This window comes from Bos javanicus, chromosome 10, assembly GCF_032452875.1.
Source record: "Bos javanicus breed banteng chromosome 10, ARS-OSU_banteng_1.0, whole genome shotgun sequence".
NCBI classification, from domain to species: domain Eukaryota; kingdom Metazoa; phylum Chordata; class Mammalia; order Artiodactyla; family Bovidae; genus Bos; species Bos javanicus.
Window position 1 is genome coordinate 88,344,438 of NC_083877.1, and position 213,744 is coordinate 88,558,181.

General features: G+C 42.1%; 6 protein-coding genes and 1 pseudogene across 7 annotated transcripts; 2 read left to right on the forward strand and 5 right to left on the reverse strand.

The window, feature by feature from the left end:
* Positions 1-8,003: 8,003 nt before the first annotated feature.
* SPTLC2 (serine palmitoyltransferase long chain base subunit 2) lies at positions 8,004-108,403 on the reverse strand. The gene is made up of 12 exons (XM_061429580.1): positions 108,157-108,403; positions 82,927-83,121; positions 68,376-68,530; positions 66,491-66,639; positions 64,669-64,793; positions 63,532-63,625; positions 59,832-59,937; positions 58,917-59,136; positions 55,353-55,479; positions 22,529-22,664; positions 20,483-20,612; positions 8,004-13,074 (listed from the first exon to the last, which is right to left on the reverse strand). The coding sequence occupies exons 1-12, from the start codon at positions 108,286-108,288 to the stop codon at positions 12,955-12,957; spliced, it is 1,689 nt and encodes a 562-aa protein (XP_061285564.1). The 5' UTR covers positions 108,289-108,403; the 3' UTR covers positions 8,004-12,954.
* On the forward strand, positions 38,226-38,682 carry LOC133255024 (small ubiquitin-related modifier 1-like). Its single transcript, XM_061429573.1, has one exon. The coding sequence runs from the start codon at positions 38,313-38,315 to the stop codon at positions 38,661-38,663; it is 351 nt and encodes a 116-aa protein (XP_061285557.1). The 5' UTR covers positions 38,226-38,312; the 3' UTR covers positions 38,664-38,682.
* Positions 62,475-63,525, reverse strand: LOC133255035 (GTP-binding nuclear protein Ran-like). Its single transcript, XM_061429589.1, has one exon. It carries the CDS (start codon positions 63,325-63,327, stop codon positions 62,680-62,682), a length of 648 nt encoding a protein of 215 aa, XP_061285573.1. The 5' UTR covers positions 63,328-63,525; the 3' UTR covers positions 62,475-62,679.
* A 39,278-nt stretch (positions 108,404-147,681) lies between the features above and the next one.
* Positions 147,682-170,269, reverse strand: ALKBH1 (alkB homolog 1, histone H2A dioxygenase). Its single transcript, XM_061429599.1, has 6 exons — positions 170,049-170,269; positions 168,918-169,026; positions 165,157-165,319; positions 153,187-153,277; positions 149,727-149,920; positions 147,682-148,847 (listed from the first exon to the last, which is right to left on the reverse strand). Exons 1-6 carry the CDS (start codon positions 170,229-170,231, stop codon positions 148,418-148,420), a joined length of 1,170 nt encoding a protein of 389 aa, XP_061285583.1. The 5' UTR covers positions 170,232-170,269; the 3' UTR covers positions 147,682-148,417.
* A 37-nt stretch (positions 170,270-170,306) lies between these two features.
* SLIRP (SRA stem-loop interacting RNA binding protein) lies at positions 170,307-177,318 on the forward strand. Its single transcript, XM_061429600.1, has 4 exons — positions 170,307-170,435; positions 172,566-172,624; positions 176,292-176,399; positions 177,207-177,318. Exons 1-4 carry the CDS (start codon positions 170,339-170,341, stop codon positions 177,276-177,278), a joined length of 336 nt encoding a protein of 111 aa, XP_061285584.1. The 5' UTR covers positions 170,307-170,338; the 3' UTR covers positions 177,279-177,318.
* A 1-nt stretch (position 177,319) lies between these two features.
* SNW1 (SNW domain containing 1) lies at positions 177,320-213,360 on the reverse strand. Of its 2 annotated transcripts, none has more exons than XM_061429597.1 (14): positions 213,253-213,360; positions 209,037-209,190; positions 202,458-202,619; positions 195,655-195,750; positions 195,456-195,562; positions 194,414-194,518; positions 191,987-192,056; positions 191,256-191,321; positions 189,541-189,657; positions 188,496-188,637; positions 185,983-186,079; positions 179,823-179,940; positions 178,086-178,249; positions 177,320-178,005 (listed from the first exon to the last, which is right to left on the reverse strand). In XM_061429597.1, the coding sequence occupies exons 1-14, from the start codon at positions 213,264-213,266 to the stop codon at positions 177,807-177,809; spliced, it is 1,611 nt and encodes a 536-aa protein (XP_061285581.1). In that variant the 5' UTR covers positions 213,267-213,360; the 3' UTR covers positions 177,320-177,806. The 2 variants fall into 2 exon arrangements, with proteins under 2 accessions (XP_061285581.1, XP_061285582.1); XM_061429598.1 differs by lacking the exon at positions 213,253-213,360 and adding an exon at positions 212,462-212,827.
* LOC133256347 (U6 spliceosomal RNA) lies at positions 209,568-209,688 on the reverse strand (annotated as a pseudogene).
* Positions 213,361-213,744: the final 384 nt, after the last annotated feature.

A 213,744-nucleotide genomic window follows, 5' to 3' on the forward strand; every position in this document is an offset into this window, starting at 1 on the left:
TCCCAAGCTGGGGCTCTCTTACTTCACAGCACTCTCCTACACACACCTCGGCCCTCAGTCTGGAAAAGGAGGACCACGTTGGCCTCCTCCTGGAATTGCAGGGCACAGGGGAAGGGCAGGACCCATACCATACAGGCCTGCTCATGCAAACCCCAGAATGAGTCTGGCAGGGTCTGTTCCCATGGGATGAGTGTCCACAGCAGTCCAGGAGGGATGGGCGGGCTGAGGACGACCAGTGATGGGAGACCTGGGTTTTGACAGACAGGGGTTTCTCTCCATGCAGCTCAGGCAGTAAAGAATCCACCTGCAATGAGGGAGACCTGGCTTCCATCCCTGGGTTGGGAAGATCCCCTGGAGGAGGGCATGGCAACCCACTCCAGTATTCTTGCCTGGAGAATCCCATGGACAGAGGAGCCTGGCAGGCTACAGTCCGTGGGGTCCCAAAGAGTCAGACACAACTGAGGGACTAAGCACAGCACAGAAACTACTTTTGGTCTCACTCCTTTGACTTCAGGCTTATCCAAAAGCCCACTCACAGACCCCCGCTTGGCCCCAGAAAGTGTTCCTCTACCTCTTACTGGCCTCTTCTGCTTGTCCAAGCTCCTAGTAATACAAAGGTCCCACCCAGCAGTTGGAGGACCCCCACTTACTACCTCAGTCAGTCAGTTCAGTCGCTCAGTTGTGTCTGACTCTTTGTGACCCCATGGACTGCAGCATGCCAGGCCTCCCTGTCCATCACCAACTCCCAGAGCTTGCTCAAACTCATGTCCATTGAGTCGGGGATGCCATCCAACCATCTCATCCTCCGTCGTCCCCTTCTCCTCCTGCCCTCAATCTTTCCCAGCATCAGGGTCTTTTCAAATGAGTCACCTCTTCGCATCAGGTGACCAAAATACTGGAGTATTAGCTTCAACATCAGTCCTTCCAATGAACACCCAGGACAGATTTCCCTTAGGTTGGATCTCCTTGCAGTCCAAGGGACTCTCAAGAGTCTTCTCCAACACCACAGTTCAAAAGCATCAATTCTTCAGCACTCAGCTTTCTTCACAGTCCAACTCTCACATCCATACATTACCACTGGAAAAAACCATAGCCTTGACTAGACAGACCTTTGTTGACAAAGTAATGTCTCTGCTTTTGAATATGCTATCTAGGTTGGTCATAACCTTCCTTCCAAGGAGTAAGCGTCTTTTAATTTCATGGCTGCAATCACCTTCCCTCAATTCACACCCCAAAGGACTCAAATCCTTTGCAGATCTGACTGAAGAGGCTGCAGCGGAGGTGGGGGACTGGACTGTCGGGACCTCAGCAACCCCCGCCCGCCGGCCCGCAAAGGGCGGGGGTCCTCGCCCACCCTCCTCTAGGAGCGCGCCCGGCCCGGCACCGCTGCCGGCGAGGTTCGCTCAGGGCCAGGCAGCCGCGGGGACGCGCCGGGCGGACAGGAGAGGAAGCCAGGGGCTCCGGGATAACTCCGCACCCCACTCCGCCCACAAGTAAATTTCTCCCCGGGGGTGGGGGCCCCCGCAGGTCGGGGGCAGCGGGCCAGCGCCGGGTGCTCGGGGACGTCGGGGCCGGGCCCCGGCTGCCCGCCCTCGCGGGCCGGAGGAGCAAGGACCGAGCGCGCCCCGCCGCTCACCTCTGCCAGCTTCGCGCGGCTCCGGCCGGGGCCCCGCGGCTTCCGCAGGGGGAGCCTTCGCACCGCGGCCAGCAGCACCGCGCCCAGGAGGAGACCCGCGAGGCAGGGCAGACGCCGCACCCTCTCCCTCCCGAGGCGGCTCTTCCCGCCGCCCCCGCGCCTCCCGCCGGCTCCGCCAAGTGTGGGGATGTTCCGCCTCGCCTCCTCCCGGCAAGCGAGCGCGGGGCCGACGCGAAGGCCAGGGGCTCCGCGGAGGCGCGCGGCTCCCCCGGGGTGTCTCCCGCCCTCCCTGGAGGACTGGCCGCCCGCGCTTGTGGACGCGTCTTGGGCCTGCGGGCAGCTTCCTGTGATCCGGCCGTCTCCCCGCCCTCGGTCCCCGCCACGGTCGCCGTCGCAGCCCCAAGCGAGTTCCTGTTCGGGGAAAGTGGCGGCCTCCCGACCGCGCTCTCCAGTCCTGCGCTGCGACCCCGGCGGGGTCACCCCTCCACCTGCCCGGGCGCTCGGTGGGCGACGCCGGGGCTCACGGACCGCCAGGGCCTCGCGAGCAAGGGACGCGCCGCAACCCAAGACGCGGGAGCCTTCAGATTTTGGGCAAATGTGCCCCAAACCAAGGGAGGTTGGCTTGGGGAAGGACGGCCTGGAAATCACTCCCCTAGGGCTCCTCCAGCTCCCTTGCAGGAGGTTGAGACCCGTAAAACACCTGCTACTCTGCACCCAGTTTTCCCCCTGGTGTTCTCGGAGCACTTCAAGAGCCAGGAGAGAGCTGAGACTCGGGTGTGACAGCAGCCAGCCACATTTGAGAGAGTGGTCGGAAGATCCTGCCCTGCCCTGCCATGCTGGGTAAAAGAGTGGGACCCCCGAAGCCCTCCAGCCAGACACTCGTGCAGGGATCCTCCCGTGTAGAGCGTGCGAGTCAGCTTGTGATAACGATCAGGAACTCTGAGTGGCAGCGAAGATTTTAGAGGCCCGGATGGGGCTGTTAGGGACAGTGAGCCCCGAGACACAGGGCAGGTGGGGTGGGGTTTGGACAGGTAGGTGAGGAGCCATCAGAAGGCGTAATTAGGCGATGCCTATCCAGGGGATATGGAGCAGCACAAAGGCTGCCCGGATTCTGGACAGGGACAGCAGATCCTGGGAGATGCTGGGAAGGATGGCCAGAAACCTGGCCCTAGGGTTCCATTTGGGATCTGGTTTAGCCTTAGAAACTCCTAGGAGACTGGACACATTTCTAAGAAACCACTCTCATCGCGGACAGCTCCACCCCGAATGGTCCAGTGTTCTGAGCAGCGGATCACAGGGGTTATAGCCGGGGTCTGGAGTCGGTCATGGGTTTGAACCTTGCTGCTATCATTTACTAAGCAGGTGATATTGGGCAAATTCTTTGACCCCTTGGTGGGTGCTTTTGTCATCTGTAAAAGTGTGGGGGATGGGGAGGGGCTACTCACCTCACAGGTGTGAGGAGTAAATAAGAATCCAAGGACTTATATTAGATTGAACTATATGAAGTTGCCAGGCTTCCCTGGTGGCTCAGATGGTAAAGACTCTGCCTGCAATGCAGGAGACTTGGGTTTGATCCCTGGGTTGGGAAGATCCCCTGGCGAAGGGCATGGCAACCCACTCCAGTATTCTTGCCTGGAGAATCCCATGGACAGAGGAGCCTGGTAGGCTACGGTCCACGGGGTCACAAAGAGTCGGACATACTGAGTGACTAAGCACAGCACATATGAAGTTGCCATTCTGGGGTAAAAAGGGTCAAAATGGGTAATTTCATATGGTTCAGCCTAATAAGATGGCCCGGAGAAGGCAGTGGCACCCCACTCCAGTACTCTGGCCTGGAAAATCCCATGGACGGAGGAGCCTGGTAGGCTGCAGTCCATGGGGACACGACTGAGTGATTTCACTTTCACTTTCATGCATTGGAGAAGGAAATGGCAACCCACTCCAGTGTTCTTGCCTGGAGAATCCCAGGGATGGGGGAGCCTGCTGGGCTCCCGTCTATGGGGTCGAACAGAGTCGGACACGACTGAAGTGACTTAGCAGTAGCAGCAATAAGATGGCTAGTGTATACATGTCAAAACTCCCGGTAAACACTGAAATACTAGCCCAAAGAAACCTAGCATTTGAGTACCTGCTATGCCCTATTGCTTTTACTAAATGTGAAGTCGTTTTCTTTAAGGATTTTGTTGGTAAAATGGTTTTCACATCCAGTTCAATATTTTGTCGTTTCATCAAACTTTTGCACCTTGCACCAGATTAAACATGGAGTTTGAAAATCATGAGTTCATTCATTCATGTCTACCTGTCTCCAATTCAGTCACTACCACTCCACTGGGAGTCCCTCTGCCCCTTACCTGAACAGCTATAATAGCTTCCTGATAAGTCTGTATTCACTCCTGTTCTCACACCCTCCTTCCCAAATGCTGTTGGTTATCTTTTCTTTTGTTGATCAACTTTATTGAGGTATAACTTACTTACAACAAACACACCTATTTTAGTTTTCTTTGTTGGGGGGTGAAGTAGAAAAATGTAGCTTTATTGCTTTACCAGGCAAGGGGGACACAGTGGACTAATGCTCTCAAAACCCAAGTGTCCAAACTTGGGGAAGATAGTGACAAGTTTTATTTTTATTTTTTAAAGATGTATTTGGCTGCACTAGTTGCGGCATGCGGGCTTATGTGGAATCTTCCTGGACCACGGATTGAACCCATGTCCCCTGCATTGCAAGGTGGATTCTTTACCACTGATCCACCAGGAAAGTCCGATGTTTTATTGTAATTGTTCAAAGACAGCGTGATCAGCTAGTGGACATTCTTCCGGTGGGTGGGTGGTGAGGTAAGGAGGAGTCCACACCATCATCCTTCAGGTCCAGTTGGTCTGGGGTGTACATGCTTGTGGGCAGCATACCATCATTAATCATTAATTTTTTCCATCTGGAGGGGTTACACTACCTGCAGAATAGCTCCAAGATACTGTTGTGTGTATCCTTTGATGGGGAACCAGGACCTTGCCCCAAAGCTGCTCTTGACTGTTTCTCTCTGCTCTGGCCTCCTCTCCCTTCCCTAATTATCAAGTGCTTGCATCTGTCCATTGGAACTCAGAGGTCAGAGAAGCTGAAGGAAGGCTAAAGCACACTTATTTTAATTGTATAGTTGAATGAGTTTTGACAAATGTATACATCCAGGTAATCACTACCATCATCATGATACAAAAATTTCTCAGAACTCCAGTTTCCTTTGGTGAACTGCAGGAAGAATAAATATGCTTCAGTGGAAAACAATGCATTGTCTACAGTTGCATCCTTTGAGTTATCTGATTCTAGTCTTTCCTTGTTTTGGAGCTGTTTTACAACTTTGAACGTTGTAGGTAACTAACAGCAAAGCTAAATAATTCTTTTCTATTTAAATGCAAATTCTGTCCTGTCCTGTGGAGGTTCAGCTGACCTACCACCCCTAGTGTGAAAGAAATCAGTTTTGTCATTTGTACATTTAATATTCCTGCCCCATAAAGTTTGTTTTCTAATTTCCTTTGAATTGGTTGTAATACACTTAACAGTTTCCTCATCAATGAGTTAAATAAAAATCTTTCCTTTTTACATCTGTTAGAGTCAAGATTTTAGTCCCTTTGTTCAGTTAATCCCTACCTCCCCACCCCTGGCTCGTGGTAAGCACTTCTCCACTTTCTGTCATCATAGGTTAGTTTGCCTTTTTAGAATTTTGTGTATAATCTTTATTCTTTTGTTTGGCTTCTTTCTTTGAGCATGTTTGGGATTCATCCATCTAGTTGTGAGTAATTTGTTCCTTTTCACAGCTAAGTAGTCCATCACATGACCATTTTGCTTCTTTTCCTATTAATTGTGATGGCATTTGAACTGATTTTGGGATTATTATGAATAAAGCAGTTATGAATATTCAAGTGCCAGTTCTTCTATGGATATGTTTTCACTTCTCTTGGATGAAACTGCTGTCAAAAAACTGCCAAATTGTTTTCTCAAATGGCTGTACCATTTTGCATTCCCCCCTTCATCAACACTTGGTACTGTAATTCTTTTTGAATTTAGCCATTCTAGCAGGTGGATGAGTGGTAGCAGCTTATTGCAGTTTTAATTTGCATTTCCTTAGTAACCAGTGGTGTTGGAGAAGACTCTTGAGAGTCCCTTGGACTGCAAGGAGATCCAAACAGTCCATCCTAAAGGAGATCAGTCCTGGGTGTTCACTGGAAGGACTGATGTTGAAGCTGAAACTCCAGTATTTTGGCCACCTGATGCGAAGAGCTGACTCATTTGAAAAGACCCTTATGTTGGGAAAGACTGAGGGCAGGAGAAGGGGATGACAGAGGATGAGATGGTTGGATGGCATCACCGATACAATGGACACAAATCTGAGTAGACTCCAGGAGTTGGTGATGGACAGGGAGGCCTGGCGTGCTGCGGTTCATGGGGTCACAAAGAGTCAGACACAACTGAGCGACTGAACTGAACTGATGTAACCAGTGATACTGAGCATTTTCCCATGTGCTTACTGGCCACTAGTATTCCTTTTGTGAAGTGTCTGTTCAAATCTCTTGCCTATTTTTTACTCAATAGTCTTGTCTTACTGAGCTTTAAGAATTGTTTATATATTCTAGACAGCCTTTGTCAGATATATGTTCTGTCGATATTTTAACCCAGTCTGTGACCTACATTTTTGTTACCTTTTCCTATTTTTTGCCTTTTTTTTTTAGTAAGTCCAGTTTATCAGCATTTTTTGAGCCTTTTTTGTGTCTGAAGCAATCATTGCACCTAATCCAAAGTCACCGGAGAAGGCAATGGCACCCCACTCCAGTACTCTTGCTTGGAAAATCCCATGGACGGAGCCTGGTAGGCTGCAGTCCATGGGGTTGCTAAGAGTCGGACACGACTGCGAGACTTCAATTTTAGTTTTCACTTGCATGCATTGGAGAAGGAAATGGCAACCCACTCCGGTGTTCTTGCCTGGAGAATCCCAGGGACGGGGAGCCTGGTGGGCTGCCGTCTATGGGGTCGCACAGAGTTGGACACGACTGAAGTGACTTAGCAGCAGCAATCCAAAGTCACAGATTTTCTTTCATAGTTTTTCCTAGCAGCTTTGTTTTTATGTTCAGATCAATGATTTAATTGTTATGTTACATTAGGGTTGAGGTCCTTTTCGCATTGAATTAACCTGGCATGTGTGAAAATCAACTGACCACACAGGTGTGGGTCTACTTCTGGACTCCCTATTCTGTTTTATTGCTCTTTTGTGACTAGTCTAGTATCAACTGCTTGGCTGATACCACTCTTGGTTACTGCAGTTTTCTTTGCACAAAGTTTTGAAATCAGGTTCAATCCCTGAGTCGGGAAAATCCCCTGGAGTAGGAAATGGCACCCCACTGCAGTATTCTTACCTGGAAAATTCGATGGGCAGAGGAACATGGTGGGCTGTAGTCCACGGGGGTCAGAGTCGGACATGACTGAGCACATACACACGTGTAAGTTCTGTTACAAAACTGTTTTGGCTATTCTAGGTCCTTTGCATTTCCATACACATTTTATCAATTTGTCATTGTCTACCAAAAAGCATGCTAGGGAATATTCCTTCTAATGCTTAGAAGTTTTCACTCATTTTCCCAGTGAGATAAACTCACCACGACAGCCTGTGCAGCAGGCCAGCACCTCGTGAGCCCCACCTCACCACTGGCCCTTTCCTCAGTGACCATTAACCACACTCTTCCAGAGTCTCCACTCCTTAGAAAAGTCTCCTCTATCACCTCTGTCTAAACCAGACACTGGTTCCAGTCGTCTCACGTTGTTCGCCTTTCCTTCACGGCACTGAGTAGTTTCTAATGTATTTCGTTCGTGTGCTTATTTGTTTACTTGAAAGTAGGAACCCTAACTTCTTTCGTTTGTGATGCTCAGTGCAGTGCCCGGCATGGAAACAGCACTCGGTATTTACTGGTTGAATGCTGTGATGACCCAAAGTACAAGGTGGGAAGAGGGGGTGAGTTATGTTGTTAAAATCTTAGCTTGTTCTGTTACTGTTCCAGCTACTGTGAACCCAAAGGTCTCCCCCACCCCACCTTAATGACTCCCTGTATGAATTCCTCTTGGGCTTCCCAAGTGGCTCCGTGGTAAAGAATCTGCCTGCCAGTACAGGAGCTATGGGTTCGATCCCTGGGTCAGGAAGATCCCCCTGAGAAGGGAATGGCACCCCACTCCAGTGTTCTCGCCTGGGAAATCCCATGGACAGAAGAGCCTGGCAGGCTGCCGTCTATGGGGCTGCAAAGAGCCAGACATGACTGAGTGACACACCGCACAGGGCCTGGCGTGGGAACAGCACTCGGTATTTATTGGTGGAATGAATAAAGGCAGATACAGCTTCTCGAGTATTTTATTGGAGCAAAACAATGTATTTGCATGGGATGATTCTTAAGTCATCTCAAGTAGTTCCCCTTCAGCTCTTAACATACACTCTCAGAATGGATACACCTTCCCCAAGCCATTATTTATAGCTCAACCATCATCCAACAAATCAAAAACAAAACAAAAAAAAATCATTCAGCAAAGAAGGGAGACAGGGTGACATTTTAACACAATACTAAATCTTAAAAAAATTAATTTATATATTTCCCTTCTCTTTCTCAGATTATATGAGCATTACAGGGCTGGAGAAGGGTTATCACAGCACCTCTTGCAAATTCCAGTTTTTCAGGAATGAAAAATATACAGGCCAACAAAATAAAGAGCTAAGCTCCCCATAAGCTATGTCTCTATTCTTCGTTTATCTTTCCCCCTTCTCTTAATGTTAGCTGCCTTTATCCAGAGAGGGATCATTAAGACTGTGTCTGCATGCTGGCTGTCTTGGTGACCTCACTAGTCTCCTCTGAAGAACCACTGAGGATGCTTTTTACTGTTCCAACCCTTAACAACTGAGGGAACAAGACCTAATGCTAAGGGTGAAGACATTCCACCCTGGCCAGGGATATGTCCCACACTTCTTAGAAGACCTGGGCCAAGCGACAAAGCTGTGCACAGGAACTCTGGAACCGTGGTGGAAAAAGCAGACACTGAGTGGGCTCCAGGCTCCTCGTCTATGGGAGGATCCACTATCCACGCAGACAGCAACAAGGCAGGACGCCGGGCAAAATATCAGGGCGCCGAACTTTTACCTTTCATTCAACCTCCCCACAACTGCTCCAGAAGAACAGAGCTTTGGGTATGCTTCATTAAAAACATAGTAATGGCAGTTTAAGATAACCACTGAATTCTTTACGGTCAGTTGAATAAACTCATCATACCACAAAGAATTTCAGTTTATAAGGCCATTTATCATGTATACTCTGTAGTAAACAAGACCTTGACCACAGCTCCCCCAAGTCCTTCCCAAGAATGACTGGGAATGTGATAACTCCAGACTCAGCAGAGACTAGATCATTTCCAATGAGGGCTTGAGCTAGCCCCTTCAGTCTCCTCCCTAGAAAAGGCTCAATCTATAGGAAAGGTGCTCAGAAGTACTGGAAGTGACTAAAGGGGCAATGGCATTTTTACACATTAAGAGCAAAGGGCTTACTGGCAAGTCCTGACATTTCTTCTGTACGATAAGGCAGGAAGCCAGCTGTCTAACTTAGCTATCTGGGCACATGGCAACTGGCCAGGAGTCTGAACACCGTGTTTCATGGAGGTAACGCTGAGGAGAGAATGGAAGATATTTTGATTAACTAGCTTCACGGATTAAGATGCCCTGGGCACTGAGCTTCCATGTTAGGCAGGTAGCAGCATATCATTCTACAGGCTGAGGGTGCATTGAAGCAGACAGCTGCTCAATGGCCAAGACGAATCCTGTGATTTTCCTAACTCCCCCTTCATTACCCCTTGGGGCTACACTGGTTTTACCTGCGTGAAGTGCTCAACAATTCTTGACGTTCCTGACGGTGGACAGAGGAAAAGAACTCTTTCGTCTTTTCTAACCACACAGGTTATAGCAAGTAGAGATTAAAACCTATTCTGGCTTACCTAGAACATCAAGAGAGACACCCTGGGAACGTGGTCACAGCAACTCTTTGTATTATTACAAAAGAACCAAGAGGAACTTTCCTGGCAGTCCAGTGGTTAAGACTCCACGCTTCCACTGCAGGAGGCGCGGGTTTGATCCCTGACTGCAGAACTAGACTTCTGCATGCCATGCGGAGTGGCCAAAAAAGAGAAAACTGGGCGACAGTCAATTATATTCAACCTTCTGAAGGTGGTTTTGCCACAAATTCATACAAAAGAAGAACCCGAATTCTCTTTCTTCACGTGACTAGCAGTTCTGTGCTGCTGCCTAACCCAGTATGACAAGTTGCCAGAGATCCTCATCAATTTGGAAAGGGAGGTGAGAGGGAATAAACGGCTTTGGCTTCTGAAAAGGCACCAGGCAAACACACAGCCCTCAGAAGCTCACCTTCCATCCCCACATAAGGAAGAAGCCTGTTTGACCAACTGAAATACCCTATCACAAAAGTTTAAGATAGTGATGAAAAGACTAAAGGTGCCGAGTTCTTCAAACGAGCGAGCAGTACTCTGGGCTCCGGAGACCAGAATGTTTTTTAAAGGGAAAAAATGTTCCAAAGCAAAGTGAAAAGTTTGGTGTTCCAAAGACCTTAACCCTGAACCTTCCCTTTCAATATTTACTTGTTCCAAAACACACGCCATATTCTAGGGCAAAGCTTTTAATAAAGATGGGAGGAGAATCTGACATTGCCACTTGATCAATTCTTTGGATGTGATTTTGATGTCCCCTAGTTATATACTTCCTGGTTTCTGATGCGATCTGCACAAAACGGTCATATAAACCTGCAATGGATGAAGACAACGCTACATGAAAAGAGGGATGAGAAGAAGTAGTAAGGATTAGTCACACCTCTATCAGCTAAGTCCGATGGATCAGCTTTGGTAGGAATGGTTAGCAGATACCTGTTTGAATCCCATCAGATTCCTGAAGCAGGCTGTGTTAAACCATGTACTAAACAACACTTATTTGTTTGGGGTTTGTTTCTACTCATTCCCAATGACTTCATTTATATACACTTGTATTTTCCCAAGTACATGGTTAAATAATGGTGTTTGTGATATGACTGGACCCTAGATTTACATTACAGTTTCAGGAAGAGACAATCAGTGTGCATAATGTTTTTTCCTCTAGAAAGTAGAGTGCTTGGTGAGATCACAGTTTTTTCCACTTCAAAATAAACCTATAACTTAACTGCATTTATCCTGAAATAACTGCATAGCAAAGTGATATATATATATATATATATTTAAATGCCCACATAACTGACATTTTAAGTTGCAGTGACTTCATGCAAGTCAAAATTAAAGACTGGCCATTAAGTTCATTGCTTAAAGTTTGTGACTTTTGCAAACTCTATACCAGCAAAAGCTCTCTGGTATTCTAATGGGGTTCTATGGTGAGGACTAGATGTGCAGGGATTGTTAGTAATGTATTTTATTTTACACGACTACTTAGTTTACCACAGTCTTTTTTACTCCAACTTGTACCTGCTAAAGGCAGTCCCTGCATCTCTACCTGGCTCATTTTTTTTTTTAATTCTTTAAAAAAGTATAATAAAACCTCCAACTATTTCAAGGGCTTAAGGTTCTCAGATGCTGAGAGTGACCTAAGATAACTTAAGACATGAAAACAGAACTTTACCAGCAATAGCATCGTTTATGTCCTCCACTAAACGTTTCAGCACAAAACACCACATCTGGTGACAAGATGTCTAGAGAGAACTTGGACTGAGAATTTTTTTTGCCGATAAAAGGAGCGATTTCAAAAATGTACAAAACTGCTTTCACGCACAGGTCTTCATTCTGTTTCCACTCCTTCCCCTGTAGTACTGGATGGCTACTAAAAGCTGATCCTGGGTACAAAAAAGTCCAAAGTTCTCTTCACTTAAGCTTTGGTCAACGGAAAAAAAAAAGTAAGAACTTTAACAGGGTGATTTTCGGATTTGTTCTTTGGTCAAGCAGTATAAAGCTCACTGAAAGATGTTCCCTTGCCTGGTAATGAAAACGGAGTCAAAAGAGGATCTCAGGTTAGAGAAAGTGTGTTCAGAACTTCTCAGGGAGAAACAAGGAGGTAACGGAAGGAGATGGAGCCCGAGGCCCAAATGCCAGCTGAGAACTGCACCAGGACACTGAGGGCGAAAGAGCAACATCACTCAGAGAGTGCTACTTACAGAGGCCATCCTCTTGAGAGGGTGAGCTAGCAAACTCAGGAACGTGACAAACACCTTCTGAGCCCTCCAGGGGGTTCACCCACATTTTCCTTTATCAGTTTCAATCCTAATCTGGACCCAGACCCAGGCAGAGGCTGTCATAATTTTGAAAAGTAGAAAGCAGTAATAACCAACCCAGACGTTCTGTGGATACGAGGAGCCACCACCTCTTTCCACACGGCCCCTGCCCTCTCATGCTGGCAGGAGGAGGGATCACCGAGGGGCTGCTCTGCACAGAGCAGAGAGCTTGGGCATCAGCTTCAGCACCGAGGTCTGACCAGGGTGGTAAGTGGGTGCAATCTCCGTGTCTTAAAGAGGGGGCAGGAGTGTCAGATCGTAGCTTGGGAAACACCCAGAAACTGGACATAACCTTCAGAGGGTGACCATTATGGAGAAACATTTGATGGTGAAGGAGGATTATCCTCTGGTGGCCAGAACAAAACAGACAAAGACCAAGCCTCAGAGGCTCCTGGCCAGAGAGAGTTCCAAGCGGAGGGGGGCAGTTTTGGCAACGTTAGTCTTGACTGCCTTTCTCACACGGCTAGACTTCAGTCACCTTTAAAACACTGGTGGATTGTATCTTGACTGGCTCAGTAGGGATTCCAAGGCTGGCAGCCTCTGAGACCTTGACTGAAGGTGAGTGGGAGGCACCTGCTCCCCAGGAAGGAGGGCCAGGGACGGCAGGAGCTCTGGCCGGGCGCAGGAGTAGGAGGGGGCTGCGAGAGCGAAACAGCCTGCGTGGTCAGCCAGAGACGGGCTAGGGTCAGCGTGATTTCACAAGTAGAATAGTTATAAAATAAAACATTTTTTTTTTAATAGACAAAAAAAAGCAAAGTGAGTCACCCCCCCTTTTTTTTTAAGGTGAAATGTAGCGAAGGAAGGATGTGCAGCAGTTTCTCACTATTTACAAAACGCCGCTGAGAGTGGAGGTGGCCGCCGTCAGTAGCTGAGGAAATGTCTTTCACGTGAGATGGCCACGGAAGTGTGGTTCCTGCCACTGGCTCAGAGAGGCCACACGCAGTTCCTGGGTGAGTGAGACAGGTCCTGTAGCGGAGCACCAAAAAGGCTCAGTCTTCTGTTTCTTCATATGTCGTCTCATCAAAGGGCCTGTCCAGGAGGGGTACTGACCGATGACGGGAATACTTCAGGTGCAGCAGGTCCCCGACTTCATCTATCTCCTTTAAAGCCTAGTACACAAGACATAGCAGGAGTGAGTCAGAGCCAGGAGGAGGAAGGCACACTTGCTGCTTCACCTTTCTAAAAATCATCAAGGCACGGCCATCCTGAGGTAGGCTGTGCCCAGTGCATTTGCTCTGAGCAGACTAGAGTCTGGCAGTGGAAAGAGCAGGTTTTTGAGCAAGGACATCAGGCTGACCATGAAGAACAGGCTGTGGACAGCAGGGATTCAGGATGAAGGGTATAATTAATCAACGTATGACATGCTTCTAGAAGAAGGAGTGTGTACCCTGAATTGGCCAGGATGGCTACAACTTGTCACCTCTCCTTTTATCCTCCAGTATGTGTTCTTTCTGGTATCACACTACCAGAAAAGCAGTAAGAAGTTGGCATTGGGATGCTTCCTAGATGAGAGATGAAGAAAGTCCCCAAATGCACTGCTGTGCAGACTCAGTAAGAAAAAAGAAAGAACAGTCAGCATTTAAACTCAGGTTTGATTTTAAACCCCCAAATCCTAACGTGGACAGACTATCTTGTCTTTCCATCAAAACTCTGAGTATAACTTTCTTGTTGGTAAAGTTTGCTCTTTTATTTTTCAAAGATAATATGTTTCTTATAAAAATTAAAACACTAAGACAAGTGATGAAGTGAAAAATCTCTTCCTAATTGCTACACTAGTCTTACCTCGTAATCTGTCTACGGTTTCCTATATATACTTAAAAACAAACAAAACCCAACTCCTGGTTGAAGTATACATACATACAGCAAAGTATACAAATCATAGTTCACAGTTAACTTTCCAAAAAGCAGCACACAGAGAGTGAGAACAGAGAGTCACAATGCAAGAAAGGGATGTGTGATGCGTGTGATGGGAATTTCTCAGAGCAATCCATTGACGATGGCCAAAATTCTGAAATCCTGGATTCTAAGGCTTTCTAATAAAAGCACCTGGCACAGGTCACAGACTGCATTTTCAGTTCAAGGCAGCTCTCCAGCACTGTCGTTCACTCCACAGGCATCTGTGGACGTGAGTCTAATAGGCTCGGCTATGGTGAGAATGGCTCTATCTGGGACACTACCTCATTAGACTAAGAAAAGGTAGAAGCCCGGCTGCCTGACTGTGGCTCTCCAAATCTCCATCACATCATATACATCATCTGTTCACTCAGGGTGATAATTACACAGGAAAATGTACACCATCTAGCTCAGAAAAGAAAATCAGCTGATTATTAGGTAATAGGCACATTCAACTGTTCTTAAGTTTAGCCTTTAAGAAATCAGTGTTTATGGGGAGGGGGACACTAATAAAAAGTATTGCATATTTATCCTAACATAAGAAAAAAATACTCTTCACTCCAAATGTGAAAAATATAAAAAGCAATAAGAGTTGGACTTCAATAGGCTATCAGAACAGTGGTACCTTTGAGGAGAGGTTTAATTAAAAGTTCCATATGGAAACAATTTAAGATTGAATTTCAGCTGAGAGAATCTCTTAAGCCATTTATTCTCCCAACCTCTGATACAGGACTTACTAATTTAAAACAACACATGACTTACTAAATCACAAAGTAAAGGATATTCAGAAGAACATGATATTGTTCATCAATTTAAAAAGAAAATGAGCAAGAAAGCCACCGCAGCCCAAAGGAATGTAGACTGATACTATAACAAATATCTCAGATGAACAGGTTTTACTGACATAAAAGAGAAAACTGTAACTACAAACTGCTGGCCATGTTGTGAGGTTACCTGCTTAGATTAGGAATAAGAAACCATTACAAGTATCAAAGTTTGTTAACAAATAGTCTACACTGAACTTCTGGATGACAGGGTAAGATGAGTTCTTAGGGGAAAAACATGTTAATTATAGGGTTGCATATGGTCTTTGAATAAGAGAATATTCTAGAATAGCTGCACATCCCCAAGCTGACAATTCTGCTCTTCTCCTTTTTAAAAATAATAGCTTTACTGAGATATAATTCACAAAATTCACCTCTTAGAAGTTCATAATTCAGTGCTTCTGGGTATATTCAGAGTTGTACAACTTTCATCACTATCTAATTTTAAAACATTATCACTTCAAAAAATAAAGTCCATACTCAAATCCTCGTTCCTCCTTCCCCTAGGCCCTGACAACCACCGATCTGTTTCCTGGCCTGGTGGATGTGCCTGTTTTAGACACTGCATATGAACGGTCTTCTGTGTCTTCTTTCACTTTGCATCCTGTTTTCAAGGCTCATCCATGCTGTAAGGGTCTAACTTCATTCTTTGGCATGTGGTTATCCAGCTGTTCAGTACCATTAATTGAAGAGACTATACCTTCTCCATTAACCAGTCTTAGGCTTCCATGTTGAAAATCAATTAGCCATAGATATTTGGGTTTATTTCTTGACTCTTGACTCTACTCCATTGGCCTACAAGTCTATCTTTATGCTAGTACTCCACCATTCCAATTACTGTAGCATTGTAGAAAGTTTTGTAATTGGGAAGTTTGAGTTCTCCAACTTCTATTTTCCTTCTCAATATTGTTTTGCTGATCTGGGGCCTCCTACTGTTCCATACGAATTTAAGGATCAGTTTTCCTATTTCTGCAAAAATAGCCATTTTAATTTTGATAGGGACGGCAGTGGGTCTACAGATCTTGCTGAACTGACATTTTAATAAACTTAAATCTTCCAGTCCATGGATATGGGCTATCTTTACATTTATTTAAGTCTTCCTTCATTTCTTCCAGCAATGTTTTACAGCTTCATATGCAAGTCTTCCACCTCCCTGGTTAAATTTATTCCTAGGTATTTTATTCTTTTGAATGCTATCGTAAATGAAATATTAATCTCCTTTTCATGTGTTCACTGCCAGTGTATAGAACACACTAATTTTTGTGTTTTTTACTCTGCAACTTTGCTGAATATATTTATTAGCTATAGCAGGTTAGTTTTTTAGTGTGAATTATAGTGCATTTCCTATATATAGAAGCATGTCTCAGGGCCTATTAATAAATGAAACTTCATTTGTATCTCATAATGTTCATGTTTACTTCCATAAAAAATCATTAAGACAAAATGACTTTAACAAACCTGCAGTTTCAAAAAAAAAAAAAACTTTATGCTTAAAAAACCTAAATGGAAGGCAAAGTCAAATAATCCTTCAATGGATATTATGAGAAAAAGATCAGAACTGTCAACTGGTAAACACACTATTGGCAATAGAAATCTACCAAGATACCTGATTACAGCTAAGTTATTTCATGAATCTGTTTAGTTATCAGGAGTAAAAATTTTTAGAAGACATAGTGAATAACTTTAGTCATTGCTTTTAATGACAGTTATTTTTTAAAAGGTGTGTTGAAACTCTTAAATAGCCAAACAGGATGGAAGAGAAGCTGGTATCATTGGGTTAAAAAATAATGAAAGAAGAAATTCATCAGTAAGATTTTTGAGTAAAGGGAAAATCTATCGGAAAAATCTCAAAAAAAATAAAGAAGAAGAAAAACAAAGATATAATATCAATAAATTGAATCCCATTTCAGTGTCAGATGATTAAGAATATACCATATTTGTAGAAGATTTGCTATGAAGAAATAGGGACAAAAAAATCAAAATCTTTAGCAGTTAAGAAAATTAAAATGTCAATTAAGCTGTTTCTAAAATTAAGCTTTTTAAAACATGCATTCATAATATTAAGATTAGTAGCTCTCCCATGAATTAATATTCTGATATTTCTATCACCTAACTTTTTTTTCTATCAACCAATTTTATGCAAATATGTTCTAGAGCTCTATAAACTCTTAGAAAGTAGTATTTATTTAAAGTTTGAAATCCTTTTGTGTTTTTTAGAAGTCTGAAATCTTAAAGAGGCTGGAGACAAGACAGTGGAGTAGAAGGACTTGAGTTCATCCTCTCTCTAAATCACAACCCCCTGCTGAACAACCACTGACAAAAAAGACTGGAACCTATCATAAAAGATATTCTACATCCAAAGACAAAGGAGCCACAACAAGATGGCAGGACGGGCACATTCGCAATACAATCAAATCTCACACCCAATGGGTGGGCAACTCACTGCCTGGAAAATAATTACATTGCAGAGTTTCTCCTATAGGAAGGAGAGTTCTGAGCCCCGTGCCAGGCACCCCAGCTTGGGGTGGGGGGTCTGGCAATGGGAGGAGCAGCATCTGGCTTTGAAGGCCAGTGGGGCTTGATTACAGTCCTCCACAGGACTGGGGGAAACAGAAACTCCATTTTGGAAGATGCACACAACGTCTTGTATGCACCAGGACCCTGGGGAAAAGCCGTGACTCCACAGAAGCCTGGGCCAGACCTACATGCTGGTCTTGGAAGGGTCCCCAAGGGAAGGCAGGGGTGGCTGTGGCTCACATTGGTGGTGGAGGTATGGGGGAATACTCATTAGAGTCTGGAGACTGCTACTTTGACACCAAGACCTGGCCCCACCTAACAGCCTGTAGGCACCCAGTGCTTGGATGCGGCAGCCCAAACAACCAACACAGCAGGAACACAGGCCCACTCATCACCAGATAGGCTGCCTAAAGACTTCCTGAGCCCACAGCTGTCTCTAAACAATCTCCCTGATATGGCCCTGCTCACTAGAGGGACAAGACCCAGCTCTACCCACCAGTGGGCAGGCACCAATCCCTCCCACCAGGAAGCCTGCACAAGCCTCTAGACCAGCCTCAGCCACCAGGGGCCAGATACCAGAAGGACGAGGAACTTCAACCCTGCAGCCTGCGTAATGGAGACTGCAAACACAGAAAGTTAAGACAAAGTGAGACAGCAGAGGAATATGTTCCAGACAAAGGATTAAGATAAAACCCTAGAAGACAAATCAGTGAAGTGGAGACAGGAAATCTACCTGAAAAAGTATTCACAGTAATGATAATAAAGATGACCCAAGATCTCAGGAAAAATAAAAAATGGAGGCACAGACCAAGAAGGTACAAGAAATGTATAATAAAGAGCTAGAAAATATAAACAACAGAGTTCAACAGCACAATAACTGAAATGAAAAATAGAAGGAATATTTTTATTATTAGTGATTCTACTAGAAGGAATCAACAGAATAAATGAATAAGAAGAACAGATAAGTGACTTGAAGATAAAATGGTGGAAATCACTGGAGTGGAAAAGAATAAGGAAAAAAGAGTTAAAAGAAATGAGGACAGTTTTAGAGACCTTTAGGACAACATTAAACACACCAACATTCACATGATAGGAGTCCCAGAGGAAGAAGAGAGAGAGAAAGGGCCTAAGAAAATATAGGGAGATAGTAGCAGAAAACTTCCCTAACATAGGAAAGGAAACAGCCACCCAAGTCCAGAAAGTGCAGAGTCCCATACAGCATAAACCCAAGGAAGATGTAATGCTTTGACTGTGTGGATCTCAACAAACTATGGAAAATTCTTAAAGAGATGGGAATACCAGACCACCTGACCTGCCCCTTGAGAAATCTGTATGCAGGTCAGGAAGCAACAGTTAGTTCCAAGTCGGGAAAGGAGTACGTCAAGGCTGTATATTGTCACCCCGCTTATTTAACTTATATGCAGAGTACATCATGAGAAATGCTGGGCTGAATGAAGCACAAGCTGGGATCAAGATTGCCAGGAGAAATATCAATACCCTCAGATATGCAGATGACACCACTTTAATGACAGAAAACAAAGAAGAACTAAAGAGCCTCTTGATGAAAGTGAAAGAGGAGAGTGAAAAAGTTGGCTTAAAGCTCAACATTCAGAAAACTAAGATCATGGCATCTGGTCCCATCACTTTATGGGAAATAGATGGGGAAACAATGGAAACAGTGACAGACTGTTTGGGCTCCAAAATCACTGCAGATGGTGACTGCAGCCATGAAATTAAAAGACGCTTCCTCCTTGGAAGAAAAGTTATGACCAACCTAGATAGCGCATTTAAAAGCAGAGACATTGCCAGTAAAGGTCTGTCTAGTCAAAGCTATGGTTTTTCCAATAGCCATGTATGGATGTGAGAGTTGGGCTATAAAGAAAGCTGAGTGCTGAAGAATTAATGCTTTTGAACTGTGGTGTTGGAGAAGACTCTTGAGAGTCCCTTGGACTGCAAAGAGATCCAACCAGTCCATCCCAAAGGAGATCAGTCCTGAATATTCATTGGAAGGACTGATGTTGAAGTTGAAACTCCAATACTTCAGCCACCTGATGCAAAGAAGTGACTCACTGGAAAACACTGTAATGCTGGCAAAGATTGAAGGTGGGAGGAGAAGGTGATGACAGAGGATGAGATCAATGGATGGCATCATCGACTCAATGGACATGAGTTTGAGTAGACTCTTGGAGTTGGTGATGGACAGGGAGGCCTGGCATGCTGCAGTCCATGGGGTCGCAGAGAGTTGGACATGACTGAGCGACTGAACTAAACTGAAATGAACTAAATGCACCCAACATAGGAACACCTTAAAGCTTTAAAAAGTCTGAAGTCTTACGTGTGAGGTAATAGCATATTAAAGAAATACCAAGAGACGAGAACATATTAAGAGACCATAAATTTTTATAGTCAGTAATAATTATGAGTTCCTATTATATGCTTGGCACACAGAATGAAAAACATAGACTTAGTTCCTGCTTAAGACTTACCTAATGGAAAAGACTGCCATTAAATAACTACAGGTGTAAAGAATTTTCTAGGCAAGAGTCTTAGGATTTTCAGAAACATCTAGCAAGAGGGTTTGGAAAAACCCTTGAGTAAGTCTATGTGGAGATGTGATAAATGAATAACAGTCAGCCAGACAAAGGGGAGAGAAGGATCAAGAGAGAAACTTCCACACACAGAAAAACAGGTGGGAAAGCTTGCAAGAGAAAGCTAGAATAGAAAGAGAATAAAGAGTTGTAGAGACTATAATGAAGGAGAGAGTGGAACAAGATGAAGCCAGAAATTTCCCAAGAGCCCTGATCACACAGGATCTGGTGGGTGATGCTAACAGTTCTGCAATTTTTTGTTAACAGCCATGTATTAAACAGCACTGTGTGCTCCCTCGTCTACCAGTGACTATCTCAGGTGCTCAATGACCATGAGGACCAACAGATGATTGATTTCACCTGATACACAGGCCTTCTTAGTATAAGGTATATTTATATCAAAGTGACGGAGAAGGCACTGGCAAACCAGTACTCTTGTCTGGAAAATCCTATGGACGGAGGAGCCTGGTAGGCTGCAGTCCATGGGGTCCCTGAGAGTCAGACACGACTGAGCGACTTCACTTTTCACTTTCATGCATTGCAGAAGGAAATAGCAACCCACTCCAGTGTTCTTGCCTGGAGAATCCCAGGGATGGAGGAGCTTGGTGGGCTGCCGTCTATGGGGTCGCACAGAGTCGGCCACGAGTGATGCGACTTAGCAGCAGCAGCATATCAAAGTGAAAGTGTCTACTTACAGTATCAAGCGTTTCTCTGGTATGAGCTGCAGACAGGCAAAATCTGGCTCTGGACTCAATGATTGGGGTAGCAGGAAATCCTACCACAACTACACCAATATTTCGCTTCAGCATCTCCCGTCCAAAGGCGCTGCAAAGGGAAAACAAGAAACTAGGAAGAATAATAAAGCACACAGTACAAAGGTCTTGCCGTCCTGAGTGATTTAAACTCTTAAAGGCACTAGAGATTTCTATTAGGAATTTCTTCTAACTTCTGTGAAAGTTAAAGCTGACAGTTTACAAAAAGACTCCATTCAATCCTAAAGTGGTCTTCTCCCAAAAGGTTTCACAGAAAGGTGAAAGGATAAGTGTTGGCAGAGACCAATTTTTAATAAGGCTTGTCAAAGTAATTTGCAGTGGTAGCTTTAAGGTGTCCCTGATATGTAACAGTGGTTCAGAGGTTTCAAAATGAACTTGAGTTTAAGCCTGGTCCTTGAAATGTTAGGCTTGGCAGTATAAAAAATTTTTTAAGACTAAGGATGTGGAGGATCTGCTATAATATGGACGTTTTTCTGCTGGTAGAAAGACCAAGCATTAGCCTTCCAGACCATGCATTTTCTGGATTGATTTAGGTGTTGAGCTGCCACTGGCATTCAGGGTTTCCTGGGTGTGTGTGAGGCCAGCTCATCCCATCTTCAGATGACCACCTGGACCACCATACTCCCAGGTTCCCTGATTTAATTTCCCCTCCTATAATAATTCATTTTAATAAACATTTGCTGAGTGCCAGGAGCTATGGTGGGCACTGGATATTCAAAGGTGAAGAAAAAACTTGCTTCTCTGCTGAGTTCACTTAAACCTGAGAAATGATCCTTATTTGAATTTATATTTAAGACCCAAACTCTCAACTCTGAAAAGATGTGCCCTTTTTACTGACTAAGCAGATGACTCCTTTATCCACTTCATATCGGCTTTTCAAATATATTTTGGTTTTGTTATACATCTGTGCTTCTCAAATACACCGAAGCTATTTCAGGGCAAAGATTTCCATTATATATGCCTTGCACAAGCCAAAGGGGCTGGTACACTGCGCACATCTGGTAACTGTGCAATTACACGGCTGACCTCATGGCTCACTGCCCTGCCTTGGGCACTGCACTTCAGCCCCTCACCTCCTGCTAGTCTTCCACTGGCTAGCAGTGGAAGGAATATGTTCCCATATTATGGCCTTTGGACAGAAGCTTCATTCTCCAAGTGGCTAACTTGCTCAGCTATGAGTTCCAGCTTGTATATCATCTTCCCTTCCCACTGAGGCCCACCCAGGGGTGACCATCCCATTTAATTCTGTAATCTGCCCACCCACTAGGCACTCTCTCTCACCCCCTATCCTACTCTGTTTTCTCCCATGGCACTTAAAACCTTCTAACATACATATTACAAATTTCCTTATTTATTGTTTGTCTGACTCGTGCCCCAGTAGAGCATAAACTCCACAAGGACAGGGATTTCTATTTCTGTGGTTTATTAACTGACCTATCTTAACCCCGTAGAAGAGTACACTTAACTCAAATGTTTGTTTAATGAAAGACTAACAAGTTAACGCATTTTACAAACTGTAATCCATTGTTTACTCAATGGCACATCTAGCAAATGAAGGTTAACATAATGTGACCGAGACAATTTTACCTAACAGAACATACAACCCTGGTCTCACATCATGGGAGATCTTAAGTCTAATAAGAGGCTGATCTGTCATCTGCAAAAAGGTATCCAATTTTGGAGACTTAATGGTTAAGAATCCACCTGCCAATACAGGGGACATGGGTTTGATCCCTGGTCTAGGAAGATCCCACATGCAGCGGAGCCAAGTAAAGCCCATGCAACCCAACTATAGAGCCTGAGCTCTGGAGCCTGTGAGCCAAAACCACGGAGCCCATGTGCCACAATTGCTGAAGCCTGCATACTCTAGAGCCCTTGCTCTGCAACAAGAGGAGCCACTGTGGTGAAAAGCCCATGGATCACAATCAGAAAGCCTACGCACACAACCAAAAAAAAAAAAAAAAGTACCCAATTTTGGCTGGCATGTAGAGCATCAGAGGCACCACTGGAGAATCTTCATTTCCATAGATGATGAAGCCCATGCTTTTCAGACGTCTCCTGAAATACCTGACGTTTTCGGCTAACTGCTGAATACACTCTTTGCCTGGAAAATCATGGGGAGGGAAACAAAATAATTTTTGCACAGTAAACTGTATGGAATATAAAAAGACACAAAGATATCTTGCTTTGGTAAATTCTGTCATGGTAAGTGCTGAGTGTATGTAGATTTCATGGTAATGTACAAAATGAAGTTTAAGGAGTAGTATTCCCACTACTGCCAGTGGCACACAGGCGTCCTCAAACAGGTGCACTGGTGCCGCCTCCTTTAACACCCTGCCACCCTTCACAGTAGGTAAGACACTTACTACCAGTTCGTTTATATAAATATTTATACAATATATAATATATAAATACATATATTTATATTAGGAGACTTACAAGGTTGTGCCTGGCTTACAGTCATATGATAATAAGTGGCACAGCTGACTAGAATTAAGGTCTCTCAACTTCAATATTTATTCCAAAAACCTTGCTGCAAAATGATTTTACATATAAGATCAGAGAGTTTCCTAAAACTCCTATCAAACAGCAGCAGCATACCCGTGTAATGTAAAAATCATATTTTTAACCCTACTTCGTTCATCTTTCCTAAACACAAATGGATTAAGGCATACATTTTTCGAACTGCTGACTAGATATCTGACCTGGTTTTGACTTTATGGGACGTCGATCTATGAACAGATGTCCCAAAACAATTGTTCTGTTATAGAGAGCAAGACACAAACTCAAAAAATCAGCTTGTAAGGGCTAAGAACTGTTCAACAGTTTTCAAAATCTGCTCACAAATAAGGAAGGTTGTGGTCATTTTTTCACATATATGAGAAATCCAGCAGATTCATATTTTTAAAAATATAATCATACAGCTCAAAGATAAATCAATCAACTGGAAATACAGATGATTAACAAATGTTCTTAGACTCAAAACACTAACATATCCATCACTGATGTGGAGACTACTCTAGGTAAGTTTGCTACAAATAACCCCAAATTAATATTCTTTATGTAAATAATTTTAAGTTGACCAGAGAAGCTAACACAAGCGTAGATTAGATTAGTGTGAACACTGAAGAACATCACTTAAGTTATGACATACATCTTACAAATATTAAAGCAGACATTAAAGTATGTTACATTTATGTTGATAACTGATGAGCAACATACTCTAACTTTCCCCTAGAAATACCCACACACGCTTACTCTACATTTAGAGTAAGAGACTTCCAGTTCCAGCTGTGATAAGAGTACCAGAACTGGATTTACTGTACTTCTTGTAACTGGATTTACTGAACCGCTTGTAAACAACAGAAAGCTGGACAGGGTATATTAAAGAATGGTTTTCAGACACTGGGCCACAGGCAGTGCACAACTGTCCTCCTGGAGAGGAAGGAAACCAGAAGTGAGTCTTGCAACTGCCTCCATACCACCTAGAGACAGCTCCCAGGCTGCTCCGGAAGCAGGGACCTAGTCTTGTCCGCTGAAGACAACAGATTTTGAAGTTGGGGAAGCTAAGGTGGCTAGAATTTACTGGGCAGCACAAAAGGAGAGGAGGAAAGTGCACCAAGAGAGCTCTTGGGCCTGCAGAAGAGCCTCTGGCAAAGGGCTGAGCTGCACACACAGGAGAAGAAACCATGAGAGTCCGGGGAGAGCCACCAGAAAGCAGCAGATTAAGCAATTCCCAGCACTCCTACGGAGCGGGGAACAATTTCTACTTTCACCAACTGGAATGGAAAGACCTTAGAATCACACCGGTAGTGGAGCTAAACTAGCCCTAGACTAAAAGCTGCTCTGGCCCACCCAAACACTCCTCAACAGCAAGTCCTGAGAGGATCCAATTGATTCCAAGAACAAAGTCCAACATTATTACATAAATGAATATAACAAAATGCAGTCCCTAATAATGTGAAATTCACAAGGTCATGATGTGTAGTAAAAGAATTTAGGCATTCAAAAAACAGGACAATATGACCCAGCAACTAGGAGAAAGGTCAATCAAGAGAAACAGAGCAGAAATGACAGAGTATTAGCAGACAAGGATGAAAAATGCTATTATAAAAATGCTCCATCCATTCAGAAAAACAGAGGAAACGTGATGAAGAGAGATAAAAATAACTGAAAAATACAAAAATGATTATGAGTTGCAGAGTATTATGTTAAATGAAATAAGCTAGACACAAAAGATTACACTCTTATGAATCCAATTATAGGAAATTCTTAAAAAGACATAATTATAGTGATAGAACAGATGAGTGGTTGCCAGGGGATGGAGAGATGATTGACGGAAGAGGGCTATGAGGGGTCTTTTCAGGGGTGATGAAAATATTCTGTACTTTACGGTATGGTTACATGACCGCATACATTTGTTAAAACTCATGGAATTACACTTTAGTGAATTTTACTGTATATAAATGATATCCTATTAAAGATTTTTAAAGAAACTGACAAATTTGCTAAGTTCCATATACATTAATTTTTCCTGTATTATTTTACAACTTGCTACCTTTTTCTTACCACAAATTACCTTCTGTTAGAAAAGTTATCAAGGAAAAGAAGAAATGCCAAGAGATTTAGACCTCACCACTTCCACTTATTGCTATATCATTCTAAGCATGTTTTCTGTAATGAAAGGAAGTAGACAGTTCAGTCTCGCCATTCACTGTCATCTGTTCCCTGACAAGAAGAGTCCCAGAAGAAAATACATCTAAATTAACACCCACATGCATAACTAGAAGATACTGGGAACAGGCAGTTAAAATTCTCAACTTATATACCCTTATTATTGCAGAATAGTATTCCTTACCAAAGATACACCACAATTTGTTTACCTATTTACACGTTAATGAACATCAGAGTTGAGATTACCAACTTTCATTTTGGCAGTTATAAAGTTCAGATTTAAAAGAATTCTCTCCTAAATAGAGGATGTGGATAAAAGGGAACCCTGTACACTGCTGGTGGGAACGTAAAGTGACTCAGCCACCAGGCAAAGCATGGAGGTTCCTTAAAAAAGTAAAAATATAACTACCATATCATCTGACTATCCCACTCCTGGCAATCTGGAAAAAAAGGAGAGACTAATTCGAAACAATATATGCACCCAATGTTCGAATCAGCACTATTTACAACAGCCAAGACACGGAAGTAACCCAAGTGTCCATCCACAGATGACTGAATTAAGAAGACGTGGAATATATATGTATGAACCCACACAATGGAATATCACTCAGTCACAAAAAGAATGAAATAATGCCATTTGTGGCAACCAGGATGGACCTAGAGAATATTATGCTTAGTGAAACAAGTCAGAGAGACACAAATATTATGTGATATCACTTATATGGGCATATATCTGGAAAAGATGAAAAGTCTAATTTGAAAAGATATGCACTCTGATATTCATAGTAGCACTAATTTACAATAGCTAAGACATGGAAGTAACATAATAGTCCATTGAGAAATGAATGGATGAAGATGTGAGATACATACACACACACACACACACACACTCACACCCAATGGAAAATGACTCAGCTATAAAAAAAATGAAATGATGATATCTGCAGCAACATGGATAGACCTAGAGATTATCATACTAAGTGAAGTAAATCAGAGAAAGACAAACATTATATGGTATCACTTACATGTAGAATCTAAAAAAGTGATACATATGAACTTATTTACAAAATGGTAACAGACTTAGAAAGCAAACTTACAGTTACCAAAGGGGAGAGGAACAAATTAAAACTATGGGATTAACAGATATAAACTACTAGATATAAAATAGATAAGCAAGAGAATTTGCTGTATTAAAAGACACTTGCTCTTGCAAAGAAAAGCTAGGACAAATCTTCACAGTGTATTAAAAAGCAGACATCACTTGGCGGACAGAGCTCCCCGTACAGTCAAAGCTCTGGTTTTTCCAGTAGTCATGTATGGATGTGAGAGTTGGACCACAGAGAAGGCTGAGTGCCAAAGAACTGATGCTTTCGAACTGTGGTGCTAGAGAAGACTATTTAGAGTCCCATGGACAGCAAGGAGATCAAACCAGTCAATCCTAAAGGAAATCAACCCAGAAAGAATATTTATCGGAAGGACTGATGTTGAAGCTAAAGTTCCAATACTTTGGCTACCTGATGCTAAGAGCTGACTCATTGGAAAAGACCCTGATGCTGGGAAAGACTGAAGGCAGGAGGAAAGGGGGATGACAGAGGATGAGATGGCATCATCGACTCAATGGACACGAGTTTGAGCAAACTTCAGGAAACAGTGAAGGACAGGGAAGTCTGGTGTGCTGCAGTCTATGGGGTTGCAAAGAGTTGGACATGACTGAGGGACCGAACAACAAGAGAATTATACTCATTATCTTGTAATAACTTACAATAGAATATAACTGCAAAAATAATGAATCACCATGCTATAATCTGAAACTAAAACAATGTTAATCAACTATACTTCAATAAAAATTTACCTCCTAAATATATATTTAAGCATCTTAGTCATGCCCAAATAAGGAAAGAATTACTATAATTAGCAACTAACAGCTCAATTTCACTTGATTCTAACTTACTTTAGGAGGATATGGTAAAATATGTACTAGAGTTGACCGTTAGTAAGACAGGGATTGATCCACATATAATTTATAGTCAAGACTCAATAGCTGGACGTGTCTCTGAATTCACAGATTTAACCAACTAGGGACCATGTAGTACTGTAGTATTTACTATTGAAAAATATCCACATATAAGTGGATCTGGGCAGTTCATATCTGCACTGCACACAAGTCAACTGTATTTATACTTTACACACAGCAAAATAGGCCCATAGATGTTAAACTATTTTCTCCAAGGCCTTTCATTCAGTAGGAGGAAGATCAAGGTTTTATGATTCCAGTTCAGTGCTTTTGCTTTCACACTACAGCCAGAAATTATGTCTGTTTCAAACTCTGAAGTATTTATCCCTTTACTGGGTAACAATATCTGTATTTTGGGCTTCCCTGGTGGCTCAGCAATAAGGAATCTGCCTGCAATGCAGGAGATGCAGGTTTGATCCCTTGGTCAGGAAGACCCCCTGGAGAAGGGCTTGCCAACCCACTCTAGTATTCTTGCCCGAATAATCCCGTGGATAGAACAGCCTGGTGGTCTACAGTCCATAGGGCTGCAAAGAGTTGGACACGACTGAAGTGGATAAGCATGCATGCACACATGCATCTGTACCTTACTTTTTAAATAGCACTTACTAGCAAATGAATGGGACAGGGATGAACGGGCGAGGGAGCCTAAGCAGACTCAGGCAAGGATGAGGCAAGCAGAGAGTAGTACTTCCAATAAACTCATCTGCAACAGCAAACTGCAATCATCAGTGGTGAGCAGAGAATAAAGACTGAGGGGAAGAATCAAGACCAGCGCTGGAGAAAGAAGTGAACTAAATTAGAAATGGCGGTCACAGAGAAACCCAGAAATTAAGTGGTCTGTTTATCCAACAAAAACTACTGGGCAGAATCAAGAAGATACCAATATTTGACTATTTTTGACTTTAAAAAGGCAGTTTCTTCTGATTCAACCTAATAATTTCAAAGATAAGAATAGGAAAAGCAGCCAAGTTACTTACAAATCAGTAAACTTTTGCAGTTATACATATTAGGAAAGTGGTTATCTCTTATGAGGTGATACTGAATTTTAAAGACAACACAGCTATCCATTTTGAATTAAACATCATATAAAATACCAGTTAACATTAATACAAGAAGCATGGTATTTAAGTTCAACCTCCAAGCTCACTTCTAAAGAGTTTTCTCACTGCAAAGCTATAGCAAGTATAGGGTCAAATGTGAATTTAAACAAAAAAGGTTAGCATTGTTAAAAAAAAAAATACTAACTCTTAAAAGGTCTTGATCTTTGCCTCAGAGAGAACACAGATGGTAATATAAGAAATCAGCATTCTTCTCTATTTTTCAAACATAAATCTTTACTTTTAAGGGTGACAAAAAGCATAAAGGCAATTTAGAGAGAACCCCTGTTCTGATTCTCTTGAACTTTACAAATGAACCTTACTGTGTTGGCAGTCCTTTTGGGCAATTTGTTAGAATGAAGCCCTTTTTAGGATCTTTTCAGTAAAAATCTACAGCTTGGCATGAAAGAGAGAGAGAGAGAGAAAATAAATATGTATGTGTAGTTAATATTGTAGCTCCTCAACTTCTTATAATACATTTTATGCTAAGGAGCGAAGTAAAATGAATATGATGGATCAGTGGGTTGTGACGGCATCATTAGATTTAATTCTTTAAAGGAAACTGAAACACAAGGTGGAATCAAGATTGCCGGGAGAAATATCAATAACCTCAGATATGCAGATGACACCACCCTTATGGCAGACAGTGAAGAGGAACTCAAAAGCCTCTTGATGAAAGTAAAAGTGGAGAGTGAAAAAGTTGGCTTAAAGCTCAACATTCAGAAAACGAAGATCATGGCATCCGGTCCCATCACTTTATGATAAATAGATGGGGAAACAGTGGAAACAGTGTCAGACTTTATTTTTGGGGGCTCCAAAATCACTACAGATGGTGACTGCAGCCATGAAATTAAAAGATGCTTACTCCTTGGAAGAAAAGTTACGACCAACCTAGATAGCATATTGAAAAGCAGAGACATTACTTTGCCAACAAAGGTCCGTCTAGTCAACGCTATGGTTTTTCCTGTGGTCGTGTATGGATGTGAGAATTGGACTGTGAAGAAAGCTGAGCACCAAAGAATTGATGCTTTTGAACTGTGGTGTTGGAGAAGACTCTTGAGAGTCCCTTGGACTGCAAGGAGATCCAACCAGTCCATTCTGAAGGACATCAGCCCTGGGATTTCTTTGGAAGGAATGATGCTGAAGCTGAAACTCCAGTACTTTGACCACCTCATGCGAAGAGTTGACTCACTGGAAAAGACTCTGACGCTGGGAGGGATCGGGGGCAGGAGGAGAAGGGGACAACAGAGGATGAGATAGCTGGATGGCATCACTGACTTGATGGACGTGAGTCTGAGTGAAGTCCAGGAGTTGGTGATGGCCAAGGAGGCCTGGCGTGCTGTGATTCATGGGGTCACAAAGAGTCGGACACAACTGAGTGACTGAGCTGAACTGAACTGAAAGCCTAAAAAGGGAGAAGATGGACTAGAAGGAACATCACAACTATCTATGTATTGACAACCACTATACATTGATAGCGGAGAAGGCGATGGCACCCACTCCAGTACTCTTGCCTGGAAAATCCCATGGACGGAGGTGCCTGGTAGGCTGCCGTCTATGGGGTTGCACAGAGTCGGCCACGACTGAAGTGACTTAGCAGTAGCAGCAGCATACATTGATAGGGCTTCCCAGGTGGCTCAGAGGTTAAAGCATCCGCCTGAAATGAGGGAGACCTGGGTTCGATCCCTGGGTCAGGAAGATACCCTGGAGAAGGAAATGGCAACCCACTTCAGTATTCTTGCCTGGAGAATCCCATGGACGGAGGAGCCTGGTGGGCTACAGTCCACGAGGTTGCAAAGAGTAGGACACGACTGAGCAACTTCACTTTCATACATTGATAACCTTAAATCACTTTTACAAAACAGAGTTAGATTTAGAGTTACATTTATTAACTATTGCTAAACAGATTTTGCAGTTGTACAACTGCATTCCAGACATCCCTTCCAGACAGTTTATCAATCAGAACAGTGTTCTATGAGCTACAAATTTTCTGAAGTCTCAGGACTGGTTAAAAAGCAAACAAACAAAAACAAACAAAAAAGATAACCTCAATGTACAAAGTAAGGAATACAAAAGGGAGCAGACATTTTGTCTTCAATGGCCATTAGTGCTAACTACTCAGAACTTAGGCTTCAAAAAATATAGCAAGTATCTAAAACCTGCTTACAAGGCCTCCTGGTGGCTCAGATGGCAAAGAACCTGCCTACAATGTGCGAGACCCAGGTTCAATCTCTGGAAGATCCTCTAGAAAAGGGAATGGCTACCCATTCCAGTATTCCTGCCTGGAGAAATCCCATGGACAGAGGAACCTAGCAGGCTACATACAGTCCATGGGGTCTCAAAGAGTCGGACATGACTGAGTGACTAACACTTCATATTTTTTTTCACTTCACACCTGCTTACACAGCAATACAACTTTCAATTTAGCTGATGAGCTTTTTACTATAACTTATAATCAACCAAAGTTTGAGTCTGCAACTTCAAAAATAACATTTTCAGTATTAACTGAAATCTTCCAAAATAAAGGACATCAATGAGTGGTGTTCAGAGTTGATCCCCTAAGTCACATTATACCCCATTACACAGCTCCTAATCTTCTTAGATTTCCTGGTTATGCTGACATAATCTACCTTCCTGGGAAAAATAAAAGTACTGCTATTCCTCAGACTCATACTTTCCAGTTAATTATAATGGGTTGGAAGAATCTGAAATTGAAGAACTTCTTCCCCCTTCCCCACTTCTTCTTAAAGGTCATAATGTCAAAGCAGATGAGGGTTTTCCCAGTTTAGGGTCCCCCAAACAAGGAGATGGCAACCCACTCCAGTATTCTTGCCTGGAGAATCCCAGGGATGGGGGAGCCTTGTGGGCTGCCGTCTATGGGGTCGCAGAGTCGACACGACTGAAGCGACTTAGCAGCAGCAGCAGCAAACAGAACATAGCAGAGAAGGCAATGGCACCCCACTCCAGTACTCTTGCCTAGAAAATCCCATGGATGGAGGAGCCCGGCAGGCTGCAGTCCATGGGGTCACTGAGGGTCAGACACAACTGAGTGACTTCACTTTCACTTTCCACTTTCATGCATTTGAGAAGGCAATGGCAACCCACTCCAGTGTTCTTGCCTGGAGAATCCCAGGGACGGGGGAGCCTGATGGGCTGCCATCTATGGGGGAGCACAGAGTAGGACACGATTGAAGTGACTTAGCAGCAAACAGAACATATAGCCCCAAGAATGGTTTCAGTTAGTTTTCAGCATTAGGAGTTATGGGACATAAGTCAGGATAAAATATGAAAAAATACTACCTATTGCCTTCTAATCTATACTACCAAAACATTACATTATGGGTATTTCACATAATATCTCTTTAATATTTTTTGTCTAAGAATTGAACTTTACTATCTATCTTTCAGTTTACCATCTGTCCAAGGTCTTATTTTTGCTATTTGGAAGGTTATTTTAAAAAATATTTCACTTTGGTTGGACTATGTAATCCAGAGTGAAAAGGAACATGTTTCACTCCTGCGGTTTTTCTCTTGAAAACCGTTTTCTTAAAAAAAAAAAATAGGACAAACTCAGTCATCCTGAGTAAATTGCCTACGTTAAACATGTGTCTCCACTGATATCTAAAACTGGAGCTTATATCTTATAGACTTCTTAAACAAGTCTTTACAATACCAGGTAACTCAAATGCAGACTCTGTTTTCAAAGGTTATTTCCAAATCTTGGAAGCTTCTAGTACTGACTCCCTTTAAAGGAAAGAAACTGCATAACATAGCAAGCATAGTGCCAGGCTGAATAAATGCTTCCTCCGTTTCCCTTTGCCAGTTAAGTAATTTCTAATCAAGGAAAAATTATATTTAGCTTTAGTTATTATATGTCTAAATGTTACAAAGTCAACTACTAACCAGCCTTACTTCCTGATAAGACACTACTTTGTAGTCTTCCATAAGTGAATGGATGCACATATTGATTTGTATTGATTTAAATAAACTTGGGGGCTTTCCTGGTAGTTCAGTGGTAAAGAATCCGCCTGTCAATGCAAGAGATATGGGTTCTATTCCTGGTCCACTAAGATCCCACATGCTGTGGAGCAACCAAGCCGGTGAGCCACAACTACTGAACCTGTGATCCAGAGCGTGGGAACTCCAACTACTGAAGCCCGTGTGCTCTAGAGCCTGTGCTAAGCCACTGTAATGAGAAGCCCGCACACGGCAACTAGAGAGTAGCCCCTGCTGTTGCAACTAGAGAAAAGTCCACACAGCAACAAAGACCCAGCACAGCCCTAAGTGTGTGTGCTTAGTTGCTCAGTCATGTCTGACTCTTTGCGACCCCACGGACTCCTCTGTCTGTGGGATTCTCTGGGCAATACTGGAGTGGGTTGCCACGTCCTCCTCCAGGGAATCTTCCCAACCCAAGGATCGAACCCAGGCCTCCTACATTGAAGGCAGATTCTTTACCATCTGAGCCACAAGGGAAGCCCTATAGCCATAAATAAATAAAATTATGAAAAAAAAAATCAACTTAGCACTCTCTTTCACTAGTGGTGCAATATCTAAATCCAATATCAGGACAACAGCTTCATCTCCCTCTCAGCTGAAAGTATTCTGGGGTTATGCAAAGGAGGAGTTAGGTGTGTGGTAACTATTGCTGTCATATTAATTCCAAGAACTGTAAATAGCTGGCTTGGCAGAAAAATCTCAGATGCAAGCACAACTTTCAAAAGAGACAAAGTAAGCCCAGGCCAAGAAAATGAATTCAAGTTCCTTTTATCCTCAAAACTTAAACCACAGCATCTTCATACACCACATCAATAACTTCTGAGAGAAAAAAGGTTTTCTCACCTCTTCCTTATAGAAACAACTTTAAAAATTATTTTGCAGCTGAAAAAACTAAAGTAACATCCAGAGACGTTATGTAAATCAAGTGGAAGAACCAGTATCTGAACTGATTCTTCTGGTTTCAGACTGTATTTTTAACCACTCACTGATCTACTCTAGTTTCTGTATTAACAGGACTGACTGAAAGGAAGTATTAGGAACAAAACACCTAGGAATAAACCTACCTAAGGAGACAGACAATGGCACCCCACTCCAGTACTCTTGTCTGGAAAATCCTATGGACGGAGGAGCCTGGTGGGCTACAGTCCATGGGGTCACTAAGAGTCGGACACGACTAAGTGACTTCACTTTCACGCCTTGGAGAAGGAAATGGCAACCCACTCCAGTGTTCTTGCCTGGAGAACCCCAGGGATGGGATGGGGCAGCCTGGTGGGCTGCCATCTATGGGGTTGCACAGAGTCGGACACGACTGAAGTGACTTAGCAGCAGCAAGGAGACAGAAGACCTGTACTCCAAGATGCTGATGAAAGAAATCGATGACAGATGGAAAGATATACCATGTTCTTGGATTGGAAAAATCAATATTGTCAAAACGACTATACTATGTAGGAAGTCTACAGATTCAACCTATCAAACTACCAAAGGGCATTTTTTACAGATATAGAACAAAATATCTTAAAATTTGTACAGAGACATAAAAGACCCCTGAACAGCTAAAGCAATCCTGAAAAAGAAAAACGGACCTGGACTCAGGCTCCTTGACTTCAAACTGTACTATAAAGCTACGGTAAACAAAACAGTATGGTACTGGCACAAAGACAAACATTGATCAATGGAACAAGATGGAAAGACCAGAAACAGAGCCACACACCTACGGTCAATCAATCTGTAAAAAGGAGGCAAGAATATAGAATGGAGAAAAGACAATCTCTTCAATAAGTGGTGCTGCGAAAACTGAACAGCTACATTTAAAAGCAATAAGAGCATTTTCTAACACTATACACAAAAATAAACTCAAAATGGGTTAAAGATCTAAATGTAAGCCTGGATACTGTAAAACTCTTAGAGGAAAACATAAACGGAACACTCTTTGACATAAATCACAGCAGCATCTTTTTGGATCCATCTCCTAGAGTAATGAAAATAAAGACAAAAATTAACAAATGAGACCTAATTAAACTTAAAAGCTTGTACACTTGAAACACTATGTACAACTAAATCACTTTGCTGTGTACTTGAAACTAATACAACATTGTAAATCAACTATACTCCAAGATAAATTTTTTTTTAAATTTTTAATAAATATTAGGTAAAAGGAATATAAAAGGAGAACAGAGTAACCATGTTTAATTACAAGTTACTGCTGGTCCCTGACAGCCCACCCCCTGGAGACTCACCTGCCTCTTAGCAATCTGTCACTGACTCACACTGCCTCCAACACCTCAGCCCAGGGGGTCCATACCACATCACCTCGATTGTCTGGCTCTGCTCTCAGGAAGACATGGTGCCCAGAGACTTCCTCTCATCCTGCATTCTTTCCAATTTCCATTATAAGATTTCTGTCATCCACCATCTTCCAAAGGGGGGCATCGTGCAAAATTTTGGTCAACTACTGCCAGTGTTTCTCAATAAGACTGCCATTAGCATTTGGGGCATGACAGTTCCCCAAGGCTGCAGAATTCCCCAATTCTGCAAGGCTGTCTAGTGCCTTGCAGAACATTCAGAACCACTGGCCTCTTGGCAATAAATGCCAATAGCACCTCTGCACAGGCCAGTCTATGACAATCAAAAATGCCCCTCAGTTCAGTTCAGTTCAGTCGCTCAGTCGTGTCCGACTCTGCGACCTCATGGGCTGCAGCATGCCAGGCCGCCCTGTCCATCACCAACTCCTAGAGTTTACTCAAACTCATGTCCATCCAACCATTTCATCCTCTGTCGTCCCCTTCTCCTCTCGCCCTCAATCTTTCCCAGCATCAGGGTCTTTTCTAGTGAGTCAGTTCTTCGCATCAGGTGTCCAAAGTATTGGAGTTTCAGCTTCAGCATCAGTCCTGCCAATGAACATTCAGGACTGATTTCCTTGAGGACGGACTTCCTTATGTGTTGTTATTCATAAGCACCATCTGAATCCTAGCAGAACTCATCTGATTTTTGTTCTTGCCAAAATTATGGAGTAAATTCTAATAACCTTAGAATGAAATTGTCCACCCAAACTGCTAAAAAGGCAATCAACATCCTCATTTTCTTCCCTCCCTTAAATGACTTTCTCTGTTCACTGATTTTTAGGTGGTCAAACTAGTCAAACTCCTCTAATCTTTTGGTGTATATGCTATGCTAAAAATAACACTAATAAAATTATTATTTTTATATGTGTATGCTGCTGCTGCTAAGTCACTTCAGTTGTGGCCGACTCTGTGCAACCCCATAGACGGCAGCCCACCAGGCTCCGCCATCCCTGGGATTCTCCAGACAAGAACACTGGAGTGGGTTGCCATGTCCTTCTCCAATGCATGTAAGTGAAAAGTGAAAGTGAAGTCGCTCAGTCGTGTCTGACTCCTAGCGACCCCATGGACTGCAGCCTACCAGGCTCCTCCGTCCATGGGATTTTCCAGGCAAGAGTACTGGAGTGGGGTGCCATTGCCTTCTGCAGTATATATGTATACTATTTGTATATATGTATATATGTGGTATTAAGTTGCTCAGTCGTATCTGACTCTTTTGACCTCAAGGACTGTAGCCCACCAGGCTCCTCTCTCTATGGGATTTCCCAGGCAAGAATACTGGACTGGGTTGCCATTTCCTCCTCCAGGGGATCTTCCTGACCCAGAACCCAGGGCTCCCGTACTGTAGGCAGACTCTTTACCATCTGAGCCACTAGGGAAGCATTATATGTATATATATGTCCATGTAAAAGAATGCAGACTATATGCCAAATAACTGACACTGGTTATTCCTGTTTATTTTATGTGATATATGTTTGAGTTTTTGAAAATGAGCAGGTATTGCTTCTATAAACAAAATAAGAATGAATGAGTAGGCAGATATATTTAAATGTAGTATTAAAGGGATTTCCCTGGCAGTCCAGTGGTTAGGATTCAGCATTTTCACTGCTGTGGGCCTGGGTTCAATCCGTTGTTCGGGAGCTATTAATAAGCTCCTGTAAGCCATGCAATGCAGCCAAAAAAAAAAAAAAAAGGTGGTATTAAAAATTCCACATTTGCGATCCTTAACAGACCGATCCCAAAATTCCATATGCTTACGCAGCAAGAGGACTCAAACAAAATATATAAAAAAGAATTTCAAAATCAGGACTTAAATCAGAACATGAAAACACATCTTCTTATTTGTACAAATAAACTTCACATCCAGAGTTTTCCTTGTTAGTCTCCTACTTTCACTAATTAAAATTACATAACAAAGTTCCAAAATCAGTTTGTTCTTGGCTGTTACTGATGATCTACTTTCTAGCAAACTGACGAGGATATAAACATCATGCATGGGACCAACTAAAAATCAATTAATGAGCAGAAACTAAAATATAAAGGTAACTGAACCTTATGTTGTAAAACTGTCAACATTCCAAGGAAATCAGAGTTTAGAGTCCAAAGTTGGGTCTTCACTGCCAAGCCCAATATGAAGGGGGGAAAACTGACAAGCTCAGACAAGAGTTTACTCACTTATTTACTTCTACTGAAGCTGAGAAACATTAAAGGCAAATTTTAGTATTAAGGAGAGGGGGAGGGAAATGGGTGGGAGGGAGAAAAAAATTTTTTAGTACTCAAAAAGAGTGGACTAATTAAGAATACTGTGCTGGCTAATCTTATGTGTCACTCTGACTGGGCTCCATGGGCCTCAGATCTTTAATCAAACATTATTCTGTTTGTGTCTGTGAGGGTGTTGTGAATGAGTAACATTTAAGTTGGCTGACTGCCCTGTGTGAGTGAGCCACAATCAATCAGCTGAAAGCCTAAATAGGACAAAATAAGACCTGCCAGGCTGCCTGCCTGCTAAGGTGGGACGTTATTATTTTTCCTGCCTTCATACCTGAACTGAAGCGCCAGCTCTTCCCGGATCTTGAGACTGACGGCACTTGAACTAAATCATCTGGGTCTCCAGCTTGCTTGCTGTAGACCTGGAGTCTTTCAGTCCCTGTAACTTCGTGAGCCAATTCTTTCTCTTCCTCTTTCCCTCTATCCTCCCTATAAAAATACTGCACGGGAAAGTTCAGCAGATGTTTTATGATGATGACTGTGGCATGGATGTCTTAGAAAGCTTGGAATCTCTCCAAGAGCCAGCAATCTATTCATTTGACCAAGTTATTCCAGGTGCTGTGGGACTTAGATGATACTTAATAGAACATTTCTTGGATAACGGCCATACTTTTACTTAGAAGTTAAAAATAACTTCTAACTGCTGTTAGAGCCACTTATCTTCTACTCTCTTTTCTACTTACTATGCTCCACAAACGGCTGCAATCCCCAGTTCTACCATTTGAAGTACAAGCATAGAATTGGAAAGAATATTAATCCATATAATTACTGTACTTCACTTAAAAGGTTTTGGTTAGAAGGAAGAGATAAGAACCACTTCTCATATCAAATACTAAACTGACCAAGCACTTCTTTTACCCTTTGTGTGTGCTCAGTCATTTCCGACTCTTTGCAACCCCATGGACTGTAGCCCGCCGGGCGCCTCTGTCCATGGGATTTCCCAGGCAAGAATACTGGAGTGGGTTTCCATTTCCTCCTCCAGGGAATCTTCCCAACCCAGTGATCAAACCTGAGTCTCTTGTGTCTCCTGCATTGGCAGGAGGATTCTTTAGCACTTTTAACCTTTGTCAACTGCAAAGACAAACAGCTCTCTAGGTCTCTGGGAATAGAGCACCTGTCACTGAAGAGGTGTGGCTCAGACAAAAACTGAGTGGTAGACATTACCCAAAATTACATATAGTAGCAAATTATTTTAGGATAAAAAATTCTTGTAACCATGCTCTCTATACATTCCCACAAGAGCAGAGCTTACTAAATAATTAAAAATTGAACAAGCAGAAGGTGTAGTGAAGTCCCTCCAGACTTGGTGCTGTGCTGTGGAGCACAGACATGAATCTGTAAACCCTGAAGTGAAGTGCTGCTGTATGGAGACCCCTGGGGAAGCTTCTGTCACCAGGTCTGACCAGGAGGCAAAACCTTCAACTGAGGATTTGACAGGTAAGAAGGAAGGAGAATATATTAAACTCAAGGTCACTGGACAAGAGAGCAGTGAGATTCACTTCCAAGTGAAAATGATGACACATTTCAAGAAACTCAAAGAATCACACTGTCAAAGACAAGGAGCTCCTGTGAATTCACCCAGGTTTCTGTTTGAAGGTCAGGATAATCACACTCCAAAAGAACTGGGAATGGAGGAAGAAGATGTGATTAAAGTTTTTCAGGAACAAAGAGGGTCATTCAACAGTTTACATTCTTTTTTTTTTTCTTTTCCTTAATCCTTTAAAAAAAAAAAAATAGCTCTTCTGTAACGTGGCGTTCAAAACAGAATTGAAAGCTTGATACCCCGTCTCTTTAAAAGACGCTGTGATTTGGATTCCTGTGCCCACGATTCACTATCGTCTGTTTCCTTGTGCTGAATTTTGGTGATCCAACCTCAGCCCTTGTCGTATCGCCCTCTGTTTTAAAAATAACATGGGTGCACAAAGAGGCCACCTTTTCCAGGACTGCATATTTGCAGGCTTGTGATAAATAAGATCCATTAATGTCAGCGGTTCTAATGACTTTCCAGTTCTTAGGCATATGATCACTTCACTCCTGGAGTAGGATTTTCAGTGGGAGATGGAAGTTTTTCAGAGAACTGAACTATGAAGAATGATCTTTCCTTAGCTTGAAGCTAATTTTAAAATCTGAGGGTCAGGACCAAAAGAAGAGGAGTATCAGGTTGGCGTCATGGTGACAGAGGTGGTGAGAACAATGGTTAACTCCAAACACGGCTTCACAGAAGAGACAGCGTTTTAAGACCAAAGAAAAACCTTATTAGAAGATCCCAGAAAAGTTCTAGTTTTCATTAGTAGTTAAAGTAATTCACGTAGACGTGATTACAACAGAACACTGCTCTTTTTGCTACTTTCTGGCCTGGGAGAGTGGTTTTAAACGGACACTGTCTGTATTAGCTTCATTAAAATAAACAAAATATTTGCTTAAAAAAAAACTTGAATAAGTAAAGGTAAAAATGGGGGAGGATCCTTTTCTACAAGTTGTAGCAAGTATTTTGTACTTGTTAAAATTTTGATATAGACTTCCCTGGTGGCTCAAACAATAAAACGTCTGCCTACAATTGTGATGATTTTTGTTTAATTTATGAATCTTATAAATGCATAGATACTTCAGTTGATTTTCATGTCAACAGAAATATATTGATAATTGTTAAGGTTAAACCATGAAGGAACTTCTATTTTATGATTATATATATATATATATATTCACATTTAGATGATACCATAGTATATGAATTGGGCAGAATAGGGATTCATTCTTAACCAGCTCATCAAGCTTTTTTTGTTGAAGAAGCATCTCTTCTTGACTCATCTTTCTTAATCACTAATGATCCCTCTTTGATCAGCTCTAAAGTGGGCGGGGGCACGGAGGCAGCAGATAACACTTTGAACTCTCATCACAGCACTTTCTAGATCAATAAATGATGTACTTGTCACAAGTATCCAGACAAGATGCCTCGTGAAAATCAGCATCTCATGGCCTCCTAGAAAGGAGAGCAAGAGGGACAAAAGAATGCCAGCAAAGACAGGAGTCAACTGACCTTTAAGGTCATCAGTTCTTTAACTTCTACATGAACACGTGCAGAGATGTAGGTGAAAAATTAGCATCACTATATCTAAAAATATCTTAAAATACCAAAAGGGACTAGAGAAGGCAGTAGTGGTGAAAGAGAATAGCACAGGACCTAAAGAAAAACATCAATGAAGCTATTTTTAAAACCACACTATGTTGGAACTTGAATTAATCTGTTCACGTTTTTCACATGATCTGAGAGAAAGAAGGAAGAAGTATACTATTAAAAAATGTTACCTAAAACAAAAGAAATATTAGCCAAAAGGCAGGGCAGACTGATTTTAATAACACTTCAGTTCAGGTCAGTCGCTCAGTCGTGTCCAACTCTTTGAGACCCCATAAATCGCAGCATACCAGGCCTCCCTGTCCATCACCAACTCCCGGAGTTCACCCAAACTCAAGTCCATCGAGTCGGTGACGCCATCCAGCCATCTCATCCTCTGTCGTCCCCTTCTCCTCCTGCCCCCAATCCCTCCCAGCATTAGAGTCTTTTCCAATGAGTCAACTTTTCGCATGAGGTGGCCAAAGTACTGGAGTTTCAGCTTTAGCATCAGTCCTTCCAAAGAACACCCAGGACTGATCTCCTTTAGGATGGACTGGTTGGATCTCCTTGCAGTCCAAGGGACTCTCAAGAGTCTTCTCCAGCACCACAGTTCAAAAGCATCAATTCTTTGGCGCTCAGCTTTCTTCTTCACAGTCCAACTCTCACATCCATACATGACCACTGGAAAAACCATAGCCTTGACTAGACAGACCTTTGTTGGCAAATGTCTCTGCTTTTGAATATGCTATCTAGGTTGGTCATAACTTTCCTTTCAAGGAGTAAGCGTCTTTTAATTTCATGGCTGCAGTCACCATCTGCAATGATTTTGGCCCCAGTTAAAGGGCACCAGGAAATCTTCCCATTGGGCTTAAGAGCCCAAGGGAATAGAAAAATAAATATAGTGAACAGTCTTGTAAAATGGATACTTATAAGGGATTTTCAGGAAGCAATAATTCAGTAACTTTGGAACACTGAAGCAAAATGAGTTTACCATGCTCTAGACGAAGCCCCTGTTTTGCTAGACTGTTGACAAATATCAAAGTGCACAACCTGGGTGACTGTCAAATTAATGAACGTCAAAGCAGACAGCTTGCCTCTCCCTAGTCTAGGGATGCTGTTCTCAAGCAGGCCTTCAGCTCTTCAACTCCCTACAAGAGTGCACGTGTATGTGTGAGTGCGCTCAGTTGTGTCCGACTCTTTGCAACCGCACGCATCTAAGTATTTGAATCTACTACCTGTTAACGACACTATTTCTATTTCTTTTCTCGGCAACTAGAGGAGCTCTGTGAACACCAAGCACTGTAGGTAAATTCCTTTCACGAGCATGGTTTATCACCCTCTCCCTGCTGCTGCTACTGCTGCCGCTGCTAAGTCGCTTCAGTCGTGTCTGACTCTGTGTGACCCCATAGATGGCAGCCCAGCAGGCTCCCCCATCCCTGGGATTCTCCAGGCAAGAACACTGGAGTGGGTTGCCATTTCCTTCTCCAATGCATGAAAGTGAAAAGTGAAAGTGAAGTCGCTCAGTCGTGTCTGACTCCTAGAGACCCCATGGACTGCAGCCTACCAGGCTCCTCCGTCCATGGGATTTTCCAGGCAGGAGTACTGGAGTGGGTTGCCATTGCCTTCTCTGCACCCTCTCCCTGCTGCTGCTGCTAAGTCACTTCAGTCGTGTCTGACTGTGCGACCCCATACACGGCAGCCCACCAGGCTCCCCCATCCCTAGGATTCTCCAGGCAAGAACACTGGAGTGGGTTGCCATTTCCTTCTCCAATGCATGAAAGTGAAAAGTCAAAGTGAAGTCGCTCAGTCGTGTCTGACTCCTATCGACCCCATGGACTGCAGCCTACCAGGCTCCTCCGTCCATGGGATTTTCCAGGCAAGAGTACTGGAGTGGGGTGCCGTTGCCTTCTCCGGCACCCTCTCCCTAGCAGCAGCTTAATCCCTTAATCAGTTTCAATGCCCAAAACTAGGATTTCCTGAGGACTGCCGCAGGATGTGCAACAGGCAGAGGGGCCAAGGCTTTAAGTTGTTGATTCAATATAATCAAGAATTTAAAAGAACGGTTAGAAACAGAGGGCCATAAACAAAAGGAAGAAAAGAGGCCAAGTGCCTCAGAAATTGAGGAACTGAGGTTTAAAGGGTGCCAGCCCATAAGTAGGACAGAAAGGCTTAATTTGCCCAAAGACTGTCCCACTGTCCTCCTTTGGTACCGGAATGTTACATGGTTACTTTTAGACAGAAATGAAGCAACGGGGAAATACGACTACTGTGGTCAAGCACCCATGGGCAGGTGAAGGGCGTTAGCAAATAAAGCGAGGCTTGGAATTAAACTAGAGTTTCAGAGGCAGAAGGCAAGGCAATGAACAAGTACTGAACATTTAGGGCGAAAAAGAAGAGTATATAATGGGCAAGGCTTTTGTAGGTTAGGTACAAAAGAATTTGAGATTCTGAATTAATAGGCTATAAAAACATAAGTAGCATTAAAACAAAAAAATTCCAGCCAGCCTGTAGAGGCCTGACCATATGCCCCTGATCTCTTCGTTGTTTCTTTTCCCTCCCCTAACTGGTTCTAATTTCACTCTTGCTGCTGATGCATTCAGCAAGGACCATCAGTTCTTTGGAAGGAAGCATCAATGCATTCAGTTCCAAACCCAGTGAAGACAGACAACTTAGCATCAACATCAAACTCCTGTTCCACATGCCAATACTTGTCTTATTTTTCTTTTTAAAAGAAAACAGATCAAATATCTTGTCCTTTCCTTTCCTTTCCCCAATCACCACCAATCAGTTGAGTTGCTTTTGGTTCTCACTGATGTAACCCAGCTCAAGAAAAAGGAAGAGAGAAAAAGACAACTCTCAAATCTCTTAAAAGTTAGTTTGCATTATTAACTTAGGTTTTCTTTAAAATGCATGGTCTTGTCCACCAAGACTCATGGTCTGGTGGAGTGGACTTGAATCCTTGTTTTTTTCAATGTTCTCTCATTGTTTTAATTAATTCATTAACTAATGTTTTGGCTGTGCTGGGTCTTCGTTGCTGTGCGGGCTTCTCTCCAGTTGCAGAGAGTGTGGGCTTCTCATTGCTGTGGCTTTTCTTATTGCAGAATAAGGGCCTCAGACACTCGGGTTTCAGTAGTTGCAGCTCGCAGGCTCTAGAGCAAAGGCCCAGTAGCTGTGGTGCATGGGCTTAGCTGCTCCACGGCACATGGAATCTTCCCAGACTAGAGATCAGACCAGCGTCCCCTATGTTAGCAGGCAGACTCATCCACTGTACCACCAGGGATGTCCTCGAATCCTCATTTTCAACAAACTTGGTGCCACACGTTAGAATCCTTTGGGATGCTTTTAAATAAAAACTTATAAGAGCCTCATCCCCAGATATTCACTAGGTCTGCAAAGGGGCTGTTGTAATTAGGTATTAGGCATTATTACTAATGACTACTACTGTGTGTGAGCAAGGTTAGAAACCGCCATCCTAAAAGTGACTTTGATGCAGGTGGTCCATGGACAAAGTCTGAAACAGCTGAAAAGAATAGACCTTAATAAGGTCCTTCTGAAACTCATTCCACTGTCAAAGCAGATGGCAGGCAGATACAAGTATTTAGATCATTTATTTTTTCCTAAACCACAGGTGACAATTAAAAAAAAAAATCAATTCCTCTTCAAAAAGCTCTCAAATCTTTAAGGAAAGCCTTAAGGAGAATATCTGGTTCTTAATCGAGAGGAGTCCATCTGTCTTGTCACTTATTTATACATATTAAGTATAATAGACTACAATAAAGTTGATGAAAATCTAGGATAAAGTCCCCTGGACAAAGCCCTCAAAAACAATTCTGGGGGGGAAAAAAAGCAGTTCCAACCATATTAAGGTTGAAAAAGTTATTCTTCTTCAACAAAGAAAACAGAGATTAGGCTATAAAGTTGCCAAATTATAAGTGATGAGAAGAAATGGTCATTCGTCTCAGCTAACTGAACAAATCAAATCATGGAAAAATCTTTTAAATCAATTTTATTATGAAATAAATCTAAAGTAGTTCATCTACTTCAATCTTAAAATAATAATAATATGACTCACAGTATTTTTTAATACAGAGTTTAGTTCCCAGGCTTCCCTGGTGTTTCAGAGGTAAAGAATCTGCCTGCCAACGCAGAGGACATGGGTTTGAGCCCGATCTGGGAAGATCCCACCTGCCAAGGAGCAACTAAGCCCGTGTGCCACAACTACGGGGCCTGTGCTCCAGAGCCTGGGAACCACAACTGCTGAGCCTGCGTGCCCCAGAGCCCAAGCTCCACGACGAGAGAAGCCTCTGCAAGAAGCAGCCCATGCACCTCCAAGAAGAGTCGCCCCTGCTCACTGCAACTAGATAAAGCCCACGCAGCAATGAAGATCCAGTGAAGCCAAAAATAAAAGATAAATCAAGAAACAAAATTACTTAAAAAAAAATTTAGTTCCCTTATATCATCTTACCACATCTTCTCCAAAATAGTTCAAGGCTCTTTTCCTGTCCAAGGGGAACATCCTCAAACTCCTTATTTATGCTGTGCATTAATAACAATATTCTACTAAATGAACAAGTCTATATTTGTTCAGAGATTAGCTTCCAGCCTGTTGTTGCCTGTGGACATCTTAATAGCTAGCTTCAAACAAACTCTGAAACAAGGAGACCACTTGTGTAGCAAGAAATTTTTATTAGTACTTGGATTTGGGAAAAAAGAAATGGGAGTGACCCACCTCCCAGAATATTGGAAATAAAAGCAAAAATAAACAAATGGGACCTAATTAAAATTAAAAGCTTCTGCACAACAAAAGAAACTATAAGCAAGGTGAAAAGGCAGCCTTCAGGATGGGAGAAAATAATAGCGAATGAAGCAACTGACAAACAACTAATCCCAAAAATATACAAGCAGCTCCTGTAGCTCAATTCCAGAAAAATAAACGACCCAATCAAAAAATGGGCCAAAGAACTAAATAGACATTTCTCCAAAGAAGACATACAGATGACTAACAAACACATGAAAAGATGCTCAACATCACTCATTATCAGAGAAATGCAAATCAAAACCACAATGAGGTACCATTTCACACCAGTCAGAATGGCTGCGATCCAAAAGTCTACAAGCAATAAATGCTGGAGAGGGTGTGGAGAAAAGGGAACCCTCTTACACTGTTGGTGGGAATGCAGACTGGTGCAGCCACTATGGAGAACAATGTGGAGATTCCTTAAAAAACTGGAAATAGAACTGCCTTATGACCCAGAAATCCCACTGCTGGGCATACACACCGAGGAAACCAGAACTGAAAGAGACACGTGTACCCCAATGTTCATCGCAGCAGTGTTTATAATAGCCAGGACATGGAAGCAACCTAGATGTCCATCAGCAGATGAACGGATAAGAAAGCTGTGGTACAGATACACAGTGGAGTATTACTCAGCCATTAAAAAGAATACATTTGAATCAGTTCTAATGAGGTGGATGAAACTGGAGCTGATTATACAGAGTGAAGTAAGCCAGAAAGAAAAACACCAATACAGTATACTAACGCATATATATGGAATTTAGAAAGATGGTAACAATAACCCTGTAAGCAAGACAGCAAAAAAGACACAGATGTATAGAACAGTCTTTTGGACTCTGTGGAGAGGGAGAGGGTGGGATGATTTGGGAGAATGGCATTGAAACATGTATAATATCATATAAGAAACGAATCACCAGTCCAGGTTCGATCAGGATACTGGATGCTTGGGGCTGGTGCACTGGGATGACCCAGAGGGATGGTACAGGGAGGGAGGTGGGGGGGGAGGGGGGGGTCCAGGATTGAGAACACGTGTACACCCATGGCGGATTCATGTTTATGTATGGCAAAATCAATACAATATTGTAAAGTAAAAAAAAAATTTTTATATCATCTACAAAAAATAAAAAAGAAATGGGAGTGGAAGAAGAAATAGACAAACCATGCTACAGAAGCTCCTGAGTATTCAGCATGGATTTCTGAAGCAGAGAGGGAGGTTAAAGGGGTTACTGATCCATGGGGAGGAAAGAGGTAGCAGGCTTTCATTTGTAGCAGTGATTATAACTAAACTTAGCGGTTTTTTGTTTTTTTTTAATTTGCAGACCAGAAAAAAGAAAATTAAAAATACGTTACAAAATAGTAGTCTATTTTAATAAGATGTTAAATATCACTAAAGGAACTTCAGAACCAGAAGTGGATGGAATTCAGGAAAGCCACATTCTATTCAGATATTAAGAAAACCTGTCCTATGTGTGAGCTCAAATTCCTCTATCTATAAAGTGGCTATGCTGCTTGCTAATTTCAGAATGCTTAAGCCATGAATTAAAAACATTTTTTGCAAGATAATAGCCTACTTTACAGAAGGAAAATCTTTCTTTGATTGCTGGTTATTTTTCTAAAGTAATATATTCCATAGGAAAAATCCACATAGCTAGAAAGATTAGTAAGAAATATAAAATCAGTAAGATCTGAATTTGCTTCGAACAGTTAGCTGGATTTAAAGAAGTATAAACTTCCTTTTCTTTGGTGGGGTGGTGAGGGAGGAGAAGGAAGGAGGAGAATGAAGGAAGGGGGAAGCTGAACCAAGAGGAATTTATCTGCGGCTCTGAAACCAGTCCCCAGAATCCCAGCCCTGCTACTAGACTGTGAGCACTCCCAATGGCGAGGTCATGCACTGTTCACTCTGCACCCTCAGCAGCACAGCCACCACAGGGTACAGGGTAAGTGCTTGAGAAACGTTTGATAAATGAAGAATTAAATAGTTCTTAACATTGTTCTAGGCAGTAAGTTACAAGTAAAAGGATCTACTCTAACTCTCAGTATTATACTGCTAAACTGCACTGTGGCTAAGAATAAAAATGTGTTCACTAGAAAACTTGACTTTTACTTAGATGAATCTAATAGTGAAATAACCAAATTACATAAAAGCAGACATGTAATAATAAAGGAAAAAAACTGGAATTCAAGCACTCCTAGCCTCAGAAAGCATAGGAATCAGAAAGGACGGACCCAGGCTCAACCAAAGGAGAAGCCTGCCTGCCAAACATAACCAGTGGGTGTCAGAAATTCTCTTTATGACCACTCCCTCCCCTTCAAAGACTATTTTCTTTAACAGTCCTGCCCCCTCAGTGTGGGGGCCCCCCTGGAAGGGTTTTTGTAAAAAACACCTTCTCAGTTCTAAATTAGCTTTGGACAGTTCCTGGGATTCTCAACATGATCGTTTAGCACCTCATTAACAAGTCTATTACAGGAATTAATCCAAATGAGCCAAACTCAATTTTAATTAAACCTCAATCTGCCCAATGGGCTCTCAGTTCCCCTCAATACCAAGAAGTACAAAAAGTACAGTTTCTATAAAGAAAGTTATTTCTGTCATATTACAATCTATCAGTAAGATGCACCTAACTAGCTTATTTTGTTGCATAATTTTGCCATTCTGGCTTTAATATTCAGCTAATCCCTTGTGGCTCAGCTGGTAAAGAACCTGGCTGCAATGTGGGAGACCTGGGTTTGATCCCTGGGTTGGGAAGATTCCCTGGAGAAGGGAAAGGCTACCTACTCCAGTATTCTGGCCTGGAGAATTCCAGGGACTGTATAGTCCATGGGGTAGCAAAGAGTCGGACACGACTGAGCGACTTCACTTTCACACTTTCATACAACTTACTTTAAGAACCTATCCATCCATTTTCTAGTATTTCTGGATCATGTGTGCATTCATTTGTTCAGCAAGTTTATCAAAAAGCTACTAGATTTCAGACACTAAGCTAGGTGCTATGCTTGTTATGGACTGTGTCTTTGGACATCAAAACACATGAAAGCCCAGCTCTGGAAAATGGAAAAACACAATTTTAGTTGCTTTGGCCAGACATTTTGCCTTGATTCATGAATAGATCTTACAGCTACATTTCCATTACTGGATGTGGATTAGTGATGTGTGAAGTAAAATCTGGAATTTCAAATGCCTTGTGCAATTTGTCAGAATTTCCTCTATTTTTTTTCCTACTCACCAGCCTGTTCCAACTTCACGTGTCCACTCAAGAGTACATGCACAATTCCCCACCACTGCTACCTTACTGTGGCTCCTAGGGAACATGGCTCTCAGGATCTACTCGTCATTCTAGTCATACGGTTTGGAGAGGAAATGCGGAAAAAACTGGGAGAAAGAAGAAAGGCATGCTCACAGTGCAGGGTAGGGAAAGGATCTCAACTCGCCCTGCATGCTGCAGCTTTTCTGAAGGCTCTACACTTCTGTCACCAAAGAATAACATGTCTTCCCACAAGAAAGATGAAAACATTTATCAATAATCAACCACAGACTACTTGAGTGCATGTTTAAGCCTTACTTTCAACCTCAAGCAGGATTATTTCCATGGAAGTTATTAATGTACTCTGGAATCTAAAACAAAAAGGTTTTAATCATAAAAGTAACATATTCAATCAGGTAAAATAAGATTCATTCCTCCACCCAGTCACCTCCATTCCCACTCCCAGCAAGAAGCTGCAGGTTCTGCTTCAGGCTCTCCTCATGGCTGGTACAGAAATGCCAAAGGGCATCCTTGCCCCTCTGCTGCTTTTTCTGTCAATCTTGGATGGTGTCTAGGCAAGGCATCTATCTGGACTCCTCCTTTCCATGTTTTGTCCACTAATTACCACTACTTGTTTGTAATATTACTAATTTAAAAATTTTCGTAGTGGCTAATTATCTTCATAAATTTAAAGACTATCTTTTTGGGGAGGGCATGCTACACAGCTTGTGAGATCTTAGTTCCCCCACCAGGGAGTGGGAGGCACCAACTGTTGAGTAAGGTAGGCTCAGAATGTGCTGCATAACATGGGCAATAGAGCCAATATTTAGTAATAACCATAAATGGAAAGTAAAATTAAAATTGTATAAAAGATGAAAAAAATTTAAATAAAAACCTTATTTACCTTTAAAAATTGCAATGTAAAAGCTTAGAGATTTCATTACACGTTTTGTATTTAGGACTGGGACACCAACAATGACATCTAGCAAGTAAGTCTATTGATTTATACACTTTGAAGAAAACACTGTGTTCAAACATTAAGCATTAGCTCTGTGAGACAATAAATGTGTGAAACTATAAACTGGTGAAACACAGTTTTTGGGAGAAAAAACATGTATCAACACAGAGGCATCATAAAAAACAGCACTTCAGTTTGTTGTGAAAAATGAATAGCATTGGGTGACAAGAGGATCAGCATCATCAGAGGCACCAAACTGGTTTAAATAAGAGTACAAACAGGAAAAGATAAGGTTAAAAATCAAACTACAGATTTGACTTCATTCTATGAGCACCTAGGAGTTACTGAGCACCGTTATCCTCTGCTTTGGCGTCTTCAGGCAGACAACGACAGAGGGTTGTAACAGGTGGTACAGGAGAGACTGGAGAGAAGGCGGTTACGAGCGGTGCAACTGTTTAAGAAACAGGGAGTCAGGGCCTGAAAATAGTCACGAGGCAGAGGGAATAAGCAGAAGTGGCAGACAGAATCAACAGACTCTGACTCAGATATGGGGAAAGGCGGCTATGATTCCAGACCTAGAGAACTTGAAGACAGCCCTATACTATACTTAGTTGAGACGATGAAGAGGGGATACAATGAGAAAAAGCAGCATAACTTCTGCCTTTTTCCTGTTAAAAGGCAGGTAGGCTGAATCTTAATCACAAGGAAACACCAGATGAACCTGAATTGAGGGATATTCTGTATCATAACTGGCCTGTAATTGTTAAAAGTGTCAATGTCATGGAAGTTCAAGAAAGACTGAGGAACTGTGGCTGAAGAAGACAAGAGAGACGAGAAAGCTCAGTGCAACAGGTGACCCTGGCCCCCACTCCACACCCTCGGGACACGGCCTGAGGAACAGACAACAGCAGCGTGCTACTCTTACTGACTGAGACTAAGCGACAGACAGCATGTTCACATTAGTTAATTAAATAATATTCATGTATTAGTGCAAGCTTCTTGCTTTGACCGGCTGTATTATGGTCACGTAGGAAAACGCCTTTGTAGGAAGTACACACTAAAGCACATGGGATGATGGAGCATAAGATCAGCCATGATTCAGGAAAAAAAGTATTTTTGTGTGCTGTACTTCCAATTTTTATGTAAGTCTGTGACTGTTCTACAGATAAGAAAAAGATTTCAAAACATCGTGCTAACAGACATTAACGCTGCCATATGACTACAGGTCTACATCATGAAATCTAGGGACAAACATTTTAAACTATTGTGACTTTTTTTTTCATAATTTTTAGCTCTCTTCCCCTGCTCCCAATTCCTTAATACCAACTGGGAAAAGCAAGAACACCAAGGAAGATGAGAATGTTCCTATTTTTCCCTACAATTTCCATTTTTTCCCTAGAAGTTGTAGGAAGTTTCAAAAACAAAACAATATATACATTTAAAAATGAAAGACATAATGAAAGATGATCTTTGTATAGAAACAAGAGACCTGCAAATGAACAGGGTCCATACTGGGCCAAGAAAGAAAATAAATACTTTAGTAGAGATCATGTATGAGCCCCTTAAGTTGCTACATCAGTCTCAAAAGTGAAATCTGCCACAAATTTATGATCATATACAAAACGCTAACAATTCCAGTAAGAGAGTGGCTTAGAGAAGAGATACATAAATTCATGATCTTAAAACACACACACACACACATCTTGTGAATAAAATGTCTTCAGAAAAGTGAATCTGGGTCTCAAAGCAAGGGTGTGGTAATGAAACCAGAACGTGTAGCGGGGAGTACAAGTGGCCCAGGGTGAAAGCAAGCCAACAAACGCTGTGCTAACTGCAGCTTACTCGGAGCCTCTAGTCCTACACTTCTCTGAATTATCTGAAACTGAAAAAGGAGGAAAAAATAAATGAAAAAGGAAATCAAGTTTCTGGTGACTCTTCTCTGTCTTCAGTCCCGTCTACAATGGAATTCTGTTGGCTTAGCATCCTCTTTGGTGAGGGAAAACTTCTAGAGTGGCCCCACAAGAAGGACTGTTCACAGTGAAATAAGTTTACACAACAGAGAAATTAAAGATGTGCAAGTATATAAAACTATTATGTCTTACAAAAAGGAGAAAATATTATGTCAAAAATGAGCTATTTCAAATAATGCTTAATACCTGTATGTCTGATAACAAAGTCAGAAAATTATATTAAGCACACAAAAAGAAAGCCAGCTTCTTATTCCTAATATTCCCTTAAACCAACATTAAATCCAGGACTAAGCACTAAGCTCTGACATTACATTATCTTTGCCCCTCTTATTCCGAAACAGAAATCATATGTGAGGTATTTGGGCTTCCCTGGCGGCTCAGCTGGTAAAGAATCCACCTGCAATGTGGGAGACCTGGGTTTGATCCCTGGGTTGGAAAGATCTCCTGGAGAAAGGGAAAGGCTACCCACTCCAGTATTCTGGCCTGGAGAATTCCATGGACTGTATAGTCCATGGGGTCACACAGAGTCGGACAGGACTAAGTGACTTTCACATTCACATGTGAGATATTTACCATTAAGTAAAGAAAGAGTTCTTTCATTTGCAACATCAATAGTATTATGTAACAGTTTCTTCTGTTCATATATGGGTCACACTTTGCTTCCCTCATTTCCAGTTCACTGCACTACTGAAATTCACTCAAAGAAAAATATCAGTATAGCTCTTAAGCAAATCTGATCTCCAGACAAATTCCTTCAAAAGATAAGCATGGATATATTATAGTCTGTACTTTTCATGAAATCTGAAGGGGCTATAAAATTCCTAACCTCTGGGAAACAGGCCACAAGTCTTTCTGTATTAAGCAGCCCACAGAAAACTGTTCAAGAATTTGAGTTTGGTACTATACAAGGCAAGAGAACCAGTGTGCCTGTGTTTTCATATCAACCTAACACTCCTATAGGATAAGACTCTATCTGTGACCCACCTTGCTCACCCCCCCTCATGCACTCCACCTGTACGACTATGCTTCTGCCACAGTGGCCTCCACGCTCCTGCTGAACACAGAGTCATCTACATCTCAGGGCCTTCTTGCCCTGGATTTTCAGGGCTAAAGTTTCACCTCCTTCAAGGGCTTGATAAAATCTTACCTTCTCAATGGCCACCCTATTTAAAACTGCAAATTGCATCTCCAGAACCCAACATATACTTTCCTCCTTCTTTCCAGAGTACTTACCACTTTTTGGCAACTGTGTAATTTATTTCCCTTATTAGAACCCCAGAAGGCAGGAATCAGGGGGTATTTTATTATTTGATGAATCAGGAGTGCCTAGAAACAGCACCTACCACACACTGTGGGCAAGTATTTGGTGAATGATTAATAAAACTTCCATTTCTCTATGACATGGTAATCTCTGGGATTAATACAACAGCCCACTATCCTCTACATCCCCTGCTGCTGCTGCTAAGTCGCTTCAGTCGTGTCCGACTCTGTGCGACCCCATAGATGGCAGCCCACTAGGCTCTTCTGTCCCTGGGATTCTCCAGGCAAGAATACTGGAGTGGGTTGCAATTTCCTTCTCCAATGCATGAAAGTGAAAAGTGAAAGTGAAGTCGCTCAGTTGTGCCCGACTCTTAGCGACCCCACGGACTGGAGCCTACCAGGCTCCTCCATCCATGGGATTTTCCAGGCAGGAGTACTGGAGTGGGGTGCCATTGCCTTCTCTCTACATCCCCAGTGACCCCCAAGTACACAGCTCATTCAAGTGATCTGCTTGGATGTTCACTGTCTACGGATTCTGATTTACAGAGTGTAATATTAATACGTAGTGAGATACTCAATGTTTGCAGAGTTAATGGGATTCAATGTTCTGAACACATGAGATTAAGTCTCTCTCAAGGCAGGTGACTTCTATTATAAAATCACATCAGGTAATTAATTGCAGATGCCTCTTTTTTAAAGGTTACCTTAAAGCGCAGTGAAAAGGCTACTGCCAGATTCCACCTTTTCTTCTTCAAGGACAATGAAAAGATGCGTTCAACAATGCCATAAAAGTATTACCCTAACCCACTCAAATCTAAAAAAAAAAAAAAAATCAGGCCAAACTTAAATAGGATGAGGTAGCAGCCTGTATAAGAAATGGTATTTTTTACTGGGGCTTCCCTGGTGGCCCAGACAGTTAAGAATCTGCCTGTGATGCAGGAGATCTGAGTTTGATCCCTGGGTCAAGAAGATCCCCTGAAGAAGGGAATGGCTATCCACTCCAGTGGAGAATTCTCTTGCATGGAGAATTCCATGGACAGAGAAACCTGTTGGGCTACAGTCCATGGAGTGGCAAAAAAAAAAAAAAAAAATCTAACTACTTTTGGTTAGAATTTTATTATTCTATATTTTGAGAGAAACAATGTAGCCAACAGAAGTCTGTCATACTAATTAGAAGTTTTAGGGACTAATTTTAAAATATATTATCTAAAAGCTGGTGGTGGCAAGTTTTAAAAATGGCCACAAGTTCTTCAACCTGCCTCCCACTTGAGGTGGAGTCTGGTCCCCTGTGCCCTGCAATCTGGACTGGCCTTGGTGACGCGCTCTTAACAGCAGATCAGAGAACATTGTGGGGTTTCAGCACGTCCTTTGGGAATGCATGCTCTCTGCAGCATCCTATCTGGTCACCAGGCCATAAGGACTCACACCACATGGAGAGGACAGCTCAGCTGAGTCCAACCTTCAAGTCATGCCAGCCCAGGTGATGTGTGAGGGAAGACGTCTCCAGGTGTTCCCAGCCCCCAGCCATCAGTCTTCCAAGTTCAACCCAGACACTGCTGAGCAAAGACAAGCCGTCCCTGACTGAACTCCTGACCCACAGAATCTGTGAGCATAGTTAAGATAGCTGCTGTGTCACACCACTAAGCTTAGAGGGTGGTTACAGAGGCAACAGATAAACTGGAAAACAAGTGCTAACCCGAAGCCTATATCTAATTATCACATTTCATTTTCTCTCTACCAGTAGAGCCTAGACTTCGTCATTTAGCACAGATGAGTCATTTATCCAGAGGTCACACATCACTTGGATCCATGCTCTAGGATCGGGCAAAGACATAATCCAAGGTAACTTTGATAACTGTTAACATTCGTTTTATAGTCATCTAAACCTGTATCAAATAACTAGATAAATAATAGCTATGTATATACATATACCTGTCTGAGCAGAGACACGCATACACTTACATATACGAGCACATATGTATACTCAGGTCAAAGCACACTATTTCCAGCAATACCTTATAAGAAAGAAGATAACACTGTAGTTCTATTAACAGGGAGCTTTTCACAAAGCTACACGCAGTGTTCACAACATTACTGAATTACTTTCTAAATGATCAACACTTCCAAGAGCTAACAACAATGTATGTATCACAGATCAGAAAAAATATTAAGGTGAAATTCTGATTTAAGAAAACAGGCTCAAATCAATGAAAATGAGATGCACTACTTTCTTCCTGTTTCTCAACGCAAGCCAGATCAATCGTATCACAAAATATTACATAGCTGAAGACTGGAGATTATCAAGGCTGATAATGTTTTACAAGAGTAAAACTGATTTTAGAAGCATTAAAAAAGCAACAAGCAAATGTATATCTCATACTCACAATGGAGATTCTTCTCAAAGTGAAAAAACAAAAACCCCAACTGCTCCTCTTTTATTATAATGTTTCTATAGTCAACGCTGCCCTCTAGTGATACAAAATGAAAGTCAAGTATCAGGAAGTGAACACTGTTCACTTGAGGATGTTTTAAGTCAGGGCATCTAGTTTGGACTACAAATCCTACCAAGGACAGAATAAATAGATTCAGGATGACCTTTATTAATTATTGTATGTTAAAGTAGAAAATCATTTAAAAGGCATTAAATAAAGGACACTAATTCATGGAAACAGCAGCTTTTACATACTATGGAAATGAAACATCACTACCCAGTGAATTATTTACACCTTCACATGAAATTATACAATTCAAGACCCCGAAGACTTATCACCTAAGACTTACCGTGAATACGTAGGACAGTGAGATTAAAGCCTCACCGTCTATAGACAAGACAACCATAGCCTGGGGAGTCAGTTGAGCCTGGCTACAGTGAGCCAGGCTAGTTGTCCCGGCACGTGCAGACACAGTGAAAAGTGGCCATAGACACCAAGACCTCACACACCCGTCAGCTCTGCCCAGAAGTATGCCTGTTTCCTCATTTTAGGAAAAAACCTCAAGAAAACAGAGCACGTCTGGCGGCTGAGTACTAACTGAGTCCAGGAAACTTTCCAGGGAAAGCAGGCCTTACCGAGGGTGGTGCCATCCTGCCCCATGATGCACTTCATGGCAGTGATGATCTGCTCTGCCACAGGCGGGGACAGCGACGCAGCGTACACCGCGCTGTGGGAATGCGTCCGCAGGTAGTCGATCAGGGCCTGGGGACGGCACAGAGGCAAGTCATTAGAGGCCGTGGGTAGGTGCACTGGCAACCTCTCTGCCTTCCGCCCAGGTGAAGGAAGCCTCCTCCCTTCAACAGCCCTGACTGGGGACGTCAGTCAGAGACACAAGGCCCACCACCACGGGCAGAGCACACTGTCAGCAACAACTGGGTTAGAAAAGAAGCAAGAGAGTTCCAGAAGAACATCTACCTCTGCTTCACTGACTACGCTAAACCCTCTGACTGTGTGGATCACAACAAAAGGATCCGCATTTGTTGGAATGTGGAAAATTCTTAAAGAGGTGGGACTACCACCTTACCTGCCTCCTGAGAAACCTGTGTGCAGGTCAAGAAGCAACAGCTAGAACTGGACATGGAACAACGGATTGGTTCTAAATTGGGAAAGGAGTACGTCAAGGCTGTATGTTGTCACCCTGCTTATTTAACTTATATGCAGAGTACAGCATGTGAAATGCAGGGCTGGGGGAAGCATAAGCTGGAATCAAGATTGCTGGGAGAAATATCAATACCCTCAGACATGCAGATGACACCACCCTTATGGCAGAAAGTAAAGAACTGAAGAGCCTCTTGATGAAAGTGAAAGAGGAGAGTGAAAAAGTTGGCTTAAAGCTCAACATTCAGAAAACAAGATCATGGCATCTGGTCCCATCATTTCATGGCAAATAGATGGGGAAAAAAATGGAAACAGTGGCAGATTTTATTTTCTTGGGCTCCAAAATCACTGCGGACAGTGACTGCAGCCATGAAATTAACAGGTGCTTGCTCCTTTGAAGAAAAGCTATGGAAAACATAGACAGTATATTAAAAAGCAGAGACATCACTTTGCCAACAAAGCTCAGTATAGTCAAAGCTATGGTTTTTCCAATAGTCATGTGTGGATGTGAGAGTTAGACTACAAAGAGGGCTGACTGCCAAAGAATTGATGCTTTCAAACTGTAGTGCTGGAGAAGACTCTTGAGAGTCCCTTGGATACCGAGGAGATCAAATGAGTCCATCCTAAAGGAAATCAGTCCTGAATATTCATTGGAAGGACTGATGCTGAAGTTGAAGCTTCAATATTTTGGCCACCTAATGCGTACAGACAATTCACTGGAAGAGACCCTGATGCTGGGAAAGACTGAGGGCAGAAGGAAAAGGGGGCAACAGAGGATGAGATGGTTGGATGGCATTACCGACTCAATGAACATGAGTTTGAGCATAAATTCTGGGAGACAGTGAAGGGCAGGGAAGCCTGGCATGCTGCAGACCACGGGGTTGCCAAGTGTTGGACGTGACTGAGCAACTCAACAGCAACATGCAACGCCCTTAGGCTTTGTTCTGTTTGTTATTTTGGCCATCCTGCACAGCTTGTGGGATCTTAGCTCCCCAACCAGGGACCGAACCCACACCCTCAGCAGTGAAAGTGTGGAGTCCTAACCACTGAACCATTGGGGAATTTCCTGTTTTGTTTTTTAAACATGCCACAACATGGAAGGATGAAAAACTAGTTTTAAAAAAGACCTCAATTTAGAGAACATATAATTTAATATTATAAACAGATTTACAATCCTAAATTAAACAAGAAAGTGTTTGGATTGCTTTTAGATATGACTTCCTTCTAAGTATTACAGAAAATATCATCTGCATCTTACCCCATGCCTGCAAAGCCCATCCTTACATTCCTGAGTAAAAGACAGTTCTCTAATGTCAATTTTAAAGACATTAAACATCCTCCAGATACACAGAGATTTATAAAATGATATAAATGTGGCAGAAATTAAACAGAAATTTACTGGTTTTTTCCTAAGATCATTAAAGCTATCTCACTGAATGAAAAAAAACAAAACAAAACAAAACCTTGTCTGCCAGTAAGAAAAATTTCCAATCAATTATATATCCCTATTCTCTGATGCCTTTTAACTTCACTAAGTCTTTAAATAAAATGTGCATACAAAGAAGCTTATGTTTCAGACCCAAACCAGGAAACACAAAATGCAACCAGGAAACAGTGCAGTGTGTTACTTCGAAAATACAAAATACTGTACAAAACCCAATATAAAAAGGTAAATATATTGTATCTTGATGCTCTCCCAGAGTATTATTTTTCTATCTTTTGGTGTAGCAACAAATCTTACCAAAAAGCAATCAATTCTCCAAAGTAAGCCTGAGATAGTCTTTTCCTAATAACAAAAATTTAGGGCAAAAATCCATCGAACCTGACCAAAACCAGTGAAAATGGGGTTTCTCTAAAAGGAATCAATGATGAAGAGAAAGTCCCTGTTTTAAGATTCTCAGGGTCAAATTTTAAAGAGGAATTTAAGTACATTTAGAGTACCGTGCACAAATACTCGACATACAGTGGTTTTTTCCTAACATTGTGTATAGATTTTTTAAATAACTATTTTGTTGATACACAACTCATGTACTATAGTATTCTCTTTTTCACAGTGTGTAATACAGTGTCTTTCAGTATATTCACAGAGCTGTCCAACTTTCATCACAATCTAATTTTAGAACATTTTCTTTACCTCAAAAAGAAACCTCGTATCCGTTAGTAGTCACTTTCCACTTCCCCTATCTCCTTTGCCCCGGCAACCATTAACCTATTTCTGCCTCTATGATTTGCCTATTCTGGATATATCATATAAAAGAAATACTGTAACTGGTGAGCTTTTTTGACTTCTTTAACATAATGCTTTCAAGGTTATTTCCACATTATAGCACGGGCATGTATTATTTGTTAAGCCCTTGCTACAAATGTGAGCCAGGCACACTTATCTCTGTTTTACTGATAAGGAAACTTAAACATTAAGTACTTTGCCCAAGGTCTCACAAAGTTAGGAAAATACTCAAACCCGAACCTAGGGTTCTGTCTCCATGGCTCAACCATTCCCACCATGCTATACTGATTTTCAAATACCCCGGAGTTCATTATGTAGTTTTTGGATTGGCAAAGACAATGCTCTGCAGTACACCAGAGCCAGCAAAGTAATTCTTTCCTTCCTGTCTTGATGCTCACCCAAGACGCATTTGAGTCCAAGAGTAGGGGAAGAAACTGGTCTTCTGTCCCACTGGCTCCCATGATATGCCTGCTGTGTCTGAAATAGCGAGCGCAACTCAGGCTCAACAGAAGACTGTGCGAACGGGCAGCACCCTGTGTGCTCTTTCATACAAGAGGGTATTCTGTCCTCAGACCAGGATGTGCTTTAGAATGAAGCTCCAAAAGGAAGACAACAATGAACAGAACCCGCCTTTGGTTTATCAGAGGCACTGAGAGGGGAGCTGAAGTCTGAAGCCTGCTGGCACCAGGTACCTGATCCACAAACAAATTCAGGATGTCCACATCCAAGTTCGGGACTCTACCTCCTCAAAACTTAAATCTAGTAGCCAGGGCCTTAGTGTACCTTAACTGCTCGATTGTCAGGGCCCGTTTACCTTCTTGCCTCCGATGTATCCTCCAGAAGCACCAAAGCTTTTTGTGAATGTTCCCATCATGATGTCCACATCCTCAGGATCCAGGCCAAAGTAGTCCACCACGCCTCGTCCTGTAGGGCCCAGAGCCCCGATGCTGTGAGCTTCATCTAGATACAAGTACGCCTTGTATTTCTTCTTCAGGGCAATCACTTCAGGAAGGCGAACAATAGACCCCTCCATGCTGGCAAAACAGGGGAAAATACACACACACACGGAGACTTTTTAACTCTCAAAACCAGGAGGTGGCCACTTTATTATTTTAAGTTCATTGCTTTTAAAAATGATCTGACAATGCTGCTTGTGGTTTTAAACTGGCAATGACAGACAATGCCATGGCTAGGCAGATATCCAGAGGAAAGGAGATTGGATCTTTTAAAACAAACACCAGAATACAAGTGACCTTAATTCACCACAGAGGGACAGAGGTCACAGTAGATTCTTCTAAAGTTTGTAATTACAGGCAACATTTGACTTTACACATATTGCATGTGTAATTAAAGTTACACGAAAGAATAAAAAACATTAGGAGGTGGAAGAATAAATACAAGGGCTGCAAACAGGTAAACAATATAAAATGTTTCTTAAAATTAAATGGCATGTAATTTGTTCTGACACATTAGAAAACATATTCTAATTCTTTTCCTTATGTGTAAACTCCCTATACAAACAGTGGAAAAATAATGGACCCAAAAAGAAAGGAGACTTGGAGATGATATATATAGCATGATGAAAAGAATAAAGGCGACCCAGGTATTTTAACAAGTCAGAAACTCTGTCTCCTTAGTTTTCAAAGGGGTCTAGATTAGTGTCCCCTTCAACTTAAAAATTCTATGACTTCATGTGGCAAATCAGACAGAATAAATATAGCAGGATTACCTATATATTCCCTCCACAAGGATTAGAATTTTCTTCCAGGGCCTTCGTGTCCGAGGCTGACCATAAACAATGGCATCTTTCAACAGCTTCTCTAGGCTTTGCATATCTGTAGCACACAAAAAAGAATTTCAGCACAAAGTATCTTCCTCTTTTCTAACTTTATTCCTAAAATGCAAATATACATTTCTTATTCAGGAAGCATGTCTCAGATAGCAAAGGACATTAACATACTTAGAATCGGACAGAACAAAAACGGGGCAAAATGGGTAGGTTACCGATAACTTGAATTAAAATCTCATTTAAAATGTAACAAGTGTTCAAAAACACCAGAAACTCAATTAAATGAGTGTGGTAAAGTTGACTTAGTTGGTTAGCATGTTTATGAAATGACCGATTTTTTTCATGAAATTTCATTTAGCTTTTTTTGTATTTAAACAATCAAATGTATCTTTAATCCTAGTCATCCATTCAGAAGTAAACGCATAAAGAAAGCTGAGTAAGAAAATGAGAATAAACTATTATAAACACATACACCTTCTAAATAGCAAATATGGGAGAAAAACTTCTAAGTGCATATCCCATTTCCTTTCACCTAGGATATATTCAATAAAAGCTTGTTAAGTAGTTTTATCTTGGTAGTGGTTAGAAATAACACCAGTCTGGACAGGCATGAATCTATATGTTAAACAAGCCTGGCCATCAGTAGAGACTGTTCCATGTTTGACTTGACCAGCTGTCTGTCTACAACCAAGTTCTTGGGGCTCTGCTGTTACGGCAATTACCAGGCCTAGGAAACACTTGCGGGTGTACTGCCATTAAGGAGAATAACTTTCCTGTTAAAGATAAACACTTGGAAGACCACTGTTACTACCACTACAGACTTCACACTTAAAATATATGTCCTGAAACAAGGCCCTTGAGAGTTCTCCGCCCAAAAATGTATGCAACATGAAGTTTAGGGTATATTTATCAGGGGTGGGAGACACCCTTGTCATAAATCTGGTTCGTTACTGTTCATCACTGAAGGGAGGGGTTATAAAGTCACACGGATTTGCTCTCTTTATAAAATAATCGGTAGAAAAGAGAAGTAAGGTAATAAGAACACACACTGTAAACACAAATAAAATGGCCAAAAGTTGACTGTTTACACTTTCAGTTATTCATAGCAAAGCAATCTTATCTGCTATCTAACCCAGAAAAAGGAGATGCTCCCACAAAGTAAAAAATCTGATCTGAAGCTGCCCTCTGATCACAGAGAGGGCAATGTGTGGCAATTAGCAGAAGACAAGTAAAAATGGACTCATTGTTTTAGCTTCCTCTGTTTATACAGAGAAAGGAAGAGAAAAATAAAATGTTGATTTAAAATTTTACATGAAAGAAAATACCCGAATTCTTGACCATATTATCTACTTAGGAAACAAAATTCAATACTTTTCTCATAGTATACTCTCCAAATCCCATGTAAATTAGAGATTTAGACAAAAAACATACCACAAAATGACCAGAAGAAAAAGTAAGAGAATAATCTGAGAATGAGAAAGGCCATCACACAAAATCCAAACAAAAGTCGTAAAACAGTAAATGTGACATCAACCTTTCAGCAAGTCCACAGGGCAAGACACTAAAAACAAAGTTAAAAATAAAAAATACTGCAACACAAAGGGCTCTTATAACCAGTAAAAAGAGAAACAGTTTGAAAATCACCAATTTACAAAGAAATACAAAGACAATAACTCTGTATAAAAAGTTGCTCAACACCTAATAAATAAAAATTAATGTTATTGGACTTATTAGATTAGGAAAGCATTTAAATGATACATGTTGGCCTGTAAGTAGAAACAGTCACTGTTTTTGATTTCAGGTGTTGTTGAGTAAAAATCTGTACAGTGCTTGGAGGCAATCTGGAAAAGTATAGCAAATGTCTATCATTTTAACCATGCATTCTAAAGACTGCTGGGAATTTACCCTAAGGCACTAATCAGACTAGTGAGGAAAATATGAATGTAGGTGGAACTGCTTCTAGCAGAGAAACTCAGAAACAGCCTGGATGTTCCAACGGAAGCACGGACTGAATGAGAGCACAGCCTGCCACCTCACTCTGACAGGAGGCAGGCGCATGTACCGCCATAGTTCCCAGTGTGCTTCAAGAAAACAACAAGTCATACAACGGTGCTTCATAAATCCCGCTTACATAAAACAAAATGCTGTATGTGTCATTCTCATTGTAAAGCATTTCAGACAAAGACAGAGATGAAAGGTTATTACCATCCGTAAACCTTCCATCCAGAGGCATACATCTAGTATTTGAGTGTACCTTCTTTCAGACTTTTGTCTGACGTTTGTCTAAAAGACTTCTTCTGTCTTTTAGACCTTTGTGTACACATTTTGGTAAAAGATGATATTAAACAGTTTGGTCATATCTCTTCACTCCACGAGAGCATTTTAACCTGGAAAGCTATGCGTTTTTATTACAATTATTTTAATAATGCACTAAGATATTTCCATTTAGGGAAAGTCTTGGCCTAGTGCCACTTTTCTCTGCTTTTATGGCACCTGTTCATATCTGCATTTCAGTATTTGTCTGTTGTATTCTAACTAGTGGTTTGTCTACAGTCTCTTTAGCAACCAGTCAGAGATCTGGAGATCAGGAAGCCTGCTTTATTTCACTTCAGTACCCACAATATTATGGCAAGACAGGCATCTAGTATAAATGCATACTGAACAAGTGATTTATAAACAAGGAAGATGAAAAAGTTCAAAGTCAGAAAAAGAACAATGTTTTACTTTGTACCGAAAGGCTTCCTTTAGCCTTTATTTTTATTCCAATGAGAACGATAGTAACTTTGATTTATTTTTTTAGATATTTGAAATACAACTTCATTCTGATTCTAAACGCAAAGGAATGCGAATGACAGCAACAAACAAGACTGCACCTCTCAATACTGTCAAGAGCAGGCATGGCGACAAACTCCAAGTTAGGGTCTCTAATCAGTTTTCTAGCAAGCCAGAGGAAGGGCCTTTCGAAGTTGTAGCTACTTTTGGCAGAAATGTCATCATTCTGAAGATTCTTCTTTCGGTGGAAGACAACTGACTTTGCCTTAACCTTTCTGTCCTTAATATCCACTTTGTTGCCACACAACACAACTGGGATGTTCTCACGTGCTCGTAGTACCAGATCTCTATGCCAGTTAGGCACATTCTTGTAAGTAACTCTTGATGTAACGTCAAACATTATAATGGCACACTGAGCTTGTATATAATAGCCATCTCTCAGTCCACCAAATTTCTCCTGACCAGCTGTATCCCATACAGTGAACTTAATCTGTCCTCTGTTGGTATGGAACACCAGAGGATGGACCTCAACACCCAAGGTAGCTACATGCTTCTTCTCAAATTCACCAGTCAGATGACGCTTCACGCATGTCATTTTTCCAGTACCACCATCACCAACCAAAACAAGTTTGAACTGAACTTGGGGTTCTCCTTGGGCAGCCATTGCGATGTTACTTCCAGAAGCGTCTCCGCACCTGTCTAACTCAGATAGTAACTTTTAAAACACAGGACCAGAACTTATATTTTAGGTATTGGTACTTCAGTTTCATTTACAGTTTCAACTGTTAATGTAACTAATTGTTACCACTGCCACTAATCCAAACAATCCTAAATCCTGAAGCCAGAGTAGATTTCACAACAAACTCACTGTTGTGTTTGAAGACTCGAATGGTTGCTCCTGAGAGTCTGGCTCCCAGAACCAGTGAAGCATGGTTCAGTTCATCACTCAGAATCAGGCAACCCTGCAAAATCACCAGGAGAGGAAGATAAGAATCTGAGGGGAAAGGTTTAGTTAGACGAACTACAAAACGCTAAAACCATTAATAATTATATTTTAGTAGGGAAAGTCTGCACAATGGCAAAGGTATCAGTTTGCTCTGAAGTCTTTGTTTATAATACTGATAGTATAAAATATTAGCTTATTATATACTAAATATTACATAAATCATATTGTTATTATTGTTTAGACGCTGTAACTTTTTCCATCCTTTTACTTTTAGCCTGTGTCTTTAATTTAAAAAAAAACTTTTAATCTAACTTGACAATCCGTCTTCTACTTAGAAATACAAACCGTTTATGTTTAATGTGACATCAATATAGTTGTGTTTAAATCTTCTCTCTTGCATATATATATATATGTATGTGTATGTGAGTGCCAAGTCACTTCACTCATGTCTGACTCTTTGTGACCCTATAGACCATAGCCTGCCAGGCTCCTCTGTCCACAGAGATTCCCCAGGCCAGAATACAGGAGTGGGTTGCCATGCCCTCCAGCAGGGAATCTTCCCAACCCAGGGATCAAACCTGAGTCTCTTATGTCTCCTGCATTGGCAGGCAGGTTCTTTACCACTAGTGCCACCTGGGACGCTCAATGTGCGTGCGTGCACACACACACACACACACACACACACACACACACTTTGCCCATATATCTCTGAACAATGTGCATTACAGTAACAACAAGTATTAGGGACCTATATACTTTCATATTTTTCTACTAGAAGAAACAACCTGATTAATAATTTCCAAACTAAACATCTGTTCTCCCATTATTTTAGTCTTTTATGAGATTTTATTTATAAGAATTCCTTTAAAACGAAATGAAGAAACAGTCATCTAAAGGCAATACAGAAAAAAATCATGGGTTCCAGTAAAAAAGCTTCAACTGATGTTAAGTTTCCACGGGATACACTTATACAAAATTCTTCCGGCTTGCCTGAATGTTTTACAAAACAAAAGAAGATATACATGAGGGAGCTTTCCTAAGTGACAGACTAAATCTTACTTTGCTAACAAGAGCAGGAATGTTCATTGAATTTGTTGCAAATCCCATGCCATATGCCATAGCAGCTTCTACTCCCAAGAAATTTGCCACAAGCTTCTCTAGTTCTTCATGCTTGTCCAGGTTTCCTGTGTGAAGAAGTTAATGAAGTCAATGTCACCAAAGTTCAAATTTAAGAGTTACTCATTACTTTAGAAGAAGAAACCACAGCCTGTGTTATAAGCTTTTCAGACTGAAGTCTAGTGAAGGAGTCAGTATCATGAAGAGTCAAGGCTCATAAAGACACAACAGTTGGATAAAATCAGATGCAGCACTTGTGGCGCTTCTGTAAAGAGGGTTGCCAACAATGTCTCCCATTCCTATTCACCCGTGCTGGTTCCAAGTCTATGCCGTGAGAGGCCTGGCAGCACCTGCTTTTATACATTGGAAGTCAGCTGCCATGTAAAATAGTCTAGAAAGCCTTGATAAAGAGAGATCATGTGGACAGGGAAGGGCTCTTAGAGACTAAGGAAGGAAGGGGCAGGGCTCACCATCAGCTGAGGTGCCAGACATGCAAGTGATGCTATCATGGATACGCTATCCTCAGTCATAATACCCCAGCTGACCCCACGTGGAACTGCGATAAACGTCAAGTTCTTTCCAAATGACAGGATCACAAGCAATAAATATATGTTTCTGTTTTGAGCCACTAAGTTTTGGAATGGTTTGTCACGTAGCAAAAGGTGAGTTAAAGAACACATTCCCTAACTTTGTATTATGATTTTAAATCAGTGCTCAAATCCATAAGGAACAACGTTCATCAATGATACTGGCTACATGTATAAGAGAAACGATGCTGAGAGAGAAGACTGCTAAATTAGGATGCTATGTGTTCTTTAAAGCTTAAGCAAGTGATTTATCCTCTCTGGGCCTCTGTTTCTTATCTGTTTAACACCAATAATAACATCTGCTCTATCTACCTCATGACATTGTTATAAAGATCAAAAGAGATAAGATGTTCGAGCAATTCATAAAGGGCCATAAAGATATAAGGTGTGGTCACTCTGTGTCATCACTGCATAAGGCTCCCTTAAGCACATCACTGGGGATCCCAAGGAAGAACGACCCAGCAGCACTTGCCATTCTCTAGACCCACGAGAAACCATAATGAACAACTGCTTTAACCTACTAAGTTTTGGGGTGATCCACAGGAATAAATATCCAGAAAGTTGTCTTATAACTTTTATGGTTATCAGTTCTCTTCAACAAGATACAAAAATTAAGACTCTTCCTTTGAGCTTAAATAAACTAAATCTCTTTGTAGACAACTGTTCGCTTTTATGTTTTATAGACTTGTAATAATAATAAAAGAGTTAACATTTATTGAGGGTTTACCACGGTATAAGCACTTTACATGAATCAGCCTATTTAATTCTTGAAACAGCCCTATAAGGTAGGAATTACTATTAGCCCCAATTTACCAGTATGGAAGCAGGTTAACCCTCATTTGCCCATGGGCTCAGTATACCAGTAAAAAGTTCTCTCAATCACTATCATTTAACCAATAAAGTCAACATTAAAGCTATAAATGAAACAAATACCTAATGGAACTTTTCTAGAGATAGTCTGTATGTAAAACATAATGGAAAAGATAATAATATCTCAAAACACACTGAAGCATTAAAATCATCCATCACTTCAGAAAAATAAAGCATTCTTTACTTGATCTAAACTCCACAGCAAAGTATGTATTTGGATGTTCATATTCTAGCTCTGTATCAGTATTTTCCCTCCTGAGAAAAAGAGTTAAGAACATGAGCTGACCAAACTAATAGCCTATGCTTACCAATTTCCTGCCGAGTGCTGCACACTCCAACTCCATACTCCTCTAGGACTTTGGCAGCTGCCTCCTGACATGGTCCAGTGTTCCTCGCAAATCCGAGATAGTTGTAGGAACCCATGTTTATAACATCTTTAATTACATTCCCTGTGTACCTGTATTTCAACAGCATAAAAGTTCATGAAATTCAGGAGCAAGTCAAATACTTACATGTGATAATAAACTTATTGATAATACAAAAGGAAGCACCATCTGTAGGAATTAAGAGAGAATATGGTCTCCATGAAAAGCAGCTCAGACTCACTACCAATTAGGAAGGTGGCCATTAAAACAAAATATCAATTTTCACTTATCAATAGGGATGTTTAAAAACTAACTACATGATGGGAATTCCCTGGTGGTCGGTCCAGTGATTAGGACTTGACGCTTTCACTGTTGTAGCCTGGGTTCAATTCCTGGCCAGGAAACTCTAAGATCCCACAAGCCATGCAGCATGACTCCGAAAAATTTTTTAATTAAAAAAAAAAAAAAGAAAAATCTGACCATATTCAGTGTTGGCCAGGATGCTTTCATAAGCTGTAGATAAGAGTATCTTTTCCTTTTGGAGGGCAGTTTGGCAGTACTTACCTAACAAACCTATCGTTTTTGAATGAACTTTTTGGCCAACTCAATACATATTTTTGACTGAGCAATTCCTACACACATATAAAAGGATATATGCTTAAGGATCCTTCAAGTTACTACACAATTCATACCTACCATGTCCCTTTCTCAGGCACATGGATCAGTGACATTCCACACGGTGGAAGAACAGTCAGCCCTGGACCCCAGAATAAGGATCACAGTTCAGAGGCTTTACTGGTCTAAGATGGTCATGAAGTATAGACAAAGAATTAACTACTGCTGTCTTAACTCAGAGATCTGGGGTTTTTAAGATAGGATGAGGCAGCCCAATGTGTTCTACATTATATGTATCTATATTTTAGAATACTAAGTAGCCACTACAAATAATGAGCTTGCTGTGAATAGGCACAAGAAAGATGTTACTGATATGTTAGCAAGCAAAAAAGCAAGATGTAAAATACTTTCTATATTAAGATCCCATAATCAAAACACTGTGTGCAACCCCAGTAATACACTACATACATACGCCACAGAAAATATCTGGAGGAATAATATACAATCAACTGATAATAATGGTCATCTCTAGGAAGTGAGCATTTGTGGGGAGGTGGATTTGCAAAAGGACAGTGGTTAGTTCTCATAGGAGACCTTCACTTTATTTGTATTATCTTTTAAAAAAAAGATAATAATAATGACCATACAACCATGAAAAGCTTGCAAAATATAAACAAAATTTTATCAATATATAAAATTTTCTAATCTGTGCTCTGTGACAACCTAGAGCACTGGCATGGGTGGGAGATGGAGGGAGGTTCAAATGGGAGAGGACATATATATATACCTATGGCTGATTCATGTTGATGTATGGCAGAAACTAATTATCCTCCAATTAAAAAAACTGGTTTTCTAAACAGTTCAATCCATTTAAGTAAAAACACTCCTTGAATCATCTGAGAAATCAAAATATCCATAAATAAATTCAGACACTTGACTCTACTAAACGGCCCAACAAAAAGGACAATTTTTCTTTGTGTGTGTTCTTTTCAGTAAGTCCAATTTTTTTTCAGTTATAATCCAACAGTGGCAGATGTCACAGAGAGATGCATTTTAAAAATCTCCAAAACAATGAACAACATGCAAGAAAGTTAATCATGCTGTATTGTACTCTCAATACTTCTACTCCTGCTTTGACAGAATACTCTAACTGCAACAGAAAATCTTCTGAGGTGAAGAAATCCACTGAAATAATTTCCCAACCAAGACTCACTTGAAGGACCAGTTGTAGTCATGAGACTGTCTCTCCATAATGTCCACCCTGGCTCCAGGCACACTGCAGATGGGCCGGTTCCAGTTGTCTCTGATCCTCATGTAGAGATTCCTCGTGTAGAAGTTCTCGAAATCCTGGTACAATGACACAAAGTCCTGCCAACGAATGGTGAGATGCCATATGTTTAACTGAGTTTCTCTGCACAACTTCTCTTTTCATAGTACAAGAGCACTTTAGAAGGAGAGGTCAGTTATTCAGAATAAACTGATACGGAAAACATTTGGGAAGGCATCCATTCTTTCTGTTGTTTTAAAACAACTCAACCAGATAAAAATCACTTAGCTTTGACCGATGAGCTCTAAGAAAATGGTTGCAAGTCACTACACGATTGCATGAAAGTAGGGTCAAAGAATTTAACTTTGTAAAGCAGACCTCATAAAAATAAAACTTAGTTGTACAATTCTGTCAATAAATGATTTTCCCTTCTAATAACCTTAATAACACTGTACTCTGCTCCATCTCTGCCCCATAATGTACTAGGGGAAATGCCATAAAATCCTATAATTCCAATTTCAACCAAGAAAAATAATTCCAAAATTCAGATTCCATTCTCTGCATATTTTCAAGGATCAAAAGGAAATTAATCCAAAGAAGAATTATAAATAAGAAAAACTAAAAGGTAGGTTATAGAAAGACACATGTCTTAGGTTTCTTTCCTTGGATGGGAGTTTTTAAAAAAATCTCAAAATGAATTTCCATGATCAAGACTTTAGACTTTAAAGATCTCCCTTATAAGTTATGCTAAATTCTAAGTCTGTAAAAAATACAGTCACAGTGGAGCTTTAATTAAGACATAATGTTCTGCTCAGAGCAGAGTGACCAGACCACATGAGGTCTACCTGAGGGTAATTGGTAAACAAAACAGAAGAAAACTGTACCAGAGTTTTACAACAGTCAGCAAACTACTGAGCTTCTAGCCCTCAGATCTGGGCTTGGTGCCAACCCAAATTAATCTTTTAAATAAGCTAATCAAAAATATTAAAACTTTAAGCCTTATTCTGTAAAAGATTTTCACTGCTAAAGAAGGCTCTACATAAAACTTTAAAATTAACAACCTTCTAGGACACTGGACTCTAAAGTGCCCACTAAATAAATAAACCTCACAGTAGATAAAAATCTCCTTAAATAAAGCTGAAGTAAAGTCACAAAGTTCTCAGGAATTTGTGGTACCTGATACCATCTCCCCTGCAACTGGTAAAGAGTCGGACATGACTGAGCGACTGAACTGAACTGAACTGAAGAGAAAATATCCACAGATGCTCTGTCTGTCACAACTGGAAGTTTACTACTCAAATATTCGGTGGGCCAAAAAGCTTCTTCAGTTTTTTGTGTGCTGTGTGCTTAGTTCGTCAGTCGTGTCCAACTCTTTGCGACCCAGGGACTACAGCCCACCAGGCTCCTCTGTCCTTGGGGATTCTCCAAGTAACAGTACTGGAATGGGATGCCACACCCTTTTCCAGGGGATCTCCCCAACCCAGGGATCGAACCCAGGTCTCCTGCACTGCAGGTGGATTCTTTACCATCTGAGCCACCATGAAGCCCAAGAATACTGAAGTGGGTCTGTGCTGTGCTTAGTCACTCAATTGTGTCCGACTCTTTGTGACACCATGGACTGTAGCCTGCAAGGCTTTCCTGCCCATGGGGATTCTCCAGGCAAGAATAATGGAGTGGGTAGCCTTTCCCTTCTCCAGGGGATCTTCCCAACCCAGGGATCGAACCCAGGTCTCCAGCACTACAGGTGGATTCTTTACCATCTGAGCATACAACCAAACTTCCCGACTCAGGAATCAAACTGGGGTCTCCTGCACTGCAGGCAGATTCTTAAAAATAAAAAACATTTTCATTTTCACCAAGAACTTTACTGAACATATTCACCATTTTGTTCCATTACCTTCTGCTATTTTTTAGGCAACTTCATAATTCCACCTTCCCTAAACTTTCTATCATTTTGAGCAAAGAACTGTTCCAGGTGCCTTTTACAGTCTTCCAGGGGGTTGAAATTTTTCCTACTAAGAGAATTTTGTAAAGTTCGAAATAAATGGAAATCCAAAGGTGCGATGTCTGGTGAATATGACAGATGAATCAGAACTTCCCAGCCAAGCTGTAACAGTTTTTGCCTGGTCATTAAAGAAACATGCAGTCTTGCAGTATGCTGACGGAAGATTATGCACTTTCTGTTGACTAATTCCAGATGCTTTTTGTCAAGTGCTTTCAGTTGCTCTAAGAGGAAGCAATACTTGTTGGAATTAATTGGATGAAGACCAACAAAGCCTTTGGTGTTCAATTCGCTTGCCCTATGATCTCTTTTCGTTCCAACATTATTGTATAGTATCCACTTTTCATTGCCCATCACAGCTTGTTATAAAAATGGAACTTTTCATTATATTTCAGTAGAGAATCACATGTGGAAACATGGTCAAGAAGGTTTTTATTCACTTATGTGGAATCCAAACACCAAAGTGATTACCATAACCAAGCAGGTGTAAATTATTTCCAACGCTTTATCTGGATATTTTGAATATGTTACCTATCTCCTGTGTGATATGATGTTCAGTTCAGTTGCTTAGTTGTGTCCAACTCTCCCTGTCCATCACCAACTCCCGGAGTTCACTCAGACTCACGTCCATCGAGTCAGTGATGCCATCCAGCCTTCCTCTGTCATCCCCTTCTCCTCCTGCCCCTAATCCCTCCCAGCATCACGGTCTTTTCCAATGAGTCAACTCTTCGCACGAGGTGGCCAAAGTATTGGACTTTCAGCTTCAGCATCAGTCCTTCCAGTGAACACCCAGGACTGATCTCCTTTAGGATGGACTGGTTGGATCTCCTTGCAGTCCAAGGGACTCTCAAGAGTCTTCTCCAACACCACAGTTCAAAAGCATCAATTCTTCGGCACTCAGCTTTCTTCACAGTCCAACTCTCACATCCATACATGACCACTGGAAAAACCATAGCCTTGACTAGACGGACCTTTGTTGGCAAAGTAATGTCTCTGCTTTTTAATATGCTATAATGTTGGTTGTTCTCAATTAATGTCTCGATTTGACACATTAATCAACTTCAACTGGTCTCCCCGATGGTAAAGCATCATCTGGTGAAAAATCTCCAGCATGAAACTTCACAAACCACTTTTGATAGATAAGTACCTTCTCTGTACACCATACAAATATTTTTTTGTGTGTTTCAGCTGCATTTTTACCTTTCTTGAAATAATAAAACATAGAATCTGCCTGCAATGCAAGATACCAGGGTTTGATCTCTGGGTTGGGAAGATCCCTTGGAGAACGGAATGGCTACCCACTCCACTATTCTTGCCTGGAAAATTCCATGGACAGAGAGGAGCCTGGTGGGTTACAGTCCAAGGGTTGCAAGTCAGACACAAATGAACAACTAACACTTCCACTTTCTTTTCTCAACATGGAGAAAATGTTTTTCTTTTCTCTTCCATCTTCAATATTTAAATAGCTACACAAAAATTCAGCAATTTTGATAATTTTATTAAAATGCACACTGATATAACACCTGTCACAATACAATCTAACAAAATTTTTGAATGAGTTAAAGACAACTAAGTGCTACTAGAGCCAGGAAAAACCAAACAAACCTTTTCTCCAACCCAATAAATAAGAGCCACATTGGGGGTAGAGGAGTAAAAGCTGAGCTTGCAGTTCATCGGCAGTGTGAGAGACAGGCTATAATAAGCGATGGCTGCAAAGCTGCTGCTGCTAAGTCGCTTCAGTCGTGTCCAATTCTGTGCGACCCCACAGACGGCAGCCCACCAGGCTCCTCTGTCCCTGGGATTCTCCAGGCAAGAACACTGGAGTGGGGTGCCATTTCCTTCCAATGCATGAAAGTGAAAAGTGAAAGTGAAGTCACTCAGTCGTGTCCGACTCCGTAGCGACCCCATGAACTGCAGCCTACCAGGCTCCCCTGTCCATGGGATTTTCCAGGCAAGAGTACTGGAGTCGGTTGCCATTGCTTTCTCCGGCTGCAAAGCTAGCATTTCCCAAATGTCTCAAGACAAAACTCCAGGGAATTCCCTGGTGGTCCAGGGGTTAAGACTCGGGGCTTCACTGCTGTTGGGCCTGGGTTCAGTCTTTGGTTGGGGAACTAAGATTCCATAAGCTGCACAATGCAGCTAAAAAATAAAGAAATAAAACTCCAGCATATACTGTATAAAAGGATTTTGGCCCCATGACAAAGAAGCTTTCTCTGAAAAGCCGAATAATGGGGCCATGTGCGGGTACATACATCCATATAGAAAAATGGCTGAACAAGCCTGTGCTTATTCTGCATTCAAACCAGTCTTTCAGCCACAGGAAGTAAGTGACACAGATGACAAGAATCCCTGAGGGAATGTTTTACTTGAACTGCAGAGGTCAAAAGCCAGGGGCCCACTTTCTGACAGCTAGTTTATTTCTCTCATGTAAAAATAGGTAAAATAGGTACTAATTATAGCACAGGGAAGCAATTTTTAAAGAATTAATAATTTCTATCACAACCTAAGTTTAACTTACCAACCATATTATATACAGCCATATTATACACCTTTACACATCTATACTATGTCCAGATATATGCTCTTCCTTCTTTATCTTATTAGACTGAATCACATTGAAATTATCATTTTAGCAGTTCAAAAATGGTCAAATATTGGTATTTTCATATGATTTGATGTATATTTATTATTTAAAACGCAACGAAAACAGGAAAACAAATTCACAGATTTAGAACAAAATACCTTAAACAAAGTACAAAGGCACTATTCATAAAGGAAGACGGATAAATCTGCTTACTTTAAAAGAACTTCTGTTCATTAAAAGACACACACAGAAAACTTAAGGCTGATTCACGCTGATGTTTGGTAGAAACCAACACAATACTGTAAGCAATTATTCTTCAATCAAAAACAAATAAGTTTTTTTAAAAAGATATACACAGAGTGGCAAGACAAGTCACAAAATGGGCTTAGACAATTGTAAAATGTCTTCTAGAGGACATAAAAATTTCCTATAAACAGCTAAGAAAAAAACAAAACAAAAGAGAAAGCCAAGAGATAAACAGGCCAAAGATTTTAACTGGCACTTCACAAAATAGAAACATCAAATAATCATTAAACATAATGCAAAGGTGTTTAGCTTAATTGGGCAATTGAGAAATGCAAATTAAAACTACAATGAGATACCAGACATAAATACACCAGAACTGGCAAAAAAAAAAATTTAATTCTGACAATAGTAATTGTTGGTTAGGATGTGGAACAATGAGAACCCTCAAACACAGCTGGTAAGTGTAAAAAATAGTACAATCACTTTGAAAAAGTTTGTTACTATTTAGTAAAGTTGAAGACATGCATATTCTATAACCCATGTATTCTAAGACTTGAGAAATTCATAGATACATGTTCAGGAAACATATATTAGAAAGCTGACAGCAGCTTTATGAGTCACTGACAAAAACTGGAAAAAAAAAAAAAAGCCTCAATGTCCACTGACACTAGAGTAGATAAACTTTATTAGTTATACTCTTACATTGGGATTCTATTCAGCGATGAAAACAAATGAAGCAGAAGTACACCATAAGACAGCTGAATCCTATGCTGAATACATAAACTAAGGCACAAAACATACACACAATGCAAATCCATTTATAGAATGTTCAAAACTGGGCTTAACTAAATTGTATTGCTTATAGATATACATGCAGATGATAAAACCATAAAGAAAAGTCAAGACAATCGCTAGCCTAAGGGAGAGGGAAAAGGCAGGACTGAGAAGCGACATGTGGGGGTGCGGTTTCTGACGTGACAGCAATGTGTTACCTCTAAGGTGGTAGTTTCATCACTGCTCACTTATATAAGCACTCATTACAACCACATCCACTTTTTTATTAACCTTTCAAGATGTGTGGTGTACATATGTATATATTGGTTATATATAACCAATAAACAGGTTAAAAAGTAAAGGAAAGAGCATTTTTCAATAAATCTCACACAGAAGTTTTACATGACAAAGTCTGTTGAACTGCCTGGCTCAACAGCATGTAACCCAATTTGCTTTAACATCTGACCGCAAGAAAACCCACTGTGTCTGCTGACACTAAGGCACGTAGCTATTCGGGAAACATCAGGGTGCTTCCAAACCTTCGGCCACTGAAACTGAAGGCTACACACCAGAAACCTTTGCTTTAAAAATGCTCTAGAAAAACATCTATTTCTGCTTTATTGACTATGCCAAAGCCTTTGACTGTGTGGATCACAATCAACTGTGGAAAATTCTGAAAGAGATGGGAATACCAGCCCACCTGACCTGCCTCTTGAGAAACCTATATGCAGGTCAGGAAGCAACAGTTAGAACTGGACATGGAACAACAGACTGGTTCCAAATAGGAAAAGGAGTACGTCAAGGCTGTATATTGTCACCCTGATTATTTAACTTATATGCAGAGTACATCATGAGAAACGCTGGGCTGGAAGAAGCACAAGCTGGAATCAAGATTGCCAGGAGAAATATCAATAACCTCAGATATGCAGATGACACCACCCTTATGGCAGAAAGTGAAGAGGAACTCAAAAGCCTCTTGATGAAAGTGAAAGAGGAGAGTGAAAAAGTTGGCTTAAAGCTCAACATTCAGAAAACTGAAGAAGATCATGGCATCTGGTCCCATCACTTCATGGGAAATAGATGGAGAAACAGTGGAAACAGTGTCAGATTTTATTTTTTTGGGCTCCAAAAATCACTGCAGATGGTGACTGCAGCCATGAAATTAAGACGCTTACTCCTTGGAAGGAAAGTTACGACCAACCTAGATAGTATCTTCAAAAGCAGGGACGTTACTTTGCCAACAAAGGTCCGTCTAGTCAAGGCTATGGTTTTTCCAGTGGTCATGTATGGATGTGAGAGTTGGACTGTGAAGAAAGCTGAGTGCTAAAGAATTGATGCTTTTGAACTGTGGTGCTGGAAAAGACTCTTGAGAGTCCCTTGTACTGCAAGGAGATCCAACCAGTCCATCCTAAAGGAGATCAGTCCTGGGTGTTCACTGGAAGGACTGATGCTGAAGCTAAAACTCCAATACTTTGGCCACCTTATGCAAAGAGTTGACTCATTGGAAAAGACCCTGATACTGGGAGGGATTAGGGGCAGGAGGAGAAGGCGACGACAGAGGATGAGATGGCTGGATGGCATCACTGACTCGATGGACATGAGTCTGAGTGAACTCTGGGAGTTGGTGATGGACAGGGAGGCCTGGTGTGCTGCGATTCACGGGGTCACAAAGAGTCGGGACACAACTGAGCAGCTGAACTGAACTGAATGCTGTTTATGGGTTACTACAGTACTGTTAAGACATTTCATGGTGATAAACAGGATGACTGACTGTGTGTGTGCTCAGTCATGTCTGACTCTGAGACCCCACGGACTACCCCCCCACCCACCCCCTCCTCCGTCCACGGATTATCCAGACAAGAATACTGGAGTGAGTTTGCTATTTCCTCCTCCAGGGAATCTTCCCAGCCCAGGGGTCAAATCCCTGCAGGTCCTGCATTAGCAAGTGGGTTCTTTACCACTGAGCCACCTAGGAAGCATGACAAAGAAGATACTGCATATCAGAGACAGGCTAATGATAAAAAGTCTTTAATGGTCTAAATTTTTATTTTGGCAACACTTCCTTTTCTAGAGAAGGAAATAACCTCATAAGGTATGTCCAGAGATAGCTGAAGCATGACAAAATTGTTTCAATACTTAAATTAAGAGAATTTGAAAATCCTATATAATTCCCACCTGAAGAAGTAACGAAAATGAAAAGCAATCCAAAAGAGGGAATATATACACATGCACAGCTGGCTCACTTTGCTGTACAGCAGAAACTAACACAACATTGTAAAGGAACTCCAATAAAAATTAATTTAAAAAAAAGCATTATGTGGCTAGGGGTGTTATAAACTAACAATGTCATCTCTAGCTCTACTTAATGAAGACAATCAGGTGAAATAACCTGAGAAAAGTATTAAGCTAGTGACTTTAAAATCTCTGAATTGTGGTCAAGAGCTTTCCCTATTATTCATGTAAATCACGTTACTTACTGTGTGTTCTTTCATGTTTTTAATGTTATAGGAGGTCACTTCCTTGCTGTTTCTGTAACATCAGTGAAAGCATAAAATGAGATTTCAAGATTAGAGACATTTGTTTTCTCTAAATCTAAAAGTGGGTCATCTGTGTGTCTGCATCTGAATATGTATACACACACACACAAACACACACAGGACTGTGAATACATCAGTTCAAAGCCCAGAACTTTTCACTGTAATTATTACCACCACTCACATCTTAGCACTTACCTCTTAGACACTTAACTGAATGTGTAATATGATACATTAACATGTGCCAAGCAGTCTTTCAGGCACCGATTATACAGTGAACAAAAAGAAAGTAATACTCTTTGCCCTTGTGCAATTTATGCTTTGGTGGAAGAAACAGATATTGAAATAAGACACATGTATAAAATATAAAGTATGTCAGTAGTGAAAGTGCTAATGAAAACAAAAATCAAACAGAGAAGCAGGATGTAAAATGCTGGCATCATGCTGAAACTTAGCTAGGGTGGCCAGGGTACAATGAGGAAGAGAAAGCAAGGAAACCATCCACAAGACTACCTGGGGCAGAGCTTTCCCGGCAGGTGAACAGCAAGTGCAATGGCATCGAGGCAAGAGTATACTTACTTAGAACCTTGAAGGAAATGCAAAGAGACCAGTGTGCCTGGAGCAGAGGAGTGAGAGGCTAAGTAAACAATAAATTATGCATAGGTGATAAATTCGGAGAAGGCAATGGCACCCCACTCCAGCACTCTTGCCTGGAAAATCCCACGGACGGAGGAGCCTGGAAGGCTGCAGTCCATGGGGTCGCTGAGGGTCGGACACGACTGAGCGACTTCACTTTTACTTTTCACTTTCATGCATTGGAGAAGGAAATGGCAACCCACTCCAGTGTCCTTGCCTGGAGAACCCCAGGGACAGGGGAGCCTGGTGGGCTGTCGTCCATTGGGTCGCACAGAGTCGGACAGGACTGAAGCGATTTAGCAGCAGCAGCAGGTGATAAATTAAGATTGATTAAAAGGGGTGAAGTCTGAATTTCCTAATGGACCACAAAAGGCATATGCCAAAAAGAAGAAGAGGAGTAACCCCAAAGCCTAAGCAACTGGAAGAAGAGAACTGTTATTCACGGAGATAGGGAAGACTGCTGGTTGATTAGAGAAGGGTATGTCAGCTCAGTTTTAGACAAGCAGAGTTTGCGGGGCCTATGTGGAGATGCCAAGTGGGCAGCTACCTACACAGTGCAGAGCCCACTGAAGGAGACAGTGCTAGAGACATGTATTTAGACATTCTCGTCGTACAGAGGGGCACTGAAAACCAAAACAGCAGATGAAATCACCAAGAGAGTGAGTACAGATGAGAGGAGAAGAGGACTAAGCATGAAGCCTGTGCCACACCTACATCCACACTGAGAAGGTGGGCAAATGACGAGGATGCAGCAGGAGAGGATGAGAGAAAACAGCCAGAAAGACAGGGGGAAAACAGGCAATCGGGTCTAGGAAACAAGTGAGCAAAATGCTTCAGAAGGAGGGAGTGACCAACTGGGTCAAATGCTGAGAGGCCAAACAGGACGAAGACTGAGAAGGACTAAGACGTTGCAATATGGGAGTCGTTTCAGTTGAAGTGTTGGGGCAAAATCTGGACTGGAGTGGGTTCAGTGGAAAGCAGAAAGAAAGACATTGCTACATTGAAGAACTCTGCTTTAAAAGAAGAAAGGAGCCGTAAATGAGGAGAAAGGATTGAGAGAAGGTTTTCTCCTGAGATGGGAGAAATAAACCATCTATGCTACTTGCAATGATGTGATATAGGACAAACTGAGGCCAAGCTGACTCAGGAATCCCAGACGCCAGCACTGACTGTGCAGTGACCAGGAGCAGAGCACTGGCCTGTGTTATCCATGACCAGCTCTACTGGACAGCCTGGACAGCCACACTTAGGTAGAGAAGACTGTTCTTTTACATTTTCAGTCATCTACTACCAAAGATGTTAAGGCATTTTCCAAAGGTTCTAATGAGAAGCAACAAAACCAAAATATAGCTTGAAATCTAAGGAAACCTCAACATGGTTTCTTACACTGGGATCTAAGAGCTGTTGAGGGCTTACAGGCAATCTCTGGCACCTATGAATTTTATTATTGTTTTTAAACTTTATCATAATAAGCATTTTGAAATCGGTTTGCCAGTTTGACACTGCAACGATACTCAATTTAAACTTGGAATGACTGAGCATAGGGGATAGGACACCTGTTTTTTAAACTTCCACATCCTGAGTTAACAGTAAAAACAGTTTCAAACTGCTGAATGCAAAGAACAGCTAAATAACGAAAGAGAGACCTCAAGATTCAAAAGTCAAAAAAACTTTCTAAAAAAAGCTACATTGTTGCTATAAACAAAAAAGCCTAATAGGTGACAGGGAAACTCTTGCAAACCTAGTAACATCACTAGTGCAAAAGGGGAAAGTGGTAACATTTCTGTGGTTTATTCTAGATTTAGATGCCCAGTGAGAAATCCCTAGAAGAAATAAAAACAGACAACTATTCTATACCATGAAATGTGATTTAGCAAAAAAAAAATGAATAATTGAAATACTACACCATGGGGCTTCCCTGGTGGCTCAGACAGTAAATAATCTACCTGTGATGCAGGAGACCCGGGTTCAATCCTTGGGTCGAGAAGATCCCCTGGAGAAGAGAATGACACCCCACTCTAGTACTCTTGCCTGGAGAACCCCATGGACAGAGAAGCCTGGTGGGCACAGTCGATGGGGTTGCAAAGAGTCAGACACAATGGAGCGACTAACACTTTCACTTTTTTTCACTTTTTATACATGGATGAATTCCAAAAACATTCCAAGTGAAAGAAGCCAGACACAAAAAATTATACACTGTATGATCCCATTTATATGAAATGTTTAGAGACAGAAAGTAGATTAGTGGCTACTAAGCGTGGGGTGAGGGAGGAAGGGAGATTGTTATTGCATATGGGTTCCTTTTTCAGATCATGAAAACGCTCTAAGATTAGCTTATGGTGCTGGCTGTATGTTTTCTGTAAATAGTAATAAAAATCATTCAACTGTACGTTTTAAACAGGTGCCCTTCATGGTATATGAATTATATCTCAATAAAGCTGTTTAAAAAAAAAAACAAAAAAGCAGGGGACTTCCTTGGAGGTTCAGTGGTAAAGTATCCACCTGCCAACGCAGGAAACACAAGTTTGATCCCTGATGAGGGAAGATCCCACATGCTGCCGGGCAACTGAGCCCGTGCTCTGGAACCTGAGCTGCAGCTACTGAGCCCACGTGCCACAGCTACTAAAGCCCTAAAGCCCTAGAGCCTGTGCTCCCCAACAAGAAAAGCCACACAGCAAGAGGCTCGAGCACTGCAACTAGAAGACAGCAGCTCCCACGGTAACGAAGACCCAGCACAGACAAAATTAAATGAATAAACAAGCATTAGAAGAAAAAAAAGTGTTGGATAACGAACAGGGGCCTACTGTAGACCACACGGAACTCTGGCCCAGTGTTATGTGGCAGCCTGGATGGGAGGGGAGTTTGGAGGAGAGTGATACAAGTATATATATGGCTGAGTCCCTTCACTGTTCACTTCAAACTATCATGACATTGTTAACTGGCGATGTGCTGTGCTTAGTCGCTCAGCTGTGGCCGCTTCTTTGCAGCCCGCCAGGCTCCTCTGTCCATGGGGATTCTCCAGACAAGAAGACTGGAGCGGGTTGCCACTTCTTCCTCCAGGTAATCTTCCTGATGCAGGGACTGAACCTGAGTCTCCAGCACTGCAGGCAGATTCTTTACCGCTGAGCCACCAGGGAAGCCCGTGTGGTAACTACCCACCATGATTTGCCCCTGACTTCTGGGTATTTCCTATTTAGACGTTGGAACATTTTTATTAACTCAAGCTTTTACTGTTATCTATCACATACATGTTTCTGACTACTAGCTTCACTTCACATAATAAAGAAATCAGACTGAGAAAAAACCATTTTCATCCAAAACACCACTAGTAACAGAGAATCAAGCAGTAAAGAATTCCAACAATTTTATGCAAGTTATGTAAAACAGAACACCCCTATGCAAAACTCACCTTTACTAGCATGACTGTGTGGTTCATTTCTACCCAAAGCAACATAGAAAGAAGAACTAACATAAATAGTTTAAGAGGCTCTCTTTTGTAATGGAATGAGGGAAAAAATAAGGATGTGGTTACAAGCACCACTCACTCAGGAAAATAAGAAAGTAACAACATTATATTTGCATTTTACGATCCTAAGCAAGCACTTTCCCTCCCCTCTTTCCGGTGCCAACACTTTAAAAATGGCCTATCCCTCTCACTACATCTAATCCAGCATAAGAAGACGCACTCGATCTACCATAAAGCCAAAGAAACCTTCCTTCCCTTCTAAAAGCTGAACTGTTACAAGAAAATGGCAGAATTCAGGTTTTAGCTGCTAATGCCATCTACTATGAAAATCCTACTGAAATGGATTTGAATGACTGAGTACGGTCGTCCCATGAACAAACTCTATAGGTAAATGTCCCCTCTGTTCTACATACTTCCTCCCGTTACTTCCTTTTTCTTTTTTTTCCTCCCGTTACTTCCTTCAAGAATTATTTCCTGATTCACTCTGTGCTACTCAGCTTACTTTTTTGTTCTACGTCTGCATATAATCCAAGTACTATTTACCTGCACGGTGCTTTGCAAAGGCCTATGATTTTGAAGTGTTTGTGTTTCCTCAACAGAATCAGATTTAAGAAGAAAATCTACGTGTTCCAATCCTTCTACACAAAGTGAAGTACACACACAGGCAGTCCCAATGCTTCCAAACAGTCAATTTACCCTCTGGAGACGTGAAACAAGTTCCGAAGACAATGTCCTCCTTCACAAAGGAGTTCAGATGCATCCCACGGGTTCATCTGTTCTTCCATCACACTGTGAAAGCACATACCAGCTGTGCACACTCTCCAGTCACTCCCCTGCTCAAAACTGCCTAGGACCTCTCGCTGCCTACCAAACATTCAAACACAGCTTCTCACACATGCACTTTCTAGGCTGGCATTCAGAATGAGTTCTAGAGTTCAGAAAGCAGGGTTTTGCTTGCGTCAGTTAGGGCAACAAGGAAGGGCAGCTTGTGGCTCTGGGGCTGGGGAGGGGACAGCATGGTTGACTGAGAGAAGAGGGCCTGGCTCCTCAGTTCTCCCAGTTTCAGGATCCCCAATCCCCATGCTGACTGGTTTCCGCCTCCTAGGAGCTGAGGACGCCCTTTCCTCCCCCGTGTTTCCTGGCGCTTTATTCCCCTCCCCGCGTCTCGCCATCTACTCCCAGTATCACTGTCCCCTCTCAGTGCTGGTCTCACCGCCGCCACGTCTGCCTCGCTCCTCTTACGCCGCCCCATGAAAGTGAGAGGTTCGGTGGGCCACAAGCGCCCAACTTCCGAATCCCTTCTCTGATCGAGCACATGCCCTGGCCTGGAGGGCCACCCTCTCCATACTTCCCATGCGAGAACACTCAAGTTTGCTTTTTGCAAGATCGGACGTTATTTCACTCTGATTCTATTTACTTATTTTTTTCAATGGAAAAAGGAAAAAAAAACATTTATTATGGGAAAAAGAAAATCTTTTATCATTTAAAATAATAAAATCGAAAAACTTAAAAAATGCCCATAACGAAAGTTTTGGTTTGAGAAAAAACATACTGTTGTTCCTTAGTACAAGACACCTTAGGCTTTGTTTGTTTGTATTTTATTGGAGTATAGCTGATTTACAACAATTTTTTAAAGAGCAGATAATACATGTATATTATACTTCACTACAGAGGCACAAAGGAGTATGCAGAGAAAAGTGAGGTGAGGGGAAGACGGTCTCCTCCCCAGAGACAAGCATTACATCTCTGTTTACCATGACTAAAACAAGACTGCCTTCCATGGAAACAGAGTAGCTCAGTCACATTCTGCTTGAGGGTCTGTGTTTTGGGGAGTAGAGGCGACCTGTGAACAAGACAGGAGTGTACAACACGTCTATGACAAAACACAACACGTGTTCTGAAGAACACGATCTTTCCTGAAGACTGTACACGACTTGGGACACCATACGGTACTGTGAACAGACCCGTCTCCACAAGCCAGTTCTAACATCACACATCTTGGGAAACATTGCTTAACCTGTGAACTGCAGCTTTCTTAGCCATTAAGTAAGTATAGATTTTTGTGATGATGAAATTATGTTAGATCCTCTGATTTCTTGTCCTCACTTTCCTTGTGGAATGTTTTCATCTAACTGCGTCTAGATTATTATTACTTTTTAAAATTTTAATGTATACCCAATGCCTAGAGAAAAAAAATCAGTGAAAATAGCAAGATTAAGAGGCTTCCATTTACAGAATCAAAGACTGACAATTACCTTTTGTTCCTCTCTTTCGGTTGCATGGTGACACTTTTCAATTCTCCAATGCCTCAAGAAATCTCGAAGATATCCGAAGAGAGTGAGGACACCATACCCCACATAAGTAAGCACAGCAACCAGCATTGGTGTTTCTTCAAAACCTTCATTAAAGGGTCTTTTATACAGTCCTCCATTTTCTGTAACATGATGTATCTAAAAGGGAAGTTAAAAATGTTTATTTCAGTCATGGTAAGCAAAAGATTACTACTTAAAATCTGAGTCCCGACAGATGTGTAACCTTCAGAATTCTCTAAGTAATTGTCAAAAAAAAAAAAAAAAATCCAAACATCCACTAAGTTCTAAGCAGGGCACAATTTTTTTCAATGGAAATAAGTTTCAAGTTACATATATTTTAGATGAACAGCAAAGAGAAACAAGGGAAGAAGGACTGTCTAAGAAAAACACTTAACACTGATTTCTATCATTTTATTTTATGAAAGAGATCCTAAAATGGTATAGTTGGAGAATGCATAATTTTCTTTGTTCTAATGAAGAAAACAGAAATGGACAAAGAGAAAGCCTGTTCTGAAAACAGGCATATTAGCTTACAAATAATCAAAAGTAAATTCAGTTTTAGAATAAAATAAAACATTCATAAATGTTTTACTAGCTTATATTCTTAAAGTCATCAAGCCATAGCATTTCAAATAATTATCACCACGAGGCCCTATGAAAACTCACAGTTTATACTGGCCTTTGTTGTTAGTGCTAACACAAATAAATTATGTGCAGAAGTCAAATGCTTACATAAGAGTGATCCAGCATTGTATAAAGCAAAGTGAAATCTAACACGAGGGGAAAAACTGTTAGAGTGATCAGTAACAGTCCTGAAATCATTCTGTTCTCCTTCATCCTGACCTAGTGACTCGTTCCAAACACTGTAAGATTATGCCTAGCTTCCTTTTTTTGGGATATCCAAATTTTAACACATAAACACCAAGGTACTATACTTTTGATCCCATAGGTGAAAACTTTTTACTCTTTGTTCAATTTTAATGGAAATGTTGCTTTAGAGTAAACTTCCACTGAAGTAGTTTGTATGTACTTTTAATCCTAACTCTGAAACAACCAACTGCTGTGAGGATGGTCAATCACAATTTCAGTTCAGTTCAGTCGCTCAGTCTTGTCCGACTCTTTGTGACCCCATGGACTGCAGCACGCCAGGCTTCCCTTTCCATCACAATTTATAATCACAATTTACCAGGAACATATATTTTCAATTGAGCACTATACTCGAGTTAAGAAGAATTCCAAAGGAATAGAAGACTCTTTCTTGGCCTCTCAGGCAACCTGATCCAAGGACTAAATATATTTTAGATTTCTGTATCCTGGGAATGTTAGCTTGAGAAAGCTACTAGAATGCTACAAGTCAGAACAGTTTGGGAAGAAATTACTATATTTGATGGAGGAAAGACATTTGCATAGGCAAGATACATGGAATCTGTTGGTACTAATTCAATTTGATGCCTAAAGAACTTCTGAAAACTATTCATAAAACTGACTTAGGTCTTTATCCATCTCTTCCCGAGAGATGGAAGTCTGTGTTAACATCTAGTGCATAGTAAACTTTTATGCAGGAGCAAAGCTGTAAAGTGTTCAGAATAGAATAGTTAAAAATAAGTCAATATTTGAAGATTAAAAAATTGTTTAAAAGTAATAACATGTAAGCAAGCTATTAAGCTGGACAAAGCAAAATCAAGATCACTTAAAACACAAGAAAAATAACATCCTGACCCTTTAAAAAAAAAAAAAACTATAAAAATATTTTGCTGTAAGAACACTGTGTTTGAATACCAGTACCTAACTCACCTTTTAACTCTGAAATTGTTTAAACTGTTTTTTCTCAATAGAACATACGAATAAAAAGTAAGGCAATTTTCAGAGTTCCTACGTCTCTAACAAATGTGTGGAGATACATATGCCAGGAATGCTGTGGGTGGATCTCTTTAAAAAAGACATTTGCCTTTATTTTCAGACACACCCAAACCAGCAAGACTATGTAAATTTACACAGTTGGTTGGACTGAGCAGGAAGCAGGAAGTTTAATCCTTAGTTTGCTTTGAAATATTGTGTGATTCTCTCATAGCTTCATTTAATAAAATTAAATGCATTTTAGTGAACTGAGATTCAACTGTGAAGCAACTTCTATAACGTGGCCTCAGTCAAAGCACGTGTGTGTGAGTCGCTCAGTTGTGCCCAACTCTTTGTGACCCTGTGGACTGTAGCCTGCCAGGCTGCTCTGTCCACGGGATTCTCCAGGCAAGATTATTAAGGCAAGAATACTGGAGTGGGTTGCCAGTTCCTTGTCCACGGGATCTTCCCAACCCAGGGATCCAACCCAGGTCTCCCACATTGCAGGCAGATTCTTTACCATCTGAATGCTAAATGTGAACTCTGACGTGATTCAAATAAAAATAATGGTGTTATCACCCAATATGTGTATAATATTCCATAAGGGAAAGCACCAGGTTGATTTCTGTTCACTGTACAACTAGCACTCAGGATAGGATTTATTAAGTGCTAACAACATTCAGAAAACGAAGATCATGGCATCCGGTCCCATCACTTCATGGGAAATAGATGGGGAAACAGTAGCTGACTTTATTTTTTGAGGCTCCAAAATCACTGCAGATGGTGACTGCAGCCATGAAATTAAAAGACACTTACTCCTTGGAAGAAAAGTTATGACCAATCTAGACAGCATACTAAAAAGCAGAAACATTATTTTGTCAACAAATGTTCATCTCGTGAAAGCTATGGCTTTTCCAGTAGTCATGTATGGATGTGAGAGTTGGAATATAAAGAAAGCTGAGCGCTGAAGCATTGATGCTTTAGAACTGGTGTTGGAGAAGACTCTTGAGAGTCCCCTGGACTACAAGGAGATCCAACCAGTCCATCCTAAAGGAAATCAACTCTGAATATTCATTGGACAGACGGATGCTGAAGCTGAAACTCCAATACTTTGGCCACCTGATGCAAAGAACCGACTCATTTGAAAAGACCCTGATGCTGGGAAAGATTGAAGGCGGGAGGAGAAGGGGACAACAGAGGATGAGATGGTTGGATGGTATCACCGTCTCAACGGACGTGAGTCTGAGTAAACTCTGAGAGCTGGTGATGGACAGCGAGGCCTGGCATGCCGCAGTCCATGGGGTTGCAAAGAGTCGGACATGACTGAGCGACTGAACTGAACAAACAGTAAGTACTCAATAATGTTGCCTTCTGGGAATTCCCTGGCGGTCCAGTGGTTAGGACTCTTGTGTTTTCACTGCCACAGGTACGGATTCAATTCCTGGTTGGGAAACTAAGACCCCGCAAGTCAAGCGGGAAGTGGCCTTTTATTACTATTTGTATTAAAGAAAGTTGGCACTTTGCAGCTCAACAAATATTTGTAAATGAAAATGCACATTATGCTCTTTGCTCTATCACAGAAGGGATTAACTTACGGAGATTACCCAATTAATGTTAGGACACCCCTAGAACTCAGATCTGACCCTTTCTGGTCTCAACTGAACTGGAGATCAAGTTCACTCTCAAGTAACACAGGCTATAAGCCCTTACAGGGTTATTTTATATTCTGGATTCACCCCACAAGAGGGCTCCTAAGAAGCCTTTCAGTCATTCTAACTTGATAATCATACTGACAACAAAGCAATTTAAAAAATTAGCATTTTATTCCCTCCAGGTTAAAAGATTTTACATTGAGCAGACCAGAGTGTGACACTGTTAGTACTAATCATCAAGGGGTCACTCTGATATATGGCAAAATCAATACATTATTGTTAAGTTAAAAAATAAAATCGGTTTAGTAAGCTAAAAAAAAAAAATAAGTGGGTATGCATCAAACTAAAGAGCTTCTACATAGCAAAAGAAACAATCATCAGAGTGAAGTGACAACCAATGGAATGGAAGAAAATATGTGGAAACTAAATATCTAGGTATATTAAAAAAAAAAAAAAGAATGCCAATTAATAGCAAGATACATTTCCTTGAATGGTAATATTTTTTTTCCTAAAATAAAAAAGGCAAATAAAAATTTTTTAAGTCAAGACTATAAGCACACACCATAAAACATGATGAAGCCTCTTGATGGAAGTAAAAGAGAAGACTGAAAACATCAAGCTTCTTGATGAAAGTGAAAGAGGAGACTGAAAAAGTTGGCATAAAACACAACATTCATAAAACTAAGATCATAGCATCTGGTCATCATTTCATGGTAAATAGATGGGGAAACAATGGGAACAGTGGCAGACTTTATTTTCTTGGGCTCCAAAATCACTGCAGATGGTGACTGCAGCCATGAAATTAAAAGACGCTTGCTCCTTGGAAAAAAAGCTATGACCAACCTAGACAGCATATTAAAAAGCAGAGACATTACTTTGACAACAAAAGTCTATCTAGTCAAGGCTATGGTTTTTCCAGTAGTCATGTATGGATGTGAGAGTTGGACCACAAAGAAAGCCGAGCGCCGAAGAACTGATGCTTCTGAACTGTGGTGTTGGAGAAGACTCTTGAGAGTCCCTTGGACTGCAAGGAGATCCGACCAGTCCATCCTAAAGGAAATCAGTCCTGAATATTCATTAGAAAGACTCTGCTGAAGTTGAAACTCCAATACTTTGGCCATCTGATGCGGAGAACCGACTCATTTGAAAAGACCCTAATGCTTGATTCAAAGATTGAAGGTAGGAGGAGAGGGGAAGACAGAGGATGAGATGGTTGGATGGCATCAAACTCAAGGGACATGAGTTTGAGTGAACTCTGGGAGTTGGTGATGGACAGGGAGGCCTGGTGTGCTACAGTCCACGAGGTCGCAGTGTCAGACACGACTGAGCTACTGAACTGAAAAAACATGACTTTTAGAACAGAGGTGGCTGGTGGGCTACAGTCTATGGGATCACAAAGAGCTGGATGTGACTGACAGACTGAGCACGCACAGGAGGGCCTTGGGCAGAATGTTAGGGGCTGAGTGTTGGTGTCTCTGCCCCCATTCAGATGTTAAAGGCCTAAGCCTTTCTGTGTGAAGGTGTCTGAAGGCTGGGCCCTTGGGGGATAAATCTGTTTAGGTCCCAAGGGTGGGGCCCTTTTGATGTGACTGTGTTCAGTCATATCCAACTCTTTGTGACCCCATGGACTGTAGCCCACCAGGCTCCTCTGTCCACGGGGTTTTCCAGGCAAGAATACTGGAGCAGGTTGCCATTTCCTCCTCCAGGGGATCTTCCCAGACCAGGGAACTAACCTGAGACTCTTTCTTGTGTCTCCTGCACTGGCAGGTGGGTTCTTTACCACTGTGCCACCTGGGAGGCCCTTGACGTGACTGTTGTTGTTTAGTCATTAAGTCATGTCTGACTCTTTAGCAACCCCATGGACTGTAGCTTGCCAGGCTCCTGTCCATGGGATTTCCCAGTAATCCCAATAATACTAGAGTGGGTTGCCATTTCCTTCTCCAGGGGATCTTCCCAACCCAAGGATCGAACCTGCATCTTCTGCATTGGCAGGCAGATTCTTTACCACCAGGGAAGCCCATCTGATCTTAGAAGAGCAGGCAGAGATCCCCACTGAGGAAAGGCCACGTGAGCATACTATGAGAAGTGTCTGTCTACAAGCCAGGAAGAGAGGGTCCTCAGGAAGAGGGTCCTCCCCAAGAACTGAGCCTGCCAGCACCTTGATCTTGGACCTCCCAGTCTCCAGAATAGTGAGAAACAAACATCTGTTGTTTAAGCCACCCTATCTATGGTATTTTGTTAGAGAAGCTTGAGCTAAGAGAGAGGTAAAGGGACATAATGCATATAACCTACTCTCAACTGGTTCAGGAAAAAAGAAGTGTGTGTGTGTGTGTGTGGAGAGAGAAAATAATAGGGAATTTTCTTCATGAACCATTTGTGAGTCAGCAGCAGTTATAATGTATCTTTATTTTTTAGTACTTCAGTGCGTATTTCTAAAAACAAAGACATCCTCTTACCTAACTACAGGACAATTATCAAAATCAGGAAATTGCTAGAGTACTAATATGGACTTTATTTAGATTTTGCTAATTGTCCTAAGAGTGTCTTTTATAGCAAAAGAAAGATTTGGATAATGTATTGCATTCTCTTTCCTTTCAGAAAAGAAAAAAAAAGGAGGGGGATTTCATTGTAAAATAACTAGAAGGAATAATCCTGAGCAGAGGTTTCAAGAATCCCATAAAAGCAAACAAAGCAACTATGCAATGAAGCAATAATGAGGAAGTAATTATTGGAAAATGGAACCTTACGTTTGTGATATAAACACAAAATCACAGCAGCATGATTTCTTTTAAAGCAAACACACACATTCCCACTGAACGTGACAGCAGGGGGACAGGACCTGCCTTAGCACCACAGAATGTGCCCACCTGGAGGAGAGCTTGGGACAGACGCTATTTTAAAAACTAAAATTCAATATGAACCACCCATTACGCCTCAGCAATCAAAGGACTGTTATGTCTTTTAAATGAACCCTATTCATTTCCAGCAATATGCTGTGTTGTTCCTTAAAAATCAGTTCTGCTGAAATGGTCTTTTCTTGGAATTTTCCTGCAATGTACTAGCCTCTCTTACTGCCTACCACACATACTAGAGAAAATAGTTTGGAGCTTTACGCCCATAACACAAGCTATGCCACACTCTGAACGTGTTATTTCCAGAAGTGTCCTCATTTTGAAAAGCAGGGAGTCCACATTTTTTTTTCTTGCAATCAGGATAAACTCCTGATTTCTTGATTAGTATCTCAGATGGAATGGACTAAGAAATGCTTCCAGAGCCAGCTGTATTTTCACATGACCATATTCCTCTTGCAAACTCCAAGTATGTACGCTCTGCGTGATTTCAGTCTGCGGCTCCCTGTGTGCTCTGGGCAGTGGTGCTCTGCACGGGAGTTCCTATCGTCACCCACTACCCGCATCTCTGCAGCAGTCCTCTGTCTCCAGATAAGCATCAAGGTAAGACAGATGAATGTCACAGGAGATAAGTGTGCCAGGGCGGGTCTGCGCAAATCTCACATCTTCCCTGAGGTCTCTCCCACCTCTACCGTGTTCTGCGCCTGTAACGCAGTGCTCGCCACCCTGGCTTTGTAGTAGCCGCAAACTGGAAAGGCCACCAGAGTCACATCAGTCTCCCTTTTCTGGGAATATTCCCTCACAGCAGGGGTGGGCGCCTGGTGGTCACACCTGTGCAGTAGGACCCGATTTCCTGGCTCCCAACTGGCTGGCACAGGGGTAGGCACCTCTGCCAAAATGAACCTGTTAACTCTCTCACGCGGGGATTTAAAATTTCATTGGTGAAGGAGTCTGAAGGGCACTGGACCGCCAATATCCTGGGGAAAAGGTCCGCACCCGCCGCAGGGAGTAACTCGCAGCACTGCGTTACTTCCTGTCATTTCCTCTTTTCTGAGTGGCTCGTCAACGCCTCCCCACCCCTCCTTTTGCTTGCATACTCATCATCCTGACAATAAGTCGCCTTTTTGTTCAGTGAGAGTCAGCTGCTATCAACTGAAAGAAATTTAACAGACACAGATTCTGTGTTAAAAATATTTTAGAACTTTTTCCCTGCACTTACTAAAATAGTTTTTTGTATGTTGGCACAGCCTGAAAACTTTTAGGGCTTTAGCAAATTTTAAAAACTGGCTCCCCACGTTATCAATTCTGTGCATTTGGAATACTACTTACGATCTTATCTAGGATAAGGGATACCTGGCTTAACATCCTAAGTACTTACTTCTTTGTATTAAGGGACATCAGATTCTAACTGCCTGCTGTAAGTAACCTCTCCCCACATTCTCATTAATACACATGATGACAGACCCCCCCAAAAAGGCGGGAAAGTCAGAACTAGCATTTTTTAAAAGGACAGCAAATCAAAGAGGCCATAAATCAAAATTTAGATGTTTGTCTGCTAAGTTTGTCTAACTACAGAGAACATGCTCATCACCATTAAATAAGACTAATTTTCCACGGGAGAAAAATCACAAAACAAAGGGCAAGTAATAGGTTATTTAATACAAGATTTCAAGGAAACTGGAAGTGGAGCCTAGGAGCCTTGACGTTAGCAATGAAGTCAAGCCTGGATCTGGAGCTGGGTGAGATCAAGTCGGGCTCACTGGTTGGATAACCGGTCAGCTCCACCAGGGCTGCCTTTTGGGCAGCCCCAGCCCAACTACTCAGGGTTATCATCCAGCTATGGTGGGCAACCAGGACCCACAGCCGCCCCTTCGCCCCATGGAGCCGACAAGGGCCCGATACCAAGCTCCCTGCCGACCCCTCCCCCACCTTCCCCAGGAGCACCTCCAGCCTCAACAGCATAGAGCCCTTGTGGCCAGACAGCCTACGGCCAGTTTGGCCAAGAAGATGCACAGAATGGGCCAAGCTCCACTGTCCAGATGCACAGGCACCCTGGGTCTCAGCCATCCGGGTCAGCCCCATCAACACTGGTGGTCAGCCAGCCAGCTGGCTTCAGCCCTCTGGCCCTCCCCTGACAAAGGCACAGGTGACTGCTCACCTGGCTGGAATGCAGATGGGCAGGGCTGTGGCCCTCCCACTGTGAGGCTAGGCTATGGCCCACTAACATCACTGCCCCTTAGTGTCAAGAAGGCTCCCTAACCCTGGTCTGTACGGCTCCTACCCTCAGGGCCACCCTGGGGCCCAGCCTCCCCAGCGATCTGTCCCACCACAGGCCTCCAGCTCCACACTCCGAGCTGGATAGCCAGAGCCAGCCCAGTCATGTGTCCTCCTCCCCTCTTCAAGCTCTGCCCCCAACATCCAAACGACTGGCCCCCAGGACCACAACCACACATGCACTCTTCCCAGAAGCTAGGCTACCAGCTGCAACAAAACGGTTCCTGTGGACCAGCCGGGGGCCTCGGACCAATTATGAAGTCCCTACCCAGGAGCAGCCACTTTCATAAGGCAGCCAGGGCTTCCCAACCACTGCCTCCTAAGTACTTGGACCCTGATGCCATCCCAAGCCCTATTGAGGTTACTGAGGATGACAGGAACAATCGGGGTTCAGCGCCATCTGTTACTGGAGTACGGGGCCAGGTGCCACCCTTAGTCACCACCAACCTCCTGGTGAATGACCAAGGGAATGCAACCCCCGATACATCCGATGCACAACCTACACTACCCCGTGCCCATCTGACATGGTAAGGCTCAGGTGCCCCGGCAGCTGTCATCAGGCCGCTGGCAAGGCTGCCCCCAGAGGAGGCTTCACTGTCTATCACTCACCATGGGGAACCGGGCCCTTAGCACTGCAATCACTGCAAACCATGTGTGTGCCCCTTCGTGTGGTTCCCTGAGGGAGGGAAAAGCTTCCAGTGCTGCTTTTGCAGCTGTATCAGTGATGCTCCCCCACCCCCAGTGTTCTCAACATCCGGCTCATACCAGCAAATATGTGGGTGCTTATGATGGTCTTGAGCTATCCCTGGGCTCTTACAAATTCTTGGCCACTGTGGATGACTGCAAGAACACCAAGTTCCCCAGGACTTTTGCCTTCATCTTCATGACTGACGTCTCCTATAATGGCACCAGGAGTGGTCCTGTTAGGCTCCTTTGTGAGCAGCTCAAGGTACTGTTAGACTTTCTGCCTACGGAGGGTGGGCAGAAGAGTCAGCGATCCCCATTGGCTTCGTCACCTGTACTAAGGTGCTCCACCTGTACCATGCAGAGAGCTCACTGGCCCAACTACAGATGATGGTTGTATCTGATGTGGGTAACATGCTGGATGGCTTCCTGGTCAATGTCAATGAGTCTCGGGCAGTTATCACGGCTTATTGGATCAGATTCCAGAAAAATCTGCAGACAGAAGGGAGACAGAGACAGTATTTGCTCCAATTATCCAGGCCAGAATGGAGGCTCTGAAGGCTGCCGAGTGTCCAGGGAAGCTGTTTCTGTTCCATACCTGCCTGCTCACTGCAGAGGCTCCAGGGAGACTGAATAACCGAGATGACAGGAAGTTGATCAGCGTAGACAAGAGGACTCTGTTTCAGCCTCACCCAGGTGCCTATCAGATCCTGGCCAAAGAATGTGTGGCCCAAGGCTATGGTGTAGACCTTGCTCTCTTCCGGAGCCTGTGTGTGGGTATGGCAATGCTCTCTGCAGTACCCCAGCTCACTGGTGGCTCTCTGTAACATACCTGTTTTCAGGTGGAGCATGACCAGCAACGGTTCCTTAGAGACCAAAGTCAGGATCTACAGAAGGTCATTGGCTTTGATGCTGTGCTGCGGGTCCAGACAAGCACTAGTGTCCATGCTGTAGATTTCTCTGGGGCTTTCTACATGAGTGACACAACAGATGTGGGGCTGGATGGGGACAAGATGGTGACTGGGGGTTTAGGCATAACGTTTGGCTCAATGAGGGGAGTGGAGCCCTGCAGTGTGCTCTGCTCTACCCCGGCTGTGCAGGGCAGCCACGGCTCTGCATCCACAGCCTGGGGCGGGGCGGGGGGATTCTGAATAGCCCTGTGAAGATTATTGCTGACGCTGTCATCACTCGGTGTGCCCAGATGTTGGCCTGTTACAGAAAGAACTGTGCGAGCTCCTCCTCTGTAGGACAGCTGATCCTTTCCAAGGGCATGAAGCTGCTCCCAGTATACCTGAACTCTGTGTTCAAGAGTGATGTCCTGGAGCTGAGGTCACTACTGATGGCCATGCATAAGTCCAACAGCTGGTTACCTCCATGGACGTGGCTGAGACCAATGTCTTCTCCTATCCTCAGCTCCTACCGTTGGCAAATTCTCCCATTGAGAAGACCACTAAACCAGTAGTTGGAGCATCTAGAGTGTCTAAGCAACGGGGGTATTTATTTGCTGGAGAATGAGCTCAACCTCTTCCCTGGTGGGAGCGACTGTCCAGCAGGGTGTTGTACAGAGCTTCTTCCGCATCACCTCCTTCAGTCAGACCACAGTGGTCGGATGTTCTGCCAGTTTTGGATAATCTGCTGTCCAAGAAGGTGCGAGGCCTCACTGATGGTCCGAGGGCACAGAGATGAAGCTTATCATGGTGAAATAAGAGGACAAGCTGGAGATGCAGTGCAACACCTCCCAGTGAAAGACAAGAGCCTGAGTGGGGGAGGATCCCATGGGGACCTTCTCTGTCACAGGCACAAGGAGGTTCAGACAGCGACTGGGCTAGAGCACATGGGTAAACAGCACAGGGTCCAGGCCAGCCTCCAGAGAGTACCAGGACAGCAGAGAAACTGGGACAGCTCCACAGCTGGCAAGTCACGTAAGCTGACCTTAAAAGAACGTAAGGGACACCTTCACTCTGGGCTCAGGTACCCGACAACTCTGCCATGCCCTGCTGTTGGAAGGGGCCCTTATCCCTTTACATTACCCTCCTGTTCCTGCTAATCCTGTTGTGAGGAATGCAGTTTCTCAGCTCACTCTATGTGATTTGGTGTTGGGGGCTTTGGAGCCACCCAGACCCTCGCAATATTACATGTCCCTTTGGACCAGCCTCCAAGAAGAGAAGGGCAGGTGAGGAGAGTAGGGATCTCAGGGAGAAGGGCGGCTAATTCAGCCGTGTTTCATCAACAACTTGCTATGCTCGGGATAAACACACACACATGCACAAGAGCAGGGTATAAACCACAGACAGTGGAGAGAAAAGTGGTCAGTCTTCTAGGGTCTAGAAGTCAACAGCCAACTCACTCACTGAAGGGGGTTGATTAGCTTCTCCTGCAGTGACTGGTGATCCCTTGGTGGAGAGAGGCACATTATCAGACACGAATGGGCCCGGGAACAGAGCTGCCAAGTGTCCTGAGACCCGGGAGAGGCATCAGCCTCCTTTCCAGCTGCAGAGTCCCCAACGCTGGACGCTTCTGCAGGGAGCCTAATCACCAACTTGCAATACCTCATGGAGCCAGCCCACATCTCACTCTGAGCCCCTGCTGGAAACACCGCTCTCCAAGCTGGAGGCTGACAGGGAGAAAAGCAGAGGTGGCTAGCCTTTCCTGCCAGGACACAGTCTCTCCACAGGCTTCGGTAACGACAGTGCCTGATGGTTATCTTCTAGGAAGACCTGGATGGGGCAGCACAAGGGCCGGGCTTGACAGTGACCAGGTTTGCCTGCTCCCAGCCTGGGATACTTCTGCTCTAACCTCCCATTTCTCTTCATTAGTTTATTTTTCACTGCATCTTCAATTTGTAAAGAAATAAAATTAAGTAGGGAATTCCCTGGTGGTCCAAGGGCCACAGAGCAGCTAAAAAAAATAAAATTAAAAAAAAAAAAACATTTTAAGAAAACTGATCGTTTAGAGGAAGGAAAAAAAAAAAAAAAGACACTCCAGTTAGAGCTTTTCCTCCTACCATACTGTGGAAGAAACAGCTAAGTGGCCCCTGTATACATTCTCTTTAAATTCCCTTTAGCGATGGACGCTCTTCAGTTTTCTCTGGGTACAAGGCTGCCCAGCTACATACCACATTCCCCAATCTCTCTTGCAGCAAAAGACAGCCGTGTGAGGAATTCGGGCCAACAGGAAGTGAACAGAAATGACGGGTATACCAGGGCTGGAGTACGTCCTTTCAAACAGCAAGTGCTGCTTTCCCTCCACTTTCCCACCTCTCTGCCTGTGGCCTGGAATGTGGTGTGGTTGAAGATGTTAACTGAAGACAGCATCCTCAAAGACTGCAAGACAACAAAGATTAGATCTCACACCCTACCTACTCAGGACTACCTATCTCCCGATTGTAAAGAGATCGTCTCTATCTTATTTTTTTAAACGTCACACTTATAGCAACAAAAACAAAACAAAAAAATCAAAAACAACACTGAGACTTTTGCTTCCAAGTTGGAGTTAATAGGTAGAGCCAAGCCATCACTTTCACAGAAAACCTAGATAAAACTATATAGATTACTCAAAACAAGAAGTAGTTTTAAAGACAATGAGAAACTGTTTTCCATGCAAAGAGGACAAGGTGAACTAAGATTCCAGAGAGGGAAGAGCCTTTCCTTAGTGAGCTAAAATCAGTGGTCATTTTCTCTCCTCACGGTATTCATAGAAACTGATCATGAACAGATCATAACTAGGCTTGCCATGGGCAGAAGAGCTCTACCAAGGAAGAGAAAAACCAACAGAGTTTATAAGAGCTATATAGGTTGGTGTGAAGAGTCCTGGATATGTGACCAGTTTTCTGCACAGGACATTTATCAAGAGCTGGAGAAGCTAGGGAGATGACTAGAAAGGTGATGTGCAGTCAACCACCATCTTACCATGCTACGGAGGCAAGGTCACAATAGAGGGAGGAACCTGCAACACACACACAACGGACCCCATCCTTGAGACACTGTGCTCACAAGAGTGAACCGAATCTACCTAAAAACTGCCCAGCCCACCAAACTCAAGACCTGGTTAGACGGAGGTGCCCAGGCCCTTCCCATATCTCTAAGAGAGCAAATGGTAAAAGGCCAAAAAAAAAAAAAAAAAGACTTTAGTCTCTGCTGGTCTTTTATTCATAACAGCCAGCAACCAATCAAAAACCCCTGCTTTCCCAGGAGGCTGGGAGAGAACAGGAGCACGACTACAAGAGAGAAGGCGCAGCACAGAGTAGCTTTATATTTCAGTACTGCTGGTCTTGGGACATGTGTTTCCCTGGTGGCCCAGTGGTAAAGATTCTGCCTGCTAATGTCGGAGATGTGGGTTGGGAAGGTCTCCTGAAAAAGGAAATGGCAACCCACTCCAGGACTCTCGCCTGGGAAATCCCATGGACAGAAGTGTCTGGAGGGCTTGAGTCCATGGGGTTGCAAAAGAGTAGGACACAACTTTGTAACTAAACAATAACAACAAAGTCTCGGGGTATCTCTCACACCTTGATCCCTCCCTTTAATTTCATGTCCCCAGAAGTATAGAATCCTCCTGTTTAATTTTTTTTAATATTTCTAAAACTGCAAAAATAATTTTTGGACATCAGACTCTGGGAACCCAGAGCCCCCTTTCTACCAATGAGCTCAAAATCATCATGATCATCTCATTCTTTTCACTCATTCAGCAAATATTTCATTTCTATTTATATGTAAAGATCTATACCCTGTATTTGATGATGCAAATAAAAGGTAGTCCTTTTTCAAGTCCTCAAGAATTCTGCAATTTTAAGAGAAAAAGAAGACAAAGATCATCATGATTTTTGAGATAAAAGAGAATAGAGAAACTTTTTTAAAGGACACTATCTAAAGGAGTTTACATATAAATATGCAGAATGAAAACTGCACACAAAGTGAGGAGCATTTTGAGCACAAGTATTTCTCAAGTTGTCTCACTTTTCCTCTTCACATGACTAATGACAAAACCAAGGAAGATTTAAGCAATCTGTCCAGTCACAGGAAAGCTGGATTCAAAGTCAAGATGAGAATGCAAGTTTCTACATTTTCCACTTACTGCCATTTCTTAGTCATATTCCCTGGTGGCTCAGATGGTGAAGAATCTGCCTGCAATGCGGGAGACCCAGATTCAAACCCTGGGTTGGGAAGATTCCCCTTAAGGAAATGGCCACCCGCTCACTCCAGTATTCTTGCCCGGAGAATTCCATGGGCAGAGGAGCCTGGTGAGCGAAAGTCCATGGGATCCCAGAGTTGGCCACGACTGAGTGACTAACACTTTCTTTCACTTTCAGTCATATTCCTGAGATATTCTATGAATCAAATTTACTTTTAATTATTTCATAGATAATATAACTTAATCTGATTGTTTAAAAATTATCAGTGGCTTAAAACTTTCACTTTAAACTCAACCTTTGTGTTCATTTTTTGCTATTCATATAATTAGCTATTTTTGCTATTCATATTATCAGCTATACATGAATTGAGACAGAAGCTAAGTTTCATTTCCCCTACTAAGAAAATGTCTGTTTCTAGGAAACCAGAACTAACACTAATTAACTTAGCTATCCTGAAAATAACCTGCTTCCTTTTCCTACATACAAACCATGCCTGTACAGGAGGCGATAAAGATATCACCCTGTAGTGTATACAGCAGAGGTCTCTAACAGGTACTTCTATCACAATCATGTGTCTGTTTTAACACTGGTTTGTCTTTTTTTCCGGCCGTGCTGCACGGTGGGATTGAACCCAGGCCATGACAGTGAAGATGCCAAGTCCTAAGCACTGGACCACCAGGGAACTTGCTTGGGTTGTCTTTTTACTGTTGAGTTAGAAGAGTGCTTCATACATTCTAGATAACAGGCCTCTTATCTGCTATATGATTTGATTTTCAAATACTTTCTCCCATTCTATGGATTTTCATTTCACTTTCTTCATGGTCTCCTTTGAAATACAGTTCTTAATGTTGACCCAGGACAATTTATCTTTTTTTTTTCCTTTGGATGCTGATACTTTTGGAGTCATGGACAAAAAAAAAAAAAACCACGGCCTGATCAAAGTCTATAAAGGTTTACCCCTATGTTTTTTCCTAAGAATTTTGTAGTTGTAACTCTTACATTTAGGTCTTTTATTTTTTGCATGTGCCAGCTGCCCCCACACCACTTTTTAAAAAAGGTCATTCTCTCTCCCCTTGAATTATCTACTCTTGTAGAAAAATCAGTTGACCACAAACATAAGGGTTTTAGTTCTGCCCCAATCTGAGATCCCTGCACGGGCAGTGCAGTCTTAGCCACTGGAATATCAGGAAGTCCCCACAGCAAGTTTTGACATTGGAAAGGGTGAGTCCTCCAACTTTGTTCTTCTTTTCCAAGACTTTGTCTATTCTGGGTCCTTTATGTTTTCATATGAATTTTAGGACCAGATTTAAGTATTACCAAAAAATCCAGCTGATACTTTGATGGGAGTTGCACTGAATTTGTTGGAGAAGGCAATGGCACCCCACTCCAGTACTCTTGCCTGGAAAATCCCATGGATGGAGGAGCCTGGTAGGCTGCAGTCCATGGGGTCGCTAAGAGTTGGACATGACTGAGTGACTTCACTTTCACTTTTCACTTTCATGCACTGGAGAAGGAAATGGCAACCCACTCCAGTGTTCTTGCCTGGAGAATCCCAGGGACAGGGAAGCCTGGTGGGCAGCCATCTATGGGGTCACACAGAGTTGGACACGACTGAAGTGACTTAGCAGCAGCAGCACTGAATTTGTAGACCAATCTTAAGTCTTTCAATCCCTTAACATTTGGATGTCTTTGCACTTATTTAGATCATTTATTTCTTTCAGAATGCTTTTGTAGTTTTCAGTATCCAAGTCCTGCAATTTTTCTGTTGCATTTTTCCTAAACGTTTAATTCTGTTTGATGCTGTGTGTGCAAAAGCTGTGCTTTACTGGCTTTAAGGAAATTAATGCGAACCGCCTGCCTTTCCAGTTCATGCCCACTACAAAGGCAGGGGGAGGGCACAGGCCCAGAACATGTTAGAGGTGGAAGAGAGCTCAGAAGAAAATGCAGGATTTGGGGCAGACCTGCACTGGCACACAGGTCTCCTGCAACATCCGCCTGTCGTACCTTGGTGCTTGTCTAAGAGACAGCAAAGTGCTGCAGAGATGTGGGTGGTGAGAAACAATGATGCCTCCCGTGCAGAGCGTCACTGCCCAGAGCACACAGGCTGTGGCTGACGGAAACCAAGCAGTGCGTGCACACTTGGAGGCCTGCATTTCTGAATTATCAATAGGAATATGGTGACATCAAAATGTAGATTTATTTTACGGCTGGCTTTGGAAGCACTTCTTAGTCCACTCCATATGAGGTAACTTCACAAAAAATCAGGAACTTATCCTAATGGCAAGGAAAAAAATGTGGATTCCCTTCTTTTCTAAATGTGCCTGCCAAAAGAAAGAGGACACTTTTGGAAATATATGTTCAGAGTGAGGCATAGCTTGTGTGATGGGAGTAAAGCTCCAAACTATTTTTTCTAGTATGTGTGGTAGGCAGTAGTGAGAGGCTAGCTCATTTCAGGAAAAATCCAAAGAAAGATCAGCCTCTATAACCAACTCTCAAGAGATGAAATCTATTGTCATTCCTAATACCCAAAGTCCTCAAAAATTAATTTAAGTTGTGAATTGTCAAATCCAGTGGCATAACAGATTAAGACAAAACTGAATGCAACCTGGTCTTGTTAACTTAGTACCTGGGCCAGTTATTTAAATGGTCTGGAATTCAGTCTTACTTGTAAAATGGAGATAATATTCACTTACCCAAGCTCTTGTGAAGATCAGATAGGTAAAAAAGCCGGAAGAGGCTCTGACCACAGTAAATGGTACCTATTACTATCACTTTAAAATTTTTTTTATTTTACTTTTGGCTGTGCTGGGTCTTTGCTGCTGCACGGGCTCTTCTCTAGGTGTGGCAAGCATGGTTACTCGTCGCTGTGGTGTGCGGACTTCTCACTGCAGGGGCTTCTCTTGTTGCGGAGCACAGGCTCTAGGGCCCGCAGGCTTCAGCAGCTGTGGCTCCCGGGCTCTAGAGCACAGGCTCAGCAGCAGTTGTGGCGCACGGAAGCTTAGTTGCTTCTCAGCATGTGGGATCTTCCCAGACCAGGGATCAAACCTGTGTCTCCTGCATCGGCAGGGGGACTCTGCAACGCTGAGCCACCAGGGAAGCCCCTTATGGCTATTATTATCCTTAGTTTCTCACCACCAAGCTTGTTGCTTACCCCTCCTTACTGAAACACCCTCCATTTCCTTGGGCTTTCTCACACCACTTCCCAACACTTCTCTTCCCTCCCAATCAACCTTCTTCAACAGTGGTGTGTGTGTGCATGTGTATCTTCTCCCAAGAACACTAGGATTCCCCAATATTACATCCATGGTGCTTCCTCTGCTTGCTTAATGCCCTTTTCTATCTACTTTACCAACTTCCATGGCTTCAGCCACCACCCCTTCATTCCTTCAACTAAGATCTCCTTAGTTCCTATCACAAACCAGGCACAATTCAAATAGTAAAAGCTGAGATGTTTGCTGAAGGGGCTTACTTATTAAGCAGAAAGAGGCTTATTATTTAGAATAATTCAAAACCACCACACTGGACTGGTCAGTACTTTATCTGTAGTTTCTAAAGCTTTCTAAATCATAAAAATCGTTGAATATTTTCCCCAACCTCAACGTATAGAGTAACACTGGATCACATGCATAGTCTCAGTATAACTGCATACTTTTTACTCTACTTAGAAATACCAGAAAACAGCAGACTGATTTACAACAGATCACATTCGAAAATGAGCCCCCAACACAGGGTCCCAGCCCTTTAGGGTCTTACAGTACACATGTATTATTTCTACAGTCAGAAGGAAAACCTATTTTAAAACAAAAGGAAAAATCACCACTTTAATCTTCATAATGGTAGTCTTTGAAGGTAGTCTTAAAGACAAATGTTACAATAAATTTTCTGAGCTTGAATCAGGCAAGAGTAAAGGGTTTACTTGCTTAATTCACATTAAGTCACAAATTACAAATTATATTATACAAGTCTTCTTAGAAGCAACTCAGAAGGCAACTGGCTTTTGAGGCCACAAACCACGTATTTAATCAAGTAAGGCACACCCACTCAGAATGCAAACACAGCCTCTACCCATCCCTCTCAATTGCCTATTCTGCCAATAAACACTGCTTCTTTCTTTCAAAAATGGAATCTAATTGAATCTCAACCAATTAACTACTTGCTCAGAACACCATGAAGTTTCTAGGCCACCTAGGCCAACCTTAAAAAATGGGCAAGCCTGCCTGCCCTGAATTCCCAAGTTCTAAGATACTATATTAAGAATACCGTTGTGGGGGGGGGAGGTACTGGGAAAAGAAGAATACAGTGATGTATATGTTAAATACTGGTCTCATTTTCCAAGACTTTTTATTAACGAGAATTCCTAAGTTCCTCAAATGACTCTGGAATCTTTCAGATCCAACTAGTAAGACTTGAAATGTCCTTCCTCTTGGAACAAAAAGCACTTGAAACAAACATCTAATCCCATGAGTTGTAAACAGTTACATTATTTCTGCAAAGCTTTGAGGTCTTCTGATGTCTCATCAGGCCCTGTAAAACCTAAACAGGTATATTCACCATTCTAGCTACTCCTCCAGTTCCTGTGTCATAACCAACTTCTTTTCCCAGGTACTGTTTCCTCTCAGTGGAAACAAAAGCTAGTAGCTACTTAGTAAACCACCTTTCATTAGTTATTCATTTGCCTTCTTCTAAGTAGCAAAACCAGTACCTTGTTCTTTCTACTTTATTTATCTTATTACTTACATTAAGAACATAACTAGTGCGCCAATTCCTTAAGATAAAATCTTATTTACTGGGGTAGCTAGAAGGCTGTGTCATTCTTCTAATATCTCATAAAACTATTCCTAATGGGCTGGTGATGGACAGGGAAGCCTGGCATGCTGCGGTGCATGGGGTCGCAAAGAGTTGGACACGACTGAGCGACTGAACTGATACTGAATGGGAAAAAACTTACATTCAAACTCTCTCAAAGGCAGATCATTTTTTTCTTCTATATTGTTAACTAATTTAGGAAAGTTAAATGTGTAAATAAATCTCAAAAGTTCTTCAAAGAAATGGAAGACAGAAAAAATGTAATGTTAACAAGGAGCTTTAAAAGTAGAAACCAACAGTGCTACATTTCAGGGGCAACCAAAATATGGCATTTATTTAACCAAATGTTAAATCCACAGTAATAAACTCTTGGTAATTAAGATCACTGAACACTCCAAATTGCTGCTAAGAAAATTTCCTGCAAAACCTCTAGAGGTCTTTAAAAATAGGATAGAATCATCTATCAAGATTAGTTTTAATGATATAGTTTTAATAAAGTCCTACAAATAGATAAAGGGACTGAATTACATAAACCCCTAAGGTTCCTTCCAGCTCTTAATTCTGCCAAAGCTCCCAATTCTCTTTCAAAGCTTCCCTAATACTAACTGCCACCCTTTACCTCAAAAAATCTTGACTCTCTTCTCTCACTCCCTCTGAATGGCAGAGAAGAAAAATTACCGCTTCTCTTCCTTGTGAAAACTCTTATCTACCATCGTCATTAAAAAACAGTAATGTCTACACCTTTAAGGATGGCTACTGTACAGAAAAAAAACCTAATTTTCCTGTGATATCTCTCCTTAATTCTCACACTGCCATACCACTAACACTTCTGACCACATGTGTGTGCGGGGGGATGGGGGGGACCAGTGGGGAGGGGGGCTGCTACATACCCCCAAGCAATACTGTGACACAGCTGGGTGTCCTGCAATTTTTTCCCTTTTTTAAAAAAAAAACTGAAGAATATCGCTAATTTACAATGCTGTTAGTTTCAAGTGTAGGTGTCCTACAATTTAACTCGCTTCTACACTACCAGGAGAGAGCATCAGATCCCACAGGGAAGAGTTCAGTCCGACAAGCCTGCCCTGCTCCACCCCCAACTTCACATGCCAGGATCAAGTCCAGGCTATCAGCTGTGCTTCTGACCAATCAGAGGCTCTGGGGATCCCTTCCTTGTGTTTGGGTAATTTACTAGAGCAGCTCACAGATCCCAGGAAGACTGTTTCCTCACTGTTTACCAGTGTGTTATAAAAGGAGATGATAACAAAGGATATAGATGGAAGAGAGAGGCAGGAAAGGAATGTGGGGAGGGGCACAAAGCTCCCAGGTGCGCTGCTGTCCCAGCCCCTCCACGTGGTCAGCAACCCAGCAGCTCTCTGAACCCAGTCCTCTCTGGACTTTTATAAAGGCATCATCACGCAGGCATGATTGATCATTAACTCCATTTCCAGCCTCTCTCCCCTATCTGGAGAACTGGGGGTGGGGCTGGCAATTCCAAGCTTCTTTTCTGGTTTTAGTATTTTTGGCTGCATCGGGTCTTAGTCGTGGCAGTGGCGTTTGGACGCCATCGCAGTGCCGGGACTCAGTCACTCCTTTGCATATAGCATCTTAGTTCCCCGACCAGGGACTGAACCCGTGTCCTGTGCATTACAAGGCAGATGTTTAACCACTGGACCACCAGGGAAGTCCCAAATCCCAAGCTTCTAATCATGACTTGGTCTTTTTCGTGAGCGGGGCTCACATTCAGGAGCCAAATAAGAGTCAGCTGATTAGAACAAAAGATGTTTCTATTATCCAGGAAATGTGAAACTGAGTCAGAAACTGGAGGTGGAAGACCAAATATTAGAACAAAAGATGCTTCCAGGACTTTTATCACTTAGGAAATTACATAGGAGTGGGTGTAGATATATACATATTTTTCTCCTGTAAATCTCATAGCTACGGTAAGAGAAAAAAAACAAACAGAAAATAACAAGTGTTAGTGAGCACGTGGAGAAACTGGAACCCTTGCGCACTGTTGACGGAAAGGTGAAGTGGTACAGCCACCGTGTCAAACAGTAGCTGCTGCTGCTGCTGAGTCACTTCAATCGTGTCCAACTCTGTGTGACCCCATGACGGCAGCCCACCAGGCTCCCCCGTCCCTGGGATTCTCCAGGCAAGAACACTGGAGTGGGTTGCCATTTCCTTCTCCAATGCATGAAAGTGAAAAGTGAAAGTGAAGCCGCTCAGTCATGTCCGACTCCTAGCGACCCCATGGACTGCAGCCCACCAGGCCCCTCCATCCATGGGATTTTCCAAGCAAGAGTACTGGAGTGGGGTGCCATTGCCTTCTCCGCAAACAGTAGCATGTTTCCTCAAAAACATTAAACATACCATATGATCCAACAGTTTCACGTCTACGTACATACCTGAAAGAACTGAAAGCATAGTTTAAGAGTTATTGGCTGACAGCGGCATTATTCACAACAACTGCAACATGGAAGCAACTGGAGTGTACACTGACAGGTGTATGGCTATGCAAAATGTGGTATATATACACACAACGGAATATTATTTGGGCTTTAAAAAGGAACGAAATTCTGATACATGCTACAACATAGTGAATCATGAGGATGCGATGCTAAAAAAAAAAAAAAAACTCAGTCACCAAAAGACAAAAAAGTGGAACGTGGAATGGTGGTTACCAGGGACTGGAAGGAGGAGAGAATGTGAAGATACTGTTTAATGGGTAGAGTTTCAGATTTACATGATGAAAAGAGTTATGGAGATGGGTGGTATGGATGGTTGCAGGACACCGTGAATTAAGTCCATTGAACTGGACACTTACAAATGGTTAAGACGGTAAATTTTATGTTACGTGTATTTTACCACAGGGGAAAAAAAAATTGGAAAACAGAACACAAAACCAAACAATAATATCTGATTGTTTCATACTGCCCTTTCTACCACAGCATCTACTGATATTTACTTAAACTCTAAACCCAAATCCAACAAAGAGGCCAGCATACACATTCATCCCTTCAAACACAGCAACGTAGACTCCTGAGAGCGTAGAGGGATCTTAGAAGTTTCTAACTTCTCTTCTGTTCATTAAAGACAAATGAGGGACGTCCCTGACTGTCCAGTGGTTTTTTACATTCCATGCTTCCAATGCAGGGGGCTCAGGTCGATTCCTGGTCAGGGAACTAGGATTCCACATGACTCAGGGCATGGCACAAAAACAAAAAAGTGGAATATGTGAGGAAATGAACTTCTATCTCAGATTTAAAAACCACATTACATTCTCTTTTTAGTAAAAGCAAGACGCAAGTCTGTGCACTTAACATCTTAGGTGTATTTTTATGGTATAATTTGCCATATTTCCCCCAGAAACTCTAGAGTGCTCTGGGGCACCACAGCACATCCCTTCAGTTAAAACAAACACAACTCTAAAAAATATTTTAAAGATATTCTTGCTCTCATGAAATTTCTTTTGCTTAAGAAAAAACAAAGTGGGAAAAACAACACCCCACAGCCAAGTCCTCCTATTAGTATAAAAGTTAATACCTAAAGTTTTTGTCTTAAAAAAAAAAAAAAAAGACTCACGAGAAATTGTTTTCTAGAAGGAATAGTGCAGCCCCTAGTATTCTTTGGGCACTCCACCAAACCATTCTTCCAAATACCACCTGTGTGTCTTGAGTGAAATTTTTCACTAAGATATATTAGAAAAAGTCAAGTTTCCCAATTATATAGATTTTTAAAATTTCATTTCAGCAGCTTAATATTTCTTCAGTGTATCAGTCAGCAATCTCTGAAGAAATGTCATGTCCACCAGTGCTAAACAATTCAGGATTATGGGACGGAAAAATCTTATTTACTATGAATACTAACTCCAAACACAAGTATGTTAAGTGAAAAGAGCACTTAAACACAAAGCACCTCTAACGTGTGAACATCTTTCTCTTGATTTCCTCCTCACTCTTAAATATCATAATGCACTTGTTGGCCTGCAATGTATTTTCCGATTTCCACCATTAGGTTTCCCTGTTCGTCTGTAACACAACAATTTTATCTTATTAGCCATTGCTAGGAAAACAACTTTTTCAATGGGCTTATAATGAGTTGATTCTTATCACTTCCTGTCTCACACAATTATTGCTTCAAAAATGGAAACAAAACTTTTTTGAGTCTGTGTATGGAGAAGGCAATGGCAACCCACTCCAGTACTCTTGCCTGGAAAATCCCATGGGTGGAGGAGCCTGGTAGGCTGCAGTCCATGGGGTCGCTAAGAGTTGGACATGACTGAGCAACTTCACTTTCATTTTTCATTTTCATTCATTGGAGAAGGAAATGGCAACCCACTCCAGTGTTCTTGCCTGGAGAATCCCAAGGACGGGGGAGCCTGGTGGGCTGCCTGTCTATGGGGTCGCACAGAGTCGGACACGACTGAAGCGACTTAGCAGCAGTAGAAGAATGCCTTAAAACTTCAGGGGAGGCCAAGACTCTTTTAAGTATTTCCCCTCTAACTGTTACAGACTTAATATCTCAACAAGACCCGGAGAAACACCTATTTTCTGTTTCATGCCAGACAGTATCAGACCTATCTATTGTATTTACTGATTGGGGGAGAAGGCTGGCACATATTTATGGTAATACCAAATTACAACAGGCACATTTCCTGCTATGGGGAACAGACTACTTCTGAAAAAAAAATTTTTTTCCTTAATTTCTTAATGAGATTTACCAGTATTAAAGTCAACCACAAATATCACAACACTCTTCCACCAACACTGACCTTTGATCTTTTTAACCAGCTTCTCTTTAAAAACACATTTCAGTATACCTATCAGTCCACAGAACTGTAAAGTTGACAGTCATTACTGCTTTGAATTCGGAACTTTTCAAAATATTTCAGAAATGCCAGGGCTTGGTTGGTGACTCAGCCTTGGTGAATTAGTAGACAGACTCATTGCAAGTTGTGCGTTTGGGCTCAGTCTCCTCTGACTCTTTGCGACCCCATGGACTGTTAGCCCTCCCAGCTCCTCTGTCCAAGAGACTATCTTGGCAAGAATACTGCCGGTGTTGGTTGCCATTTCCTTCTCCAGGGGATCTTCCTCACCTAGGGATGGAGCCCGCGTCTCCTGCATTGGCAGGGGGATTCTTTACTGCTGACACACCTGGACTTCCCTCATCACAAGTCATCACGGCAAAAAAATCCCCTTGCGTGATAGCACTCCTGCAAAAGGGTCAAAAGGACCACCTGATTCAACCTGGAGCCCGGGATGGGGCGGGGGCGATGGGGGGGGATGGGGGAGGGGAGATTCTCACCTAGGACCAAGACCATCGTGCTTTTAGGACCAAGACCATAGTGCTTTTAAGCCTCTGGACTGGGTTCACTGCCAGGTTTGTGGTCCAAAGTCTTGCTTTGCAGAAAGGGGTAAGGAAGAGATTGGGTGCGTTTCCAACTGGTACCACCTCCTAACTTTTCTTTGCCTCCTGAGGATTCTAAATGTGGTTTTCCCTGGAGGGCTTCAGAGCTTCTAGGAGGAAGCAAAACCACCTGAAAGGGCTAGAGGAGGGAGCCTCCGGAGGGGAAAAAAACAAAAAACAAAAAAACCAAGAGCCCACCAGTGGACCCTCCCAGGCTCCGAGGGGCAGGGGGCACTCCCTGCCTCCCCAGGGCGGCAGCACCCACTTCTGGCGGGATCGGGGAGCAGAAGCAGAGCCAGACCTCCCGGGTGGTGTGGGGTGAGGTGGGGGAAGACCTCAGGCGCAGAGACACAGGGGAGCCCCAGCGGCCGCCCTTGAGCCTCCGGGCCGCGGAAAGGCCGGGTCAGCGCCAGGACGCGGCCGCCGGCACCCCTGAGCCCCGCGGACGGTCACTGCGACCTCCCCGCCGCCTCTCCTCACAGGCGCCGGCTCGCGGGCACCGGGCCCCCAGGTCCCCGGCCGCCCGGTCCCTCCGTACCTGGCCGGCAGCGGCTGCGGCGGCCGCGGCGCTGCTCCTCACGTACCCGTTCCGCACCTCCCCGTTCGCCACGCAGCTGTTTGCCCGCACCGGGCGACGGCGGCAGCAGCAGCCTCCGGGATCCGGCCGCATCGTCCCGGCGGCACCCAGGCGGCTACAGGCAGACGCTCTCTGTAGGCGGCGGCCGAGGGAGCGGCCGCCCCGAAGTCCCGCTCTGCGTCCCTCCCGCCTCCCCGAAACCGGAAATGGCTGCACGCCGCCGCCGCTTCCCTGCGGGGCCGTCACGCGGGGGCGGGGCCCACTCCCGCCGAAGCCTGCGGCGCGCCCAAGGCGGGGCCCCCGGGAGCTCGAGACCCGGCAGGGGGAGCGCTCAAGAGTGGCGTGCGCCCGAGGGGGCCGCTGGCCAATCAAGAGCGGGAGAGGAGGCGGACCCTCGCTCCGCTTGGCCAGTCACGGGCTAGAACGACGCGGTTCCGCGGGTGTGTCAGGAGGGTTTGTTGGAGGGGGACAGCTTGGACCTGGGAGCTAGGCTGAGCCCAAGTCTCTAGAGCGGGTTCCCGGTTCTCCTGGACTGGTGGCGCCCTCTCTGCCTTTGCCTCCGGGGAAGTGCTCGGTTTGAGTCCCAGCCTTCTATTTAATTAGCTAATTCTTTCTTTACACGATACCTTTTTTTTTTTTTTTGACATTGCCTCACCATTCTTCAATGCTCATCCTAAGTAACACAGTTTAAGTAATAATTCACATGTCTCTTTGCCCTTCACATCTGTTCAGTTTCAGGGTTTTCTGTACAATTTCTTTTGTACAGAGAGTCAAGAAACTTGGTCTTGTTCCAGGTCTGCCAGTAACCAGAAGCTAAACCTGATTCTTTAAAATGGAGTGAATACTTCCTGCTTAATAGACTCATTGCAAGAATTCTATTAACGAGCCATTTTGCACCTTGCACCTATCACAATACTTATACTAGAAGCATTTTATATGTATTTATATACATTGTTTTTCACCTATTTTTATCTATATCCCCATAGTTATTAGAAAGGAAATGGTGGTTTAGTCACTAAATCGTGTTGGACTCTTCCGACCCCATGGACTGTAGCCTACCAGAACCCTCTGTCCATGGGATTTTTCCAGGCAATCATACTGGAGTGGCTTGCCATTTCCTTCTCTGGGGGATCTTCCTGACCCTGGGATCGAACCCAAGTCTCCTGCACTGCAAGCAGTTTCTTTACCGACGGAGCTACCAGGGAGGTCAATACATGTATGATTCCAAAAAAAGTTTATGGTATTCCTTTCACATTCTACAAGAGAAAAGATGTACATACGTGAAGTAAACAAAAATGAAAGTCTGACCAAAGGCTGGAGTGATTAGGTAACAGGAGTTCTGATGAGGAAGGCTGGTTGGCTGTGACAAGTCTAGACTTTCTATATAGGAAGTTTTCAGGGCAGGAATCTGATTGGAAGCAGGGGTAAGGGGTTTAATTGGGGCTTAGACAGTGGGCTGAATGAACCTGGAGAAGGCTTGGGAGGAAGATGTGGCGTGAGCTTGATCTTTCTTTTTTAATGAACATCGGGGTGCATATATCTTTTGTTTGTTTAGATATATAACCATGAGTGGAGTTGCTGGGTCATATGGTGGTTCTTTTATGGTCCAACGCTCACATCCGTACATGACTACTGGAAAAACCATAGCTTTGACTATACAGACTTTTGTGAGCAAAGTTGGACCATAAAGACAACTGAGCACCAAAGAATTGATACTTTAAAATTGTGGTGCTCAGAAAGACTCTTGAGAGTCCCTTGGACAGCAAGGAGATCAAACCAGTCAATCCTGAAGCAAATCAACCCTGAATACTCATTGGAAGGACTGATGCTGAAGCTAAAGCTCCAACACTCTGGCCTCCTGATGCGACGAGCTGACTCACTGGAAAAGACCCTGATGCTGGGAAAGATTGAAGGCAGGAAGAGAAAGGGCGACAGAGAATGAGGTTATTGGATGGCATCACCAACTCAATGGACATGAGTTTGAGCAAATTCCAGGAGATAGTGAAGGACAAGGAAGCCTGGCATGCTACAGTCCATGGGATTGCAAAGTCAGATATGACTTAGCGACTGAACAACATGGTAGTTCTATTTTTTAATTTTTATTTTTGGCTGTGCTGGGTCTTCATTACCTCCTTGGGCTTTTTCTAGTTGTGGTGAACAGGGGCTACTCTATAGTTACAGTGCCTGGGCTTCTGGCTTCCCTGATAGCTCAGCTGATAAAGAATCCACCTGCAATGCAGGAGACCCCAATTCAATTCCTGGGTTGGGCATATCTGCGGGAGAAGGGATAGACTACCCACTCCAGTATTCTTGGGCTTCCCTTTTGGCTTAGGGGGTAAGAATCCGCCTGCAATGCAGAAGACCTGGGTTCGATCCCTGGGTTGGGAAGATCCCCTGGAGAAGGGAAAGGCTGCCTACTCCAATATTCTGGCCTGGAAAATTGTATGGACTGTACAGTCCATGAGGTCCCAAAGAGTTGGACATGACTGAGCGACTTTCACTTCATCTCACTTCTCTTGTTGCAGAGCACAGGCTCTAGGGCATGCAGGCTTGTCAGTTGTAGCCTATGGGCCCAGTTGCCCCAGGGCATGTGGAATCCTCCCAGTTGTTGTTCAGTGACTAAGTCATGTCCAACTCTTTGCAACCCCATGGATTACAGCGTGATAGGCTTCCCTGTCCTTCACTCTCTCCTGAAGTTTTCTCAAATTCATATCCATTGAATCAGTGATACCATCCAACCGTCTCATCCTCTGTCACCCCCTTCTCCTGCCCTCAATCTTTCCCAGAATAAGGGTCTTGTCCAGTGAGTGGACTCTGCATCAGGTGGCTAGAGTGTGGGAGCGTCTTCCCAGACCAGGGATCAAAGCTGTGTTGCCCACATTGGCAGGTGAACTCCTAACCACTGGACCACCAGAGAAGTCAAGGGAGCTTGATCTTGAAAGATGAGTAGAATTTGGAGAGCTGCAAATGAGGAGGAAGGAGTAGGTGTTCCTAGAAGAGGGACCCTTCAGAAGCTCAGGTATAGAGGTTGGAAACAGCAAAGCCTAGAACAGGAGAGTAAAGGTTAAGGAATCTGGCTAGATTAAGGAATCCTGCTAGTCAGTCCCGCCTTCCAGAGGGTAAGACACCAGGTCCTTGTCTTGTTCTGCCACTTACTCACCATGTGTGCCACATAATCACCAAGTCATCCAACATCAGTCTTTTTTTCCTCACCCATCTCCCAAAGCTGATACCCATACTACTTACTTCACAAAGTTTTTTTGAGCATAAATGATTTTGTCATTACTGTTGTTGTTTACTCACTAAGTCATGTCTCACTCTTTGCAACCGCATGGACTAGAGCCCACCAGGCCTCTCTGTCCTTAGGCTCCCCCAGGCAAAAATACTGGAATGTACTGCCATTTCTTTCTCTAGGGGATTTTCCCCACCCAGGGATTGAACCCTGTATTCTCCTGAGTCTCCTGTATTGGCAGGCAGCTTCTTCACCACTGAGCCACCAGGGAAGCATGAAATAATACATAAAGGATCTAATGATCATGCCCACCGTTGCTAAATCACAAAAAGCATGCCTCAGAAGGCAGTAGGAAACACCCCTAGCCTCTATGCAAACAGCAAAACCACTGCTTCCAGAGGCTTAAGCAGCCTTATCATCATTTTATTGAGTTTATATGCAAAGTTCTATGCAAGGCGCCATGCAAGAGTTCTATACAACTCTTTTATCCTCCAAGATTGCTCAGATCTCTTCTGCTGTGAAACCTTTTTTGAACTCCAACCTCCTAGCCAAATTAGTCACTTTCTTCCCTGTGAACTTTATACACACCTCTGTAAATATATGATACAGTGCTTTGGGATTCTTTATTTTGACAAGGAGGTTACACAATGATTAGAAGCAAGAGCCCTGTAGTCAGACAGGATTGGAGACCCATCTCCAGCACCTAGTTTTGTGACTTTGGCAAAGCCTCACAACCTCTCTGTGACTCAGTTCCTTCATCTGCAAATTGGGACATATCTCATAGAGTTGTTATGAGAATTAAACAAGAAAAGCATTTAGTTAGAGTTTCATTAGTTTCTAGCACTACTACGCAATTTATTTGAAATTAATCTGTTGCTACTGGCCTCTTAGTCCTATTCTTAAGATACTGTCCTGAGGCTGACTTCCAGGAATGAGCAAACCAGTCAAGGTTTATGTATATTATACTAGGATATGATGATTAAATCTTCTTTGCAATTTTCTTGCTTAATGGTCCAACTAAAACCCATTACATTAGACTTTGTTTGTTTGTTTTTTTATCTAGAAGAAAATAAATTTGTTTAAAGGTGTCAAGATGGTCACCCGAAACTATTGAATGTAAATATTACTAAATCTAACTCAAAAAATACAACAGGACATCCACTTATATTGACTCTGAAGCTACTGTGTTTGCTTTCCATCTGTATTTGCCTATATTTCTGATTATCAGAAAAATCTGAAAACTGCCTGGGCACAACGCCTCATGACTCATTTGTATGCTTGTATGCAGCAGTGGGGAACTAGAAGTACTAGTCCTGACACTGCGATGTATTAAACCGCCCTAGCAAAACAGACTGGCTGGATCGTTCAATTAGTTTTTCACCTTGGATCCGGTTCACCAGTGGTCATGTAGCCAGAGCCTAGGAAAACCTTTCCCTGTAGATGGATGTTCAAGGTAATAGGATATTTTTCAAAAATTTTAAATACATTTCCATTAAAATTGTCTTCCAAAATTTTTTAGATATTTTATTAATTTTGATTTTGACAACATATTTTGGAGTATAATATAAAGAAAAAAAAAAGAAAAGCATTTAGTACTCGGGCCTGTCATGTAAATAAGTGCTGGTGACAATTAGTTCATTAAAATAAATGAACGATTTGTTAAATGAATGAATGATTGACTGAAGACATTTACACCCAAACTAGACAGAGAGCAGGTTCCTTGAATTCAGGTATTTGTCTAATTTATCTTTGTGTGCTAAGTGCCTACCACAGTGCCTGAAACACAGTAAATGTCCAATAAATGGTTTATCAATGAATAAATGGATGAATGAATGAAAACCTGGTCCTACCGCCAAGGAGCCTTATATCACATGGAGATTATGAATTAAGGTTGTTTTGACTGCAGATAAGGGGCCCTCCCTGGTGGCTCAGCGGTAAAGAATTTACCTGCAATGCAGAAGACAAGGACAGGGGATATGGGTTTGATCCCTGGGTCCAACACCTCAGTCGGGAAGATCCCCTGGAGAAGGAAATGGCAACTCACTCCAATATTTTTGCCTAGGAAATCTCATGGACAGAGGAGCCTGCTGGGGCTACAGTCCATGGGGTGGCAAAAGAATCGACACAACTGAGCAACTAAACAACAAAGCCAATGTTAGAAAACTTAATCAAGAAGGTATGGACCTAACAGAAGCAGAAGATATTAAGAAGAGGTGGCAAGAATACACAGAAGAACTGTACAAAAGAGATCTTAATGACTCAGATAACCAAGATAGTGTGATCACTCACCTAGAGTCAGACATCCTAGAGTGTGAAGTCAAGTGGGCCTTAGGAGCCATCACTACAAGCAAAGCTAATGGAGGTGATGGAATTCCCGCTGAGCTATTTCAAATCTTAAAAGATGATGCTGTGAAAATGCTGCACTCAATATGCCAGCAAATTTGGAAAACTCAGCAGTGGCCATAGGACTGGAAAAGGTCAGTTTTCATTCTAATCCCAAAGAAAGGCAATGCCAAAGAATGCTCAAACTACTGCAGAATTGCACTCGTTTCACACGCTAGCAAAGTAGTGCTCAAAATTCTTCAAGCGAGGCTTCAACAGTGTGTGAACTGAGAACTTCCAGATGTTCAAGCTGATTTAGAAAAGGCAGAAGAACCAGAGATCAAATCGCCAACATCCACTGGATCATATAAAAAGCAAGAGAATTCCAGTAAAACATCTACTTCTGCCTCATGGACCACACTAAAGCCTTTGACTGTGTGGAACACAACAAACTGTGGAAAATTCTTCAAGAGATGGGAATACCAGACCATCTTACCTGCCTCCTGAGAAATCTGTATGCAGATTAGTTAGAACCAGGCATGGAACAATGGACTGGTTCCAAATTGGGAAAGGAGTATGTCAAGGCTGTATATTATCACCCTGCTTATTTAACTTACATGCAGAGTAAGTAAAGTAAGTAAAGTCACTCAGTCGTGTCCGACTCTTTGCGACCCCATGGACTGTATGTAACCTACCAAGCTCCTCTGTCCATGGAATTTTCCAGGCAATAGTACTGGAGTGGATTGCCATTTCCTTCTCCAGGGGATCTTCCTGACCCAGGGATGGAACCTGGGTCTCCCACACTGTAGACAGACGCTTAACTGTCTGAGCCACCAGGGAAGTCCTTTATATGCAAAGTACATCATGCGAAATGCTGGGCTGGATGAAGCACAAGCTGGAATCAAGATTGCTGGGAGAAATATCAATAACCTCAGATATGCAGATGACATCAACCTTACGGCAGAAAGCAAAGAGGGACTAAAGAGCCTCTTGATGAAGGTGAAAGAGGAGAGTGAAAAACCTGGCTCAAAACTCCAACATTCAAAAAACTAAGATCATGGCATCTGGTCCCATCACTTCATGGGAAATAGATGGGGAAACAAAGGAAACAGTGGCAGATTTTATTTTTTTGGACTCCAAAATCACTGCAAATGGTGACTGAAGCCATGAAATTAAAAGATGCTTGCTCCTTGGAAGAAAGGCTATAACAAACCTTGACAGTGTATTAAAAAACAGAGACATTACCAACAAAGGTCGGTATAGTCAAAGGTATCGTTTTTTCCAGTAGTCATGTACAGATGTGAAAGTTGGACCATAAAGAAGGCCAAAGAACTGATGCTTTTGAACTGTGGTGTTGGAGAAGGTTCTTGAGAGTCCCCTGGACTGCAAGGACATCAAACCAGTCAATCCTATATGAAATCAATCCTGAATATTCATTAGAAGGATTGATGCTGAAGCTGAGCTCCATTACTTTGGCCACCTGATGCGAAGAGCTGACTCATTAGAAAAGACCCTGATGCTGGGAAAGATTGAAGGCAGGAGGAGAAGGGGATGACAGAGGACGAGATGGTTGGACGGCATGACCTGTTGGGGTCCTTTATATGGGTAGATTTGAACATTTTGATAAACTTCTTGTATTTTTGTTTGAGAAATTTCTGCAGTTCGGTAAGAGATTTTTTGTATAGGCCAGGATTTGGGCCATAAGTGTTTGGAAATAATAGTAATACCAGATCCAGTGTCAAGGAGACCAGAAAATCTTTTACCATTAATTTTGATATTTATATTTAGTTGGGCATAGTCAGATACCAATGATGTCCATAAGGATTGTTTTTGATCTGTGCTGCCGAATCTGCCTGTCCATACATTATTAGAGGAGTTAATAGAAATGTAAACTCCAGTACTTCGGCCACCTCATGCGAAGAGTTGACTCATTGGCAAAGACTCTGATGCTGGGAGGGATTGGGGGCAGGAGGAGAAGGGGACGACAGAGGATGAGATGGCTGGATGGCATCACCGACTCGATGGACGTGAGTTTGAGTGAATTCCGGGGGTTGGTGATGGACAGGGAGGCCTGGCATGCTGCAGTTCATGGGGTTGCAAAGAGTTAGACACGACTGAGCAACTGAACTGAACTGAACTGAAGGCAAAAGAAGTAACTGCACAATTTTGTCCCCCTTTTTGAATTGCCATAGAATCTGACATGACATCATAATTTGAATCTCTCCTTTATAATTTGAATCAATTATTCTAGGGTGAACAGTGATTCTTTTAGAAGCCAAACTAGATCAGCCAAATAAAAGACTGCAGGTTTGTGGGGGCAGGGGTCCAAAAAGTCCGGTAGGTACTCTAGAAGGGACTGCTTGAGGGTAAAGGAAAAAAATCACTTAGGGCTGGTATATTGATGGCAGCATTGCCAGATGTTGAGGGTTTTCGGGAAAAGATAGAATTTGCCCCTGGTTTTTGTTGTAGGGGACCTGGGGAGTCCCCTGTTTGGAGTTTCTTGGAATAGGTTTTCCTTCAATATCAAATTTAGATTTACAGTCTTTGGCCCAATGCATTCCTCTACGGTAGCGAGGGTGAATTCTTGGAGGGTTTTTATTAGCCTTCTTAGGGCAGTCTCTTTTTAAATGGTTTTTATCTCCACATGTAAAGCATCTTTCATTTCCCTTTTTAAAGGTAGTAGCCATTGTTTCAGTTAGCCTTTGTATCTTTTGAGTTTCTGATCCTAGATTGTGACAAGCCTTTAAATAATCAGTAATAGTCCCAGTCTCAAGAATTGTAGCCATAGCTCTCTGACATTTCTGATTTGCAGTTTCATAAGCAAGTAATCTGAAAGCAAGTAATTTCTCTAGCTGTTTCTTGGTTTCTTCTCTGATTACAGTATGGGAAATAGCAGTTTCTAATCTAGCTAAAAAATTAGTATAACTTTCATTAGGTTTTAACAAAGGAGAGACTTTTGCAGTTGCGCCTGTTAGTAGAGGAGGAGCATTTGGAACAGCCGGGGCAGGGCTAGTAAGAAAATTTTGAAATATTTTATGTTGTTCTAATTAGGCCCTTTTGTAAAGTTTTATCATCTAATTCATATTCATGCAATAAGTGTTTTGTCTGTTGTTGAATATTGTGAGGGCTAGAAATCAATTGGAATATTTTTTCCTTTCTTGGTGGCTCATTCAACATTTTCTTTGACCCGGTGCCAGATTTCTAAATCAAAACTGCATTTATCAGGGAACCAAGGATTACATTTAACCACTGTTTAACCTCTATTCATTAGCACGAAACCAAAAGTCTCTGAGCGTTAAACAAATGGTGAAGTAAAGTAGAGAAATGATGGGGCTTTCCAGCTGTTTGACCCATGTCTTAGTACTTACCGACCTCAATATGTCCTGACCTCAATAAGTCCCGAGTCCCTCCGACCAAAATGCACGTGTACCAGAGTCCCTGTTCTGGGGCGCCACTTGTTGGGGTCCTTTAATGCACGGGGACCTGGTGGTCCAGAGGCGACGATAAGAAAGTGAAAGAGAGAGGCTGATACTCCCTGGTTTACCAAGACGGATCTCTGTGCTCCAAACAATCAGCCGAAGAGAGAGAGAAAGAGAAAGATAGACACGGGGAGCCAAGCTCTGATGGAGCGAAGGTGTTTTAATGATTTCTCTGTGAGTATATAAAGGCTGTGGTACAAGAAGTTTCTTTCAACAATGATAAAGATCAGAAAACCAAATGTACAGCAACTGTTACCAAGAGAACAAGAGATTAATAATGGTCACAAGATAAGGAGACAATCCATATCTCAAGAAAGGGGATCGAGACTAAGCAGTTTTGTCATAAACAGAATTTTTACTAAAGGAGATTCAAGCGTGTGTCACATAATGACCTCAGTTCCTGGGGGCAGCGTGCTGTTCCACTTAAAATGAAACAAAGCACGTAGGAATCCTCCGGTTAAACATTCCCTGATAATCACTGACTCAATGGACATGAGTTTGAGCAAGCTCTGGGAAATGGTAGAGGACAGGGAAGCCTGGCGTGCTGCAGTCCATGGGATCATAAATAGTCGGACACCACTGAGCGACTGAACAACAACAATCAAGAAGTGTATATTTATTAGATCTCTCCTCAAGATAGGTAAATGTTGGGACCCAGAAAAAAATCCCAAACCTTAGCAACAGAAAACTATAGACCTTTCCCCTAGAACATCACTTCTGAGGTTTAACTGTAGTCGCTTACAACTTTCACATTCCCTAGGTTATGTTTTGGAGAAGGCAATGGCACCCCACTCCAGTACTCTTGCCTGGAAAATCCCATGGATGGAGGAGCCTGGTGGGCTGCAGTCCATGGGGTCGCTAAGAGTCGGAGTCGACTGAGCGACTTCACTTTCACTTTTTCACTTTCATGCATTGGAGAAGGAAATGGCAACCCACTCCAGTGTTCTTGCCTGGAGAATCCCAGGGACGTGGGAGCCTGGTGGGCTGATGTCTATGGGGTCACGCAGAGTCGGATACGACTGAAGTGACTTAGCAGCAGGTTATGTTTATAAACTCCTAGGAGACAGAACTCTGATTGGCCCAGCATAAGATATCTAATGCTTGAGCAATCAGTGATGGCCAAAGCCCAAGTTCAAGCTGTTGGAGGTGAGGAATCAGTTACAGAGAAGGAGGATTCACTGCAGGGAAAGAACAAGCCTATCATTATCCACTACAAGGAATGAGAATGAAAACGACAAATAACAATTGTTTGGAGGAGGCTTCCAGTAAAGCACATTATAAAGGGCCATGCAGGACGTAGCCTAGGAAGAGAAATAAAGTAAGAGAAACTAGGCTATATCATTGGAGGAGCAGCTGGCCTGCACTGTCAAAGAGGTGTCTCGTTTGCATGCAACACAAGTTAATGCTGCCTGACTTGCACTGTGGAAACAGTGAGAGACTTTATTTTTGGAGGCTCCAAAATTACTGCAGATGGTGACTGCAGCCATGAAATTAAAAGATGCTTGCTCCTTGGAAGAAAAGTTATGACCAGCCTAGACAGCATATTAAAAAGCAGAGACATTACTTTGCCAACAAAGGTCCGTCTAGTCAAGGTTATGGTTTTTCCAGTAGTCATGCATGGATGTAAGAGTTGCACTATGAAGAAAGCTGAGCGCTGAAGAATTGATGCTTTTGAACTGTGGTGTTGGAGAAGACTCTTGAGAGTCCCTTGGACTGCAAGGAGATCCAACCAGTCCAACCTAAGGGAAATTGGTCCTGGGTGTTCATTGGAAGGACTGATGTTGAAGCTAAAACTCCAATACTTTGGCCACCTGATGCAAAGAGCTGACTCATTTGAACAGACCCCGAAGCTGGGAAAGATTGAAGGCGGGAGGAGACAGGGATGACAGAAGATGAGATGGTTGGGTGGCATCACCAACTCAATGGACATGAGTTTGAATAAACTCTGGCAGTTGGTGATGGACAGGGAGGCCTGGCATGCTGCAGTCCATGGGGTCTCAAAGAGTCAGATGTGACTGAGAGACTAAACTGAATGGAACTGAACTGACTTGCACAGGTGGAAATTCATTGGAAGGTTATCTGCAGCTTAGAGACCTGGCTGAAGACTGGGGGACCAGGCTTCGAAAAACTCAGGAGCCAGAGGAGAGCCAGAGGGCTAGGCAGCATGGGCCTTAGCAAGGGTTTGTGACAGAAGCTGGTGAGCGCACCACCACTGAAATAAATGAGCTCTGATGAGCTCTTCCATCCTTGAGTCACTTACCTGAGTCAGTCATGGGAGAGAGTATCTGACTGGCTGAGTCTGGGTCACATTGGTCCACGGGGGTGGTGGCACACAACCAACCAAAAAGTGTATGTGGGGTCACAAAGAGTCAAACAACTGAGCAACTGAGCACCCACGCTACAAGGCGTTTGCAGTCAGAACTCGGAAATGAGACATGAGATTTCGGGGAGCAGGGAGCTGCAGCCTGTCTCTCAGTGGTAGAACTCTGCCTTGTGTCTCCTCTGCTCTAGAAGCACTTCTCTGCCAGTGTCTCCTCTGTCCTACTCAACCGCCACACCTGCACTGCACCCCTGCATTTCCCATGGGCACTTGGTTCTCTGATTATTCTGATCATCTGTGGCTCTGCTTCAGGATGTGGACTTTTGCTTCTGGCTCCAGGAAGGAGGGGTGGTGCTGCAGATAACAATTATGATGATGGTGGTGTATTACTCAAGACTCTGCCTTGCGAGTTTTGAAACTGAGTTCAAGTTCGATTAAGCATAGAGGAGGTTTGGCTCACATAACCAAAAAGACAAGAGGTAGAGTAGATCTGACTGGATCTGTTGTGATCAAGAATCTGTCTCCATCTCTGGTTTAGTGTCTCTCTGTGTTGGCTTCATTCCCGGATAGGGGGCCACCATGCGATGGTAAAGATGGCGCACGGCTGGCTGGCAAGCTTGCCTTCCACCGGCTTTAAAATCTCAACTGAGAGAGAATGCCTCTTTTTCGGGGTCTCACTGAGATTCCTAGTGAAGCTCCCACTGGCCCAGCTCAGGTCACATGTCTCAGGCAGATGGTAAGTTGATTGGTCAGGCATGAATCTTGTGCCCACCCACTCCTCCAATTCTGAGCCACAGAATCTAAGAATGAGAGAACAATAGTTTTCCAAATGGAAGAGATGGGTGCTCTTAGCAGAAAAAGGGGTGTTGGGCATACATAAGCAACAGATGTCCCTTATACTGCTCATGTTAAATATAATGACAAGAAGTGAAAGGTAGGAATGCTTAGGAGACTCTCAACACTTTTAGACAATGTTAATGACATATGGGTTCTAGATACTGTCTCTTCATCAAATCTAACCTCCAAAATTTACCCCAAATTTATGTTTGATTAAAATGAGTGTCTGGAAGAAGCACAAGCTGGAATCAAGATTGCTGGGAGAAATATCAATAACCTCAGATATGCAGATGATACCACCCTTATGGCAGAAAGTGAAGAGGAACTAAAAAGCCTCTTGATGAAAGTGAAAGTGGAGAGTGAAAAAGTTGGCTTAAAGCTTAACATTCAGAAAATGAAGATCATGGCATCTGGTCCCATCACTTCATGGGAAATAGATGGGAAACAGTGGAAACAGTGTCAGACTTTATTTTTCTGGGCTCCAAAATCACTACAGATGGTGACTGCAGCCATGAAATTAAAAGACGCTTACTCCTTGGAAGGAAAGTTATGACCAACCTAGATAGCATATTCAAAAGCAGAGACATTACTTTGCCAGCAAAGGTTCATCTAGTCAAGGCTATGGTTTTTCCTGTGGTCATGTATGGATGTGAGAGTTGGACTGTGAAGAAGGCTGAGTGCCGAAGAATTGATGCTTTTGAACTGTGGTGTTGGAGAAGACTCTTGAGAGTCCCTTGGACTGCAAGGAGATCCAACCAGTCCATTCTGAAGGAGATCAGCCCTGTGATTTCTTTGGAAGTAATGATGCTAAAGCTGAAACTCCAGTACTTTGGCCACCTCATTCGAAGAGTTGACTCATTGGAAAAGACTCTGATGCTCGGAGGGATTGGGGGCAGGAGGAGAAGGGGATGACAGAGGATGAGATGGCTGGATGGCATCACTGACTTGATGGACGTGAGTCTGAGTGAACTCCGGGAGTTGGTGATGGACAGGGAGGCCTGGCGTGCTGTGATTCATGGGGTCGCAAAGAGTCAGACACGACTGAGCAACTGAACTGAACTGAACTGAAAATGAGTGTCATATTTATCAAATTGTCATCTCAAAGCAGTTAATAAATGTTCGTAGTTGTATAAGAAAAATAGAAATACCAACTCTACACACAGAATTTACTCTTTAAGAGAGCATTAATTGTGACAAAGGACTCATAGATGTCCATACCAACTCTGAATACTATGTATTATTGATTTTAAATGATATAAATTGAATTGTACTCTAGGTAAATCATACCTCAATTTAAAAAATAGTTAAAAGTGACACAAATTAGAAGAGTCATTCATCCCTAGGCTATGTGGCATGTGTATTCTATGGGGCAATGATGTTTACATATTTAAACAGAATTTGTTTACGGTGAGGCAGCCATTTCTTTTCCACTTGTATATAGAACTCTTCAAAGATTTTGCTGTCTTCCCCATCTTCTGTTTATGCTCACTTGACAATGCTACATATTCTTATACAAAATAACTTCCGTTAAAATGGCTTTTGGGGGGGCTTCCTTGCACCACAACTAACTAACACCCTTGCCTTCACTGAAGATACTGGCAGATTCTTCACCCATCGAAGCCACTTGCATCCTATCTCACGCAGACTTACATACCACATTTATTGTGAGACTCAAGGAAGCCAAGGGCAGCTGCTCTCCAAAGTCAGGAAGTAGGAAGAAGAAAGCTGTTGCATCCTTAGGGAGTTACTCTTCCAGCCTCAACTCTCCTTCTTTCTGAGAATCTGTGTCCTTTCTTCTTTACAGACCAGTTTTCACTGATTCGACATTCAGGTGGCAAAGCCCTCCCTGCCTGCATCTCCTGCATCTAAGAGATCAGCTCAGGTTGCAATTAGCATCTTCAAAGTCTAGAAGAAAGAACGGGCTTGGCCCAGTTGTTAGTCCCGTACTTTCTGGTCCAGTTAACACCATGGAGGTAAAGATCCGGTTTAAGTGCTTAAACTCAAACATGGCTGCTGAGGGTACACCCAGAAATCTAATTCTCTCTCTGTGTGTGAAATCCTCAGAGAAGGGACAGGCATGGGCTAAAAGCTACCCCAAAGTGTCTATCTTATTGGGTCAAGAAGAGAGGAAGGGAGATTAAAAATCAGGTTAAATCTGTCAGGGAGTGGGTGCCAAGGGGCCACTCAGCCTGAGAGAGACGAACAGATTCCAAGAGCAGATGAAAAGCTGAGAGAGGTAACAGCTATCCCAGGGGGTTCTGAAAACTCCTCAGAAGAGAAGTCAAAATTCGATCTTGTAAGGACTTTTCTTCAGTCAAGAGTGGGGAAGAGAGGTGAGTGAAGAAATAAGGGCAGAAAGGACTGGCCCTGGAGAAAAACCAGCGTTGTCCCGAGAAAACCAAGAGGGTGGTTTTCTCTTCTAACCCCCCAGCCCCGCCCCGCCCCACAAGAGTGAAGGCCCGGACTGGAGGTTTTTCTAGGCTGAAAGCTCACAGGGAACTTGTGTTTGCCTGCGTTCCCTAGCAATCGCAGGCCGCCGCGTTTCTCTGCAGAAAAGGTCACAGAAACAGATTGGGGTCAGCCTTGATTCGGTTTCCCTACGGAGATCGGAACACCGCGGGGAGGTCCGAGGGTCGCCAGGCTCCCACGTGTCCTGAACTGATAAAGGGCAGCGGTGGGGGCTGTAGCTGCGAGTGGGGCGGGGGGCATTTCCGAGAAGGAGGGCGATGGGAGGGGGCGCGCGGGGGAGAAGGGTGTGATACCCAAGCTCTTTGCCCTCTCTCCCTGCGCGCTGGGAAAGGACCAACGGCGGAAGGGATGCGCTGGCCGGGGAGACTGAAGCCTGTGTTTGGCAAAAGCACCGGAAGGAAATCGGGGAGGCAAGATAGCAGGGGGTTGGGAGTGACAGTGGGGACGGTTCTGGGAACCCAGAAGCCAGGGTGACTAATTGCCCCTCCCTGTTTCTCCGCATTCCTACGTGGTCCGTCCCCACCGCACTCAGCCCCCTTCCCCCGCTCCCCCACTCCTATTTCATGACTGGGCTCCTCCCTAAGAAGTCAGAACATCCAGTGTGCTCTGCACATAGGGGGCGATCCACACATATTTCTTTAATGAGTGTATGGAACTCTGTGCCTAGAACAAATATATAAACAGGTCATAAACAAACATGCGTGCCTGCTAAGTCGCTTTGGTCGTGTCCGACTGTGCGACGCTACGGTCTGCAGCCCGCCAGGCTCCTCCATCCATGATGAACAAACACACTGATCGTCTAATAAGGGAGTTCTCAGGGAGGAAAGTAAACTTTTATGCCAAATCCACTTTACTCTTTGAAATCTGCATTTGTTTTGTGCGGGTAAAGAATGAGGAGGTAGGAAAAAGATTTGGAACCACTGGATCATTTAGTAATTTCCCAGATTAATTCCAGGGGAACTTTCTGTTGAAATGAGATTTTTTTTACCTGGATGCCTAAACAAACAAACAAAAAGGTTGAAAACAGTAACAGCAAAACCAACAGCTGCTCTCCTGCCCCATCCTCAGTGAAGAACTGGTTTTAATAAACGTGCATCTGCTGCTACTCTGGAGTTACTGATAAAGAACTGAAGACCATGGATGTGAACTAAAATTATCATGGTAATCCTTTTACAATATATGTAAATCAAATCATGCTGCTGTCCACCTTAAACTTGTAATGAAGGCCAGTTCTATCTCATAAAACTGAAAAATAAATTTAGTGCAAAAGAAAAAAAAACCTGCTGTGGCTTAGAGAGGCTAAGTGACTTACCCAGTGTCACACAGCAAAGAAGGAAAGGAAGAGGGCCACAACTAAAAAGGCACAGGGATTTGAGTAGAAAATTCCATCCAAATTCCAGGCCATCAGAAAGCTATGGCCTACAGGCCAAATTCTGCCTGCTATCTGTTTTTTGTACAGCTTGAGAGCTGAGAATATTTTTTTATATTTTAGATAGTTAAAAAAAGATAACTTCTTTAATAGTGATCAAAAGAAAAATAATATTTTTTGACAAGTAAAAATTATATGAAATTCAACTGTCAGTTTCTATAAACATAGTTTGATGGGTACACAGCCATGCCCATTCACTTACAGCTGCATTCACACAAAAAAGGTGGATCTGAGTAGTTAGCACATAAACTGTAAGTGGCCTGCAAACAAACCCTGGAATATTTACTATCTGTCTCTTTACAGAAAAAGCTTGCTGACTCCAGGTTGGGAATTCTCAGCAGTTCCTTAGGTTTTTGATGACTTTGGAAGTCTCAGATTCTGGGAGAATCTGAGATGTGAGGGAGTGAGAGGTAAAGGGAAAGAGGACTGCAGATATTGTGGTTCTTTGGTTAAAGGCCCAGAAACTTAGGGCAAGTTCAGGGCCAGCTGGAGGCAGGACAAGAAAAAAGACAGGGCCAATGTAAGGTGCTCTGCAGTAATTAGGAAATCAGGACCAACCAGACTTTCTGAGACTCTCCCATAATGTGTTCTGGACCCTGATTATAAATAAGGGATTATAAACAAGTTCCTAGGATGCTGCACAAGAGGCTCCCCGTGCTATTAGGAGACTGACTACACATCGCAAATTACAAGAAGATTCTGGCAATTATGCCCGGTCATGTCAGCTTCTCACCAAGCCCTGTCCTTCCTCCTGGTATATTAGCTAACACTTACTGAACACGTCCTGTGTGTCAGGCATTATGCTTAGCCCCCTTTCAAGCATTGTATCCTTCGTGAGCTAGACTTCAGCTATGTGTTTTTATCACCATTTTGCAGATGAGGAAACTGAGCCTTAGTGAGACTAAAGTGACACTCTGGTGACTAAACCAGGAAGTGGGTGGGGTCAGGATTCAAACTCAGGCCAGTCCAATTTGATAATGTCTTAAAAAATTTTTTTAAATTTCTTTTTGGCTGTCCTGGGTTTTCGTTGCTTTGTGTGGGCTCTTCTCTAGCTGTGGTGAGCAGTGGGTACTCTCTATTTGTGGCGTGTGGCTCCTCATTGTGGTGGCCTCTCTCGTGGAGCACGGGCTCCAGGGTTTCAAGGATTTTATAAGGCACATGCGCCTCGTGGTTGTGGCTCCTGGGCTCTAGGGCACGTGTTTAACAGTTGTGGTGTGCAAGCCCAGTTGCTCTGTGGCATGTGGGGTCTTCCCCACCCAGACGCATCTCATGCATTGGCAGGCAGATTCTTTACCGCTGAGCTGCCAGGGAAGCCCCAGTAACATCTTTCTTAAGCAGCACACTGTTGTCAGTGAAGGGAGCTGAATATGTCTGAGTCCATGCAACGTCTTTGAGCAGGATGGGAGTGAGTCATTCAGGGTCTGGCCAGGAGAAAGGAAACCACGGTGAGTGCTTGAGACAAAGGGAGTTCAATGCAGACAACAGGCAATAGAAAAGCTGAGAAGCCGGAAGGAGAACAGTGAGACAGCTCAGAAATGAGCAATGCCAGGCAGCTACCAGTCCTTCTCCGCTGGAAGGGGGTCTCCATCTGTTCAAGATGCTCTAATAAAAGACCGTGTACTGGGTGGTTCACACAACAGAACTTTATTTCTCAGAGTTCTAGAGGCTAGGAAGTCCAAGATCAAGGTGCCGGCAAGGTAGGGTTCATTCTGAGGTCGCTTCTCTAGGAAGCTACCATCTCACTGTGCTGTGCGTGAGGGGGTAGATAAAGGGGGAAGGAAAAGAGACAGAGAGAGAGCTCTCTGGTGTGTCTCCTTAGACGGACCAGGACTCTGATGACCATATTTAACCGTGATCACCTCGTAAAGGACCTATCTCCTTTACAAGGAGATACAGCTACAGTGAGGGTTAGGGCGTCAACATATGGATTTGGGGAGGGGGAGGACATAGCCATTCAGTCGATAATGAAGAAGGGAGATGGTGTTATGGAGCCCAGGGCCCGGATCAATTAGTTTTAGTCAGAACTCTGGAGGGCCTGTCCAGTAAGAGCTAGAGGCACCAAAAGCACGCAGCAGCTGCTAAAGATGCATCAAGGCAACGAGAAAAGTAGAAAACACTCTGGCCTTTCCCTTTCTCCCGCCTCATTTCTTGTCTTCCGTTGGCCAGGCCCAACAGGAAGCCAGCTGGCTCAAGAAGTACAGTCTACAGGCGTCAGTTCTGCTTTGACACAGAGGAAGGAGAAGAGGTAAATAGATCCGGACCAAAGGGTTCTGTAGAAATTCTCCTGCTCTGCGCTTGATACACATCGCTTAGGTTGTCATTACTCAGAGCTGTGGTGAATTGCCTACAAAGAACTCACAATGAATTAAAGTATAAATTCAACATACACATGATGAGAACACTTCACTCAGTCATGTCCAGCTCTTTGCGATCCCATGGACTGTAGCCCGCCAGGCTCCTCTGTCCATGGGGATTCTCCAAGCAAGAATACTGGAGTGGGTTGCCGTGCCCTCCTGCAGGGGTCTTCCCAACCCAGGGATTGAACCCAGGTCTCCCGCATTTCACGCAGATTCTTTATCATCTAAGCCACCAGGGAAGCCCAAGAATATTGGTGTGGGTAGCCTATCCTTTCTCCAGGGGATCTTCCTGACCCAGGATTGGAACCAGGGTCTCCTTCATTGCAGGTGGATTCTTTACCAGCTGAGCTACCAGGGACGCTAAAGGTGCCAAAGACATTTACATGTATACATAATATTTATATATTAAAGACATATATGATACTTATATATAAACATTTATATACATATTTCATACATGTATATATATATATATATGTAATATATGGGCTTCCCAGGTGCCACTAATGGTAAAGAACCCGCCTGCCAATGCAGAAGACATAAGAGACATGGCTGGGATATCTGAGTCAGGAAGATTTCCTGAAGGAGGGCATACGAAACCATTCGAACTGGAGAAACCTATGGCTAGGTGAGTCTAGCGGGCTACAGTCCGTAGGGTCCCAAAGAGTTGGACACAACTGAAGTGACTTAGCATGCATGCACACATAATGTGTACACACACAGAGTATGATCTTATTTGTGTATGTCTTACAGTAATTAACACTACAACGGCTGTAATAAATCACCCCAAAGAGGCCACAGCCTGATAGAATTGCAGTCTCATGTGGGTTAGAGGTTCTTCCAAGTGGCTCGCCCTTCAGGGATGACTCATGACGGGATCCTCCTCTCACATGACGGTATGCTTTCAGAGTCCTTCATTCCTGTGCAAACATCAAGAGCCATCCACACGAGAGAAGGACTGTGCAGAAGAGTGGGTACGTCCCTTTAGGGGATCCTTCTGGAGGTGGTGTTCCTCACTTCTGCCTACCTTCCACTGGCCAGAGCTCAGTCACAGAGTTCCAACTTAACTGAAAGTTAGGCTGAGAAATGAGGTCTTTCTGCACGCCCGGGAAGAAGAAAAGGACTTGATGAGCTACTGTGTTTAAAAAAAATAAAATAAGCTAACATATGCTTGTACATGCATGGAAATGTTTCTGAAGGATATACATAAGCCGGACCAGCAATATGATTTGGGGGCCCAGTGCAAAATGAAAATGCTAGGCCCTTGCTCAAAACTGATTAAGAATTTCAGATGGTAATGGCAGAGCATTAAACCAAGTTCAGAATACTGAGCATGGAGATCTGGGCGACTTCGGGGATAGTGTACCCTGGAAGCTGGCCCTGATGAGACACTCCTAACAGGATTACTTCTGTAGAGTGGTACTGGGGACTGGGGCAGCGGGGGAGAGTTTACTTATCATTTGCTACTCTAGCTTTTTTTTCCCCAGGTACCTGTATTACAGCAATACTTTGAAAATATTTCACTCATAATGGATTTGAGTTGAGACATACACAGCCACGTCAAGAGGCAGAATGCCTTCTACGTTAGCAGAACCTGACACAATAGGCTGATTAAAGCTATTGGCCTCTCTCAAGAAAAAATATGTCTGTTGGAAAGGGGTTTATTCTGCAACGGGTGCTTAAAAGGGGAGTTGCAAAAAAGCAAACGTTGACAGTTTCCTATCTAAGCTTTGTCCTGGGAGGGTGATTTGTGTGTATCTGGTATATATAGCTGTAATTTTATGTATCATTATATAGAGCATCTGATGGGTATGTAATTACTTTATGAGTTTAAACTTATGGTATTTACTTCTCAATCAATGAGAAAATATAAATCATTTTGATACACAGGAAAAAAATAGACAACTTTGCAATCTATTGTGTTATCAGAGTTAGTATTTTTGCTTTGTTTGCCCATGTCTTGGTCAGGATAGGTTAGATTATGCTGCCGTAACAAACAATCCTGACATCTCAGTGGCACGTGACAAAGGTTTATTTCTCATTCAGGCTCTTTATCCAGCAGGGAGTAGACTCTGTTCCATGTTGCCTTCACCCCAGAGCCTGGCTCTCCTCATTGTGGTCCAGAGAAGAAAGGACAATGATAAGCAACTGCTGGCTATAGAGGTGACACAGATCACTTCCACTCAAATTTGATTGCCCCAAACAAATCACAAGGGCAAGCCTGATGTCAACAAGGCAAGGTAACACAATCTTATCCAAGGGAGAAACAGAGAATACTCTTAAACAACAATACGGTCTACCATTGCAAGACACTAGAGAAGCTGGATTCATTAGAAAACAAAAAGTTCAACTGAAAACTTCAAGGATTATAATTAAATGAATCCCGGAGAAGGCAATGGCACCCCACTCCAGTACTCTTGCCTGGAAAATCCCATGGACGGAGGAGCCTGGAAGGCTGCAGTCCATGCAGTCACTGAGGGTTGGACACGACTGAGCGACTTCACTTTCACTTTTCACTTTCGTGCATTGGAGAAGGAAATGGCAACCCACTCCAGTGTTCTTGCCTGGAGAATCGCATGGATGGGGGAGCCTGGTGGGCTGCGGTCTATGGGGTCGCACAGAGTCGGACACGACTGAAGTGACTTAGCAAGCTTGAGGTAAAAATGAGAAAGTTTATTTCAAAGATGAATCACTAGGCACTAAGCTTATTCTTATCATAAGTATAAAAGTCAGACTAGAAGCACCCATCTTAGAACAAATATTAAACTCTTTATATTATGTTATCACCATCTGTTATGTTACGCATTCACTTTTTATTGCCCAACTGACTTTTACCCTGTGATAAGAGCAAGTCTCTAGGAGATACGCCTGGCCTTTGCTCTGCATTCATTTGAGTGCAGAGGGCATGTTCTCCTTGGGTGTACACGCTGGATGATTTCCCATGAGCAGCCATGCCCATTTATCGTCAGGTTAGTTGCTTCTTCATTGTTGAACGTTGTTGTTGAATATGCAGGAGCTCTCTGGATATTGAGCATTAATCCCTTATCAGGAATTTGCAAATATTTTCTCCCATTCTATGGGTTGCCTTTTCATCTGTGGATAGTGCCTTTGGAGAGGCTTCCCAGTGGTAAAGAATCCACCTGCCAGTGTAGGAGGCACACGAGACATGGGTTCAATCCGTGGGTTGGGAAGATCCCCGGGAATAGGAAATGGCAACCGGTTCCAGTATTCTTGCCTGGAAAATTCCATGGACAGAGGAACATGGTGGGCTATAGTCCATGGGGTCGCAATGAGTTGGACACAACTGAACGAGTGAGCACACACACACACACACACACACACACGAGAACTTCATTCAGTGTCCCGTTTACAAGGTGGTCATGCGTATTCATAGACATGCCAGGAAAACCCATTCCAAGGACTGCTGTAAAGTCTAGCTGTTACCAGGCTAGTTACCCACTCCAGTACTCTTGCCTGGAAAATCCCATGGACAGAGGAGCCTGGTAGGCTGCAGTCCATGGGGCCGCAAAGAGTCGGACACGATTGAGCGACTTCACTTTCTTTTTTCTTTTCAGGAAAATAGACCTTCTGCATTGGTGATTTTGGAGTCAGATCTGTGCTGTCTCTGTACAGTGATTCCTCGGTTCCAGGACCCCTGTGGGTACTTAAACCCGAGGATGCTCAAGTCCTCCATGGACGATGGCTACCACAGTGGACACTCTGTATGTGGGATGCAGACCCTGTACATCACTGTGTTGAGATAGGCTCCGAAGAGGCCCATTGCATTTGAGTTGTGTTCTAGTCTCTGCACAACGCCCTCTTGGTCTGAGTCCAGATTGCAATCCGGTTTCCCAGAAGGGAAGGAGAGGCCAGGTGGGTGGGAAATTCAGAGCTTGGGCCTCAGGAGCATGAAGAACTGGGTTTGAACCATGGGTCCACTACTTATTTGCTATAAACATTTCTGAACACCCTTGCAAAGTGGGGATAAAAATAGTACCCACTGTAGTGTTGTTCAGTTCAGTTCAGTCGCTCAGTCTGTCCGGCTCTCTGCGACCCCATGGACTGCAGCACGCCAGGCCTCCCTGTCCATCACCAGCTCCTGCTCCAACTCATGTCCGTTGAGCTGGTGATGCTGTGTAGTGTTGTAGAGAGACTAATTTAAGAAGATGAAGATAAAATGCTCAGCGCAGTACCTAGCACGCAGTAGGCACTCAACAGAGCAAATGGAACTGTTATCGTGCTCATTTTTCTATTTGTATTTTCATTTGTAATCATAAGCTCACAGGGAGAGAAACTGGTGGTCAGCAAACGCAAGTAGCCTATCAATCTGTTTACAGGATCTACTTCTTATTAGAAGATGATCAAACTGCTTTTCTGGTTTTACGCTTCCGTCTCTTGGGGTGTGGTGACATGAGTCAGCCACTGGAGCATGAGTCCTGCTTTACACAGTCTGGCATTTTTCTGTTTATGGAGAAATTTGCCTCCTGCCCTGGAGAGGGAGGACTGTTCCCACAGCCTGTGAGCTCCTCTGGACAGGAACCAGGTATGAAAGCTGTGCCATCCTAGGCTGAGTTCTAAAGAAAAGAGAGCAAAGTACCCCGGAGAGCAGAGTTTCCTTACTGTGAAGGGAAATACCGCATCAGTGGGCTCCCTTAGTTTTAGTGATATGAGTAAGTAGGAGCCTGGCTCTGAGGAAATGGTATAAAAAAGACTTCCTATCTATGGCTTTAGTAAAGGTCACTTTACACACAGACCTTTTATGATCAATCGGTATAAGGACCTCAGGAATCTTCTGGAACCAAAAGTTCCCTCTTCTTAACCCTTCCCGATGGAAGCTGGAAAATTCTGTTTGGGTGAATCTGGATGGTTCTTGACCTGGATCTTATAGCAGCAGCATCACTTCAACCCAGGACTGCTGGAATGAAATTACCATGAGAAAAGTCTTCATTTACAACTCAGATTAATATGGAATCACATACACACATGTGGAATGCTAGAAACTAAACTGAAAACAGTGATTATCTTGTTCTGGTGGAAGGGCTGGCAACTTTCACTTTCTACTGTAAACATGTGTGTGCTTGTATTTTTCACCAGACTGTATTACTTTCATAATCAGGAAGAATTTTTAAACAAAATCCTGTATTTTCATTTTGAAGAAAAAAAAGGAAGACACGGTAACAACCTAGTAACTCGAGTACTTTGGGTGGACAAAAAAGTGTTTCCTTAGTGCTTGTTGCCTAAATTAGAGGACAGAGAGCAGAGAATGCCGTCGGGAGGAAGAAGGGGCCGGGGGTGGGGGGCATGGGGACACAGGCTGGTTCTGCCGGGGACGGGGGACAGTGGGGACTGTGGGCAGCCCTCCTTTGGGAGCAGCTGGCTGGGTCAGCACAAACCCTGATGGTCCTGGCTGACTTGGGTTTATTAATTTAGAGATGGGAATTAAGAATCAGTTGTTTTGGCAACCAGCTCAAAGTTACACCCTGTTTCTTATTCTTAGTTAATCTTTAAACTGCAAACTATGCCCATGGGTCTGCCCTTCCTTATTAACAATGTGTGACTGGCTTTGAATCTGGAACAAGATGAGAGATTCAGTCAGAATCAAGATTCAGAGAACCAGAGGACCTGAGAAAAGGCGTGGGAGGCAAAGCCAACCCTTTCTGTCTGTCATTGGCTCAGAAACTAGGTTGAGGCCTTTCCAGGCAGGAGTCACAGGGGCCCTCAAGTCCATGCACAAGCCACGCTCAGAGGAGGCAGCTTGGAGCTCAAGAGCGCATGGTGGCTGCTGGTGTGTCCATGGGAATAAGACTCTCATGTGCTGTTGGTGTGTCCACGGGCATACGATTAACCCTGCTCCTGTCAGTTTCCTGGTCTGTAAAATGGGGATGCTCATAGCTCCTGGCTTTGGGGTTCTAGTGAGGATTCAATGACATAATGTCACTAGAGGCCTCAGTGCTGGGACTGGCATTATGGCTCAGTCCGCGTTAGCCGCTGTTCTGTAGAAAAGCACTCAAAGAGACCCTCTGAGAGGTCGAGAATTCTCCCCCAGGGGAGCCACAGAGAAGCTAAGTGAGTCTTTTGGTGGGAGTAAGAGTCTGTTTGATGAGCAGAGGTGGGCTGTTTGCTGCCAGCAAAAGAAGAGAGGCTCAAAAGCACTTGGTGAGTGGGGAAGAGCGAGCCCTCTGGCCTGACCGAAGCGCAAGGGTGAGCACTGTGCTGGAGGCGAGGTTGGGGTGAGGTGGTGGTGCGGATGGGGCGGGCGGCGGGGGGCAGCTGGCTCTGGGAAGGACCTTGTCCACTGGACAGAGGCGTGGGCGTTGCTTTTCCCTCGAAGATCGATGCAGGGGCCATGGAGCTGGAGAAATTTTGCTTTGTTTTTGAGGTGTCTAAGCCAAGCACCACAGGATCAGATACCATTTTTGGAAAGCAGGTTCAGGAAGGGGCGTCCATTCAGAAGAGTGGCCAGGAGCCTCTCGCTGTTGTCCCCGGACTGGTCACTAGAGGGAGGCCTGGGCTCAGAAGTGCCACCTCACTGCTTCTTGATGCTCTGCTGGTCCCTGGCTGCAAAGGGATGCTTCCAAGGGAGCAAAAGTCCGACCCACATCGGCCCTTGGCTGAGACAGGCCTGCTAGATGATAGACAAGGGCACTGGCAAGCTAGGAAGAAAAGGAACACCCCTGGTGTGCTGTGGGCACCTTGGCCTGCGTGCGTCTAACAATTGACCTCTCGTCTGGCCGCCGCCCCCCACCCCCCCGGCCCATCCTCCTTCTCTTCTTGTCCCTTCCTCACCTCCACGCCATGTGTAAAGCACACCCCAGTCTGCATGACCAAGCTTTGTCCACACCCCAGCAAGTAGCCCGTGGGCCGGGGGTGCATACCTGGGTGGGAAAATGACCCTGAGGATGAGGACTGCAAGGCGCAGTTAGGAGGCTTGGGCCATTTGGGAAGCGCATTTGGGGGTCTTGGCTGCTCAGAGCATAGTCTAGAAGGGGGTGCAGTACTCTGGCTAGGCCCCTCTGCAGGGCCTGTGGATGAGTCGCCTTGAGGGGAGGGACATGGTCAAAGGAGGGAGTCAAAGAAGTGTCCGGTCTCACCAGATACTCAGTGAAGGGCCTTGTGTTATTCGTCCTTCCACGTGATCTCTAGCGTGAAGCCCACAAGCTAGTGGGCGATAAACGCTGTTTGAAGGGGGAATTCCCTGGCTGTCCAGTGGTGAAGACTCTGCACTTCCAGTGCCGGGGACACAGGTTTGATCCCTGGTTAGGGAACAAGGATCCCACGTGCCACCAGGCAGGCTCAGCCAAAAACAAAAAAACTGCTTGAACGAATGGCGTCTCCTTCTCCAGCTCTTGCCTGGCTTCTTACGTGAGACAGAAGAGTCACTTTTCCTCTGTTGAGGACTCTGTGGTTCTTAAAAGAATGATCCCTGAGTTCTTTGACACTCCTCTGGAGAGATGGAGCTGAATTCCCCTTCTGGGCTGGACTCCCTTCTAAAGAATACAGAGAAAAGTGATGGCGTTTGACTTTGGAAGCTAGGTTATAAAGGCCTGGTGATGTCCCCCACTTTGTCAGTTAGATCACTGCCCTGGAGGAGCCTTCCCGTGTCAGGGGCCCACAGGCAGCCCTGCGGAGAGGCTGCAGAGGGAGGAGCTGAGGCCTCTGACCAACAGCCACGCTGGAAGCTGATGCTCTGGCTCTGAACAAGCTTCAGACCACGGCAGCCTGACCTGCAGCCTCATGACCATTCCGCTAAGCCACCCCTGGGAAACATAACACACTTGTCATTTTAAGTTACAAAGTCTGCGGGGAGTTTGTTATGCCGCAGCGGATAACCACGACAGGCTTCAAGTGGCTCCCAAGTGTTAGCATTCTTATTTCCACCTGAGTTTTGCATAAGTCAAGGTGTAAAACAAAAGTAAGTATGGAAGGTGAAATAGTACCTCTATTGGCGGTCAGAGACCATTCTTTAGCCAACGGAATTTGCTAATACCGAGCCCCAGAATTTAAGCAGACCTACCCACTCGGTCCCAACACTGACTGGAGACAGACCTCCTGCTAAAGAGCAGGGTAAAAGTAAGGACTCCCCTGGCGGTCCAGTGGTTAAGACTTGGCACTCCCAATGCAGGGGCCACAGGTCCAGTCCCTGGTTGGGGAACTGAGATCCTGCAAGTCTCAAAAAAAACCAAAAAACCAGAATAAATAAAAAAGCAAAAATAAACCCTCTTGCCTCCTACCTCAGTTCGTGTAATAAAAGTCTTTATTGTTCTGAAATACATAAGTAAAATGCCTACTCCTTAAAAAAAAAAAAAAAGAGTAAAAGCAAGAAGGTGGGGAGAACAGTTACCCAAGAGAAACAAGATGTGGGTGGAGTCAAGGGGGCCCAAGTACTCTTTCCAAAGTTAACAGCAAGTCACTGGAGCAGTGGGGCAGAGAGAGTTCCAGAAGTTCCACTAGTTAAGCTTCCTTCTCTGGAAGAAAATGTCAGGAGTGAGGAAGAAGTTCCCTTCTCCACAGCCTTCCCTTCCACCTGTCTGTGGTCCTATCCCAGGCGTGCGACCTGGGACCTCTTCTTCCCTGTGGGTTTGGCACCCCAGGTGACAACTCATTGCTGGCATCTTTCTAATAGTCTCAGTTCTTTTTCTGCTTCTCCCTGTTGTGTCCCGGGAACTTGATGCTTTGCACCATGCTCTGCACATAACAAGACATGTTGGGAATTGTGATGCTTTAAACTTGCCATGTTAAAACGGAGGTGCTCTGTTTTCTCTTTAGTTCATCTTCTTTTTCTTTGCCTTTGTGGGCACTATTTTATTAAACCGTCAATGCCAGTGGACCAAACCGTCTTTGCAGGAATATTGTGTAAGTGTGAAATCATCACTCTTTTTTTTTTTTTCACAAAGACCTCATCAAAGAGAATCATTACATTTTACAGGTGGAAATGTGGTTCTGAAAATTACTTAATGATCAGCAAGCAGTGGCAGAGATCCAGAAGAGAACAGACAATCCCCATCATCCATTTTGATAGCTCAGTAATAATATGCACATCTATTTCACATTTGCAGCTATTTCCAAGTCTGATGACATTTTATTTCTTATCATTGGGAATCTGGTGAAATATCTATAGTTTCTTTCTTTTCTCTTTCTCTAAATTTATTTACCTATTCCTTGCAAAAGGACGTTTAGTCTGTATCTGGTTGTTCCCTGCCTCAAATAGCATTGCTATGAACATCCTTGTGCTCCCAGGTCTCCCTGCTCTGATCCATCCTGTCCACTGCTGCCTGAGTTAAGGGAGGGCCAGAAACAGAAGCTTAGCAGGTGCTTAGGGGTCTCTGGATAAGTACCTGCAGGGTTTTGGCCTAACCCCTTTCCTCTTTAGAAAATATAGTGCATTTGTGCACCAGATGCCACTATTCCTCTCTTTCCTATGCTCTTGGGAGTCATTAAAGGGTTAGAGATTTACAAGGGGTTGGAGATGCATAAAGGAGATTTATAAAGGAAGACGGATGTGTGTTAGGAAGGCCGGAAAGCATATGGACCCCAGCAGTCTCCCGCGTGGACCTGTCACAGGGGCTCTGCACTCATCTGGCCCTCTAAATTCCCTGGAGGGCTCCGTGCCGTCTGGGGGTGCTTTTGCAGCCCACACGATTGGCCGAGGTACTGCAGGAAAGGGTATGGGCGTGGGTGTCTATGACGGGGAGGTAGGCTCAGGAATGGGTTTCACTTCTGCAGAGGGATTTCTGCCAGAGGTATGTGTGTGCGTGTCGTGGGGGCCGCAGACAGGGAGCTGTATGTGCCTGAGTGTGGATGTGACCAAACTTGGGGATATGCTGCTGTTAAATGAAGCGAGGCATTGCCATGGCAACATAGCTCTCTGCTCCCAGCCAGATGCCAAGGCCTTAAATTATATTTTTCTGGCTGAAAGCGCCTCAGTCGCCTCTGGTCTCCCAAGCAATGGAGCTGCGGGGGCAGCAGATGACTCACCCCCATCTCCCACCTTTCAACAAAGCCCAAGAGGCAACAAGCAGCAGGGATGTCATGGGGGCAACTGATGAATTTTGTCTGGGGGAGCCCTGAGAGTATAACCTCTGGTGAAGGGGCTTGGACAAAGCCATGGATAGGTTCCCCCTTCTATTATCTCCTGGTCTAGTGATCTGGGGTTAACTTTCTCCAGCACTTCATTCTAGAAGGAAATTTGTACGATGCATGTCGGTAGAGATGCCAATCATTTCTTCCACTAATCATTTCCTTTCCTTCCACCCATTATCTTTCCTTTGATTTCTTTATTTCTGACCGTGCTGGCTCTTTGGCGTGCACAGGCTTTCTCTAGTTGCACTGCTCGGGCTTCCCATGGCAGCGGTTTCTCTTGTTGCAGAGCAAGGGCTCTGGGACGCATGGGCTTAGTAGTTGTGGCCTATGGGCTTGGCTGCTCCTCAGCCTGTGGAATCCTAGCTCCTGACCAGGGATCGAACCTGTGTCCCCTGCATTAAAAGGCAGGTTCTTTAACCACTGGGCCACCAGGGAAGTCCTGTATCCTACCTTTGATTCTGATGAGGAAAGTGTCCCAGCATCTCTGGCCACTGCTGACCAGACCGGGGACCACGAGGGACCAGAAGAATATTGAGCAGATTTTCTTCCAGCAGTTTGGATCCGGGTTAATTACCTATTTGTATCCAACCTGGAAGGCTGAAGGGGCAACTTCAGGGGCAGCTCTGTGTAAGGAAAATCAGAAAAAGGTCTGCCATCCCAGGAAGCAGACACAGGCAGAGACTAGGGAGGGAGAGGAAGGGAGGAAGTATGGGAGCTGCTGTGGTCCGGGGGACTTTTCGGCCTCTAGTTCTCAGGGAAGGCAATGGCAATCCGCTCCAGTACTCTTGCCTGGAAAATCCCATGGACGGAGGAGCCTGGTAAGTTGCAGTCCGTGGGGTCGCTAAGAGCCCGACACGACTGCAGCGACTTCGCAGCAGCAGCAGCAGTTCTCAGGGAGGCTCTGCATTTCCTGCCCCTGGGTACTTTTCGTAATTTGATAGGCTTGTGTCTTACAGCGGAATGGTTCCTCATTAAAGCAGGAGGAGCACTTGGATAGGGTTAGGCTGATGACACTGGAAGTACATTTGCTAGCCACATCCCTGCTCAGGATAAACGGTAAATCCCTCACAAAAGGCTGCCTGGGAAATTTTTCTTCCATCATTCAACAGTATTTTATTGACCAGCTATGTACAAGCAATGGGCTTCTCAGTTCAGTTCAGTCACTCAGTCATGTCCGACTCTGAGACCCCATGGACTGCAACACGCCAGGCCTCCCTGTCCATCACCAATTCCTGGAGTTTACTCAAACTCATGTCCATTGAGTCGGTGATGCCATCCAACCATCTCATCCTCTGTCGTCCCCTTCTTCTCCCGCTTTCAATCTTTCCCAACATCAGGGTCTTTTCCAATGAGTCAGTTCTTCACATCAGGTGGCCAAAGTATTGGAGTTTCAGATTCAGCATCAGTCCTTCCAACGAATATTCAGGACTGATTTCCTTTAGGATGGACTGGTTGGATCTCCTTGCAGTCCAAGGGACTCTCAAGAGTCTTAGAGACTTGGGTTCGATCCCTGTGTGGGGAAGATCCCCTGGGGGAGGGCATGGCAACCCACTCCAGTATTCTTACCTGGAGAATCCCATGGGCAGAGCAGCCTAGCAGGCTACAGCCCATAGGGTTGCAAAGAATCAGACATGAGTGAAGTGACTTAGCATGCATGCACATACAAGCAATATTCTAGATGTCAGGGAATTATCAGTGAACAACACAAGGAAAGCCTGCTCTTAGCTCTTTGTTTGGAGGACCCACATAAGAGAACAAAAGGTATGACAGCAGACATTGCTAAGGGCTGTGAATAGAATGAATGAATCCTACCGGATCATAAACTATTAAGGTGTGAAAAGGTCCTCAAAAGTTTCCAGACGCTTTTGTTCCCATAAGACCAAAGAAACAATAGAGATAATAAAAGGTCTTTAGCCGCACGGGAGGGTAGTGAAGCTGAGGCCAGCTCATTCTTCGCCAGCTATTATGTCCCTTCCTGTTGGAAGCCTTTTCCTCCCAGCTCTGTTGGATGCCCCTCCGGCTGTACCCTTTTCTTGGCTCATCACGGCATATTTAATTACCTGTTCACGGAGGTGTTTCTCCCACTCACTGTAGCCCCGAGGGCAGAAACAGTGCCCATCACATTCACAAAACACAGTGACTCATGCTGCAGAGATGCTGGATTAATAAATAACAAGGGCTGCTGCTGCCTGCCTGACAGCAGCAACGCTGGTGTTTCTTCAACGCGTGTAGGCAGTTCTTCCACCACTGGAGTGATCCTTCCAAAGGCAGGACTAGTTGGATAACAGCACAGACATGGCATGGTTGTCTTCAGAGATAAGAGAATTGTCCATGGCCAGAACCCAGGCAAGGTGGTTACTTGAGTGTTTTCCAGCTGTTGAGACCAGAGCCTTTGTGTTGAACACCACCTAAAAATGAAGAAGCAAAGTGTGTAGGGTCTCTAACTGGTCACTCCGAGGAAGTGCTTGATTCCTTTTGATGGGAGCAGTGGGAGTAGCTGGCCAAGGGTTGGGCACATGTTCAGGCCTAATGTCACTTTGGGGATAGGACAGTTAACACCTAACAAAAGGGAACACGTGCTATGCCCAGGAAAAGTAGACGTGCACGAACGCGCACCAGTGTGCCCCAAACAGCAGATTTGGTCTCTCCTCCTGCTTTCCCTCACCACAGAGCTAACAGATAATAAATTTAGGGCCCTGCAGACTTCAATTTCATCTGTCCAGTAACATCCCTAGAATATACTAATCCTTTTCAGAGGACGACTGTGGCCCTCACCAGTTGGTTCAATCTTTAGGCTGACTATTTACCGCCCTAGCAACCAAAGCCCACGTTGGTGTTTCCATGGTGGATGGAGAATAAGGTCTCCAGGTGCGATGAGCCACCTGAGCTCAGGACAGACCCAAACACGATGGAGGCTGGTTCTCTTGCCTGGATGGATAGAATCATACATTCCCTAGTCAGCCCCTGGAGAACCCAATCCAGAAATCTTTGTGGGAGTAGCTGAAACTGTGCTTTCTGCATCACTTAACAGAGTGTGTGCCTGCTAAGTTGATTGAGTCGTGTCTCTTTGCAACCCTATGGACTGTAGCCTGTGAGGCTCCTTGTTTCATGAGATTCTCCAGGCAAGAATACTGGAGTGAGTTGCTATGGCCTCCTCCAGGGGATCTATCTTCCTGACCCAGGGACTGGACCCGAGTCTCTGCACTGGCAGGCAGGTTCTCTGCCACTAGAACCGCCTGGGAAGTCCACTTAACAGAGTACCTGTTCTTATTTATAAGAGGAAACTTACAGAGAGTCTGGGGAAAAAAAGATGAATTTCCTCCATTTTTCATATAATTACTGCATACAATTCTTTACAGGGTTTGCTATATAATTTAAAAAATTTATGAGTAGTGCATAAATATGTTCTTATATAAAAAAAAAATCAGACCACACACAAAACCTAGAAAGTAAAAACTCCCTTCCTGTCCTCCTCCTTCCACTACATTTGGATGCATCTTTTTTCCCATCTTTACACACAGGTACATGTATCTACAGACGATAGTCGTGTTTAGTTTTTACATATTAGTTGGTGCACTGTACATAGAATTCTACCATTTCATGTTTTTCAATAACCAATTGAAAGTTATTGAAAATTTCATTAACCAAGATATCCAATATATCTGAGAGCACTTTTCATGTCTGTACATTCTTGTGAAGGGCTCCATAGTATTAATATTCCATAGTGTGTATGAACCATAATCCAAACAACTCTTTCCCCACTGGTTAACATTTGGGTTGTTTCCAGTTTTCCACTGTTGTGAACACTGGAATGAACATCTTACATGTATCATTTTGTGCCTGGACAGGCTTTTCTATAGGGAAGATACCTAGAAGTGCTGGCTCAAAATTGCGTGAAACACTGATGATATGCTGAAGAAGGTGAACGGTTCTAGGAAGACCTACAAGACCTTTTAGAACTAACATTCAAAAAAGATGTCCTTTTCATTATAGGGGACTGGAATGCAAAAGTAGGAAGTCAAGAAACACCTGGAGTAACAGGCAAATTTGGCCTTGGAATATGGAATAAGGCAGGGCAAAGACTAATAGAATTTTGCCAAGAAAATGCACTAGTCATAACACCCTCTTCCAACAACACAAGAGAAGACTCTATACATGGACATCACCAGATGGTCAACACCGAAATCAGATTGATTATATTCTTTGCAGCCAAAGATGGAGAAGCTCTACACAGTCAGCAAAAACAAGACCAGGAGCTGACTGTGGCTCAGATCATGAACTCCTTATTGCCAAATTCAGACTTAAATTGAAGAAAGTAGGGAAAACCACTAGACCCATTCAGGTATGACCTAAATCAAATCCCTTATGATTATACACTGGAAGTGAGAAATAGATTTAAGGGCCTAGATCTGATAGATAAGAGTGCCTGATGAACTATGGAATGAGGTTCGTGACATTGTACAGGAGACAGGGATCAAGACCATCCCCATGGAAAAGAAATGCCAAAAAGCAAAATGGCTGTCTGGGGAGGCCTTACAAATAGCTGTGAAAAGAAGAGAAGCGAAAAGCAAAGGAGAAAAGGAAAGATATAAACATCTGAATGCAGAGTTCCAAAGAATAGCAAGAAGAAATAAGAAAGCCTTCTTCAGTGATCAATGCAAAGAAATAGAGGAAAACAACAGAATGGGAAAGACTAGGGATCCCTTCAAGAAAATCAGAGATACCAAGGGAACATTTCATGCAAAGATGAGCTCGATAAACGACAGAAATGGTATGGACCTAACAGAAGCAGAAGATATTAAGAAGAGATGGCAAGAATACACAGAAGAACTGTACAGAAAAGATCTTCACGACCCAGATAATCACGATGGTGTGATCACTGACCTAGAGCCAGACATCCTGGAATGTGAAGTCAAGTGGCCCTTAGGAAGCATCACTACGAACAAAGCTAGTGGAGGTGATAGAATTCCAGTTGAGCTATTCCAAATCCTGAAAGATGATACTGTGAAAGTGCTGCACTCAATATGCCAGCAAATTTGGAAGACTCAGCAGTGGCCACAGGACTGGAAAAGGTCAGTTTTCATTCTAATCCCAAAGAAAGGCAATGCCAAAGAATGCTCAAACTACCGCACAATTGCACTCATCTCACACGCTAGTAAAGTAACGCTCAAATTTCTCCAAGCCAGGCTTCAGCAATATGTGAACCGTGAACTTCCTGATGTTCAAGTTGGTTTTAGAAAAGGCAGAGGAACCACAGATCAAATTGCCACCATCCGCTGGATCATGGAAAAAGCAAGAGAGTTCCAGAGAAACATCTATTTCTGCTTTATTGACTATGCCAAAGCCTTTGACTGTGTGGATCACAATAAACTGGAAAATTATAAAAGAGATGGGAATACCAGACCACCTGATCTGCCTCTTGAGAAACCTATATGCAGGTCAGGAAGCAACAGTTAGAACTGGACATGGAACAACAGAGTGGTTCCAAATAGGAAAAGGAGTACGTCAAGGCTGTATATTGTCACCCTGTTTATTTAACTTATATGCAGAGTACATAATGAGAAACGCTGGACTGGAAGAAACACAAGCTGGAATCAAGACTGCCGGGAGAAATATCAATCACCTCAGATATGCAGATGACACCACCCTTATGGCAGAAAGTGAAGAGGAACTAAAAAGCCTCTTGATGAAAGTGAAAGTGGAGAGTGAAAAGGTTGGCTTAAAGCTCAACATTCAGAAAACGAAGATCATGGCATCCGGTCCCACCACTTCATGGGAAATAGATGGGGAAACAGGGGAAACAGTGTCAGACTTTATTTTTCTGGGCTCCAAAATCACTACAGATGGTGACTGCAGCCATGAAATTAAAAGACGCTTACTCCTTGGAAGGAAAGTTATGACCAACCTAGATAGTATATTCAAAAGCAGAGACATTACTTTGTCAACAAAGTTTCGTCTAGTCAAGGCTATGGTTTTTCCTGTAGTCATGTATGGATGTGAGAGTTGGACTGTGAAGAAGGCTGAGCGCCAAAGAATTGATGCTTTTGAACTGTGGTGCTGGAGAAGACTGTTGCGAGTCCCTTGGACTGCAAGGAGATCCAACCAGTCCATTCTGAAGGAGATCAGCCCTGGGATTTCTTTGGAGGGAATGATGCTGAAGCTGAAACTCCAGTACTTTGGCCACCTCATGCGAAGAGTTGGCTCATTGGAAAAGACTCTGATGCTGGGAGGGATTGGGGGTAGGAGGAGAAGGGGACGACAGAGGATGAGATGGCTGGATGGCATCACTGACTTGATGGACGTGAGTCTGAGTGAACTCCGAGAGTTGGTGATGGACAGGGAGGCCTGGAGTGCTGCGATTCATGGGGTCGCAAAGAGTCGGACACGACTGAGCGACTGATCTGATCTGAATGTATGCAGGCTCATTCTCACACACCCTGTCAACACCGGGCACCCATTCAGTCAACAGGTATTGATGTACAGTGAGAAACTACTATGTACCAGCCACTCTTCTAGAGAACTAGGGAACTCAGAATCTAGTGTGGGGGGGACAATAAAATTATTTCCTTAGTTCTTATAATGCAGTTTTATGTCATAAATCCTATGGAAAAGAGAGTGTGGTCAAGAAGATGAGGAACACCAGTGGGCCTGAGATTTTTGAATAGGGTCGTGAAGGCAGGCCTCACCCAGGTGATTTTATTGTTACTGTTCAGTTGCTGAGTCGTGTCCACCTCTTTGCGACCCCATGGACTGCAGTATATCAGGCTCCTCTGCCCTTCACCATCTCCTGGAGCTTGCTCAAACTCATGTCCATTGAGTCGGTGATGCCATCAAATCATCTCATCCTCTGTCGTCCCCTTCTTCTCCCGCCTTCAATCTTTCCCAGCATCAGGGTCTTTTCCAATGAGTCAGTTCTTCGCATCAGGTGGCCAAAGTATTGGAGTTTCAGATTCAGCATCAGTCCTTCCAATGAATATTCAGGACTGATTTCCTTTAGGATGGACAGATATAGTCAAAAATTTGTTTTACCGATAAAACTAATTGACAGCCAACAAACTTATCTTCATGAGGGCTCAAGTTTGGAAAGGATAGTTGATCAAAAGCAATATCAATAAACATTTACTACCCAGGCTAAGAAACTAGATTTGCCTTGCTTTTTCCACTGTAATCTTTGAAGCAGAGGAAACAGGTGAGGTGTCTTTCCTACTGATGTCTGCCAGCCCTTCACTCACACTGAGATCAATAACCATTCCTTGGACTCCTTTCCACCTCATTACCAGTCTAATTTGCCTTACCAGAATATACCTAGGGTATTAGGATTTTTATTTTTTTTTCCCCTGCTCTAATAAACCAACCTTTTAGATTAAGTGAAAACAGAAAAGGGCTTAAGACCAGGTTGAAAGCAAAGTGTTAGTTGCTCAGTCGTGTCCAACTCTTCACGACCCCATGGATTGTAGCCTGCCAGGTTTCTCTGTCCATGAAATGCTCCAGGCAATACTGGAGTGGGCAACCATTCCCTTCTCCAGGGCATCTTCCTGACCCAGGGATCGAACCCAGGTCCCCTGTATTGCAGGCAGATTCTTTACTGTCTAGCTTAGTGAAAAGTGGGCTTCCCTGAAAACTCAGTTGGTAAAGAATCCGCCTGCAGTGCAGTAGACGCTGGTTCAACTCCTGCGTCAGGAAGATCCGCTGGAGAAGGGACAGGCTACCCACGCCAGTATTCTTGGGCTTCCCTGGTGGCTCAGCTGGTAAAGAATCCGTCCGCAATGTGGGAGACCTGGATTTGATCCCTGGGTTAGGAAGATCTCCTGGAGAAGGGAAAGGCTACCCATTCCAGTATTCTGGCCTGGAGAATTCCATGGACTGTATAGTCCGTGGGATCACAAAGAGTTGCACAGGACTGAGCGACTTTCACTCTCTTTCACTTTCACTTTAGTGAAAAATTGGGAAAATCAGAACATGGCAAGCCAAGTCTTGCTGAGTCTGTCTGCTGAACGTATCTCTGTCTCACTGTGGGCCTGGGATCCTTCAGGAAAAACCTGATGAAGGGTGCTGGAAACAAAGCAGCTCTCCTGAAATAATAAACCAAGAGCAGTGAGCAGATCCCTCTGGGCCTGATGGGTCCCTCTGAGCTTGGAAGGGCACTCATGAGGGCACTTAGCAAGCAGACACTTTACGAAGCTGCTGCTGCTGAGTGCACTGTGCACCTTGCCTGCCCTTTTCCAGAACGCATCCCAAAGCCTTCTTCCAAAGACCAATCTACGCTGCTGTAGAAAATCTGCAAGATATATTATAACCCTCCAGCCTTTTTTGTGCACATACAAAACACACTGGTAAAATGCTTGTATATACTGTTTTTAAGCTGTTTTTCAGTTAACATATCGAGCATTTCTTCTGATCACTGAAGAGATCTCTAAAACGTGATATTGTTTATATAGTATCTTATTACATAAAACAGCTTCATCAAACAAGCTCCTCTTGTTAGACAATGTTTATGTCCTAAGATTTATATTCTAATATATTTCAAGCAGAGGCAGAACTACTAGGTAAGACAGTATTTTTTTAAAAGAAATTCAAGCGTGCTGTATTTTAAAAATGATTTAAAAAGATTTTCAATCAAAAAATTAGAAATACAGAAAAGCACAAATAAAAGAAACATCAATTATACTCCCACCATCATCCACACTTTGGTATACAAAGCCTTCCACTTTTTTAAAATAGTAAACAATCTGTACAGAATTAGATTACTATGCATGGTTTCATAACTGAATTTTCTCATTAAATACAAGTATTTCCTCATATCTCTACTTGTTCTTCCAAGACGTGAATTTTAACGGCTTTAGTTCTCCAGTGTATGGTTATGTCATTTCCACAAGGAAATAAACACCACAAAGCCAAGTGCTTTGTGGAAAGAATAAAATGCACAAAAACCATTTACTGAATACATACATGAATTTAATCAACTGACTCCTGTCTCTGGAGTTTATTTCGAACTTTCACTATTATGTTTTTCCACAAAAATCTTGCAGACAGCTCTAATTACCTCCTTAGACTCAACTAGAAGTGAAATCTACTGGGTCAGGTGGTACAGATTTTAAAACATAATTAAGACGACCGTATAATTTGTCATCAAACCAGAACCCTTCTGAGAGGAAAAGGAAACATCACTGAGGACTGCCCTGACCAAACTGGGATGCAGAATTCATTACAGGTTACAGGATGCCAAAGTGAGCCTCAGAGGTTATAGCAAGTTACTTTCCCACCTGCAGAGTATTAGCGTGGCAATTTCCCCAGACCTAACATTCATGACTCTTGACACCGCAGATATCCCAGATCACACTGAATATCTATCCTGGCATTTTTTATATAAAATAATAAAGAAAAGAAAAATCCTCCACTTGGTCTTTTCTCTTGGTTTCAGGTCCCTTTCGAGGGGTCTGGTTTCCTTTCCAGCTGTTGGCAAACCTTTACCACAGAGGCTGGATCCTATCTTTTAGAATTTGTAGGCTACGTGGTCTGTGTTACAATTATTCAACTCTGTCATTTGAGCATGAGAGCAACCACAGATAACTTGTAAATGAATTAAGTATGGCTGTGTTCCAATAAAACTTTATTTATGGACAAGAATTTCATATAATTTTCATGTATCACTAATCTTCTTCTAATCCGCCCCTTTTCATTTAAAAATGCAAACACTATTCATAGTCATATGACAACAGGAGGTGAGTTAGTTTGTTGACCCTTGACTTAGAAAATTTCTGGTAGACAACTAAAAATTGGGTACGAATCATCACCAGTTTATTCCCTTTTTCTTGAGTTGTGTAATTTCCTGTGTCATAGTGGAGTTGCATTACATACATCTTCAAGTATATGTGCCTCACAGAAGTAAATATACATAAAAACGAGAACTGAATTGTGCAAAGAGTCCTGCTGAGCCCCCTCCACCTCCCAGACGAGTCCACAGGCACAGCCTTAGAGGAAGCCTGGCTGATGAGGGGCCTGCTGTCCTCTTGGCGGGCCTGCTTCTCACAGCGCACGCACCTCACTCCATAAGCAGTTTGAACACGTGCTGTTTGTAAAATACTGTCCCTGACCACGAGCCAACACCTTCATCTGACAATCCGCTGACTAAAGAACCACCTATTCAAATGCTGAAGGGTAAGCTGACTGCTGATTTACTGAATGACATGTTGGTTTTCAGTGAGTCACACATAATGCACACAGTGTTCATATAATATATATCACGGAAAATTTAAGGGATTTTTTTTCTTGGTGGTAATTTTAATTATATAAAATTATCCTATTATGAACTAATTTTAGAATCCAGCTACACATAAAGGATGAATCTGTTAATTTTTATTCCTGTAAAAAAAACCCACCAAAGATTACAATATAAACTCAATTATTTAACACTCAAGAAAAAAAAAAAAAGGGCAGGACAGAGGAGAAATCAAAGTTTGGCAAATTGTGTCGCAAGCAGCAGGTAACAAAGCAGCTTCTGGTCAGTCATCCACACAGATAAGCTGGGGTGTTTCTGAGTCTATACAGTAATAAGATATTGGCAATATCATGTCCCTAGAAAGGGGCACTAAATTTCCATTACTGTTTGACATAGCAACATCCATCTAGGAAGATGGTAGTGAACATTATCTTCATTTTATGAAAGAGGAAACTGAGGTCCAGAGAAACATAAGGTAACTTAAAGGCTCAGGATATACTGAGTAGTGGGGGGACACAGATTAAAACTCAGGGCTTCATGCATTTTCCACACTGTCTATAATCCAACAACAACAACAAAAGAGTGACTAGAATGTCAAGGAATATTCTCTCCTGTGAGACAGCTACAAAGATTACTTAGGGCAGAAACAGCTAGAGGGCTTCAATAGCATGAACAATATGCAACTGAAAATAGGAAAAAAACTAATCCCAGATACATTCACCCTCAAAAACAGATACCGATCTTTAATTTAAAATTGAGTAAGTTTATTCATGGAGAAAACAGTTATAGAATACCCTTAGCATTTTTTTAGTCCAACAATTAAAATTGCATTTAAAAGCCAACGGAAGTGTTTACAGACCCAAAAGACATCTGGAGAAACTACTGTTCCTCTTTCCTTGGGTGTATGTGTGTTTACCTTTTAGGCAAGAGACATAGCTGTGATTAATCTCTTTTCTAGGAGGTGTGATTTCCAGTTATATGTATAGGATTCTTCTGTGAAGACCAGAGAAGTCCAAAGAATTCAACGTTGATTGGAATTAAGGTAAGACTAATGGTCGGTTCATGGAACCACAATTTTACCACAAATCTCTAGATAGGGTGGTGAAAGGAGAATAATGTTTCCCATCAGCAAAACTTGAGGTATTTAAAGATTCCAGAGACATGGAAACGCACTTCTACCTCGCTCAAAGGTGATGGCAAGGCTGAGAAGGCTCTTGTGGAAAGTCAGACCTTCTCGGACTTCTCCGTGCATTAGCGCCAAAGCCTAACCAGGACTGGACAATGTCAAATGCTTCTCTAACAAAGTGGTTAATCAGCTTCCTCTTCAGGATGAGTTCTAAGGCAACAGTGTGATCAATGATGAGTTTTTCCCTGTCTCTGTTTTCGGCTTGTCTTGGTGCTAAAGTCGATGGCAATACAAAACAGCAAAGCCATTTCCCGTAGAACCTGCCGGAGTACAAGAATGGGCTCTCCAAGTCTCAGCAGTCAGGGTTTAACCTCGCTCGTTTGACTTGGCTATTGTCATCATCCAGATGGCAGGAACCTTCTGTGGCGATGTCTCTTTTATTCTCCTCCATGGGTTCCAAAGGGAAGTCCTGACCCACAGCCAGCACCTGCCGGACAGTCATGTTAACACGAGCAGTTTTCAAGTAGCTGGCGCACACCTGCCAGTCCTCCACAGAACAGGGATCCACCACCGAGTCTCTGGGGAGGTCAGCTGGGAGAGGCGTCCTGAGGCAGCCAGGCAGGCTTTCCCCTTCTGGACTGGGAAGGACCCTCGGGACCGCATGGTTCACCAGGCGGCTGAAACCTGACATCACCATGATGTCACCACTGTGCATAAACATGGGGGTGGGGGCTTCGTCTCTTTTGAGGCCACCCAGGAGAAAGATGGCAGACTGTCCGAAGCTGTGAAGTAAAACACCACGCAGTAGTAAGTTTCTGTTGTTAGCCACGGTTGGGAAAGTTAACTGCCAGCTGCACTAGTTTTCTAATTTCGGCATGATACTCATTGCTTCAAATACTCCTTTTGGGATGGGGTGTGTGTGTGCTGTGTGGCTCATGGGGTCTTAATTCCCCAATCAGGGATCGAGACTAGACCCATGGCCATGAAAGTACCAAGTCCTAACCAGTGGACTGCCAGGGAAGCCCCAGTCCTCCTTTTTAAAGTGTGCTAAGATCCTTCTTTTCTGGTTTGTGTCTGTGAGCGACTAGTCCATGGTCTGCTATTTAAACTTATTAGAGACCACAGAACTACTGTAAAATAGATTGAAGCAATTAAACAAGCAAATAAAAATTTATTTGGGTTCTTTACTAGATATTTATCATTTCTGTTCATTTTAAAGATAAGGCAGTTAAGAAGATTCTGTTCAGGCACTTTCCTCTGGAGATGTAGCACTCTGCAAAAATATAAACTTACATTCAGGGAGACAAGCAGAGTAAACTACTCGGGCTTCTGTGCTTTCCTCTTCTCTATTTCAAAAAGATCGCTCCCTTTGCCTTATGGTCTTTACCACTCATCTATTCCACAGACACTCACAATACCTCTCATTATGAAAGACAGAATCCATGCATCTTAAACAGAAATATTAATTGTAACTTGGTCATTACCCAAAAAGTCGATGTTAATTTTACTTACAGTACATTTCTAAGATGCCCAGAAGTGAAAGATTATTAAGTTCACTCATTTAAAAAATTTAATGTTTTTATTTACTTAAGCTTAAAAATGCTTTATAAAAAAGGAATAAAATGATAAAAGGTAATTCAAAATCCCTAGACCCAACTCACCTGAATGACAGCAGGGGTCTGGAGTGATCTAGTTCAGATCTATCTACATGGATCCCCAGTGTGGAGTCTAATCGGTAGTAATTCAGGATACCTGCTTCAGCTCGGAAACCCTGAAATCCACAGGCAGCAGCTACTTGCTCTGAGAGGAAAGCCAGGTCAGAAGGGAAAGGTGTATAATGATCTGCTGAGTATCTCTTTGATAAAAGCAGGGAAAATAAGAAAAATAAACAATGATCTCAGGAAAAGAGAAAACTGTGGCATACGATTAATTACCACTTTAAAATCACCTAATTTACATGCAGTACGTTGACTGAGTGATTCACAATGTTGCGTCAGTTTCTGCTGTACAGCAAAGTGACTCAGTTGTACCTATGCCTACTTCCTTCTTACCTTCTTTTCCATTACGGTTTACTGAATATAGTGCCCTGTGCTGTCCAGGACCTTGTGGTTGGTTTATCCATTCTATATACAAGAGCCTGCACCGCTACCCCCAAACTCCCATTCCCCCCTTCCCCACCCCCTCCCCCTCGGCAACCGTAAGTCTGTTCCCTACCACATGTAATATTAATACAGCCCTTAAAAGTTTTTTTTATTGAAGTATAGCCGACTTACAACATTATATTAGTTTCAGATGTACAACACAGTGATTCAAAACTTTTAGATTATACTCGATTTGTAGTTATTATAAAGTATTGGCTATATTCTCTGTGTTGCACAATATATCCTTGTAGCCCATTTCTTTTATACATAAAGCTTTTTATACACAAAAGTAAAAGTTTGTCTTCTTAATAGCCACACATTTTTGAGGCATCCAGCAATCTGATATTGAGCCAATTCAAAACACCGAGCACCTGTGATATGGTAGGCACCACGCTACGCGAGGACAGATCCGGCAAATTCACCCCGCACGGGGTCAGCTGTACAGAGCAATCACACCTCTCTCTGAGAGCTGCTCGGTCGTGTCTGACTCTGCAACCCCACAGATTATACAGTCCCTGGAATTCTCCAGGACACAGTACTGGAGTGGGTAGCCTTTTCCTTCTCCAGGGGATCTTCCCAACTAAGGGATCAAACCCAGGTCTCCCGCATTGCGGGCGGATTCTTTACCAGCTGAGCCACCAGGGAAGCCCAAGAATACTGGAGTGGGTAGCCTATCCCTTCTCCTGTGGATGTTTCCAACCCAGGAATTGAACTGGAGTCTCCTGCATTGCAGGTGGATTCCTTACCAGCTGAGCTACCAGGGAAGCCCCACTCTAATCCCAAACATGAGAGTTCTCTTAGGTAAAAAGGCAACTAAGAACTCTGTCACTGCCAAGAGGTACCTATGGAAACATGCCAACTAAATGTAATGTATCCCGGATGGGATCCTGGGACAGAAGGCAGAAAGTGTATCAATTAAGAACTAGTCTGCAACATAGTTTCCTGTGATTTCAATGGTCAATCTGATGGGCTGACATGCTCAAAACATTTAAACTGACTTACACTATGGTCAAGTCAGGACCTTAAAATGGAAGTAATTTTCCGCACTTACCTTCCTGAACTGCCTCTATTTTTTGTACCTAAGGCTCACAACTCTTAAAGGCCAGAACACTCTCCATACAAAACACACACGATTTCTGAGAACAAGGCAGCAGCCGGGTCTGAGGGCTTCGTGAGCCAGCAGCAGCCGACACTTCTCCTTGATCTGATGCTCCTCTCTCAGTCCTCCTGTTACTCAATCAACCTCAGATCTGATTAGAAAAATCAGACTTTTCTGAAAGTCTCTGATGGATGGCCAAGCCTCTTCAGTTGGAATCTGTTTTACTTTTTTCTTCTCTTTTTTCCTGTACTACAAATAAGAGCTCCTATTTAATTTCTCAAAATTATGAGTGTAGTTAGAGGTTTTGGAGAAGGCGATGGCACCCCACTCCAGTACTCTAGCCTGGAAAATCCTATGGATGAAGGAGCCTGGTGGGCTGCAGTCCATGGGGTCGTTGAGAGTTGAACACGACTGAGCGACTTCACTTTCACGCGTTGGAGAAGGAAATGGCAACCCACTCCAGTGTTCTAGCCTGGAGAATCCCAGGGACGGGGGAGCCTGGTGGGCTGCCGTCTATGGGGTCACACAGAGTCGGACACGACTGAAGCGACTTAGCAGCAGCAGCAGCAGCAGCAGAGAAGGTTTTCTCTACCATTTCGTTTTAGTCCTTCCTTTAGTCCAAGACAAACTACTTACAGCACTGGGTCGCCTCTGCTGTAACAGAACAGTCAGCTTTTGGGCTTTTATCCCGACCGAATTCCCTGTGCACTGCTCTTGCTTCTTAATTCTCCTCCACTTTTCTCTGATGAACCATTCAGTGTGTTTTGACTCTTTTCACACCATGCTTTTCTTAGTAAGTGAGGCTAACTCTGAGGTCCTTGGGAAATAACAGTATCTACAATAAAACTAGTACCTTAAAAACCAAAAAGCTAACATTTATTGTGTTAATGAATTTAACTGCTTAGAACAGTCAGGCACTACTGTAAGCACTATAAAGGCATTAATCGTTTAATCCTCACAATCGTCTTGGGAGGTTAGACACTAGCCATATTGAAGGCAGGATTCAAATCCAGGCTGTCTAACCAGAAGAAAACCACATGGCCATTTCCCCAAATACAGATGTCTGGTTTTCCATTAAAGCTGTATCACTGAAAATAAGACTTATATCATGAATAGTTCTGAGCAACATTTATTACTGAGTAGTTAATAATTTATTCATAAGCTGGATTGACTGAAACTACAGAGCTGTTAAGTAACTGGTTAGTAGGAAGATGGTTCATGCCAATTTGATTCAGTTTATCCTCAGAATTAAGTCCTTTTGGTGGCAAACACCTGAGAAAAGTGGCACTGAGATGTCAGGGATAAAGGAGGCATTTTCCGAAGCGCAAGGGTCAGGAAAGAAGAAATTGTACCTCAAGAAAACATGGAACTTTAACTGTAGACATTCTTTCCCATCTCTCCCCTGCACAGACCTTATATAGCAGTCAAAGGAATCTAGATTTTGAAAGTTCTTTTGTGAGTTGATGGAAGAGAACACTGTAAGGACATGGAGCTTCTTTCACTCCAGGCACATATTATGTAAAAAATAAATAATCAACAAACACTAAATAACAATGGAACTAAAGATTATAATTGAAAACTCCTCATGAATACAGGAAAGAAATACCTATATCCCTGAAACCTCCCCAGAGAAAGCATCAATGGATTCTGATGAAATAATATAATCTGAGAGCACATGAAAAAGTACTTTTCTCTTGATAAACTATTCATTCCTCTTCAGATTCTGTATCAAAAGGATTTTAAAGGAGGGAATATATTAAAGAAACCCTCCCACAAATGGATAATCTGATACTTTAAGCTTAGCCAGAAAGAAGTCAAACTATGTGGGCCCAAGAAGCATAAAAATGAAAATCAATGGAATTAGCAAGAAAATCTGAGTACCTTATTGTCCCAGTTATAATGGTAGCCAAGGGTCACCCAGCGTAGTTTCTCTAGCAAACTGCGGGGTCTCCGTTTATTCACTTCTTTACACCTGCAAAATTGGAGACAAAAGATGATTTATTCATTGCAAATGGTAGCAATAGTGTGTTGCATGGATCCTGGAGTCTAAATTTGGTATCTATATAAGCAGTTAGCCAAGATCTCCTCAGGAGAAATTAGAACAGATGAATGAGTTGACCAAGAATATAATACCATCAAAAATATGCTAGCATTTCTAATTCCTAATCCTTGGTTCTAAATCCTCTGCTGAATGGGATCAATTTTAAAGGGTGAGTCTCCAGAATATCAATAATGATAAAATGACAACAGAAATGTCTTTACCTGTCCAGGGCAAATGGGACAGAGTCCTATGGATAATTGAAAATCTGGCTAATACAACATTTACAATTTCGTTGGCTGAAAGCAGGACATGATTAATTACAGCTACTTTATGTCTAGAATGATGGTGGCTTCCTGGAACTGCAGCTTGGGGGGAAAAATTTGGCAAAATACAGTATACAATAAAAAATTACTGGTTTAACATACCTTCTTTAACCCCACAAAACAACTTAAAACCTGAGGCTTAGCTAACAATTAACGGCCACTTTAATTGATTTGGTTTCTAACATTACCTTATTTAAACCACAAGAGGTTTCTATAAAATGGAGGTGTCCTTTCTGCAATTATAATCTAATCAAATCTATGGGGTTAACCACTCTTTTAGTTTTTAGCCACACAGCATCGCTTGCAGCATGTTAGTTCCCTGACCAGGGACTGAACCTGGGCCATCAGCAGGGGAAGCATGGAGTCCTAACCACTGGACCATCAGAGAATTTCTTAACTACTCTTTTTCTAAAGAAGCCTGCTTGTTTGATTTACCTCTAAATATCTAAAAATACAAGAATGCTAAGCCTAATCATTTTAGTTTTTCTATGTAATTTACATCATTAATCAATCTTCTTTTTTTAATCTAAGAACCACTACTCTTTAAAGCAGAAAAGACTGGACTGCTTTAAGGAGTTTATATTTTGACAGGAGATGACAGATAAGTGTAAGAAGAAATGAGGGGAAATTTTAAGGCCATATAAAATCTAGCACTAAAATGGATAGCACAAGACCACCAGAATCAGAAGAAGGAAAGTTCAAAGTCAACAGTCTAATCAGTTAAACCTTCATGGTAAAGTTGGGGAGTTGAATATGGCATTGAAGAACAGCAGGCATTTAAACAAGAAGTGATGTAGTAGGCAATATAGGGAGAGTGTGAGCAGAAGCAAAGGATTTATTATAGGCTCACAGCGTAAATGGCACTCATCTTGATGTCTGATAGCTTACAGGGTAGATGCTGACTGTCCTCAAAGAGTTTACATTCTAAGGACATTGTAACATAGACATACACCAAGACCAGTGTGTGCTTAGTCGCTCAGTCGTGTCTTTGTGACCCCATGGACTGCAGCCTGCCAGGCTCCTCTGTCCATGGGGATTCTCCAGGCAAGAACACTAGAATGGGTTGCCATGCTCTCCTCCAGGGGATCTTCCCAACCCAGGTGTCGAATCCAGGTCTCCAGCACTGCAGGCGTATTCTTTACCAACTGAGCCACCAGGGAAGCCCCAACACCAAGATCAGTAACTAAATAAAATAAATGGATCAAATACTAACTTATTTCGCACAATTGTGAAGAAGAGAGACCTAGCAGGTCCCACTTCTATCCTTTGAAAAGACTATCTCAGGTTGGCCCTTGGCCAAGCACACTGTTCCTATGGTGTCTCTATAAACAATACAGTTTATGCTGAACACATGCCTTCCTTCTGGGAGTGTGAATTTTGGTACCTGTCAGGCAGAGATTGCCTATGTACCATCCTCCAGTAAAAATCTGGGCACTGGGCTTCTTCAAACCATGCCGATGCTGCTGATCCAGGGACCACACTTTGAGAAACACTATTCTAGCCAAACACACACACACAACCTTTTATTTCTCTCAATAAGAGATCATTTTATTCTTGACAAAGAACCCCCAAACCAGACTGATCTGTACAAATAAAGGTAACAAGGCAGCTCTGAAAATTTGATGGTGTTTTAGACATTTGAGGTAATACCAATAAACTGCTTTTCATCAAAAGATGGGGTCTAATGTTCTTCAAGAACAGGGTATACATTATTATAACCAACACAGAGTTTATGGTCTTAGTAAAACAATAAAAATTATAGTAACAACCAAGCATGAAGATATAGCTTCTAACATGAACTTAAAAATTTTTGTTTTTCTAGGAAACCAAAAAGAACATCTCTTTCTACCTTAACTGATCACTATAGAAAAGGCTTTGGGTTTTGTCCTATATGAATATTATAGAGGGGCACCAGTCCAGGATGCAAAAGCAGCCAGAGAAGAGCCATACTTTCTTTTCTTTTTTTTTAAGAGCCATACTTTCACAGGCATTAACTCCAGTTCTCATAACAGAAGGGAAAAAAAAAAAAAAAAAAGCTTAAAATTTGCTTAGTAAAAGATTAATTCTGAGTGTGCCATTTTGAGGAGAAAATGTGCATATGTGTGTTTATATAATGCAGGTATGAAATTCTACCCCTTATTTCATATCCTCTTTTGAAAACCTGACTTCTATTCTTGCTTTTGTATAGGATTTCTGGAAGGAAGGTAGCAACAATCACTGTAACAACTGCCTTCAAGATGTGAGAGCAGGACTGGCCTGTGCTAGACATTTCTTTTTGTAGTAGCACCTAGGGACTCTTCTCTGGAGAAGGTGGTGGCACCCACTCCAGTACTCTTGGCTGGAAAATCCCATGGGCGGAGGAGCCTGGTGGGCTGCAGTCCATGGGGTCGCTAAGAGTTGGACACGACTGAGCGACTTCACTCTCACTTTTCACTTTCATGCATTGGAGGAGGAAATGGCAACCCACTCCAGTGTTCTTGCCTGGAGAATCCCAGGGACGGGGGAGCCTGGTGGGCTGCCGTCTATGGCGTTGCACAGGGTCAGACACGACTGAAACGACTTAGCAGCAGCAGGGACTCTTCTGGTCCCCATGGGCCTCCTGGGTAATAAAGATTCCAAAAAATTCATTTGAACATTGTGAATAGTATTAGGCTCAAACCAGGTTTCACATGCTCCCACATCTTTTTCAGGCAGAAAATACTGAGGGGTTAATGAAGGGAAGGGTGGGCAGTTCTTTTTTTAAGCCTGACTTGTCCTAAAAGGAAGAAGCCAAGAAGGCTTACTGGCAATGGAGCTGCTCACCCACCCGAAGGAATGCAGGGAACGATGCCATCTAACCTAACTTTAAATCTTCACCCAATTATCCAGAAGAAGGTTTTCAAGCAGGTATGACCCTAATTATTGGTGCTCACTGCTAACAGAAACGTGCTGCCCCTTCAGGCAGCAGCCAGCAGATGACTGATGGGCAGAGCTTGCACCTTCTCCTCTGCTGAATGCCCACTCAGCACTGTGCTCAGGTTCTGTCAGGGGAAAACCCTTATGTAAGTGTTAGCATTTCTCTCAGCAGTCTCGTTCTACAGCACTGCTTTCAACTGAACCTGAACTGTGTGGAAATGAAGTCCTGTCCTGCTTGCCCGCTCTCCATGCAGTGGGTAAGCACTGAAGTCTTTTTCTTCCTTGCCTCAAGGGAGTGAACCACGTTCTCACTTAGGACAGAAATCTGGAAGTTGCTTATGACAGAAAACCTTCAATATCCTATTACAGGTATTGCTTCTCCAATCATTTTTAAAGATTTAGGGACTGTCTTTCACCACTCTGAATATCTCCCTCCACAACCACAGCTTTCGGTCCTTCTTCCTTTCCTAGTCCCTCACTTTCATTAAACCTAAAGTTGCATCTCAGGTCCCTGGAACTCCAGTTTTTCAGTATTTGAGTACTTACAGTTTTGTTTCTCTTCTTAACCTGAATCTCTCAGTAAACCAGAGCAAAGGGACATCCAATTCTACTCTAACACCCTTTGGCTATCTTGTAAATGTTAGTTTTATCTCATCTTCTACCTTCTGTTCTAAACCTTCACCATTTGTCTCAAGTGCTCAGTCCTGCCCCTACTCCCTTCCAGGACAAAGAGAACACAGAGGCCCACTCAGAGGATCCAGTTAATGATTTCAACTTCCCTCTCCTACACCTCTATACTGTGTCAAGTCCTTACTCTGTCCTTCCTTCCTGGTCTCAGCAGTGGTTTTCTTTCTTTCCATTAAGGCCAGTTCTCACCTACACTCTCTCCCATTTCCCTGATGTAGCCTCTGAGGCCCTTCTCCATTATTATCTTTCTTCTCTTATTTCCAACCTTCCTTTTTATTTGTTTCTTCCTCTTGATCCTATAAAAAAATGTTCAACATTTCCACAAACTTAAGAAAAAAAACAACAAAAAACACTTTTCACACAACCTCTTACTCAGGTACCCTAAGTCCTGCCTGTCTGCTCCATAGCTCTCCTTCTCTTCACGATTAAATCATCCCAAGGACTCAATATCAGCTGCCCCCACTCTCTCTTCTCACTGAGATGTCACTTTTGCTTACACTCTACAAAAACTAGTTTCAATGATACCATTTAATCATCAAATCCTAAGCCTTGGTCCTTGTCTTATTTTGGAAACATTTTCCTACCTTGGCTCCCAATAGTAATTTTTTTCACCCAGACCTGATGCTTCCTAGGCCCAGCTGCCTTTTCTCTATATGTTTTTCATAACAAAAACAAACAAAAAGCCACATCACTCCCACTGCTTTATGATGATGGTCTTCCTGTGTAACTCCCATATCCCTGTCTCTCACCTGACTTTGCTCAAAGTTTGCTCTCACTAAACTTTGCTCAGTTCTCCATTTCCAAAGGCAGAGACATCTCCATGTGGATACTCCACAGGCATTTCAAAAACAATAAGCCCCAAACTACACTAAGGATTATCTTTGCTCACTTTCCTCTTCCTCCAATCTTTTTTCCATTAAAAATCTCAGTATATAATGTTCCAATGAACATGGAGGTGCAGATATATTTCTGGGATAGTGATTTTGTTTCCTTTGGATATATACTTAGAAGGTGAATTGCTGGATCATACAGTAGTTCTATTTTTAATTTTTGAGAAATTGCTACACTGTTTTGCAAAATTAAATAACTGCAGCATTATTTACAGTAGCGAAGACATGGAAACAACCTAAGTTGCTTTCTTTCTTCTGCCTTTCCAATGACAGATGAATGGATAAAGAAACTGTGATACACACAAAGTAGGGTGTATTATTCAGCCATTAAAAAGGGAAATCCTGTCATTTGTGACAACATGGATAAAACTGGATGGCATTATGCTAAGTGGAATAAATCAGAGAAAGACAAATACTGCATGATCACAGTTCTATGTGGAATCTAAAAAAATCTGATACAGAACAGACTGGTGGTTGCCAGAGGTGCTGGGGAGCGGGGGTGTGCGTGTATGAAACGGGTAAAGGTAGTCAAAGATAAAAACCTGTCATTGGAAGAGAGGTTCTGGAGGAGCGTGTGTGCTCAGTCATACCGACTCTTTGCGGTCCCGTGGATTGTAGCCCACCAGGCTCCTCTGCCCATGGAATTTTTCAGGCAAGAATACTGGATGGGTAGCCATTCTTTTCTCCAGGAGATTTTCCTGACGCAGGGATCAAACCCACTTGTGTCTCCTGCACTGGCAGGCAAGGGTTCTTTACCACTAGCGCCACCTGGGAAGCCCATGTACAGCGCAGTGACTATAGTTAATACTGAATGGTACATTTGAAAGTAGTCGAGAATAGACATGTTTTTAAAACAAGAAAAAGAAATTGTTTAACAATGTGAGGTAACTGATGTTAATGAAATTTACTGTGATAATCATTTGAAATTATACATGTATCAGATCATTATGTTGTACACCTTGGATAACACAATGTTATATGTCAATCATATCTCAATAAATCTGGAATACCCCCCACTTTGCCCAAACTTAATCTACCTGCCACTTAGAAATCTGTGTTTAATCCTTAACTACTTTTCTGTTACTTTTCATAGTCTTCTGCTTACCAAGTCCTATAGACAATGTCTCTACCAGGCCTGCATTATCTTTTGCATGCGTTAGTAAGCTAAATTCTTAATTGTGCTTTCTGCAATGATTAAATTTGCAGTCCATTTTCTGCACTGCCACAAAAATTCTCTGAAGTGAAAAATCTATTACTAATTTTGAATTCCCCATTCACAAGGACAAAGTCCACATTTTCTTATTGTGACAAAAATTTGTATTTTATGACAAGACAAGAAAAATTTAAACATAAAACAAATTTCTTTGCCTTTAAGCTCCCTTTCTCCCCCTTACTATGCATTGTGTATCTGTATTATGCATTGATCAAACCTCCTCCATTGGCAGAAATACCTGCTCATATAAAGAGCAACATTCTCCCAACATCAGTAAGATAACTCCTTAAAAGATAACGTTCCTTTCTGATCTTATAAGGGGATGCGTAGAAACAGACTCTGTAAACTGTCAACAGTCCATCATTTCATACACAGCTCTCTGTCTCAGAAAACTTAAGCAACTATGCCTTGACTTCTAACAGCTGAATAGTTCTTGGAGCTTTCTCACATGCTATTCCCAGGTAATAATCCTCAGCTTGGTTCAAATAAAATATTTCCATTTCTTTCTTAGATCAATTAATTTTTCATCAACACTATACAGCATGGAAACCCCCTTATAATCTGGTCCTCACCTTTCTCGTTTTGTCTCCAAGCATTTCCTACAAGGACCTTTCATGGCTATGTTTCTGACCATGCAATTTTCTGAGATGCTCTCTCCTCTCCTACTCGACTCTCTATTTTTCTAATTTGCTTTTTCACGCACAGTTTAAACACTTCTTCGGGGAAATCTTTATCCTGGACTCAATCTCTCACTCCCTTACAGAACTTTGCAGCTTCCTCTATTAAAGCATACAGTTTTAGTGCTGTAAATATGAAAGTACCTGAATTCCTCCTTAAATAGTCTCTTCCTCACAGGCAGGGGCTGAGTTTTAATCTTCATATCTATGCTAGCACCAAGTATTGCCTAAAGCATAAATACACATTATTTAATAAATGAATGAAAATAAGATGGAAAGATACTATATACAGTCTTTCATCAACCATTCTCAAGTTTAGCATTATACTTTTACTGGGCTAGCAGAGAAGCTAACAATTTACTTAAAATTAATATTTACTCAGCACCTTATAATACATATAAAGAACTGTGGTTGGCACCAAGGCTACAAAATTTTCACGGTCTGGGGGTGGGGCAGGGTAAACAGTGGGAGGAGAAGGGGCAGATGCAGGGATTCACTACGATACATGCTATAACAGCATCATAAACAAAGTCTTAAAGAAGAAGAAAGGGCAAGGGATTAATTCTGCTTCCGTACTGAAAATATCAATGGAAAAAAGCCTTCACATACACTGAATACAAAAATGGATACAAAGCACTGCATACGCTAACTTATGAAATAAATAAAGCAAAGTTGTTTTATTTAAATATACATTTTCCCTTTGTCCTATTGTTTGAAGTTATTTTTGGATAATATATTCAAAAAAATTCAAGAGGTATAAAAAAGTATCCATTAACCAATTATTTCTACAAATATTTATTTAGTAACTACCATGCACCAGAGAATAAAAACACTGGCAAAGGGATAAAGAAGGGAAATGGGGGTGGGGAGTGGTGTGCTATTTTTAACCAAATAAGGGAATCATCTCACAAGATGACATCAGAACAAAGACCAACAGGAAGCAATCCACTGATTGGTCATCTAGGAAAGAACTTTCTAGGTAAAAGGAACAGCTTGTACAAAGAATCTGGGTACGTCTAAAGTGTATAAGGAACTGAATGAAGGCCAGGACTGCTGGAGAATAAACGAAAGAGAACAGGAGCTGAGGTGGGAGAGTCAGATTATGTAGGCCTTATAGTCTTGATAAAGACATTTGATTTTAAGTGTGATGGGACTGTACACAAAGAATCTGACTGGTCTTTGTCCCTGGTTCTTTAGGGCAAGCTTTTAAACCCTTGGAATTTCTGGAAGGGATACGAAGTGAAGTGAAGTCACTCAGTCATGTCTGACTCTTTGCAACCCCATGGACTGTAGCCTATCAGGCTCCTCTGTCCATGGGATTTTCCAGGCAAGAGTGCTGGAGTGGATTGCCATTTCCTTCTCCAGGGGATCTTCCTGACCCAGGAATCGAACCCAGGTCTCCCACATTGCAGGCAGACGCTTTACCGTCTGAGCCACCAGGGAAGGGATAGGAGTATCTGTTATTCACTATGGACCCTAAGACCACGCCTGAATTTATACTAAGGCGATGACTCGGGATGTGGGCCTGTCAAGCTAGAAAGTGGTATCAGGCAGGGAGACCGAGTTCAATCATGACCAAATCAATCACGCTCAAGGGGCAAAACTCCAATTACAACCGCGAACACTAGGCCTCGGGGGAGCTTCCTGTGAGCGCCACATGTCCTGATTCCCTGGGAAGAGGTCACGGACACTCTGCGTTCAGGATCCTTCCAGACATCACTCTGTAGTCTCCTCACTGGATGGCCCTGATCTGTACCTTTTATAATAAAATTATAATCATAAGTGTAATGCTTTCTTGAGTTTTGTTAATTGTTCTATTGAGTGAAGGGAGATCACAGGTTCCAAGACATGGGAACTCCCCTGAATTTGTACCCAGTTGGTCAGAAGTGTGCACAGACTGGGGGTCTCCCAAACTCGGAGGTGGTGTCTGAAGTGAGGGGACTTTGGCTAAGGACCACGCCTTTAACTTGTGATGTCTGTGTTGATTCTGGATGATGAGCATCAGAACTGAACTGCGGTACTGCAGATAAGAACTATAAAAGATGAGTATTGAAAACAGACCGGAGAGAGACGAGAGCAGACACAGGGCGACGGGTTAGGAGGCCACTGCAGTTGAGTGACGGTGGCTTTAGACCAGCGTGGATGTGATGGAGATACCGAGGAATGATTTTATTCATCACGACTGTCGATGCTACTGTATTTGCTGGAGGGCTGGAGCTGAGATTTCTCGGTGGCTGTATGGTGCCTGATGCTACTACTGGGGTCTATCATGTTTGATCTGCTGCTGCTGACACTCAGGTTGTGTCTCATCCCCTCCCCTCCACTGTAAAGCATGCTGTAATAAAGCTGCTCACAGAGAGACACGCAGGTGAGGTGAAATCCTGCCGACAGACAGCTGTTTCTCATCCTCCCCTCACAAGCAATGCTGCAATAAAGATGCTTACACCCAACTACTGGACTGTGTGTGAGCATCTCTAGCTACACTATTCACTGACAACAAACTGAACAAAACATAAAATTGGGGTGCCCTAATTTTGTGAACACATCTATTTTTGGTTATATATCCCAAATATTTCATTTTCTACTTAAAAGTTTCTTCTGCCCCGACCACAGAAACCTAGAAAGTTAAAATTGAAAGGATTCTTAGAGGTCCTCTAATTCAGAGGTTCTTACTGTGAATGTAACAGTAGATAACCAAAATCTCTAGGGAAATCTTTATGAACCACAGAACCTCTCCCTTTCTGACACGCTCTGGGAACGTGGGAGAACCGGCATGTACTGTCTAGGTGACTCTGACCATGATTCAGCCACCCTGAATGGCTATTCCAGTCCAATCCCTCTGTTTCCCAGATGAGGAAACTGAAGCATCTATCCTGTAGTGACAGAAGGAAAAGTAGGCCCTAACTGATTTTCAGGGCTGGAAGCAATGTCTGAGCATATCAATTTCTCCCAACCCTTGACAACAGAAGGTATACCATCACATTTTGTATTTTTTCTAATTTATTAGACCAAAAAAAAAAGTATCTCACCATTGTTTACGGGATGATTTATTACAGAGATTCATCTGAGCTATCTTGGAAGATGACAACTGGCATTTCAAGAGAATCATTTGTTAGAAACAAACAAACAAAAATTAATTTTTTGAAAACAGAGGCTGGTTTAGTTAACAAACTCTAAGCTCTCTAATTTCACTCAGCTAGGATCTTCCCTTGCTGCTGCTGCTAAGTTGCTTCAGTCGTGTCTGACTCTGAGGGACCCCGTAGACGGCAGCCCATCAGGCTCCACCGTCCCTGGGATTCTCCAGGCAAGACCACTGGAGTGGGTTGCCATTTCCTTCTCCAATGCATGAAAGTGAAAAGTGAGAGTGAAGTCGCTCAGTCGTGTCCAACTCTTCTCGACCCCATGGACTTCAGCCCACCAGGCTCCTCCGTCCATGGGATTTTCCAGGCAAGTGTACTGGGGTGCCATTGCCTTCTCCTTACTTGCTCTGAATTCTACAGAAGACGTATTTAATAGCAGGATTTTCCACACTGCTTTTGTTTGTAACATAACCTACAGACCAAGAGGATTTTTAAAGGAAAACCAATGCATTTTATTGTTATTTTCCTTTCAGCTTAAGAAAATCATCTATTTCCTTGTTAGAATTAATATGACATAGTTTCTGAAAACTGTATCATTAAACAATTAATATGACATAGTTTCTGAAAATTAAGTCCAAACAACACACACAAAACTGATACAAAGATTTTAACAGGCTGTTCTAAGGAATTCTCATTTATTATCTTGTTTAATCCTAACACTGTTACATGAGGAAAAGACTACTACTACAAGGCATAGAAAGGTTAAACTGCTAAAAGTCAACAAAGCCAGTAACTGGCAGAGCCAGGATTGGAACCCAGGCAATCGGACTCTCGAACCAATGCTTTACATCACTACCCTTGGCCCTAACCAACCTTTCTGGTGTCATCTCTTGCCAATCCTATTTAGGACTTTCGGGAAGCATCTTCCATCTTCAATCTAGCCACTTACTTGACCATACTCATTATCTTACAAACTCTATCCCTGTACTTTCCAAATTGTATTTAATTATATGTGCACATATCTCTGTCTATGACTAACCTACAATTCCTTGAAGGCAGGAACTGTGTCTTTTCTGTCTTGAATCTTTAACACTTAAGCACAGAATCCGACACAGCAGAAACCCAACGGACATTTGTGGAATAAACACATGAATGCATGCCTTCTGTGCTCCTGTAACACGGAACACGTTACTCTGCCTTTGTTAAGGCTGCTCTCTCTACCCCAAACAGCCATTTTACTATTCTGACGGGCAAACACCTAATTGTTTTTGAAGATTCATTTCAAATGGATAGAGAAAAAAAAAGAGGATAATGGGCCCAATTAAAAAATCATTTTTCCTTCTTTGACACCTCTTTCCTGCCTGGAAGAATTATTTCGTCCTCTGATTCCCCACAGCATTTTCATAAACATCTATTCTAACACTTTCTGAGCTCTATTATCTTATTCCTGTTGATACTGAGTTCCTGCCATAGACTATGCACTCCTGAGTGCCGAGACAGGGTCTTGTTTATCTTTGTACTGTGTATCTCCAATGTTTAGCATCATGTCTGGCACACAACTGACCCTCAAAAAATATCTGTAGAATAAATGAAAGCTGAAACAACATTAAGGTACAAAGACTAGTTTTCATGAAGAACAGCTGGCCACCATTAAACAGAAAGTAATACTGACTTCATCCTGGAGAGCAGAAGGCTTTTAGTGTTACTCTCTTCAGGATACTATAAGGCTTCAAAGGAACTCTCTTCAAGCAGAAAAAAGGGTGAAGCTGAATAAAAATGGATTATCTAATGATTAACGAGGATGAACTCATTATCTATGCTATGATAAGCTAATGTTTAAAATGGATCTCAATTTACTATAACTGTCAAAGCGTCTGTCCAAATGTTCCTGGGGGAAAGAATATAACTGTGCTGTATTTGAGTGGACATTAGAGAAAAAAAAAGCAGGTCAGTTACTTTCACTGAACTATTATAGAGTAGTTCCTTTAAAGACCTGTGATGACCTGAGCTGAATACTAATGATTTACTGTAACTGTATGACTTACCTTAGAAACTCCTTGCTCTGTTCCCACAAATCCTGGGTCTCTTCTTTAGTCATATGCTTGTCCAGGTTACACACATTAGGTTTCCGGGAATATAACTTAAGGCACTGCTTTACCCAGTGCCACTGGTAACCTGGGAGGAAGGGGTTTGAGATAAAAATAAACCCTATACAGAGATGAACGAGAGAAAAAGAAGAGGAGGAAATTCTCCGTCAGTTAATCAGATCATTTATTTGTGTTGACATCCTTCTATCCCCTACTTTATTATTTACTCCACACCTCCTTTTGCTAATGCTTCTACACATAAACATAAGTTTTCATTCCTACACTCCAGTTTTAGAGGAAGAGGTATTCCTTCAAGTTAATAAAAAGCTGTTTTGATGATGGTTGCCAGACATCTATCACTATGCAATTATCTCTGGCTTTTTGGGTTATTCTCAAGAGAAACAAGTATTACACAATTATTAATTGTGTTAACCCAAAGGAAACTTCAGAACTAAAACTGCCAAGTCATCCTTCAAATTTCACCAAGTATCATTCACAGAGGTGGAAGCTGCTTCCTGTAGTTACTATTTCTCTGATATCTCAGTGTTACCTTTTTGCCTTTTCTGTTTTCTAATATCTAACTAATTATTATTTTTTTACTATTAAACTATCTCAGTTAAAACGACTGTTGTGATTTCTGCCTCTTTTGATCTTTGACTACTATAAGAGGGAAGAAAGACAGTATGGACATCTGTCCAGTATGCAAATACCTCGCCATCTCTCCTCTGTAAAAGAGAAGTAACAATGCCAACTGGAATCATATGCACAGGTAACGATTCACTCATCAACATTCAACAAACATACACTGTATGCACTTTCTTAAGAATTAGAGACAGATGAAAAACTCTGTTCTAAGAAGCACCTGGAGAGAGCAGTAGAGATAGTTATACAGATAATGTCTTTTAGAAGTCTGGCTATGAAGGGAAACAAAGGCTGAGAAGGAGCCATAGAAGAATAAGGGGAGAGTTTGGAAAGACCTAAGCATGCTTACAGATGATGAGCAAAGAGCCAGCAGAAAGGAACTGGCTGAATATAGGAGAGGGAAAAGGAACACAGGGAGGTCTTGAAAGCTGGAAGGGGTAAAAGGCAGGATCAAAAGGTGAAGAGAGTGGTTTTGAACAGAAGGCACCCCTCTTCCTCTAAAATTCAGGACAGGAATGAACACTCACTGAGAAGTGCGGAGGTCACTTTTGCATTTCACGTATAAGTCAAATTCTCCAAATAATTTAAGAATGATAGAAGTGTTGATATTTTGGGGAAAAAAAAAGATATGAGAAAATTTTCCAATAAATGACTGTCTGTTATCACCACTACTTTACAAAATAAGAATATTACAATATTCCTAAAGGTATCACATTAAACGAAGAATACTTCCGATCTAATTCAGGTTTGAACAGCGACAGGAAATTAAACACTTTTATAGGCAGTCAGTTCCAGACAACTGCTGTTTTATGGAGTTAAAATTTGCCTAATTTTAATTTTTCATGCATTGGTCTTAGGTCTTAAAACACAGCAACCACAAATCAGTTTTCAATTCTTCTTGATAAATGCCTCTAACTATGTAGCTAACATTTACTGAGCATTTACTATGTGCCAGAAACTGACCTAAGTACTTTACATGTACACTCACATTGAATCCTATCCTTATAAAGTGGGTACTATCTTTTGACACATTTTACATATGAAGAAATTGAGGCCAAGAGAATTAAGAAACTTGCTCAAGATCACACAGTACGAAGTGGTGGAGCCAGGACATGAACCCAGAGTCTGGTGTCAGACCTTAATCCCCAGTATGCACTGCTTTCCACCTGTTTCTATGTAGGATAATGTTTGATGTTATCATGGTCCCCCTCAGGTCTACCCTACCCAAGACTCAGTCTCTGGTCTTCAGACCCATCACCTTCCTGCTCACTCTTGTAAGGACAGCTTGTGGTTTACTCAGGTTCCTTTAGAATACGCAGGATCCTGAAGTAAACATAATCCTTCTGATCAAGTCAGAGTAAGGTGAGACTCATTTCCCATGTCTTGGACGTTGTACTTCTATTAAATGCAGCTTATATGATGGCAGGAAAGACAGAATAAAGTCTTTAAGGACATAATGAGGAACCAACTCAAATGATGTGGCCTAAGTGTGAAATCCCAGAAAACTTCAAATACCAAGTAGAGGCATACCTCAGATACTTTGACTTTTAAACCACTGCAATAAAGCGAGTATTCCAAGTCACAAGATTTTTTGTTTCCCAGTGCAAATAAAATTTACACTATACTGTATTCTATTTATGCAATAGCATTGTGTCTAAAAAGCAATGAACACACTTTAATTAAAAATTTATTTGAATTATATAAAACAATGCTGAAAAAGGCTAACCATCATCTGAGCCTTTAGTGAGCTGTAACCTTTTTGCTGCTGGAGGGTTTGAAATATTACGAGAATCACCAAAATGTGACAGAAACACAAAGTGAGCAAATGCTGTTGGAAAAATGGTGCCAAAAGACTTGCTTAATCCGGGGTTGCCACAAAACTTCAGTTTGTACAGAAATAAAACTATCCGTGAAGCACAATAAAATGAGGTATGCCTATATTCCAACACGCACAGCAGAAAACCAAACTGGGGCTGGTAACTTTTCAGTCTGAACAATCTGGTAAACGTGGCCATGAACACAAGAGCAAGGCATGAAAGGTCAAGGCCGCCTTCAGGAATAAAAGCGGCACAAAACACTACTGGTGACAGATGCTCTTTATCCAAATGCGCGAAGAGCAATGCTTTCATATGTAAAAGCCACCACTCAGCTGTTTCCTTTGTGACTTCAGACACAGAAGTGCATGTGGGCTTTTATGGAAGCGTGAACGTTGTTACCTCTTCCCACAATGGCAACACATACACTTCAGTGGTCATAATGTATTAACAGCTGTAACACAGACCTGGCTCTTGGAACAACAAAAACTAAATTTTTAAAGGAATTTCTCTTGCTGTTGACCTGCATTTGAAATCACAAGTGCAATGTTAACTTTATGTCTTCGAGGTACAGAATGGAGATGTAAGATCGTCTGGCCAAATAAGGCATTATATTTATGCAACAGCATTGTGTCTATGCTAAAAAACAATGAACACACTTTAATTAAAAATTTATTTGAATTATATAAAACAATGCTGAAAAACACTAAATGGTTCATGATAATTAATCAACAATGGCACCATGAGCCTAGAAAAAAGGTTAATAACGTTACCCACTTTTCATTATTATCTTAATCTCTCTACCTGACATCACTGAAATTCAAAAATCTAGATTATTTCGCCTTATAGGACTTTTGATTTCATTAACTGTAGTTTTCTATTCAAAAATTCAGTCTTGATAACAGCAACAGCTTTTAAGTTGTTACATCATTTGTGAATGTAGGGATTTTTGACTGGAGTGAACATGATGAGTTACTCTTATCAATTCAAAGTACTTCTTCTGTTCAGAGCTGCGGCAGGGAGCCCAGAGCCACTGTTCTGATCTTTGGTTTGAACCTGGTTTGTCACTTCCTGCACTATAAGGCAGGCATTACTGACTCCTATTCTAGCCAAATAAACGGACATCTTAGACAAGGAAGAATTCAGGAGGGGTTTGGGAGCAGAACATTTGTACATTTAGTTTTCTTCTTTGTCTATTTACTCCTTCTCCAAAACTAGACAAACTCTGAGTAATTTTTGCCTTCTGAGCTCAACTGAACTCACCAGGATAGCCTTGGAGTCCGTAGGCTTGCCACTTGCTGACCGGCTCAAGTCCTGCTCTGAGTGCATCATGGTCACTGACTGAGGACAAATTTAACTGGGATTTCACCACCTGGCAGGAAGCAAACAGAAGTCAGCAGGCTAAAGCTATTTCACAGGTTAACTGTGAGAATCTCAAACCTCTAAAGGCATTTCTGATGTGGGGCAGTTAGGAGTCCTAAGTTTGGGGTCCTAAGTCAAGCCTGAATATTCACTGGAAGGAATGCTGCTGAAGCTGAAGCTCCAATACTTTGGCCGCCTGATGCCAAGAGCCGACTCAAGGGGGCAGCAGAGGTTGAGATGGTTAGTAGCATCATTGACTCAATGGACAAGAATTTGAGAAAACTCTAGATGGTGGAGGGCAGAGGAGCCTAGCATGCTGCAGTCCACGTGGCTGCAAAGAGTTGGACACGACTTAGCGACTGCACAACAACAAACTTAGTTCTACCATTTACTTGATATAAGACTTAGATAAGTTACTTAACATCTTAGATCCTCAGTTTCCTCATCTATGTACTAACAAACACAACAGAGCTATACAAAATTGAAGTCGTTATGAGGAGCTGACCTTTAACACTATCTTCTCCTACGATACCACACCTTTGTGATTTTTTATAAGATTCTGAATTATCAAAGGTGTTTGGTATACAGACTACCTTTGGTTAGGACTAACAATAATGCTTGTGAGGAACTTGAACACGGTGTTTAAACAGGGCTTTGAGGAACACCCGGCTGGAGTGCCCTAATCAGAAAAAAATCTTTCAATAAAACACTAGGAATTTTGTTTACTAAAAGCACCATAGTTGTTCTCTTTTCGATGGAACCTCTAACCGAAACTCATAACTTTTTACCCTTGTTAATTACTTATAAATTAAACTTTTAAGGGACCTATGAAGGTTTCCTGGCATTTAAGAATATCTTAAGAGACTCCCCTAGTGGTCCAGTTGTTAAGAGCCCGCCTGCCAATGCAGGGGACATAGGTTCAATTGCTGGTCCGGGAAGATTCCACATGTCACGAGTAACTAAGTCCCAGAGCCAAAACTACTGAGCCCATCGAGACCGTCGCTTCCGAGCGCGCCGCTCCTCTCTCCGTACCTTGGGGGCACCAGGTCCCGTACAGCGGGCTGCGTGGGACACGGAGAAGTCGATGACCCCTTCCAGGTCTGCGGTTCCGGGGCGGCTCTGCCGGTAAAAGCGGAAAAGCTTCCGAAACGCGTCCTCCCCAGGCTGCACCGCCAGCGTCGCCACGGAACCCACTGCCGCCGCCATCTTCCCCATCTCGTTGTCAAGCCTCCCCTGATCCGGAAGCTGATTTCCGTGCTCCGGATTAGGCAGGCTCTTCCGGGGTCGCGACCTCAGGTCACTAGACGTTCCTCGGCCTAAAGATGGCGGCTTCGGCAGCGAGGGGCGCTATGGCGCTGCGTACAAACATCGGCCGGCCGGTTGCGTTTGTCAGAAAAATTCCCTGGACGGCGGGCTCAAGTGAGTTGGAAATGTAGTAGGGGCAGAATCTTTAGGTCCGAGCAATCCTGAAAAGCCTTGCTTGCTGCGAAGCACTTAAATCCCCGTGGTGGCTGGATTAAGGAGGCTGAGTGTGCTCCTGAGCAAGCCAGTGAGTAGAAAGAAATTTGTCAGCAATTAGCCGTTTAAGGGATGCCCCTTGAGCTTTGGGGGCACCCATTCACGGTCTCCAGCCTTTCGGAGTTTACAGCTTTAATTACTTGGAAACTTTTAAGATTTACGATTTAGAAGGGGTTGTTTTGATTGCAGCGTGGGGACGGATTCAGAGTTACAAGAGGTAGTTTCTGTAGTTTAGTTCATAGGTGAAGAGTTCAGGGTAGTGATAGGAGGAGGAGTCAGGTTCACTTAAGCTAATCAAAGAATAATCGATAGATTTTCGTGATGACTTGAATGGGGAAGAGTACGGAATGGGGGAAAGGGAGGAATGACCTCCAGGTTTTTAATGTTGGTGGACTTGGTGATTAGAATGTAGGAGAAGCACATCGAAAGAAGATGAGTAGTTAAGTTGAAATGTGTTTAGTTTGAGAAACCTGTGAGTTCTTTGTTAGCTGGACAGAGGACGTTGTGTATAGATTGAGAAATGCACTCCGAAGCTGTTCTCCTTGGGTTACAATTCCAACTTGGCCTTTAGGTAGTTGTGTAACCTCGTTCAGTTCAGGTTAGTCGGTCAGTCGTGTCCGACTGTTTGGGACCCCTTGGACTGCAGCACGCCAGGCCTCCTTGTCCATCACTAATTCCTGGAGTCTACTCAAACTCATGTCCATTGAGTCAGTGATGCCATCCAACCGTCTCATCCTCTGTCGTCCCCTTCTCCCGCCTTCATTCTTTCCTAGCATCAGGGTCTTTTCAAATGAGTCAGTTCTTCACATCACGTGGCCAACGTATTGGAGTTTCAGCTTCAGCATCAGTCCTTCCAATGAATATTCAGGACTGATCTCTTTTAGGATGGACTGGTTGGATTTCCTTGCAATCCAAGGGACTCTCAAGAGTCTTTTCCAACACCACAGTTCAGAACCTAAGGTGTACCTGCTGCTGCTGCTGCTAAGTCGCTTCAGTTGTGTCCGACTCTATGTGACCCCATAGACGGCAGCCCACCAGGCTCCGCCGTCCCTGGGATTCTCCAGGCAAGACCACTGGAGTGGGTTGCCATTTCTTTCTCCAATGCGTGAAAGTGAAAAGTGAAAGTGAAGTCTCTCAGTCGTGTCCGACTCTTAGCGACCCCATGGACTGCAGCCCATGGGGCTCCTCCGTCCATGGGATTTTCCAGGCAAGAGTACTGGAGTGGGGTGCCATTGCCTTCTCCTAATGTGTGTACCTAAGGGAAGGTAATTGGGGGAAGAGGGCTCACCACTGTGCCTCAGTTTCATCAGCCATAAAATGGAGTCAATAATACCTTTCTCTTGGGGTGTTGATTATATTAAATGAATTTATATGTAAATACAAGTGCTTAGATTTGTGCTCAATACAGAGTAAGTACTCAATAAACGATAATTGTTTTCATGATTACAAAAATTGAAGTTCATGGGATAGGCTTAGGCTGGACATAGAAAGCTGGGGAGTGATGAGTACTGATTTCTGTTACCAACACTGCTTTTTGTCAACTGTAGTTTTGAGTTAAGGTTTTTACATTTGCTCACCAAAATGTAAAAATCCATGGTCATTTTTGCAGATATTCTTGAGATTGAGACTTTATTTGGAAATCTCTAATATAGCTAACAACACACAGTATTGTGATTGTTTAACTGTTTCCTGTGTGATCATCTCACGGGGATTTTAATCCATGCATTTAGCATAGTACCTGGTATGGTGAAGACTCAGTACTTGCTGGGGATGAAGACTAAGTCAGCTCAGCAGTTTATCTGCCCATGTCTCCCCCACCCCAACACCTCCCCAAATCTAGTAAATTACAGCTTTATAATCAATACCATAACGGTTTCCTGGATCTTAAAGCTGCAAGAAATACAAACTACCATTGTTCACAAGGAGTTTGGGGGCTCTAGGACCCCTCTTGGTTTCTATCTTAATCTAGGATGGAGGATAATACAATAACTAAAAAAAAAAACTCTTACTATGTTTTCTTTTCTTATACAGGTGAGCTGAGAGAACACTTTGCACAATTTGGCCATGTACGAAAATGCACTGTTCCTTTTGTGAGTATTACCTTTTTTAAAAAAAGCAATAATGTTTTCCTCTAATTTTTGATTATTCTTTGTCAAAGCATATCAGTTTACATGAATTGGTAATGGAGTGAAGCTGTTCAGTCTTTGTTGATTAAATTATGGGTGATATTGATTTAACAAAACAAAAAGCCTTATCCTAGGTATTCGAGGCATTTGTGGTAGTTTTTTTTTTTTTAATTGATGCATAAAATTATCACAAATGTAATGGCTCAAAACAACACATACACATGATCTCACAGATTATAGAGATCAGGAGTCCAGGCATAGCTTTGCTAGGTCCTCTGTTCAGGGATTCACGTAAGAGGCAATGCAGGTGTCTGTCTGCCGGAGCAGCAGAATCCAGGTGTGTGTCAGCTGGAGAGGCTCAGCCGGGAAAGACTGATTTCCCAGCTCCCTTGGGTTTTGGTAGAATTCGTCTTTCAACTGTAGGGCTTGGGTATCTGCTTTCTTGCTGGCTTTCAGCTGGAGGCTGGTCTCAGGTCCTCCAAACTACCTGCAGTTGCTTGTTACCTTGTTACATCTCTCTTATGGAGGCCTTCTCCCAACATGGCAGCTTGCTTCAAAGTCAGCAAGGGAGTTTCTCTAGTCTGCTACGACAGTTTTATAATTTAGTCTTCAGAGGGACACCCCATCTTCCTGTTCAAGGGAGCAGCATCCTGTCACTTTTGCTGTATTCTTTTGTTTAGAAGCATGTCATAGGCCCTGCCCACATTCAGGGGGAGAGGACTATACAGGGGGTAACATGGTGGAACACATGGGGGTCTTGGGGCCATTTTGGGATTTTGTCTATTACAGTATTATAATAAGGACTTTGAGAGAGTAGAGGTTAATTTATCATAAAACTTAACTGGTGGAGAAAATTTTCACCTTTATCCTCACGGAGTTGAGTGCTTTTTTTGGATGTGCTGGGTTTTTGTTGCTGCACAGGCTTCTCTTCTCATTGCAGAGGCTTCTCATTTCGGAGCACAGGTTCTACGGCACACGGGCTTCAGTAGTTGTGGCAGATGGGCTCAGTTGCGGCTCCTGGGCTTCAGAGCACAGGCTCCGTAGCTGTGCACAGGCTCAGCTGCCCCAGGGCATGTGGGATCTTCCCAGACCGAGGATCCAACCCGCCTCCTGCCAACACTGGCAGGTGGAGTCTTTACCATTGAGCCACTAGGGAAGCCCAGGTTGAGTGCTTTTGGTGTGTTTCTGTTTGTTACATTTTCTTTGCTTCCTCCTGAGGGTTTAAAAATCAAGCTATGGGAATTCCCTGGCGGTTCAGTGGTTAGGACTCTCTCAACTGCCAAGGGTGTGGGTTCAATCTCTGGTTGGAGAACTAACATCCTGCAAAAATAATTAAGTAAATAAAGTAATAGAGTCCTTTACTTAAAAGAAAAAAGTCTTTAAAAAAAATCAAGTGTATAAATTTGTTCTTTATCCTGAGCTGTATTTTTCTGTGGACTTTCTTAAATGATTGTGTTTTGGGGTGTGTGACATGAGTACACTTACAGTTTACGCATGCTTCACTAAAACTGCTTTTTTCCTCATGGCACTGAAAAGGCTGTGGTAAAATATCAACTTTAAGTAACTTAAATTCTAACTATTGGCTTAACGTTACTTGCCTTACAAAAATCTAACGGATTATGTATATCCAGCTGTAGTGAAGGTATAGGGAAACTGGTACTAAAATTGTTGAGTTTAACTGATACTGTCACTGAAGGGTAATTTGGCAAAATCTGTCAACATTTAAGGTTTACCTTTGACTCTAGAGAAAGCCTGTGTGCTGCCACAAAGACCCAGTGCAGCCAAAATGAAAAGTAAGTTGCAAAAAGAAAAGAGGATTTGCTTTGATCTAGAGGTTCCACTTCTAGAGATTGATTTTACAGAAATGTGAGGTGAGGGATGTTCAAAACAGCATTGTTTAGTAATATAATTGGAAAGAAGGTAAGTGTTCATCAGTGGGGTTGGTTGAATAGATATTAATTCACTGATACAATGGCATTTTTATAGCTGATTAAAAGAATGAGGCATGTGTGTTACAGACATGAAAATCAGTAAGCTTGAAAAAATAGTTTTACAAAGTGTATGAAATTGGCATTTTTTGAGGAATATTAAAAAAAGTTTCTCCAAAAAGTAACATTTTTCTTGGTTGCCATTTACCTCTTAAAAGTATAAAAAATAACAACTTAGGACCTGGAGTTAACAGATTTTTAAAACAACAGAAGTCTTTGATTCGTAGGAAAATTAATGTGTAATGTAACAGGAAAATATAGGGAAGCCAGAATCTGATGAATAAGTTGGATGATAAACACTCTTGGTTTTTGCACAAAAGTAAATAGTAGGATTGCTTAAATTAACCCAGAAGTGTAAAGTAGGTAAGTAAAGGTAACTTTTCCTTTTTCCTCAGGAGCATGTGATGATAATGGTGGTAGTCGTGACGAGGGTGATTAGTTTCAGAAATCACCATAAATGTACTTAGGTTTGAAGGCTTAATTTCCTAGTTTCTAGAAGTGAGTTAGAAACAGGAAGAGTACTTCTTTTTTTTTTAAATTTTATTTTTAAACTTTACATAATTGTATTAGTTTTGCCAAATATCAAAAAGAATCCACCGCAGGTATACGTGTTCCCCATCCTGAACCCTCCTCCCTCCTCCCTCCCCATACCATCCTTCTGGGTCGTCCCAGTGCACCAGCCCCAAGCATCCAGTATCGTGCATCGAACCCGGACTGGCATCTCGTTTCATACATGATATTTTACATGTTTCAATGCCATTCTCCCAAATCTTCCCACCCTCTCCCTCTCCCACAGAGTCCATAAGACTGTTCTATACATCACTGTCTCTTTTGCTGTCTCGTACACAGGGTTATTGTTACCATCTTTCTAAATTCCATATATATGCGTTAGTATACTGTATTGGTGTTTTTCCTTCTGGCTTACTTCACTCTGTATAATAGGCTCCAGTTTCATCCACCTCATTAGAACTGATTCAAATGAATTCTTTTTAATGGCTGAATAATACTCCATTGTGTATATGTACCACAGCTTTCTTATCCATTCATCTGCTGATGGACATCTAGGTTGCTTCCATGTCCTGGCTATTATAAACAGTGCTGCGATGAACATTGGGGTACACGTGTCTCTTTCCCTTCTGGTTTCCTCAGTGTGTATGCCCAGCAGTGGGATTGCTGGATCATAAGGCAGTTCTATTTCCAGTTTTTTAAGGAATCTCCACACTGTTCTCCATAGTGGCTCTACTAGTTTGCATTCCCACCAACAGTGTAAGAGGGTTCCCTTTTCTCCACACCCTCTCCAGCATTTATTATTTGTAGACTTTTGGATCACAGCCATTCTGACTGGTGTGAAATGGTACCTCATAGTGGTTTTGATGGAAGAGTACTTCTTTAACAAAATTTCCCAATGACTGTTGCTACTAGTGTGCTTTTTATCTTGAACAACACAAAAAGCACTTTGCTCATGTTTTAGAGAGCGTGTTAAGATTAAGAGTATTTGTATTAAAGCAGGGTTTTTGATACTTTTAAATTAAAATGTCTTGTATTCCATTTCAGCAGATGAAAAAGTTGGTTTAATTTGGAACACCTGGAAACTTTCTCAAGTTCATGATTATTAATTTCTTCCTAAATTTTGAATTTTTAAGGACAAAGAGACTGGCTTTCACAAAGGTATGGGTTGGATTCACTTTTCTTCAGAAGAAGAACTTCACAATGCACTACAACAGGAAAATCATGTTATTGATGGAGTAAAGGTAAGTATTTTTCTGTATCATATCATGTGAGTTTTCTGTATACCAGTTAAATAGGTCAGAAGTGTGAAATGAAAGGGATTTTGGATGATTTGTAACTTAATGTTTGTTAAAGAACAGTGATGGTGGGAGAGTTCCCAGTTGTAAAAGGTCTGGAGACTTAAGTACAAGAAGACACTTTAATGGTTAGCAAGATACATGGAACACGGAACAGTGGAAACAGCAGGGAGACCTTGGTTGAAATACTGACTTTCCCACTTACTATGTGACCTTGAGAAGACTCTTTTGAGAGTCCCTTGGACTGCAAGGAGATCCAACCAGTCCATCCTAAAGGAAATCAGTCCTGAATATTCACTGGAAGGACTGACACTGAAGCTGAAGCTCCAGTACTTTGGCTACCTGATGCGAAGAACTGACCCATTTGAAAATATTCTGATGCTGGGAAAGATAGAAGGCAGGAGGAGAAGGGGATGACAGAGGATGAGATGGCTGGATGACATCACTGACTGGATGGATATGAGTTTGAGCAAGCTCTGGGAGTTTGTGATGGACAGGAAAGCCTGGCGTGCTGCAGTTCATGGGGTTGCAGAGTCGGACACAACTGAGCTTAACTGAACTGAACTGATGTGACCTTAGGCCAGACTGATTTACAATTTTTAATGGGAGTTCAGGGAGCCTTAAGTACAAGGAACAAATAAGTACAAGGATCAGCTCACTGGTGCTGATCCCTCATAGAACAGCAGTTTTCGGTTTTAATGTTTTTGCAGACAATGACTTTCCTTACAGTGCTGAATTTTTTTTCCCCCCCAGCTCCATGTTCAACCTCAAAGACCCAAAGCTTTACAAGGAGACCAAACATCTGATGAAGAGAAAGATTTTTGAGACCCTCACTGCCTACTGAATAAAGTAAATAAAAGAGGAAGTTTTGTCTAAATGTTTTTATTTGAAACAAATAGTTGCACCAAGCAAGAGCTTACTTTCCCCACTCCAAATTAACAGAGCACTACAGGGGCAAACATCATTTGGCAGGACAGTTCCAATATGTGAACATCCTTCTTTCTACTTGCTATGATCGGGGTCACTTTATTCATAAGCAGTCATTTTTAGACAAAATATTAACCCCAAAGTACTAATGTCACTTGAAAGGAAGTGGCTTTAATTTCACGTGTGGGGCAGTATTTTCTATAAATGCCAAAAGGTGGGAGAAGCACAAACACAACCCATTTTTAAAAAAACTAAATAATTCAAAGTAGAACTTTTCCATACCCCCCTCCCTCTCCTGTAATAAAAAGTAGTGCTGGGCTCTGACACCCAGATTTGGTTTTTATCCTGGCCATGTACAAAGTGTTCCCCATATGACTTGCATCATTAGGGTTAACAATAACAGTTCGTTCACTCTGAACAAAGTATCTACTCCTTCCTCCTCTTTTTGCCTTCATGCTCATGTTCCTTGGGACGGCTGCTATCTGAGGGTCTTTTAGAGCCACCATGTTGCTTGGCTTCTTCCAAAAATTTGTCCAAACCGAAAGGATCCTCCTCAAACTGAACTGGTCCTTCTCGGCCTCTTTGTCTACGGTCTGAACCAGAAAACTCCTTATCGGGAACAAATCTAGGGAAAAAGAGAAATGACTATGAACCACTTTATTTTCACTGGTGTAGATGTTAAAACTGAGCCGTCTGCCCTGGTACCTGTTAGTCTTTATTCTGGCTTCTAGGTCATCTCCATACATGTCCTTGTCCAGATTTTTACTGGGCCTGTAAATATTCTGGGCCATATCTTTTCCACCTCTCCAGGCTTGATCATAAACATTGTAAATTTCATCTTCTCCACCTGCAAAACCACTGTCCATACCCTGTGGAAAAATAGACATTAAAAGTGTACACATTTTTATTAAAAGTTGAATCGCATTACATTCTTAAGTAGAGTAAACCCTTGCTCATTTACAGCTTACATGTTCCAACAATCTGAACTACAAATTAAAAAGGTTATTAAAAAATGGTCACAGGAGGGGATATATGTATACCTATGGCTGATTCATGTTGAGGTCTGACAGAAAACAAAAGTCTGTAAAGCAATTATCTTTCAATTAAAAAAAACCAGTGTTTTTTCTTCGTTATCACCTTTGGGTCCTTACATTAAATATGGTACTCATTAATGACTGTTTTAGCAAAGTGGTCTTTAAAATTGGAGGATAGCAGTATAAGCAGGCACTTGACAATCCATTTGTGCAGACATAGTGGCAAGATGAAAGAACTACAAAACATTTTATCTGACACCATTTACAGTAATAATGTTAAACCCCTTAACTGTGTGAGAACACTATTGAAGCATAACACAATATTCTCAATGAAAATCTCAAGTCAACAAGTTTGTTTTGTAATGGTTCGTTAATATAAGAATGTGCCTTTTGATAAAACTTTTCATCACAACTTTTATCTTTTTTTTTTTGGTTTCGAAGGTAGACTTTGTTATTCACAAAACAGTATCCCGGGGTGTGAGGGGTCATGGTCTCTGTTGGACCACGGTTATGGCCTAGAAGCAGGAAGCCAGGCCCTGACTCAGCTGGTGCAGGGTCGGGGTGAGGACCTGGGTTCTAATGTGGTTACAGTCGTGTTGGGGACGTGTGTACCCTGTCACCCACCTGGTGGGTCCGTGAGTCTGTCCTGCTGTGACTCGGATACTATGCTCTCAGCATGTTTCCTGGAACAATCCACAGGGTGACTCCCAGCCTTGCAGGGGGCGATGGGAACCCTCTATATCCCAGTAGACATTTATACTTCTGTATTGTTAGCACAGTCTGCCTTGTCTTTATTGATATACATGTATCTGTCTTTTCCAGTAGACTTGCACATTCCTTGAGTGTTAAGACGTGTACCTTTGATCTCACTGACTTACATACAGTAGATAATCAATGTTGGGTGAATGAAAACATAAAGGTACTTCCTCAGGCCTAAGGGGTTCTAGCTTAGATACTAGAACACTAGGTGTTCTAGTCTGATACTAAAATCAGACTTTCTGATGAATACTTTGGTTTTATAGCTTCATTTTTCAAAGATCCCAAGTTTGTGTTTTTATAGCATTAAAAAAATTATTTTTGCAAATATCGACAAAAAATAACCCGAGACACTTTTATAGGACACTGGCTCTATTCTAGAAATAAAAGACTCACATATCAGAACCAAGTTTTACTACCTAATTTCTTTCATTTTCTAACAGTGTCTCAAATCCTAGCCAACTCTAAGAGCCAACTCTAAGAGCTATTCTAACTTGTTTCTTAAGTTACAATATGCAACTTCTAATTTTTTTTTCTCCATCACGCTAGCATACCTTAGGCTGATGCAAATGTCTCACATGCTAATTTTCTTTTCCCTGAAGGTTGTATTTGTATCAACACTTAAGATATGCTGTTTCTAGACTCTGTGTACCTTGGACTGGTTGAAGAGCCTTTGGTCATACTGAACTTCATTGGAAGTCCGAGGGTTGGGCACACCAAGAGCAATGACTTCACTGATGTCTCGATTTTCATTTCTCTGCAGTTTCGACCTGTTTTGAAATACCATGGCGCAAACTGAAACTTCTTCACAGACAAGCTGAATTTCAACTTCAATACAACCATTATCAGAAGCAGAGGAAATAAATATGTCCAGTTCACATCTTATGAACATATATATTCCTTGATAAGGCATAATTAGGATGGCATTTCTTACAGTATTTCAGATACATGATTATTGTAAGAGATAGGGTTTTATAATTAGGCATTCCTGATACAGAAAAGAACTGCTCAGAGACTTCTTTTTTCCCCCTTGAGGAAAAATACACGACTGCAACATTATAATTTGACATCTGTAAACACTACACAAAGTGATCACCACCAAAGTGTAGTTACTCTCAATCACCATACAAATGACCTCCTTCACCCATTTCACTAATTCCTCAACCCCCTTCTCTGATAACCACCAATTTGTTCTATGAGTTTTTGTTTGTTTTGTTTTTTGTAGATTTCACGTAAGTGAAATCACACCCTGTTTCTCTTTCTCTGACTTATTACATGTAGCATAATACCCTCAAGGTTCTCCCAGGTTATTACAGACAGCAAGATTTCACTTTTATGGCTGAGTTCTAATGTGTACACACACACACATACCCACACACCTTCTTTATCTGTTGATGGGTACTTAGCGCACGCACGCACACACACACACACACACACACACACCTTCTTTATTTATATGTTGATGGGTACTTAGCCTGCTTCCACATCTTGAATACTGTAAATAACACTGCAGTGATCATCAGTTCAGTTCAGTTGCTCAGTTGTGTCCGACTCTTTGCAACCCCATAAATCGCAGCACGCCAGGCCTCCCTGTCCATCACCAACTCCCGGAGTTCACTCAAACTCATGTCCATCAAGTCGGTGATGCCATCCAGCCATCTCATTCTCTGTCATCCCCTTCTCCTCTTGCCCCCAATCCCTCCCAGCATCAGAGTCTTTTCCAATGAGTCAACTCTTCTCATGAGGTGGCCAAAGTATTGGAGTTTCAGCTTCAGCATCATGCCCTCCAAAGAAATCCCAGGGCTGATCTCCTTCAGAATGGACTGGTTGGATCTCCTTGCAGTCCAAGGGACTCTCAAGAGTCTTCTCCAACACCACAGTTCAAAAGCATCAATTCTTCAGCGCTCAGCCTTCACAGTCCAACTCTCACATCCATACATGACTACTGGAAAACCATAGCCCTGACTAGACAGACCTTTGTTGGCAAAGCAACGTCTCTGCTTTTGAATATGCCATCTACGTTGGTCATAACTTTCCTTCCAAGGAGTAAGCGTCTTTTAATTTCATGGCTGCAATCACCATCTGCAGTGATTTGGAGCCCCCCAAAATAAAGTCTGACACTGTTTCCACTGTTTCCCCATCTATTTCCCATGAAGTGATGGGACGAGATGCCATGATCTTCATTTTCTGAATTTTGAGCTTTAAGCCAACTTTTTCACTCTCCTCTTTCACTTTCATCGAGAGGCTTTTTAGTTCCTCTTCACTTTCTGCCATAAGGGTGGTGTCATCTGCATAGCTGAGGTTATTGATATTTCTCCCGGCAATCTTGATTTCAGCCATTGCTTCTTCCAGCCCAGCGTTTCTCATGATGTACTCTGCATATAAGTTAAATAAGCAGGGTGACAATATACAGCCTTGATGTACTCCTTTTCCTATTTGGAACCAGTCTGTTGTTCCATGTCCAGTTCTAACTGTTGCTTCCTGACCTGCATATAGGTTTCTCAAGAGGCACGTCGGGTGGTCTGGTATTCCCATCTCGTTCAGAATTTTCCACAGTTGATTGTGATCCACACAGTCAAAGGCTTTGGCATAGTCAATAAAGCAGAAATAGATGTTTTTCTGGAACTCTCTTGCTTTTTTGATGATCCAGCGGATGTTGGCAAGTTGATCTGTGGTTCCTCTGCCTTTTCTAAAACCAGCTTAAACATCAGGAAGTTCATGGTTCACATATTGCTGAAGCCTGGCTTGGAGAATTTTGAGCATTACTTTACTAGCGTGTGAGATGAGTGCAATTGTGCGGTAGTTTGAACATTCTTTGGCTTTGCCTTTCTTTGGGATTGGAATGAAAACTGACCTTTTCCAGTCCTGTGGCCTCTGCTGAGTTTTCCAAATTTGCTGGCATATTGAGTGCAGCACTTTCACAGCATCATCTTTCAGGATTTGGAATATGAAATAGCTCAACTGGAATTCTCCACTAGCTTTGTTCGTAGTGATGCTTCCTAAGGGCCACTTGATTTCACATTCCAGGATGTCTGGCTCCAGGTCAGTGATCACACCATCATGATTATCTGGGTCATGAAGCTCTTTTTTGTACAGTTCTTCTGTGTATTCTTGCCACTTCTTCTTAATATCTTCTGCTTCTGTTAGGTCCATACCATTTCTGTCCTTTATCGAGCCCATCTTTGCATGAAATGTTCCTTTGGTATCTCTGATTTTCTTAAAGAGATCTCTAGTCTTTCCCATTCTGTTGTTTTCCTCTATTTCTTTGCATTGATCGCTGAGGAAGGCTTTCTTATCTCTTCTTGCTATTCGTTGGAACTCTGTATTCAGATGCTTGTATCTTTCCTTTTCTCCTTTGTTTTTTCACTTCTCTTCTTTTCACAGCTATTTGTAAGGCCTCCCCAGACAGCCATTTTGCTTTTTGGCATTTCTTTTCCATGGGGATGGTCTTGATCCCTGTCTCCTGTACAATGTCACAAAGCTCTGTCCATAGTTCATCAGGCACTCTATCTATCAGATCTAGGCCCTTAAATCTATTTCTCACTTCCAGTGTATAATCATAAGGGATTTGATTTAAGTCATACCTGAATAGTCTAGTGGTTTTCCCTTCTTTCTTCAATTTAAGAAACCGGACACAATTCTGACAGAACGTGGTCCACTGGAGAAGGGAATGGCAACCTAACCACTTCAGTATTCTTGCCTTGAGAACCCCATGAACAGTATGAAAAGGCAAAATGATAGGATACTGAAAGATGAAGTCCCCAGGTCTGTAGGTGCCCAATATGCTACTGGAGATCAGTGGAGAAATAACTCCAGAAAGAATGAAGGGGCGGAGCCAAAACAGAAACAATACCCAGTTGTGGATGTGACTGGTGATAGAAGCAAGGTCTGATGCTGTAAAGAGTAATACTGCATAGGAACCTGGAATGTTAGGTCCATGAATCAAGGCAAATTGGAAGTGGTCCAACAGGAGATGGTGAGAGTGAACGTCGACATTCTAGGAATCTGAACTAAAATGGACTGCAACGGGTGAATTTAAGTCAGATGACCATTATATCTACTACTGTGGGCAGGAATCCCTTAGAAGAAATGGAGTAGCCATCATGGTCAACCAAAGAGTCCGAAAAGCAGTACTTGGATGCAATCTCAAAAAGGACAGAATGATCTTTGTTCGTTTGCAAGGCAAACCATTCAGTATCACAGTAATCCAAGTCTATGCCCCAACCAGTAACGCTGAAGAAGCTGAACCGTTCTATGAAGACCTACAATACCTTTTAGAACTAACATTCAAAAAAGATGTCCTTTTCATTATAGGGGACTGGAATGCAAAAGTAGGAAGTCAAGAAACACCTGGAGTAACAGGCAAATTTGGCCTTGGAATACAGAATGAAGCAGGGCAAAGGCTAATAGAGTTTTGTCAAGAGAACACACTGGTCATAGCAAACACCCTCTTCCAACAACACAAGAGAAGACTCTACACATGGACATCACCAGATATTCAACACCGAAATCAGATTGATTATATTAGTTTGCAGCCAAAGAAGAGAAGCTCTATACAGTCAGCAAGAACAAGACCAGGAGCTGACTGTGGCTCAGATCATGAACTTATTGCAGTGATCAGAGGGATGCTTATACTTTTTGAATTAGTGTTTTATATTCTTCAGATAAATACCCAGAAATGGAAAATCTTTTGAGGAATCTCTATAGTGTTTTCCATATTGACTGCACCAATTTATACTCCCACCAACAGTGCATGAGGGTTCCCTTTTCTCTACATCCTCTCCAATGCTTGCTATTTCTTGTCTTTCTGATAACAGCCATTCTAACAGGTGTGTGGTTTTGATTTGCATTTCCTCATAATTAGTGATGTTGATTATTTTTTCATGTGCCTGTTCACCATCTGCATGTCTTCTTTGGAAAAATGTCTATTCAGATCCTCTGCCCATTTAACTGGGTTGGTTTTAGTTGAGCTGTAGTTCTTTCTATAGCTTGGATATTAACCTCATGTCGAACATATGATTTGCAAGTATCTTCTCCCACCCAGCAGGCTGTCTTTTTGTTCTGATGATGGCTTCCTTCGTCGTGTGGAGGTTTTTAGTCTGATACAGTCCCATTTGTTTACTTCTCCTTTGTTTCCTTTGCCTTTGGAGTCAGATTCACAAAATCACTGCTAACATCAAGTCAAAGGGCTCACTACCTATGTGTTCTTCTAGGATTTTTACAGTTTAAGGTCTCACATTCAAATCCTGAATTGATTTTGAGTTTTTTGTGCATGGTTTAAGGTTTTCCTTCTTTTGCATGTAGCCATCCAGTTTTTCCAATAGCACCTATAGAAGAGGCTGTCCTTTCTCAAAAGAATCATTCTTAATACAAGCAATCTTCTTGTAACACATGCTGAGATATGAAACTGCTACAGTCTGTATCTGCTATTATTATAAAGGGTTAGGGGGACTGGATGCAAATTAGGTATACCACATCAATCACTCTCAATAAGACAGAATCAATTTTTACCTAACAACATTTAGTAATTTTTGAGAAAAATATGTCTAATGACTGGATTACTCAGTATGATGTTTGACATTCAGGTGAACTTAATTCCCCTGCTGTTTTGGTATGTATGTAATCTACATCACAATGATACCATGATAACTGTCATCATTTACTTTACTAGAGGTTCAGGTCTTAAAATGATTTCTATAGACAATCTAATTTTCATCCAAGCACAAGTTTAAAGCTTTTCTATTTTATCAATTCTCAGTCACTTTACTGGTTGTAAGGGCTCAATTTATCTACAGAGCCATTTTGATTTTTACAGCTTAGGAATTTCAGACTGAGAGTATCATTAACTGTGTACTTTCAAATTTCATTCCTTTCTGTTCTATACTGTACATTTAAACTCTAAATTCAGATTTTCTGCTTTTCCATGACTTCACTTATTCAAGGAGATGAAATATGCCATTAAACAACAAAGAATATCACCAGCAGGAATCTGTTTAAGATATGACCTAAAAAACCATAGTATTAGCTCACAGGAGGATGAGAGCATTCAAAACTGCTCATTTGGAAAGAAAATGTTTTATATTTGCATTTAACCCTCACTCAGAATTCCACCTCTTGTATTACAGAATTTCTTCAAGTTTTCATCAATTTCAGTCCTCGGCCTTTGGTGAACCACAAACTTCATGAATCCATCTCTACTTTATTCCAAGTGTTCATACATGTATTTCCTTTGTTAAGTCTGTATTAAGAGTGTTCTGTCAGTTTTCCCAAGCAATTTCATATGACAGCTCTATCTTTCTGAATTTTAAGTGAAACTGCTCATGAAGAGAGGCTGACTTTCACTTCTTACAAAAGCTGCTCTTCTCCCCCACTGTACTCACTCAGTACAGTATTCTGCACGTGAAAGGACCTCAATAAAGGTCCAGCAGCTTATTTCCTGTCTAGAGGAGCAGGCACATGATAAATCAACCTGTCTCACCATTTGAAGCAGGAAAAGAACAGATCAGAACAAGCATATCCACTACTTTCTTCTTCATAAATATGATCTGAATTCTCTTTTTGTGTATCCCCATCCTTCTCAACCCTAGCTGACAATACAAGGTAATGGAAGAAAAGCTCACTTTCAGGCATAGTCAGTTCTTCTGCTAAGGCAGACTAAGCAGTTTAGGGCAAGAAAATAGGTGCTGGTTTATGAAGCTATCAACCTGAAGAGGAAGGAGAGAAGCAAAACTGGTTTCAGTGGACTAACACTCCTCTCTAGAAGGTTCACAAAAGTCACTCTTCACAATTCACATTGACCTCAGAGTACCCACCTCTTGTCTGGAGCTGCCCTGGAGAGGTTCCGGTCATGCTGTCTCTCTTTTCGCCGGTCATGCCGGATTTCATCCCTCTCACGTGCCTCCCCGTCCTCTGTGTGGACACAGGTGAAAATGACTTTATCACTGTACTTATCACTATTAATATTCTGAACAAGAGAATATTTCTACGTGTTTTAAAATTTTCATAATAAAATGCCAGAAAAAAGAATTTGCAAAGTTCATACTTATATTTTCGAAGACTGACTTCAAATAAAGAACCTTTTACTCATGATACGTTGGGCTGGTTGCACCTCATCTCATCTACTGTGTCTATATCTATCTTCACTTTCTCTACCCTCTCCAGGCTGAAGGGATATAGTGTAGATATAGAAGAAATATAATATAGAGCTTGAGCTTTGGAGTCAGACTGTCTAGGTTCAAATCCTGTTTCTATGACAGATCAACAATGTGAAATTATACCCATTACTTGACCCCTCTCAGCCTTTGTCGCCTCCTCTGTAAAATAGTGACAATAATAGAATCACTGCATAGGGTTGCTGTAGGGATTATATAAAGTAATATAGTGCTCAGAGCGGCACCTGCCATAATAAATGCTTAATAAATGGTAAGTTCTTATTAATATTTGGCAAGAGGATTTCTAAAAATTTTAACTACCTTCTCAAGAACCATCCTGTTTTTTTAAATCAGTTTAGAGAACTTAGATACAGAGAGGTTTTACTCTGAGTTATCATCAGTGGCTAGGTTACAACAGGTAGGTTTTTTATATTATGCCCCCTTAAGACATTTATATATATATGCAAAGAAGTGGGTTACTAGCCAGAACCTTCATTACTTCCCTTCAACTCTAGACTCCTATAACCAATTGCCTGCTTGACACCTTCATTTTAAACATAACATATCTACAACTAAATTCCTAATCTTTCCTTCCCAAATCTCTCCGCAGTGTAGTCTTACCAATATTAGTAGATAGCAATTCAATCCTTCTCAATTGTTTAGGTCAAAAGTTCTGGAGTCATCTTTGACTCCTTTTCTCTCCTTCTTATGCCGAATCCATAAGCAAATTTTGTCAGCTCTACTTTCAAATCACACTCAGTACCTGACATATTTTCACTACCTACCTCCTGCTATTATCTCTTATCTGGATTATTGCAAAAGTTTTCTAACGGTGTTCCTGCTCCTGCAGATAACCATTCCATTGCCTTCTAACATATGCAAGATCATGTCATCCTGCTCCAGACTCTTCAGATTGCTTCCCTTGTTACTTGAAATAAAAGCTATAAAAGGCACACAAGATCTGGCCACTTTGCCCTAACTACTCTGACACCTCATCTCTACTTAGCTTTCTAGGTCTAATCCAGCCATTCTGGCCTCCTGCTTTTCCTTAAACACACCAGATACACTCCCAACTCAGGGCCTCTGCACTGGCTGTTCCTTCTATCTGGGATGCTCTTCCCTTAGGTATCCATATGGCTCACTTCCTTACTTTCTTCAAGTGTTTTTTGTTAAAGTTACCATCTCGGAAGTGAGGTCTATTCTGACCACTCCCTCCTTCTAGCACTTTTACATACTCTTCCTCTTTTTTTCCCTCATAGTGACTATTATCTTCTAATACACTATATGATTAACATTTTTTTGTCTGTCTACATTCCCTAAAATGTTCACTGCTATATCCCCTACCTGACTAGCAGAAAACTGTGTCTAGATGAAATCCTTGCACCTAGTAGGTGTGCAACATGAACTGAATAAGTATACTAGATGAGGAATTATTACTGAAACCACCCTCATCATGTTCTTGAATTAGAATTAGTCTTCTCACTCTAACTGAATTAATATAGCACATATACCACAATATTTTTGTAGATCACTAAATAAAGCGAGAGAGAAAATGATTAAAGGCCTAAAAGAAAAACTGTGGATTAAGTTTACCATTGGGGGAGCTGAATTGTTCAGTCTGAGATCTCTTTTCTCTAAGTTTCCAGAAAAGTAAGAGAAAATTAAGCCTATCATTTGAATAATATGTGATTTTAAAAAGTATTCCACTCAGAATTTTAAAAAATTCTGGTGTAGTCTCATATTAAAGGCCACACTTAAATACACATTCTTTTCTATTACTTCCACTTAATGAGGCAGAAATTACTGTTTCATTTCTACATTATTTCTGAAATATCTATATTTTCTTTACATGTATGCACTACTTCTGCATGTAGTTAAAAAACAGCTAAGATTTTCTAAATTGAGATAAATATTATTCATAAAGTAAATTCAATTCAGTAGCGAGTATGTCAGGGCTTCCCCGGTGACTTCTCAGGTGGTAAAGAATCGCCTGCCAATGCAGGAGACTCAGGTTCGATCCCTGGGGTGGGAAGATCCCCTGCAGAAGGAAATGGCAACCCACTCCAGTATTCTTGCCTGGGAAACACCACGGACAGAGGAGCCTGGTGGGCTACTGTGCATGGGATCACAAGAGTTGGACATGACTTAGCAACTGAACAACGAGTATGTTATACCTTTTTCCACATGGGTTTTGATCCCAGCTCTTCTCTCTCTGGCTTTCTGGGCCATTTCTCTAAGTTTCTCTTCATGTTTTTCCTTTTCTTTTTGAGCCATCTTTCTCTCTACTTGAGCACGCATTTCTACCGCTTCACGAGCCTGTAAGTGAAGTTAGATGTTAAATAAGATACTATCAGGGATAAAGAATTACAGTTGTCATTTAATTTCCTGACTAAACTCTGGCTTGAAAGAACAGTTAGAAGAATTCACATTTGTTACTGCTAATTAAAACAGATTCTTGTCTACAAAAGATAACTTGCCTAGACGACATTGCAAACGGCTTTTTCACTCTGACTCCAATCAATCTTGTAAGTCAGTGTTTCACTAATGCTTTTTCACTGTTTCATTTTAGAAACAATCTAAAAAATAAAATTAAACAAGCAATAAAGCAATTCTCAACATCAATAATAGGAATTGGTAATGTTTTCAAAATCAATCAGATCAACTCAAGATATAGCCGTAGTATAGATGAGCAAGAAGTAATTTACATAAGGGTGCTCACTGTGACACAGAAGATATACTCTTGTATATTCTATGTCCACACCCTGATGCATGTAAACTTAAAAGACACATATTAATACCATAATATTAACAGACAGCCAATACTATGAATGCCATTTTCTGTAGCATTCAATACATTGGTATGTTTATTTTCCCTTCGGTGCCATCTTTTGGAAGACAAAGAGAAATAGGGAAAAATTATGAAACCCAGGAAGAGTAGGTGCCAACCTTCCCAAAAATGGGATCAGTCTAGTGCAGCACCATTATTCTAGAACGTTGTGGGGAAGATGAATCACCAGTAGTGGGGTACGTATATGAGCTTACAAAGGCCAAGACTGAGTCAGAACTGCCACCAGCACATGTCATCTCTGGAACACATACCACATGCGAGAGCCTCTTTGGGTACTCAGCAATGTAGCCCAAGTAACAGTATCTTAGGTAATTTTGAACAGATTTACAAATTATCAAGAGCATTAAACAACTTAATTACAACAGACTAACCTTTCGATCAGCAATGTAGAGGGCTTCGGCCAGTTTTGCAAAATTTTCATTGATGTGAACCGTCTGCAGTCCTCTTCCATCGGCAGCCAGACGTTTATCTAATGGAATTGTATAACCCTAGCACGAAGGCAGGCAGAAAACACTGGTCACCAAAGAGCAACTACAGAGTCTTTAAAACTAGATTTATATATGTCCATTTTGACAACCATTTTAAGTTCTTTCTCCTTACATCTCTTTTTGTAATTAAGCAACAGTAGTAGCAGCTAACAGTAGCGCTTCGTGTGGAGGACTGTTTAAGCATTTTATATTTATGGCCTCATTTATCCTTCACAGCAATTCTATAAGGCTGGTAACATTATTATTTCCATTTCACAGGTGAAGACACTGAGGTAGGAAGCCTAGGTCATACAGTTAATAAGCAGAAGAACTAGCATTTCAGAATGCAAGCTCTGGGAAAACAGATTCTCATGTTAAATTTTGGGTTATAATAAAAGGAAATTAATACCAAATAGCTAAAGAGTTGCTCATCAAGTAAATCTAACAGTTATACAAAGGTAGAAGAAAGCACTAAAATCAGAGTGTCTACAAGTAGCTTAATCTGCTGCACTGCTTTCATGACTTATCAGATTCTTGGAACCCTAAACGTTTTAGTAAACAGAAAAAAGATAAAAGTTTGCTAGACAACTAAGATTCTTTGTTCTGAAATTCTGCATCCTATTTCAACAACTTAAGGAATATGCTTGAACATTTATGTAACTTCCACGCTTAGCTTTATTCTTTCAGACTTTTGAGTAGACTACTAAATAATGACCTCCTGCCCATGGTCTTTATTCCTAATTCAAGGAGTGTTACAGACAGCTCAAGATGCCTCATAGTTATACACACATAAATATGTATGGTATACCAAACGAGACTACCCAACAATCCTTTTGTTTCAGGATGAGTGTATAACTTATTTTTGGCTGTGCTGCAAGGCTTGTGGGCTGGATCTTAGTTACCCAAGCAGGGATCAAACTGGGCCCTTGGCAGTGAAAGCGCCGAGTCTTAACCACTAGACTGCCAGGGAATTCCCTAAGTTCCTTTAATGAATAATTTGTATTTAAATCATGGATTGAGGTGGCCTTCTTCACCCATTAAAAAAAGAATCATGAAATATTTGGGAAGAAAAGGAAATAGTGATAAGGAAACTTACTTCGCAGTATTTTACAGATTATTCATGACTCCTAGATGCTTTGGTGATTAGTATATATACATAGGATTTAAATAATTTATTCATGCATTGTTATAAACAGAAATAAATAGTTTAAAAATGAAAGCACTGAATATAGCCAAACATTTATTTTGTTTTGTCATATGATTATTTAAATTGATCTAAATCCTTTCAGGAAGAATTTCAGATATAAATTTAGGTTTTCTAAAGAATAATATCTTTCACTGATATTGTTACTTCAGTCTACTCATTCCTTCTCTATGTGTTTCCAATAATTACATTTTACCAGGAGAATCTGCATGGAACTCATGTGCCTGGAACACTAACATTTCTAATACATTAACATAAAAAGAAAAAAGTTGTATAAGTTGGGTGTTCCTTCTGGAAAACCTTCAGCTAAATGATATGCTGAGGTTTCATCAAGAAACCCAGGCTGAAGGTCCTACCTGGATGTTTTTCAGGAGGTTCTAACACTAAGACACTAAATTTATGACAAGTTAATTACCTTTGCATTTTTCCAGTTTGAAATACATGGAGGAATCTTCCACTCTTGCTGCTCCTTCACGGTCATCTGTGTTGAGAAAAAAGAGGAAGAAGAGACATTTTTAAGATTTATAGTCTAGCAAAAAACTAAGTGCACCTTTCTCTTCAAAGATAGTTCAATATACACTGATTTAATCAAAGGTCTTAATTCCATTTGCTTAGTGGCACTATATACTATGTTCCCACATCATGGTTTCTAGTAATAACTTTAATATAAAACATGGAATATAATCTATTTTTGACAGTTACAAATGCTGGTTAATATTTTTACATATTTAAACTGATGTGACTACTGCCAGATGAGAACTTTTTCTTTTAGATGCGTAATAAAATATACCTAAAAAAAAAAAGTCACTTGGACTATCAATTACAGACCTAATGATCCCAGGAACTTACTTCCTACAACTATGATAACATCTTTTCAAACAACAGACCCTTTTCATTCCATTAAAAGCAGGGGTTAGGTTATTAATCATAAAGCTAACAGCTAACATTTTATATACATTCTCATACTATGGAACCACATGTTACAGTCTTGAGTGGGTCCCTATGTGATTTTGAAAAACAAGTTAAGAAACAATACATTTGGTGAAAAGTAATAATATAGACATCTAGAATGTATTCTATAGGGGGTTATTTATAAATTAGTAATCATGAGTACAAAAAGAGATTTTAAACTAGAGCCAAGATTACCTTTCGGCTAGGAGAATGCATGACAGGTGCAGGAGGAGAAGGTGGTCCCCGAGGAATTTTCTTATTAATCCTGAAGGATAAACCAAAGCACAACCACAGAATGATATACATTTTTCCTTTTTAGTCAGTAACTCAAGTCTTCTTCCTCATTTTTTATTACGTAAAGCTTCAAACAGACACAAAAACAAGAGAGTGTATAATGAATGTCCATCTATTATACACCAATGTGTTGAGAAGCTAAAGCGGGTGTATTCAATCAAGAATGTGCAGATTAAGACCTGCTGAAAAAGGGGCACAAGCCACCCACACAGGGTCCTCAGATAGCCCTCTCAGCATCCAAGCTCCCAATATGGAGAAGTGAAACCCAACTGGGTCATTTCAATTTAAGATGCAGTTTTAATACATCCACACAATGAAGCATAGTCACAAGATTTAAAATTACTCTGAAGAAAGCTGAGCACCGAAGAATTGATGCTTTTGAACTGTGGTGTTGGAGAAGACTCTTGCAAGTCCCTTGGACTGCAAGGAGATCCAGCCAGTCCATTCTAAAGGTCAGCCCTGGGTGTTCTTTGGAAGGAATGATGCTAAAGCTGAAACTCCAGTACTTTGGCCACCTCATTCGAAGAACTGACTCATTGGAAAAGACTCTGATGCTGGGAGGGATTGGGGGCAGGAGGAGAAGGGGACGACAGAGGATAAGATGGCTGCATGGCATCACTGACTCGATGGACATGAGTTTGAGTGAACTCTGAGAGTTGGTGATGGACAGGAAGGCCTGGCGTGCTGTGATTCATGGGGTCCCAAAGAGTTGGACATGACTGAGTGATTGAACTGAACTGAACTGAAAGACCCCAGAAGTGAGGAGTAAGGAGAGAGCAAAGAACTAGAGGAAGAACAATCCTCTGTCCTAGGCCACAAGTGAGCAGAAGACAGAGAGCAGGGTAGTAATACCTAGCTGGCTGGGACAGAGAAGTCTAACTTTTCCTGGGACTTAACCCTAAGTGGTTATAGTAGTCCCCTGGTATCCAAGGACTGGTTCCTGGACGTCAAGGATACATACCAAAACCCATGAATGCTTAAGTCCCTTACACAAAATGCAGTAGTATTTCCATATAAACTACACACATTCTTCCTTATACTTTAAATCATTTCTATATTATATCTAATACAATGTAAATGTTGTATAAATAGTTGTGGTGGGCATGACATTTAAGTTTCGTTTTTGAGAACTCTGTGGAATTTTTTTTTTCCTTTTTGCTACGCCATGTGGCATGTAGGATCTTAGTTTCCCAACCAGGCATCGAACTCTTGTACCCTGAGTGCTAACCACTACTCCCAGGGAAAACTCTCCTGACTATTTTCAATCCGCAGTTGGTTTAATTTGCAGATGCAGAACCTGTGGACATGAAGAGCCAACTATATTTTAAAATGTTCCCTGGGAAAGGCAAAGTGGGAACTTATGACTGGCATCCTAAATGCAAGTCCTAATTTAAATGTCCAGTTTCTACATGGGAGTAGTGTCATCATACTACAACATGCCTAGGCAGCAATTCGGGAGAAAAGCTGTTTTCCTCAAAAGTTGTTTTTCTTATCACAACTGCTTAGTTTCAACAATTATTAAAACAGCCAACTGTGTCATCATCATCACTACCCACTTCATCTCCACCATATTATCATCATTTCATCCAATAATAATATTTTGCCTTCTTAAACAACAGCTTTATTGAGGCACAACTAATGTACAACTAACTATACATAAAATGTACAATCCAATTAACTTTTGACACACGTAAACACAATCTACTTGTGTGAGCTCATCATCACAAATAAAACACTGAACATACCCATCACCTCCAAGTTTCTGCACGCCCCTTTGCCTATGCCTCTTTTTCCTCTCGTCTCCTATCCACACTCCCTCCCTCCTCACAGGCAACCACTGATCTACTTCCTGTCATTATAGATTAGTCTGCATTTTCTAGAGTTTTATATAAAAGGAATCATACAGTATGTACTTGTTTTTGTCTAGCTTCTCAGCGTAATTATTTTGGGATTCACCCATGTCACTGTACGTATTAAAGTTTGTTTCTTTTTATGGCTTAACAGTATTCCATGTATGAAAGTGAAAGTCACTCAGTTGTGTCTGACTCTGTGTGACCCCATGGACTATACAGTCCACGGACTTCTCCAGGCCAGCATACTGGAGTACGTAACCTTTCCCTTCTCCAGGGGATCTTCCCTTACCCAGGGATTAAACCCAGGTCTCTCGCATTGCAGGTGGATTCTTTATCAGCTGAGCCACCAGGGAAGCACTCCATGTATAGATGCCCCACATTTTGTTTACCTGTTTATATGCTGATGGACATTTCCCTCCTTTGATTATTTTTTTTTAAGGAATAGTGGTGCCTTCTCATGAAACCACCTACTTACTTGAACCTTGGAGGCTCCATTGGATCTTTCTGCATTTCCACCATCCGAATAACTCTCTGTTTAGCGCCAGAGTTGAAAGCCACTCCTTGTTGAGATGGTGTGTATCTACGGAATGTAGATGAAACTACAGGTGTTAACTAGTTGAAGTTTTCAACAGGTATTTTACTTTTATTACAATCCTAAGCTGGACTACATTGTCAGTTTCTCTCACAAAGCAGTAATAGAAAATTGCAGTAATATTTAGGCAGAGCAGATAGTAACAGAGGTAAGAGAACTAACAGCAACTCAGAGTTATAAGCAGAATGTAAACTAGAGTTGTATTAGTTTGCAAATAATCCATCACAGTCCATTTTGAACCATGCTAAGTACCATGTTCAATTTCATTAAGTAAGAGGTCTAGAAAATAGAACCTATTTTGTAAGTCTGCACTTGAAGAAAAAATAATATCCTCAGCAAGCAACTTAAAATTAGTAGTTTCTGAATAATCATAGGCTATAAAGCAGAAAGAATAATGGCAGCAGCCCTACCAGCTCTGAATTTTCCCTTAATATCTATATGTGAATCATCTTTCCACATAAAGATTTAGTTGAGTGAAATTCCTCAAAATTTAGAAGTATTATAAGGATGGCTATTATTATATAAATGATATTAATACATTATTAATATTTATAGCATACTATCAAATAATTATAGTAGTACTGTATTATACAATATTTCCAATGTATTAATGTTATTATATAGATATTATACACATAATTTTAAAATGGAAAACTATAATCACTGTGGTTTACATCATATAGTCCGTGTAACTGTTAATTTCTAAAAGTAAAAAAAATGCTTTAAAATAGCATAACAGCTAATATCTTAAAAGTGGGTATCTTAAAAAATTCTAATTACCATTTGCACTAAGAATCAACAGACATCAAGTAATTACTCAAAAAACTGCATTTACAATTATGACTAAGGATAGCGAAAGAATATCAGGACCCCCAACTCTAATCACTTCCAACATGAAGCTAAAACCTCCAGGCATGATTCATACCGGATGTACTGAGCAGGAGCCAGTTTGTCAGCTGCTCGGACTGGCATGGCTGCTGCAACCTTCTGCGACACAGATTTTTCTAAGGCTACCCTTGTCTTTTCTGTTATCTGAAATAATAAATGCCACAATGAGTGCTTTGAAAGTTAATGAAGATGTAAAAACTCATCTAAAATAATTACACATATCAATTCCCAGTTACCTCTTTAATGGCTTCTTCATCAGGTCTTTGAAGGTCTGGGTCATCTGCATTCATGACTTCCTTGGGAACCAGGTCAGTGTACTTGCTATAAATGACCTAAAATGTTCAAACACAAGCAGGCTTAAGAAAAGCAAAGAATGAAGAGAAGCAACCTCATTAAGTCATTTCAGAAGTCAAAATGTCCTCTCAGCACACTTATAAATTTAGGACACAGATTTTGTCTTTTAGATTTTAAAACCAAGGAAGCTTAAAATATATACACAAATTGCTGCCCTGGCTATAAAAGCTAATAATTTTCCTCTGACCTCATGCATTTAAATTATTTGAGATCTTCTAATCAAGTCAGTATCCAAATAAATTGTGCCAACAAAATCTTACGCATCAGTGATCCCTATTTTTGAGGCTCACTAGGACTTGAAATTAATGATGATATAAACTGCCTAAAGCACTATTATCTTGGATTACAAACTCACTGGAATTTAAGTCAGGTTAGTGAATAGTTTCCAAATCCTGTGGGCCTAAAAAATTTCATTGACCTGGCCCTACTTGTAATGTTTGTCTTTTATCACATCATCTATATTCATAGATAAGAAAATGAACATATGCCATGGTCAAAAAACCCAGAACACATTCTTCCATGGAAAAAAAAAACCTATACACACACCTTATTTCACACTCATTTAGGACTGTTTTCTGATCGGTGGGCCTCTGCCAAATAGAATATTACCGACATTCACGCTCATGTATACTTCTTGAATACTTCCATAATAACCTACATGGCAGATTTTATAGAAAAATAGAGGTATTGGAAATTTAACAAATAAGCAGCATTCTAGGTTTTGATGCTTGAGTTAGGCATTCTTTAACACACATACAGAGAAAGGACAACTTAACAACTTGCTTTCCCCCAATTCTGGACCTTTACAGAATATTGCTCCCAGTTCTTCAACTGGATTCTCAACCTGAGTCTTGATTCAAAGGTCACGCATGCAAGAGTGAGGCCTCCTATGACTACTCTTGCTACAGGAGCAATTCCTCCCCATCCAATCATTTGGTGTCACAGAACTCTATTTGCTCTCTTCAAAGCACTGCTCACAGTACAAAATTATCTGTTTTAAATCTTTGTCTTCACCATTAAAGTAATAACAAAACAGCTAACATATATTAAGCACATATTTTGTGCCACTGTTCGTTTATATATATATGTATGTGTATATATATATATATGAGATTCCTTATATATAAGATAAGAGATTCCTCATCAGTGATATAGGTATAATCGTTGTGCACACCTCATAGGGTTGATACAAAAAGTTAAATTCGTTTATATACATACATATATATATATATATATATATATATATGCTGCTGCTGCTGCTGCTAAGTCGCTTCAGTTGTGTCCAACTCTGTGCGACTCCATAGACAGCAGCCCACCAGGCTCCCCCGTCCCTGGGATTCTCCAGGCAAGAACACTGGAGTGGGTTGCCATTTCCTTCTCCAATGCATGAAGGTGAAAAGTGAAAGTGAAGTCGCTTAGTCGTGTCCGACTCTGAGCGACCCCATGGACTGCAGCCTACAGGGCTCCTCCATCCATGGGATTTTCCAGGCAAGAGTACTGGTGCCATCGCCTTCTCCATATATACATACATATACACATACATATATATATATATATAAACAAATTTAACTTTTTGTATCAACCCTATGAGGTGTGCACAACGATTATACCTGTATCACTGATGAGGAATCTCTTATTCATTAAAGTACTTCCAGTGCTTATAACAATGCCTGGTCCACAGGAGGCTTTCAGTCAATAGTTTTTGTAAAAATGAATGAATGAAAAAAAAAAAAATGAATGAATGTATGACTTTTACAGATACTCTATTCTATGTTAAAGGTGTATGTATACATGTTGGGATTGCAGAATGTTTTATATAAGCTTCTGATTTCCTGGAAAAACCGCATCATGGATATAGGCCAAAATCTCTAGCTTGTCTTTCTCAGGAATGAGAAAAGGGAGCAGGTAAGAAGTACACATACTTTAACCACAAAACATGTTTACTGATATGGGAGCTACTAGTGTCACCACTGGAGAAGGAAAAGGCAAGCCACTCCACTGTTCTTGCCTAGAGAAGCCTGTGGATGGAGGAGCCTGGTGAGCTGCCGTCTATGGGGTCGCACAGAGTCGGACACGACTGAAGCGACTCAGCAGCAGCAGTGTCACCATTCTCTCAGAGTGTTCATTTTGGAAGGTGCTCTGAAGCTCACTCTAGTGAGAAAAGCAAGGCTCAGTGAGTTAAGATCACACAGCCAGTAACTGACCTCAAAATCGAACACCTTTTCAGGATGGAAAAATCTGTATCTTAAGAATTAAAAGTTACATAACAATCTCTGGAAAATACTACCAAAACTATGAAGAGTTAACTACTGTTGACAGCAATCATTACAGGAAAGGATTTTAAGTAAATGGCTCCCTCATAGTCATACATGCTCAACATAAAGTCTCAATACTAATTTAGCATACAAGAGCCATTTGCTGCTTCTTGTTTGGGTATTCCAAAGTTAATAACCCTTTAAATGAGCATCAATAAGATTCTAGCATCTCACAAAGCTGAGTGAAGGACATCTGAAGAGCGAGATTCCTCCAAGGTAATTAACTATAAAACCCCAAATTTTTATTGCCTGAGAACCAAATGTGCTGAAGAAACTCGTATCTCAGGAGACAAAGGGACTGGGGAGGATTATCTGAAAAATACAATATACTTTTGAAGGTATCAGGAGCACAAATGAGCTCTGTGAACAAGATAAAGTAGTAACTCATCTGTGAAACAGAATTTTTTTCATGACTGAAAACTGGCAAAGGACTGGATTGACTAAAAGGATAAGCCTGTCAATGTATCTATCGTTTCAGAGGTAGAAAGAAAACACTATCTTTTGGTTATATCAAAACACTATAGTTTGTGATACATTATGAACAAGGTAACAACATAAAATTTATCTTAAAGTTTGGAGGTTTTTTTTCAGGTGGGGAGGGTTGAAGGCATTCTTCTAGGTAATATCATATATGTAACATTTCCTATATAACTATTTCAGATGGAAAAATGTAAACACTTTTAAAGATTTACCACTGAAGTCACCATTGGACAAAAAAGGGATTTAGTTCTATTGACATTAAATTTTTTTCTCTTTCCCAATTTTGTATTACCATTAAGTCTTATACACAGTATTTACATTTAGAGAGATCAATGACCTTAGACTTGCCCTAGAATATGATCTCTTGGAACTTTGCCTTGTTCACCTCTTATATCTAGAGCTAGCATTTTCCATTCTTTTTTTCTGGCCATACCGCATGGCACATGGGATCTTAGTTCCCTGAACAGGGGTGGAACCTCACTCCTTACAGTGGGACTTCAGAGTCTTAAACAATGAACTGCCAGGGAAGTCCCAAGCATTTTCCATTCTTGCTCTTTCACTGTTAATATTTCAGTGAAAAGTCCCTGGTTTCTGAAGAATACTAGATCCCTCTGATACAAATCAGAAATCACTACAATACAGTGCAAATTCAATAATCCAACAAACCTTTTCATCCTAGGTCAAGGACCCTGCATATCAGCATCCTGAATAATGAATTTTAAAAAATCTTATCTTGTACATTTAGTAGCCAGTTCCTATTACCACAGGAAAATCACTGGTTTGCACACGGGGCAATGCTAACAGCTCCAACTCCCCTCCCAGGATCTTTGAAAACATGTCAAGTGTTCCTGGTTAAAACAATGGTGGGGATGCAGGTGAGGCACTACTGGCATTTAATAGATAGTGCCAGTGATGTTAAACATAATTCAATGCTCAAGACAGTCCCAAACAGTCAAGAAGTGTCCCCCTCCTCTAAATACCAATGCATAGTTAATGTTGAATTATTAAATCCATTCAAAAGCTTTATACATTAATCCATCTACTTAAAAAAAAAAATAAAGCACATATTTATTAAAAGTGTGTAAGGAATTCAAATGTATATTCCAGGGGTATAAAGTCCAGCAAGAAGGAAATAAATCCAATGCGGGTCTCCCGCATTGCAGGCAGATTCTTTACCGTCTAAGCAACCAGGCAAAAGCGGTTCTCCATTATTCAAAATATACAGCTATAATTCCCCCAACAAACACTTTGGAATGCCTGTGTGTCAAGGTGTCAGGCACTAAGTTAGGCATCAAAAAGGAAAATAAAGACATAATCTCTGTACTCAAGGAGCTTATAATTAAACGTCATAGACTGTTATTAGTGAAAAGATAATTACAACAAAAGGTGATGACTGCTACTAGCCACAGGGAACAGGGAGAAAGGACACCCAATCCAGCCAGGGAGATTACGCTGGAATAGAGACGAGTGAGTTGAAAGTAAGAGAATTTAGTCGTAAAAAAGAACACGGAAAGGACTTTCCCTAGCATGAGAGGGCACACAGGGGAAGTTCCCAAGGTAAAAATGTGTCATAACAGGGGAACTGCAAGAAGTTCCTTATAGCAGACATATTACGAGGAATGCCTGAAAGTTTCTTCTTCTGTAACAACAACCTGTAATGTCGATAATTTTGTACTGAAGATAAACAGAATGGCTAAAACTGGACTTTCATTTTTTGGATTTCAATATTCTGGTGAAAATTGATGCTAGGCTAGAAAGGTAAGCAAGAGGTCAAGTGTGTCATTAGGTGCTTGGTTGGTTCTCATCCTAAAGATTATGGAAAGATTTTAAGTGTGCGCGCTTATGCTGTGTTTGTGGGGGGGAGAGAGAGAGAAACAGAAAAACATGAACTACCGTTTTTTTCATGCAGGTAAGACAAATGCCAAGCAGAGGGGTTCAGATTTTGCTGCAGTAAATTACGCAAGAAAAGATAAGGGTCTGAACTAAGTAGCAGAGAAGGAAATACCTGAAAAATGTTAAAGAAATAAGATAAATCATGGTCACTAACAGATGGAGAGCCTGAGGGAAATACAACAGAATAGAATGAATGTTAGGCAAAGGCTTTTTAGAGAACATACTGGCATTATATGTCACACGTGAAATGTGAATATCCTCTGACCCAATACATATACTACTAAGAATTTATTTTATACAAATCTGTTGCTGTTGCTTATTCGTATCTGACTCTCTTGTGACCCCGTGGGTTGTAGCCCACCAGGATCCTCTGTCCAGGCAAGAATAGTAGAGTGGGTTGGCATTTCCTTCTTCAGGGGATCTTCCCAACACAGGGATGGAACCTGCATCTCCTGCACTGACAGGTGGATTCTATACCCCCGAGCCACCAGGGAAGCCGTTATACAAAACACTGATGTGGAAAAGGATGTTACATATGGATCTTGACTAAAGCACTGCTTGCAAAAGTAAAAAACTGGACATTTTCAATGTTTAAAAACAATTAGGGCACAAGGCCACCATGAAAATCTATGTAGATTTTTCTTAATGAAGTAGACCTCTATGTACTAATAAAAATCTTTAAAACAGTAAAAGTAAAAAAAAAAAAAATCAAGTCTATGGGAGTTATGAGAATTAAAATGTCATTTATTTTAAAAAAAGATACATATGTTTGTATGTGTATATATATAAAGTGGGAATACATGTAAAGGTGAAGTTACAAAAGAAAGGGGAAGAGATGAGATCTAGGGTACACAAGAATACACTTGGCAAGACTAGGTTTAGATAGGAGATTTGTTATAGTGACAAAAGGAACAGTCAAGACAAAAAGGCAAGTGCAAGATAAAGAAAGCCAACAATTTTCTTCCAACGGTCTTATCTGCAAATAGATGGCGAGTCACCTGTTAAACTGAGAGAGGATAGAGAAGAGTAGAAATTAAGCTTGGAGGAACATCAAGGGAGCCCAGCTGAAATCTGAGATATAAATTTGCATGACTGCATAATTGTTCTCCCCCTAAACTAGCATCCATAATGGAGGAGCAAACAATGATGTATCATTAGTGCTGCCTTAGAGAGTAAAATGAGAATGTTTGGGAGAGAGAGAAGCAGCAAAGGATAGGTATTGAAGGTTCTCAGGTACTGTCCCTAATACATTCAATTCTAAAGAGATATTTTATCTCTATTTGGAGTATTTATTTATAAGAAAAAGACTAGGTCTTAAAAACAGTTCCTTGGCTCTGGGTGTGGCTGCTCTATGATGAGATTATTTTAAATAAATTTTATTTTTGGTCTTTGGATTACTTTGTAAGCAGGGCCATCCTAAAATGAGCAAGTGCCAGTTTGGTACTTAATCAAGGGGGAAAGAAGTTTATGTGATTTATTCTATTCAAACGAACCATTAAAATAATTAACTATGTACGTATTTTGGAAGAGAAATAGAAAAGATTATAGACAAAACTAAATTTTGGTTTTTTTAGGACTGCCAGAATTGTAGATTTTAAAAAATTTACTAGCACTTAAAAAAGCTAGTACTATAAAAGAACTGTTTTTTATATATGATGCTATATGTCAATTATATCTCAATAAAACTGGAAGGGAAACAAGAATTGTTTTTTAAATGTAAAACAAATACATGGAATCCCAAAGTATTAATATATATAAACCTATCATCAATTTGAGGAATTTCTAAGGAAAAAGGCATTGCTGTTATGTAGCCATATTATATTGTTCATACTGTTATGAAGTCATCTTCAGTTAGCCTAAGTATACTTCATTGTTACTTTTAACATAAACTAAATGGCCAAAGAGTTATCATTTTCATTTTCACACAATTAAAAAAAAAAAAAAAACTTCTCACGAAATATTTATCAATGGGGGAAAAAAATCAATGAGAGGGTTACCTTGTCTTTTGACTGTCCTTGTCGAGCAATTGCATCATACTTAATTTTTCCTTCAGCATCCACCTGAATGGCCAATGCATTTGACATTTTTTTCTTTCGTCCCATATCCAGGGGATACTGGGCCACGTGGATCTCTGGAAAAGCCCCTCCATCTCCAAAATCCTATATAAATAAAGAGAAATAAAAAGAATGTTCAATAATAGTAATTTGAGATTTAAGATATAGTCACTCTTTCAGCAGGTAACTATTGAGCCCTTATGCTAGATGCTAGAGAAATGGCTGGAGAAGGCAATGGCACCCCACTCCAGTATTTTTGCCTGGAAAATCCCATGGACGGAGGAGCCTGGCGCAGTCCATGGGGTCGCTAGAGTCGGACACGACCGAGCGACTTCACTTTCACTTTTCACTTTCATGCATTGGAGAAGGAAATGGCAACCCACTCCAGTGTTCTTGCCTGGAGAATCCCAGGGACGGGGAGCCTGGTGGGCTGCCGTCTATGGGGTCGCACAGAGTCGGACACAACTGAAGCGACTTAGCAGCAGCAGCGGCAGAGAAATGGCAGTAAACAAAGCAGGGGTCACTGATCTTATGGAGTGTACATTTTAGTGGGCAAAGATATAAAAGGCATAATTTTTGCTTGTGATAAATGCCTTGAAGGCAATAAAGTGGCTGGGAAGACAGGTTGTTTTTGATAGTGTGGTTGGGATAACCTTTGTGAAGAGGTAGTATGAGGTAAAGCCTGAATGATGAGAAATCAGTCATGGGAAGATCTGAGGGCAGCATTTTCTAGGCAGATTAAACAGCAAGTGTGAAGGCCCTGCTTCAAGACTGAGCTCAGCATGTTCTAGAAAACGAGGTCCAGTGGGGCTGTAGCTTACTAAGGGCAGAGGTGCAGACACATAAGTGATTAAGTCTGTATGGGAAGACAACAAACATCAGATCATGAAACAGCTGCTAGATCATGGCAGGGATCTGGATTTTAAGTACATGGCAGGAACAAATTAAGCAAAATGTTTAGTGTAAGTATTTTTCATTTTAGCATACATAATTTTCTTAGTGAAAGACAGGTCAAGCTACAGTTAGAGCAGAAATGTAAAGAACTGGGGAGTTCCCTGGTGGCCTAGTGGTTAGGATTCCAGGCTTTCACCATCATGGCCTGGATTCAGTCCCTGGTCAGGGAACTAAGATCCTGCAAGCTGTGCAGCACAGCCAAAAAAAAGAAAAAGTAAAGAATTATACTTCTTCTTCAGATTTTAAGAACATGATACTATTATTCACTGCTTCATGAGAAGCAAATAGGAAGCATCCAGAAATGAGTGTACATTTCTAATGATGATTATATATAATTATTTAGAAGACAGAATTAAGACTTTTAAAGGAGATAAGCTAAGTCTGTCAAATTTAAAATTACAAAAAAGATCTATCATTCAAGTTAACATATGGACATTCAATTTAAAGTTTTATTAAATTAATAATATTTGCTTCAGTTCAGTTTAGTCGCTCAGTCGTGTCCTACTCTTTGCGACCCCATGAATCGCAGCACACCAGGCCTCCCTGTCCATCACAAACTCCCGGAGTTCACTCAAACTCATGTCCATTGAGTCAGTGATGCCATCCAGCCATCTCATCCTCTGTCGTCCCCTTCTCCTCCTGCCCCCAATCCCTCCCAGCATCAGAGTCTTTTCCAATGAGTCAACTCTTCGCATGAGGTGGCCAAAGTATTGGTGTTTCAGCTTCAGCATCAGTTCTTCCAATGAACCCCCAGGACTGATCTCCTTTAGAATGGACTGGTTGGATCTCCTTGCAGTCCAAGGGACTCGCAAGAGTCTTTTCCAACACCACAGTTCAAAAGCATCAGTTCTTCGGTGCTCAGCTTTCTTCACTATCCAACTCTCACATCCATACATGACTACTGGAAAAACCATAGCCTTGACTAGACGGACCTTTGTTGGCAAAGTAATGTCTCTGCTTTTTAATATGCTATCTAGGTTGGTCATAACTTTTCTTCCAAGAAGTAAGCGTCTTTTTATTTCATGGCTGCAGTCACCATCTGCAGTGATTTTGGAGCCCCCAAAAATAAAGTCTGACACTGTTTCCACTGTTTCCCATCTATTTCCCATGAAGTGATGGGACCAGATGCCATGATCTTAGTTTTCTGAATGTTGAGCTTTAAGCCAACTTTTTCACTCTCTTCTTTCACTTTCATCAAGAGGCTTTTGAGTTCCTCTTCACTTTCTGCCATAAGGGTGGTGTCATCTGCGTATCTGAGGTTATTGATATTTCTCCCGGCAATCTTGATTCCAGCTTGTGCTTCTTCCAGTCCAGCGTTTCTCATGATGTACTCTGCATATAAGTTAAAAAAGCAGGGTGACAATATACAGCCTTGATGTACTCCTTTTCCTATTTGGAACCAGTCTGCTGTTCTATGTCCAGTTCTAATTGTTGCTTCCTGACCTGCATATAGGTTTCTCAAGAGGCAAGTCAGGTGGTCTGGTATTCCCATTTCTTTCAGAATTTTCCACAGTTTGTTGTGATCCACACAGAGGCTTTGGCATAGTCAATATTTGCTTAGTACCTTATTAAAACTTAGAAAATATAATTCACACATATATTATCATTTAATTCTTATAGTTCTTCAACACTTCATATTTTCATATGGAAAAAATAAGTTTAGAAAAATTAAAAGTGATTTTTCCAAGGTCTCATGGATAGCTATAAGGACTGGAACCTGTATCTTTTGACTCCAAAAGCCTTTACATTTCCTACTAAACTGAAGTATCTTAGCTCAAGAAAGGGCAAGAAATTAGAGGAAAAATATATTAATATTAATCATTTAGAGGGGATTTGATGAAAAAAAAATTTATGAAAATAGCCACTTTTATATGTCCTCCTCCTTCAAGAAATATCTCATCAGATCCTAGATATATGATTTTCTAGGTACAACATGCTTACTTGCAAAAAAAAAAAAAAAAGCTTACTTGCTAAAGAAAGGTTTGACATCTTTTAAAACAAGTAATAGAGCTGAAGATGTTTTCTTGCAAATTAGGCAGAAAATAGTTAAAACATTTCCCAGAATGGTCCTACCTGTACGTAGGCCATCAATCTGACATATGCTCAGATTTGCTAGAGTTCTTCAACTGTAACAAGTACTTCAGGACTGTAGATGTGGCATTATGTGGTCATTAAGCTTGCCAAAAAATCACAGCTTTTACTTTAAAAACTAGAACAAAATGCTTTCTTCCACAGAATATTCACTCTCCTCAAGAAGCATTCACAATATTTCCATCAGCTGGCCATTTTGGTTTCATTTTCAAATAAATTGGTCGGCTCCACCAGGATATAGGAACCCTATGATAGTCATGCAAGCTTTTAAAAACTAATAGTACTAAATGTTAAATGTCCTGATGCTGAAATGCAAGTAAGGATGCAATTTCTGTTGTATGTAGATGAAGCCTGCCATCCTCACTCTAATCTACCGGGAGGCCAAATGCAGAATATCTATAATCCCTTAAAAGAGACACTCCAGTCTTCTATTAGATAACGGCAAGTACTACCTTTTTGTCCCAGATAAGGGAGCATTATGGCCTCCTTGATAATCATTTATTTTGCTCTGCTTCTTACAAATTACATTATCAGTGAAAATAAAAGCAACAACAAAAATACTTTCAGAGGTGTCAGAAGGCTGGCCTTCAGACACCAGAATTAATAAAGATCAGAGTATAGTTGAGCAAAAACCAACCAAACAAAAAAAACCACCAGGGAATATGTCAGGAGAAGACATGATTTAGCTGGGTGTTGTTCCTCTTCGAGGCTGTACAAAGAATGTGGCAGGCAGGAATAATGACAAAGGAGAGAGGCTGAGAATACAGTTGCTTTTACATAGGTGCTGAGCAACATATTTCTTTTTTTTTTTTATTTGGCAAAACTAATGTGATTATGTAAAGTTTAAAAATAAAATAAAATTTAAAAAAATTAAAAAAAATAAAAAATAAAATCACCCGTCCCTCGTAAGAGTCTAAGTCCAGGTTGGTAAACTTTTGGAGTGCTTCTTTTAGCCTCACCAGAAAGGCAATGGGGTTCTCATTGGGCTCCTGAGTTATTGCTGAGACCCGGGCATAGCTAATTACTTTTTGTTGGGCTGCTTTCAGTCCTGCCTTCACACAGATTAGAAAATGATCTCTTTCCTAGATGTGCTCAGGGTCATTATAATTCCAATTAGGATCAGAGGAGGGGACTGCAGTTTCCCCTACTGGGTATCTATCACTGGACATGTGGAGCCCTGTTGCATACCTCCGGGCTTCCTTTAAGACCCTGGTATGTTCAGGATCAGATAAAGTTTGACTAAATATGACCATGATGTCTTTCCACGTCAAGTCAAAGGCCAACGTAATATGTTGGAATGTATCTATATATTTGCCTGGGTCATCTGTATAGCTTCCCAGGTCTTGTTTGATCTGCCTTAGTTCTAAGAGGGAGAAGAGCTTATGGACCCGGGTTGGTCCGAATTCTCCTCCAGTTTCAACTAAGGGACATACTCGAGCTGGCTTTTGTGGAGGAGGTGCTCCCGGATATGGGGGCACGTTTGGGTACGAGGAAGGAGCACCAGGCAACTCGGGAGCCTTCACGAGGGGGTTCCTTTTCTTGGTTGCCTGTACCTAACACCATTTGCCTAGTGGGCTCACTTTTAGGGCGTACTACAATCCCATACTTTTGGACATAGGGGATCTCTGTCCATTTCCCTTGTCTTTTGCAGAATAATTCTAATTGCAGGATGGTATTGTAATTTAAAGTTCCATCCTCAGGCCAGTGTTCCTCGTCCCCCAGTGGATACTGTGGCCACGCAGTGGCACAAAAGAATTTTAAACGACTTCTCCTTAGAGCTAGAGGGTCGAACAGCTTCCAGTTATCAAGGATATATTTCAAGGGCGTCTGCCGGGAAGTGGATTGGTTATTTCCCATCTGAAAGACAGTCATGACAGGGAGAAAAGAAAAAGACCTCTTTCGATTTCCTTAAGGGTGAGTCTTTCTGAAGTTTATCCTACCCAGAACTGTTGCAACCTGAGAGCCAGGCGTCCCCAGGTCAGGGTGCAGACCCCCAGGCAGGCTGAGGTGCAACAGCCTCCTAGAGATCGAATGCCCGGGCAGGTTGAGGTGTGATGGCCTCCCGAGGATTGGGTCCCTGGGCAGGTCGAGGCGTGACGACCTCCTGGGACCCCTGGGACTAGAGGATCTCCGAACAGGTTGAGGCGTGACAACCTTTCGAAGACCAATCCCTAGGCAGGTCAAGGTGTGATGACCTCCTGGGACCCCCCGGACTGGAGTTTGGGCATCCCCAAGATCTCCAGTGTGACCAATGCTGGGTAGAATTAAGAGGTTTGTAACTCATTGCTAGTTTGCCCACCATGGACGGGAATAAATACGATATAAGTTCATCTTACCCAGAACTGTGAGCAACATATTTCAATCCAATGAATAATTAATTTCATGATCACCACTTGGAGGCATATGAAAAAAAGTTTAGGACTTGACCCTTCCTATTTGTGAAGCAAAATTATAACCATGTAAAGACAGAACAAAACAAAGTGATAAAATTATAATAACTAGGTACAAATGAATAGGCACAGAGATTTTTAATAGGGCAAGTATATCCCTTGGGAAGTGGAGGAGGAAAATTTGCAGGAGTCAGAATGAAAATACAAAGATGGAGAAGAAAGAAGAGGCCTTGGGGAGGCAAGCCTCAAGTGTCTGCATTTCTCCCTAGGTAAAAAAAGGTGATCAAGCATGGGCACTCTGCCCCTGGAATTAGGGAAGGGAATATGCATTGAACTGATGTACAAGATCCTGAGTAATGAGGAGAGTAAGTGCTGCTAACAATGTCTGTTCTTTGCGATCAAGCTAGAGACATAAAAAGATCATTTCAGATTCCTCCTTCTCCCTCACTGCCTCTGAATTAACCATCAAATTCTGTCTCTTATACCTTCTCCCAAATTGATCTAAGCTGTACATTCTCCTATTGAAGATAAGAAAACAGAGGAAGAGAGCTTAGGATCTGTCCAGGGTCACACAAATAGTAAGGAACACAGCTATAAGGAAAAAAAAATTAATAAAAAGAATCTTCTTGTCAGTCTTCTATCCACTACAACTAACAGGAAAGAAATCAGAAAAGCAAATGCTGCCAGTTTTCCCTGGAGAAGAATTGTTTCTTCAGGGTGATGTGGCACTGTGCACGTAGGGAAAGGGGAAGGAAAGGTACCTGAAAATAAAACCATTCTTTCATTTTTCTCTCTTACTTCCCCATTATTTTCCATACACTATAAGTCCCAATTTAGAAAGGGTCTGTTAATTTCTTCTGTACATGAGTTAACAGTTTGACATAAGAGACATACATTGGTATACTTCTCTAGTGATCACAAAGCAGTGAGAATAAGCAAGAACAAAAAGCTCAATCTTCTGAGGGAAGTACATGTCTTGAGAGCTCACAGCTAGAATCTCTATCACATTGGAACTCATATGCAACAGTTTTAGGGTTTACATTTACTTTACAAAGGTACTATAATAAATTTCAGCAAAACCGTTTACCTCTAATAACCGAGGTATCCAGCCTTTCCGGTAACCATATGGGGGAGGCTCTCTTCGGGAGGAGACCAGTGAGGTCTGTCGTGATCTCTGGGATCGTGCCTTTTCTTCAGCCTCAAGCTGGTCCTGAGACAGCTGAGTAGGTGCAGGTAAAAAGCTAGAAACAAAGACAAAAAGTAAGAATTTTAAAAACTCTTACATTTTATCATTGCAATTTGGCTATCAAACACTGTTTTCCTATTATATTTCTTCCTTTGGGCAAAAGAGCAAACTTTCCAATGATTTATGGCAGGGTTGAATATTTGTTGCTTTATTATGCCTGGAAAAGAAATAAGTACTCAGAGACATACAGTAAAAATATCTGACCAGGATGCAGGCAACCAGTGCCCAGAATTAACAGATATTTCACATAATAAAGCATTAGTTTTTATGCCTCCACATTTCTTTTCTTGTAACAAGTAAATTTTCTCAATTACCGAGGGGTCAACTCTCTAGAATACGATGTTCTTAGTGTCTTTAATACCCCTTAAAAAAAAAAAAATGGAATGCCTCACGAATTTCATATTCGCTTCATGTGTGTCATCCTTGTGCAGGGGCCATGCTAATCTTCTCTGTATTGTTCCAATTTTAGTACATGTGGTGCTGAACCGAGCACTTTACTATTCTTATACTCCTTATTTTTAACTCTTTTACCCTTATGCTTCCTACATTTAACTATTTTAGCATCAATACAAAAAAATAAGTATTAGCACTGAAAGTAACAAAGAGGTGGATAAAAAAAGAAAGAAAACACGAGATGCATATTTAAGTGCGTTTTCCCAAGGGTATTTAGTTTTGAATGTAATTTAAAACTTAAGAGGTTTTAACCATTCTTAACTTTTAAGTATGATACAAGTTATTACAGAGACATACCAAAGTACCACAAAAGGATTCCAGTATGTAAATAATATACCCAATGGAAAAGTTAGGGTCCCTTTGTGATTCTTGGCTAGTAAGAATATTTGAATAAGCAGCAGAGCTTATTTATTAAAAAAATATTTATTGGTTGCTGGGGTGCTGGCACTGTGCTAGGTAGGAAAGGAGACGATGAACTGAGAAAGATGGATGGGTTCTGTAGAGAGAGATCAAAATCACACAACTCCGTAATTACCAATTATACCAAGTGATCAGAAAAAGTAGAGTGTTTTGATAGCGTATGTCAGAAGAATCTAATCCAGTGTGGTGGGTCAGGTAATGTGATGGTAAGAACTCTGAGTTCAGAAGCTATCCATGCCACACACTAACTTCGATTAGTTGCTTACCTCTCTGAACTTCAGTTTTCTCATTTGTAATGATGGACCAAAAGATTATCTACCTCTCAGAGCTGTTTTAAGTATTAAATGAGACCACCCATGAACAACGAGGCACAGAGTCTGGCTACCATTCAGTGTGTGTTCCATAAATATTTGATTTCTTGGAGCTGTTCTACAATTCCCCCAGCGTAAGTTAGTTGCCCTTCACCTATGCTCTCACAAGACCCTCTGCGCACCACTACTACAATATCTGTCTTACTGGACTGCAATCACTTATCGATTTATCTTTCTTTCTCTCATTAGACTGTGGGCAACTTGAGGGTAGGAATCACACTTTCTGTTTCTTTAATCCTTAACTCTTAAGGCATTGCCTAACTAGCTCACGATACGGCTTACTTAAATGTTGGCTAGAGAAATAAATTCACTCTACCCTTTGCACTCATCATTTTTCGTTCATGACAAACTTACTGCCTTTCTTTAAACAAATCATCTCTGTATCTTTACATCTGCTTTCCCACTGCCATAGGTATTCTATTTACTTATTAAGAAAACTCTTCGTCAAATTCTTTAGTGCTTGCTTCTTAGTATTCCTGTCCCTGCTCAATTATACCTCCCTACAGCTGTTACCTGACCAAAATAACATTCCACCCCGCTCTTTGCGTCACTCTCTATACCTTTATTTTATTCCTAGTACTTACTACCTGAAATTGTGTTATTGATTTGTTTACTCCTACAGTCTGTCTTCCCTAGAATGTAAACTCTGAGGGTAAGAAGATCGACTCAATAGCAACACTAGCTGGCACACAGCAGACTTTCAATCCATGCGATCCAACACATGCAATTTACTAAGCAAATGAATGGATGAAAGGAGTTAAAACATTCTGGGCTTATACCATAGCTGTTTTCAGTAAACCATGTATACTAACACATAGAGGGATACAAAGTCAGAAACAAAGAAGCCAAAATATTTACTTAGGTTTCATTTCTCTTTTAACTTTTGTTGGAAGAACTAGTTACTAAAATGATCAAAAGGCAGGCAGCTTGTCAAGGCAGAGTTTGGACAATCTAGTAAACAGGTAATCTGGCCTGGATTATAATGAGAACACAGCCTAGCCTTCCAGAGAGTCTTAATATTGCTGTTCCCTGTAAAGGATGACAATTCCATGAGGTACTTTCCAATGGTAGGGGTGGGCTGCTTAAGTGAGCACAAGTCTACCTCAGTATTTCTCAACTGGGGGCAAAATAACTACAGTGCAGATATCTGACAATATCTGGAGACATTTTGTTTTAACTTGTGAGGCAGAGGGAGGAGAAGGGGTGGGGATGCCACTGGCATCTACTGGGTACAAGCTACAGATACTCATGAACATCTTAATACAGGCAGGGCAGCCCCATACAAGAATGAATTATCCAGCCCCCAATGTCAACAGAGCCACTGTGGAGACATCTTAGTCTATCCTTCCTTTTTACTAGTCTCTGCCGTTAAGAATCTCTGGGAGATCTTAGAGATAACTACACTTCACCTGGAAACTTGAGACTCTGTATAGAAACCAAATCAGCTAGAACTCCGCAAAATCAGAAAGCTATGTAAGTCCCCAAGACAAGCTATTTAATGACTGCACTCTGCTATGGCAATTTTAAGCACCCAATACTGACAAGATCTCTGGTATTTTTGCTCTGTGTCCTTTTCAATTCTATCTTTTCCACAAAGCCTTTCCTCCTAACACTACTAGTCTGTCACACTGCCTCCCACCTGGAGGGCACTCACTCGAATGTTTGCTGCCTGCAACGCTTACTAAAGAAAACGCTCCAGTTCATTCAGCCCATTCCATCTAATTCTTTTTGCACTTCAGGCTAGTACTACATAATAAGCATTCTGTATTATTCTTCGTTTCATATCTGTAGGCCTTGTACCCCAATCTTCCCTACTGCCAAAGACTGTCAGATTTCCTTCTGTATACACACAAATCCTAGGACAGAGCAAGGCACCCGAAAGAAATCTCTTATCCAAGTATTTTTAGGGTTCATAACGGTCATCAGCCAAGACAAAGGCGAACGAGGAGAATGAAGAGTGTCAGGGGAGCTGAGGCAGATGTCCTAACGCGATTCCTTTCTTTAACCTCTTGGGCACTCAACTTTTCCATTGCAGTTCGTTTGCGTGGAAACTTTTCCACTTAGATGGGGCAGCAAGCTCGGAGTTACGTAACTTCTTGGAATCTCTTCCTTAAGCATCTTTTCTTTAAAGGCGGGGACCACTTTAATCACTTGCAGTTGCCAAGGCAACCGGGAACAGCAAAAATCATACGCGGTTCTATCTACAGGAAGAAATTCTAAAAAAGCCCAAAGTTAAAAGTGCGGGCAGCGGCGCGAACTAGCAGACAGCGGCCACTACTGTAGCTTTTGATTTTAAATCTCCTTCAGTACCGCTCTCCCCCGCCCCCCTTTTTTTTTTTCCAGGAGTCCTGGTTTCGGACAGAAACAGAAGAAAAGATTTCGGCGAAAAAACAGCCAGGCAGTCGCCGTCTCTCGCCCGCTCTACTCCGCCCAAATAAGCCCCTGCCCTCCACACACACCCATCGCGCCCACCCGAGCCGCGGACCAGAGGCGGAGCCCTCCACATCCCAAGACGCTCAAACGAAAAACACGCGGGACTCCCCGGTCTCTCAGGCCAGAGACCTACTGGCCACGCCGCGACTTTCGGCCCTAGTGAGGGGGCGAAGACAACCCGGGAAGCCGCTGAGTAAAGACGCCAGCTTCGGCGAGGCCTAGCCGTTCCGGCGGCCGGCAGGAGAGCCCAGCCGTGGCCTCGGCCTACAGTTGCTCTGTGGCCCGGGCCGGCTGACGGCCCGCAGAGTGTGGGCAGAGAAATGAAAAAGGTGGGTACTCCCAGACCCTTCCGTATCGAGGAACCGAATCAACAAACCCACCTGGTGAGCGCCATCTTCTTCCGCTTCTTCCAGCGCGAGCGACAGCACCGCGGGGCGGGCCTTTCCCGGGCGGAGAGCTGTGGAAAGGAAGGAACGCGCGGTGCGCAGGCGCCCCCAGTCGAACGGCCTTCTGGGACTTGTAGTTCTTGAGCAAGACTACAATTCGGTTCCATTCTCAACCAGAGTTCTGGGATACACGGTTCAGTTAAGGAAAACCAAAACGCATCGCTCTTACACTATGGCATGATAGAGCATTCCCTAAGGAAGATACTAACGAAGTTTAGATGCCTTTTAAGTCGCGTTATTTTCAGTTCAGTTCAGTCGCTCAGTTGTGTCCGACTCTTTGCGACCCCATGGACTGCAGCACACCAAGCTTCCCTGTCCATCACCAACTCCCAGAGCTTACTTAAACTTAGGTCCATCGAGTCAGTGATGCCATCCAACCGTCTCATCCCTATCCGTTTCTCCTCCCAACTTCAATCTTTTCCAGCA

Coding starts and splice junctions, on each gene's coding strand:
- LOC133255024 (XM_061429573.1), top strand. CDS start 38,313: ATGGAGACCCCTGGGGAAGCTTCTGTCACCAGGTCTGACCAGGAGGCA.
- LOC133255035 (XM_061429589.1), bottom strand. CDS start 63,327: ATGGCTGCCCAAGGAGAACCCCAAGTTCAGTTCAAACTTGTTTTGGTT.
- SPTLC2 (XM_061429580.1), bottom strand. CDS start 108,288: ATGCGGCCGGATCCCGGAGGCTGCTGCTGCCGCCGTCGCCCGGTGCGG. Junction 68,531..82,926: donor CCGAAAGAGAGGAACAAAAG/GTAATTGTCAGT, acceptor ATTCGTTGGCAG/GACTTTGTGTCATTGTACCA. Junction 59,938..63,531: donor TCGAGTCTTCAAACACAACA/GTGAGTTTGTTG, acceptor TGTGTGCTACAG/ATATGCAAAGCCTAGAGAAG.
- ALKBH1 (XM_061429599.1), bottom strand. CDS start 170,231: ATGGGGAAGATGGCGGCGGCAGTGGGTTCCGTGGCGACGCTGGCGGTG. Junction 169,027..170,048: donor CGGGACCTGGTGCCCCCAAG/GTACGGAGAGAG, acceptor GCTTCCTGCCAG/GTGGTGAAATCCCAGTTAAA. Junction 148,848..149,726: donor AGACCCCTGCTGTCATTCAG/GTGAGTTGGGTC, acceptor TTTACTTCACAG/CTTCGGACAGTCTGCCATCT.
- SLIRP (XM_061429600.1), top strand. CDS start 170,339: ATGGCGGCTTCGGCAGCGAGGGGCGCTATGGCGCTGCGTACAAACATC. Junction 170,436..172,565: donor TCCCTGGACGGCGGGCTCAA/GTGAGTTGGAAA, acceptor TTTCTTATACAG/GTGAGCTGAGAGAACACTTT. Junction 176,400..177,206: donor ATGTTATTGATGGAGTAAAG/GTAAGTATTTTT, acceptor TTTCCCCCCCAG/CTCCATGTTCAACCTCAAAG.
- SNW1 (XM_061429597.1), bottom strand. Junction 194,519..195,455: donor GCTCCTGCTCAGTACATCCG/GTATGAATCATG, acceptor TACATTCCGTAG/ATACACACCATCTCAACAAG. Junction 179,941..185,982: donor AGGGCAGCTCCAGACAAGAG/GTGGGTACTCTG, acceptor ATTTCAAAACAG/GTCGAAACTGCAGAGAAATG.